The 263163-nt window shown below is 36.6% G+C and overlaps 1 protein-coding gene across 4 annotated transcripts; it reads right to left on the reverse strand.

Moving 5' to 3' along the window:
* Nucleotides 1-11258: 11258 nt before the first annotated feature.
* Nucleotides 11259-242252, reverse strand: FNDC3A (fibronectin type III domain containing 3A). 4 transcript variants are annotated; one of them, XM_045821333.1, is made up of 26 exons: nt 241998-242252; nt 201958-202095; nt 151951-152026; nt 80369-80445; nt 68001-68238; nt 60252-60521; nt 59092-59150; nt 54760-54917; nt 52860-52919; nt 51637-51775; nt 38712-38765; nt 35819-35943; nt 35284-35458; nt 33936-34022; nt 27788-27926; nt 26954-27022; nt 26018-26136; nt 24356-24461; nt 24091-24266; nt 22313-22426; nt 21178-21327; nt 20797-21080; nt 20484-20696; nt 17807-17973; nt 16492-16619; nt 11259-13717 (listed from the first exon to the last, which is right to left on the reverse strand). In XM_045821333.1, exons 2-26 carry the CDS (start codon nt 202057-202059, stop codon nt 13403-13405), a joined length of 3600 nt encoding a protein of 1199 aa, XP_045677289.1. In that variant the 5' UTR covers nt 202060-202095; nt 241998-242252; the 3' UTR covers nt 11259-13402. The 4 variants fall into 4 exon arrangements, with proteins under 4 accessions (XP_045677289.1, XP_045677288.1, XP_045677290.1 ...); XM_045821332.1 differs by having other exon boundaries at nt 241968-242252; XM_045821334.1 differs by lacking the exon at nt 241998-242252 and adding an exon at nt 241345-241449.
* Nucleotides 242253-263163: the final 20911 nt, after the last annotated feature.

Raw genomic sequence — 263163 nt, forward strand, 5'->3', positions numbered from 1 at the left:
ATCCATGCTAAACCTTCCAAGGATGAGTGTAACTGGTTCAACTACTTTTCCCTTTTTCATTTGTATATATCCCTCTTCTGTGATGTGATTAGCGGCATCGGCTCCTTTGTTTTCTGTAAAAGGTAACCAACTAAAATGAACCTGTGCATAGAAAATGAGGACCATCATGTAATGAGACCAAAAGAAGAAATAAAGGTCTGTCATGGCGGAGGCTGCGGCTTTTTGCTCCCCTTGAGAGCAAAGCCACCCACCCTTTTCCTCCACAGGACTCCCTAGTCCGTGTGAATGCCTCTCCCCCATCCACAATGTCAAGGACCCCACAAGCCGGGGTCCGCATCAATTTATTGGGATCCTCCTCACCTCACTATTCATCTTCTAGGTGGATAGAGTTGTTGGTTGTTACTTTTACTTCATAAGGGGGCTGCATGGATGTAACTGTCTGTCTCAGATTAGACATGACTGGAGTGAGAAATAAGTTTACACTTGGGGATTCCTCCATTGTCCATGTGGGGAATTCCCTCAGGTGCCCTGAAGTGAGTGAGGGTATGGATGCTGACAAGCTCCCAGGGGTACAGTTCATCACTTAATATGTGAACTTGGGCAAATTAAGTAATGTCTCTAAACCTCATATACCTCATCTGTAAAAAGGGGTGCTTATTCCAGGACACTCTTCCACTGGGTTGTTCCAACCAGTAAACCTAAGTCCTTAGCTCGGTGCCTGGAACATAGTGAGTCTTCTATAACTGTTCTTATTAATCATAATAATAGAAGAAAGAGGCTATGCTTGGATCTAAACAAGTCCACTATTTAGTTTTTTCCTCAGTCAAATCTTATGGTTTCTGGCTCCCATGCTTTTGCCCTTGCTCTTAGCTCTCCTTTTCTATCTGTCAAAAGCCCAACTCATTTGTCCTTCAAGGGCACCCAAAAGGTTCCCCTTTCTAGGTCATATTTCCCAAGTCCCTTAATGGGATATGAGTGTTGTCTTTGGTTCACTCAGAGTCTCCCAGAGTCTCCCAGAGTGAGCAGACTCTTCCCTCTCACCTGCACCTCACTAGAGAGCTGCCCCCTACAGCCCCTTGCACCTGTGCAGGAGGTTGGGGCCTGTCCATGGTAAACAGGCTGTGTCTGCAGGTGGAGCCAATGGTAGGTGCAGAAAGCTGAAGTTACGCTGCCTGATCCAATGGTTTCCAAAGAAAGGTCAGTGACCTAACACCTCATGTTTATTTCTTGCTCTCCTGGATAGTATCTTTTTTCTTTTTTATTGAATCTATTGAGGTGACACTGGTTAACAAAATTATACAGGTTTCAGGTGCACAATGCTATCCTGGAGTGTATCTTAAGTCTGGGTGATGGTCCAAAGCAGTTTTCTCCATTTGGTGGCTCACTGTTCTAGGTTGTCCTAGACTACATTGATCCTATGGCATCTCTGTAAGAGCAGATGCTCCCATAATCTGCAAGGCAAGGAAAGAGAGAACATGGAGGCTATCTCTTAAATGCTTTCACCTGAAAGTGACTGTGCCAACTTGAAGCCATTGTTTCTGGCTCCAAATCCACCCTTCAGGTATTCTTCAAACTACTCATTTCCTTTGCCCCGTTATGCTTGTCAGTAAGGGTGCTGGAGGGCAGGGGGAGGGGAGAGAGCACCTGCTTCTTCCTGTTTGCTCATCTTCCTTTCATTGTTGTCCTGCCCTCAGGAGGAGAAGCCCTGTGCCCTCCCAGCAGCATTGGCTCCAGTGTCCAGCTCCTTTGGACACAAACAGAAGCCCCACAAACAGCAGTCAAGCAGTATTCCCTCCTCAGAAATCTGACTTCCTGTCCCTGGGCCTCTTCCTCTAACTTTGGTTCTGATACCCTCAACGGCTTTTGCTCCAAGCCCAAAGAGAGACAGCTTTTCCCTGTAGTAACTATATTCTTATTGGATGGAGTCTGGACCTGGAGTGGGTCTGCCTCAAGCTGGCTGGTAGAATGTGGGTTCTTGACTACAGAGCAGGAAAGATTTCATGAGTCTAGGTGAGATGTGTTTATTAGAGCTGGCGACAGTGAAACAATGGAAGAGCTTAAGATAGAAGAAGCAACAGGAGACAGAAAGTCAGAGAAAAACGGGGCCTTGGAGACAGGTTTGAGGGTAAGCCAAGGATGAGCAGCCATTGCCCACTGCTCCCTACTTGCTAGTCTGGTCAGGACCCTTAGAGTTTAGGAGAAAGAGAGCAGAGGTACAAGGTGTGGGCATGCTCTAGCTGGAGTGTGCCATGTGTCATTTGTCTTGAGGCTTTTTATTTTTCTTTGGATGAAGCTGGAATTCTAGGGGAGATCTCCAGGGAGGCTCTTAACAGAATATTCATTAGCTTTCCACATGTGTCCTTCAATATTTGATTCATCAAAATGTGTGTATACAGGGGGTTAGGGCTATTTTTCTGGTTAGTTTTATTTTTAAAGAACATCATTGAGGAGGGGCTGGGACTGAGGCTTTCTGCCCTGGGACAGTCTAGAGTTTGTAAACCATTTGCTCCTAAGTGTCCTCTAGGGAAGATAAAACCTTGTGATTATTACCTGGCTATAAATTGCTCAAATTGTTTGGCCTTGTTTAATTATTTTGTCTCAGCTTCCCTTATTCTACTTGTTAAGGAATTTCCCTAGCTTCTCACTCTCCTTCCCCAATATCACCTCAGTTTCGCTTGGTTGTTTTTTCCATTCCCTAATGCTTGTCCAATACTAATAATGATGCCCAATGTTAATAATGATGCCCAGTGTTAATAATCCCTGTTAAATACCTAGTGTGGCATCTGTTTTCCTGACTGAACCCTAACAGATATGGAGACAGACATCTTTTCTGCTCACATTTCATTGGCCAGAAGTCACCTGGCCTCTTTCAACTTCTGTGATAGGGGGTGGGGTGGGTGGGAAGTGGCCTGAAGGGGAAAAACCAATATTTGGCAAAGGTCTTTGTATTTTGGAATTCAAATTATGTCTTCCAGTAACTATTGCTGCATGGCATAATTTCCAGCCACTAAGTGGCTTAAAATAACCATTTTATCGTGTTCACTAATTTTGTGGGTCAGGAATTTGAGGGTGGCTTGTCTCTGCTCCATGATGTCTGGGACCTCAGCTGCGAAGACCCAAAGGCAGGAAGTGGCTCAACAGCTGGGGGCTGGTATCATCTGAAGGCTTGCTCACTCACCTGTATGGTGCCTGGTTTCAGAAGACTCAAAGACCAGAACACCTGACTGGAGTGCCTATATTATTCTTCACTTTGCTTTTTAACTTAATAAATCTTGGCATTCCTTCCGGATCAGTAAGTAGAAGGCTACAATATTCTTTTTGCTACAGCTGCACAGTACTCCATTGCATAGGGTGCTTATTTAGGTAATTTACAGTCTTTTACTGTTACAAGTAGGTTTTCAAAAAATAGTGTTGTCCATTATGGCACAAGTGGGTGAGTAGATTTGTAGGGTAAACATTTGTCAGTGGGCATGCCTGATGCAAATGTGGTTATCTCTTCATAGGGACTGTATAGCTTAAACTCCACAGCAATGTGTCTTGTTTCTTTACAGTGTTGCCAACATAGTGTGTAAACAAAATTTTGCACTTTGCCAATGGCAGTGAAAAATGTCTTTCCATGCTTTAATTTAGTGTTGGGAACTGCCCTGACTGGTATCAGAAGCTGAAACCCCCGCCTAGGCTAAGGCTAAGGGAACACCCTTGGAACCGTAAGCCAGCAAGGAGACAAAAGCTTATCTCCCTGGCAGGAATGCTGCTTCTGCTGCTTTATTCATAACTGAACCCCAAAAAGCTTGGTTGGTTAGCCAAAGACGGGTAAGATTCCCCACGGGGGGAACGACCCTAAGACAGGCACGATCACTTTGGGAGGCCCCCCAAAAGAAGCACTTGGGGGGCTGCAGCAAAAGGGGGTGACGGACCCTCACTCCTCAGCTTTGACATAGCCTGAGTTCTCATTGTCTGGGAGGAAAACCTCCTTGTCTCTCGGTTGCCTTAGTTCCCTTGCTCCACCTAAGCCTCAAACAATGACAGGGTAGTGCACCTCTGTGCTGAAAAGGGCAGATTCCTCGGGTGATCAGGCCTAAGAAAGAACATGTAAATTACTGTGAAACCTCCTTTGTTTAGAATGCTCTCAGTTGAATGAGAGGGGTCCAAGGAGGAAGTTTGTTCCTCAAAGTCTTACAGCTCTTTGACCCCAACTCAAAATAGACCGGCAGTTCCTTGTTTTCTATGGTTCCTTACTTCCCCCTAATGAGTACTGTACTTTACCTGAATTATTATACAAAATGAGCCCAATAAAAGCAGGTATGGATGGTAAATCGGCGTGCTCCCCACTAGGGGGGGTGGCCATTTTGTCCCTACTTCCCCACAGAAACTAGTTTGTCTCTGTGCATGTGTGTTTTTTCTCGCGTGTTTTCATCGAGCCATCCGCAGCGTTCCGTGGTCACTGCTGGCCGGGCACCCACGCATCAATTTAGCATTTCTCTTATTGTGTGAGATTGAACATCTTGTCATATGTTTGAGTTCTTTGTAATATTTCCTTCACTGTGACTTGCCAGTATTCTTTGTCTGCTTTTATATTAGGTGATTGGTCATTTCATCTCCATATTTTGGAACTCATTGGTTTCCTATATTAGATTACATTAAACCTTTTTGGGATATGAGTTGAAAATATGTTTTCCCTTTTTGCTATTGGCTTTAAATTCTTTTTATTGCTATGAAGAAGTTTTTATTTTTATGGTGTTAAAATGATCAATCTTTCTTTTTGTGGCTTCTGTATTATGAGGCATGATTTGAAAGGCTACCAAACTCCAAGACTAAGGAATTCTCCCACATCTTCTAGTTTTACTTTCATTGCTTACATTTAAGTATTTAATTCATCTGGAATTTATACTGGTGTAGTGTGTATGATTTGGATCCAAGTTTAATTTTTTAAAAAGATTTTATTTATTTATTTTTAGAGAGGGAATGGAGGGAGAAAGAGAGCAAGAGAAACATCAATGTGCGGTTGCTGGGGGTCATGGCCTGCAACCCAGGCATGTACCCTGTCTGAGAATTGAACATGCGACACTTTGGTTCGCAGCCCGCACTCAATCCACTGAGCTACACCAGACAGGGCCAAGTTTAATTTTTAAGATGGAAATCCAGTTGTCCCAACATCATTTACTGTATTTTGCCATGTATAGTGTGCAATTTTGCCCAGATTTTTTTAAAAAAAATAAGGATGTGCATTATATGTGGGTAGTACTAAATCCATATCTATATAAATGTTTTCAATTCTTTTATTTATGTTTATGTGTTAAAAGTATAACTCTAGAAAGCAATAATAATATCTGCGTGCAAAATAATACCTTGGAATATAATTGGTTTTGTTTCTAAATATGAATAAATGAATAATTGAATTAAAAAATTAAAATTAAAGATTTTTTTCCCTGAAAGTTTGGGCCAAAAACAGGGGTGTGCATTATACACAGCAAAATATATTATGTATTTCTACTCCATTGGCCTGAGGTGCCATCTTTATCAAATACTAAATTCCTGTGTGAGGGGGACCCCCAAAAATACAAAATTGATTTATAAAAAATTGTGTATTCTTACAGAAGAGAGTAGAGTGAATTTAAGGGGACAGTGGGAAGGGTTCACAGGAACAAACTTAAAGGACACATGGTCATAAACTAAGAGGAGGGTGGTAATGGGAGGGAAGTGGGGAGGGGTGGGGGGGACTGGGTTGGGAGTAAAAAGGAGAAAACTGTATTTGAACAATGATTAAAAAAAATTGTGTATTCTTATGTTGAAACTTCAGTCACCTTCAAAGTACTCTCCATTTGATGCAATGCACCGAGACTTTTCCACTGCTCAAAAGTTTTTAAACTTGTTGATTTTGATGCCTTTTAGTAGTTCTGCTGATTTTTGTTTCAATTCTTCCACGTAGGCAAAATGTTTTCCTTTGAGGACTTTTTTCATCTGGGGGAACACAAAAAAGTTGCTTGGGGCAAGATTGGGTGAATAGAGAGGGTGGGTGGGGCATGGGGCCATGTCATTTTTGGTCAAAAACTCCTGAACACTCAGCAGTGTGCATGAATGCACTTGTAAATCACCCATCATAAAATGGGCAAACACATTGATAGTTAAAAAATATTCACTGATGCTGAATGCAGCCTCTCACAATGCCAACTGGTACACTGATACAGATGGGTTCCTATAGCACTTACCTTGTAGGGGAAGCCTCTCCAACAAGGGGCCTGCCCCGCAGAGGATAAATCCCTCTTTTAGTGTCCTTCCTTGTATGTACTTGGGAATATAAACTTTTTTCTATTGTGTTTCTGTATTTTTGTGCTGATATTGGAAGTTACTGAGGCTTTATAATTTAATGGGACTAATACCTTCTCATTGTTTTTTGTTCAGTTTCTATATTTTTGTTTTTCCAAATGAATGACAGTACCGTATCCCTTATTTAGTGGATTTATATAGTATATTAAAAAATTTAGTGTCCCTTATTATTTATTCACTTATTATTTTAATCTTCACCCGAGGATACTTTTTCATTGCTTCTAGAGAGACAGGGAGAGAAGTATTGATGAGAGAAACAATTGGTTGCCTCCTGTATGCACCCTGACTAGGGATCGAACCCACAACTAAGTATGAGCCCTGACCAGGAATTGAACTGGCAACACTTTGGTGTATGAGACGATGCCTCAACCAACTGAACTACCCATCCAGGGCATGTCTCTTTTTTAAAGTAATTTTTTTATATTGTCATAAACTGCATGTATTTTTTTTTTTTTAGAAATGTGTATACTACCTATTTCTTTGCAGTTTTACTCTCTTCACCTGAGGTTATTTTGAGCCAGATTTAGAATGAATATACTCCAAGTTTTTCATAGCATGACCGGACACTAGACTTCATGCTGGTTTAAATGAGTCTGAATCAAATTTAGAGAATTATAAATTAATTCTATTAGTATTGTTACTTGAGCAACTAATACATGGATTTTCCTCAAATGTTGTTTTCTAGGTTACTTTTCAGAATATAGGCTGTGAGAAAAGGTCTTATACTACTATATTTGAACATTCTTACTGCAAAGCAGCTACCACAGGTAAACTATGAAACTGTACAATAAAATTTCTTCTCTGTGACCACTGAATCATCTGAGAAATATTAAGAATCAGACAGAGCTGATAACTTAGGTCTGGGAAGGCCAAATCATTTAGTAGCCATCAAGGGAAAACATAAAAAATTCAGTTGTAAACTAGGCACAACCCACCCACTCAAAGGAGTAGGAAGACCTAAGGAGGTCTGGGACATTTGAAAGGAAGTGAGAAGCAGCCTGTGTCCTTTGCAAAATGGACTTACTGACTAGGTAAATTTATTTTGACTTGCTGATGTACAGGATTCTCTAGTCCTATGCTGTTTATCAATCTTTTAAAAAATTGATGTGAAATTTGCCTAACATAAAAATCATTTTAAAGTGAACAATTCAGTGGCATTTAATATTCACAATGTGCAACTACCACAGTGTTCCAAAAACATTTCCAAACTAAAACTTCATACCCATTAAGCAGTTACTCTGCATTTCCTCTTCCTTCCAGGCCCTGTCAACCACTAATCTCTTGTCTTTATGGATTTACCTATTCTAGACATTTCATCTAAGTAGAATCAGACAGTATGTGGCCTTTTGTGTCTTTTTCTCACTTAGCTTAATTGTTTTGAGGTTCATCCACATTGTAGCTATATTCCCTTTTAAAACAGCTTGTTTCATTTGTAGTGAGGGACTATTAATAAAGGTACTTTCAAGATAATGGGTATTCCTAGAGCTGAATATGGGCTCAAAATGAAAGTCAAAGTATCAAAGGATGAAATTTTAGAGGAAAGAAACTCGAGCTCATTTAGTCTGACATACCAGCTTCTCATCTGATTCCTATGTCCTTAGAGGGCTGTGGGTTGCTTTGAATATGGGCAAGTGGTTAGCACCATGCCTGGCAAACAAAGTGCTAAATAAATACTACCATAAATAAATGCATTATTAAATTCAATTTTTAAATTTCCATCTTAGCATCCAGGACTTCCAGGAGACGCATGGGAGAATAGTGGTCAAGTGTGGGGGGCACTAGACCAATCACCTGGATTCAGGTGATATATATTAGAACATTCTTACTATATCTTACTAAATCTCAGCTGCATTATTTGTTAGCCATGCGACCTTTGAGAGAATACTTGACTTCTCTGTGCTTCAGTTCATACTTAATAGAGCAATTAGGAAGATTAAAGCACTGAATACAATGCCTAGCACACACTGAGTGATTAATAGATGCTAGCCATGATTTGAATGGGTCAGATGGCTTCAAAATCTATCGAGTTTCAAAACTCTTTTATGGCAAATTTCCCACATCAAGTATCATCCTGTTTATTATGTAAGATGAAAAACAGCCCTTTGTAACATCTAAACATTTGAAGGCACCACTCTGGACAGTGATAATTTGATGACAACTATTAAAATCTTAGTTCTTGTCAACTTTTCTTTAATCTGAGTCTTTTCTCCCCTTTAAGAGTATCAGGGATGTAGTCCTAAAGGAAAACATCAACCAAATGAACAACCCACAGAATGGGAGAACATATTTGCTGATACATCTGATAAGGGATTAATACCCAAAATTTATAAAGAACTTACAAAATGCAACACCAAAAACATAAAAACCCCAAAAAACCACCCAATAAAAAAACTGGCAAAGGACCTGAATACACTTCTCTAAAGAGGACATACAGATGGCCAATAGACATATGAAAAGATGCTCAACATCACTAATCATCAGAGAAATGCAAATTAAAACCACAATGAACTATTATCTCACACCTGTTAGAATGGGTATAATCAATAAAACAAAAACAACAAGTACTGGCGAGGATGTGGAGAAAGGGGGAACCCTTTTGCACTATTGGTGGGAATGCAGATTGGTGCAGCCACTGTGGAAAGCAGTATGGAGATACCTCAACAAATTAAAAATGGATCTGCCTTTTGACCCAGCAATTCCACTTCTGGGAATATATATATCTGAAGGAATCCAAAACAGTAACTCAAAAGAACATAAGCACCCCTATGTTCATTGCAGCATTATTTACAATTCCCAAGATACAGAAGCAGCCCAAGTGTCCATCAGCAAATGAGTAAATAAAACAATTATGGGACATTTACACAATGGAATACTGCTTGGCTGGGAAAAAAAAGTTTACCCTTTGTGATAGTATGGACGGACCTGGAAAACATTATGCTAAGTGAAATAAATCAGTCAGAGAAAGATAAATATACAATTTCACTCATATGTGAAATCTCATGAACAAATTGAACTGAAAAGCAAAACAGACTCATAGTGATTAGGATGACAGCTAAAGAGAGGATTAGGGAGTGGAGGGATTGAGTAAAAAAGGAAAAAGGACTCATGGACATGGACAACAGTGTGGTGATTGCTGGGGGAGGGGGAGGAGAGTATAAGGGGACTAAATGGTAATGGAATAAAGAATGTGTTGAATTTTGTCAAATGAAAAAAAAAGTCTATTTTGGCTGATTTTAAGACTATCAGGGAGAAAAGAATGAATGAATGAATAAATACTCCTGAGAGCAGATACATTATCTTTAAAAGTGTATATAAAAATAGAGCATTTAAAAAGCTCTTTTAAAATGAAGACTTATCACTTATGTTGATGGTAGGTGGCTAGGTTACAGGATCAGATTTTAGGCTTTGGGGAATCATTTCTCAGTCTGTCTGTCTGGAACACCATATACATGGGATTCTCTTGCAGAGAATTCATTCATTACGGTGAGAAGGTATTTTTGTGTTGGAAACCAACCCCTGGAATGCTCAAATGTGTGTATTTCTTTTTTCTAATTTATGGGGAAAAATGAGGTGGGTAAAACTATAAATTAGTGTCATATACTTTTCAAGGTTGGACTCATACTTAACTGCTTCTGTGGATTGATGCTCCAGCCATTGTTAACATAAGAACGATTTGAGTAATATTGATGTAACCTGACAGCCAGGGAGGGTGGACTGGAATGCATGTGTGTGAATAATGACAGCTTCACTGTACTAGTTGGTGGGGGCAGCAGATGCTGTTGACTAAGCATGTGTACTGTATGGTCGTCACATTCAAAATGACTGAGAAGAGCAATGAATCTGCATCAAATTTTGTGTTAACCTTGAACATTCCTCCACAGAAACTATTTGGACTATTCAGACTTTTGGGGATGATGCAATGAGTGCAGAGCAATTGAAAGTGTGGCACAAACACTCCAAAGATGGTCAAGAATCTGTTGAAAGTGTTCCACATTCTGGAAGGCCTGCAGCAAACAGAACACCTGAGAATGTTCAACGTATACAGACTGCAATCATCAAAGGCTGGTGACTGACAGTGTGAGAACCAGAAGCTGATTGGGCGATTTCAAAAAACTACTTGATTTTGATGCAGGATCTTGGCATGAAATATGTCGGCAAAATTCATTCTGTAGCTTCTGCTACCAGAGAAGGAACATTGTGCTGCAGTTGCTAATGACTTGATTCAAACTACTACTAATGAATGAGATTTCCTTAGGAAGGTCGTAACTTTGAAGGGAACTGAGGTATCATTGTTCTATGTACAGTATTTATTGTATCTTCTTCAATGTCTGTTTTTCATATTACATGGCTAAATACATTCTGGACAGTCTTTGTACACAAAATATCTCTTCCCCAGCTTAACATTTAAAATTTTATTGTGGTGCCTGTATTTGTGGCAATTAGAAAGCTACTTGGATTTTTAAAAAGCAATGTATCCCCAGATTAAGTCTGTGGAATGGAAATTTTAACAGGGGATGAGTGAGAGGGAATGTTGAACTTTCTTGTGGAGAGCAAACCTGGGGGCCAATGGCAGTGCCAGCACAGGTTCTGAGCCCCTGGAGGTGGGAGAAAGGAAGTACTAGGAAATAGGTGAAGCTTCAGGAAAGATGAGAAGTCAAAGATTTTCTTTCCAAAGGAAAGTTTACCTAAGACTCATCCTTATACTTTCTATGTATAAAGAAAACAAGATATTTAATGAGCTACACAAAATCAAGTCACTAGAATAAAACTTTTAATTTTGTTCTTTAATCTACTGGTATTTACCTTCTTGAATATGAGTCCTCAAATCTTCTGTTGGGAAAATTATTGTAAGCACATCTGCAAAAGTGGATACCTTCACATTATCCAAATGAGGCAGCAAATAATGGATGTATATGACTATAATAAACATATCTCAAAAAGAATGATACTTTTATTTTCCATGGATTTTACAGGTACTTTTTGCTACATAGTTTATGTATTTTTATGAGATAGTATTTTTTGTATGTATGAAGTTCAAACTTATACAATTTTAAGATGATATGTTTGGTAGTGTATCTATAATCTTTAAAAGTTTAGAGTTTTTGGAATGTACAGTATATGAGGTAAAATCAAGATTACATTAAAAATTGTCTCTTCTGCACTAATTTTGCAGTGAGGCTCAAATGGCAAGTACACTATTAAATGACATTTACTATCAAAAATAGGAGTTCATTTGCATTACTATGAAAAACATAAGCCACTGTTAACTGCCACAGTGGCACATTTTACCATTTTAGGCATTCAACTATTATAGAAATCTCTGGGCTACTACACTCAAACTCATTTGTACTGCCAAATGTGGCACCTTTAAGAAGTTTCTGGAAAACAATCACAATCACTTGTTTTTGGGAAAGTCATCACCTATACATAAGAGATTAAATTTAAATAAAATGTAAACATACAGTATATTATAGTGACAGATCATTCTTACCACTTAGAAAGGCCAAGTTTATCCATTTCTCTTTTGAACAAAGGTTAATGTTTTTTTCTACAGCATGGATCATTTGACATAAAACAATTACAACACATGCCCATTCTAATATAAGATAAATTCTTCAGAGATCTTCAAAGTACAAAACATATGTCCTTTACCAAAGACCTACACAATTGCTTAGTAATCACTAAAATGCTAACTTCAGCAACGAAAAATTAGTGATTCACTATCCTAAAATTCAAATAATAAATTAAAAAGGCTAGTTATAAGTGTTTTACAGATAACAGATGTGCTAAAACAAGAATTTTAGAAAGTTTCTTTACAAATTGTATTATTACTGGCAGTCATTGACATCTGTACAAGATGTACAATGTGATACTTGACAAAATACAATCTGATCATCCAAAAACTCACAAATGCAAGCTCACAAAACAATGAATCCTGCTATTGCAAAGTGCTCTAATGCAACATTAACCACATGCTATCAACAATTTGGAAGCATCCAAACAGACATTACATTAAACATTAGTTTTTTAAGAAAGAAAGCAGCTTGAAGTTTACTGGTGCAAATTAATTTTGTCTTTAAATCTGGTGTCCCAAACAAAAAGGTTAGGTTTGATTATGAATTCTGATGGTGATGGCAGTAGTTATGGGGGAAGCAGCACAACTTATGGGAGTTCTTCAAAATTAGCTGATACCAGATAGATGAGTGTGTGTATATTTCTACACTTGGTATGTATAGTTTATATATAAGCCACATATGTACATGTATGTTCTTATACACATACATATAGTTCAAAGGTTCACAAAACTAAATAGGTTTGAAATTCAGTTATGATTATTTTTAAAAACTATCTAAAAGCTCTCTGTTCTTTACCATGTCCTCAAAACCTGAAGAGGCGCCTTTTGAATAAACATTCAATTAAACATCTGTGCTTTCTTTAAATGATTTATCTGTGAATTCATGAATATATATAGTGTAATAAAGAACTCCACATTCATCAAACAAGAGGCTTTTTTTAGGCATATTCTTTCATCCAGTTTTTGTTTGCTAAGCTCCTCCAGTTATTCATCATAATCCCACTTACCAAATAATTAAGACAAATGAGGAGGTAGAAATATAGCACTAGATTGCTTTCACAGCATCAGACTTTAACATTTTTTATATAGCATATTAGTGTAAATTTTAATCATTTTGAATCATTTACTAGGTGAGAATCTTTAAAACAGATCAAGTTGTCAGTGTTACACTCATGCTGACTGGTCAAAATATCAATTATGTAGTCTTCCCTCTTAGAAAGTCTGTTTGACAAGAAGGCATGTCAAAAATAAAAAAAAGAAAGGGGAAAAAAAGGAACGAAAAAGCCCAGCCAAACAAAAAACCAAAAACTGTTATTTCTGTGGCTTGTATTCTAATAAAGTGCCTCTACCTAACAATATAAGCACTGAAAATGGCAAAATGATGTAGTATAGTCTCAATGCCAGTGCTAAATGACACTGTTTTTGTAAAAGCAATACAGAAATAATTTTAGTACATGACAAAATAAAATGTAATACAGTATTAAAAATAAAGTTATATTTTCACTTGATTACAAAGTACTGAATGATAAAGGCAATCAAAATGGAAAAGAAAGCAAATAGCACAAGGATGACAGCTGCACACTGCTCATCACTAAGTGCTCGCCGGGTCCTTGTGTTTTCCACAGTGTCTCTGTTGGTGCTGGCTGGTGGTTCAGTCCTCTGAGAGATGAAGAAAACTGTTGTGCTATAGGGACCTACTAGGTCCTGATGCCCCACAGAGTCTTGGCACTGTCGGATGGCACATACACGGAAACGATATTCACAGTTCAGCTGAAGGCTTGAATACCGGAATGAAGAGTCAGGACCCTTGTAAATCTGTGCATAAGATATTAGTAAAGAATTATGTGAGGAGGCTGGGCAGAAAATCTGTGTTAAAATTGGCTAGTTTTAGAATTACCTTGTGACATGGAAGCTAGTGAGTGCCTTTTATCTTTTAAATAGTATTTAAAAATACTTATTCAGAACTTATCTGTCTGCTGTATAAGGCAGGAGAAATTGAAAAGTTACAATGTAAGATCTACCCTCACAGAGCCTGTAGACCAGGTAAGAAGTGAAGATGTGCTCCTGAAGTATCTAGAGAACAAGCAAAATCAGCCCATGGGCATTTCCCTGGTTTCCTCGAATGTAAGAAGAAAACTTATGTGAAATCATTCCATGAAAGGAGGAAGGGTGGCTAATCTTGCTCCTCAATTACATCTTTACAGAACTTCAAATATATCTGCATAATTTCAAATATATCTGTTGAATGAAACAATTAATGAATAGGGAGATTTCTATAGCTGTCCATGGCAAATCATTTAATAAGCTTTAAAGAAGAGAGATCACTTAGAATCACAGAACTGGATCTTAAAACCCAAATTTTCTGCCTATCTCTTAGAAGGAAGTAACAAGAATGGAATTCCATGGATTTTCAGAGAATATGTATTAGAACTCGTCACCCCTGGGTCCAAACTGTGCTCTACCACTTTGCACTCCATGTGATCTTGAATGGTAATTATGATAATGAAATAAATTACTACTTGTTAGAGCACTTAGCACAGTGCCTAGCATATAGTGAGTGCTCAATATATGAAGCTATCATTTTTCTGTTAATAAGTCCCTCCCGCAATTCTGTATGTGGCAAAACCAAGGCTCACAGTGATGCTCCAATTGAGTTCTCCCAGCTGGTTGGTAGGCTGTAAGTCAGATTAACCAAAACGTGGGCTAGCATTCTTTCAAGTAATTTTAGCTGCCTCAGTTGTATCTGTGTTGGGAATCTAAATCTTTTACATACTGGTTTGCTACAGAATACTTATGAGTGTATGTAAGATGAAGTTCTAAGGAAATTAGTATTTGATGTGCTTACAATCTAAAGTACTTGAAAGTGATGATAAGGTTTAGCTTTTAAGCTGAATTAGAATTAGCACTGCTTTTTTATATATTGATGTTTATTAAAATTCATATACTACTCAAATATGGGGTCCCTATTTCCTTTAAACATGCAATATGATTTCTTTAATATTAATTTTGCTTCCTCCTTGGAAGGAAACCTACTTATCTGTAAATTATATTCAAATCTAATTATCATGTCAATTTGCAATGGCTTAATAAAGAAAAACAATCACATGCCAAATTTAGTATGAGCCTGTCGTAATTTCAGTTACAAAATTACACTTCCACACTTAACAAAATTCAAAGGAAAAATATATCTAGATTGGAAAATATTCTATTATTAATAGTTACAATGGAAGACCCAAATAAAGATGAATGACTGGTTTTCTAGTGGGAAGAAAAATGCAAGATGAGATACTATAATCAAACAACCCAGCTTAAAAGTGCTCAAAATCAAGGTTGAGAGCAAAAACAGAAAATAAGATGAAATAAGTATATAAATTAGGCTTCTGAGTCACACAAAAAAGTTCTTTGTCTTTAAAAAATTTCTTGGCCAGGAAGTTGAGACTTCCTCTAGGGTCCCACACTAAGTGTGTCTACTGTTGTATTCACAACACAGCATTATGACTATTACTATTAATGTAGAAGCCTCCTTAATGGTCTCTCTGCTCTACCCTTGTCTCACTCTAGCCAAAATGACCTTGCGTCTGATTATGTGACAACTCTGGTCAAAATGGTCTACTGGCTTCTCATTTTACATGGAGTGCAAGTTGACAGTATGGCCTATAATGCCTTACATGATATCCACACCACTCATAGACCCCCACTCCTACCGTTCTTCCCCTTTCTCACACTGACCCAGCCATACTCGCCTCCTTGTTGTTCATAAAATTTAACAATCATACTCCTGCCTCGTGGCCTTTGCACCTGTTGTTTCCTCTTCTTGGAACACTCTTTGCCCCATATTTACCTCATTTGGGTCTCTGTTCAAATGTCATATGATTCCCTGTATAAAATAACACTAGTGATCCCTCCCCCCAGTACTCCCTATTCCTTTTACCCAGTTTTATTTTTTCTCCACTGCAATTATCTAACATTCAATATACTGATGTGTTTTGTTGTTTTTAGTATCTCTTCTTCTACTAGAATGTAAGCTCCATGGAGGCAAAAACTTTTTATTCATGTACCTGAGTGCCTGGTACAGAGTTCAATAAATATTTGTTAAATGAAGGAACAATCTGTTTAAAAGTAGTTCATATCCAAAAGATTTTGAATCCTGAGGTACTGTGCAGTTACTAATCTTTGGAACACTGTAAGTACTGAACAAATTGTTTTTTCATTACAACTGACATACAATACTGTATCAGTTTCAGGCATACAACGTAGTGATTAGATATTTATATAACTTGTGAAGTGATCATCTTGATAAGTCTAGTGCCCATCTGATACCATACATAGTTAATACAATATTATTGACTATATTCCCTATGTTGTATATTTTATATATCCTCTATTTCTATAACTGCTAATTTGTACTTCCTAATCCCTTTACCTTTTCCACTCCCAACCCATAATCTTGTGACTATCAATTTTCTCTATAAGATGAACAAATGTTTTTGAATTAGGAAGATAAAAATAGTCAAAGCTGGCACTGAAAAATTTATAAAAATGAGAAAGGAAAAATATACATATCCACAGAATTGTATCTCAGCACATACCTGTTTGAATTCAGAATCTTTTCCCACCATAACTTGAAGACTGTAAATAACTGGATCACCTTTCATTGGCTGTAAACACTCCCATGTAATCTCACAAACGTGATCATTTACTTTCTCTATTTTGGGGGCTATAGAGAACAAAGCAGTAAGTAAAATCTGCTCTACCTCATTGTTACTTGAAACATTACACATATACTTATTTTTTTTCAATTTTATTTTAATCATTGTTCAAGTACAGTTTTCTGTCCTTTACTCCCATCCCAGTTCACTCTCCCATCCCTCCCCCACATACACTTGTTTTAATCAGTATCACCAAAATTTTAAAACTCAATTATTAAGAAATAAATATCAGTGAATTTTAAAAATTTGCAGAGAAATGGTCAATAGTTCAATCTTATCTTCAGGCCATACAATCTATGAATGCTATAGTGGCTACACTGACTAAAAGATCTGTCAAGATAAGCACTTTTTTATTGAGCTAAGAAGCCAATAGAGGGCTATTTGACAGTTCAAAAACAACTACGATGGTACTTTTAAGAGCATAAGTAGAGCATGAAGTTTATAATTTAATCTCCTAAGAGGATGAGTTGAAAAATACCCCTAGTTCTTTCACCATATATGACTATCTCCATCAATATTACTAGAAACACTATTCAAGAACAGTCTTGTTAACTACGAATCTCCTTAACAAATGATATACTCAAACATGATCCAGAACACTATTAAAAGTCTTTGTGATTTGTCCTCAGAGTGTGAGGAATTTTAGAGTTTTTGGCTAAATGCACAAAACACAATCTTGCTGCATTCTCTTTAAATAAGAGCCCCTCTAAAATTAATTTTAAAGATATTTGTATATACAAACGTGTATGTGTTTGTGTGTATAAGTTTACTTTAAAAATTCAAGTCAACTAAGAATTCATGTTTTGCTTAACAGACAACCTGGCTCTCTCCCAGAAATCCAAATGAATGAAGTAACAACGAAAGAAAAACAATCAGAATTTGTGATTTTTTTCTTTAAATAACAATAGCAGAAACAGCTAATAACCCTATTAGAAAACCAGTCTATTCAATTTAGTATTCTGTTAAAAAGGTCAGTGACAAAAAACCAGTACTTGTCTGAGTGTCAATGACTCAGATAAAGTAACTTTTATTACTGAGTGAAACTACCAGTAGTTTGTCTATCAAATTTCTTTCTTATCATTTACTTGTTGGACATATGCTGGATGATAAAGTTTAATAACAATACATAAAGCACCTGATGAAAATGCATTTAAAAGTAACTTGTTATTAAAGGAAGTAAGTATGTGTAACTTACCTTTCAAGGCAGCTGGGACAGATTTTGGAGTAGTGAAAATATATTCTTGGGAGAGAGGACCTTCCCCTGCTTCATTACAAGCTTGAATACAGAATTTATAGGATGTTGACTCATTAAGTCTTTGTACTTTGTATGTATGACATGGACCTCTGTACAAGGATATAAACCTAAAATGGAAATGGTTCATTAAAACCATTGACTACTAAATCCTTGATTACTAAATCCTAGTGATTGATCACTAAATCCTTGACTACTTTATGTTTAAAACTAATAAAGTACATTTGGGACATTATTTAGGGATAATTTACTCCTAGAATTTAATGCCAGGATTGGTTTGTCACATTGTTTCATTACATGACGAAAATCACAGAACTGGTAAATTTCTTAATCTGACATGGTTTTCTGAAAAATTATCGCTAAATTTCATATCCTACCATGGTAACTATTTGTTTCCAGGCTTCCAATTGCTGTGTTTTAATGTATGTATTTTTAAATATAATGAGAACACCTTAATTTTCACTATAAATTATTTCTAACTGAAGTCGTAGGCATACAATTTGTCACATAGACGAGATAACTCTCAATTCCCAGGCATAATTTTAGCTGATTGGGTATGTTTTCTAGAGAGTTACATAGTAGTATGACAGAATATATTATTTCCCATAAATTATTCATTTGAACTGTTTGATGGGAAGTTTAATATTATATACGTTACCTATAACTCGAATGTTCCTCAATATTTTTGATAGGCTGTTTTTAAAATTTTTGGATGTTGGGGAATGAATAATGAATGCTCATATAGTTCTAACAGTCTGAAAACTGTAGTCAGGTTAAAAATGAAATATTTAATGATCTGAAGTAACAGTAATTTCCAAGAAGCAATAGTTGAAGAAGCCTTGCCTTTTTAACTGTAGGTATGCACATGTGTGTATATTTAAAGATAGCAAAAAAACAAAGAAAACCAGTTTTAAAACCACTGTTGAAAAAAGCCAAACAATGACACAACCTATGGTCAGGAAATAGCTGAAATAGCATTTTGACATTATTCCACAGCAAGTATAAATAGGCCAGTAACTACAGGTATTAAACTAATTTATTAAATTTACATAGTGAAGTAACAATACCATAAAAATTTTAACTTATTTCCCATAGCCAAGGGCACTAACCATAACCTGTAACAATCCTCTGGGTAACTAAATATTAATTAAGTGTTAAGTTCTATAATAGAATGCAGACTATTGTACAACCTATCTTTAATAGAATTTTTATTATTTTTCAAATACTTATTAGACATGTTTCCAGTAAACCCTTCTTATACTGCCCCTAATGTAAATGCTAGAAAGGGGATGAAAATATTTTAAAAATTAATTCACCCAACAATAACAATATATATTAAAGATAAATGGCTATACAAAAACTCTGTGGTAAAACAAACTCCTTCTAGAGATAAGGCTACAAAGAGTACATAAAATTCTGCCAGAACAGAAGTTAACATTCACAGAGGCATATATTTCAGGAAATGATCAATACCGTTTGTTCTGTGTAATGCTCTTACCTGGTGATAAAGTATGTTTAATTCCATACATTTTCTAAATGTGGTAAGTATTTCTCATAGAGGGTACTTATATTATCAATAAAATTTCCATTATTGAGTACTTGACTAAGATACAAACCCAACACCAAAAACAAAGCAGCCTTGGGAAAAACTGTTGCTAATACTCTGAATCCATCAGATATACAAATTGTTTATAATAAACTGACTGAAAATAGAAAAGTAATATTCAAATTCTTAAAACAGTAGAATAACAGCTGTGCAGGGTATACAGCATTAGTTGTATTGGATATACTGTCAATTAACAGCCCTAAATTGGCATTTGAATAACACGTATTACAAATATTTTGAATAACATTATAATTCAAATACATGACTTAGTGGGGTAATTTATGGCATGGATATAATGAAAATGGAAAGGATGGTGGCATAGATAAGACCCCGAATAGCAAACAAACCACATAATTAATCACACAGCTCAACTGAGATCTGACAGTGAGGAACTGAACTGTATTCATTTAGTGTACAGGCTCTGTGACAGGGGTGTGGAGAAGAGTGAGACATAATCCCTGACTTCAGGAATCTCAGAGGCCTTAGTCAATCAATCATTTACTTTAAAAATTGCCTCTTGCTGGAAATAAGCATTCAAGACTTAGCAAAGATTGTCTTTACTAGTATAAAGAGAGTAAATGCGTTAAAACAGCCATTTTCAACGGGTATGCTGCAAGAATTTTTAAAATACACAATAACTGTCCAATGAAAATGTGACAAGAGCCAACACAACAGCTCTCCAGTGTGAACAGGTCACAATTAACCTTTTCTGTGTGTGTGCGTGCACTGAAAAACTTTACTAATTAGTTTGTGTGTGCCATGACATGAAAAAGGTTGAAAATCACTGGGTTACCAATGTGACCCAAAGAACAGATCCCTTAACTTTCTCTCTCTTGGCATCCCACTCACAAGTTAAAACCAGAAAATCTTCACTGGGTCTTCTAGTGCTTCAAATACACCACACTTAAAAATTCTTATGCAAATTCTGTTTTTGAAAATGTATTTACTTCTATTTATAAAAATTTATATACTCAAAACCCAAGAAACTACAAAGAAGCACTTAAAAACACCTACCTTCCATTCTTATCCACCATCTGAAGGTGGTACTGAACAGAATCTGTTGACAGTATCTTTGGGGTTCCTTCTCCCCATTTCAGCTTAAGGTTCTGGTGGCTGAAGGCAACACATTCCAGACGAGGTGGATCGGGAGGGAGGGGCTTAGTTTTTAATTTTATCATGTGGCTGAAAGGACCAGCTCCAAGGCTGTTCAAGGCCTGAATTCGTATTCTAAATGCCACATAAAAGAAAAAAAGAGTTTAGCTTATGATTATTCTATTAAATTGTTTCTTTGGTCTAGGCAAAAATTAGCATAGTTTTTATAGTGTACCTGTATGTTGTATCTGGTTGCAAATTGTCTATAATATAGCTTGTAACCTTTCCTACTGTCAAAGGCTGTTTATCTCCAAAGTCTATGCTATAGGCAAGGATTTCTGAACCATGGTCACAAGGCTTTTCCCAGCTTATTGCAAGGCATGTAGAAGGTGAATAATCAGGATTTTCTATATCATCATCACTTATTTCTTGAAGACAAGTCACAATAGCAGGAACTGATGGTGGAGTCACATAGGCTACTACTTCACTGAAAGGGCCTGCACCCACAATACTCAGAGCCTACAAATTAACAGAGCCCATAGTTAACAAACACATGATATAAAAATGCTCACAAAACCCTGGACAGAGTAAGTGACAAGGCTCAGGTTGCCTTTACCTGGACTCTGCAATAATAGGTCATTGCTGGTGAAAGTCCTTTCAATTCGTAACTGAGACCAGGGCCACAGTAACATATCTGCATACTTCCTTCAACTCCTCCCCACTCCAATCGATATTCAGTGACATCAGTTCCATTACTCAAAGGGACCTTTTAGTTAAGAAAAGGATATTAAGTTTTGACATTGATTAAATAGCTTTTAGGCAAAAATACTCTTTACTCAAACATACCGAAAGCCAGATTGCTTCTGAATTTCTTTAAAATGTTTAAGCAGAATTAAGACTACTCAATATTATATTTTTATTTATTAAGACCACCTGAATTTAAGCCCTGGCTGGCGTAGCTCAGTGGATTGAGCACGGGCTGCGAACCAAAGAGTCGCAGGCTCGATTCCCAGTCAGGGTACATTCCTGGGTTGCAGGCCATGACCCCCAGCAACCGTACATTGATGTCTCTCTCTCTCTCCCCCCCCTCCCCCCCTCCCCCCTCCCCTCTCTGAAAATAAATAAATAAAATCTTAAAAAAAAAAAAAAAGGCCACCTGAATTTAAGATTAGTCAAAAAATATAACTTTGTTTTCAATCAGAATTAGAAACATCACTGAATCACTTTAGAAAGAGTAAATGTATTTAAGGTAAATATAAATATATATTTAAGGTAAATATATTTCTAAATAATTCAGCGTTAGTAAATAATATAAAATGGTAAATCATACAAGGATATTTTTCTTTGTTAAATTTCAAAGGAAACTGAAAATGTTAATTATCATCACAGATTATCACTATATACAATAACTATACTAGAGATAATAATGAGAAATAGTATTATACTAATTTCTATGAATCTCTGTTCTGAATATTAAGCTAACCACTGGTTAAATATCTCAATTTTGAGACAAAGCCTTTGATAAAAGTACATCATGAACGAGAACCTAAATACTCACAATGCAAATATACCTTACTTAAATGCTTCAAAGAGAAAAAGCAGTTCACTTTTTGCTATGTAAATTTAATGAAACTTACTTTGTATAACTTAAGAGAGGATGTGAACTACTAGAACATATGAACAGTTTATTATTTCATATAAACTTTTAATTTCCTAAGAAAGTAAACATAAGTCAATGGAAATTACAATACCTCCCAATTTACTTGTGCGCAAGTTGCAGATCTGCATGTTACTTGAGGGGGCTTGCATTGATCTGGTGGTCCAGGGGCTGTGGTAATATCACATTTTTCTGAAAAAGGTCCAAACTAGAAAAACAAATATAAACTGTTTTCATTTTTCATATACAGATGATATAGTTCGCCATTAAAATTCACAAATAGTTACAGTATAATTCCTCTCCTTCAAGACTAATTGGTCATAATTCTAAAAGCATTCACAGAAAAGTAAAATGATTTAATGATCATAGAAGTGAATATGTGGAGTATTTTTAAGTTTCATTTACTCTACTTTCTTCTCCTGTCTCTTATTCCTTCATGAACTGTTTTTTGTACGAAAGGCAGGGCATAAGGGAACTAGGTAGGTGGAGTCAATCAGAAGAAGTTATATGAGTGAAGAAATAGATACCGATTAAAAGCAGGAGATATGGTAGGCATAAATTTTATCTTAAAATTTATAATAACTTTACAAGGGTCTAAAAGGTATATTCTTTGGAAATATAGAAAGCAAGCATTTACTTAAGATGATTTAGACACATTATTATAAACCTGAAAATACAGATTAAAGATACTAGCATTAAAGATGTTTATCCCAACACACTACTGCCTTGTGGGGCTAACAAGATGATGACTTATGTAAGAACTGCCAACAAAGTACTTCATAAACTTGACATGTAAGAAATTGAAAAGTAAGGTTATAGATAGAAATAGTGAATTTAATTGGAGAATGTAAAATATAGTACAGTTCATTAAAACCCTAAATAATGTAAAGAAAAGAAGCTTAATTTAATTTTGTGGAATTTCAATTATAGAATAGTTCAAAGAAACAGCAATACTCATCTGAGGTAAGAAATTACTGCTTTGACCTTAGAGAACCTGCTTTAACGCAGGGAGATAAGAGGTGGTCATAGTTGGGTGGAAAGGGCTTCAGCTCTGGAGTCTGACAAACCTAAGGCCCATCTCTATCACTTTTTTAGTCTGTGTGACTGTGGACAAGATATTTAGTTTCTCCGGGCCCTAACAGCTTCAGTTGTAAAATAGAGATTTTATTATCTATTTTGTCCATTTTATGGAATTGTACATATACATATTTATTTTATCCTCACCTGTGGACATTTTTTTCATTGCTTCTAGAGAGAGAGAAAGGGAGAGAGAGAAACAGTGACATGAGAAACATCAATTGGCTGCCTCATGTATGCACCTGGATGGGGATTGAACCTGTAACCTAGGCATGTGCTCTCACTGGGAATTGAACCCACAACCATTCACTTATGGGACAACGCTTCAAACAACTGAGCCACACAGACCTGGACTAGATATTTAGAAAATATTTTTTAAAAAATCCACACAAAACCAGAAAAGCTTAAAATGTAAATTCTTCCTCAGGCAAAAAAATGAATGTCACAATTAGTTGCCAATGCAAAGTAAATACTGCATACTGCCAGCCTCAAAAACACATTTATCATCTTATAATCTAGTTCTATTCTTAAATATACTAAGTAAAGCCTATTAGCACCACCTGAAAGGCTAATTCTAGCCCAGCTCAAGTCTAAAGCGTCACAAATTATAAGTGGGATTTGAAAATAGATGTTCTATAACAATTAAGTTATGGTATATATTGACCTCTCTCTTATTTATCAATATAGACTTAAAATTACAAATTATAAAATATGAAGTCACAAATAAGAGATATAGTTAAATATATTACATGAAACACCACTGTGATTATAATTCAGTCATCATGGTCTTCCTACCCCCATTTTATTAGCTGCGTGCAGTCTGAAGCTGTAAGTTTTTCCAGGAAGAAGGTTGCTCACTGTACATTCTACTTCAGAACCTTGGTAAACTTCTCTGGGTTCATCTTTTTCTACAGGAGACATTTCCACACCATAGCAGGAAATGGGAGCTCCACCATCAACCAGAGGGGGTCCTAAAGGTGGAAAAAGATTTATGCAACTTAACAAGAGAAATATATTTAGTACTAACTTAATTATAAATTATTACCAAAATGGAAATTACCCCATCGTAATTGTATTTCTTTTGCTTTGGGTCTACCCTGTAATCTGGGAGGGAGGCATGGGCCAGGAGGTACAGCTGGAGTCTGCACAAGTAAAGTTTCAGATACCTGCCAAAACAAAACCGAAAACAAAACAAAAATGCCCCAAGCTAAATAATCGACTGATTTTTATTAAAGAAAAGTAACAAACACAAAGATTACACCTAATTTGAAACTGCACTTGACTATCACCTGAAAATAAAGTTCTGAGTAAAATCGAAACCCAATTACGTCATTAAAACTCAAATTTTATATAGACAAATAAAGACATCATAAATACTATGTACAAAGTAAGTTACCAAACAAAATAAATACTCTTCCTTTTCTTATTTCCATAAATAAAAAAACAGAAAGCCCTACCTCCAACACAACCTAATAGGCATTACTTTTGACCATGTCCAAATGGATCCACAAATCTCTTCCTAGGAAGGATGTTTTAATATTCTGCAAATGCTATTTGCCATATTTTCAGGAGGTTTAGACTATTTTGGCAACTTTACTGTATACTGTATTTCTAACCTAAACACTAATTTATTTATTAAAAGGGTTCTTTTCTTTCCATCTAAAAATAATGTAAAAAACAGGTAAGTTTTTCCAAATATTTGTTATTATTCCAGGTGTTTGGTATACTTTTAGCTTCCATACTAATTTTTAAAGTCTTTTAGTTTTAATTTAGAAAACATTTCCTTAAAAATACTGACACAAACCCAGTGCCATATTCCTTATCTGCAATGTATTAAGGTTTAAACTTAACTTTCTTTCCAAACATAAATAAAATATTCAGTTATCACCTTATCCTGAAAGGTATCCTATATAAGAATGCTGTCTTAGAAAAATGTTTGTGGAGGCAGGACAGGTTAGCTTTTTTTTAAAAATCCAGAAAGAGTTCCTGATTAGATAAAATGAAACAACTGGATTCCAAGACTGTTGGGCAGGACTTGCATTCAGTTTCACAGTACTTGCATTTTCAACAAAAAGCTTATAACTCATTTTTAAAAAGTACTTTTACTATATTAAATTCCATTTGAAAAATAGTGATTATGAATGCTCTAAGAAAACATTTCTTAGTTAAATTCATTTAAAAAATCACTCCCATTAAAAAACATAGTTCTCCAGAACATTAGGTATATCTCACACATAGTCAGCGGCACATTTTAAGTTCATTTTGGTTATTGGGTCTCTAAGAATAAAAATAATCATCAACTTTTCTGAAATAAGTAAATATTAGAATCTGTATTTAAATAGTAAATGATTATTTTATAGTTTCTACTAGATACACATAATTTATAGAGCAGTAAATCAGTTTATAGTTACTTTATTTCTATTTGTTAGGTATAGTTATTGGGCAAATTCCTAAAATTTATCTTTATAAAATCTTCTGCAATGTTTTTTTGTATATTTGTTTTTCCAAAGCTAAAGACCAAGCAGAAAATAGATATTCATTAATATGGACTATGAGTTAAGTACTATTATTAGAATATTTTCGTCACTATGAAATTAACCACCTGGGTCACACAAATTATTTTTACACATGTGTAAGTACATTTTAATGTTTGAAGCAGCATCTGGTGATCTCATCTCATTTGACTAAACTTAAAAACAAAAAATCTCTCTGTAAGTATTACCGCACTCTGTCCTCCATCACTGATGCAGTAAACCCGTAAGCGATAGAAACAGCCTGGACTCAGTCGATCACAAAGATGTTCCCTAGTAGCTCCACTGTATATCATATCCCATTTGTTACCTGGTAAGGTAAAGAATTACGTTCAATCAGTTCCAAGGTAATGTTTAACATTGTCGTATCATGGACCTGGCAGGTGTCCTAGCTTCATTAATTAGTGTTTATGTAATTTGTCAGAATCAATTTAAGTTTGAGTTTCCTGGAAATGATCTAATTTTCTCTCTGTGTGTAGCTTCCTACACAAATTTTGCATGGCTTTGTTGAAGGAAATATCTCTGTAACTCTGTATGGACTTTGGCTTAGATTGATAATTTGCTTTTAATTAAGCATTTAAAATGTGTTTACTGGTCCAGTAATAACATTATTAACACACAAAGAATAGAAAAAAATCAATACCATAGGAAGTTCAGTCTTAATTAAAAGACATCCTTATGTTTTATAAGCAATAGGTCATTTCACAGAAATAAAGATTATTAAATGTGTCATTCAAGAACAATGTTCACTAGGCATACAATTTATTATTAAAACTAGTATAATGTAAGTTAAATAAATTTTATAAGATAAATTTTCTCTGATACATCTGGGTATAAATCTAAATGAATAAACTAACTTCAGAAGACTTTAGTGATATTGTACCTGAGCAATGTAAACAAACAAAAAATAATAAAATGTAAATGGAATAATACAGGTGCACAGCAGTCTTACATTTGACTTGCTATATTTCTGGAGATTACAACTTAAAGTGGGTCATAATAGGCAAAATTGTAACTACTATAAACAAAAGAAAAAAAAAGCAGAAAGAAAAGAGATCATGTAAGATGTTAAGTCATGAAGAGTAGAGGCAGACTGGTATAAATTATTACTTTTTAATAGTTATTACCATTAGAACCTTCTGCCATCTCCACTACGTATTTACTGATGGCTGCCCCTCCATTGTCTTTTGGTGGGTCTATCCAAAGAAACAAAAGTGGTATTAGGCAAAGTACATGCAATTTAAAATGACAGAAAGTCCTAATAAACATAGTATCAAATCTAGGATTGCTTAGAAATAAAAAAGAATCACCTGCAATGCTTTTTAAAAGATTATTTATTTGTTTATTATTTATTTATTTGCTTGTTTGTTTATTGAGAGGGGAAAAAGAGAGGGAGAGAAATATCAATGTGTGGCTGCCTCTCACATGTGCCCTACAGGGGACCTGGCCCACAACCCAGGAATGTGCCCTGACTAGGCACATTCAAAATAGTGACCCTTTGGTTCACAGGCCAGCACTCAATCCACTGAGCCATACCACCACGGCAGCTTTTTAAAAATCAGTATCATCATCTCATTACTCTATTGTTTTTGCATTAAGTAGTATATAACAGGTGCTCAATAAATGGTTGTTTTAATGAGTAAGTGATTTTCATTCCACATGAGGGCAGGAGGACCTAGATGACATTAACTATAAGTTCAGTATCTTCCATTTCACACAGTGCTGCTCCTGCTAATAGTCCTGCTAATAGTAGATTCCAAGTTCTTCCTCTATCAAATCTGAGCCTAGTATGTATAAGTACACAGCTGTCTAAAAAAAAAAGATCCAGGAACAAGGACTCTCACATTTATTAAATTTGCTTGAGCTAACATTTACTTAAATATCTTAAAAATTAGCTTAATACTGAAATCATTTTAAACAAATATAAAAGTAATGATGTACAAATATGCCTAATATCTTACCCCAAGTTATTTTAAAACTGTGTGAATGTATCTTTCCTTTAACTGAAGGCTTTACAGGTACTCCTGGTTTATCAGGGCATGTACTGAATTCTACTACTTCACTTGGATTACTTTTACCTTCTGAGTTGTAAGCGATAACCTGCGATGAGAACATAAAAACATAAAATAATTAATGTTTGATACCTAATGATACTGGCTTAGTGAACAGGAATGACAGATAAATCAAATGATAAAGTTTTCACATTGTAATGACTTATTTATGTGAGAACTGTCATTGAAGGGACTCAGTATATATGAAGAGTATTCAGTCCTGAGAATGCAAGCATAAATTTAACAATTGTGATACTAAATAAGGGTCATCAGATGAACAAACTATAATCTGATAATACTCGATGGGCTTTAGGTTTATTTTATTTATTCTTTCACTGTTCTTCAGGGGTTTAATAAGATATCCACAAATTCTTTGAATATCTTTTTTTCAAAAGACAAAGGCTCATTCCTCTTCCCTTCCATATGTACTTAATTGCTTCCTTCTAACAAACCCAATATAGCAAATATGATAGTGTGTATAGCTTCCCTATGGAGAAGCTTATGCAGTGAAGAACTGGAAGGAACTGAGGGATCCTGGCAACAACCACTTGAATGAACTTGGAAGCAAGTTCTCCAACCCCATCTAGCCTTCAGATGACTGCAGCCCAAGCTAACATCTCAACAACAACCTCAGAGAAATCCTGCATCAGAAATCCCCAGCCAAGCCACTCCTGAATACCCAATTCACAAAAACTATGAGGAAAAAGATGTTTGTTTTTTTAAGCTACTATGTTGTGCAGCAACAAATAAATATAATTCATATCTAGGTACTACTGTATTTGACTTTAGCAATTCAATTATATTTATATTTTAACCTATCTCCCCTAAAGAACTTAAAGCTCCTCAAGTCCAGTGTCAGGCCTCGTATGGTTTTCACTTCTCCAAACTAGCTCCATCTTTTTTCTTCCCTATTGGGGAAAAGCACTACCATCTACCTACTTGCTCAGGTCAAACATCTAGGAGAATCCTTGATTTTCCTTCTCTAAACCTACATTCAAAATCCACAGCAGTTCCCCTCTCCCCATCTGTGGTTACACTTTCAGCAGTTTCAGTGATTTGTGGTCAACTGCAGTCTGAAAATATTAAATGGAAAATTCCAGAAACAATTCATAAGTTTTAAGTTGTGCTGTTCTGATTAGCATTTTGAAAGCTTGTGCTGTCCCTCTCCAGCCTGCCCAGGACATGAATCATCCCTTTGTCCAGTGTAGTTACAATATATATAACTCCCACCTGTTGAGTCACACAGAGATAGAGAGGGGAAAGGGAAAGGGAGAAGAAGATGGAGGGGGGGAGAGAGATTTTTCTCTTAGCCATAAAGGTATAAAGCCATAAGGCTATTTCTTCCCATCCCAATTTTACAAATAAACAAAACAATCATTTAGTGCCCACTGCAGATGGAACATGGTGCTAGAAATTTCTAGGTGCAGGTGCACTCTTTACCTTCATTAGACTCTTTATGCAGAAGACAGGCAATATGCACATCAAAAGAATTAGGTAAGAGAGGAATGATGACTATGGCTTAAAATGGTCCAGGGAAGCTTTGAAAACAGAAATGAAGTAATATGGGGTCTGCATGGGCAATGGAAGTGAAAGGGAAGCTTGGGTAAGAGAGAGAACAGAAAGCCCCGAGTGTAAGAGCAGGAGTGAACAGTGAAATAGAAAGCTCTGCTCAAGAAAGGAATAATTATCAATCTCATGAGATAGCCTGTTCATGGAGGGAGTGAAAGGCAGTACATTAGAGAAAAAACCAAAAACTAAATTGGTCAGAATAAAAAGAACCTATGCCAAACTAAGGAAACTGTTTTTCAGAGGGAAAGCTGTTTCAGAAAGGTTAATCTAGGTATAAAACAGAACTTAAATGAGAAGGCAAGAGAATAGCCTGAATGAAAGCAATACAGAACAGATTTGGAGATTAGTTCAGGACAGAAATGACAGCAGAGGAGAAAGGAAGGCAGACAAGATGAGAAAAAGGAAAGGAACATGACTATGTGCTGTCACAGATGCTGACATGTAAGTGAATTTCAAGAATGGAAGATAAGAGAAGTTAATGGATCCAAAGACCATTTTGATTTCTCTCCATTGATGAATAGGCCTCAAAAACAGGTAATAAATTGAAGTACCTAAGGCAGGGGTGTCAAACTCATTTTCACCAGGGGCCATATCAGCCTGGAAGTTGCCTTCAAAGAGCTGAACTAATTTTAGGACTGTATAAATGTAACTTGATCCTTAACAGTTAAGCAAGAGCTTAGCGCTGCTGCTGGTAGAAACAAAGTGCCAGAAACAAAGTGCTGGTCTGGATAAAACAAGGGGGAGGGCAGGATTCCGCTGTGGGCCTTGTGTTTGCCACCTGTGACCTAAAGGCTCTTGGTCCCTTACACTGTGAAGAAGCTTTGTTAATTGAAAAACTATTTTTCACAAACTTCAGGTAACAAAGCATCAGCTTTTCAGTGGCTCAGAATCATAGCAACTGTCCACTAGCCTCTGAAGCCTCCCTTCCCCTTCCCTTCCCTTCCCCTCCCTTTCCTTCTCCTCTCCCTCTCCCCACTTTTTTCCCCCTTTTTAAAATTTGGACACTAGGTCTTGGCCTAGCTTCCAAGTGAACCATCTGATGTAATTAGCATCATTAGCTTTATTTTACATGATTTCAAGAAATGACTGCTTTCTTATGTGTAAAATTTTCATTTTTATTTATCCTGTATATTCTTTCATCGTTCCAATTTTGTTTTAGTATTTTGAGTATCCTAGGATTGGCCTTTGTACTGAATCTAGAACTCTGGCATTTGGAAAACTTTGTCACATTAGAATTTTATTTTATGTAATTCATATCCTTATTGTTTCTTTAAAAACAATAACATACTATTTAGTAATTACTTCCTAAATTATAATATTGTTACTACTTTGTTTAGTATTGTAAGATTTCTTTGGAGTGTTAAGATTTTATTTTAATAATATGTTTCCTTGAAAGGGGAGTCTGCAATATCAAGCTAGAAAAGACAGACCTAGCAATGATTTAATGACTTAAAACTCTCTCAGTACCCAGAACATAGTAGATTCAGAACAAATGTCTGGGTTTCCAGAAACCTTTATACAGTTATCATTTACTCTCTCCTAGTATATTTTTTTCACTATAGAACAGTGGTTCCCAAATTTTAGTAAGCATGAGAATCATTTGGAGGGCTTGCTAAAATACAGATCGCTAAGCTTTACCCTTAAGAGTTTCTGATTGTGTAAATGTGGGGTGGGGCCAGTGAATTAACATTTCTAACAATTCCCAGGTGATGTTGATAGAGTGGTCTGATGATCACATTGAGAACTACTATTCTAGATCTCCGATTTGTATACCTTGCAATTTCAGAGTGACTGCCACAGTGAAACAGTTTTAAATATAAATGAGTGATTTGTTTATAGTAGATCAGTAAGGAATCTAGTTCCTATTTGTGTGTATACATTTTTGTTCCTATGTGACAGTAATACCATATGTTACATGGTAGTAGAAATCTAAGAATTTTAATAAACTTACTAAATTATGAAGATACTAACAGCTTCCTCTTAGAAGACCTGTGGACATGATAATTATTACTGAAGCAAAAATACAATCCAACATCATCATATGAGGAAAACTGGCATAAATGTATACACTTCTCAGGTATTTTATAACTCCTATAAATGTGAAAGTTACTTAGAAATTAAAATGGCACAGTATTATCAGAAGTTTTTAAAAAGCTAATATATAAAGCAAAGTATAACATAATTATGCACCACATAATCAAATTTTCATTACATTAATGATAGTTTCCCATTATCATTAAAAATTTCTTTCTAAGGTTCTTAAGGAATAATAAATTTCTTAGTTCTTTAAAAATTTTTAAAAATTACACTGGCTTCTATCATTTATTTAAAATAATCTGATTAAACACTGTAGGAAAATTTATATGCTGAGTTTATCAACTGATGAGCATCCTGTTACATTTTTGGGAAAACTGCACAAAAAAAGTAGGCTGGCTTATATTAACTGGTATGTTAATTAATTCAAGCACTGTCTGACAAAAAATAGCAATGTATATTAGGGACCAAGTCAGAGCTAAAATACATCCTAGAGGGGATGCCATATAGGAAAGACAGAGAATTTCAGGAGTCTCCATAGTAGAAGGATTTCCAAGTGAGCAAGAATAATATGTAGGGTTCCAAAGAATAACATGCATTCTTCTCTATCTTTCTCCCAAAATAATTCAGTTCAAAACCCCATAGATGGACTTTAAACAAGGCAAGCATTTGCGCTGGGGGGCAAGGGTGGGTTGGGTGGAGGCAGGAGAATTTGCCTAGTAGGAACTCAAGCACCCTGAATAGGGAAGGGTATTTAGGGAAAGGGGAGGAATTTGATTCAATAAGTAAATATACTGAACACAACTGGGGTAATTTTTCTCACTGTTAATGAAGGGAGGCAGAAATAAGTCAAAGGGAGAAAACTACAATTAACCTGTGGCACTGGTTTAAAACTGGAGCTATTTGGTTGGAACTCACACTTAAAAAAATGTGTATATATAGATGTAAATGTGTGTGTGCATGTAAATTATATATACATATACACACACAAAACACACAGTTCCTAGGCTCTCTGTGATTAATCACAGTAATGATTCAGGTAGGAATTATCAATGGGTGTTAAAACTAGTGGGTAAGTCTGATGACAAACAAGATGTTTATATAATATTTACAAAATACTTACTATAAAGGAAAAAAAGAACAGCTTTACATTGTGAGAAACATGGTAATCACCTTCATCAAGTGAATACCAGTAGTGGAACAAACTGAAATTGTGCACCACTTGATAAGAGAGCATTACTTCTGATATCCCTGCCAAAAAACATATTCTGAGTATGTTTAACAACATGTACATTTTACAAGATATTTGCTCACATTATACAAACAAGAATCCATAAAACATTATAACTGTTGTGAATTTAAAAACAGTAGTCCCCCCTTATGTGGAGCATAAGTTCCAAGACCACCAGTACATGCCTGAAATGGCAGATCGTGCTGAATCCTACATCCACAATGTTCTTGCCTATACATACCTACCTATGATAAAGTTTAATTTAAAAATTAGTCACAGTAAGTAACAACAACTAATAATGAAATAAAACAAACATAACAATATCCTGCAGTTAAAAGTGTGAATGTGGTCACTCATTTCAGGGGATCCCTTGCTCAAGTCTACATACAAGTTCAATACTTTGTGGCACATGTTGCTAATAGTTGGAACATGTTTTCTGATCATGTCTTCCACAAATACAATGCCTTTTCCATTGTAACTAAGTTAGCATATACTGTGGCCATAAACTTTTGCAGTTTGAGGTATGACAGTAAAACAAGCATGAATTTTTTTTCTTCACAATTTTATGCATAGAAAATTTGTTCATACTGTAGAAGTTAGGAGCCTCAAAATATGATTTTTTCCCTTTCCTTATTAAGTAGAGAACTTTCACCTTTTCACTTATGGGAAAGCACTTTATGGCTTTGTTTCGGAATATCCAAATTGCCTGCCTTACCATTCTTGTGCGTTGGGACTATAACTATGTAAAATAAATGTTACTTGAAACATGAACACTGTGATAACTTGGCAGTTGATCTGATAAGGGAAATGGCTAGTAAGTGATAAAAGGGGCAGGTAATGTATACAGTGTAGATACAATGGACAAAGGGATGATTCATGTCCAGGGCTTTATGGAACAGGAAGGTGTGAGATTTCATCATGCTACTCAGAATAGTGAGCCATTTAAAGTTTATGAATTATTTACTTCTGGAACTTTCTATTTAATATTTTCAGACCTCCACTGACCATCAGTAACTGAAACTGGAAAGTAAAGTCATAGATATGGGGGACAGGGTTAGGTATATAAAGTGTGAGAAGCACTGTTATGCAGTAAGAAAGTAAAACAAAACTCATTAGAAAAGGCCAAAATTATTTAAGATTGTAAATCAAGGGAGTGAAGTATATACTTACTTTTAAAACAATAGGAATAGTAACAAATATCTTTTAAGGGCTTTCAAAGCCTACCTTAAATTTATACTTTGTACTACGTCTGAGATTTTTTACTGTGTAAGCAAGATCTTCTCCATCATATTTAGGCTTAAAACCATATCCCTGGAAAGGGAAAACAAATTTTCATTAGATGTCTAACAGCAGAAATATGGGGGAATAATGAATATGTGCAAAAACCCAGATGTTCCTCATCTTTTACTATGTGCTATGTGATCAATGCTCTGTTGAGTGTAATCCTCAATGTTGCTGCTTCTAACATGAGTGAATGGATCCAGAAATCATGCTAACACATGTAGAAAGATGAAGAAGACCATGTATTCTCAGTAAAAACAGTAGCCAACAGGAGATTTTTATATTGAGGGAAGAGTCAGAGCCATGATAACTTTACCATCAGTAAAAATATTCCTACCATCCCTAGAATTAACAGAAACTTCAGACAGACATCGTAAGAGATAAACACAACTATAAGTAATACATTTAAGTTGCCCTGATCAATTAATTGAATAAATGAATGGTTGGTTGTGCTGGCAAACAGGAATGTCACTTAGGTTTGGGACTGCTCAGTGACAATGCCTCATTATTTTCCATATGCTATTTTTAAAGTTTGAAGAACTGGCTGAATGACATTCCATTGTATAGCTATATCACATTCTGTTTATCCATTCAGCAGCTGATGGACTTTTGGGTTGTTTGCACTTTTTGACTATTATGAATGACAATGTTATGAACATCTGTATAGAAATTTTTGTATGAATATGTGTATTCAATTCTCCTGGATCTATACCTAGAAGTAAACCAATGCTATTTTTCATTCATATTGTTTCAAAGTAGCTCTAAAAAGTTATGGAACTACACAGAACCAATATAAGACACCCTAACTCTTGTTCAGCTCGATTCTAGCTCACAGAAATGAGCCACTAGTAACCAGATGTAGGTCGTACTACAGAATACCATGTGAGGCTCTTCAAATCTTCTGTGGCACCTGGGAAAGCAATATGTGAACACGGTTGGAGAAGGCAGATACATTAGTTCCTTAACTTTATAGTAGTTTAGTTTAGAAGGCTGAGGTGATATTCTCCTCTCTTTATTTTACTCAAAACATATATATTTCACATCCAGTCCATATTGTTCCTCGGCACAAACATAAATACAAACACATAAAAAACAAAACTCACTCCTACACTTCATGAAAACCAAAGACTGAGCTCTCCTCACTCCCAACCCCTCCCTAACAATAACCAACCAAGGATTCAAAAAATTTGGGGAAGGATCTAACTATTGTGGCAATATGTACTATATTATGATTAATACTATACGAAAATATGTTTTAAATACTCTATTTAAAATACATATTCATACTCACTGAGGTTTCTTCCTCCATCTCTAAAATGTAAGAAATTCCTTCATCTGATGGTGTTCCTGAGGGTTTACTCCATTGTAAAGATAACCAAGTAACCCCAGCCTTAGTTAATATAGGAGTTGCTGGCATAGAAGGGGCACAGCCTGAGGTGTAATATAAAACTTCTTCACTAAAACCACTGTTGAAACAAATGTATTTTAAGAAGGAATGAAAAAAAAAGTTATTGTTACAGATAAAGAATTTTATTAAATGGTATATATTTTTTGCAAAATGACAATTTTTGATAACTAATTTAAATAATGTATCTCGAATTTGGTAATGTCTTGATGGTAACCAAGTCATATACCTAAATGTAAATTAGCATTCTTTTAATACTGCAGTTTAAGTAACTAATACATTGTCTTACAGCTTTTAACACAACTATATCAACAAAGTGATAACTTCAAGTAGAATTTTAGTAGGTAATTTGGACTGTAAATAATTTATACAAATGAAGTTAATAAATAATCTAAAACATCTATATTAGAATGTACCTTACCTTGTACCATACTCATTTTTGGCTGATAGTCTAAATTTACAACCCATTGCTGGTGACAGTTTAGTAATTTTAAATTGCTTCTGTAAGCCCATGTAACACTGACAAAATTCTCCATTTCCTTTTCCCTAGAAGAAATGGCTAATTATTACATATCATACACATTATTGCAAAAATATAGATCCACATATTGTTACTTGATAGGTGGTAACATAGTAGCTGGCATACATTAAAAGTTATCTTTGTTACATGCATATCATGGATCTCAAGAGAAAGTTGAGATGACACATCTTTTATATATTTACTGTTTGTTAAATGCGGAATTCAAAAACTGGAGAATAGGTATCTTTTACAGCTTCTTGAACTAAGTACCTTGTTTTAGCCAATGCTAAACCTTTGACTTTAGTGAAAAAAAACCCCACAATCTCTACGGGGGGACTGGCAGTAGTAAAAATAGGGTGATCTTTGAATATGCACAATTGGTGGTGCTCCTCAGCTTATGAAAAGGACTATGAAAACAATTTTAAGAAAACGTCCTTCCCATCTCCAAACCTCCTACACAGTTAAGCTTCTTTACAATAAAAATTTTGGAGTTACTAGTGCTTAGAGATTTAGTGCTTAAAGAGTACAAGCAGAGAGAAAAGCCAAATTATAGACAATAAAATGGGAAAGAGAAAAGTCTACTGCTTGGGACAACTGAAGAGTTTTAGAAATTTAGGGAGCTATATAAAATGGACTAGTTTCTCATTCTCCACCCATATCTGCTCATTGTGTTGAAGTAAAGGGTGGTTAGGCTAACTTCTGTTTCAAGAAAACCATTAGTCTGTTATCAGGCTGCTTTACTGAACTTCTGTTAATTAAAAAAAATCCTCACTTGAGCATACATTTATTGATTTTAGAAATAGAGAAAGGGAAAAGAAATAGGAAGGGAGAAAGGAGGGGAGGGTGAGAGAGAGGGGGGAGACAGAGAGGACATATTGATGTGAAAGAGACACACATTGATATGACAGAGAAACAGTGATTGGTCACTTCCCACATATGCTTCGACCAGGGACCGAACCCACAATCTAGGTATGTGCCCTGACTGGGAATTGAATCCACAGTTCTTTGGTGCTTGGGACGATGCTCTGAGCCATACTGACCAGGGCTGAACTCTCTTGTTAGTTTTAATAGTGTTTATAGTTGTAGTCTACTGAGGAGTCTAAATAGAAAATAGTATCATTTCTAAATAATGATACTTTTCGCCCCTAGGCTAGCTATCATGGGTAGACCTCTTGTTTTGGTTCCAAATCATACTGCATTAACTATAACTTCCTGAATAATATTAAATAAAGGTTGGGATAACTGGTAACTTTCACTTGTTTCTGCTTTGAATAGAAATGCTTTCATTATTTAGTGATGGTACTTTGCTTAATACAAATAACTATCAGCTCTGGATGGTGTAGCTCAATGGACTGAGCACCAGACTGCAACAGGGCTGCTGGTTTGATTTCCAGTCAGGGCACATACCTGGGTTCCAGGCCAGGTCCCCAGTAGGGGATGCTTGAGAGGCAGCCACAACTAATGTTTTTGTCCCTCTCTCCCTCCATTTCCCTCTCTAAAAATAAATAAAATCTTAAAAAAAAAAAAAGATCAAATAAGGAATCACCTTTTAATTACTAATATGCTTTCGATTTTAACTGGAATGGGTGCTAAACCTTTATTAAATACCTTTTCATAATTTATGAAGCTGATACGGTTTTTCTTCTAAATTACTATTATATAATAGGTTTCCTAATTCTGAATTCTCTTAGAACTTCTGGAATAAAACCCAGTTGGTTGGGCCTCATTACCCTTAATATACTACTGAATTCCCAAATTAACAATGGAATTTCTTCTATTCTCTCTGGCTACCACTATTAGCTGTGGTATAGGCATAAGAAAACATAAATGACAGTGAAACAGAGTACTAACCATTAATGTCCAGAATGGTTGCTGTGGTAGGCTGAATAATGGCCCCCAAAGATATCTAGGTCCTAATACCCAGAACCTATGAATGTTACCTTATATGGTAACAGGGACTATACAGATAGATTACCCTGGTTTTCTGCATGGGCCCTAATTGGAATTACAAGTGTCTTTTTTTAGAGGGAGGCAGAGGACGACTTGGGAAGATAGAAGAGGAAAAGGCAATGTGGTAACAGAAGCAGGGAGAAAAGGCATCTGATGTGGCCATTAACCAAGTAACAAGAGAATCTCCAGAAGCTGGAAAAGGCTAAGCAATGTATTCCCTCTAGAGTCTCTGGACAAAGCATGGCTATGGTCACATCTTGTTTTTGGTTCAGTGAAAGCCACTTTAAATTTCTGGCTTCCAGAACTATAAGACAATAAATGTATGTTGTTTTCAGCCAACAGGTTTGTGGCAATTTGTTAGAACAGACATAGTAAATGAATATGTTGCCTTTAAGGCTGACGTAAAACCTAAATTCTTTTTTTTTTAAAGATTTTATTTATTTATTTATTTTTAGAGAGGGAAGGGAGAGAGAAAGACAGACAGAGAGAAACATCAATGTGCGGTTGCTGGGGGCCGTGGCCTGCAACCCAGGTATGTGGCCTGACTGGGAATCGAACCTGCGACACTTTGGTTCGCAGCCTGAGCTCAATCCACAAAACTAAATTCTTTCGTCAATGTAATTAATTACCCAAGTGACAGCTTGATGGTAGTTTAATTGGGGAAAAACAAAACACACAGAGAAGTCCAGACAATAATATTTTCTAAGAATAAGATAAATTCACTCAAATACCACACAAAATCACTCACATTGTTTTTAAAGAGAAAAAACTTAAACAAAAAACTCATTTCTGCCTGAGGATATGCACACAATTTCAGCCTAATTTAAAGATTCAATTTACTTACCTCATCCCATTCTAAAATAAAGCTTTGGATTTTAGAACCATTGTCACTAGGTGTCTGAAAGAAACAAAAGGAATATAAATTAGTACTTTTTTGTAAAAGATTCTGGGATGATCTAATCTAAGGAACCTGTACTGTAGTAGATGTACTCTGTGACTTAGCCCTAGAAAAATGTGCACAGAAAAATACAGAAATATATGTATTATATAACACATAACCCTTTTAAATGCAAGGAAAGAACAAAGCCAAGAGGTTACTCAGGTATCTATCTTTTAAATTAAGCAAAAACTATCTTAACTTTTATAATCCTTTAAAAAAATCAGTTTGCCTTTTATCAAGTTTTACCATCTTTAGGCTGCTAGGATCATGTTTTCATTAAAACTCACCTTACACCTAAAAGTAATATTGTGTAATACACCAAAGAAAAAACTAGGGTGCTAGCCCTGGCTGGTGTGGCTCAGTTGTTTGAGCACTAGCCAAGAACTATAAGGTCACTGGTTCAATTCCCAATCAGGGCACATGCCTGGGTTGAGGGCCAGGTCCCCAGTAGGGGGCACTCAAGAGGCAACCACACATTGAGGTTTCTCTCCTTTTTCCTCCCTCCCTTCTCCTCTCTCTAAAAATAAATAAATAAAATCTTAAACAAACAAACAAACAAAAAAAACCCCTAGGGTGCTGCAATGAACTCCAAGAGGGCATACTGTCTGTATCACTGCTTCTAGACAGACTCAATGTATCTTAAACTGCTAATTCACAAGTCTGTTATAATCTTTAGTCTCCCTTGGCAATTTATTCCAGTATTTAATGACTCAAGATTTTTAACCTTATTTTGGTTTGGATTTTCTTTCTACAATTTCAACCTATTTTCTTTTTATTACCAACTTTGATTCAGAACAAGTGATCATTACTGTCCTATTTGAACACAATTGATTCTAAAGTCTTATCAAAATTAAATCATCTACAGATGATGTATCATGTAATTGTACACTTGAAACATATAATTTTATAAACCAATGTCACCCCAATAGATTTAATTAAAAAATAAAGTGACAAAAATTTCCAAGGGGAAAAAATAATCTTAATTTTTAAATGGATCTCCAGAGAATTTCTATCGTTTTGGGGACTCTATACACTTTTTATATAATATTGCCAACTACTATGTAAATAGTAACCAAGGATTGCGAATTTTCTTTTTAAAAGATTTTATTTATTTTTAGAGAATGGGCAAGAGAGGCAGAGAAACACTAATGTGAGAGACAGACATCAATTGGTTGCCTCTTGTATGCACCTCAATCTGGGACCACTCCCGTAACCCAGACTGGGAATGGAAATGGTGACCTTTCGCTTTGCAGGACAATGCCCAACCAACAGAATCAAACTGGTCAGGGCAAGGATTGTCAAGTTTTTAATAGAATCTTTTATATCATGGAGTTCCAAATTATTGGTTGAACACTAACACAGACCTTGCATTTAAACATTTTTTAAAAATATAATTTTAAACTGGTTAGAATGACCAAAATTTGCTATGTAAGTTATAGGAATATCTCACAGACTGGTACAGCAGTGGCAGGTAAAAGTGATTCTATGGAGAAAGGGGTAGAGGAAGAATCCTTGGGAAACTCAACCTCTTACATAGCAGGGGAAGAGAATCCAAAAGTAGAGAAGTTGCAAGTCTTAGCAGGCAGTGAGTGTTATAAAAACGTATTTCTTCAGAGTAAATGACTCCAGATTGTTTCAGACTAGTTGATAAGGTCTCATATTTACTTTTCCTATTTTTTCTACTTCTTTGTGAGGCTGTTAAAATGTCTACCTTCAATGATCTGTGTGTGACCTATCTCCAGCTATTCTCTGAGTCACGGGGGAAACTATTATGTGTAAAGTGTTTTTATCTTATTTCATTTTAATACTCACATCAATTCATGATCCAACTGTATGAGAGAGGAAAGGAGGCTTTAAAGAGCCCAAGTAAGTTGCCCCACACCATAGTCATCAAGAGTGGAGTGGAACTGAATTTGATCTATGTGACACAAAAACCAGTGTTTCTACCCAGCAGTATTCCAGCAGCTAAGCAGTAAGTAGAGAGTAAATGACCAATTTCAGTCAACTTTTTATCATCACCATGCAATAGCAATTTTAAACAATGTCAGTTAATAAAGTATATCTCTCAATTGCTACTATATACTACTATTCTCATACCATATTAACCCTCATAGTCATGCCTTTAGATTATATGAGGCAGCAAAGTCAAAAAAATCTGATATTTAAGACACTAAGCTAGTTTTCTTCAATTTTAAAATTAAATAACCACAGTTATTATGCTTTTTATGTTCCAGGAATTGTGCTATAGGCTATATAGATGTTATCTTATAATCTCCCTAACAACTTCTGAGGTAGTTATGCACTGCCTAACAATGGGGATATGTTTTGAAAAATGCATTGTTAGGTGATTTTGTCATTGTGCGAACGTCTTAGAATATGCGGACACAAAACTGGATGGGATAGCCTAAGACACACCTAGGCTATAAGTCTGTAAAGGATGTTACTGTATAAAACAACAAGAGATTAAATGAAGCACAAGAGAAAATGATGTAACCAAGAGGCGTTGTAAACATGAGATGTATTTAGGCTGCTGCTGGAATGATGGCACACTTTTGTTGCAAACTTTTCTTTTTAGTATGTAGAAAGAGTACACTCTAAAATAACAATAAAAAGTATAGCATAGTAAATACCTAAATCAGTAACAGTTGTTCATTATCATTATTAAGTATTATGTACAGTACGTAATTGTATGTGCTACACTTTTATACAATTGGCAGTGCAGGTTTGTTTACACCAGGATCACTACAAACATGGATAATGTATTACACTCTGACCTTATGATAGCTAAGGCATCATTAGGAGGTTAAGAATTTTTAGCTCCATTACAATATTATTGGGACCACTGTTGTACATGCAGTCAGTCATTGACCAACATTTCCATAGGTGGCATATAACTTTATATATATTATTCCCTGTATTAGTAATAATATCTATCTATCTCTTTCCCCAATCATGCTGATTACTGTATATGTATACAATTAAAAAATATAGCCTAGAAGGGTGTAAGCCTGGGCAATCCATGTGGGCAACTGAGAGGTATCCCTATCCATCTCCTGTATAAGCCTCTTGAGATATTGTTAAAGAAAGAAATTTCAGAAGTCAAAATTCAACTGTGATTATCATCAGCATAAAGAGGAGTGCCCTAAACAAATCCCAACCAGGGAGATCCAAGATGGCAGAAGAGTAAGTGGAAGCTATACTAGCCTCCTCCTAGAACCAACTGGGAATTCCAACTAAATTGTAGAGAAATCATCCTGAATAACCAACTGAACACTAGCTGGAGAGAAGCCTTATAAGCAAGGATAAACAGAAGAAACAATATCACCACAATGAGAATGGTAGGGAGCGGGGAGAAAGTACAAGAGGGCTGGCTGGATTCCCATGGGCGGTAGCTGAAGTTCTGGAGGGATATATGAGCAGTCAGGGACTTCCCTCTGAGAAGAGTGGGGTCTAAATCCCAAGCTGGACTCCCCAGCCTACAGCACCAGAGCTGGAAAGGAACCCAGGTAACATTCAGCTGTGAAAGGAGCAGGGTTTCTGTCTGCCAGGGAGAGATGCTGGAGACTTAAGAGAGCCTCTTAAAGGGCCAAGGCACAAATTTTTTTTTTGTAGCCACTTACCCTGGGCTCCAGCCAAGGGAGAAGAGAGTGAACTAGAGATGCCTGAGGTGAATCTGGGGTTGGTGGCCCTCGGGAGAGAAGTGAAGGAATAACTGCCAGGATCCCTGTGCTGAGTCATTCCCCATTCTGAGGAAGCCATTTTTCTCAGGCAGAGCACTTCCCTCTAAGTGGCACCAGCCTGATGATACCAAGTGGAGCTTAACGGATTACGGCTTGAGTGCATATCACTAATTAGTTTAACAAACTAAGGTGGATCTCTGGGCTCTACGAGACTTCAGGCAACCCTCCCACAAGCCCAGTGCTGATAAAAGCCAACCTTGCCGTGCAGCCTGATTTTTTTCTGCACACAACCGGCACAGCAGAGGGAGTCACATGCTATAAATTGCTGATAGCTCCAAGAAGGTTGACCAGGGCCAGTCATAAGCAGCAGCTGACAAAGGCCTATACCAGAATCTTAGCATATCTACCTAATACACAGAAACAAATACAAAGAAGCAGTCAAAATGGGAAGACAAAGAAACAGAACCCGAATGAAAAAAAAAAGAGTTCTCGAAAAGAAGAAATAGATGAAATGGAGGCAAGGAATTTATCAGATAGAAAAGTTAGAGTAATGATTATAAGGATATGCAACAGCATGAAAAGACACTATAGAAATCATGAAAAAGGACCAGTCAGAATTATAGAATGCAAAATCTGAAATAAATAATACCCTGGAAGGAATAAACAGTAGTTTAGATGAAGCAGAGATGGAAAGAGTGATTTGGAAGACAAAGTTAAAAAAACCACCTAGGCAGAGCAGAAAAAAGAAAAAGGAATTAAATAAAATGAGGACAGCTTAAGAAACATTTTGGACACCAGTAAGTAGAACAATATGCACATCATGTGAATATCAGAAGGAGAAGAGAGCAAGCAAGGGTTCAAGCCTATTTGAAGAAATAATTCAAAACATCCCTATTCTGGTGAAAGAAAAAAGTCACACAAGCCCAGGAAGCTCAGAGGATCCCAAACAAGCCTACATGGAGACAAATCATAATTAAAATGACAAAAAAATCCTAAAAGTCCTAGGAGAAAAGCAGATAGTTACATACAAAGGAGCACCAATTAGACTGTCATCTAATTTCTTAACAAAACATTTCAGCCAAAGGGAATGGCATTAAATATTCAAGATGATGAAAACCAAGGACCTACAACCAAGGCTACTTTACCCAGCCAGGTTATAATTTAAAATCAAAGGAGAAATAAGGAGCTTCCCAGGCTAGAAAAAGCTAAAGGAGTTTGTTAACATCAAACCAGTACTGCAACAAATATGAAAGGGCTTGCTTTAAAAAGAACAAGAGAGAAAATCCCCAAGGAAATAGACTAAAAATAAAATATCACTAAATATATATCTATCAACAATCACCTTACATGTAAATGGCTAAAATGCTCCAACCAAAAGACACAGGGTAGCTGAATGAATAAGAAAACAAGACCCATATATATGCTACCTCTGAGAGACCCATCTCAGATCAAACGATACACAGACTAAAAGAAAAAGATGGAAAAAATATTTCATGCAAATGGAAATCCAGGACAAAAAGTTGGGGTAGCAGTACTTATATCTGACAAAATAGATTTAAAACAAAGTCTGTAATAAGAGACAAAGAGAGACACTACATATGATAAAGGGAATGATACAACAAGAGGATATAACCCTAGTAAACATTTATGAACCCAACAGAGAAGCACCTAAATATGTGAAGCAAATCTTCATGGACATAAAAAGAGAGACTGACAGAAACACAGTCATAGTTGTGAATTTTAACACAGCACTGACTTCAATGGATTAATCTTCACAGAAAAATAAAAAAGAAGACAGTGGCCTTAAATGACACAGTAGATTAAATGGATTTAATTGATATCTTCAGAGGATTTCACCCCAAAGAAGCTGAATATACATACTTTTCAAGTGCACATGAAATGTTTTCTAGGGCAGTCCACCTGTTAGACAACGAACAAGAAATTTAAGGAGACTGAAATCATGTATCAAGCATCTGCTCTGACTACAATGCTATGAAACTAGAAATCAATCACAAGAATATGGAAAAACATGCAAAGACATGGAAGATAAATAACATGTTATTAAACAATGAATGTGTCCACAATGAGATCAAGAAAGAAATCAAAAGATACCTTGAAACAAATGAGAATGTGAGGACACAACAATCCAAAATCTGTGGGACACTAGGAAGGCACTCCTAAGAGGAAAATTCATAGCAGTAAGGCCTATCTCAAAACATAAGAGAACGCTCAAATGAACATTTGGACTTTACACATAAAGGAACTTAAAAGAGATCAACAAACAAAGCCCAAAGTAGGTAGAAAGAAGGAAATAATAAAGATCAGAGCAGAAGTAAATGAAGAGTCTAAAAAAACAACATCAAAGATCAATGAATCCAAGAGATGGATCTTTGAAAAGTAAACAATATTGACAAATCTTTAACCAGACTCATCAAGAAAAAAAGAGAGAGGACCCCAATAAATAATACCAGAAAAGAAAGAAAAGAAGTAACAACCAACACCAGAGAAATCAAAAGAATAGTAAGATATTACCATGAATAAGTATATGCCAAGATTGGACAACTTGGGGGAAATGGATACATTTCTACAAACATACAATCTTTCAAAACTGAATCAGGAAGAAGCAGAAAACCTGAATAGATTGGTAACAACTAGCAAAATTGAGGAATTAAAAAAATCCCCCAAAACAAAAGCCCTGGACCAGATGCCTTCAAAGGTGAATTTTACCAAATATTCTGAGATGAGCTAACACCTCTCCTCCTCAAACTATTTCATCAAGTTCAAGAGGAGGGAAGGTGCTCAAACTCATTTTCCAAGGCCACCATTATCCTTATTCCAAAATCAGATAAAGACAGTACAAAGAAAGCAAATCATAGAACTATAAGCCTGATGAACTTAGATACTAAATCCTCAACAGAATATTAGCAAACCTAATATACCAATGCATGAACAAGCTCATCTACTACCACGATCAAGTGGGATATATTCTGGGAATGCAAGGTTAGCACAACATTCACAAATTGATAAATGTGATTCATCAAATAAACAAAATGAAGGATAAAAACCATATGATCATATCAACAGATGCAGAAAAAGCATTTGATAAAATCCAGCACCCATTTATGATAAAAATCCACAGCAAATTGGGATTAGAGGGAACATACCTAAACATAACAAAGGCTACATATAACAAACATACTGCCAGCGTCATACTCAATGGGCAAAAACTGCACGTGTTCCCCTTAAGATCAAGAACAAGACAGGGATGTCTGCTTTCACCTCTCTTATTCTACATAGTACTACAAGTCCTAGACATAGCAATCAGATAAGAAGAAATAAAAGGCATCCAAATTAAAAAGGAAGAAGTACAACTGTCATTGTTTGCAGATGACATGATGCTATACAGAGAGAATTCCAAAACTTCCACCAAGAAACTACCAGAACTGGTAAATGAATTCGGCAATGTAGCTGGACACAAAATTAATATCCAGAATCAGCTGCATTTTTATATGCCAATAATTAACAGAAAGGAAAATTAAGAAAACAATCTCATTCACAACTGCTACAAAGAGAAGAAAATACCTAGGAATAAACCTAATCCAAGATGTAAAACACTGGTACATGGAAAATTATAGGATGTGAGAAAGAAACTGAAGAGGGACAAGATAAGTGGAAGCACATACTGTGTTCATGTATAGGAGGAATTAACATTATTAAAATATTCATATTTCCCAAACCAATCTATAAATTCAATGCAATTCCTTCGTGATGTAGAGTCGTGCAAGTTCTTTATATATTTTGGAGCTCAAACTCTTGTCTGAGGTATCATTGGCAAATGTTTTCCCATATTGTTGGTTCCCTTTACATTTTGCTGATGTTTTCTTTAGCCATGCAGAAGCTTTTTATGTTGATGAAGTCCCATTTGTTTATTCTTTCCTTTATTAACCCTTGCTCTAGGGGACATATCAGTGAAGTACTACTGCGTGGGATATCTGAGATTTTCCCGCCTATGTTCTCTGGAAGGACTTTTCTGGTTTTATGACTTATATTTAAGTCTTTTATCCATCTAGAATTTATTTTTGTGTAGGGTGTAAGTTGGTGGTCAAGTTTCATTTTCTTGCATGTAACTGTCTGGATCTTCCAATGCCATTGTTTAAGAAGCTTTTTTTACTCCATTATGCTTGTGTCCCCTTGGGCAAACAGTAATTGACCACAGAGACATAGGTTTATTTTTGGGCTCTCTATTCTGTTCTCTTGGTCTATGTGTCTGATCTTATGCTAGTACCAGACTGTTTTGATTACTGTGGCCTTGTAATACAGTTTGATATCAGGTATTGCAATTCTTCCTACTTTGTTCTTCTTTCTCCAAATTGTTCAGGGTCATTTATGGGTCCATATAAATTTTTGAGATGTCTGTTCTATATCTGTGAAATATGTCATTGGTATTTTAATAGGAATTGCATTGAATCTATAAATTGCTTTGGGTAGTAAGGACATTTTGACGATGTTAATTCTTCCAATCTACGAACACAGTATATACTTCCATTTGTTTGTGCCTTCCTTAATTTCTTTCTTCAGTGTTGTATAGTTTTCTGAGTACAGGTCTTTTACCTCTTTGGTTAGGTTTATTCCTAGGTACTTTATTTTTCTTGTTGTTCTATCAAATGGGATTTTCCCCTTGACTTCTGTTTCTGATATTTCATTGTTGATGTAAAAAATGCCTTCAAGTTCTAAATATTGACTTTGTATCCTGGTGTTTTGCCAAATTCACTTATTAGGTTGAACAGTTTTTTGGTGGAGTCTATGGGTTTTCTATGTACACTATCATGCCATCTGCAAACAAGGACAGTTGTACTTCATCTGTTCCAGTCTGGATGCCTTTTATTTCTTTTTCTTGTCTGATTGCTATGACCAGGACTTCTACTATTATGTTAAATAGAAGTGGTGACAGTGGATATCTTTGTCTTGTTACTGATCTTAGTGGGAAAGCTTTTAGTTTTTGCTCATTGAGTATACTGTTGGCTGTAGGTTTCTTGTATATAGCCTTTATTATGTTGAGGTATGCTCCCTCTACTTGCACTTTGTTGACAGTTTTTATCATAAATGTGTGCTGTACCTTATCAGATGCTTTCTCTGCATTTATTGATATGATGTGATTTTTTTCTTTTCCTTTTGTTTATGTGATGTATTACATTTATTGATTTGAGAATATTATACTGTCCTTGCATCCTTGGCAAGAATCCAATTAAAAAATGGGCAAAGGACCCGAACAGACACTTCTCCAAGGAGAACATACAAAGGGACCAGAGACATATGAAAGGATGGTGAACATCACTAGCAATTAGAGAGATACAAATTACAACCCCAATGAGATACCACTTCACACCGGTTGGAATGGCCATCATAAACTAACAAACAGTAAGTGCTGGCAAGGTTGTGGAGAAAAGGGAATCCTAGTACAGCGTTGGTGGGCATGCAGACTGGTGCAGTCATTGTGGACAACAGTATCGAACTCCCTGAAAAAAACTAAAAATGGAATTGCCTTTTGACTTAGCAATTCCACTGCTGGGATTATACCCTAAGAATCCTGGAACACTTATTCAAAAGAACCTATGCTACCCAATGTTTATAGCAGCACAGTTTACAATAGCCAAGTGTTGGCAAGAGCCTAAGTGCCCATCAGTAAATGAGTGGATCAAGTAACTGTGGTACATTTACACCATGGAATACTATACACCAGAAAGAAAGGAGCTCCTACCCTTGGTGACAGAATGGATGGAACTGGAGAGCATCATGCTAAGTGAAATAAGCTAGGTGGTGAAAGACAAATATTATATGACCTCACCTCTAGGTGGAACCTAATCAACAAAAGAAACAAGTGGGCAAAATAGAATCAGAGACATGGAAATAAGCAACAAACTGAAAGTAACCAGAGAGGAGTGGTGAGGGGGGTAACAGGGGAAAGAAGGGGAAGTGTTGACAAGGAACATGTATAAAAGACCCATGGACAAAGACAATGGGGGGGGGACTGAATGTGGGAGGTGGTGATGGCTAGGGCGGAGGAGAGTAATGGGGGGAAAATGAGGACAACTGTAATAGAATAACAATAGAAGGAAGGAAGGAAGGAAATAATTTAGTGCAATTCTATAAGATTCCAATGACATATTTCATACCACTAGAACAAGTATTTCAAAAATTTATATGGAAGGAAAAAAGGAAGGAAGGAAATAAACTTAGTGCAATTCCTATAAGATTCCAATGACATATTTCACACCACCAGAACAAGTATTTCAAACATTTATACGGAACTAAAACAGGCCCTGCATAGCAGCAGCGATCCTGAGAAAGAACAGCATTGCTGGAATCATACTACCTAGTATAACTATAGTACGAGGCCACAGTATTCAAAACAGCATGGTACTGGCATAAAAACAGACACATAGACCAATGGGACTATATGGTACTGGTAGAAAAACAAACAAGTAAATAAATGGAACAGAAATAAATCTCCACCTTTATAGTTATATAATATTCGACAGAGGAAGCAAGCATATACACTGGGATAAAGACAGTTGATTAAATAAATGGTGTTGGGAAAACTGGACAGATATGTGTAGAAAAATGAAACCTTCTTACACCACACACAAAAATAAATTCAAAATGAATCAAAGACTTAAATGTTAGACTCTAACCATAAATATTCTAGAGTAAAACATAGGCAGTAGTATCTTGGACATTGCTTGTAACAACAATTTATTGGATATATTTCCCCAGGCAAGGGAAACAACAGAAAAAATGAACAAATGGCAGTTATAAAACTGAAAAGTTTTTGCATACCAAAGGAAATCATCAACAAAATAAACAATTAACCCACAGAATGGGAGAACATATTTGCTGATACATCTGATAAGGGGTTAGCATCCAAAATTTACAAAGTACTTACGAAACTCAATACCAACCCCCCCCAACACCCCCACCCCCACAACTCAATTAAAAAATAGGCAAAGGACTAGAATAGACACTTCTCCAAAGAGGACACACAGATGGCCAATAGACATATAAAAAGATACTCAATGTCACTAATCATCAAGAGAAATGCAAATTAAAACCACAATGAGATACCATCTCACACCTGTCAGAATGGATATCATGAACAGATCAACAAACAACAAGTGCTGGTTAGCACGTGGAAAAAGAGGAACCTTCAGGCACTGTTGGTGGAAATGCAGATTGGTACAGCAGTATGGAAAGCTGCTGTGGAAAGCAGTATGGAGATACCTCAAAAAATTAAAAACGGATCTGCCTTTTGACCCAGTGATCCCACTTCTGGGAGTATACCCAAAGGAACCCAAAACACTCATTTGAAAGTACATAAGCATCCCTATGTTCACTGCAGCATTATTTACAATTGCCAAGACATGGAAGTGGCCCAAGTGTTCATGAATAGAATAGTGGCTAAAACAACTATGGGACATTTACACAGTGGAATACTACTAGGCTGTAAAAAAACAAGTCAGTTTTACCTTTTGCCTCAGTATAAATGGACCTGGAGAAAATTATGCTAAGTGAAGTAAGCCAGTTAGAGAAAGACAAATACCACGTGATTTCACTCATATGTGGAATCTAATGAACTAGCTGAACTAACAAGGAATATGGGGACAGACTCATGGATGGAGAGCAGGATAATAGATGGCTGGTGTGGGAGGTTAGAGGGACTAAACAAAAATTAAAAAGGAGACATAGAAAACAGTGTGATAATTGCTCGGGGGGGGGGGGTGTCATGGGACTAAATGGTAATTGAAAAAAAAAAAAAAACCATAAAATTAATTTACAAAAAAAAGAGAAAGAAATCCCAACCAGTTTGAAGGGCACTGGGCTGCTACCCCACTGCCCTACCAAAACAAAGGGCTTTAGCATATTTATAGATAAAATGCTTCTCTGACACAAAATAAAAGGAATCATTTTGTTAATATGTACATACTTGTTTGATTTACATGTGCTAAAAGAAGTTTTTAACTACCTACATCATCTAATATCCCCAAAAGAACTGGGGACTAATGAACTCTAAACTAGCAAGCTCCAAATATTCAAAAGCTTTTGCAAAGAATCTAGTCCATAGTTTTGCTCTTGAGATAAAATGAGATGATTAAATCAAGATAAGCAATTATTTTCTCACTGCAAACCAATGGCTGCTAACAGCAGCGGTACTCCCTTTCAAGGAATGTTTTGAAATTTTGTGGGAGGTGTTTCTGATCATCACAATAATGGCAGGGGTGGGGGAGCTGATGAGTAGAGGATAAGAATCAAGATATTAATGGTCCTGCAGAGAAGTATGGGACATTCAGTACAGTAACTGTTCTCTCCCTATAGCATGGACTTTTTGTTGTCTTAGTGTATATCCAAGTAGATGAAATATTTGTTTATAATTATGGATGAACCTAATCCATTTCACAAAGTATTTTTTGTAGAGTTCTAACAGTTACCAATTTTCCCCAAATGCAATTACTATGCAATTTGGGAAAAACTGTACTTTTGCTCAGAAATTTCCCAAGACCTATATATTATGTCAGAAAATCATGTCACCCATGACAATATTTTCTGTGGTGTTTAAATTACCAATTCTACCTACAGTGTCTGTTCACTTCACCATATCTTGTGTAGGTAGGTCCAAACATTTACATATTGACACACATATTATTCAATTGAAAATAATTTTACTCCTCCTTTAGGGTATCATATTGATATTTTAATTTTTAGTTTTTCATACTGGTATTTTTAAAGCTATGAGTCTACTTACATCAATCTCATTTAGAATAAAATTCAGAATGAATTTAGTCTTATAAAGGTGTCATTATAAAATATTTTAAAAAGGAGTGAACTTGAGAATTACTGTTGTGACACTCAAAAGTTATCACATGTCCAGTATAATATGAAGTCTTAATTATAAATCAGCCTTTTTTCCTATATTTCCTATATTCCTATATGAGTGTTTTTTTAAGATATAAGAAACAAATGCTTTCATATATGTAAAGAGCAAGAGAAAATTAACTTAAAGCACTTTTTGTCTCCCAAACTAACTGAAATTTAATTCTATGGGGTGGGGGAGGAAATCCATGTCCAGTTGGAAATACTCCACAGAATATCCTTACCTTCCATTGCAAAGTGAGTGAATTTTTGGTCCGATTGGCTATCCTTGGTGGATTAGGTATGTCAGGTTCACAGCTCAAGGTGGTAAAGCTTTCAGTTTCTGAAGCAGTTCCCTTTATAGAATTGTATTCTGCCTGGACTCTATGGCAATAAAATAAATAGTTTTATCCTGCAGAATCATTGTATCTGGCCTTTTAACAGCATCACCTTTAAGTACCTGCAAGTTATTACGTTGCTCTCTAAATATTCTATGCCTATTAGAAGGGTGGTCCTTAAAAAGAAAAGAAGGACAGACCAGTGGCATTCATCTTTTTTCGACTGCAACCGAAAGTAAAAAAATACATTCTAAATTGTGACATAACTGTGTCTGTGCATTATATATTTACATACAGGCACACAAACACTACTGCATGCGCATGTGTGTAACAAGTATGCTGAAAAAATATCATTAACTAGAGTAATATACTCCATTTCTATTCCATTTAATTATATTTAATTTTTAAAAATGCTGAATATAACCTACAAAATTAATTACACGATTCAATAATGGTTGCAATCCACAGTTTGAAAAATACTATTTTGAATAATACACTAGGGTTCATCTATAGGAGTATAATTGAAAATTCATTTAATACATTAATAGAAATAATACTAATCACAAATGTTCTTTTCAAAATGGAGGTGACTAACTAAATGCATTATACTCAGTACCAACCAAAGATGTCTCTAGGGTCTAAAAACCTTGGTAAATTACAATGGAATTTACAATGCATTACAATGCACAATAAAGCAATATCTAAATTATTCCCAATTAGGTGTGAAATTCTATTAGCTTTAATACCCCAAACTTGTTCTAAAACAAAATGGAGTAAAAATATATAAGTATAAGCCAAATATTATTTATGATTGTTTTATAAAAATTTCAAAAGCTGGGACCATTTTCTAGCACTAAATTGGATATTGTAGACATATCATACATATTAGCTATACTTTCATTCCAATCTCTAGGTCCTACAAACAGGCTAATTAACCCTTAAATGTAACATCTGAGTTAAAATGTTTTACTTTTTCTGAAAAGTGTTGATAATTGTACCAAAAGAAAAACCCAAGTTCATGTTTTTAATATAAAGGTAATATTAAAATTGTATTCTAGACTTAAGAAAATGATTAAAAATAAAACTACTTATGGCATATCATAGAAAAGCAACACGTAGGAGTTCCTTACTTTGCATGGTATTCAGTGGCTGGTTTGAGATCATTTAAAGTGACACCTGTTTCTTCTCCTCTGGGTGGGGGGGAAAAGATAGTATTTCACTGCCTGATAAATAAAGCATTTCTGGAGGATATGCATCATGTGCCTTATTTAAGAAATTATATTGCTTCTTACTTTACAAACTGTGGCCATATTCAAATTCTGTTAATGGCATTTGTGTAATTAGGATATGTGACAAACTTAAGTATTACCTGCATACCACTTTAAAACAAGTAAGTATGGTAAGCAAATCAAGAACTATTTTATATTATTTAAAAATCCATTTTCCACATATTTGAAATGCAAAATAATACAATACTGAAATCAAAACTACTAAATTTTTACAAGAAGTCTGCCAAACTCTAGCGTTTTATTAGAATACAACATGGAACTTTATTTAAAATGTTAGTTTAATGAACAGATAAGAAAAAACAGTAACCATAATTTAAAGTAAAGCATTTCCCACGGCCACTATTACGTTTTAAAATACAACAGGGCTCATCTTCTTAAAATAATCATTTCATACAATTGGTATGTAGCCAACAAACCAGGCTTTTTCTATTTCTTTTTTAATAATCACTGTTCTCTCTTTCATTTCCTTCATCCAAGTTTCTCTCCTCTCCTCTTTATGGACTTCCGCAATCCCCTCTCTCTGCCCTCCCAGATTACCAGCTACCCCGTTTCTCAAATCAAAGCCAGTAAATATTATGAGAAAGAAAACATGTCTCATTGGTAAAAATACACTTTAATCAATTGGGCAGTTGCAGTAGCATCCTCAGAGAGACCTTAATTAGTGTATAGTAAAGGAAGTGACTAATGTCTGTCTCATGCTCTCTGGTCAGGTTGCAAATGGAGATAAACCTTTTTAACATGCAACCATAGCTAATTAGAATCGACCCTTAGCACACAAAATTTTATGTTGATGTCCTTCATCCCAGACTTACCCCTTAGGTAGGTTTGTCTCTTTAAAAAAAAATGAATAAACACAAGGAAGTCTCCATAGAGATAAGGAGACAGGACCTTTTTATAACCTTATGTTACTAGATGACAGTCACTGGGGTAGTTTTACTTTCCTTTCTTCCCTATAGTAGCTATTTTTTTTTTTTTTGAAAAAAGATAGCAAGAAGGTTGATGTATCCAGTGTTCTTTGTTAATTACAATCATTTGAATGATCAAGCACCCTCGTTTACAATCTTCCTGGTGCTCACATTATAACTAATAATCAACTTTCCTCTTTATTTTTTTCATTAGAAGAAGCAATGTCTACATAAGGACAGCAAAATAATTTATTTTATGAATGTCAATCATAATGTCACGACTTTAGCCACTGACTCTTTCTAAGGCTACTTGGCATATAATAAACACATTCTGAACCACGGAAAGAGAGCTATGATAGGTTTTCAAAATATGATTATTAACAAACCAACAGACAAATGAGGAATAATGGTACTAAATTCATTTCACAGTAGGATATGAGCTTTTACAACATATAAGAATTAACTCTAGTTCTTCAGAGGAGCACTACCATATTTCACATGCTCATAGTTTAAGAACTCCATTTTTGGTCCTGGTTTCTACATAATACAATTTATATTTATGCCTCAGGAATATGTGAATAGTAAAATATCTGTTAGGGGGCCTACTGAAAAATGAAAGCTGAATGTGGCCAATGAAAGCAATTATTCCAAGAGTATGTAGACAGAAATGTATTACAGCTGGCATTTGGACTATTTACATTGAAATCACTATCACTGGTCAATTATAGGTTCAAAACAAAAGCATGAAGAGAGAAAAGAATAAAATCAGTATTAAGCTTTTTATGACAAACCATTAACTTAATAATGGGAAGGAGTAAAACATAACAAATACCTACATATACACACTTTTATATTTCCCATCTTTTCCAGTACTTGAGACGAGAATTTCATAACCATAGAGCTCTGGTACAGTAGTCTCATCTTTTTCACCATTAATGAAGCTGGAGGGAGGTGACCAGGTAAGTACTACTGACCTTGCCTGGATGTCTGAGGCCTGCAGGAACATAGTATTTAAAAGCTCTATGAAAAAAACTGTAATGTGCACAATGAACAGTGAAAAATCTAAGAGGGTTTCAAGAGTAAATAAAATATATCTCTATCTACTTATTTCAATGAGTCACAAATAGAAACTTGTCCATTTGCAGATGAAATATGATTTGTTCTGAATGGGCAGATGGGTTAAAAAAATTTAAAGACCACTTGGACCATTCAAAACTATTAGTGTAAACAACATATACAGATACATTCAAAAGAAAGAATGAAAGAAAAAACCCCACTTGTAAGATCTGAAAGGGTTCATTTCCTCAAGTTATAAAGTGTCTTACAATAAGAAAAAGACGAGAATCTCATGAAAAAAATGAGGAAAGGATATGGACTGTGAGTATATAAATATAAATTTAAACAAGATACCACTTTTTATCCCCCCACATGTGAGATATATAATAGCATTATACTCTATGGAAAAAGGAGCAGATTCAAAAAGGTTAAGTGGCTTGTCCCAGGTAACTCAACCCCTGAGTATAATAAGCTGAGGCTGAGACTAGCACAATGTTCTCTCTCACACACTACGCTTGAGTCATATTATTGAGTAGCTGCTCTTTAATTTTTGGTTGGTTCCTCAATTACCATGTTTCAGTTCTTCTTAAATGAGGGTTAATGTTTGCAATACTGTCCCCACACTTCCCCACTGTTCACAGTGCACAGTGCCCAACCACTACTTTTTCTTTACATTTCAATTCAATCATCCCTAGGGAACTGCTTTAACATCCCTCGGCAAAGTCCACCTATATTATATATCCTATAGCACTGTACTTTTTTTCTGACACTTCACAGATAAAGCTTTACATGTATTATTCCCTGATACTTACTCCACACTAACTTAAGTTCTGAAGGCAAAGGCCATGCCTGCTCTTTGCGTTCTATTCTATCTCCAGCTTCTATCACAGTATCTGGCATTCTGTCACATATTTATGGAATAATCAGGTGAATGAATATATTTAATTTGGTACTCTAAATGAACTACAGCATGCAAAAACCACACAAAGCCAATTAAAAACCCTCACCTAGACTTCACGGCTCGCATAAATTTAGTAAAAAAGGCATAGCTACTCAAACTGTAAAACAAACAAAAATAAAAAACCCCTAAAAAACAAAGCAAAACAAAGCCATAAGCATTATTACTTTATGTTTAAGATGCAGAGGTATTGTTTTATTAAATTACCTCTTCCTCATTATATTGAGCAAGAAATTCTTTTGAAAAATTGTTTTAAGCTTTATATGCCTAAAAATTTAACTTTTAATATCATATAGTGTAACAAGTAAACGCTGCTAGCATTAACTATCATTCAAACAATTCTATTAAGGCTATCAAATTCCTTTTTACATTTCCATATACATTTGGATATACATAAAACTTCAAAGGATAATGCCTAAATTTCAATCCCAACTTACTAAACCTATTCTTTCCTAATCTGTAAAATAGGGAAAACTGGTTCTGAGGGTTGTTGCAGAAATGAAAGAAAGTAATGCATTTATGAATTCAAAGTGTTTTGGACAGATTCTGACACTAGGAAAGTTGTACTAGCTATTATTATGAAATAATTCTGTATATGTTTGCATTAATTTACATGTATAGAAGGAATTAGAAATAAAATAAAACTAAAGCATCCAAATCTATTATTTAAGATGGTCAGAAGAAACAGGACCATAGTAGCCTATTAGATTAGTGAATATCTTACTAAAATGGGGTAAAATGAACAAGTAACCCTGTGTGGAAGTGTTAAGAGCAACAACTTTTCTAATCTGTTCTTGTGCAAAAATTACAGCAAGTAGTTTTTAGATAACTTAGCACAAAATATTTTACCAAGGGCTTTTTTTGGGGGGACGCAGAGCTTTTTCTTTTGGAAACCAGAAGTAGTTTTATCAGCGTTTAATAAATGGCCTTATTGTGGCTGAAAAAGTCTTACTGTCTACTTCTTTCCATCTTGTACTACTTTGCCCTACATTTTACTATGCTCCAGTGATGATTCTTTCTATCTAAGAAACTTGTGATTATTTCCGCTCTCCCATTCCTATTCCTTTCACCTTTTGTGCCTTTTCTAACTCTTCAGAGGCTCAGAGAAAGGTTTCCTGATTGCTGTATTTAAAAGGGGATAACTCCCCTTTCCTTAGTAACTCATCATACCGTCCTATTTCTGTAATAGCACTTTTTATGACCACGCACAATTTGCATATTTGTTTTTTATTGATTGTGTACAGTAAGGGCCAAATATATATTTTGATTGGTTGTCATGATCTATGTAGCTTCAAAGAAAAATGTAATGACATAGAAAGATTGCTAAGGCATTACACAGTAAGTGAAAAAAATTTGCCATAGTGCAGTAGGGTACAGTATAACTCTTTTTTCATAGGGGTTAAAGAAAAAAATTTATATTTTGCTGGACACATACAAATGAACTGAAACAGGACTAGAAAGAATCCTAAACTGCTGGGCATGATTAAATTGGAGGAGTGGGTAAAAGATATATGTTTTTACTCTGTATTTATGTGTTATTTACATAGTTTACCATATTAATGATAAAATATCTGGATTCAATCAGTCACTGGCACTTCTTTAGCTGCTTTTAAACTGAAGTGAAGTTATAACTCTTATAAAAAGCAGAGAGAGACTAATAGTCTGAATTAGTCTAATTCAGTCTATTAGTCAAATATTACTACTGTGATATTTGATTTCTCCTTCTATTCTTATTCTAATTTTCTCTAATGCTTTTCTTCATAAGGCTGTAATCACAGTGTCCAAATACTGGGTTGGCCAAAAAGTTCATTTGATTTTTTCCAAAAGATGGCTCAAGTAGCACTTAGTTGTCTTTAACTTCATTTGAAACAATTTTTTCAGATTGTATTGTGACAGCTTCGTGTCAGTGTGCATTAAAAAAAAAGTCAAAATTGGTGAATTTTTGTATAGCCATTTTAATACTGAAGATGGAAGAAAATACACATTTTCAGCATATTATGCATTATTATTGTAAGAAAGGTAAAAATGTAAAAAAAAAGATTTGTGCAGTGTATAGAGAAAGTGCTGTGACTGGCTGAATGTGTTAAAAGTGGTTTGTGATGTTTTGTGCTGATTTATTGCTGGATGATGTTCTATAGTTGGGCAGACCAGTTGAACTTGATAACGATCAAACTGAGACATTAACTGAGAAATATGGGAGACAGCTGACATACTCAAAATATCCAGATCAATAAAGTTATTGGTGAAAATGAAAAATATGTCTTCTATTTTACAGAAAGAACTAAATAGACTTTTTGGCCAACCCAATAGTTTGATCCCCAGCATTTTTCCCTACAAAAGCATTGTTGCAAATCAAAACTGTATTTTTAAGTGGCTATATCATTCTGTCCAGTAAAAACATTCCAATTTATCTATGCATTACTTTGTTTTATTTTTGTTAATATTAGTGCTACAAATACATCTTTGTGTAGCTATTTATTGAGAGACAGGACTGCACAATTTCAGTAAAGTTCAATTTATATTTGTTTTGATTACTAGTGAAGAATCCTTTAAAGTCTTAATGAGTTTAAAAATATAACTGTATGAGAACTTTACTTAAGGTTAATCTTTAGGCATATATGATGCAATTTTTTCCCCATTAGAATGATAGCCTTTATGAAGGCTATCTAAAAAATATGCAGACAATTGTATGTATACAGTTTTGCTGCCATACCCTTTTCGATTTTTTGAATTCTTCTATTACATCTATACTTACAAAGATTGAGGAATATTAACTTTCTTTTACAGTTTGATATTATTTAACTATTTTTGCATTCGGAGTTAATTGGACATATTTATATAAAACTCATATAAATGGGTTTTTAAAAATTTGATAATTAGTTGTATCCACACTCTTTTATGAGGACTTAGTCTGATCCAGTGATTTTCAATGTCCTTTAGTATATATTAAATCCTTATTTAAAAAATGGATTCTTGGTTGAATATTCACTTTACTGATAACATTTCTGTCCTTATGTTAGATCCATACAGATTCATTACTGACTCCATATTCCTTATATAGAATAAGTTTTAAATAAGGCCTGAGTAGAAAAATACCAAAATCCTATATAAATATACCAAATATAAATGTAAAGAAAATATATAAAATACTTACCACCGGTTTGACAATGTTGGAAAGAAGTGCTTCAACGGCTTTAGTTTCTTCATTTTTTTCTAAAAGAAAAAAAAAGAAAAGAAAAAGAAAAAATGAGTGTAAATGCAATATCCCACTCCCTCCACAATAATGTCTTCTGAAAGTAGGTTAGTATTTGTGATTTTTATTTTCTAGCTTTTACTCCTTAGTTGATATTCAGCAGCTTATGGCTCTCCAGAATTACTCTGCTTCAGTTTCTATTTCCATTTTAGCCATGATTACTAACTATAATACACACACACACACAACTAGCTAGCAAGTTTTTCTTATAGACAGTATATTTTTATTCAGCCATAAAAAACCCTTATTGTCTGCAAAGTTCTCATTTGCCAGTCTCATACTTCTTAATGTTAACTGAACATTTGTTTCATGAAATGCCTTAATTGTGGTGGTTCCCAAAAGAGAAATATAATTGACTTGACCATAATTTATAGCCACCAATGATATATCTGAAACTTTAGCTTAACTCTTTTGAAACATCAGTGCTGAAAAGGAATGATCAGGAGGTCTCAAAAATATGCAAGAATATTTTTATAAACATTAACATATAAGTCTTGAGGCCCCTAAAACAATAAAACTTATTGATGAGAAATGAAAATTTTAAAGAAAAAGTAGTACTGCTCAGAGTTCTATTGAGGAAGTCACAGATAAGGGAAATATGAGGATTTTAAGAGAAAACAACCTTTGAAGAATTGAATGAAGAATACTCTATCCTACTATAAAGTATATAAATAGACTGGTTAACAATGTAACTAGTTACATAAAGAAGCTGGAAAAAGAAAGAGTTTTGATAAAAACCAGTATAGCCTTATCAAAGGCCCAGAAAGAGAAGAGAATCAGGATGTAAACTTGGGAGTTTTTCTACAAATAAAAATTTCTTTTGGTTAGTACACTTTATGATATCGGTAAAATTACTAATTGAGTTCCCCCCAAATTGTAAAAAGAGGTAGTGTAGTAAAAATTTAGGTTCTAAAACATCTTCTTACATTTAGGGAATGTTAGCTAATAATCTATAGTTTATCTTGAGCATGACAAAATGACTGAAGGTTAGCATGTACTTTTTGTAGGTTAAATACTGATGAAAATACCAAAAATAATAGTTGAGTATTTTAAATAGTTACCTTTGATTTCTGTATCAATTTGTGCACCACCTTTCCCTTTCCCTGACTTGTTCTTTGCTAATCCTGTGTTTACCCCACTAGCATTCTGCCCTTTTATAAGTCCATTATGTTCACTTATGGGAGAAGGGCATTTCTGGGGTGATGATGGTGGACTGCTCATTTTCTCTTTTTGTGTTCCTTGGCGATCCTTTAATTTTTTCTGCAAACGTTCATACGTTTTACTAGATCTTTCATCTCTAAAGTTGGACCTTCCATGAGTAGAGTGAGCATCTAGGAAGAAATATAAAATCAAAAACATTTAAAAGGTCAATTTCTCCAAATACATTTGTGGCATGAGATGGAATAGGAAACAAATTTGTCATAATTAGATAAAACACAACATATGTCTAAGGATAATTTTGTAAAAAAAACACTATTTCTGTGTATCTGCCATCTGATAGAACCAAACTTTGTGACTTGAGTATACACATACAGACACAACATAAATTTATGGAGACATTCCTTTACCTTTTCCCAAGTAACTATTATTCTTCATAGGAACAGCTTGGTGGTATGCTATGATTATTACAGGTGGGGAATAAGACCTGAACTGAGCTACCTTTTACTCTTTTTAAGCCATTGCTTTTAGCATCTCTTTCAACTTCAAACCTATAAAATAGGTAAAAACAAAACCACCATCTGCCTAAATTCCCTTATTCAAAAACACAAAGCATCACTAATAATAAAGTTTTAAGAGTTACCAAAAAGAAATGAGTAAATTGTTTATTAATAACAGAATCTAGGTATACCAAGTATTAATCTTGAAATATTATAAGCCACACAATATAATAAAATTAACAATAAATACTATTAAATCAACTGTCCTGAGTTTATCTTTAAAAGAACAAAATTTATAAAGAACTTATAAAACTCAAAAAACTAAACCACCCAATTAAAAAATGGGAAAAGGAACTTCTGGTCAAGATGGAGGCATAGACAGACATGCTTCATTACCTTGCACAGCCATAAGAAGGATCACAACTTACCTCAAAACAAAAAACACCCAGAACTGCCAGAAAACTGAACTGTGATGTCCGACAACCAAGGATTTAAAGAAGCCATATTTCTCCAGATGGGTAGGAAGGGCAGAGATGGGGAGCTGGGACAGAGAGGTTACAGTGTGGTGGAGATGAGAGAGCAGCAGCTGGCAGAATGGGTGGTCCTACATTCATGAGTGGTAGATAAAAATCTGGAGGGAAACCTTGGGAGCAAGCAATCCCAGATCCTGGCCAGACCATGTAGCCCAGGGTTCTTGAACCAGGAAAATAAAGTCTCATAACTTCTGGTTATAAACACCAGTGGGGGCTGGGGTGGTGGAAGAAACTGACAGTCTTTTGGCAGAGTCCATGTAACAGGCCTGCATTGTCCCAAAACATAAGCAAACCCACCCGCTCTGGGAACCACCAACACAGCAGCAGCTAGAGGGCACCAGTCACATATGGGAAGGGGGTGAAGTGACTGAAATGGGGCGAGTGCTGAGAAAGCCTCCAGCAGCCAGACAGGGCACTGGCCCCTCTCCAACCCCTCCCCTACATGCAGAGCCACAGAGTGGTGAAGTGGGTTGCCCTGCACTGGTGAATACCTAAGGCTCCATCCCATAAAACTTAACAGGTACACTAAGACGGGGAGTCAAAGCAGCTCAATCCACAGAAACAAACACAGGGGGCTGCCAAATTGAGGAGACAAAGAAATATGGCCCAAATTAAAGAAAAGAACAAAGCTCCAGAAAAAGAACTAAGTAAAACGGAGATAGCCAACTTATCAGATGTAGAGTTCAAAACACTAGTGATAGGAAGCTCAGAGAACTCACTGAGTATGGCAAAAGCATAAAGAAAGAAATGAAGGCTATACTAAGTGAAATAAAGAAAAAATCCACAGGGCACCAACAATGAAGGGAAGGAGGCCGGGATTCAACCCACCGATTTGAAACATAAGCAAGAAATAAACAATCAACCAGAACAGAATGAAGAAACAAGATTTCAAAGAAATGGGGAGAGAAAAAGTGACTCTGGGACATCTCCAAAAGTGCCAACATCCACATCACAGGGCTGCCAGAAGAAGAGGAAGAGCAAGAAGTTGAAAACTTATCTGAAAAAATAACAAAAATGTCCCTAATTTGGTGAAGGAAATAGACACACAAGTCCAGGAAACAGAGGGTCTCACAGAAATTGGACCCAAGAAGGAACACACCCAGACACATCATAATTAAATGCCAAAAGCTAAAGATAAAGAGAGGATCCTAAGAGTAGCAGGAGAAAAGCAAAGAGTTACTTACAAAGGAGTTCCCATAAGACTGTCAGCTGATTTCTCAAAAGAAACTTTGCAAGCAAGAAGGGACTGGGAACAAGTATTCAAAGTAATGAAAAGCAAGGACATACATCCAAGATTAGTCTATCCAGCAAAGCTATCATTTAGAATTGAATGACAGATAAAGTGCTTCCCAGACAATGTAAAGCTAATGGAGTTCATCATCACCAAACCATTATTATATGAAATGTCAAAGGGACTTATTTAAGAAAAAGATCAAAACTATGAACATTAAAATGACAACAAAGTTATAATTATCAACAACAAAATCTAAACCAAACAAAAACAAAAACAAACAAACAACTGGAACATGAACAGAACCGCAGACATAGAGATCATTTGGAGGGTTATCAGCTGGGAGGTGGAAAGAGAAGATTGGGAGAAAAGTACAGAGATAAAGAAGCATAATTGGTAGGTACAAAACAGGCAGGGGAATGTTAAGAATAGTATTAGAAATGGAGAAGCCAAAGAACTCATCTGTATAACCCATGGACATGAACTAAGGGGTGATTGCTGGAGAGAAGGGTGGTACTGGGAGGAGGGGGGCAAAGGATGAAAAATTGGGAAGACTGTAATAGCAAAATCAATAACATACACTTATGAAAATGGGCAAAGGTCATGACTAGATACTTTCTGAAGGAGGACATCATAGATGGCCAGTAGACATATGAAAAGATGTTCAATGTTACTTATCATCATAGAAATGCAAATTAAAACCACAATGAGGTATCATCTCACACCTGTCAGAATGGCTATTGTCAACAGATCAACAAACAAGTGCTGGAGAGGATGTGAAGAAAGGGGAACCCTTCTGCAGTGTTGGTGGGAATGCAGATTGGTACAGCCACCATGGAAAGCAGTAAGGAGATACTGCAAAAAAAAGTAGAAAATTTTTTTCTAATTAGGGTCTGCCTTTTGAACCAGCAATCCTCCTTTTGAGAATATATCTGAAGGAACCCAAAACACTAATTCAAAAGAACATAAACACCCCTAAGTTCACTGCAGTGTTATTTATAATTGCCAGGTTATGGAAATAGCCCAAGTATTCATCAATAGATGAGTAGCTAAAACTACTATGGGATATTTACAAAATGGAATACTACCTGGCTGTACAAAAGAAGAAAGTTTTACCCTTTGCCTCAGTATGGATAGACCTGGAAAAATTATGCTAAGTGAAATAAGCCAGTCAGAGTAACACAACTACTATGATTCCACTCATACATATGTGGAATTTAATGAACAAACTGAACCAAGAAGCACAACAGAGACAGAATCGCAGATAGCAGGATGACAACTAAAGGGGGAAGGTAAGGGGTGGAGGGATTAAGCAAAAAGAAGAAAGGACTCTTGGACATGGACAACAGTGTTGTGATTGCGAGGAGGGTGGTAAAAATTATTTAAAAATAAAAATAAAATCTGCAAAGACAATATTTTAAAGTCTCAAAAATCTTAGTAAAGTGTTGATTTATCAATGTTTTAAGAATATTGGTACAATAATTTTCTATATAGTGTTAAGTACATATTCATATAGTCTAATGCATATCCCCTTTGAATAACAATGGATTTTAATGTAGTAATTTAATGTACAATATAGTAATTGTAACATCTATATTTTCTTAAATTTTCTCAAACACATTTTTAAAAACTAAGTCATAATTAGCAGTAAGAAAATAGAAAAGACTAATTTATACTATATACTCTAAAATGAATATTGTAACATTATGTACAGTAACATTAGGATAAAAACATAGGAATTTGGCTACCTACATGTAAAAAAAATGAATTCTGATTCCGTCACACTGCAACCTTACTTAATACTGTATAGAAAAATTAACTCAAATGTCATCAAAGACCTATATGTAGACATTAAAACTGTAAAACTTAAAGGAAACATGAGAAAAATCTGTGTGACATTTGATTAGACAACAGTTTCTTAGAAATGACAACAAAAGCACAAGCACTTAAAACAATCTGACTTCATCAAAATTAAAACCTTTTCTACAACAAAGGATACCATCAAGAAAGTGAAAAGACAATATGGGAGAAAAATCTGTAAATCACGTATCTTAAAAGAGTCTTGTATCCAGAATATATAAACACTCTTACAACTCAAAAATAAAGACAATAACCCAATTTAAAAACATGGTTAAAGATCTGAACAGATATCAATAATCAATTGAAAAGATTCCCTATACCTGTAGTTGTTAGAGGCAAGCAAATCAAATCTTAATGAGATAAAATGTCCCACTTTAGCAGGGGTAGAATTAGAAAGCTCACAATAACAAGTTTTGGTAAGGATATGCAGAAATTAGAGCCCTCATACATTGCTGGTGAGAATGTAAAATAGGGCAGTCACTATGGTAAACAATTTTATAGTTCCTCAAAAGGTAAATACAGAATCAGCATATGAGCCAGCAATTCCACTCTTAGGTATATACCCAGAAGCAGTAAAAACATATGCCTGCCAAAATTATATACAAATGTCAAAACATTGATATTCATAATAGACAAAAAAGTGGAAATAACCCAAAAGTCCAATAAGTAATGAATTGATAAACATATTATACCCACACAATGAAGTATTTTTCAGAATAAAAAGAATAATCATGCTAAAACCTTGAAATAAACCTTCAAAAAATATGCTAAGTGAAAAAAAGCTGCACATAAAAGGCTACACATTGTATAAACATTTACATCAAATATACATACTGTATGTACCTTTATATGAAATGTCTAGAATAGGCAAATCCATAGAAATATATAAAGTAGATTAGGAGATAGGGTAAAGGAAATTGGGACTGACTTAAGAGGCACAGAGTTTCTTTTTGGGATGAAATGTTCTAGAATTAGCATTAGTAAATATGGTATATAATGAATATACTAAAAAAACACTGAATTGTAAATTTTAAAGTGGTGAATTTTATCTCAATAAAAAACACAGAAACTTTACTGTATACTTTTAAAATGTAGTTATCCAAATTTTTTATATTTCACTTATTATTCAAGATAAATAAAATAATAAAGCAACTATGGGGGGTTATATAAAGAATATGTAGTAGAAAGAGCAGGAACTTTATTATCAAAAAGCTGAGAGTAAAATCCTCAGCAATGAACTAGCAGTGGCCATGCAAAAATTAATTGACATTTCTGAGCCTCAGTTTCTTCATCTGTTATCCTGCAGAATTTTACTGAGGATTAAATGATGTAATATATGTCAAACAAAGTTCAGATTCAGTAATGGTAAATGCTGATAGTGAAATGTTGGATTAGGTCCCACTTTGGAAATCTATACAAAACATGGAAAAATATCAAGGAGATAGCTACCAGTTATAAAACTGCTGCCCATTGTAAATTCCTTGGCTTGTAACCTCAAATACCATATGTCTCTTGTCTTCCACCACTAGGTAGCTAGTTTGTAGAGATGTACTCTTTGTAGATTTGTATGCTTCACTTTTCTCCACATGATTGTTAATTGTATTTATGAAGTCTAGTGCATATCCCCTTTGAATAACAATGGGTTTAACAATGCAAAATAGTAGTAATTGTAACATCTAATATTTAAAATTTTTCAAACACATTTTTAAAAACTAAGTGTAAATTAGCAGTAAGAAAATAGAAGAGATTAATTTGTAGCATAAACTCTTGCTACTCAAAATTATGTTCATTGGAATACTGCATGAGCCTCACCTGGGAGTTTGTTAAAATGCAGAAACCCAAACCCCACCCAGACCTACAGAATCAGTAAGTATTACTTGGGGGACAGAAATAAGTTTAAAATAAGACAGAATACAACATTATAATATATAATGTACCTATTACAGATTGTGCTACACATTTTAAACTTTGTACTTAAGGGTTGTATCTTCTACAAATTTACTAAGTATAAAAGACAGGTTCTGCTAAACTAACTGCAAGGAAAACTGATGTATCAAACAGATTCAGTTCTTTGGGGATTTACAGGGAAATGAGGCAGAAAGCCATACAAAAAATAAAATTGTGTTTGGTTCTGTGAAAGAAACAGATTTCAGTGCTAGATTGATAATGCAGGGTCATGGATAGTTTTTCTGAGAGCTGAAATCTAAAGGAAAAAAAATGAGCCTTCTAAGGAAAAGAGGGAAGAGCATTCCTGGTAGAGAGAGCACCTGTACAGAGGCAATGAGGCAAGAAGGAGCTTGGAGGTTCTGAAAAGCTGAAGGAGGGTGGTGGGGACAAGAAGGATAAGGCAATGAGAGACCACAGAATAGAGTCTTGTCCAGGGTGGTGGTTTGCAACCAGGGCCAATTTTGGCTCCCAGAGGTCATTTGTCAATGCCTGGAAATGTTTTTAGTTGTCACAATTGGGTGAAGTTGAGGGTGAGGGGAAGGTTGGAGTAGTGTGTTACTGAAATCTAGTGGGTACAAGGCAGAGATTCTGTTAAACATCCTACAATGCAGAGTCCCATCCTCCACAACAGACACTTATTTGTCCTTAAATATCAAGAGTGCTAAGGTTGAGAAACCCTGATCTGGTGAAGGGTTTAGGACTTCATACAATCGCAAAGGGAAGTCACTGAAATAGAACAGTTTGATTTATATTTTTAAACGATTACTCTGGCTGATCCTGGATGGTTGAGGGCAAGAATAACAGTAGAAAACTGGGAGGCTGACACTGCACTTGTCCTGACAAGAGCTGATGGTGGATTAGATCTGAGTAGTAGTAAGAAAAAGTAGATACATTTGGGAAATTTCTACAAATAAAACTAATACCAAATGATGTGGAAGAATCAAATTTTACCATCTGGTTTTCACTTCAGCAACCTGAATGACAAGTGGTACCATATACTGAGATGAAGATGACAGAGAAAAGCAGGTTCCATAATTAGATTTCTGTTTTAGAAATGCTATAACTGAGATGCATGAGGATATATAGATGGTATTTAAAGCCACAGGAAAGAATAAGATTACTATTTTGTGTGCATTTTGTTTCTGATCTTCCCAACAATTTATTAACTCCCTCAGGGCAGAGGTTATGTCTTACTGGTTTTTTTTTTTTTCAAACTCTCAACAGAACCTAGCAACTTTGGTTAGTCGCAGGACATCCTTCAGTATTTAACAATGATGCGATTACTCCTGGCTAAAAATTTTCCTCAGAGCCTAGTAGCACAACAGAGGAGAAGACGTCTTCTTTGAATGTACCCCCACTAAATATTACTACATGATATAAATTACTTCCTTCTCTTTGATTTTTGTTTACTCATTTGCCTTGAAGAATGATCATGAGGATGAAATAGTGCTTAGATAACAAAAAATAATTGATATTGTTAACCATTTTTGGTTTCTTTTAGACAATACGATAATAGCATCTATTATATCCAGGCAAAGAACAACCAACTCCATAAAACAGGCAGACTGTTAAATGTCTTACCTACATCTCCGTATACTTGTGAAGACTGATACTGTGGCATATACTGTGTTGCCATGTCGCCAGCTCCAGTCACTGGTGAATACATATGGCGTGGTGGAGGGGGCATCATGGTTGGGACAGGAATGAAACCTGGCAAAGGAGGATGTGTAGAACGATGTATGACTGTGTGACCACCAGGATGAAACTCTGGTGCTTGAGGAACCACAACAACTCTTCGAACACCATTGTCTTCAATAACCTATAAAATGAACATTAGAAGTTTCTTTCATGGATGTAAGCAATTCTTTTGAAATATGTTAGAGTAAGAATTTTTACACCACTAGGAGTTGATTTGGAAAATACTATACAATCAATATGAAGACTTTATTAAATATATTAAGTACATATGAGTTAGCATTGAACAACATGAAGTAGTTTTTGTTATATAATGCAATGTATATCTTAAAACACTGATGAGACTAGCAAAATAATATAAACAATGAGCTATGATATTAGGTATTAATCCTATGTGTTACATGCATTTAGTGATGTAATGAAAATGAAGGGAGACTCAAGGAAATTTTTGGTTTGGACATAGGAGGGGTCAGGATGAGTGGGAAAAGTAGTTGTGGAAACACGAGTTGTGAAATAGAAATAGGGTAAAAAATGAAATCCAGACTCCTCAGATCAACCACATATTGAATTTAGATACAATATTTGTATGAACAAGACCAGAACAATTTTAACAAGTGAAGATTATTTTAAGGGAGACAAACATCTAATACATTAACTCTCATTTAAGAAAAAATAATATTTGTGGCTTCAAGTCTTGGAATTACACATTTTTAAATAGGGGTCACACTTGGGAAAGGATTTTTTTAAATGACAGATTCCCCCTGCCCTCTTTGAACCTCACTGGAGCAGCAAGGACACAGAGGAAAGCCTAAAAGGATATAGTATTTATCTCAAACATTGGAATCCTACTCTATTAAAATAGGGTCTTGACCCTTTTTAGATTTACTGACCTAATCTGACTGTTGCATGCTGACTTGAATGGTTACTATTGAGGTATAAAATATGGCTGATAATACCCTTCCTGAGGAAACATAGAAATGTTAAATAACTTACTAAGGTTACAAATAGTATTCGAACTCAGGTAATTTGGGTTCAATTCTACATTCTTATCCTCTTTATGGGTATAGAATCACAAGTACTTGGTCTGTTAGTTTTATTTTTTTTTTAAGAATTTAACAAGTGAGATCTCACTGGTAAAAAGGAAATGGCTAAACCGCTTATGATATTAAAACCATTTTTCCCTTGCTGAAAAACAACATTTAAAATACAAAGGTCAGCTGGGGGGAAGGGAGAATAGGGAGTTATTGTTTAATAGGCACTGTTTCAGTTCTGCAAGATGAACAAATGGTAGTGATGGTAGAACAACAGTATGAATGTACTTAATGTCACTGAACTGTCAATATAAAATGGTTATGGAAATTTTGTTATATGCATTTTACCACCATTAAAAATAATAAAAAGCTAAGATGCTGAGGGGGGAAAAATGCCACACAAGGACTAAGTGGGTATGGAGAACTCTACCACATCAAGTAACCCTCTGAGTATCCAGTAATTTGTGACTGAGGCTGGAGAACTCAAAACTATCTGCTAAGTCGCTATCTGCTAAGTCTCCAGCTGCTGAGAAATTAGACACTGAATTTTACACCAACAGAGTACAATGATGGTGACGATTTAAAAAATAAAATCAACAAGTTGTGGAAAGGAAAAAAAGATAAAATATAATCTAAATTAGTATATGTAAATAAATTAAGACAAAACAATGGAATATAAATCAAATGGGGATTATAATAGCATAGTCTGATCACTTAACCACATATGCCTTAATTTCTAATTAGGTAAGGACCTGTTTTCTTTCCTTTGTTGAATATAGACATAATTGAGAAGGGCTGCAGAGAAAGGAGGTTGTGTTTACTGACATTTAATACTGTGTGTGTGTCTTCTCTACCATAATATACAGTCCATGTTTTGTTTTATTACCATTTTCTCTCCAGTGCCAGGTGCCATACACTCAGAATATGCTCAAAACATTTCTGTTGAATCAGTGATATGAACAGAAATAAACATATTCTATCAGTTTTATTAGAATGCTACATTTCTTTCCCTCCTTACAAGAACACCAAGCTAACAGGGTTCTGTGTCTTCTTCAAGTCTTAGAAATTTTGCTTCTCGTCTATTCTGTGGCCTCACCCTGAACCCAAAAAAGTATTCCTACTTTAGGCTATTCAACAATATAGTGATTTCTGACCATTTATGCAACAGACTTTAATATACACACACACACACACACACACGAGTAGGTAACTACGAACGTTCTCTCTAGTTCTAACTATAATCCTTTATCTTCATCTAAGTCCCCCTTACCTTCTAGTTTCTAATGTTGCCCACCTTTTTTGGTTGTTTTCCCCAGGAAAGACAGGGAAGATCTAACTCAGACTGGTTTATAGAATCTTTGGAAAATTTACTGACCTAACTGTTGCATGCTGACATAAAGGCCAAGCCCAGCTCAAAATTGTAATCTGAAATTTTTCCTGAATTGATATAGGCCCTTTCCCTGCATTATGAGACTTACAATCCCCTTCCTGTTAGGTACTCTTTCATCACCATAACAACCTACAGTCCATAAAAAACTGGGGAGCCATTACTAGAAAAGCATAAAGAGAGAACTTTTGATGGTTCAGAAGTACCACTGGGGTTGTTTATAATATTTTCTTGATACATCATCAACTTTTATCACTAAAATACCACGTGTTGAAATAATAATTTATGCTCTGCGTACCTGTAAGTTAATATTATTTTCCAGCAAGTTAAATTCCTTTGAATCCTATCATCTTTTACTTCCTGTATCAATAAGTGCTTTCTTTGTTTGAGTTTTACAGATTTTGTTTCCCCATTTGATAGTTTAGTTGGCACAGATTTCTACCTTTATGCAGTATATCAAACTCTCACAACTTCCTTCTTTTATTTGCTGAGTCCAGCAAACAATTTATCATTGTTTCTGTTCTGAGCAATAATAAAACTCATTGAAGGTTATGTCTAAAATTGTTTATAATTAGAAATGAGTTTAAAGGAAAATATATGCTGAAGTATCTCTAGGTGACAATATTCAGTGTAATTTTTTTCTCTACTCTTTTATGCATTTTCCAAGTTTTTCTACATAATAATGATCAGTAGATAGAAAGCAGGCTGACAGCTCTGGGAGTTGGAAGTGCTGGGGGTAAGGGGGAGGTGGAGGGATTGAGCAAAAAAGAAAAAACTCATGGAGAAGGACAACAGTGTGGTGACTGTGGGGGTTTTGGGGTGGGTGGAGGTGGAAGAGAGCATAGGGGAATAATAGGGAAAAAATTAAAAAATAAAAAACGATCAGAAAAAGTTTAAAACAAACAACAGTATTTATTTTTTATCACTATTTTGTCTTGCTTGCAAAATTATTTCTTTATACATAAGCTTCTGCTGAACAATTTTATTTTGCTTTATGCATGCATATCATTTTAATTAGCTTTAGGTCTCCCTATCATATTAAACAGTGTTATATATAACGTACATAGAGTCACAGTAAACAATTTTAAAAAATACACTTTTATTAATTATGCTATTATAATTGCCCCAATTTTTCCCACATTACCCACCTCAATGTAGTAACCCCTATTCCCTCTGGCAATCACATCCCTTAGTTCATGTCCATGGGTCATGCATATAAGTTCTAATTTGTACTTCTAAATCGCTGCACCTTTTTCCCATTCTACTACTCCTTCCTCCTCCCAACTGATAACCCTCCAAATGATCTCCATATTTATCATAGTTTCTGTTCTGCTTATTTGCTTTGTTTTTTAAATTTAATTGTTGATAACTGTGAATTTATTGCCATTTTAATGTTCATAGTCTTGATCAACTTTTCCTTAAATAAGTCCCTTTAACATTTTATATAATAATGGCTTGGTGATGATGAAATCCTTTAGCTTTACCTTGCATGGAAAACAGTTCATTCCAGAGGGTCCCTTAGCCTATCCTTGCTTTTTTGGGTTCTTTTTTTTCTTGCTGTTCTGAGTGAATCCTTTCTTTCTTTCTTATGTTCCAAATCATTGATTTGATGCTCAGCTTTATCCACTCCACTACTGATTCCCTGTAAAATTTTCTTTTATTTTTAAGTATATTTTATTGATTATGCTATTACACTTGTTCCATTTTTTCTCCCCTCTATCGCCCTCTACCGCAGAACACCCCTCTCCCCAACATTCCCCTCCAACCTCGCTTTAGGCTATTTGGTTGTACATGTAAGTTCTTCTTTTTCATTTCCTATACTATTCTTAACCTCCCCCTTGGCTATTTTATTTTATTTTTAAAATATTTCATTTATTTATTTTTAGAGATGGAAGGGAGGGGGGGGAGAGAGAGAGAGAGAAACATCGATGTGCGGTTGCTGGGGGTTATGGCCTGCAACCCAGGAATGCACCCTGGCTGGGAATCGAACCTGGGACACTTTGGTTCCCAGCCTGCGCTCAATCCACTGAGCTACGCCAGCCAGGGCTCCCTTGGCTATTTTGTGCCAACCAATTATACTTCTTATTCCCTGTACCTTTCCCCTGCATTATCCCCCTCACCCATGATAACCCTCCATGTGATCTCCATTTCTGTCATTCTGTTCCTGTTCTAGTTGTTTGCTATGTCTTTGTTTTTTAGGTTCAGTTGTTGGTAGTGGAGAGTTTGTTGTCCTTTTATTGTTCATATTTTTTATCTTCTTTTTCTTAGATAAGTCCCTTTAACATTTCATATAATAAGGGCTTGGTGATGATCAACTCTTTTAATTGACCTTATCTGGGAAGCACTTTTTCTACCCTTCCATTCTAAATGATAGCTTTGCTGGATAGAGAAATCTTGGATGTAGGTCTTTGCCTTTCATGACTTGGAGTACTTCTTTCCAGCCCCTTCTTGCCTGCAAGGTCTCTTTTAAGAAATCAGCTGATAGTCTTATGGGAACTCCTTTGTAGGTAACTATTTCCTTTCCTTTTGCTGCTTTTAAGATTCTCTCCTTATCTTTAATCTTGGGTAATTTAATTATGATGTGTCTTGGTGTGTTTCTTCTTGGATCCAACTTCTTTGGAACTCTGCAAGTGTCCTGGACTTGTATGTCTAGTTCCTTCGCCAGATTGCAGAAGTTTTCCTTTATTATGTGGTCCAGTAAGCTTTCAATTTCTTTCTTTTTTTTTTAAAGATTTTATTTATTTATTTATTTTTAGAGAGGGAAGGGAGGGAGATAGATAGAGAGAAACGTCAATGTGCGGTTGCTGGGGGTGATGGCCTGCAACCCAGGCATGTACCCTGGCTGGGAATCGAACCTGGGACACTTTGGTTCCTAGCCCGCGCTCAATCCACTGAGCTATGCCAGCCAGGGCAGCTTTCAATTTCTTTCTCTTCCTCCTCTCCTTCTGGTACCCCTATGATTCAGATGTTGGAATGTTTAAACTTGTCCCAGATGTTCCTCAGTCTCTCATTTTTTTGAATTCATGTCTCTTCATTCTGTTCCAGTTGGATATTTATTTCTTCCTTCTGTTCCAAATCTTTGAGTGCCAGTTTCCTTCCCTTCACTGTTGGTTCCCTGTATATTTTCCTTTATTTCACTTTGTATAGCCTTCATTTATTCCTTTATTTTATGACCATACTCAATAATTTCTGTGAGCACCCTGATTACCAGTGTTTTGAATTCTGCATCTGATAGAGGTTGGCTACCTACTTGTTGCTTAGTTCTTTTTCTGGAGTTTTGATTTCTTTCTTTTGGGTCATATTTCTTTGTCTCAGTGCACTTGTTAGGTTGTAAGGGGTGGAGACTTAGGTATTTGCCAGGATGGGTGAATCCACTTCACTGCATTGTGGTGCCGTATGTGGGGGAGGAAACGTTCCCACAAGGGAACAATGACATTTGCTAGCTTGTTCAGCTCTCACCCCACTTTCAGTCACTTCCTTTTTTTCCCACAGATTGTGCACTTTCAGGTGCTAATTCCTGGGTGGGTGTGCTTCTGTACATTCTAGGATCCCATGGGCCTCTCAAGCAGACTCTCCTGTGAGACTGGCAGTTTCTCCCATTGCTGCAACCCTCATGGATTTTTAGAGCTAGAGGTTTTGAAGCTTTGTTTCCCTGTACTGGAACCCTGGGTTATACAGTTTGTCTCGTTCCCCAGTTGTTTCTCCTGGCTTATCAGCAAGCAAATGTGGGACTGCTTGGTCTCCCAACCACTGCCTTGTCACTTGTCCTCTCCCAGCTTCCCATCTTTGTCCCTCCTTACACCTTGGGTGAATGTTTCTTCTTTAACTTCTTGGTTGTCGGACTTCCATACATTTTGATTTTCTGGCAGTTTTGGTTGTTTTTTGTTTTTAAATTGGCTGTTATCCTTTTTTTGGTTGTGTGAAGAAGCCAAGGATATGTACATACGCCTCCACCTTGGCTGGAATGCACAGGATTCTCCCCTGTAAATTTTTATTTCACATAGTATAAACTTCATTTCTGCCTCAGTCTTTTTTATGCTGTTGAAGTACCCAATGAGTTGAGAATCCTCATAACCAGTGTTTTGAACTCTGTATCTCATAGATTGCTAATCTCCATTTTGTTTGGTTCTTTTTTCTGGAGTTTTGTTCTGCTCTTTCTTTTGGGTCACATTTCTTTGTTGCCTCATTTTTGGCAGCCTCCCTATGTTTCTTTGTATGTATTAGGTAGAGATGCTTTGAAACCCTTTAGTAGAAAGTCCACCTGTAAATTGGATGGGGCGGAGCCTTAGGTAATCACCAGGGCAGAGCAACCTGTGTGAATCAGGTTGACAAGAGTCTCAGATATAGTGCTGCTGCTGCTGCCTGGCCTCTGGAGTTTTGTCATGGAGGAAGGTGCTCCCTGGCATTCGCCCTGACGGCAGATACTTCAGTTTCTCACTGTATTCCATTGGTGCCCTTATAGCTTCTGCCCCAGTGCTGGAGTCCAGAAGGAGTCAGTCTGCATAAGTTGTAAGATTGTTGAGGGCCCTTTTAGAGGAGATGCCTGAGAATCCTGCAGTTTCTTCCACTGCCCTGACCCCTACTGGTTTTTATAGTCAGAAGTTATGTGGACCTATCTTCCTAAAACTGGAACCCTGGGCTGAGAGGTCTGCTGTGGGGCTGCGATCCCTCATTCCTGAGGCACCTGTCCTGATTTTTATCCACCACACAGGGGTGTGGGATTGCCTCTTCTGTGTCTCCCCCACTCCTACCCATCTAGATGAATGTTACTTCTTTAGTTCCTTGGTTGTCAGACTTCCACACAGTTTAATTTTCTGATGATTCTAGGTGATAGTTGTTTTGTAATTTAGTTGTAATTTTTGCTGTGGTTGTGCGAGGGGGTGAACCATGTTTACTTATGCCTCCATCTTGACTGGAAGTCTAAAAATTGTTAAAAATTGTAATATTTTAAAGTGATTATCCACCCTGGCTGGGTGGCTCACTTCGTAGGAGCATCGTCCCATACACCAAAAGGTTGTGGGTTCAATCCCTAGTTGGGGCTCATAGTTTGTATCTCACATCAATGTTTCTTTCTTTAAATTTTTAATTATACGTTATTTTCTTTTTTTAAAACAGGTAATTATTTTTTATTGTATTTTTCCCATTATCATTCATCCCCTTTATACTCTCTTCCACCCTATTCCCCACTTCTGGCGATCACCACACTGTTGTCCCTGTCCAGGAATTCTTTTTTCTCTTTTGCTCGATCCCTCCACTCCCCAGCCCTCACCCAGAGCTGTTGGCCTGCTCTCTATCTATGAGTCCATGTCTGTTTTAATGTTAGTTTAGTTTGTTAACTTGATTCTGCATATGAGTGAAACTATGTGGTATGTCTTTCTCTGACTGGCTCACTTCACTTAGTATAATGTTCTCTAGGTCCATTCATACTGTTAAAATGAGTAAAAATTTCTTTTTTATGGTCGACTAGTATTCCACTGTATAAATGTACCACAGCTGTTTTATATATTATTTTTTATTTTTTTCCATTACCATTTATCACTCCATACTGTCTTCCACCTCCACCCATCCCCTGCCCTATTGATGTCTCTCTTCCCACACCTTCCTCTATCTCTCAAAATCAATAACTATATCCTCAGGGGAGGATTATTTAAAAAAAGATGATCCATTTTTCTCATTCAATAATAAAAATTATGTGTATAATTAAAAATTAGGTCTCACTATTCCCTTTACTATTGATAGAATGCTACAGCATCAGAGCAGTAAGGTTCAATGATTATATAATAAACAATACTACAGGACTCTTAAATAAGAATGGAAAAAATACATAATACAAAGGATGACACAATCTTAATAGCAAGTCTGGGTTTTGCAAATGAGAAAAATAGAACCATTAACCTCCAAAGTTATTCAATGTATGACACCTTAACTGTTATTCTAAAAAATGAAGTTAAAATATATGGATGAGTTAATAATCTGAAGTGGTTCTGAACTTAATAGGGATATGTCATAAATACAAACATCACAAATTTGAAGGTTGATATATTCTAGGTAAATCATGATTTCTTAATGTTTCTTTGATAGATACTTTTATTAAGTCTTGACCTTAATCTTAAATTAAGATCCATCTATCCTTTGGATTTTTCATTTTTCTGCCCTCATATGTGCTTAGGTGTATGTATGTAGTATTATTTCCTCAGTTATAAAGCTAAGAAGTCCCAATATTAGATTTTTAGTTTTGCAGTACTTGCTTGCTTCACCCAACTTTTTAGAATCCATAATCCATAAATTTGCTGAGTCCCATCAGTATATACTGAATCACATGATGATACAGCAAAAACATTATTTGACCTTCCTTGGGTCACTGGCCTTCAGCAACAGATACACAAAAAGCAAGGGATGAAGGTCACTAAAGTTGCTGCCATGAGGAAAGATCACTATATAAAAGTATGAAAGGAGACTATAAATGACAGCCCCTTATACAATTAGTATGTGTGCTACCTGGGTTCCTGCTAAACCACATACAACCTATATTTTAATAGAGTATAATATACCATCTGTGTGTCTTAATATTTGGTTAAAACTCTAGCTTCTAAATTTCTAACTATTGTTCGCTTATATCAAGATTTTGACAATTATCAAGTGCTTAGCTGTGTTAGAACCTGGCTCTGAAGTATTTTCTAACATTAGAAATTGTGTTTTCACAATGATGTCAACATACTAGAATCCATTCTGACATAGAGGGGATTTAAATTATTTCAAACACATGAGATTTGATTGTCGTCTTTGGATTACTCTGTGTGATGGAAAATGATACATTTCCTAGAGATAATCTTAAATTAAAATGGTAGTCCATTCGCCTCACATAATCCTTCCAGTAAGATTATTGTTAAAGCTAGCCCTGGCTGGCGTAGCTCAGTGTATTGAGCGCAGGCTGTGAACCAAAGTGTCGCAGGTTGGATTCCCAGTCAGGGTACATGCCTGGGTTGCAGGCCACGGCCCCCAGCGGCCGCACATTGATGTCTCTGTCTCTCTGTCTCTCTGTCTCTCTGTCTCTCCCCTCCCTTCCTTCTCTAAAAATAAATAAAATCTTTAAAAAAAAAGATTATTGTTAAACCTCATGCATTTATTTGACAAATATTTATAAATACCTACTATATTCAAGTTAACCACACAACAGAAATAATTAAAAGCCACCCTCTATTGTCAAGGAACTTAAAATCCTATAAAATAAATACATATACATATAATCATAATACTAAGTGGAATATAACACATGATCAAGAAGTAGTAAAAATAACTTAACCTAAGTCTTCAAGGATGGGCAGAATTTCAAAAGGCAGGAATGAATAACATGTTCCAGATAACAGCATTAACAAAACCATGGAGAAAGGAAAATACCAAGTGAGCATGTGAACAATCAAGTTTGGCTGCAAAAAGGGATATGTGGTTAAACTTATCAAGAAAAGGGTAAAAAAGGTCAACTAGGACAAACTGTATAAGGCCTTATATGTCAAGAAATCTAAGAAATCTAGACTTTCTTGAATGAACAAGCCAACTAAAGGCTCTGATATGATAACAGAAGTAAAAAAACCAAAGTAATACAGAAGATTATTTTAGTGGCTGTTGGCCTGAAGATATAAAACCTCAATTTAGGTGATTATTTCATCGATTTATTAGTAATTATTGAACTCCTACTACATAACAAGCTCTGTAGTCAGTACTGAAGAAATAAATATTAGTGACTGCTAAATTATCTGGTCCTGTTACCTCTCTGACCTCATTACTTAACCACTTTCTGCTTTGAGAACTCAGTCTAGCCACAGTGGCCTCCTTGCTGCTCCCAGGTATGTTTTTATTTTAGGCCATTTGAACTGCTTGTTCCTGTTCTCAGAATCCTCTCCCCTCGCAAAATGCACAGGAGACTTTTATCTGTCCTTCAAGATCTTGCTCAAATGTCACCTTTCCAATGAGACCTATCCTGACCACCCTATTTTAAAATGTAACCACCTTTATTTTCTCTTTTCCTCCCCATATTACTTACCACCTATTACATTCTGTAATTTATCCATTTATTATGCTTATTGTTTAATTCTCCTCACAAGAATGCAAACTACAGAGGGACAGAGGTCTGGGCCTCTTTTATTCATGGACATATCTCAAACACCTAGAAGAGTCCCTGGCATATATGAGCACTCAATACATTTTTGTTGAACATTGTTGAATATGGGGAACTGTAAGAATTCATAATCCTCTCAGGAAAGAGAACTTATGAACTAAAGTGTGATTCATTCAATGAAAGAGGGACCTACACAATGTGCCAGGAGAACCCAAAAAGAGACACCTGGAAAATTCTAAGGAACGCTACTTCCAGGAGGTCATGAATAAGAAGGGCAAGAACTTGCCAGAAAAACAAAAAATAAAAGGTACTGTTAGCTGAGAGAACAGCAGGATACCCTGTAATTGCAATGGAAATAATTTGTCTTAATTATCTTTCTGTCACTAGCATCCAATATAGAGGTTGGCACATGGTGCCATTCAATACATGACTGTTGGGGAAAACAAACAAACCAACCAACCAACCAGGAATGGTCTATGTAAGTGAATAAAGGTCTGTGAATAAGTAAATAGAGAAATAGAATCAGGACAGCATTATGTCAAGGAAGTCTGGGGTAACACATATCAATGATGTCAAATGTTTAGAGGTCAAAGAGCACAAGGTTAGAAAAAAATGCCTTTGGGGTTGGTACGTATCAAAGAGATTTAGTTGCATAACAGAGGCAGAATGCACACTGCAATAAATTAAGGACTCCATGTGTTAAAGAAAAGTAGAAACAGTAAGTAGAATATTTTTCTGAAAAGCTTACAACATGCTTTCACATATGTTACCATCTCATCTTACAGTGAAGACACTGAGGCTCAAAGACATTGATTTGTCCAAGGCCATGCAGCCAGCCAGGGTTTAAAATGAGATGAATTCAGCTTTTCTGGCTCTATTTCTTATACTAGTTCCATTCTCCCCACTAGCATGGTCTTCTTTTGCCGTCATTCATATAGTGGTCGGCTTCATAGAGTGGGCAATGAATCCACCACAATATCCCACCAATATTCTGGCATAATCAGGAAGGGAGGGTCTAAAGAAAACTTCAGTATAAATTCATTGCTGGGAATAAAAACCTGGGTACTTTGAAAAGGATTTGAGGCAATGGTACAGACTACACAGAATCTCAGTAACTAAAGGAACTGAACACCTACAGATCTTACAGTTTAATTCAGTTTTCCTGTGCAAATATGGGTGCTATACTTTATTCTTAGGTCAGAACTTCCCAACTGGTATACAGAAAAGGCTTACAGATGGGTATTGATATTGGTCCCCTAGCCCTTAGAGTTGCAGATCTACAGATTTCAATACTCTTTGATTTACCACAATGTACCATACAGTTATTGTGAATATCTGTGAGTCATTGTATAAGTAAGGTTGGAAGCATTATCTTGCATTATTTCTAAGCAAATAATTAATTTTAAAAAATGTTAGTGTAGGCACCTTTAAATCTTAAAATAGTTATTTATGTTACTAACATATCCAGGAAATAAATCTCTAGAATTAATTCTTTATTATAATTCAACACCGAAAGTAAAAACAAAAAATGAGTGCTGTTGATTTAATTTTTCTTTTTTTCCCAAATACACTGAATGTACTAAAATACCTGAGAAAGATTTACTGAAGATATACTGTACTGGGTAAGTTTCAGCACTTAAATTGTATTTTTAATTGAAATTAAAGTAACATTATGATCACTATTATATACATAAAGAAGAAAAATAACATAAAAACATACCTGTGGGGCATATCCAGGAGGCACATAAATAGGAGGCACAGAACCATTTGGAGACATCATTGGAACCTGAGCAGGACCTGAATGGGCCACAGATATGATGTATTAATCCAGGATAATTTAGCAAGCTAAAGTTGAAAACAATTTGAATTACCCTTGCTTGAATATTTCATCCGAACTAAACACTCAAACTAACAAGGACTGTATAACTATAGAAAGAAACTCAGATGAGTCAATTGTTATAAATTGTAAAATGTTTGCCCTGGCTGGTATAGCCCAGTGGATTGAGTGCGGGCCTGCAAACCTAAGGGTTACTGGTTCGATTCCCAGTCAGGGCACATGATTGGGTTGCAGGCCAGGTACCCAGTTGGGGGCACATGAGGAGCAACCACACACTGATGTTTCTCTCCCTCTCTTTCTCCTTCCCTTCCCCTATAAATAAATAAATATGTAAAATTTTATAAAGTGCACTGATTACCCTTTACCTGCAGTTGTGTTTCTCAAACTTGACTAGTGATAGTAAGTTACCTGGGAAGCTTTTAAACACACAGATTTCCAAGCTCTCTTAAACACTTTTATTTAGTATGCTTACAGTAAATGGGGGTCTTGAGTCAATATATTTACTTTATAAATGTCCTAGGTGATTCTTATGTGCAAATTTAGAAACACTGACCTAGAGGAAAATGAAACCAAACTTTACATATAAAAACCAATGAAAGATACTGAAGGGAAAATTTAAAAAGCAATAGGGAAAAAAATAAAGTCAAGAGGGAAAATCAACAAAAGAAAGAATAGTTAGGAATTTGGAACTTGCTTTGTTAAGGTTAAATAACCATTTGTGTAATGTGTAAGTCATGTCTGTGGGAGCTTGAGAACAAACAAAAATTCCACACATGTGTATTTAGCTGAAGAAAATTTTTGTTTCTTACACTAAAAAGTTCTTTAAAGAGGAAAATTCAGCTTGTCTTATTCTGCATTTCCTTTCATTTTTAGTGTTATCTTTTCCAAACAACTTTTATAAATATCTCATTTACCTTTTCTCTTAACCTTTCTGGGATAAAACAGGCACTTTTAGAAGGTGTGTTTTATTCTTTCTAGGAATAAAATCTTACTTGCTTTACCTAACTTAAAAAAAATCTCACCTTCAGATCCCCTTTTCCCAGGATCTAGACTGCATTGTCCTGTCACCCACTAGTTTTAATAACTTGCAATGAAACCTTCTTTTTGAGGTTTCTCCAAAGAAATACGAGGCACCCAAGAGTCTGATGATGAATATAATGGGGAAAGAGTTCCTTTTAGATAGAAATTCAACCTGTAGTACATATATAGTGGATCTTAGTGATAAAACAAATAAAAGAGAAAAAGCTTAATCACAGGGCAGAAAAGAAACAAATTTTACTGGTAATAGTAAACATACTTCAGAAAAACAAAAATAAAGAGCATAGAGGTGGCCAGCAAATCAAGATATGCCACTTTTCTCTTTTTAGGAAAGAAAAAGGGGTAAGGATCAAATAACAAACTGGTGGTGGGAGTAAGGAAAGGGAGGTGAGAGGTATGGAAAGAGAAAGAGAATGTAGGAAAAAAGGGGGATCCAGGAGGAGAATTACTTAACAGTGAGGGAGAAAAGGAGAAAGAAGGGAGGGTAGTGGTGAGGGGATGGAGGGGAAGGAAAAAGTAAGAAGGGAGAGAGGAAGGGGCAAAGGAGGAGAGGGAAGAGGAGAATGGAGATGGTAAGGGAGAAGACGAGGAGTGCAGAGGACTGGAATGGAAGGAGAGAAGGGGAGGGGAAAGAAAAGGGATAGAAAGAGAGAAGGAGGCAGGGAAGGAAGAGAGTAGGGAAACCACTTGAGTGGTTAAGAGGAAGAAAGGAGTATGTGTATGTGGGGGGAGGGCAGGCTACCAAATTATATTATGTAATATGTAATGATAAAAGTTACTTTTCAATAAAATACTCTTTTTCAAAACAAACCCACCAAATACATGAAGCTGTTCAGAATGTTATCTTACAACAGCTAATTACATATAGTTAATACTAACTTACCAGGCCTTTTATATATTTCTTCTCTTCATATTTATTGTATTAGGGAAATATTATTATTACTCTCATTTTTCTGATGTAGAAATTTAGGCAGAGAGATTAAGCTTACCTAAGTGGTAGAAGTAGGACTCAAAATCAGGCAGTTTCATTTCTAAGGATATAGCTCTACTACATATTCAAGAAACACTAAAATAAGCATTATTGACAACTAATATAATTTGAGACGTAAACATGCTTATAAAATTAAGGCCTCATCTTTATGTCCTTGAGAAACAAGAAAAGAACAACAAAGTTTTTCTAAATTTAAGATACTACCTACTAATTTACTCAATAAAATTTGTGAGGTTCTTTATACTTCTAAGCAAAAAAGGCTTCACCCAAAACTCACTTTTTAACTTCTATATGCTGGACTCAAGAGAAAATGAGAAGAATTTTAAACTAATGCTGGTACTTCTATTAGCTAATTTACATAAAACTATAGAGAATTAGCTTTTGGAATCTTTAGAATTGGCTTAGACATATTATTCATATGTGAAATTTAGATGAGAAACCAGGAAAAAGAATTCCTTTAAAACTTTGTCTGTAATCCTAATAAAAGAATTTAACATTTATTGAGCTTCCAGGGACTGTGGTTCCTTTCATGTGTTGTCAAATTTCATCCTTGTATATCATCAATATAGTGTTTTTTGTTTTTCTTTTTGTCATCAGAGTAAAAAAGTTATTGCTGATGAAATCTAAACCTGTAAAATTACATAACTGCTTTGGGTTGCCCTTCTTGTACTAAAAATATGCACAGGTAAGTACTATGTAGTTATAATTCCAACCATATTATACTTTAAAAGCTGTCAAATAGCTTATAATTTAGTCGTATGAAATTCTATTTTATCCTTTAATTATATTTAAGTGTGATACTAAAAACAGAATAAAATAAACCCAACCCAAAATAAACCAACAGTAAATACATTACTATTGCAGTGCAGGAATAATAATTAACTCATTTCCCCAGGAAGTAATCATTTCACTCTAGCAAGTAAATTTTCTCATCCAGAGACAGAAATGGTACGTGATTAGATTTTTAAAAAGGACAAATCAGGGATACCATACCTTTATCTATAAATACTGGTGTAAATTAACACTGAACACATAATTTTATGTAAAACTCTGTATAAACATAGTAAATACAAGTATTGAGGTTTGGAACTACAATGTTTACATTTTTGTTTCTGCTACTGTCTATAGTAGCAAAATCCTAAAACCCGACATACTTGATGCAAATGTTCGATTACTTCCCTAGTACCAAAATTTCTTAATTTAGTAAGTCCTAAAAGATTAACTACAGACCCTAATTAAAAGCACTGAGGAACATTTTATTCCAATGAAGAGAAGATAAATCTGTTATAGATTGTACCACTAAATGCACATCTGCACAAGAGTGGCTATATCTGAATAACTAGATATTTCTAGCAGCTTCTGAATAATCTACATGATTTGAGCAAAATCTGCCCCAAGTCATAGAGTTATTGTATTGATTATTTTTAAGGCCATATTTCCTACTCCCAAATCTTACAGAAACCCTATTCGCCAATTGTCTTAAAAAATTTGAGAGCCTTTTACTTCAATTCCTTGCAAGTGCTATCAATGGCATATTAAAAAGTATTTTAGCTAATATAAGTTCTATTTTCTTTATTAGCAGATGCTCACATTTAATTTTTTAAAACGAATCTACAAATATTTATGGGTTTAAATTCTTGAAACGGGCTGTTGATGCACTACTACACATTCTCTTTATAAGCAAGATTTAACAATGGCTTCCAAATAATGTGATGCCAATTTTCAGATTTTAGTTCTAAAAAAACCTAGTAAAATAAAAACACTGGAAAGGAATATTCGGTGGGACGCAAAATCAGCCCAACTCTAGAGTCTTATCCTTTATAACTAAGCAGCAACAATTTAAAGTATTTTTATAGAGACAGATTTGGCAGCTTTTGAAATCACACACACACACCATGACCTTAGCTTAATTCGATGTTTCCTATGTTTTAAAACAAAAATAGAATGTTCAAAATCAGCCAGCAAATCTTACCACTCATTTTCTTTTTACAGTAGCAGCAGAAAACAAGAAAATCCAACAAGGAAATAGTGTACTAGTACACGTTAACAGCTTTAATTGGCGAACAGTTCCGCATTATCCCCGCCCCCAAGCAGAGAGGAAGAGCCTTTGACCGAGTCACGTGATACCTATCTCATCACGTGACTTGCAGTTAGCGGAAAAGGAAGGGGGGGGCGCGAAGGGAGGGAGGCAAAGGTTTCTGCTGCGTGTCAGATACCGTGTATTATTTCTGCTGCTGCTGCTGCCTTGAATTTGACTATCTTTCAGACTTCCTTAGGAACCTACTCAAATTTTATTAACCAGCCTGCTGCTTTTTGTTTAGAAAGTTTAGAGTACGTACATACAACATGAATTTATAAGATTCACTCTGAAATATGTCTGTAACTTAATGCCCACAAAGAATTGACTAAGAATATAAGCATGATCAGTGTGTTCCTCAAACTTGGGATTTAAGTTTCAGGCTGGCATTTACCCCTTAAATTAATAATAAGGGCAACCACTTTTACTGTTTTGTTTTTTTCTTTCTTCTTCCTTTTTTAAAAGATTTAACTTGGACATTAATACAGATACTTGGTGGATCGCATTTCACTCATTTATGAGATCTGAAAGCTCAGGACTCTACCCAAGCACTGCTGCAGACCAGGAAGGAGACCAAGTATTATGAGAGGGGAAAAAGCCTGTAAAAAATGTTAGAGGACTTTTCATTACTTATGGTGCTATGTATTATGTTAAATAATGATGATTATGATTTGTAACAAATTGCAGAATGGAAAGAAAATGGATTTTGGGCCCTGGACGGTATGGCTCAGTTGGCTGGAGTATCATCCCACAAACTGCAAGGTTGCAGATTAGATTCTGGTCAGGGCACATGCCTAGGTTGCAGGCTTATTGCCCCATCAGGGCATGCAAGAGAGGCAACTGATTAATATCGCTCTCTGACACTGATGTTTCTCTCACTCACTTTCTCCTCTTCTCACTAAAATCAGTAAACATGTCCTCAGGTAAGGATTAAAAAAATAAAAAGAAAAATAAGGGATTTTGTATCAAAAGATAAGTTTTAATAACAGCTTTAATATTTATTAGCAAGGCAACTTACTGTTCTTTGATTCTGCTTCCTTTTTGTAAAAAGGCTAAAATACACTCAGCACTGTTGTGAGAATCATATTAGATAAATTTAAAGTACCAAATACATTGGCTGGCACTGCTCAATAAATGAGAGTTAATGTAAGTAAAAGTATAACTTTTCTTTCAAAAATAAAAATTATATAGTGTAGAGTGCTAGGCACCATTTGGAGTGTTTTGTATGTGTTAACTCAATCCTTATCATAACTGAACTAGGCATCTGTCAGGTAAAGAAACTAAAGCAGAATTCAGTTAAGTAATTTGCCAAGGGTATACAATGAGGAAAAGCCAGTATTATACAACAAAAAAGACTACATTGAAAAGTAACCTATGTTCAAAGGGCCAGCCTTAAAAAAAAGTGAACAAGAACTGGCAAGGGATAACAATTTTAATAAATAAATTCTAGACACTCCAGAAGAGGTAAAACACTGAAAGACCACTCACACATGCTCGGAGGGGTAATTGTTGACTTCTGAGCCCCTACTAAAAGGCAAGGCAAGGCTAGCCTAAAGAGCAAGAATTAATAGCAATCTCCTGGTAAATGCTGAACTAAGCCTCTCAGTAATTCCAACCGTGTCTCAGATCTTCAGTACCGAAACAAAAAGCAAGCCCCTGCAAGCCCACTTCCTTATTTTGGCTCGTGTTCTCACAGGGCTGTGTTTCCATTTCTTGAAGCTTCCTTTAACTGGTTACCTTTTCAATTGTTTCCATTGTGCTAATTAAACCATTTCCCCTGTTATACATTCCCTCTGTCCTCAACCTTTTTACAGAACACTTGTTTTTGTGCTTCCTTTAAGTGAAACCTTGCTATCCCCTAGAATAGTTATTTCAGCAGCCCTTGAAAGCAGAGGATTCCATTCCCTCTTCAGGCAGGCTCCAGACACCCTAAGGCTGCTTCCACATTATCATTGTTTTCTCATTTGATTCTCAAGTTTCTTCTTCCTTAAGGTTACACCATATGAGTATGTTACCCTCCATCCCATCTAACTGCTGTCATGCTTGGTTCTCACTGAGAAGTTTGGCACCATTTTACAGTTCTTTTTTCTCCAAACCAACGTTTGCCCATGAGCTCGATGACTTTGACGTCCACAAAATCTAGTCTCAAACTTTCCTGAACTCTTCTCTTCCATTCTGTTTTTAATAAACCATTTTCCAACACACATCCTGAGACTTTCACTTGGATTTTCATCCTCATTTTAGAAATCTTAAAAGTTTCATGTTTCAGTCTCTGCCACCATATCTATTTTTCATCTCTCCAGTTCTCTTCTACATCATTCGTTTTTCTTCATAATGACCTCCCCTTTCTTCTGATCCAACATTGACTTCATAGACTGATTACCTTTCCCATCCCCTCCTCTGAAAATCCGCAATTTTAATCAATCAGATAATTACCTTCTCTTCTCTTCTCTTAGATCTGAACTGTAGAAATCAAATAGTGTTCTGACAGGCATGTTTATAAATTTAGGTGTCTAGAACTTTCACTCAGCTGTCAGCATTGCTCAGGAATCCTTTCAGAAATCCACCCCTGGTTAATCACCTATCCTGTTTTCTAGAGTGATTATCAGAGATCCTTACCACTCTTTAAGAAGTTCATCCACACTGACCTTAACCACATATCTCAGCATGGAATTGAACACTTTCAATGTTATTTTAAAAAGAATCATTGTTCCTTCACCAGGGCAGAACTATCTCTCCACTTCTATCCTTGATATGACCTACACTTCCTCCTTCCTGGGGTCTTTGCTTTATTGGTCATTTCTGTCCCATACAGTATTTTTACTTGTCTTCAGTGCCCTTCTAACGAGACTTAGTTCTAGATCCTTATTATTGTCATGATTGCCACAAAGTACTAATGCTGAGAATTGGTGACATCCTCCATACTTTTCAAGGATCTTTCAGGTATAATAGGGAAAATATAAGATAGATGTACTTTATGAGTATTTCCTAAAGACCTTGTTAATTCAAGTATGTGCATCAGTCAAAAATTTTCCTATAAAAATAAAGTGAGAGAATGAATTGACAGTATTATAATTATAGGAATATATTACACAGTGATGAGCATATTGTACCTTTTTTACATTTTCTTTTTATAAACCTTCAATTACAGTTTACATTCAATCTCCCATCTCCCATCTCAAACAATTTGGTTCAGGACCAAGGTATTCATGGAAAAAATGTCTCAGTTGTTGAACAAAAACTTTGGTTATCGACTTGACAACCCTTTCATGCTGGTAACTGTATGATCAGTCATGCATCTTTCAGGTGACAAAGGAGATGTACGAGTATGAGTATGATTCAGTTTTCCAACAAGTTGCTTCTTGAACAGACTTCTGGAATGAATTAAGTTCTAGAACTGAGGTTCCACTGTATTTTGTATTAATTTCAGGCATACGGCATAGCGGTTAGACAATCACATACTTTACAAAGTGTTCTCTTTGATATTTCAAGTACCCACCTGGCACCATATATAGTTATTACAATATTATTGACTATATTCCTTAAGCTGTACTTTATATCCCTGTGACTATTTTGTAAATTACCAGTTTGTGTTTCTTAATACCTTTACCTTTTACACTCAGTCTCCCAACCCTCCTGTCCTCTGGCTACCATTAGTCTGTACCTATAAGTCTGTTTCAATTTTGTTCATTTATTTTTATTTTTTTTTAGATTCTACATGTAAGTGAAATCATATGCCATTTGTCTTTTCCTGATTTACTTCACTTAGTGCAATATCACCTAGGTCCAACCATGCTGTCACAAATGTTAAGATTTCATTCTTTTTCATGGCTGAGTGATATTCCACAGCACCACAGCTTTTTAATCCATTCATCTATTGATAGTCACTTGGGTTGCTTCCATATTTTGGCTATTGTAAACAATGCTGCAATGAACATAGAGGTGTATACATTCTTTCAAATTAGTGTTTGGGTTTTTTCAGTTATATAGTCAGAAGTGGAATCACAGGGTCATAAGGCAGCTGCATTTTTAATTTTTTTGAGGAAGCTCCACATTGTTTTCCATAGTGGCTGCCACAACCTGCATTTCCACCAAGAGTGCACAGGGCTTCTCTTTTCTCCACATCCTTGCCAACACTTTTTATTTGTTGACTCATTGATGACAGCCATTCTGGCAGATGTGAAGTGATATCTCATTGTGGTTTTAATGTACATTTCTCTGATAGTGACATTGAGCACCTTTTCATATGTCTATTGGTATGCTCTTTTTGGAGAAGTGTCTATTTAGGTCCTCTACCCAATTTTAAATTTAATTTTTGGGGGTATTGTTATATAAGTTCTTTATAAATTCTGTATTTAACCCCTTATCAAATAATATCATTGGTGATTATCTTCTCCCATTCAGCAGGTTGTCCTTTTATTTTGTTGATGGTTTCCTTTGATGTGTGAAAACTTTTTAGTCTGATGTAGTTCTACTTATTTTTTCTTTTGATTCCCTTGCTTGAGGAGATAAATCAGAGAAAAAATTGCTAAGATAAAATGTCAAGAGATTTTACTGCCCATGTTTACTTCTAGAAGTATTATGGTCTTCAGCCTTACATTTAAGTCTTTAACATATTTGGAGTTTATTCTTGTCAACAGTTTTCTGGCTTCATGCTGCCTTTGCATGTATCTGTCCAATTTTCCAAACACCATTTATTCAGTACACCGTCTTTACCCCATTTTATGTTTTTGTCCTTTGTCACATATTAATTATCCATTCAGGCATGAGTTTATTTCTGGGCTCCCTACTCTGTTCCACTGATCTATATGTCTGTTTTTATGTCACTACCATGCTATTTTGATTAACATAGCTGTGTAGTATAGTTTGATATCAGGTAGTGAGATACCTTCAATTTTGTTCTTTCTCAAAATTGCTGTGGCTATTTGGGGTCTTTTGTGGTTCCACATAAACTTTTGCATTATTTGTTCTGGCTCTATGAAATATGCCATTAGTAGTTTTGATAGGAATTTCATTGAATCTAAAGATTTTTAGGTATGAACATTTTAATGATGTTAACTCTTCCCATTTATGAGCACAGTACAATACTCCTGTTTATTTGTAACTACTTCTATTTCTTCAGTGTTTTATAATTTTCCAAGTACAGGTCATTTATATCTTTGATTAAATTTATTATTAGGTATTTTTATTCAATTGTAACTTAGACTGTTTTTCTAGTTTCCCTTTCAGATAGTTTATAATTACTGTATAAAAATTCAACTGATTACTAAATATTAATTTTGTATCTTGCTTCTTTACCAAATTCATTTATCACTTCTACTAGTTTTTTGGCAGAATCTTGAAAGTTTTCTATATACAATATCATGTCATATGCAAATAATGAGAGCTTTATGTCTTCCTTTCCAATATGAATGCCTTTCATTTCCTCAAATTACTGTGGCTAAGATTTTGGTACTACGTTGAACAAGAGTAGTGAAAGTGGACATTCCTGTCTTATTCCCGACCTGAAGGAAAACAATTTAGTTTTTCTCCCATTGAGTATGATGTTAGCTGTAGTTCTGTCATATATGGCCCTTATTAGGTATGTGGAAGTATGTCCCCTGTATTCCCACTATGTTGTGAGTTTTCAACATAAATGGGTACTAAATTCTGTAAAATGCTTCTGGATCTATTGATAGGATCATATAATTTTTTTCATTTTATGTGGTGCATCATGTCATTTGATTTGCAGATATTGAACCACCATGTATCCCAGGAATAAATCTCACTTGATCATGGTGTATGATCTTCTTCATGAATTCCTGAACTCATTAATTTATTTGCTAACAATAAATTTATTATTAGCAATAATTATTTGCTAATATTTTGGTGAGGATTTATGCATCTATGTACATCAGGGATATTGGCCTGTAATGTTCTTTGTAATGTCTTTATCTGGTTTTAAAATTAGAATAATGCTGGCCTTCTAAAATAAGTTTGGAAGTCTCTCCTCTTGAATTTCTGGAATAGTTTGATAAAAATAGATGTTATTCATTCTTTGACTGTTTGGTAAAATTCACCTGTGAAGTCATCCAGTCCAGATATTTTGTTTGTTGGAGTTTTTAAATAACTTCCACTATTTCATTAGTTACAATGTTTGTTTGAATTTTCTTTTTCTTCTAGACTCAGTTTTGGAAGACTGAATATATCTAGCAGTTTATCCAATTCTTCCAGATTTCCCAATCTGTTGGCACATTGATCAACTGATCACAGTATTTTCTTATAATCCCTTATTAATTTTTCTGTGGTATCAGTTGTTAGTTCTCTTCTATTATTTCTAATTTCATTTATTTGGGTCTTCTTTCTTGACAAATCTGTTTAAAGGTTTATCAATCGTGTTTATCGTTTCAAAGAGCCAGTTCTTGGTTTCACTGATCTTTAGTACTTTTTTTTTTAAGACTTTGATCATTATTAGTTATTTCTTCTATTCACTTTGGGCCTTGTTGTTACTTCTCTAGTTCTTTTAGGTGCAAAGCTAAATTTTTTATTTGAGATTTTCATTGTTTCTTGAGGTAGGCCAATAATTTTATGAATTTCCCTTTCAGGGCTGCTTTTGCAGGGCTGTTGGAGATTTTGAGTTGTGTTTTCACTTTCATTTGTCTCAAAGTATCTTTTGATCTTCTTTGATCTCATTGTTAACCCATTCATTGCCTAGTAACATGTTATTTAGCTGCCATGTGTTTGTGTGTTTTTTCGTTTTTCCTTGTACTGATTTCTAATTTCATACCCTTGTGGTCAGTGAAGATGCTTGTTACGATTTCAATCTTCTTAAATGAACTGAGACTTGTTTGGTGTTCTAACATGTCTGGTCTATCCTGGAAAATGTTTCATATGCACCTGAGAAGAATGTATATTCTCTTTCTTTTGGGTGAAATGGTCTAAAAATATCAATTAAATCCATCTGGTCTGGTTTGTCATTTAAGGCCACTGTTTCCTTGTTAATTCTGTCTGAATGATTTATCCACTGATGCCAATGGGGTGTTAAAATCCCCTATAATTACTGTATTACTGTCAATCTTTCCCTCTATGTCCATTAACACTTGCTTTATATATTTAGGTGTTCCTATGTTGTGCATAAATGTTTACAAAGCTTATATTCTCTTGTTGAACAAATCCCTTTATCATTATGTAATGTCCTATGTTTCACTTATTTTAGTTTTTGTGTTCAAGTCTATTTTGTCTGATATAAGTATTACTAACCCAGGGTTTTTCTGTCCCTATTTGGGTAAAATACCTTTTTCTATCCCTTTGAGTCTTGTGATGTGGGTTTCATGTTGACAGTATACATACACATTTTGTTTTCTTATCCATTCAGCTACCCTATGTCTTTTTATTGGAGCATTTAATCCATTGATATTTAAAGTGACTATTGATAGGAATGTATTTACTACCATTTTATTACTATAATTCTGTTCCTCTTCATTTCCTTTCTTCTTAAAGAAGTCCCTTTATCATTTCTTTTAATACTGGTTTGGTAATGATGAACTCCTTTAGCTTCCTGCCTGGGAAGCTCTTTATTTCTCTCTCAATTTTAAAGGAGAGCCTTGTTCTATAGTTTGGGTTATGGGCCCTTACTTTTCATTAGTTTAAATATTTCATGCCAATCCCTTCTAGTTGCAAATTCAGCTGACAGTCTTATGGGAGCTCCCTTGTAGGTAACTTTCTCTTGTGGCTTTTAAGATTCTTTCTTTGTCTTTCCCTTTTGTTTCTGCACATTAAGTACATTTGCTATGTCTCCCAGTCTTGGTATGGTGGCCCTAAGTAGTAGGTGTCTTATGAGTTTCAGTGGCAAAATCTCCTGGTCATTTGAGCTAGGTGCTCCAGAAATGTCCATTGTGTGGGTTATGTAAACCTCCTGTTGTAGTTGAGTCTTCAGTGTTGTTGGCCTGTCCATGGGTGGGTTTAACACTCAGGCTGGCTGACTATGAAGACTCACAACACTGCACAAGCTGCTGTGTGCGAACTGACCCTATAAAGTGAAATTTGCCCTAGTAAAGTCTGGTGGGTGCTAGCTCTTCCTTTAAGTGTGCTACTTGCGGAGCTAGTTGGGTTGTACTCTGATATGGTGTGAAGTTTGTCACTGGGCGTGTTGATTCTTGGGCCTCCTGGGAGGATCGCTGGTGCAGATCAATGCCAGGCACTGCCTGTGATGGGCCCTGGACTATACTTTTGGAGCTATGAAGTGATCCACAGTTTGCAGCCGCCTCTCCTGAGCCTGGGTGTGCACGGGAAGGGCCAAAAGCAGCATGCAAAGATGGGCTGCCACCAGCACCAGGCCCAGAGGCAGGTCAGCAAAAATCACAAGGCATCCTGAGATCTGCCTCTAACTCCCATCTGCTCTACTAACCCGAGTCTGCCTTTAAAGCATGTCTGCACATTGGGTCCCAGCTAGCCTTTGCCAGCAGATTCAACAGCAGGGTACAAGACTGGGAGGGTGAGGACACAGGGAGTTGAGAGGGTAGGGTAGAGAATCTCCTGTGGCAGAGTTCATTGATCAGGTGTATGGGGAAGAAAAATGGCTCTTGCTCCAGAGCTACACAACTCAAGTCTCTCCACGTGCCCATCTCTGAAACCCCAAGACCACCCAAACCTCCTCAAGAGCTCTCCAAGAAAGTCTGCATTGTGGGCCCATGCTGGCTGCATAGTTTTCATTTTCCCTTTCTTACCTGATAAAATGACAATTTTAGTGAACTTAAAATGTACCTGATTTTTATTTTTCAACTCTCAAATAATTTGCAGAGGACTCTCTTAAATTAGCATGACAAACACATCAATTGTTTGGACTTCTCGATAACATTTTAACACATTCCTGAACTACTGTTTTCAGGTAGGCTTATGAGCACTAGCACTAATACTTAGTTGACATTTTTTTTTTAGAAGCACTTATAGGATACCAGGCACTGGTCTAACAGTTTTATAGATGTTAACTTATTTAATCTCATAATATCCCTATGAAGTAGAGTAACTATTAATTCCATTTTATTGGTGAGGAAACAAAGATACAAAGATAAGTAACTTGCAAAGTGTCACAACTAGTAAGCTTTAAATAGATTAGATTCGCTAGCTCTGAAATCCATGCCATTATATTATGCTACCTCTGTTGTTCAGAATATATTACAAATTATAAAATGAGAAAAATCATATCACAATAATATAAAAATTCACTTGAAGATAAACCACAAATAGAAAATTACTAAACATTTGGATATTTGGTACTTTAATACACCCCAAATATGTGCTGGTAACATACAATGATAACCAAGCAAAGTATGCCTAAATGTATGTATCACACTGAACTGTGGCAAAGATAGATTCTGCAAGTTTCTTAAGTTGAGAATATCTCACGGAAAATAGTTAGTGAATCACTTAATTGCCAAACTTGTTCTGAAATATAATTTAAGGAGATTTAAGAGATACAGCACCAAAATCAAAAGCTAACCCAACTCCCCAAATAAAACAAACAAAACAAAACAGGCAACAAATTCAAGAAAAGGGAAAATTACAATAGAAGAACACCATAGTAAGGAGTGAGGCTGGTCTTATGCCTCTTCTAGAGTTCAGACATAAAACCTCTCCGGGTTATATGAGTTAAAATGTGATTAAAATTAAGACTCCAAGAGCCATAGTGTGTCAAGCCAGTCTTTATCTTCTGCAGATCAGGAACTATATGTCTTAAAATGCTATAGTGTATGGTCCAATGATGTGGCACATCAATGTCACTAATCATCATAGAATGCAAATTAAAACCATAATGAGGTATCACCTCACATCTGTCAGAATTGCTATCATTGACAAGCTAACAAATAACAAGTGTTGGTAAGGATGTGGAGAAATGGGAACTGTCAAACATGATTGGTGGGAGTGCAACAGGTGCAGTCACTATGAAAAACAATAAGGAGGTTCCTCAAAAAACTAAAAATCTGTCTCATGACCCCATATTTCTACTTCTGGGTACACATCTGAAAAAACCCAAACATTAACTTGAAAGAATATATGAACCCCTATGCTCACTGCTGCATTATTCACAATAGCCAAGATATGAAAGCAATCTAAGTGCCCATCAATAAGTGAATGAATAAAAGAGTTGTTGTACAATGGAATAATACTCAGCCATTAAAAAAAACGAAATCTTAGCATTTGTGTCAGCAAATAAGATATACCATTTCCTAGGATGGACCTAGAAAATATAGTCAGCAAGTAAGTTAGTAAGAAAAAGACAAATACCATATGATTCACTTATCTGTGAAATCCGAAGAACAGAATAAACAAGCCAATAAAACAGAAACAGACTCACATATACAGAGAAGAGACTGATGGTAGGCAGACAGGAAGGAGGTAGGAAAACTGGGTAAAAGTTGATGGTATTAAGAAGTAGAAACTGGGGAATCCAAAATGGTAGAGGAGTAGGTAGAAGCTACACTAACCACCTCCCTAGACCAATTATAAATTTCAGAGAAAGCATCCTGTAGAGCCAACTGAATACTAGCTAGAAAGAGGCCTTATAACCACAGACAGACAGAAGAAACTACTATATCACAAAGTGACTGCTAGAGAGTGTGGAGATGCTAGAGGGCTGGCTGGGCTCCCACAAGTGGCAGCTAAAGTTCCAGAGGGATATATCAGTGGCCGGGGAGTTCCCCCTGAGAAGAGTGGAGTCTAAACCACAAGCTGGGCTCTGCAGCCTATAGCACCAGAGATGGAAAGGAACCCAGAAAACATCCAGCTGTGAAAAAACAGCAGGGTTTCTGTCAGTCAGGGAGAGATGGCTAGAATCACAGAAAGCCTCTTAAAGGGCCCTTAAAATTTCCTTTGCTGCCACTTACCCTGGGTTCCAGCAGAGGGAGGGCAGACTGGACTAGAGATGTTTGAATCTGAGGTTGGTGGCTCTGTGGAGAAAACTGAAGGGATAGCTACCAGGATCCCTGTGATGAGTCATCCCCCATATTGCAGAAGCCATTATTCCCAGGCAGAGCACAATGAGAGGCATGAGCCTGAGGGGAAGAAAGATTATCCCCCCAGGAATTACTTGGCCCACCCTGAAGAGTTTATACCTGGTTGCTGATTACAAGTTTCAGTAGTTTAACAACTGATCAGTTTAAACAACTGATTAGTTTAACAACAAGGTTAGAAAACCCAAACAATGAAAATGGAGAGACAAAGAGACAGACTCCAAATGAAAGAGCCAGAGCATTCTCCAGAGAATTCTCCACAGTCATCTCCAGATGAAAGGGAGGCAAGCAATTTATCAGATAGTTTAGAGTAATGACTATAAGGATACTCAAAAGCATGAAAAAAGAGATAGAAACCATAAAGAAGGATCAGTCAGAAATAAACAATGCAATATCGTGACAGGACATAGCTAAGCAGTAGCCATTCTTAGGTAGGAGCTGACCAGCAGCTGTTTCCAGACAGCAACCTTTCCCAGATAAGCAGTTAACTCAAGGTCATACACTAACCTTCGCTTCCTGCTTCTGTATGCTTGCTTTTAGCAGTTGTCCCCCGCCCCCCACCCACCCCTTTTTGCCTTGTAACAAGAATATAAGCAAACTTCAGCTTAAACTCAGTGCCCAGAATTTGGAATTTATCTGCTCTGGGTCTGCATGTGTGAATAAACCTCACTTTGCAAACTCTGAGGCCGTCTGAATCGTTTTTTCCATAACATTTTGGTTCCCTGACTGGAAAATGACTCACAGGAGCAGGCTATTGCCTCTGGTGAAGGAGGCTTTGGGGCGGCTGGTGGGGCCCGTCGGTGATAAGGACGTCCGTGTGCCCCAGTGATTTCAGGTCCTGAAAATCCCGGGCTCCGCAGGCTCGGTCCCCGGCCTGCTCTTGGCCCCGGGCTGATGGGGTGCAAACTAGTGGAATCTGGGAAGGCGCCAATCTGGTAAGTGCCCCGGGGACCAGGAGCTAGAGACCAGGCCCACCCTTTGTGGTGGAAGGAGGAACTGATCACCCCTAAGGCCAGAAGGCCCAGGCAGGGTTCCCACAGTTCGGGCGGGTGGGAACGTAATAAACTCGGTGTGTTTGTGTGAATGACTGTTTGTTGCTCCACGCTATGGAGCGTGAGTGAGCCCTAACCTGCAGTTCCTTGGTCTGTCATACGGTATAACGGCTAGGAGTTTAACCCGAATTCTACACAGGCAGCCTTAGCTAAGGTGGACCTAAGTACCCTGAGAGGGGAGAGGATAGGCGGGCAACCTGAGAATCCCTCCCCTTGTCTGTCAGCGCCAATTGGGAGAATTCATCATGGGGGAGCATGTCTCTCCCATGAAACTGGACCTGAAAGAGCAAGTCTCTGCCGTTGGTGTTGTTTCTGATCAGAAATCCTCTATACTTGAAGACCTGTTTAAGGTCACCCCTAAGACCTAGGAAAGGTCGCTGTAATCGGTTGGGGAGAATGCCTTTCGGCCACTCGGGACACCCAAGGAGGGTCATTTGGGGCTAATGACTGCTTCAGCCAGAGGCAAAGCAGCATGTCTCTGCCAAGAGACCGGGCCTGAAGGAGCATGTCTCTGTGAGGCACCGATGGATGCACTGGTGCAAGAGAATGCCTCTACCTGTGTATTCTTCTGGAACTCTGTGTTTTGAATTTTGCTCTGTATCTGCTCTGAAAAGGAAATTGAGGATTCGAGGGAGGGTTGAAACTTCACACTCAGTAGGAAAGTAAATAAAAAAGTGTAAGATATGAAAATAAAGGTCTGGGGAACACTAAAAATAAATGGAAAAATAAAAGTTTTAGGAAGGAATTATGTAGTGTTAGTTAATAATAGAAGGTATAAGGCATGGAGATGCAATCTTGGTAGATATCAGAAGCTGTATTGTTACAGGGTGCAGCCAAGAGGGGGGCCCCAAATAGGGATTTGGAATGGAGTCCAGAACTTAAGGTGTCCAGGAGATTTTAAGATGTTCTAACCCCACCCCCAGGGTGTGGGTTGGGGGAAGGGACAAATAGAGCAGGGCCATTGAGAGCTGTTTTGCATAGCAACAGCCTTGCAGCTAAGCCCTGGCGTGGTCATTTAACATATCTATAGCCTTTGGCTGGTCGCTTAGATATGTTAAATAGCTGTGGCCATGCTCTGAGCCAGGGGAATGGAAGTAACTTCCCCACCAAGACTAACTGGGGGGCAGGTACCCCGAGTTACAGCGCCTGCGTGGAAGCTTGGAGATGACTGGCTCCATGACATGGGGCCACACCTGCCCAGACTCCTGATGGCAGTCCAGTAAAGCTGGAAGGATATGAGTTCTGGCATGTGAAGCCGAGTGTGGGAGGAGTTGGAAATGGGGCTGCAGAGGAAGGCGGGCACAGGGATTTAAAACCCAGAGGCAGCAGCCATTGAGAAGGTGAACCATGCACAGCCCTGAGAGGGAGAACCACACAGCTTTAGCAGAGTGAAGATTCTCACAGCCCTGAGAGAGAGAGAACCACGCGGCCTTGACAGAGTGGAGACTCCCGCAGCCCTGAGAGGGAGAGAACCACGCGGCCTTGACAGAGTGGGGACTCTCCCTTCCCACAGCATTGAAGAGAGAACCACGCGGCCTGGACAGAGTGGGGACTCTCTCTTCCCACAGCCCTGAGAGGGGACCACGTGCCTTTGCCAAAGTGGGGAACCCTGCAGCTTTAGAAGGGGGAACCACCGCCTGGTTTTAGCAGAGATCCCGGCGACTCAGCCGAAGGTGCCAGGAACCCAGGGAGGTCTCCCAGTCGAGATGGAGTACTAACTGGGAATAACCAGAGATGCCTGAGCCATGGAATTCTATTTCCTTTCCTGAGATATGGTACTCTGGACTGGGCAAAGGGGGAAGGAAGGAAAGACTGTGTCTCTTTGTGGGTGTTTTAAAAGGGACTTTAGGATTTTTGATAAAGACATTAGGTCACTACTTTAAGTTTGTATAGCATTAAATAAACATTTCCTTTCCTTTTCACAAATCACTGGCATTGAGAGACGTCTTTCCTCGGGCGGTGGACATAACGGACCTGGGGCCTTCTTTCAATAATACTGTATCGTCCCAGGCCCCCCTTATTTGTTCTGTAACAGTATGAAAGAAAGAATAGAGGATTTGTGAGTGTTGCAGAATGTCTGGAAGTAAAGGTTTTGAGAAGCCCAGTGGATATCAGGAGGGAAAGGATTTTCCTTCACGCTTTGTATTTTTCTCCCTACCTGATCCCTCCAGAATTTGTCATTCTGAAGGAGTGAGTGAAGACATAAGGTTTCTTTGCATAAAACCAGTAAGACCAGTCGCTAATAGTGGTTTTGTTAACCAAGACTTTGACTGGAAGCCCTGGCTGGCGTAGCTCAGTGGATTGAGTGCAGGCTGCAAACCAAAGTGTTGCAGGTTCAATTCCCAGCCAGGGTACATGCCTGGGTTGCAGGCCATAACCCCCAGCAACTGCACATTGATGTTTCTCTCTATCTCCCTCCTTTCCCTCTCTAAAAAATAAAATCTTTAAGAAAAATGAATTAAATTAAATGTTAAAAGAAAAAAAAGACTTTGACTGGAATGTCACACTTGGAGGAGGCATGTCTGGGTTCTGGTCATCACCAGAAAGCCCTGAGGAACTGGGATTGACTTGCGAAGCTAGCGTAAGCCCACAAGAAAAGCCTGGTACTTTGGTTGGTTGTGTGGTTCATGGCAGTCTTTTCAGGGAAGGAACGAAGGTTGCTTTCATGAAAGATGGCCAAAAAGGAACCTGTGGGGACAATGGAAGCCTCAAGGATTTGAGTGAAACAACTGGTACAGGCGAAGCTAGATGGCGGATGTGTGGCTCTGCTTCTGTGCCCCGAGGGGTGGACTGAGAAGTCAATCTAAAAGTTCCCTGTGTGAGTTCCAGCAAAGCAGACCTAAAGATCGTAAGTAATCCAGGCTGCTCTTGGTGTGGGTATGCAAACAGTCAAAATGAAAACTGGGACTCAAAGTAGTCCCTTTAATAACAGTGAGGGTGATCTTAAGGAGAAAAATTATGGTTCAAGGAAAATCACAATGCTCAGTACTGGACATCAGAATGATGCAGCTAATGGTCTTGAAAATTTCTTTTCGTTTGAAAGTTAAAACTGGTTTTGTAATATCATCAAAGATATACAATTTACAGGTATGGAAAACCTGTCAAATTGCCATTGCTGAATGTCATTGCAGGAAAGACCTTGCAACTGAATGTCTTTCCAAAAGACAGTCTCACAGGCATAGGGACTGGTTTGGGGACTATTGTGTGAATTAACCTGTGTGCTCTTCTGTTTTCATAGGACGTATACCTATGACTTCTTTACCTGAGTGATTGGTTGCAATATAGGCCTCACTTAAGGAGCCCATTTTTCATCATCATCCCCTGAAACTCAAAGGTTTGGCTGAACTAAGTGGCTGGGTTAGTGAATGGTTCAGGTGATCCGTGGGCTTCACTTTAGAACTGATTTTCCCTTTTCTGTCTTGATGGTTTGGTGGCGGATGGGAAGGGTTCAGATATCTGAAAGGAGGGAAATCCTAATATATTCCCCTCAGCCCGCATGAACTATAATGGGCCACTAGAGTTTTGGATAGGTGTAGCATGCCTTGTACACCTTCTTCCAGATAAGCCATTCTTTACTTAAGTTCCTGCCTTTGTCATTTAGTGGTTATGATTTAATTGTGCCTTCCAACTCTTTCCAAATCTGTCATCTCCAGAATATGAGCAGGATGCCAACAGTCCAGTAATGCCAGTCTTTGGACACCAAGCCTGCGACTTTCTGGTGACAGACAGCCAACTGACCATGATTCTGTAAGGTCCTTCCCCTTACAGGAAGGACTCCCTCTGTGCTGCAGCCCCCACCCTTCAGGGCACCCCTGACCCACGGGTAGGTAGGACGATGTCCATGTCCAGCCAGAAGTAGTTACAAGAAGATGAGACCTTCATCCATTGTCCTTTAAAAGAATTTAAAGTGGGTATATATCTGAAATGAGAGATTATTACAGGGTGCAGCCAAGAGGGGGGACCCCAAATAGGCATTTGAAATGGGGTCCAGAACTCAAGGCGTCCAGGAGATTTTAAGGTGTCTTCACCCCTTCCCCCACAGGTGTGAGTTGGGGGGAAAGGGCACACAGAGCAAGAACATGCAGGGCTGTTTTGTACAGCAACAGCTTTATAGCTAATCCATGGCATAGTCATTTGACATACCTATAGCCTTCGGCTGGATAGATATGCTGAATAGCTGTGGCCATGCTCTGGGCCAGGGAGATAAAAAAAAGACTCCCCTCGCCCAAGATGTGACTGGGAGGCAGGTTCCCCGAGTTACAGTGCCTGTGTGGGAGCTCAGAGAAGACTGGCTCCATGACATGGGGCCACACCTGCCCAGACCCATGATGGCAGCCGGACAGGAGTGGGTACCAGTCTGTCCAGGATCTGTGGGCCATCAACGAAGTAGCCGTCATCCTCCACCCGGTTGTCCCAAACCCGTACACCCTCCTGAGCCAGCTTCCCCCAACAGCAACGTGGTTTACCTGCCTTGATCTTAAGGATGCCTTTTCCTGCATTCCTGTGGCACCTTCCAGCCAACCCATTTTTGCCTTCGAATGGGAAGACCTGCACACTGAGGTCAAGACTCAGTTGACCTGGACTAGACTGCCCCAGGGGTTTAAAAACTCCCCAACATTATTTGGGGAAGCCCTAACAGGGGACCTGAAGCCCCTTGCTGAGGGAGGCCAGTCTTGACGATTCTGCAGTACATGGACGACCTCCGCCTGGCGGCCCCATCCCAGGAACAGTGCTGGGAGGGAACACACACGTTGCTGAAGCTCCTGGCTGAATTATTTTACTGAAGTCAAGCCTAGCTGAGGGTTAAAATACCTCCTGGTAATTGTGTGCACCATCTCTGGATGGGGTGAGGCTTTCCCCACCAAGACAAAGAAAAGCTGGGAAGTCACCCGAGCCCTCCTGAGAGAGGTCATCCCAAGGTACGGATTGCCTCTAACCATGAGAAGTGACAATGGCCCGGTCTTTGTCTCACAAGTAATCCAAGAAACAGCCAAACTTCTGAACATCATGTGGAAGCTGCACACCGCCTATCGACCCCAGAGCTCTGGGAAAGTAAAGCGGATAGACCGGACTCTTAAAGAAACCTTAGCTAAATTTCACTAGGAAACTGGACTGCCCTGGATGGACTTGCTACCGCTAGCTTTGCTTAGGTTACAGGAATCACCCCTTGGATCCACTACAGCCAGGCCAAAGCAGCAGCAGATCCTGAGGACTCAAAGACCAAGCCTACACCCAGACTACCCATGCTGAGGCTCCGGAGGACACCAACCGGTGGAGAAGACACCGGGGGATGGACCATTGCTCTGTAGGGTTCCTGACTATAAGCGACATCTTCACAGGAGTATTGGGAATTGGACTAGTAACTGTGACCCCAGCAGAATGGAGTCCCGGGGAGCAAGTTGCCCTAGGAGTAGTTTATCTCTGTAATTGGATATATTGTATGCTTTGTTTGACAAGTTCGGGGGTCTATCTCAGCCCCAGTCTGTAAATGTAGTGCCCCACGAATAGGATTAGGCTCGGTGGTGGAGTGATGACCTACCCCCTTCCAGCCGTAGCTTTCACCTCCTCCACCTCCATGCCACCAGGTTGCGTTTGGCCATAGCCCCAAATCCTCTGTACTCAGGGAGGGAAATTATACCAGACTGAAATAATGGAAGGAACTGAAGGATACAAGTCCCAAAAGCATCAGGGACATGGATACCCTGGCCCACAAGTATGTTGGAACTATTACCACCAGCTGAGTACAATAAGTCAGACAGAGTTTGAACAGGCTAAGAAAGAGGCTGCAAGAGAAATAGCAAACCAGTTGGCCCAAGAAGCAGTCATCTACAAAGGGGCTAACCTCATGGCCTTTCAGGAGGCCCGGCGGAGGGTGAGCCCAGCATTCCAAGTTCAGTACATGGTCCACGCCATGTATGCAGCATATCAGAATGTTACTAACTCTACTAAAGAATGCTGGGTATGTTTGCCTATAGAAGAAAAAGGGTTTCTAGATGTTCCAGTACCCCTGAGCTAGAACAGGGCTCGTAAGCCCATAGACACAGGTCCTACCTACCGTATTCCAAGGACCCGTAGCTACCATTGTCTTCCTAGATGCTGAGGGAATGAACTAAACCTGTTTGGTGGCAAACTGGACTGCAGAGCCGAGGAATGATATGGGAACACTCAACCCCCAGCTCTGCTCTGGTCAGTGTAATATTCCCAACAACAGCAGCCTTTGTACTGAACCTGGAATCTTCCTTCTCTGTAAGAAGGCAGCATACAAGTGCCTGCCCCAGAATTAGACCAGGATCTGCACTGAAGTCTTCCTAGACCCTAGCGTCAGCATCCAGACCACTAACAAGATGAGAAAACTACTGCAACCTAAAGTAAAAGAAGCCTCCTGGAGTAAGAGAAGAGTAGGGGTCACCATAGCTATAGGGGCAAGTCTTGCAGTGGGGGTCGGGGCAGGAGTCAGGGCAATGGGATTGTCAGCATCCACTTACTACAAGCTGTCACCTCAGCTGAGCAAAGATATGGACAACATAGCTGATTCCCTGACCACCCTGCAGCAGCAGATAAACTCCTTGGCTGAGGTAACCCTTCAGAATCAGAGAGCTTTAGACCTCATTACTCCAAAGAAAGGTGGAACATGTATGTTCCTAGGAGAAGAATGTTGCTATTTTGTCAACCAATCCAGTATAGTAGCAAAAAAGGTGAAAGAATTAAGGGAGAATATTAGAATTCGGGCCCATGAGCTAAAGGATTGGAATTTTGGATTCAATTCACAGATGTGGCTAAGGTGGATACTGCCTGTTCTGGGGCCCATCCTCATAATTCTCCTAGGCATAACTCTGGGGCCCTGCATCCTCTGAACCTTGGTCCAACACCTGGAGGCCACGGTGACTTGGAAGGCCGCCACCAAGGTGTTAGCCCTCCAGTGGTACCAATACCAGTATCAGCAGTTATAACCTTCCCCATGACGTCAGCCTCATAGCCAAGTGTCTAGTGACGCTAAAGGGATAAAAGCACCTTATAGCATCAAAGGGGGGATTGTGACAGGACATAGACGAGCAGTAGCCATTCTTAGGTAGAAGCTGATCAGCAGCTGTTTCCAGACAGCAGCCTTTCCCAGATAAGCAGTTAACTCAAGGTCATACACTAACCTTCGCTTTCTGCTTCTGTATGCTTGCTTTTAGCAGTTGTTCCCTCCCGCTCCTTTTTGCCTTGTAACAAGAATATAAGCAAACTCCAGCTTAAACTCAGTGCCCAGAATTTGGAATTTATCTCCTTTGGGTCTGCATGTGTGAATAAACCCCACTTTGCAAACTCCAAGGCCAGCTGAGTCATCTTTTCTGTAACAATATCTGAAATAACTAATACACTGGAAGGAATACACAGTAGATTAGATGAAGCAGAGGACTGAATCAGTGTTTTGGAAGTCAAGGTAGAAAAAAAACACCAAGGTACAGCAGGAAAAAGAAAAAAGAATTAAATAAAATGAGGAGAGCTTAAAAGCATTTTGGACAACATCAGGTGGAACAATAGCTGCATCATGGGAATACAAGAGGGAGAAAAGTAAGCAAGGGATTGAGACCCTATTTGATGAAATAATGACTGAAAACTTTCCTACTCTAGTGAAGGAAAAAGTCACACAAGTCCAGGAAGCTCAGAATCCCAAACAAGTTGGACCCAAAAAGGCCTACACTGGACACATCATAATTAAAATGACAAGGCTGAAAGATAAGGAGAGAATCCTCACAGCTGCAAGAGAAAAGCAGGGAGTTACCTATAATGGAGCACCAATTAGACTGTCATCTGATTACTCATCATTAACATTTCAGGCTAGAAGTGAGTGGCATGAAATATTCAAGGTAATGAGGGCTAGGACCTACAACCAAGGCTACTTTACCTAGTAAGGCTATCATTTAAAATCAAAGGGGAAATAAGAAGCTTCCCAGACAAGAAAAAGCTGAAGGAGCTTTTTAACACCAAACTGGTATTGCGACAAACATTAAAAGGCTTGCTTTAAGGAGAAGAAAAAAGAGATGGGGGAAAAACAAAAGCAGGAGGAAAAGAGTCTAACAATGTATTACATATGTATTTATCAATAGTCACCTTAAGTGTAAATGATTAAATGTTCCAACCAAAAACACTGGGTTGCTGAATGGAAAAGAAAACAAGACCCATATATATGCTGCCTCTAAGAGACCCAACTCAGATTGAAAGATACACACAAACTAAAAGTAAAGGGATGAAAAAAGATATTCATGAGAACAGACAAAAAAAAAAGGCTGGTGTAGCAGTACTTATATCTGACAAAACAGACTTTAAAACCAAGGCTACATTAAGAGACAAAGGACATTACATCATGATAAAGGCAACAAGCCAACAAGAGCATGTAACCCTAGTAAACCTTTACACACCCAAAATAGGAGCATCTAAATATGTGAAGCAAATCTTGCAGGACATAAAGGGAGAAATCAACAGAAATACAGTCACATTTGCAGATTTTAACACAACATTGACTTCAATGGATAGATCTTCAAGACAGAAAATTAATAAGGAGGCAGTGGCCTTAAATCAACACACTAGCTCAAATGGATTTAATCACTATCTTCAGAGCATTTCACCCCAAAGCAACAGAATATACATAATTTTCAAGTACACATGGAACATTTTCTAGGATAGACTGTATGTTAGGTTAAACAAGTCTCAATAAGTTTAAGAAGACTGAAATCATATCAAGCATCTTCTCTAACCACAATGCTATGAAACTAGAAATCAATCACAAGAACACTGAAAAACATGAAACTGAGTAACATGTTATTAAACAATGAAAAGGTCAACAATGAGATCAAGAAAGAAGTCAAAAGATACCTTTAAAAAATGAGAATGAGGACACAACAAGACAAAATCTGTGGGACACAAGGGAAGCAGTCCTAAGAGGGAAATTTACAGCATTCCAGGCCTCAAGAAAAAAAGAAAAAGCTCAAACAAACAATCTAACTTCACACTTAAAGCAAATTGAAAAAGAACAACAAAGCCCAAGTAGAAGGAAAGAAATAATAAAGACCAGGGCTGAAATAAATGAAAATAGAATCTAGAAAACAATACAAAAGATTGATGAATTTAAATGATGGTTTTTTGAAAAGACAAATATGATTGACAAACCTTTTACCAGATGCATCAAGAAAAAAGAGAACCCAAATTCATAAAATCAGAAATGAAAGGGGAGAAATAACAACTGACACTAGAAAAATACAAAGGATTTTAAGAAAATATGATGAACAACTATATTCCAACAAACTGGACAACCTGGATGAAATGGATACATTGCTAGAAACATACAATCTTCCAAAAATAAGTCAGGAAGATTCAGAGACTCTGAATAAACAGATGACACCACCTTGTTCAATTGAAGCAGTAATCAAAAAGCTCCCAACAAACAAAATCCTGGACTGGATGGCTTCACAGGGGAATTTTACCAAACATTCTGAAAAGAACCATCACCTTTCCTTCTCAAACTACTTCAAAAAATTCAAGAGGAGGGAAGGTTCCCCAACTCATTTTACAAGACCAGCATTATCCTAATTCCAAAACCAGATAAAGACACTACAAAGAAAGAAAATTATAGGCTAATATCTCCGATGAACATAGATGCTAAACTTCTCAACAAAATATTAGCAATCTAAATATAGCAATGTAACAAAAGATCAAGCCCTGGCTGGTGGAGCTCAGTGAATTGAGCACGGGCTGGGAACCAAAGTGTCCCAGGTTGGATTCCCAGCCAGGGTACATGCCTGGGTTGCAGGCCATAACCCCCAGCAACCTCACATTGATGTTTCTCTCTCTCTCTCTCTCTCTCTCTCTCTTCCCCCCTCTCTAAAAATAAATAAATAAAATTTAAAAAAAATTATTAAAAAAAAAAAAAGATCATGCAGTATGATCAAGTGGGATTTATTCCAGGAATGCAAGGTCGATACATTTGCAAATCAATGTGATTTACCACATAAACAAATTGAAGGATAAAAACCACATGATCGTATCAATAGATGCAGAAAAAGCATTTGATAAATTCTAGCACCCATTTCTGATCAAAACTCTCAGCAAAGTGGAATAGAAGAGGGAACATACCTAAACATAATAAAGGCCACATATGAAATTTCCACTGCCAGCATCATATTCAACAGGCAAGAACTACAAGTGTTCCCTCCCTTCAAGATTGGGAACAAGACAGGGATATCTGCTTTCTCTTCTCTTATTCAACATGGTACTGGAAAGTCCTGATCACAGCAATCAGACAGGAAGAAATAAAAAGCAAACAAATTAGAAAGGAAGTAGTAAAACTGTCTTTATTTGCAGATGATATGATTCTATATAGAGAACCCAAAGTTTCTACCAAGAAACTACTACAACTCTTAAATGAATTCAGCAAAGTAGCAGGATACAAAATTAATATCCAGAAATCAGTTTTACCTTTTTATGCCAATATCAAATTAACAGAAAGGGAAATCAAGAAAACAAACCCACTCACAACTGCTTCAAAAAGAATAAATATTTAGGAGTAAATCTAACCAAGGATGTAAAAGACCTGTACTCAGAAAATTATGACACTGAAGAAAGATACTGAAGAAGATACAAATAAGTGGAAGCACATACTGTGTCAAATGGATAGGAAGAATTAACATCATTAAAATATCCATACTACCCAAAGTAATCTATCGATTCAATGCAATTCCTATCAAGATTTCAGTGGCAGATTTCACAGAACTAGAATATATCAAAAATTTATATGGAACCACAAAATGCCCTGCATAGCAACTGCTATCCTGAGAAAGAACAAAGTTGGAGGAATCATGCTATCTAATATCAAACTGTACTGTAAGGCCATAGCAATCAAGACAGCATTGTACAGGCATAAAAACAGATACATAGATCATTAGAACACAATAGAGAGCCCAGAAATAAACCCACACCCTTATAGTCAATTAATATTTGACAGAGAAAACAAGCACATACAATGTGCTAAAGACTGTTTATTCAATAAATGATGTTGAAAGAACTGGACAGATATGTGCAGGAAAATGAAACTAGACCATATCCTTACAACACACACAAGAATAAAGTAAAAATGGATCAAACTTAAATGTTAGACCCCAAACCACAAAAATCGTGAAGAAAACATAGGCAGCAAAATCTTGGAGATACTGCTTGCAGCAATATTTTAATGAATATTATCTCCCCAGGCAAGGGAAAGAAAACATAAACAAATGAGACTACATCTGAGTAAAAGTTTCTACACAAGAAAGAAAATCATCTACAAATTAAAAGACAACCCACTGAATGGGAGAACAGTTTGCCAACACATCTGATAAGGCGTTAATATCCAAAATTTACATACTGCTTACAAAATTCAACATCAAAAACCAAACAACCCAAGTATAAAATGGGCAATGGACCTGAATAGTCACTTCTCCAAAGAGGGCCTATATGAAAATATGCTCAATGTCACTCATCATAAGAGAAATGTAAATTAAAATAACAATGACATATCATCTCATACCTGTCAGAATTGCTTTCATCAATAAATCAACAAACAAGAAATACTGGTGAGGATGTGGAGAAAGGGGAACTCTGGGAATGCAGGTTGGTGCAGCCACGGTGCAAACTAGTATGGAGATACCTTAAAAAATTAAAAATGGAACTGCCCTTTGACCTAGAGATCCCATTTCTGGGACTCTATCCGAAGGAACTCAAAACACTAATTTGAAACATACACACCACTATGTTCACTGCAGCATTATTTACAATCACCAAGATATGGAAGTGCTCAAGTGTCCATCAGTAGATGAGTGGCTAAAACAACTATGGGGCATTTACACAATGGAATAGAACTCAGCCATAATAAAGAAGAAAATTTTACCCTTTGCAACAGTATGGATGGACCTGGAAAACATCCATGTTCCAGTTATTCCACTTAGTTACTTTGCTAAGTGAAATGAGCCAGTCAGAGAAGGACAAACACCACCTGATTTAACTTATATGTGGAATATGATGAACAAATTAAACTAACAAGTAAAACAGACTCACAGATCGACAGTGCGTTGACAGCTAGTGGGGTAGAGGGATTGGGCAAAAAGGAAAAAAGACTCCTTGAACAATAATTTGGTGATTGCTGGTGGGAAGGGGATATAAGTGGACTAAAAGGTAATGTAGAAAAATACAATAAAGATTGAATTTTTAAAAAGTACAACTAATAGTTACAAAATAGTCATGAGGATATCAAGTACAGCATGGGGAATACAGTCAATAACGTTGTAATGACTGTATAGGTGACAGGTGGGTATTTGAAACATCAGGTGGAACACTTTGTAAAGTGTATGACTGTTTAACCATTATGCTGTACACCTGAAACTAATACAAAATAATACTGAAAGTAAACTATAACTGAAAAAAAATAAACCAAGCAGGCATAACCCAACACTGACTTCTGCTATACAGTATATAAAATTTAGTAAAGCATCAATGAAAGTCTGATATTAAGCAATGTATCCTCAGAATAACTAGTTGGAAAATGAACAGCAAAGATAGCAAGAGGGCTGAATCAATTGACTTGCATAAAGGGATTGTTGACTATGAGGCAAATTAAAAGCTGGAAGAATTGACATTGACTTCACAAAATTCTTTCTGGCAATAAATAAACAAGATTAGTTGTTTATTAAAGCTGCTCTTAGACTCTACTAAGTCTGAGTCATTTCCATGTTAGAAAATTTAAGAGCCAGATTCATTTAGCTCAGCAAAAAAAGGTTTCAAATCATTAAGATAAAAATTTAAAAGAGTGGGGACGTGAAATATGACCCTCTTCTACTCTTTTACAAATAAATAACATCTACCCAATCCTTCAAAAGACTCACTTTCACCATGATGGTGCCCCTGATTCTCTGGCAATATTAAGGTACAGTTTTCAAAGCATCTAAATAACTGTTTTAAACTTATGAAGCTTAGACCACAACTAATTCATGTCCACTGAATCAAGGACCAAGGAAAGATTAATGAAATCTATCCTGGGAAATGACTGATAATGATATATGCAAAATAATCTTAGGAAGATAAGTGAAGCAAAAAGAGTAGAACCTATAATTTTGTTCTTGGGCACAAATCAAACTTTGTTTCTATTAAGTCTCTCTTATCAGCTTGCCCATGTTGTCCTCTGTCACCTTTCAGGGGCTTTAGTCACCTTACAAATCTGGTGATAAAGTAATTTCTTTGCTATAGTCTTCTACTTTATGTTTCTTATATTAAACTAAGATATCAATTCAATAAAAGTTTTACTTTATATGATATAGGCCAACAGGAAGCAAATAAGAGGATTATCCTAGTATCAGATATATGAGTATTTCAGATTGGGGGGGTGAGGGTGGCTGGATGAATTAGGAGTCCATACAGATAGACAACCATATTCTAGTATAGTATTACTCATGTACTGGAATCTATGTTCCAGTAAAATTTGAAAACAAACTCTGGAGACTAATTTAGGTAACTAGGTTTTTCTTTTTCTTTTCTTTTTAAATTACGCCAAGTAATGAATAAAAATGAGAGAAGGAAGAAAATCCTATATTACCACATAATTTCATAAACAAAGGGTATTTTAAATCTCAAACAGCAAAAGGACATTAACTTCTTTAATTGACAAATTACTTTCATTAATTGAGGAATATGAAGAGAAATTCTATTAAAGATACTTTAAAAAATAAGGACTTCTGGCCAAAATGGAGGCGTAGGTTCCTTTGCCTCCTTGCACAACCAAAAGAAGGACAACAAAATAAAAAAACAAACAAAAAAACCCAGAACTGCCAGAAAACTGAACTATATGGAAGTCGGACAACCAAGGAGCTAAAGAAAAAAACATTCATTCAGACTGGTAGGAGAGACAGAGAAGGGACAGCCAGGCAGAGAAGGTGCAGGGCAAGATGGCTCCTGGCAGACTGAGTGGTTCCACATTTGTGTGCTGATAAACTGGGAGGAACAGCTGGGGAGTAAAGCAGACTGTGCAACCCAGGGTTCCAGTGTAGGAAAAGAAAGCCCCAAAACCTGTGACTAAATACCTGTATAGGTTACGGGGCTAGAAGAAACTACCATTCTCACAGGAGAGTTTGTTGGAGACTCACAGGTTCCTAGAATGTGCACAAATATACCAATGTGGGAATCAGCACCAGAAGGGCCCAATTTGCTTATGGGCAGCAGGGGAAGTGACAGAGAGCCCAGCAAGTGATCTTATTCCCTCTCTGACCCCTCTCCCACATAAAGTGCCACAATGTATTCCCTGCCCTGGTGAATATCCAAGGTTCCACCCCTTACAACAGAACAGCTGAAACTGAGACAAAGACATATGGTCCAAATGAAAGAATAAATTAAAACTCCAAAAACCAGAACTAAGCAATGAAGAGATAGTAAACCTATGAGATGCAGAGTTCAAAACACTGGTAATCAGGATTCCCACAGAAATGGTTGAACACAGTTGCAAAACAGAGTAAGAACGTGAAATAAAGAAAAATGTACAGGGAACCAACAGTGAAGAGAAGGAAACTGGGACTCAGATCAACAGTTTAGAGCAGAAGGAAGAACTAAACATTCAATCAGAACTGAATGAAGAAACAAGAACTCAAAAATATGAGGAGAGGATAAAGAACCTCTGGGACAACTTTAAACATTCCAGCATCCGAATCATAGGGGTGCCAGAAGGAGAAGAGGAAGAGAAAGAAATGGAAAACTTACTTGAACAAATAATGAAGAAAAACTTCCCCAGTTTGTCAAAGGAAGTAGACTTCCAGGAAGCCCAGAAAGCTCAGAGAGATCCAAAGAAGTTGGACCCAAGGAAGCACACACCAAGGCACATCATAATTACATTACCCAAGGTAAAAGAGAAGGAGAGAATCTTAAAGGCAGCAAGAGAAAAGGAGACAGTTACCTACAAAAGAGTTCCCTTAAGACTATCAGCTGATTTCTCAAAAGAAACCTCACAGGCAGGAAGGGGCTGGAAAGAAGTATTCAAAGTCATGAAAAGCAATGATCTACATCCAAGGTTACTCTATCCAGCAAAGCTATCATTTAGAATGGAAGGGCAGATAAAGTACTACCAAGATAAGGTCAAGTTAAAGGAGCTGATCATCACCAAGCACTTATTATATGAAATGTTAAAGGGAATTACCTAAGAAAAAGAAGAAGATAAAAAATATGAACAGTAAAATGACAACAAACTCTTAACTATCAACAACTGATCAAAAACCAAAAAAACCCAAACAAACCAAAAACTAAGCAACAAGTAGAACAGGAACAGACTCACAGAAATGGAGATCACACGGAGGGTTATCAGTGGGGAGGGAGAGAGGGGAGAATGAGGGAAAAGGTACAGGGAAAAGAAGCATGGATAGTTGGCACAAAATTGGAGGAGGTTAAGAATATATGAGAAATGGGGAAGCCAAAGAACTTATATGCATGAGCCACGGACATGAACTAAATGATGGAAATGCTGGTGGGATTGGGGTGCAGGATGGAGGGGAATAAAGGGGAGAAAAAAATGGGACATGTGTAATAGCATAATCAATAAAATATACTTTAAAAATATTTAAAAGTAAAATATTTTATTAAAAATACACAGAATACATTAGAGAGTATTTATGAACTGCTTTATATTGAATATCTGAACACTAAAAAGTAGCATAAGAACAATTTCAGCACATATCCATATATTTTAATCAATTTGTCAGTAGTTAATTGAATTTTTTCTTTTTCAGTACAGTCTTTTTTTTCTCATAAAAATGCCTGCAACTCTTCTATTTTATAGTTAATTATTTTGAGGCTGACGATACCTTCAATTGCCTCTTTTCTATAATATTTTAATTTAGTACTGCAGTATTTATATTAAAATACTCTGATTCTGAGGTGTTGTTTGGGGAGCTGGGGGCAAATTGTGCTACATGAAGGACAGTCTCAGTTCTGCTTTTTAATCTTTTTGAAACGTGTAAATACTCAGTCCAAATATTTTCATTGATGCTATAAATGTCTTTAAATATTTTTACAAACAAAAGTCTTGAATGTTTTACCCATTTTTTTTAGTTCATTGTTGCTGAGTTTACTGCAAAATAAAAAAGCACTGCCAGTAATAGTTATAGACATATAATAAATGAGAAAAACATACAGATTATTTTTAAATATATTCTATGATAGGAATATTTAAACATTTTTATTTATCTTCACCCAAGGAGTTTTTTTTCCATTGGTTTCAGAGATAGGAAAGGGGGAGGGAGGGAACAATAGAGGTGGGGGAGAGGAGAGAGAAAGAGAGGGAGAGAGAGAAACATCAGTGTGAGAACTATTGATTGGCTACCTTCCTATGTGCACCTCAAACAGTGATTGAAGCTGCAACCTAGGTAATTCCTTGACCGGAATCGAACTCACAAACCCTTTGGTCTACGGAAGGATGCTGCAACCAACTGAACTATGCCAGCCAGGGCTACATTTTTTAAACTTTATTGATTTTTTAGATAGAGCAATGGGGAGAAAGAGAGAGGAAGGGGGAAAGAGACACAGAAAGGGAGGGGACAGAGAAACAGAGACCTGTTGTCCAACCCACTTACACATACATTAGTTGCCTCCTGTATATGCCCCGACCAGGGATTGGACCTGCAACCCTCCCTGGCTGCATTGGCTGCACTAGGGACGTTCCAATCAACTGAGCTATTTGACTAGGGCAGGAATATTTTGATTTTATTTACTGCATATATTTCACATTCACCTAACCAATATATTTCCCACTTAACCCTCTAACTGGTGGCCTGATGATACCAAGTGGTCAGCATGGCAGCAGCTTCAAATATAACTTCTGCCATCGCTTCCTCCAGGAGACCAAAAGGAATCAGCAGTTCTTAGCCCTCTTTACTACTAGTAAACCCCTTAACTGCTCTCCTTGATGTGCTTCTGGCAAGGGTCAGGAAAAGAGAAATGTTTATTCTGATTGCCTTTAAGATTTAATCACAGTTTAAAGTAAAAACAAGAGATGAATAACCTGTTTACTTAGAATTCTGAGGTCATGGGAGAAGTTGGAAATATAATGTGGCGGTCAACCAGATACATCATGGCTTATTTTATCATACTACTAATTATACTCTGTTTAAAAGTGAAAAGTCTGGGACAAATGTTAAACTGGTTACCTACCAAGATGGTAGGCATAAACTAAGATTGAAATGCTTATTTGTTAAGGCTACAAAACACCTGGCAACATTTATTTACATGAGGCAAGCAATTAGCACAGGCCTTGAGTCTAGGAATTTAACAAATTGGTGATTATAATTTGAGAACGGAATGATTCAGGGAATTGCAGAAGAAAAAGATTAAGGTCATTATTCACTGCTTAGATTACTTGGAGCTTCAGTATGATTCAGAATTATGGGCAGTTTCATTTATCTGTGTACAGGTAGTTGGAAATTTCTATAATGATATTTGCTAAGGATTTAGATGTATTAGTGATAAGCACAGTAAGAAAGTTTAAAGAATGATTTCATATTATGGTTAGAATCTACCTTTAACACAAAACTGAACTATATACAAATAAAAAACTGGAAGTAGGAGATGTGTTTACCAAGTACCTGCTTCTAAACAGTTATTTTCAGTGCTTCTATTTAGAAAGCTACAAAGGCTATGATGTTAATGTGCATGCATACAGCAGCTTGTGAACACTGTTATTTTTAGTATCAGTCTAATGTGAACAATGATGAATCATTCTTTGTTATTCTAGTAGGAAATAAGGTTTGGAATTTATTGAGGCACATTAGTTTAACTATGTCTCAGTAACTGTGCACCCGCATGCTGATATCACACAGGCAGTGATATGGATCAATGATGCAAATCCTGTCAGAATCAAACATTAAGGCCACAGGGGTTGAAAAAAATGTGCCCACATGATAGGGCAGAATAGTCATCCAACATGTACAGATTGCGTGAAATCATTACTGCTGATATTGAAAAAGGTTGTACTAGGTTCTTTTTACATATTGGCTAAACTATATTTTATCTTTAAGTTTCCTCACAGTTTCTGTGGTTTATGGTCTGGACCTTTTAAAACATGTCTTAAGTTTCCACCAGCCACATGAGTGAATCATCTAGAATGTGGTCCTGTAGTCAGGTTCTTTAGACAAATCTTTTGCTGAATATGCCACCATTAATTAAACATTTTATATAATATGTTGTGCTTGCCAAATAACATTTAGGTATAGATTTGGAGAACTACAGAGTGGCCTCACAATTCATTGCCACCCTGGAGTATTTTTTCCACTTTACCTTTTTTGGGGGCTTTTACTGTTCTTAGTTTTATTGACATCAAAATATTAATTTTTTATGGTTATAGGTGGATTAGAGAAGATGGCTTATTATGAGTAACCATATGTAAGGTTTCAAAATTATCTTCTCCCTGAATTAAATATACCTACCCAAAATTAGAGATTTCCTCTCCTGTAACAGGAACAGAATCTATCCCTGGAGGCTTGGCATAGAATGCTCATATCATCCTGTCGGTTCTTCTGAAAAGAAACTGGGCTTCTGGGCTTAAAGCACTACCTTTCCTTCTATTTTATCACTTCCCAGGAGAATGACAGCTAGAGGTGTTTAATAGTTTTTTGTTGTATCATCATTAATTAGACATAATCAGACTAACTTGAAACATGAAGAGGACCCTTTCCCAGGCTCTTAAGAACTTGCTTTCATGTTTCCTCAACTAGTTTGGTTCTTATGAGAAATTAAAAAAAATAAATAACTAAAAGGAAAAACAAATGCACCCCCTCCATCCTAAGTTCATTTGTTTTTTAAACTGTTAATTGTCTAAAAGAAAGACTTGGAAAACATAAAATTACTGAGTTAGTTATCTTCATGTCTCTTTTTGAGGGGTACTCCTTAAATGTAGATTTTCTATGGTAAAAACCAAATGCTATTTCACAATTGAAAACATTTTTATACTTATTCAACTTTCATCTGGAGATGATTGGACTATAAGGTCTTATTTTTCCTCTATCATGATTTATGTATAATTTGAGCATCTGTTTTTTTCTCCTATTTTCCCCTACTCATTCTAACTTTCCCAGGTTAAGTCCCTACCAGCTAACATGGTCTTAAATGGAAAAAGGGAGATTAAAAACTCACTGTTTGTTGACATGCTAAAGACTGCAAAGAGTTAGAAAAAACCTCCACAAAAAGCAAAGATAGCAATAGAAGCTTGATTTCAATCTCATCCACTCCAGCTTCAAACCTTACCAGATTAGGCAATAAAGAGTATTATTTACATAGATAATTTACAATAAGATTAAGCAGAGAAAGGAAGGAGACATCCCTTTAGACATCCCTTTCCCCAGGCTCTTTGTCTATGACTATTAAACATTTTGGAGATATTCAGATTGCAGGTTTGGGGCCTTTTCAACCTTGTAGCCAAGCTATATAGTTTCCCATCCCCAAAGCATCCATTTTTTTGTTTTTTATAAATCTTTCAGAGATAGTCTATGCATATAAAAGCAACTATGTATATACTTAAAAATACAGATGATGGTATACTATATATGTTATTCTGCACCTTAATAATATAGCTTAGAGATCTTTCCATATTGTTCCTGTAGAGCTAGTTCAATCTCTAAATGGCTGCTAAGTATTCCACTGTAACACTGTACCATACTTTAACTATTCCTCAATTGGTAGTCAACTTATTTACAATCTTTTGCTATTACATACTATATTGCAATGAATATCTTTGTGTAAACATTTCATAGTTGTGTTAGTATATCTGTAGGATAAATTACTAGAAGTAGCACTGCTATCTCAAAGAGAATTTACATTTTTAACTTTACCAAATCTCTGAGTTTTGGTAATGTTAAACATTACCAAATGTTTAACATTAACATACCCCCAACTAGTTCAAACAGTTTGGTATTTGCCAATCTGAAAGACGAAAACAGAATCTCAGTGTAGTTCAGTTTGAATATTTTTATGAATAAGGTTAAACATCTGTATTAAATGTTTAAGAGCCATTTATTTTTCCTTTTCTGTGAACTCTCTGTTCCTAGACCTTATTTATTTTTCTACTTGAGTAGCAAAGATTCTTTATACATCAAAGAAGTTACATCTTTGTGATAAGCTGCAAATATATTTCTTTATGTTTTTTTACTTTTCTTCATATTGTTCCCCTCCTCCGTTCTAGAGAGCACAGGAAGGGAAATATATATATATTTATTCTTGGATGCTAAGTGGGTTGGTTGGGGTGGCACTGGGAATTAGCATCAAAACGTTGGAAGTTGAAAGCTGAAACTTACAGTTAACTCAAGGACAGTGTTTCTGAGAAATGTGTTTTATAAAATCTGGTTTTGTAAGGTGCTTCTAATAAAGAATTCCATCTTCAAAAGAATTCAGAACATGCTGCAAACAACAACCACTTCTTGAAAATTCATTATGAATATTAGCATGTAAAGACATTAGTAAGGTTTACATAGCTTAAAATAAGTTTCTTTTGCTTTCTTCTTAACACCTCAAATTTATAGGCCTTTTTTCATCCTGTAACACCTATTAACAATCCTATAGTACCTGTTACACTGCTCAAGCCTTAAAGGAAAAGGATTAGAGAGACTTGTATGTTTCTCTCCATGTTATCTTATATACTCATCTTCTTTTACCCATCTTTGAAATGTTACGTCTCTCCTACCTCCAACTTCAATCTTCTTTTTCTTTGTGTTTTGCATACTTTTCTTTTTTTAAGCCACTTAATTTTTTTAAAGATTTCATTTATTTATTTTTAGAGAGAGGGGAAGGGGAGGAGAAAGAGAGGGAGAGAAACATCAATGTGTGGTTGCCTCTCGCATACCCCCTACTGGTTAGAGACCTAGCCCGCAACCCAGGCATGTGCCCTGATTTGGAATTGAACTGGCAACCCTTTGGTTTGTAGCCTTCACTCAATCTACTGAGCTACACCAGCCGGGGCTGCATACCCTTCTTGAAGAATACATTGAAACTCAAGACCTCAAGTTACATACTGACGAATTCACTATTTCTGTTCTGTAACAGTTAATTTTATATGTCCATTTAACTGGACTAAGAGATGCCCAAATAACTGGTAAAACATTATACCTGGGTGTGTCTGTGAGGGTGTTTCTACAAGAGATAAGCATTTGAATTTGTGAACTGAGTAAAGCAGATGGCCCTCCTCAGTGTGGGTGGGCATCATTCAATTCTGATCATATAAGTTCAAACAGAACAAGAAGTCTGAGGAAGGGCAAATTTGCTTTCTTTGATTGAGCTGAGACATCTATCATTTTTTGCCCTTGGATATTAAGTACTCCAGGTTTCTCAGACTTTGAGACTCAGACTAGGGTACCACTGGCCTCCTACCAATTCTCAGGTCTTCAGATTCGGACTGAATTACAACACCAGCTTTCCTGGCTCTCCAAAGAGCTAATTCCTATAATAATTTTTTTCTTGTATACCTTTCTATAGCCTATTGGTTCTGTTTATCTAAAGAACCCTGACTAATACACATTCCAAGCCTTTCTTACAAGCAAGAGCTTAAAACCAAAAGTTATTTTGAAACTACCATGCTCAGAAATAAATTCATCATTTTCATCCTTCTACCCAAACCAGTTCTTTTATATAAATATATATTTAAATATATATATAATGCACATATTTTAGCATAGTGAAAGGCACTGCCATTTATCTTTCTGTTAAATGACTGTGAAATTTGTAAATCATCCTAGTCTCTTCTGACCCTCCACATTTAGCCCTCAAGTCTCATTCACATTACTTTGTTTTGGTTATTTTCTTAATTAAAATCCTTTAGTGGCTTCCCATTTCTTTCAGGATAAAGTCTAAAATCTTTGGCATGCCATACAAAAGTATTAGTAACATAACCTATGTTTCCATTTTTAGTCTTATTTTCAGATACTCCCTCATAAATTATGTTCTCTAATCTATCTCTCTAATCACAGCTTTTCAGTCTTCTCTAATTTTTGTATTATGTATTTGCATATGCTATTCTTTCTGCCTCTAAGGTATTTCTCTCTTTTTTCTTCCTGGCTAGCTTCTATTTCCTTAAGCATCTAGCTGGGTTAGGCATTTGTCCTCTGGCTTCCTACATATATCTGAGCATTCCTAATTTCATCATACCACCTACTACTCACTGAATTTTAACTGTGGATACTTTCCTGTCTCCTCCACTACGTTGTCTATCTTTCAAATGGCTTTTAAGAGTAAGCTGTTGATTAGGACAGGAAGAAATTTAGAGCAAAGTCTCCCTGCAGGAAATGAGCAGGCTTTTAGTTGTGTTTTCTCTCAAGTGCCTAAGCACAAAATGATGAGGAATTTGTACACATTAAAACAAAAAACAATGCTTTAATATCAAAATGTGATGATCTTTCATTGTAATGATAAAGGGATTTTCCAAAAGTGTTGAAGGATTATATAATAAAATGATTCAGAATGGGATGTCAAAGACAGATAATTGTTGATCCATAAAGAACGGAAACAGGATTTATTAAAATTACTCTCTAAAAGTGAATCAATATATTTAAGGTTTTTAGATCAGAGTCCTATGTTAAAATTATGACTCTGGCAGAGACTTGCTTAACCTCTGGAGTATTAGATAAATTAATAATACCTTCAAGGAAATCTTTTACCACCATTTGATGTGCATTAATATAACACCATAACCACAATAGGGGGCACAAGTCATACTTGTAGATACAAGAAGAGCCTTTCTAAGAAATGAAATTATGTCTACTATTGATTGCCTGAGAGAGAAAAATGAGAATTGTGAGGATGAATCCTAGATAAGCTGGAAAAAGACAGATTTTTTTTTCTATCTCTATATATGTACTAAAAATTACAACCAACATGATGCCATATAAGGAAGGATTTTTGTTTGTTTTCTGGACAATCTCTGCAGATGGTACAAGGGCATGTAAATCAGGTTATGTAAATTCTTAGTTGTCTCTTTATAACTTTATATACTACCCTTTACCTTATCCCAGCTATGCTTTTGGGGGGAAAAAACCCCCAGAAAAGTTTATGCCTAGGTTAGAATGCTTAGTTAGCACTCCCCTAAGTCTGAAATTGTAACTGCAGTAACTACAAGGCTAAACCATGATAGTTTCTATATTTCTAATTCAGTTGCCCTTCTCACCAGGAAATTCTTCTACCAATGCTAACTTTAGAGAGCCTGGTTTTTGTTTTTAATATGAAAAGTGATTTATCTAGATACTCTTACATGGGGTTAGGAAAACACATGTATAGCACAAAGTAGGTTTATAGTAAATACTGGTCTCTTCTGCTGTATTCCTTCACAGAAAGGTTTGGTTACACAGAGAGGATCCAAACACATACGTCTTCTTCTATAGCACAGCCTTGCTTATACTGACACTTTTGAGGTACTGACAAAATCCTAAACTTTTCATTTCTTTTTGCCTTGGGTTTCTTATTTGTCCTTCTTAATGTCAGAATTTTAGAAAGCCAGTTCAATATTATGATTTCAAATCTACACCTTTCTTTTTCCACTCCCTTGATTTTCAAAAGTTTTCAGATTATTACTATATACTTACAAGCTTGGAATGTCCCACTCTTTAGTTTTCACTAGTTAAAAAAACCCCACTTATTTGCACCAAAACAGATTCTATGGTTCCCCATTTTCCTTAATGAGCTCAAGATATCAGCTTTAAAGAAAATCCATAAATGTCACAATATAAAATTGGACAAAATTTAAAAGGGTTAAAACATCATTTACATGATTATTTAATCAATTAATTCTTGTCCAAATTATCAAATTATAAAGAAGAAAAAAATTTCTGTAAGCCTATCATACAGGGAAAGACACTTGAAGGAAACATGTCAAATTATTTATGATGCACATATATTCATCAAAAGTAATATTTTTTTCTTATTACAAGAGGGCCAATTTTGTTGATATTCTTAATAATGTGCAATCAAATAAATGGCCATCAAGATTCACGTCCGAGAGAAATGGTACCACGAGAGGTTCCTCTGGGCTCTCCCCTTAAAGTTACAATCTGAACAGCTATAATTCAACAAAGGATTTACTTGCTCGACACACAAAAACAACTGAGAAATCCACTCATTGTAGTATCTGTAAGTGGATAGTCCAAGCAAGTGGAAAGGAGGGAAAGAAGAACAGCCGAGAGTGGAAACAGCCCAGAGCTCATTGTGGCTCGGGACAGGGGAGGAATCAGGTTGTCACCCATACTCCTTGTAGCTGGGAGGAGCAGAGAGATTCAGTGAGACAAGTGTTCCTGCCAGAGTGGTCCTGATGTGCTACAGCCAAATCCAATGACCTGGTCAGAAACAGAGTGCAGAGGTACAGCCCTATTTGTCTGGTGGCTCTCACTGCCAGGCAGAAGAACAAAGCAATGGAGCCTGACAACCTCCCCTCACCCTCCCAGAGTGAGCAGTAGGCCCCAGGAGAAGCTGTAGCAGAGAGTGTCAGGCTGCAGAGCACTGCAACACTAAGAACTAAAGTGACAGCATCATTTTTTCCCCTAAGCAGTAGCAGGTTCATGCTGAGGAACATGAGATCTGGCAGTCACCATTATTGGGAGAACAAAACCACAAATGCACCAGATCTGGCTTTTCGTAGCTCACTATGTTCCCACCCACAGTGGCTGTACTATTGGCAGCATGTGGTTGTAAAGGGCAGCACTGGGATATTCACAGGCTCGAAAGCCCATCACTCCCTATATTCCCCCATGGGAATGGTACCCTGAGACTGAAGCAACTGGTCACAAAAAAGATACCCACCTCCACAGGGAATACTAGGCTACTTCACTGCCTGGCAAGGATCTGAGAAGCCAGAGCAGCACAAGAGAAACTGAAAACTTTATGCTTCAGGGCCACCTACTGCAAAACAAAAGAAAGACTTTTTATTAGCCTACCAAATGGATAAGTACCACTCTTAAACATAAAAAGCAGGTCTCAATCGGCCTGAGCATGATGGCTGCTACCCTCTGGTGGATAACTCAGCACCAGGGTCTCAGTGTCTATTCTCTTAGTTCTCCTCCAAAGCCTCAGTCCTCAGTCTCTCCTCAGGTGTCACCAGCCCACTCTGCCCCCACCTTTGCCAGAGTGCAGGCACCTGCACAACAGCATACAAGGTGTGGTGGACAGAGTGACCCTCAGTCAACCAACTGGAGGGAAGGACCTACAAAAGAAAGACCCAACAATAATCATAACCCAATTAAATCCAGAGAATTAGCATAAAAGGCACAAAGGGTATCCCAAGAGCATCAAGCTCAGGTGACTGAGACTGCACCACTGAATCTCACAGGCCTCCTACCATAGAAGTTCACATGAAAAAGTCAGAAAGTCAAAACACATCAATTTAAGAAGGGAAAACAAGCACAAGAAGACCCCCACAGATAATGGGAAGACAAAGAACCAATCCCAATCAAAAGGAAAGGAGGAATCCTCAGAAAGAATGCTAAATGAAATAGAGGCAAGTCAACTATCAGATACTGAGATTAAAACAATGGTTATAAGGAGGCTAAATGAGCTCACTGAGAATTACCAAAAACTACAGGAGCTCACTGCAAAGTATATCAGCATGAAAAAGGACACAGAAACAATCAAGAAGAGCCAAGAGGAAATGAAATATAAAATTATTCAATTAAAGAACACAGAAGAAGTAATCACAAAATCAGGCTAGATGAAGCACAGGATCAAATCAGTGAGCTGGAGGAAAAGGTAGAAAAAAATTCCCAGAAAGAGCAAGAAAAGGAAAAAAAGACTAAAAAAGAATGAAGAGGGTTAAGGGAGCTGCAGGACAACATGAAACATATTAATATCTGTATAATAAAGATACCAGAAGCAGAAGAAAAGGAGCCAGCGACAGAAAACCTGTTTGAAAAAGTAATGATGTGAAACTTCCCTAATTTGATGAGAAAGAAAATCACACAAATCCAGAAAGCACATAGGGTCTCAATCAAAAGGAAATCAAAGAGACCTACTCCAAGATACACGATAATTTAAAAAAAAAAAAGAAAAATTCGAAGACAAAGAGAGAATCTTAAAGGCAGCAAGGAAGAAACAGAAAGTAACACACAAGGGAGTCAAGACAAGGCTAGCAGCTGATCTCCCAACAGAAACACTACCAGCCAGAAGGGAATGACAAGAAATACTCCAAGTAATGAAAAGCAAAGACCTGCAACCAAGATTACTCTACCCAGCAAGGCTACCAATTAAAATGGAAGGCAAGATAAGGCCTTTCCAAGAAAAAAGAAAGCTAAAAGACTACACCTCTACCAAATTAGCACTGCAACGCATGATAAAGGGATTACCTTATGAAGAGGAAGAAAAACAGTGTGAGAGAGAGGAACACAGGAACAAATGGGGGAAAATGAATAAGTACCTACCAATTATAACCTCCAATGTAAATGGATTAAATGCTATAATCAAAATACATAAAGTAGCTGAATGGATAAGAAAACATAACCTGTACTTATTTTGTCAACAACAGACACACCTGAGGACAAAGGACGTACACAGACTGAAAATGAAGGGCTGGAAAAAAATATTCCAAGTAAATGTACATGGATAAAACCTAGGGTAGAAATACTTATATAAGACAAAGTAGACTTCAAAACAAAGGCCATCACATCAAAAGAGACACAGAAGGACACTTCAATATACTCAAGGGAAGAATCCATCAAGAAGTCATAAAAATTAAAAACATATAGCCAACATAGGAGCACCAAATACATTAAAAAAATTCTGGAGGACTTCAATAAGGATATAGACAGCAATGCACTTGTACCAGAGGATTTTAATGCCCACTGTCAAAAATTAATAGATACTCCAAACAAAATATCAACAAGGATACTGAGTCATTGAACAATTCCATAGATCAAATAGACTTAATTAGAACCTTTATATATAGATGTATATAGTTCTATATATGTATATATAGAACCTTTCATCCCAAAGAAGAAAAATACACATTCTTTTCAAATGCACATGGAACATTTTCAAAGATAGACCACATGATTGGGCACAAAACAAGACTCGACAAATTCAAGACAACTGAAATCACATCAAGCATCTTCTTTGATCACAAACTAGAAAACGACCTCAAGGAAAAAACTTAAAAACACTCAAACTCATGGAGATTGAAGAATGTGCTACTAAAAAATGAATGGGTCAATAATGAGATCAAGGAAGAAATAAAAATACCAATGACATATTTCACAAGTATACAACAAACATTTGAAAAATTCATATGGAACCGTAAACAACCCTGTATAGTCACAGCAATTTTGAGAAAAGAAGACCAAATTAGTAGGGATCACCACACCTGACATTCAACTTTATTACAAGGCCACTGTAATCAAAACAGTCTGGTACTGGAATAAGAACAGACACATGGACCAATGGAACAGAATAGAGAGCCCAGAAATAAACCAAAGTCTCTATGCTCAAATAATATTCCACAAAGAGGGAAGAAACATAAAATGAAGCAAAAACAGCTTCTTCAACAAATGGTGTTGGGATATTTGGATAGCTACATGCAAAAATAAAAAATGAAACTCGACCACCAACTTAAACCATACACAAAAATAAACTCAAGATCAATAAAAGACTTAAATATAAGTCATGATAACATAAAAGTTAGAGAAGAACATGGGCAGGGAAATCTCAGATATTCCATGCAGCAGTATTTTCACTGATACGAACCCTAGAGCAAGGGACATAAAGGAAAGAATAAACAAATGTCATCTCATCAAAATAAAAGCATTTTGCATGGCTAAAGAAAACATCAGCAAAATGCAAAGGGAACCTATTGTATGCGAAAATATATTAGCCAATGATATCTAGGACAAGGGTTTGATCCCCTAAATATATAAAGAACTCAAAGGACTCCACACCAGGAAGACAAAGAAGCCTATTAAAAAATGGGGAAAGAACCTGAACAGACTTCTCTAAGGAGGACATACAGAGGGTCCAGAGACATATGAAAGGATGCTCAGCATCCCTAGCCATCAGAGAGACACAAATTAAAACCACCATGAGATACCACTTCACATTGGTCAGAATGGTCATCATAAACAAATCAAGAAACAAGTGCTGGTAGGGTTGTGAAGAAAAGGGAACCCTAGTGCACTGTTGGTGGGAACACAAACTGGTGCAACCTCTGTGAAAAACAGTATGGATTTCTTCAAGAAACTAAAAATGGACCTGCCTTTTGCCTCAGCAATTCCACTGCTGGGTTTATGCCCTCAGAATCCTGAAGCACTAATTCAAAGAAACCTATGCGCCCCAATGTTCATAGCAGCACAATTTACAACAGCTGAGTGCTTGAAGCAGCCTAGGTGTCCATCAGTATATGAGTGGATCAAAAAACTGTGGTACATTTATACAATGGAATACTATGCAGGAAAAAGAAAGGAGTTCCTACCCATTACAACAGCATAACTGGCTGGATCTCGAGAACATTATGTTAAGTGAAGTAATCCAGGTGGTAAAAGACAAACAGCATATGATCTTACCTACGTATGGAATTTAATTAACAAAACAAACAAGCAGGCAAAATATAACCAGGGACATTGAAATAAAGAACTGATAGTAACCAGAGTGGCAGGGGGAGGGAAATAACAGGAAAGGAAAGAAAGGGTCATTAAAGAACACGTATAAAGGACCCATGGACACACCCAAAAGGGGGAAGGATTAAAGGTGGGGGTAGGGGAAAGAGATGGTGGGAAAATGGAAACAACTGTATTCAAATATTAGTGAAAATGTTAAAAAAATAGCAGGTCTCATGTTCACAGATGCCTAGACAGAGAATGAATCCATCGAGTAGCATGAATGATAAAGGTAATGACGCACCTCAGAAAGAAAATCAAAAACTCTCCAGAAAATAAATTTAAACAAATGGAAATATTTGATTTAAATGAGAGAATTCATAGTGAAAGAGAAATACCATATGATCTCACCTATAAGTGGAACCTAATCAACAAGACAAACAAGCAAAATAGAACCAGAGACATGGAAATACAGAACAAACCGACAGTGTCCACTGGGGAGGGGGGCAGGTGGTTAATAGGGGAAAGATGGTGAAGTGGCAAATCAAGGAACATGTATAGAGGACTCATGAGCATGGACAATGGGGTGGGGAGTGACTGTGGTAGAAGCGTGAGAGGGTGGGCAGAGCAAAGAAGAGCAAAGGGGAAAATGCGGGACTACTGTACTTGAATGAAAATTTTAAAAAAGGAAAAAATGACAGAGAATTCAAAATGCAGTTCTGAAAAAAATAAACAAGATATGAGAAAACAGGCAGTTTAATGAGCTCAGGAATAAAATCTGTGAACAAAAGAAGTACTTTACTAAAGAGACTGAAACTTCAAAAACATTATTTAAAGATGCTGATTCACTTTTAAAGAGTAAATTTTAATCAAATAGAAATTCTGGATATGAAGAACTCAATAAAAGAGATGATGAATGAACTAGCAAACTGAGGAAACACAGTTGGGCAGGTAGAGGGGAGAATTAGTGATATCAAAGACTGAAATCTAGAAAGGACACAGATGGAAGAATAGAGAACTGAGATTAACAAAGAAAAGAAAAGAAAAGAAAAGAAAAGAAAAGAAAAGAAAAGAAAAGAAAAGAAAAAAGAAAAGAGAAAAGAGAAAAGAAAGGAAAAGAAAAGGAAAGGAAAGGAAAGGGAAAAGAAAAGAAAAGAAAAGAAAGACTCTAAGAGAACTATTTGACTACATCAGAAAGAGCAATATTAAGAATGGGGATACCAAATTTCTGGCCAAGATGGAGGCATAGGTAGAGATATGCTTCACTTCCTCACACAACCAAAAGAAGGATAACAACCAATAGAAGGATAACAACCAACTGAAAAACAAATAACAGCTAGAACTGCCAGAAAGTTGAATTGTATGGAAATCCAACAACCAAGGAGTTAAAGAGTAAACATTCATTCTGACTGGTAGGAGGGGTAGAGACAGGCAACCAGGATGGATGCATAGCCAGGCCTCCGCTGGCAGACTGGGAAGGAAATGCGGCAGCTGGAGGATGGGGCGGACCCTCATCTGCATGTGGATAAGTGGAGAGGAACAACTGGGGAGCAAGACATACCATGCAACCCAGGGTTCCAGCGCAGGAAAAGAAAGCTTCAAAACCTCTGGCTGTAAATCCCTATGCGGTTGTGACAGTGCGAGAAACTGCGAGTCTCACAGGACAGTGCATTGGAAGGGCACACAGGAGCCTAGAACTTATACAAGCCCACCTACCTGGAATCAGCACCAGAACAGTACCCGAAAGGGCTCTCAACTTACTTGTGGGTAGCAGCCAAAGTGACTGAAAGTGGGATGAGAGCCAGTAAGCGGCACTGTTCTTTCCCTAACACCTCCCCCACATACAGCATAGTACAAAATGCAGTGAAGTGGGTTGCCCTGCCCTGGCGAATACCTAAGGCTCCACCTCTTACTATGTATCACCAGTGCTGAGACAAAGAAGTATGGCCCAAATGAAAGGACAGGTCAAAACTCCAGAAAAAGAACTAAGTGATAAGAAGGCAGCCCACCTATCAGATGTAGAGATCAAAACACTGTGGTAATCAGGATACTCACAGAAATGATTGAGTACAGTCACAAAATAAAGAAGTGAAAGCTATGCAAAGTGAAATAAAAATACAGATGGGGCTAATAGTGAAGGGAAGGAAACTAGGGCTCAAAGCAATGGTTTGGACCAGAAAGAAGGAATAAACATTCAACTGGCATAGAATGAAGAAATAAGAATTCAAGAAAATGAGGAGAGGCTTTGGAACCTCTGGAACAACTTTAAACCTTCTGATATCTGAATCAGGGGTACCAGAAGGAGAAGAGGAAGAGCAAGAAATTGAAAACTTATTTGAAAACATAATGAAAGAAAACTTCCCTAATTTGGTGAATGAAATTGACATGAAAGTCCAGGAAGCTCAGAGTCTCAAACATGTTGGATCCAAGGAGTAACACACCAAAACACATCATAATTACATTACCCAAGATTAAAGATAAGGAGAGAATCTTAAATGAGCAAGAGAAAAAGAGTTACTCAGAAAGGAGTTTCCATAAGACTACCAGCTGATTTCTCAAAAGAAACCTTACCGAAATGGAGGCAGCTCCTACGTCACAGGGCCATGCCTGCCTGAACTAACAACGGCAGTCAAGAAGAACAGGAGATATGGAAAAGGATGATGTAACCCAGTGTGGGAGGACTTGGAAATGGGGTTACGGAGGAAGATCTGTGCCACGATTTAAAGGCAAGTGCGGGGCAGCCATTGCTTTCCTAACAATGCAGCTTGGGAGCAAAGAAGGCTCTACTGGCCATGAGGTTTGAAAGGATGCACAAGGACCCCCCCTGGCCCACCATGAGGAGGCGTCATGTGGTTTTGGATTAAGAACAGGAGCCTAGTCAAGCACAGAAAACTGGAAGAAGCCAGAATACAGACGAGAATCTGCCCAGCTAAGCTACAGACTTCTACTGTGTTTCCTGAGATATGGTACCTCTAACTATCCTGGTTTGGCAGGGGGAGATAGGACTGTGTGATTATGGTTTTTGTTGTTGTTTTTGTTGTTGTTTGTTTGTTTGTTTCTAAAGGGAGTGGGATTTAGTGGCAGAATTTTACCATTATTCTAAACCTGTGTAACTTTTGAATAAACAGTTCCTTTATTTTTCATAAGACTCTGGCATTGGGAATCACGATTTCTTCAGCAGTAGTCAACAGAACCCAAAGAAATAGAACCCAGAGTGGTTCTGTTTCACCACTACCTTAGGACATGGTACCAAGACACGGAGTCAAAGCAGTTCTACATAATACATAGAAATAAACACAAGGAGGCTGCCAAAACAAGGAGACAAAGAAGCATGGCCCAGATCAAAAAACAAATCAAAACTCCAGAAAAATAACTAAACAAAGTGTAGATAAGCAATATATCAGATGCATAGTTCAAAACACTGGTTATAAGGATGCTCAAGGAACTTAGTGAGGACCTCAACAGCATAAAAAAGATCCAGTTAGAAATGAAGGATACACTAATGGAAATAAAGAACAATTTAAAGGGAAACTAGAGTGAATAAAGCCAAGAATCAAACCAATGATCTGAAACATAAGGAAGCAGAAAACAACCAATCAGAACAATAAGAAGAAAAAAAAATCCAATAGAAATGAGGACAGTATAAGCAGCCTCTCAGCCAACAAGAGGTCCAACATTCATATCATAGGGGTGCCAAAAGGAGAAGAGATAAGTAAGAAATTGGAAACCTATTTGAAAAAAGTAATGAAAGAAAACTTCCCTAATTTGGTGAAGGAAATAGACATGCACGTCCAGGAAGCACAGAGTCCCAAACAAGATGGATGCAAAGAGGCCCACAACAAGACATATCATAATTAAAGTGCTGAAGGTTAAAGATAAAGAGAGAATCTTAAAAGCAGCAAGAGAAAAGAAGTTAGTTACCTATAGGGGAGTCTCCACCAAACTGTCAGCTGATTTCGCAAAAGAAACTTTGCAGACCAGAAGGGATTGGAAAGAATTATTTAAAGTCATGGAAAGGAAGGACTTACAGCCAAGATTGCTCTGCCCAGCAAAGCAATCATTTAAAATTAAAGGGCAAATAAAGAGCTTCTCAGAAAAGAAACAACTAAAGGAGTTCATCATCACCAAACCATTATTATATGAAATGTTAAAGGGACTTATTAAAGAAAAAGGACATTAGCCCTGGCTGGTGTGGCTTAATGGATTGAGATCAGCCTGTGAACCAAAGGACCACTGGATCGATTCCCAGTCAGGGCACATGCCTGGGTTGCGGGCCAGGTACCCAGTAGGGGGCATGGGAGAGGCAACCACACATTGATGTTTCTCTCCCTCTCTCCCTCCCTTTCTTTGAGTATCAATAAATAAAATCTTTTAAAAAAAGAAAAAGGAGATCAAAACTGTGAAGAATAAAATGGCAGAAAATAAATATCTATCAACAATTGAGTCTAAAAAACAAACTAAGCAAACCAGAAGAACAGAGACAGAGTCATGCATACAGTGTTTTGATGGTTGCTAGATGGGAGGGTGGTATAGAGGAATGGGTTAAGAGGTGAGGGTATTAAGAAGTACAAATAGCTAGTTACAGAATAACCATGGGGATGTAAAGTACAGTATAAGAAATGGAGTATCCAAAGAACTTATACATATGAGTCATGGACAGGAACAATGGTGTGGGGATTGTGTGAGGGAGTATGGGTTCCGGGTGGAGGGTGGCAAAAGGGGAAAAATCAGGACAACTGTAATAGCATAATGAATAAGATATAATCTAAATAAAACATACAATCATTTGACGATAAAAAAATAATATATCCAGCAAAATTGTCCCTTAAATATGAGGGAGAAATGAAGACTTTGGAAAACATATAGAAGCTGAGTGAATTTACTACCACAAGACCTCCATTATGGGAAATCACTGAGGGGGTGTTATTCTACCTGAAACAAAAGATAAAGGGATACAAAACTATCAATAAAATTACTAACAGATAGAAGCAGGATATTCTAACTCTTTTTCAGAGCAGGGTATCTTACTTAAAAACAACAACGGTTAAAAGAGGTAAAATCGTTACAAGTAGAAGACAACAGCTATTGCAATTTGTATATGAACTAACAGCATAAATAGGGATAATTTGTGACAATAAAAACAAAAAGGGTGGAGATAAAGGTCTGAATTTTTAAAGTGGAATGGAGGTAAGATGCATTCAGGAAAAAAATGACTATTATATGTATGAAAATTTCTTTTGCATAAACCACGGTAAAAAAAATTTCAAAACTGAGACATATAACTTAAAAATAGAGTAAACAGAAATCTCTAAAAGAGAATATCCCTAAACTAAAACAACAGATAGAAACACAAGGGGAAAGAAACAATAGAGACACACAGCTACTAGAAAACAAAAGAAAAAATGCCTATAGGAAATTGTCATAGATCAATAATCACCCTAAAGGTAAATGGAGTGAATTCACCAATAAAAAGACACAAAGTAGCATACTGATTCAAAAAAAATAAAACCCAAACCAGCCCCTGGTGTGGCTCAGTGGATTGAATGCTGGCCTGCAAACCAAGGGGTAGCCCATTTGATTCACAGTCTAGGGCACATGCCTGGGTTGCAGGCCAGATCCCCAGTGGGGAGTACGTGAGAGGCAACCACACTTTGATGTTTTTCTCCCTCTCTTCTCTCTCCCTTCCCTTCTCTAAAAAAAAAAACCCCAAACCACAGCAAACCCAAACCATATGCTGTCTTCAGGAGATACTTCTCAGCTGGAGAAAAAGTAGTCTCAAAGTGAAAGCATGGCAAATGATTCTCCAAACAAATGGCATCCAGAGTGAAGTAGGTATAACCATACTTGTATCTGACAAATTAGATTTCAAGAAAAAAGGTAACAAGAGACAAAGATAATAATTTTAGAATGATAATGGGTATAATATATCAAGAAGACCCACAAATATGCACCCAATCAGGGAGCACCAAATATATGAGAGACATTCTAACAGAACTAAACGGAGAAACTGACAAAAACATAATTATAGTATGGGACCTAAATACCCCATTGAGAGCTATGAATAAATTATTCAAATAGAAAAATCAATAAGAAAATACTGGCTTTAAATGACACATTAGATGAAATGTACATAACATTTAAAGAGCCTTTTACCCTAGAACACTGGATTATACATTCCCTAGAGTAGGGGTGTCAAACTCATTTTCACCAGTGCAATATCAGCCTTGTGGTTGCCTTAAAGGGCCAAATGTAATTTCAACTTCTTAACAGCTAAGGAGTAATTACATTTATGCAGTCCTAAAATTATTTCAGCCCTTTGAAGGCAACAGTGAGGTTGATGTGGCCCCTAGTGAAAATGAGTTTGATACCCCTGCCCTAGAGCACATGGCACATTCTCAAAGGCTTTAACAAATTTTAGAACACTGAAAACATACCAAATATACTGTAACACCACAATGCTTTGAAGCTGGAAATCATCTGCACAAAGAAAGCAGGAAAAAACCACAAATGTGTGGAGATCAAAAACATGTTACTAAAAAATGACTGGGTCAAAGATGAAATAAAAGGAGAGATCAAAAGATACATAGAGAAAAACAAGAATGACAATACAACATATCAAAACTTATGGAATGAAATAAAAGCAGTCATTGAGAAAAATTTATAACATAATGGGCCTTTTTCAAGAAACAATAAAAACCCCAAATAAATAACCTAACATTACATCTTAAAGAACTAGAAAAAGAAGAATAAATACATCCCAAAGTCAGCAAAAAGAAGAAAATTAAGTGCTGGTTCTTTGAAAAGATTAATGAAATTGACAAACCTCTGGGTAGGCTCACTAAAAAAAAAGAGAAAGAGAAAAGACTAAAACAAAATCAGAAATGAAGGAGAAGTTATGACAGACACCACAGAAATAAAGGATGATACAAGAATTCTATGAAAGACTACGTACCACCAAACTTAATAACTCAGAAGAAATCGACAAGTTCTTAGAGATATATAGCGTTTCTAGACTAAATCATGAAGAACTGGAAAATCCAAATAGACTAATCAACAGTGAAGAAATTAAAACAACCATCAAAATCATCTCCCAAAGCAAAAAGTCCAGGACAGGATGGCTTCACTAGTGAATGCTACAAAACATTCAAAAAAGATTTCATACCTATCCTTCTCAAACTCTTCCTAAAAGTTGTAGAAGAGGCAATCCTTCCTAACATATTTTATAAGGGCAACATTATCCTGATACCAAAATGTGGCAAGAATAACACACACACAAAAAGGAAATTAGAAACCAGTATCTCTAATGAATAAAAATGCAAAAAATCCTAAATAAAATACTAACAAGTTGAATACAACAATACATTAAAACAGATAATATATCACGACTGAGTGGGATTCATTCCAGGGGCACAAGGATGGTTCACCATAAGCAAACCAAATAAATACTAAAAATCATATGACCATATAAATAGATGCAAAAAAATTGACAAGTACAAAATCCATTCATGATTAAAACAATAACTGGGTATAGAAGAAAAATACTTCAACATAATACAGGGCATATATGACAAATGCTCAGTTAAATATCCTGCTCAATGTTGAAAAACTGAAAGCATTTCTTTTTTTAAGATTTTATTTATTTTTAGAGAGGGAAGGGGGAGGGGGGGGGAGAGAGAGAGAGAGAGAGAGAGAGAGAGAGAGAGAGAGAGGGAGAGAGAGGCATCAATGTGTGATTGCTGGGGGTTCTGGCCTGCAACCCAGGAATGTACCCTGGCTGGGAATCGAACCTGGGACACTTTGGTTCCCAGCCCGCGCTCAATCCACTGAGCTACGCCAGCCAGGGCTGAAAGCATTTCCTCTAAAATCAGGAACAAGGCAAGGATGCTCACTCTCACCACTGTTATTCAACATCATTAACTGGAGCAATCAGGGAAGAGAAAGAAATAAAAGACATTCAAGTTGGGAATGCATAAATAAAACTATCACTTTTTGCAGATGATATGATTCTTTATATAGAAACCTTAGACTCCATCATAAATTATTAAAAACAATAAACAAATACAGTAATGCCGCAGTATATAAAATCAATGTACAAAAAATCCACTGCAGTCCTATATATTAACAATGAAATTTCTGGAAAAAAAGAAAAGAAACATGTAGTTCTTTTGGCAATTGCAACACAAAGAATAAAATAACTAGGAATACACTTAAGGAAATGAGGACCTATACACTGAAAACTACAAAGACATTATTAAAAGAAAGTAAAGACACAAAGAACTGGAAAGTTATTCTATGTTGATGGATTGGAAGAATCAACATAGTTAATTTAAAATGGCCATATTACCCAAAACAATATACAGATTTCATGCAATTCCCATCAAAATGCCAATGTCATTTTTAAAAGAAATACAACAAAATATCATCAGATTTGTATGAAACCACGAAAGACCCCCAAATAGTCAAAGTAATCATGAGAAAAAAAGAACTAAAACATAGGTATCACACTCTTTAACTTCAAAATACACTACAAAGTGACCATCAAAACAGCATGTTATTGGCAGAAAGACAGATACACAGACCAATGGAACAGAATGGGGAGCCCACAAATATACTCACATGGAAATGGGTAAATAATTTTCAAGAAAGGAGCCACAACCCCATACAATGGAGAAAAGAAAGCCTCTTCAATAAATGGTGCTGGGAAAATTGGGAAGCCACATGCAAAAGAATGAAACTACAGTGCTATTTGTCGCCATACACAAAAATGGTAACTCAGAATTGATCAAAAGCCTAAATGTAAGACCTGAAACAACAAATTACACAGGAGAAAACACAGGTACTAAACTTATGGACCTTGGCCTTAGAGAGAATTTTATGAATTTGACTTCAAAAGCAAGGGAAGTAAAAGCAAAAAATAAATTAATGGGATGACACAGCAAAAGAAACCATCAACAAAACAAAAAGACAACCAACTGAATGAGAGAAGTATTTGCAAACAACCCCTCTGAGGAGCAGTTATCATAAATATATAAAAAACTCATACAACTCAACAACAACAAATCCAATTAAAAAATGGGTAGGCTACCTAAATGGACATTTTTCCCAAGACATAAAACTGGTCAACAGATATGAGGTTCCACCTCATGCCTGTTAGAATGGTTATCACCAACAAGACAAGTAATAACCTGTGTTGGAGAGGTTGTGGAGAGAAAAAACCTCATTCACTGCTGGTGGGAATGTAAACTGATAGTATACAGAGACAGACTAATAGATAGAGAGCAGGCTGACAGCTCTGGGAAGGGGATGGTTAGGGGATGGAGGGATCAAGCAAAAAAGTAAAAGGACTCATGGGCATGGACAACAGTGTGGTGACTGCGGAAGAGGGGAGGAAGAGGGATGGGCAGAAGTGGAAGAGTGCATAAGGGAGATAAATGGCAATAGAGAAAATGCAATAAAAATAAAGAAAAAAAAGTAGTATGGAGGTTCCTCAAAAAAATTGAAGAAGAGAATAACCATATGACCTACCAACCACTCTTCTAGGATCTACACAAATAATTTGAAAACATTTATTTATAAATATATATGTATGCCTATGTTAACTGTATAGCATTATTCAGGTGGGCAAGACATGGAAACCAAAGTGTCCTTTGACAGATGATTGGATCAAGATGATGTGGTACGTATATATAATGGAATACTACTCAGCCATAAGAAAAGATGAAGTATTGCCATTTGTGACAACATGGATGGATCTTGAGAATATCATGTGTGTAGGCAAAGAAAATCAGAAGAAAAAAGTCAAGAACCATATCATTTCATTCATATGTGAGACATAAAACTGAAAGCAACAAATTAACAAATAAGACAACCAGCCAGCCAACCAAATACTCATAGACACAGACAATAGTGTGGTAGTTACCAGAAGGATAGGGAGTTGGAGGTGAGGTAGTTAGGAGTAAAAGAGGTAAAATACATGGTGAAGGAAGGAGATTTCACTTTGGGTAGTGAAACACACAATGCAAAATACAGATGATGTATTGTAGAATTCTACACTTATAACCTATGTAATTTTATTAACCAGTGTCACCTCAGTAAATACATTTTTTAAAAGATTCAATTCCTCATAAAATTAAACCACTAATTAATAAACCACTAATTAATAAAACTTTTTAATCTTCCATTTTGGGGGGCTAAAAGGTGAAGAACAGGACTCATCCTTTACGTGTTCTCTAAGAAGTATGTTCTAAACCCTAGATTAATTATAAGGTTCCTGCTATGAGCTTACAATAGTGCCTTTCTTATTCTTTTTAATCACAGCACTTCTGTCACTTTATTGAATACCTTTACTGTCTCCTCTAGGAGACTATAAACTTCATGTGGGGCAGGAAATAGGGTCTATCTTACTCATCACTAAATCTTCAGAGTTTAAGAATAGTGACTTCATGTATTAAGTAAATAATAATTTGTTAAATAAAAGATTCAGTTTAAAAAGAAACCTCCAGGCCATAGTCTAATCTAGACTCAGTAATTTATTCAACTTAATCTAAATAATCTATACCATATTTCCATACAATCATTATAAATGCTTACAAAAACTTAGTGTACTGGAATATTCTAAATTATTTTCAGTATATTCTGTCTACCAAAGTTAAATGGAAGTGTTTATTTTGTAAACATTTTCAGCAATATGAATTGGAAAAGGCTTTCTGGTTTCAATGATCAAAAAGGTATTTTATAATACTCCATACCAGATTAAAGTTTAAAGCACATACTTTTATACCATTAGTTATTGACTCTAATATCATCTTTAGCAAAAATATCTTGAAGCCAACTGAAGATTTCCTCCCAAAAAGATGAGAAGGTGGAAGGTATAATCAAATAATACACTTTTAGGGTAATAAAAATTAAGATCTTTCTCTAGTATAAATGAGTAAGGAACCCTTTGCAAATTCTAATATAAAATATGGTATTGTTTACTCCTGAAGATGCTTTTGGTGGACTCTCTTCAAAGAACAGGATTAGTAAGTGAAATAAAATGTTTTTTCAGGCCCTAGCCAGGTAGCTCAGTTGGGTCGAGGATTGTTCTGATACACCAAGGTTGTAGGTTTGATCTCCAGTCAGGGCACACAAAAAATGAATGAGCAAATGAATGCACAAAAAAAGCGGAACAGTAGCCCTGGCTGGTGTAGCTCTGCAAATGAATGGACAAAAAAAGCGGAACAGTAGCCCTGGCTGGTGTAGCTCTGTGGATTGAGCCCCAGCTTGGGAACAGAAAGGCTGCTGGTTTGATTCCCTGTCACGGCACATGCCTGGGTTGTAGGCAAGATCCCCAGGTGGGGGTCTGCGAGAGGCAATCAAATCATGTTTCTTTCCCTCTCTTTTCCTCTCTCTGAAAATAAGTCAATAAAATCTGCCAAAAAAAGTATTCTTTCAACGCTGGAAAGAAAAACTACATTTTGCAATTAAAAGCAAAAGAGATGTTTGTTTGTCCCAATATCATGTAAATACAATGTATATATAGCCAAGTTGCTCTTTTGATAATGGTGGTCTTGGAGTTCAGAGATGAATTATGTGTAAGGTTCTTAGCTTACAGTATTTGGTTTTAGAACTTTAGAAATAAGACATTCTAGAGTTCAGGTCCCAGCTCAGTCATTCAGTTATACATAACTGGTCAAGTTATTAGTCTATGTATCATTTTCCTTGTCCATAAAATGAAGACAATAATTGTTATCACAGGATTGTTAAAAGGATGAAACAAGTTAATTACATATAGAATGCTTACAGCAGTAATTGGTACAGTAGTTGTTCAATAACCATTAGCTAGTATCACATATGCTAATTAAATTACAAAGTCATATTCTCCCCCCCTTTATTATTGGAGGATCTATAAGACACTGTCCTTACAATTAGAAATGAATAAGTGCTAAAATGAAGATAATTCTATTGCTTATTCCTAAAATAAGTAATAAATACTGTGTTTCTATATATGTAAGGGTCAGTTCTAGATGTTATGGGGAGGGGAAGGAGATCTAGCAAACAAGAATATTATAGTGCCATGATTTTGTACCATAATCACTTGGGAAAGGTTCATGTGAGTTCAGACACTTGTTATGTTTAAACTCCCCAGTTGATTCTGAGATCTCTTGGTACAGTAATAAATATCCCAATTTTTGCAGTCAGAAAAACTTCATTTGAGTTCCCCATCTATCAATAACTAGCTATGAGACATTCATGAACCTCAGGTTTCTTACTCTTTTAAGGTTTAAATAAGATTAATGTGGGACTAATGCTTAGTAAGGTACAATGCATGTTAAGCATGGATTTTTGTGACAAAATTTTAATCAAATCTAGTCCAACAACTGTCTAATATGGCTACTTGTGGAAATTCCACCAATTCATACAGGTAGTTAGGTGGATTTGATTAAATCACAATATATCTAGCCTTGGTTTCCTTAACAAGAAGTGGCTTCCTACAGATAGTTCTCAACTTGTTAAAAAGTGAATGGTCAAGAATATTTGAAACCCAGAATGAGCTACTCTGCTCTCTCAGCTTTATAAATGGAAGTAAGGTTCTGCTAAAAATGAAAATATGCCAATAAAATGTGACATGACCTAAAATATGGTTAAAATACTGTGTACATGCAATGATAAAAAAAGAGGAATAACCTTTTCCTATTAATTATTGTAAAACTACTCAATACATTTGGATGTATCAAACACTTAAAAATACTTATCTCTGATCTATTGATTTTGATCAATCAATGGATATCTGGCATGGCCTCCTCTGGACCAGGTTTAGCAAACCCCAAATGACAAATGTAACTGAGTAAAGGCAGATTAAGTACCTTTTGGGGGGGAAAAAGGTAAAAAACAGGGTGGCGCAAAAGCAGGATTGCAACTGTTCATAAAGAAAAATAATACAATAATGAATAAATTATATATACAAACATATTTTATATATAGCCCTTATTTTATTTATTTAAAACACTATTTTTTAGCCCTGGCTGGTGTGGCTCAGTGGATTGAGTGCTGGCTTGCAAACAGAAGGGTCGCTGGTTCGATTCCCAGTCAGGGCACATGCTTGGATTTCGGGCCAGGTCCCCAGTGTGGGGCACATGAGAAGCAATCACACACTGATGTTTCTCTCCCTCTTTCTTCCTCCCTTTCCATCTCTCTAAAAATAAATAAAATCTTTAAAAAAACATTATTTTTAATGGGAAGTACATTTACAGGATTCAATAATGAAAACTATAAAAATGTACAGAAGGAAAACTTTCAGTCCATTCCTGTTCCTTATTCTATGCACTACCACCCCATAAGTAAACACACATATCCTTCTAGAGGAAATTTCAAGATTTCTTCTTATTACTATTACTATTATGAGTCTATGGCATATATTAGTTGCCTTCTACCATTTGTTCTTCCCATCTTCCATAGGAATTGTCTCCTGCATATTTTAATCCTCTGAATTTTAGTTGGATACAGCCATCCCAACCAAAGATTTTTTAGTTTTTAATTTAATTTTTATTGTATTTTTTTACATTACCTTTTAGTGCCTTTATACCCCTCTTTCCCCAGCAATCACCACACTGTTGTCCATATCCATGAATGTTTTTTCCTTTTTGCTCAATCCCTCCACACCCAATCTCCCTCTCCAACTGCCTGTCATCCTGCTCTCCATCTATGACTCTATCCTCATTTTCCTTGTTCAGTTTGTTCATTAGATTCCACATATGACTTCAAAATATATGATATTTTTCTTTCTCTAACTGGCTTATTTCAATTAGCATAATATTCTCCAGATCCATCCATACTATATTGCAAAGGGTAAAATTTTTTGCCCTCTTTTCTAGCTAGAGGTGGTCAACTAAGCTATGGATGAGAATGTGAGAAGTGATCTGTACTATCTCCAGGATGTGTCCTTATAGAAAGAAGGCACATTTCATATCTCTTCTTTTTCTTCCCTTTTCCATTCTCTCTGAAACATGGACACGGTGGTGAGACATCTTAGGTCATCCAGATGAGCACAATATCCTAGGATGGCAGAGCAAGATAGATGTAAACTGGATTATGATTGAAAACTTCGGACTACTTCTGGCCAAGATGGAGGCACAGGTAGACACACTGTGCCTCCCTGCACAACCAAAAGACGGACAACAGATTTAAAAACAAAACAAAAAAAAAAAACACCCTAGAACTGACAGAAAATCAAACTGTATGGAAGTCCAAAAACCAAGGAATTAAAGAAGAAACATTTATCTAGATGGGTGGTGGAGCAGACTTGCGGCAAGGCAGTGGCTGGAGTACCAGGGAAGGCAAAGAGGTGGCTTGCGAACTGGGCAGTCCCACATTTGTGTGTAGTTAAACCAGGAGGAACAACTGGGGAGTGAGCTAGACCGCTCAACCCAGGATGCCAGTACAGGGAAATAAAACCTCAAAGCCTCTGACTAAAAACTCTTGTGGGTGTTAAGGCAGCAGTGGGAGAAACGCCGAGCCTCACAAGAGAGTTCGTTGGAGAGACCCACAGGGTCCTAGAATGTACACAAACCCACCCACCTGGGAATCAGCACCAGAAGGGCCCAATTTGATTGCTGGTAGCAGGGGAAGTGACTGAAAACCGGCAGAGAGCGGAGCAAGTAGCACTGTCCTCTTGGACCCCTCTCCCACATAAAACATCACAATGAAGTGACATGGGTTGCCCCGCCCTGGTGAACACCTAAGGCTCTGCCCATTATTACTTAATAAGCCTGCCAAGACAAAAAAAAAATGGCCCAAATGAAAGAACAGATCATAGCTCCAGAAAAAATACAACTAAGTGCTGAAAAGATAGCCAACCTATCAGAGCACAGTTCAAAACACTGGTTATTAGGATTCTCAGGGAATTCATTGGGTACTTCAACAGCATAAAAAAGACCCAGGCAGAAATGAAGGTTTATTTCACACTAAGTGAAATAAACAAAAATTGACAGGGAATCAACACTAGAATGGACGAAGCTGAACATCAAATCAATGATTTGGAACATAAGGAAGAAAAAAAGGATTCACTTAGAACAGCAAGAAAAAAAATGTATCCAAAAACAAACAAACCAAGGACAGGCTTAGGAGCCTCTGGGACAACTTCAAGAGGTCCAACATTTGAATCATAGGGGCGCTAGAAGGGGAAGAGGAAGAGTAAGAAATTGAAACTTATTTGAAAAAATGAAAAACAAACAAACAAACAAACAAAACCCTTCCCTAATTTGGTGAAGGATGTAGACATACAAGTCCAGGAAGAACAGAGAATCCCAAACAACATGGACACAAAGTACACCACACCAGGAGACAATACCAAAGGTTAAAGATAAAGAGAAAATCTTAAAAGTAGCAAGAGAAAAGCAGATAGTTACCTACAAAAGATTTCCCATAAGACTGTCATCTGATTTCTTAAAAGAAATGTTGCAGGCTAGGAGAGACTGGCAAGAAGTATTCAAAGTAATGAAAAGCAAGAACATACAACCTAAATTACTCTATCCAGCAAAGCTATCATTTAGAATTGAAGGGAAGATGAACTGCTTCTCAGACAAGGTAAAGCTAAAGGAGTTCACCATCATCAACCCATTATTATACAAAATGTTAGAGGACTTACTTAAGGAAAAAAACATCAAGACTATGAACATTGAAATGGCATTAAATTCACAGCATCAACAACTGAGTCTAAAACACAAACTAAGCAAACAGGCAGAACAGAAAGAAAATGATAAAAATGGAAATCATCTGGAGTGTTACCAGTTGAGAGCAGAAAGAGGTAGAATGGGGAAAAAGGTTGAGGGATTAAGAAGCATAAATTGGGAGAAGATGGCAGAGAAGTGAAAACTACATTAATCTCATCCCAAGACCAATGTGGAATTACAAAATTGTAGAGAAATCATCTTGAATAACGAACTGAATGCTAGCTGGAGAGAAGCCTTACAACCACAGACAGAGAGAAGAAAACACTTCAGCACAACGTGACTGGTAGAGAGTGTGGAGGAGATGTGAGAGGGCTGGCTGGGCTCCCATGAGTAGCAGCTGAAAATAGAGAGGGATATTTCAGCAGCTAGGTGAATACCCTGAGAAGTGTGGGTTCTAAACCCAATCTGGGCTCCCCAGCCTACAGCACCAGAGCTTGAAAGGATCCCAAATAACATCCAGCTAGAAAAGCAATAGGGGTTCTGCTGACTGGGGAAAGACAGCTGGAGATGCAGAGGCTTTTAAAGGACCAAAGCATAAAATTTCTATTGCAGCCATTTACCCTTGGTGCTGGCAATGAGAGGGCAGAGTGGACTAGAGATGCTTGAGGAGAGTCTAGGGTTAGTGGCTCTTGGGAGAGAAATCAGGGAAGGCCACCAGGAAACCTGTGCTGAGTCATTCACCACACTGCATGAGTCATCTTTCTCAAGCACAGCACTTTTCTGTGAAGGGCCTCAACCTGAGGGGAAGTAATCACCTCCATCACCAGGAATACTCTGCTCCACCCTATGGTGCTTAAGCCTGACTGTTAATCACAGACTGACCATAAAAAAGGATTAGTCGGAAATAAAGAATGCAACATCTGAGATAAATAATATACTGCAAGGGATAAACAGTAGGTTAGATGAAGCAGAGGATTGAATCAGTGCTTTGGAAGTTAGGGTAGAAAAAAACAGTGATTCAGAGTAGCAGTTTGAAAAAAGATAAAATGAGGAGAGCTTAAAAACACCTTTGACAACATGAAGTGTAATAACATCTGCATCATGGGAATACGAGAAGAGAGTGTACAAGATATTGAGAATCTATTTGAAGGAATGATAACCAAAAACTTCTCTAATCTGGTGAAGGAAAAGTTGCATAAATCCAGGAAGATCACAGAGTACCAAACAAGTTGGACTCAAAGAGGCCTACAATAAGAAATATAATTAAAAGGTCAACACATAGAGATGGAAGAATCCTGACAGCTACAAGAGAAAAGCAAGTACTTACATAGAAGGGAGCACCAATTTGACTATTATCTTATCACCCATCAGAAACACTTCGGGCCAGAAGAGAGGGGCATAAAATACTCATGTGATGAAAAGCAAGGACCTCCAACCAAGACTACTATACCCAGCACAACTATCATTAAAAAATCAAAGGAGTAAAAAGGAGTTCCCAGACAAGAAAAAGATAAAGGAGTTTGTTAACACCAAACCAATACTGCAACAAATGTTAAAAGCCTTGCTTTAAGAAAAAAGAGAAAGAGGAAAAAAAAAGAGTAACAACAAAATGGAATTGCCTACATATCCATCAATAATCACCTAAAATGTAAATGGCTTAAATCCTCCAACCAAAAGACACAGGATAATTGAGTGGGTAAGAAAACAAGACCCATTTATATGCTGCCTTCAAGAGACCCACCTCAGATTGAAAGATACACACAGACTAAAAGTAAAGGGATGGAAGAAGATATTTCATGCAAATGTAAAAGAAAAAAAGATAGGACAGCCATAGTTTGAAAAAAACAGACTTTAAAACCATGGATATAGTAAGAGACAAAGAAGGCCACTACATAATGATAAAAGGAACAATCCAACAAGAGAATGCAACCCTAGTAAACATTTATGCACCCAATATAGGAGCACCTAAATGTGTGCAGGGCTGTCCAACCTTTTGGCATCTCTGAAACACAATGGAAGAAGAGTTGTCTTTGGCCACATGTTAAATACACAAATACTAACGAAAACAAAAAAAATCTCACAATGTTTCAAGTAAATTTATGATTTTGTGTTGGGCCGCATTCGTAGCCATCCAGGGACACAAGCATCCCACTAGCCATGGATTGGACACTGCTGATTATAGTAAAGCAAATCTTGATGGACATAAAAGGAGAGATCAACAGAAATACAGTCATAATTGGGAATTTTAACAATGCATTGACTTCAAAGAATAGATCTCCCAGGCAGAAAATCAAGAAGGAGAAAGTAGCCTTAAATGACCACCAGAATAAATAGATTTAATTGGTATCTTTAGAGCATTTCACCCCAAAGCAGTAGAATATACACAATTTTCAAGTGCACATGGAACATTTTCTAGGGTAGACAACATGGCAGGACACAAAATAAGTCTCAATAGATTTAAGAAAACTGAAATCATATCAAGCATCTTCTCTTACCACAATGTTATGAAAATATAAATCAATCACAGAAACACTGGAAAACATGCAAAGACATGGAAGCTAAATAACGTTATTAAATAATGAATGGGTCGACAAGATCAAGGAAGATCAAAAGATACCTTGAAACAAATGAAAATGAGCACACAACAATCCAAAATCTGTGGGACAATGGGAAAGTGATCCTAAGAGGGAAGTTCACAGCATTCCAGGCCAATCTCAAAAAAAAAAAAAAAAAATCAAATAAACAAATCTAACTTTACACTTCAAGAAACTTGGAAAGTAACAACAAAGACTAATGTGAGTAGAGGAAGGAAATAATTAAGATCAGACCAAAAATAAATGAAATGGTCTAAAAAAATTACAAAAGATCAATAAATCAAAGAGCTTGTTGTTTTTGAAAAGTAAGATTGACAAACCTTTAACCAGACTCATCAAGAAAAAAAGAGAAGGGACCTAAATAAATAAAATCAGAAATGGAAGAGGAGAAATAACTATTGATACCAAAAAAATACAAAGGACTGTAAGAAAATATTATGAACAATTATATGCCGACAAACTGAACAACCTGGATGAAATAATGATAAATTTCTAGAAACACACAATCTTCCAAAAATGAATCAGGAAGATTCAGAGATTCTGAATAGGTGGATTACACCTAACAAAATTAAAGTAAAAATCAAAAAACTTCCAACAAACAAAAGCCCTGGATCAGATGGCTTCAACAGGTGAATTTCACCAAACATTCTGAGAAGAACTAACACCTCCACTCCTCAAACTATTTCATAAAATTCCAGAGGAGGGAAGGCTCCCAAACTCATTTTACAAAGCCAGCATTATTTGAATTCCAAAACCAGATAAAGACACTCCAAAGAGAGAAAATCATATGACAATATCACTGATGAACATAGATGTTAAAATCCTCAATTAAATATTAGCAATCTGAATATAGCAATGCATCAAAAAGATCATACACCATGATCAAGTGAGACTTATTCCAGGAAAGCAAGGCTAGTAAAACATTCCCAAATCAATAAATGTGATTCATCACATAAACAAAATGAAGGATATAAGCACATGATCATATCAATAGATGCAGAAAAAGCATTTGATAAAATCCAGCACCCATTTATGATCAAAACTCTCAGCACAGTGCGAATAAAAAGAACATACTTAAAGACAATATAGGCCATATATGGCAAACCCACTGCCAGCATCATACTCAATGGGCAAAAACTACATGCTTTCCCCTTAAGATGTCCCCTTTTACCTCTCGTATTCAACACAATACTGGAAGTCCTAGCCACAGCAATCAGACAAGAAGAAGAAGTAAGAGGTGAAGTAAAGGAAGAAATAAAAATGTCTTTATCTGCACATGGCATGATTCTATACATAAAGAGCCCCAAAGAACCACCAAGAAACTATTAGAACTAATATACAAATTCAGCAAAGTAGCAGGATACAAAATTAATACCCAGAATCAGTTGAATTTTTATGCCAATAACAAATTAACAGAAAGGGAAATTAAGAAACAATTCCATTCACAATCACTTCAAAAAGATTAAAATTCCTAGGAATAAAGTTAACCAAGGATGTAAAAGACGTGGATGTGGAAAATTATATGACACTGAAGAAAGAAACTGAAGAAGATACAAACAAGTGGAAGCACATACCATGTTCATGGATAGGACGAATCAACATCATTAAAATGTCCACACTACCCAAAGTAATCTACTGATTCTAAACAATTCCTAAAAGATTCAATGACAGATTTCACAGAACTAAAACCAATATTTCAAAAATTTACATGGAACCACAAAAGACCCTGCATAGCAACCGCGATCCGGAAAAAGACCAAAGTTGGAGCAATCATGCTACATAGTATCAAGCTGTACTATAAGGCCATAGTAATCAAAACTGCATGGTACTATCATAAAAACAGACACAAAGATCAATGGAACAGAGTAGAGAGCCCCAAAATAAACTCAAACCATTATAGTCAATTAATATTCAACAGAAGAAGTAAACACACATAACAGGATAAAGATAGTTTATTCAATAAATGGTGTTGGAAAATTGGACAGATAGTACAGAAAAATGAAACTAGACTTTCTTACACCACATACAAGAATAAATTCAAAATGTATCAAAGACTTAAATGTCAGCCCCCAAACCATAAAAATCCTAGAAGAAAACACAGGAAGCAAATTATCAGTCACTGCTCATAAACCTTTTTTTTAAAGAGAATCTTTTTTTTAAAGATTTTATTTATTTATTTTTAGAGAGGGAAGGGAAGGAGAAAGACAGAGAGAGAGAAACATCAATGTGCAGTTGCTGGGGGCCATGGCCTGCAACCCAGGCATGTGCCCTGACTGGCAATTGAACCTGCGACACTTTGGTTCACAGCCCGTGCTCAATCCACTGAGCTACGCCAGCCGGGGTAAAACTTTTTTATCATATATATCTCTTCAGGCAAGGGAAACAAAAGAAAAAATTAACAAATGGGAGTTCATCAAACTAAAAGGTTTTGCACAGCAAAGAAAATTATCAGCAAAACTGAAAGATAACCCCCTGATTGGGAGAACATATTTGCCAATACATCTGATAAGGGGGTTAACATCGAAAATTTAGGAAGTATTTACAAAGCTCAATACATATACACACACAAAAAACCACACACAAAAAGGACACACAACCTGATAAAAAAAAATGGACAAAGGACCTGAACAGATATTTCTCCAAAGAGGACGTACAGACGACCAACAGACATGTGAAAAAATGTTCAACATCACTAATCATCAGAAAAATGAAAACAAAAACCACAATGAGATACCATTTCACACCTTTCAGGATGGCTATCACCAGTAAATAAACAAACAAGTGCTGGTAAGGATGGGGAGAAAGGGGATCCCTTTTGCCCCGTTGGTGGGAATGCAGACTGGTGCAGCCACTGTGGAAAGCAGTATGGAGATAACCTCAAACAATTTAAAATGGATCTACCCTTTGACCCAACGTTCCTACTTCTGGGAATATATCTGAAGGAACCAAAACACTAATTCAAAAGAACATGAGCAGTCCTATGATCACTGCAGTGTTATTCGAAATAGCTAAAATATGGAAGCAGCCCAAGTGTCCATCAATAGATGTTTGACTAAAACATCTATGGAACATTTACACAATGGAATTCTACTTGGCTATGAAAAAGAATAAACATTTACTCTTTGCGACAGTATGGATGGACCAGGAGAACATTGTGCTAAGTGGAATCAGTCAGAGAAAGACAAATACCATAATGATCTCATTCGTATGTGAAATCCAATGAACAAACTGAACTAACAAGGAAAATGGAGAAAGACTTATAAATGGAGAGCAGGATGACAGCTAGTGTGGAGGGAAAGGTTAGAGGATAGAGGGATTGAGCAAAAAGGAAAAAGAACTCATGGATATGGATAACAGTATGGTGATTACTGTGTAGAGGGGGTTATAAGGGGACTAAATGGAAATAAAAAAATTTAATAAAGATTATATATTTAAAAAAGTACTAATTGAAAGATACAGAATAGGGAGAGGAATATTAAGAACAATATAGGAAATGGAGCTGCTAAAGAACTTATACGCATGACCCATGGACATGAACTAAAGCAGGGATTATTGAAGGTAATGGCAAGTGCCAGGTGGAGCGAGGCACTGTGTGTAAAACTGGGACAAATATAATAGCATAATCAATAAACTATATATAGTCTGGCAGAAGTAGCACCTGCTTACGTGTGGATGGTAGGGCAATAATATGGGTATAATAATTTACTGTTTAATTTGAACATTTCACCTAAAATGTTATAGGTGTGTTTGAGTATGATATTATTATGTTACAGAATTACATGCTCATGATTTTGTAATAAAAAACGGGTGTTATTTGTGCCAGATCCTGTATATTAAAAAAAGGTAATGTGAATTAATAAATTAACTAGTTGGCATCCTAATGTTTATGGGTCTATTATTAACAATAACCAATCACTGGCTCAATCACTTTATAAATGTGTCTGTACACAGATATACTTGATAAATTTAACTTTCATTTAGTGTTTTCATCCCAAAATTAACTAAAGAGGTCTCAATCTAATTAACTGGTTGTTTCGAATCAAAGAATCTAGTTAGAATGAATGTTGATGATTACCAATAAACCTTCTTCTACATAAGAATTACTCTTCATAAAATCATCTAACCATTGCATAAGCACTTATAATGATGGGATTCTGGCAAAACAGAACAATGATTCCATTTATATACAGCCATAATTATTGGATAGTTCTTCCTTCTGAGTCGAAATCTGCTTCTCATTAACTCTCACCTGATAGCCTAAATAAAGTCTGCCCTCTAAAAAAGTAGAAAACAATACCTTCGATGTCACAGCTTTTTTCTAAGTTAAACATCTTTCACATAATTTTATAGTCTTTTATAATAATTCACAATTCTATGCTCTCCTAGTTACATTCCTGGGTTCAATCTATTGTCAATACTTTTTAAAAACATGTTAAAATGATACTTACCATAAAACCATACTACTAAGCCATTGGTATGAACTTACATTTACTTACGTAGTCTAAGATTTCATTTGTTTTCACTTTTGCAAATGAGGTTCACTAGGTAACTCATACCTACCTCTAGTTCTACTAAAATAAGCAAGTTATATTTACAAAGTTAAGTCCTTCACTCTTGCATGTAGTAGACACTGTCATTGTTTTGGTACATAGGATCTGAAGCCCCTTTGTGAATTAGAGGAGTCACCTTGGTATGAAAGGTTTCTTTTAGGGGGGTTGTAGACGGAAGAGAGAGAACACATTTAAAAGAATATATGTGACATTTTATTGAATATTTCTAGATGTTTACAGTAAGAAGATTTTTAAGTTAACAGGTAATCTAAAACAGAAAGACATTACTGATCTTTCCCAACCATAAAATGGATTTTAACTCTCTTGTATAATCTCCTTCAATGGTTCTCCTTCACCTTTACAATAAAGTTCTTAGTATGGCAATGAAGCCATTTTAATTTCTGACTATATTTTCAGATTTGTCTCCATTCACATTCCCTGTCTACAACTTTTTAGCAATTGCGATCTCTTTGCAGTTATTCAAATAAGTCAAGTTATTCTTTCCTTCTGTTGCTTTTGTACACTGTTCCCTCTGCCTAAAAGGCTCTCTTGAGCTCTTTTCCCATTTGACCAACTACTACTTTGCTTAAAGAAGGTCACATCACCTTCTCTCTGAAGAATTTTTTCCCTAACATATTACTTTGCATTATAGCACCCCACCTATGCTCCCTTAACACTTTATGCAGGTCTCTAATGGTTCTTTTTACACTGTAATACAATAGTTAATTTTCCCTCTTTCTTCCTTATTACACTGTGTTCTTAAATGGCAGGACCTGTGTCTTAGTTTTCTTTGAGTTCCCTGGTATAGCAATACCCTACTAGATACTTAGTAAATTCATGAAAAAATATTGGCAATCTGTCTCTCCAAGCAGTATGCTTTGGTAGAAAAAGTACTATATTGAGCACTGCCAATAACTAGCTTTAACTAACAAATTCTGAACCTCCTCTAAAGTAAGTGGATTATTTAGATCTCTAAATTTCCCTATGATCTCTTTTAACTTGTAGTTTTTGTTTCTATAAATTCTTGACAGGTAATAAAACTACTTTAAAAAGAAGCCTTTGATTCAAATGCTTATTTTATACTGGATTTACCTGAATTCTTTTTTTTAATCCTCACCTTAGGATATGTTTCTTGATTTTTTTTTAGAGAGAGAGAGAGAGAAGGCAGTGGGGGAAGAGAGAGAAAGAGGCATCAATGTGAGAGAGAAACATCAACTGGTTGCCCCCTGCATGCACCTCAACCATAGATTGATCCCACAATGAACCCACAACCTAGGTATGTGCCCCAACTGGGAATCAAATCTGCAAACTTTTTGGCATACAAGATGATACTCCAACCAACTAAGCAACCTGGCCAGGGCAATTCCTTAGGTTTCACTAGAGGGTTTTTTTTCCCTCAGTTTAGTGGCTGTGAAAAGATAAGCTTTCCTAACTTGATGACCTTAGGGCTATAGTGTCCTATTTTTCTCTCAGGTTCACTGGCATATTATTTCCCTCCCTTAAAATGTTCTCTTATCTGCTGCCTCCACTTCTACTCCTACTCTTATTTTTTTACCTAGCTCCAGAACTAGTTCAGGAAAATGACTGCCATGGTATAGAAACTAGTGATGACAAAGGAGAAGAAAAAGGAAGAAGATGACCTCCAGTGGTTACATTCTTTTCTCATCCTATCTTATTTTCTTGCTTGGCTTGAGGACACACTGGTCTCTACAAAGACTTAAACCCCAATCCCTCATTCTTTCCACCTATATCCCATATTTCAATTTTGGATTAATAAAAACAAACAGAGGGAAGAGCTTTTTACTTCCTGTCTGGTTCCCCTTATCCTTTCCTGTGTTTTAAAAAACTCCACCTCATAATTTTAAAACAAAGCTCCCACTCTTGTAATTGGTAATATAAAGAGAGAGTCTCCTGTTTCTGCTGCCTAAAAATATCTTCACATGGTAGGCAGTTTCTACTATTAGGAAACTATTAGTACTACAGGCACATCATAAATTAGATTGGCATTTTTGGTCCTGACTGAAGGGGTAAACTGCCACATAAAAATCAATTTAATTGACTTTATGAGGGAGGGGATTTAAACCTTGTAGTTACAGTCAATTTTTAAAATATAAGATTAAAAAACCAGCAGTTTTTGTATTTTAAGTCACTAAAATAGCAATGTGTATAGTATCCTCATTTATAGATGTGTTTAAAAAACCAATGTTATATTAGTTAAAATGCTTCCATCATAAACAGTATTTATTGAAAACAATTTGAAAAGGGATGTATAAACAAACCTCAGGTGAGTGCTCTCTTAGAAACTTATACTCTAAGAAGTACCCAGTATAAAAATAACTTTTATGAAAACCTAATTGCCAAGTGAAGACAGGCAAAGTTTATTATATTGTCTAAAAATCTACTACGTGATTTCTTTTAAGCTCATGGTATGTGGACACATCCTATTTTGAAGTTATCTTATTTGCCACACAAAAGATTTGTATTAACTTATAGAAAGTGATAACTCTAAAGCATGTAAGGTTTAGATGGCAGGCTAAAAATTTTTATTGTAATTACTGAGCTAACTGCCTCTCTAGAGGTAGGTCTATTTCTTCTTGGATTAACTCTAGTAGACAGACCTGGTAAATGGGAGGTACCATTAGTCCTTGTTTGACTAGGACAATATTGGCAGATACCACTTGCCTTAGAGTAATTGCTAGGGTCTCTTTCATTCTCAGAAGTATGCTTGGGTTGGATGATGAAGCATATGGAAACCCTACTTCTAATGTGTTCTTTTCAAATGAAAGCAACACTATTATTTAGGTACTAAACATGTGGAAGGCCAATAACTGAAGGGTATACAAAGAAATGTAAGAAATAGCACCTGCCCTCAAAGTGCTTAAAATCTAAAGAGACTGAATGAACATCTCAAGTTAAACAACAAAATTTAAACAGCTTTTAAAAATATAACTACAAGAAATATTCTAAAAAGAACATAGATATTTGCTAAATGAATGGCACAATAATAAGTATTACAGGGTTTTACAGGTGATGGGGGTACCTTTCTAGTAAGCAACACCATAGCACCCAACATCATCATTTATTAAGTGCCTTAAATGTGCTGGGTCTGGTTTGCAATGCTTTACATGCACATTAGTTAACCCTCACAATTATCCTATGAGGTGTACTATTATCACAAGGATGGAAATTTTACAGATAAGAAGTGTACCTGATAGAGGTTAAATAACATGAAAGTTTATACAGACAATAAATGACAGAGTTAGGATTTAAACCCAGGTTCTCTAATTATAGAGCCAGTGACCTTTTTTTGCTCTTGCCTTCACATAGGGTGGTTGTTTTCATCTGGGGGTGATTTTTTTCCCCAGGGAACATCTGCTGATATCTGGAGACATTTTTGTTTGTCACAAGTGTGTGCGTGGGGTGGCTAGAGAGTAATGCAGAGAATACTCACTAAAAACTTTATTAAAAACCTTTTAAAGATAAGATCTGACATCAGTCTTGAATTATGGATAGACTGGGGGTGGTAGTTATGGATGAATTCTAGGTAAGAAGAATAGTATACAGTAAGTACAAGACAGGTTCAAGAGACAGTGAACAAGTTAACAAGCTAGAAGTAAAACAGTAATTGAAGCAAAAGTGGGAAGAAAGTCTAAAAGATGAAATGATCTTTTAAAAAGACTAAGGAACATGAACTGGATTCACTGAAGACTTCTGAGCAAGGAAGTGACATGAACAGTATAATATTATAGTAAGATTAATCAAGAAAACAGGTCAAAGAAACTAATTAGGATGCTACTGCAATACTTAAGCCATAAGGTATTAAAAGTTTGCTTTGGTGTAGTGTTAGTGAAAAAGAAAGGACGAAACCAGAAGCATATATACTTTTATATATCGTAAGTTTTTCTGTTGTCTCAAACAATAATACATTACCATTCTTACCTGTAATGCACTGAAGCTGTCCATCTTCTCTTCTTATTGTAAATGCTTCCCCTGGGTTAACTTGTACCAGAATAACCTTAAAATGAAGAGAGGAAGTATTAATCAAAACAACAGTAGAGCAAATTTGTACATCAAGATATTAAATGTTGCTAGTAAGAGTGTAGTTGTGAGTTATTTAACCCTATTAAACAGGGAAGAAAAATGGGGATTACATATTTTATACATTAATTTAAAAAGTACTATTTAACTTTTCTGGAGGTAAGAATTAAGCTAAAAGTAAGGGAATAAAAAAATAGTGACTAACTTTTATTGGAAAGTCAATAAACATCACTATGAAAAAAGGATGGAGTGAAACCACAGAATACTTGGGTGACCTATGCTTAGTTCATCAGTTGCGAAGTACTGTGTTTTTTAAAATATAGTATACACTTATAGGTAGAGCATATTTGAATTAGTATGACTTTTCAAATCATATTTAAGAATCCTACCACTTTAAGTATTTTATTTTATTATATAGGTAATACTAATTTTATGACATTTGAAAAACAGAAAACTGGAAAATAATCTGAGGTCCTAAAATAAACACTGTTAACATTCTGATAAATATCTTGGTCTTGTTCTCTAAACATAGGCTTGATTTTTCTCTACAAACACAGATATAAGATCTCCAATTCTGCATCTTTTTCCAGATTAATATTATAGAAAGACTTTTTGTGTTACTGCTCATAGTATTTCATCAGATCACTATACCATAAACTACAATACTTTAACCTCTAATAAGGAAATTTTTGGCATGTAGTTTTTCTCTATATATAATATATTAAAGGAAATAAAATTTTTGTGTCTGTTGCTAAACTGCTTTTCACAAAGGTTTTACTACTTCATATTCCCCCGCATGCTTGATGAGAACACCATTTGACTGCATTTTCCACAACCCTGGAAATTACAGTTTTAAAATCTTTGCTAGCTTGATAGATGAAAATAGTATATTACTATTTTTTTTAATTTGCACTTGATTATTAATGAGATTAAATGCTATCTTTTATGTTTGTTGCTAGCTCTCTTGTAAACTGGTTGTTTGTTATCTTTTCAGGGTCTTAAGTATTCCTAGTGATTTGTATTAATTCTTTGCATATTAATGATAGTAATAATATTACACTATATTACACTGCAAATATATTCCTATTTTGCTTCTTCCTTAATTTTTAATACAATTCTTTATTTTCTTATAGCCAATGCTATCTATTTTTTGCCTTTGTGACTATCTTCTATTGCTTCTAAATTTAACTTGTGGCTAGCTATTATGCACTTGAAATATGGCTAGTCTGTATTTACAAGTGCTGTAAGTGTAAAATACATACTGGATTTCAAAGAGTACAGAAAACCTCAACAATGTAAAATACCTTCCTGATAATTTTTATATTGATTACATGTTAAAATAATATTCTGGACATACTAAGTTAAATAAACATTATTACAATTAATTTCACCTGTTTTTAGTTTTTCAATGTGCCTATTAAAATTTTTAAAGATAGACACAAGCCAGTTATAAAGGTCTTGTGAGCAATTTTAAGGGCAATGATGAATGTTACTTATGCAGGTAGTACTAGGGAGACCTGTCAGGAGGCTATAGTAGTCATCTAAGTAGGTTTCTTTTAATGCATTAATTTTGATTTTCAGCTCCTCTTATCTTCTTTCATTTTCCTTAGGTTTACCATGATGTTTTTCTAACTTTTTCATTTGAATATTCTATTTCATTCTTTCTTTAGAAATATATGCAGTGAAGAATATGTATTTTACTGAACTCAGCTTTAACCATACCCAGTATTTTCATTTTTTTTTTTTAGATTTTTCTGTTATTTTGATTTACTGAAATCCAAGAACTGTTTTAAAGAAAACATACAATTTTAAAGGAGGGCTAGAGGATTTTCAGTTTACTTTCATTTCTAATACATTTTTATCAATCCCAACAAATCCTGATTCTTTAAAAACATTTTTAACACATTCCCTCTTTTTCACTCCTTTCCTAATTTGGTAGAGGTGAGGAATTACTGAAAGATGTTACCTGAGGCCAGCATTGAGTTAAAGCACAAGTTCTTAACTTGGGGCCACAGATAAATCATTCACAGGGTTTGTGAACTATACAGAATTGTATGTGAAACTTTCTGTAGATATTATAATTTTTTTACAAAAAGGGTTCTCTGTTTTCTTTGGATTTCATTAAATTCTTAATGAGGACCAAGACCCAAAGCAGTGCTTACTCTGTCACACTATGCGGCATACTTTATATAGATGTTACTTCTTTTAAATTATAATAATCTAAGCAGTACTAGTACTGTGAAATTCTATAAAATACTAATTATTTCTCATGAATTCAATAACTATAAAGTTGGCAAAAAAATAAAACTAAGAAAACAAAACATGACATAAATATATAACTAGTATATCCTGTTTAAGTAAAAACAACAAAAAAAGAATAAGCAGGCCTCTTTTAAATTAGAATAAGATGTTCCATAAAATAGTAAGTGATGAAATTAACTCATTTTTAAAAATCATGTATTAAGCATCCACTGTTTGGCACATATTCTTATACGTACTGTGGATACCAAGAAAAAAATAAACCATAATCCAAGGGACCCAAGAAGATTGCAGTCTAGTAAGACATACAAGTACTCAGCCAATAAACTGTACAATGTCGTAAGTAGTATAGTAGGCATATGAATGAACAATGTCCTATAGGCTCTACTCAGTTCAGGATAATCAGAAAAAGTTCATGCAGATGGTAACTGCATAGTATTCAGAAGAACAGCTAGGAGTTAAGCTAAAAAGAAGAAGAGGACATTTCAAGGAGAACCACATAGCATGTATGATATCAAGAGGGTCAAAGTAATCACTGACAATTTGAAAATAGTGAAGAAGTGTGGTATAGCTCAAACCTAAACTAGTTTGAGAAATATAATGGAAAGAGGTAACATTGTGATAATAAGCTGGGGCTAGATCATGAAGATCGATAAATATCAAGCTAAGAAGTTATATCTTTAGATAAGACTATTAAGAAGGGAAGTCATATTCAAATTTCATCTGTATCCCAAATTCTTATTTTGTTTGTGTGTGTATTTTTATTTTACTTTTTTATTAAATACTTTTGAATTTTATTATTGTTCAAATAGTTTTCTGCCTTTTCCTCCTACCCCAGCCCTCCCAAACTCCCTCCCCTGATTCAACCCACCCTTGTTTTCATCCATGTGTCCTTTACAGTTGTTCCTGAAAACCCTTCCCCTATCCCCCATTATCCCCTCTCATCTACCCTCTGGGTACCGTACATTTGTTCTTAATTTCAATGTCTTTGGTTATATTTTGCATGCTTGTTTGTTTTGTTGATTAGGTTCCACTTAAAGGTGAGATCATATGGTATTTGTCTTTCACCACCTGGCTTATTTCACTTAGCATAATGCTCTCCAGTTCCATCCATGCTGTTGCAAAGGGTAGGAGCTCCTTCCTTCTTTCTGCTGTGTAGAATTCCAGTATAAACATACCATAGTTTTTAATCCATTCATTTACTAATAGACACTTAGGTTGCTTCTAGCACTTGGCTATTGTAACCTGTGCTGCTAGGAACAATGGGGTCCACAGGCTCTTTTGGATTGGTGTTTCAGGGTTCTTAGGATATAATCCTAGCAGTGGAACTGCCGGATCAAAACGCAGTTATATTTTTAGTTTTCTGAGGAAATTCCATACTGTTTTCCATAGTGGCTGCACCATACACAAAAATAAAGTCAAGGTGGACAAAAGACTTAAATATAAGTTGTGACACCAGAAAAGTCCTAGAGGAGAACATAGGCAGGAAAATCTCAGATATTCCATGCAGCAATATTTTCACTCATATGTTCCCTACAGCATGGGATATAAAGGAAACAATAAACAAATGGGATCTCATAAAAATAAAAAGCTTCTGCATGGCTAAAGAAAACAGCATTAAAATGAAGAGAACCGACCGTATGGGAAAACATATTTGCCAATGATACCTCAGACAAGGGTTTGATCTCCAAAATATATTAAAAATCTCACATGACTCTACTCTAAGGAGACAAACAACCCAATTTAAAAATGGGCAAAGGACTTGACAAACAAAATCTGACTTCTGGTCAAGGTGGAGGTAGAGGTTGAAACGCTTTGCTTCCTCACACAACCAAAAGGAGGATAACAACCAATCTAAAATCAATAAACAACCAGAAGCACCAAAAATTTAAACTGCATGGAACTCCAACCAAGGAATGAAAGAAAAAATCAACCAGAACAATCAGATCAGTAAGGCGGTGGACCGCACCATCCATGCTGGCTCAAGAAGACCAAAGTGAGGTGGCGGACAGCACGGGCGGGGTGAGCTGAAGGAGAAACTGAGACTCAGAGTTGACTGTGGAGTATGGCAGGGGTTACTGTGGCAGGAGATGCTCCCAGTCTCACACAAATACACTGGAAAGTGCACTAGAGACAAGCAGGTGAGCTGCATTGTTCCCTCTCTGGCCTGTCCCCGACAGACAATGCCAAAGTGCAGCAAAGAGGGTTGCCCTGCCTGGGTGAATACCTAAGGCCCTGCCCCCTTACAACTTATCAGGTGTGCCAAGACAAAGATATATGACCCAAATGAAAGAACTAAGCAAGGAGGAGATAGCCAACCTATCTGATGGAGAATTTAAAGCCCTGGTAATCAAAATGCTCACAAATCTAATTGAGTTTGGTGGAACAATGAAAAAACAAAACAAAACAAATGAATAAAATAAAGCAAAATATTCCGGGAACCAATAGTGACAGGAAGGAAACCAGGACTCAAAGCAACAATTTGGAACAAAAGGGAAAAATAAAACATCAAACCAGAACAGAATGAAGAAACAAGATTTTAAAAAGTGAAGAGAGACTTACGAACCTCTGGGACAACCTGAAATATTACAATATCTGAATTATAGGGGTGCCAGAAGGAGAAGAACAGCAAGAAATTGAAAACTTATTTGAACAAATAATGAAGGAAAACTTCCCCAATCTGGCAAAGGAAATAGACTTTCAGGAAGTCCAGGAAGCCCAGAGAGTCCCAAAGAAGTTGGGTCCAAAGAGAAACACACCAAGGCACATCATCACTAAGTTACCCAAGATTAAAGGTAAAGAGAAAATTCTAAAAGCAGCAAGAGGAAAGGAGAGTTACTTACAAAGGAGTGCCCATAAGGCTCTCAGCTGATTTCTCAAAAGAAACCTTGCAGGCAAGAAGAAAGGCAAGGACCTACATCTGAGATTACTCTATCCAGCAATGCTTTCATTTAGAATGGAAGAGCAGGTAAAGTGCTTCCCAGATAAGGTCAAGTTAAAGTTCATCATCACCAAGCCATTATTACATGAAAGGTTAAAGGAACTTATCTAAGAAAAAGAAGATAAAAAATATGAATGGTAAAATGACAATAGACTTACAACTATCAATGAATGACCTAAAAGAAGAAAACAACGAAAACAAAACTAAGCCAACAACTAGAATAAGAACAGAGTCAGAGAAATGGACGTGACATGGAGGGATTTCAGTGGGGAGGGGGAAGGGAGGAATAAGGGGGAAAATGTACAGGGAAGAAGAAGCATAATTAGTAGGCATAAAATAGATTGGGAGAGATAAAAAATGATATAGGAAATAGAGAATTCAAAGAACTTATGTGTACAACTCATGGACATGAACTAAGGGGGGGTAATGCTGGAGGGTTGTGGGGGCAGGGCAGAGGGGGGTTAAAGGGATAAGAATTGGGAAAACTGTAATAGTATAACCAATACAAAATATTTTTAAAAAGAAAAAGAGAAACAAAATCTTTAAAAAAATAGGCAAAGGACTTGAACAGACACTTCTCCAAGGAGGACCTACAGGGGATCCAGAGACATATGAAAAGATGCTCAGTATCACTAGCCATCAGAGAAATGCAAATTAAAACCACAATGAGATACCACTTTGAACCAGTGAAAATGACCATCATAAACAAAGCAACAAATAACAAATGTCAGAGAGGTTGTGGAGAAAAGGGAACCCTAGTGCATTGTTGGTGGGACTGTAAATTCTTATTTTGAAATATTTAATATGTACAGAAAAAGTGCAAGATTGGTTCAATGATCACCCATATACCTTTCATCTAGATTCACCAACTGTTAACATGCTGCCACATTTAATCACTTTCACACTCATTCTTTTTTGATAAACCATTTTCGAATATGTGAGTGGTGTTAAGTTTGATCACTTGGTTTAGGTGGTATCTGTTAGATGTCTTTATTAAAAAGAATACCATTTCCCTTTGAAAGCAATAAATAGTCAATATGGTTGTACTTTGAGACCACAAATATCCTATTTCCCAGCAATTTTTCACTCAATGGTCAGCAATTATTACCAAGTCATTACGGTAATAAATGTAAAATGGTGATTTAAAAAACCCCTATTCTTTATACATTCTTCAGTTAGCATTTTCTGTTAAGTAGAGACTTCTTTTCTATATTCATCCCCTTATCCCACACCCCTATTTAAGTGTTTCTTAGTATGAGTATAAGCTCATGGATTCTTTTAAAAATCAATGTTATAATCTATTCCTGCCACTATTAACATTTTTAGTGAAGTGAAACTCATATTATGTAAGTTAATTTTAAATTAATATAAAAGTATTTAATTCTGTGGCATTTAGTACACTCACAGCATTGTGTAATGACTACTCATATCTAGTTCCAAAACTTTCAATCACACCCAAATAAAACCCCGTATCTATTAAGGAGTCACTCCACTTTTCCCACTCCAAACCCCTGGTAACCACTAAAATTTGCTTCTGTCTCTATAAATTTAAGCATTTTGGATATATCATATAAACTATTATATAATGTGTGATCTTTTGTAACTGGTTTCTTTCACTAAGCATGTGTTTACAATTCATCCAGGTTGTAGTATGTATTAGTACTTCAATCCTTTTTATGGATATACCAGAATTTGTGTATCCATTCAAACACTGATGAGCATTTGGACTCTTTGACCTTTTGGCTATTGAGGACAGTGCTGCCATAAACATGCATGTTTGAAATCTTTGGGGTATATACCTAGGCACTTACTTGCTGGGTCATATGGTAATTCTGTGTTTAACTTTTTGAGAAATCACCAAAGTTTCCCACTTCAGCTGCATCATTTTGCATGCCCAATAACAATATACAAGGGTTCCAATCTCTCTACATGCCAATGCTTATTATTTTGATTATAGCCATCCTATGGGCATAAAGTAGTACCTCATTTTGGTTGATTTGCATTTCCCTAATGATCAGTAATGTTGAGCATCTTGCCATGTGTTTGTTGGGTATTTGTATATCTTCTTTAGAAAAATGTGTATTCAAGTAATTTGTCCAACTTTAATTTGGCTATCTTTTTGTTGCTTTATCAAAAAAAATGCCTTATATATTATGGATACTAGATTCTTATGATACAAGATTTGCAAATATATTCTCCCATTTTGCAGGCTATCTATTCATTTACTTCATTATGTTCTTTGATATACAAAAATCCTTAACTCTGATGCAGTCCAATTTATCTATTTTTTTGGTTGTACTTTTGTGTTTGTATTTTTGGGGTCATATTTTAGACTCCATTGCCAAATCCAAGGTCAAAAAGATTTCCTCTGGTTTTATAGTTTTGGCTTTCATATTTAAGTTGCTGATCCACAATGGTGTGAAGCAGAACTGCAGATTTTTCTTTTTCTTTTTTCTGTATGTGGATATCCAGATGCCCTAGCACCATTTATTGAAGAGACTATTCTTTCCCCACTGAACAGTTTCAGCACCCTTGTCAAGAACAAATTAGCAAAAGATATATGGGTTTATTGCTGGACTCTCAATTCTATTTCATTGGTCTACATATTTATTCTTATGCCAGTACCAAACTGTTTTGACTATTGTAGATTTTAGTAGATGTAAAATTGAAAAGTATTACTCCTACTCTGATCTTTTCCAAAATTCTGTTTTGGCTATTCAGAACCCCTTGTAATTCCTTATGAATTTGATGATCAGCTTTTGTATTTCTGGGGAAAAATGGCTACTAGAATTTTGTTAATACCTGTATTGAGTATGTACATTCCTTTGGGCAGTGTTACCATCTTCATAACATTAAGCTTTCCAGACCATGAACATAGTATGTCTTTCCATTTAGTTAAGTCCTCTATCATTTCCTTTGTCATGTTTCATTAGGTTTCCACATACAAGTCTTTCACCAACTTGGGTAAATTTATTTTGATGTACTTTATTCTTTTGGATACTACAGTAAATAAAAATAGTTTTAATTTCCTTTGGAGATTCTTCATTGCTAGTGTGTAAAAAAGTTGCACTTTTGTTTTGACCTTATATGTTACAATTTATTTAATATGCTTACTAACTCTAGTTACTTTTAAGTACTTTTATTTTTCAATTATAGTTGACATACAATATTATATTAGTTTCAAGTGTACAACTCTGATTAGACATTATGTAACTTACTAAGTGACTGCCCATAAATCTATTACCTTACACCATAGTTATTACATTCTTACTGATAATATTCCCTATGCTGTACTTTACATCACTGTGACTATTCCATAACAATTTGTACTTCTTAATCCCTTTGCCTTTTCAACCCTCCCCAAAAGCGCCCTCCCGTGTGGCAACCATCAAATGTTCACTATACCGATGAGTTTGTTTCTGTTTTGTTTGTTCATTTAGTTTGTTTTTTAGATTTAATTGTTGATAGATATGTATTTTTTGTAATTTTATTGCTCATATTTTTAATTTTTTTTTCATTCTTCTTAAAGACCTTTTAAAACATTTAACACTAGTTTGGAGGTGATGAACTCCTTTAGCTTTTTCTTGTCTGGGAAGCTCTTTAGATGTCCTTTAATTCTAAATGATAGCTTTGTTGGGTGGTAGAGTAATCTTGGTTATACTAGGTTGGCCAACAAGTCTGTTTAGTTTTTTTCTGTAAACTAAAAGACACATTTTTCATTTCCACCAATAACTTTATTGATTTGGATATTTTGAGTATCTCTCACCATGTATTAATGTTGATTGTTGTCAATGTCTTGATTTGAGTCCTATCAACTTCAACTGATATACCCGACCATGGAGTATCATCCAGTGAGAAATCTCCAGCATAAAACTTTGCAAACCACTTTTGACATGTTTAATCAGTCACAGAACCTTCTGCGTACATTGCACAAATTTTGTGTTTCAGTTGTATTTTTACCTTTCTTGAACTAAAAATGCATAATATGATGAAAATGTTGCACATTTTCTTCCATCTTCAATAGTAAAATGGCTACATAAAACTTCACCAATTTCCATGTTTTTTTAATGCCTATTGATATGACAGCTGTCACAATACAATCTAACAAAATTGTTTCAAATGAAGTTTAAGCACTACTAAGCCACTGAAACAACTAAGCACTACTATAGCCATCTTATGGGGAAAAAAACTTTTCAGAGGGCAACCCAACGAGTCCTTGCTCCTCATCACTTAGAATATTTTGGGCTAATCCCTTCTGGTCTGCAAAGTTTCTGTTGAGAAATCAGCTGCCAGGCTTATGGGAGCTCCCTTGTAGGTAACTAATTGCTTTCTCTTGCTATTTTTAAGATTCTCTCTTTGTCTTTAACCTTTGACATTTTAATTATAATGTGTCTTGGTATGGGTCTCTTTGGGTTCATCTTGCTTGGGACTCTCTGTGCTTCCTGGAATACAATGTCTATTTCCTTCACCAAGTCAGGGAAGTTTTCTGTCATTGTTATTTCACATAGGTTTTCAATTTCTTGCTCCTTCTCATCTCTTTCCAGCATCCCATGATGTGGAAGCTGGTACTCTTGAAGTTGTCCCAAAGGCACTTTGTACTATCCTCATTTGGGAGGGGGGTTCATTTTTCTTTTTGCTGTTCTAAATGGGAGTTTTCTGTTTCCTTAGCTTCCAAATCTCTGACTTGATCCTCCACTCCATCTATTCCACTGATGATTCCCTGTAATATATTCATTTCTAGTTCTTCATTTTTTTCTAGTTCTGTTTTTGTTTCCTATCTCTTTGTTGAAGTTCTAAGTTCAACTACTCCTCCCCCTAAGTACATTGAGCATCCTTACAAACAGTATTTTGAACTCTGACTCTAGTAGATTGCTTGCCTCTATTTTGTTGAATGCTTTTTCTGCAGTTTCGTTCTATTCTTTCATTTGGGACATGCTTGTCTTCTCATTATGACAGCATTCATGTGATTATTTCTATGTATTAGGGAGAGGTCCTTTGTCTCTTGGTCTTGGTAGAGTGGCCTCATGTACAATAGTGTTGTTCTATATAATCCAGTGGCACAGTCTCCCTGATCACCCAAGCTGGGTACTTGTGTGCTATCCCACCCGGAATATGAGCTGTGTATACCTTCCTGTTGTAGTTAGGCCTTGATTGCTGTTGGCACCTCAATGGGAGGGATTTACCCTCAGGTCAATGAGGTGCAAGGACTGGCTGCAACCACTTTGGGGAATCATGTGTACAGAGACCCATCCCATGCAGCAGGACTTGCTTCAGTGGGGCTCTGGTGCCCACTGAATCTACCCCTTGAGTGTGTCACTTATGAGGTGGTTGAGTGGTGCTTTAATGTGGTCTAAAGCTGTCCACTGGGTGCACAAGCTCAGGGGCTTCCTGAGAAGGGCCAGTAAAGGTCAGCCACCACCAGTGTTCTAACTGGGGCCACCTGGCATGAACCACACAGCAATCTGCACATGGCTATTACTTGAACTGGGCTTGGAGGTGCTGAGGAGAGGTCAAGCTTTGAACTAAGGCTGGTTGCCACTAGTGCTAGGCCTGAGGCAACTTAGAGGTATAGGCCAGGTGCTGCTTATTTGAGAGATTTTAGGAAAGTCTGAATGAAGGATTAACCAAGACAGGCCATTTGTATTGAAAAGCCACTGGAAACAGTTTGGGTGGACCTGCAAGTTGGGTGGGGCAGAGTCTTGGGGAATCACCAGGGCAGGGCGAATAGCTTTAGCAAGGTTGATGGAGACTGAAGATATGGCACCTTCCTACTGGCTCTGTGTGTGTGTGTGGCGGGGGGGCCTCAGAAAAGGCACAATGGCCTCCACTAGCACTTCTGCTTGGGAGAAAGCTGTCCCTCCCGCACTTGCCCTGGTGCCATACACTTCAGTTCCTTCCTGTATGTTCCAGCTGCCTTTCAAGCTATTGCGCCAGTGCTGGAGCTTGAAGCAAGTGAGTCTGTGTGAGTCTGTGCACGGTTCCTGTAAGAGGAATACCTGGGACTCCAGAAACCTTCCGTTTCAGTCAGCCATTGTCCCCACTGGGTTTCACAGCCAGAAGTTATAGGGACTTCTCTTCCTGGCACTGGAACCTTGAGCTGCAGGGCTCAGTGTGGGCCTGGGACTCTTCACTCCTAAGTTGGGACCTCTGCAGCTGAGATATCCATCCCACTTTTTATCTGCCACACATGGGTTTGGGATCAGTACATTCTGCACCTCTGCCCTTCCTACTAGTTTTGATGTGGCTTCTTCTTTAAATCCTTAGTTGTAGATTTGTTTCAGCTGGGTTTTAGGAAGTTCTGAATGATGGTTGTCCTGTAGCTTAGATATAATTCTGACCTGGTTGTGAGAGATGTGAGTACTGCATTGACCTATACTACCATTTTGATCAGGAGCCTCTAGTCATTTTTTTGAGGATTCCTTGAGATTTTTATATACAGGATCAAGCCATGTGTGAACAGACAAATATTTAGCTAAACCAAAGAAAAAAGATAGAACTCAAATCAATAAAATTATAAATTAAAGAGAATACATTACAAATCAAACCACAGAATAACAAAAGATAAGAGGCTACTATGAACAACTCTATACAAACACTGGCAACCTAGAAGAAATGAAAAATTCTTAAAGGCATACTCAACCAAGACTGAGTCACGAAGAATTAGACAATCTGAACAGACCAATTAGTATTAAGATTAACTCAGTAATTAAAAATTTCCCAATGAAGAAAAGCCCAAAATAAGATTGCTTCACTGGTAAATTTTAACAAACATTTAAAGTATAATTAATGCAAATCCTTCTCAAGTTTCCCTCCCAAAATTAAAGAGGAGGTAACACTCCCAAATTCGTTTTATGAGGCCAGCATTACCCTGATGCCAAAGCAAGAAAATAACATTACAAGGAACCACCCCCCACAAAACTATAGGCCAATATCCCTGATGAATATAAATATAAAAATTCTCAGTAAAATTCTAGCAAACCAAACTTAGTAGCATATTAACAGGATCATTCCTTTTAATACAAGTGCGTTTTATACCTGGGATGCAAGGATGGTTCACCACACATAATAAATGTGATATATCACATTAAGAGAATAAAAGAAGAAAAAAAGAATTCAACCATCTCAATAGATATGGAAAAAACATCTGACAGCATTCAAGATCTATTCATGATAAAAACTCTTTAACAAGTAAGGTACAGAAGAAAGGTATCTGAATATAATAAATGCTATATATGACAAGCTAAAAGCTAACATCATACTCAACAGTAAAAGTTTGAAAACTTCTCCTCTAAGCTCAGGAACAAGACAAGGGTGTCCATTTTCACCATACTTACTCAACATAGTACTACTCCAAGTCCTAGCCACAGCAATTAGGAAAGCAAAAGAAATAAAAGGCATCAGAATAGGAAAGGAAGAAGTAAAACATCTCTATTTATAGATAACATGCTTTTATATTTTGAAAATCTTAAAAAGCTCTACCAAAAAATTGTTACGTTAATCAATGAATTTGGCAATGGTGCAGAATGCAAAATTAACATACAATAATGTATTGTGTCTATACAATAACAATGAATTATCTGAAAAAAAGAAAAGAGACCCCATTTATCCCATTTACAAGAGCATCAAAAACAATATTTATGAATAAGTTTAACCAAGAAGGTAAAAGATTTGGACACTGGAAACTACAAAATATTGAAAAAAGAACTAAAAATATATACAAATAAATGAAAAGGTATCCTGTGTTCATAGAATAATTAATATTGTTAAAATGTCCACACTACCCAAAGCCACCTACAGATTCAATGCAATCCCTATTGAGATTCCAAGAGCATTTTTTTTTACAGGAGTAGAATCTAAAATGTATGTGGAACTACCAGATCCCAAATAGCCAAAGCAATCCTGAGAAAGAACAATGTAGGGGGCATAGATTTCAAGTCTATCTTATGGTACTTGCAGAAACATAAACAAATAGACCAATGGGACAGATTCCAGAGCCCAGGAAAAAAAAAAAAACCACACATACAGAGCTAACTAATATTTGACAAGTAATCCAAGATCAAGACTTTTCTATAAGAGATTCCAGCAAAATTGGATATTCACATGTGTAAGAATGAAACTATCTTATACCATTCACAAAAATGAACTCAAAAGAGATGAAAGACATAAACATAATACCACCTAAAATCACGAAACTTCTAAAAGAATACATAGGACAAAAGCTTTTTGACATGTGTCTTGGCAATGATTCTTTGGACATCATACCTAAAGCACAAAAAATAGTAAGTGAGACTATATCAAACTGAAAAGCTTTTGCATAAAAAGTAAAAGAAATGACCCACAAAATGAAAAGACAACCCGTAGAATGGAAAAAAATTTGCAAATCATGTCTGATAAAGAGTTAATATCCAAAATATATAAGGAACTTCTACAACTCAACAGCAAAAGAACAAATAATGGAATTTAAAAATGGGCACAGGAATGGAATGGAATTTTTTCCAAAGAAGATATACAAATGGCCAACAGATACATGAAAAGTTGCTCCACATCACTAATCATTAAAGAAGTGAAAATGAAAACCACAATGAGGTATCACCTCACATCTGTTTTTATTGACATCAAAGAGACACTAGATAACAAATGTTGACAAGGATGGGAAGAAAAGGAAACCCTTGTACACTGCTGGTGGGAATGTAAATTGGCCAAGCTACCACAGGAAATAGTATGGATGCTCCTTAAAAAATTAAAATTAGAACTATCTTATAACCACTCAATTCCACTTGTAAGTAGAGATCTGAACAAAATGAAAACACTATGCCAAAGAGATACCTGCACTCCCATGTTCACTGCATCATTATTTATAATGGCGAAGACATGGAGACAACCTATGGGTCCATCACAGATGAATGGGTAAAGAAGTTGTGGTATATGTAACCAATGGAATATTATTCAGACATAAAAAGAAGAAAATCTTGCCATTTGTAACAACATACACAAACCCTGAGGGTACTATGCTAAGTGAAGTAAGTAAGACAAAGAAAGACAAACCTGTGTGATCTCATTTATATGTAAAATCTTTAAAATAACTCATAGGAAAAAAGATCATATTTGTGGTTACCAGAGGTGAGTGTGGGTGGGATTAGAATGTCCCCCTTATAAATAAAGTACTGGGAATGTAACATATAACAAAATGACTAGAGTTAACAGTGCTGTATGGTATATTTGAATGTTGCTTAAGGGGTAAGATCCAACATGGTGGGGTAAGTAAAAGATACACTCACCTCCTCACAGGATCATTTCAGAATTACAACTAAATTATAGAACAACAAACCTGTATAACCATCTTAAGACTAGCTGAACAGACGTCTTACAAATAAGGATATACAGAAGTCACACAGACTCTGGTAGAAGGGTGGAAACATGTAAAAGGGCATCTATCTATGTTTGGCAGCTGAGAATCTGGAAGAATATTTCAGCTGCTGAGGTCTCCCCTAAGAAGCAAAAGGTCTAAACTCCATGCCAAGCTCCCAACTCAGAGTACCAAGGATGAGAAGAGGAGCCACATAACATCTGGCTGTGAAAATCACTGGGGATTCCCTCCTCCTGGGTGAGACAGAAGTATGCTAGAAGTTCGGGAGTCCTTTTTGAGGGCAAGCACACAACAATCTCACTTGAAGGCATTTACCCTGGGCTCCAGTGGAGGGATGGCTACAAAGGGGACAAGACAACACAGGGAGAGATTGAGTTGTGTGGCTTTGGGGAGAGGGCTAGAGAGACAGACGTCAATATCCTTGCGTTGAGTCTCTTTTCCACCATCCTTAGATACCATCTTTCCTGTATCCAGCACTTCCCTACTTGTGAAATTAGCCTGGGGAGCTACACTAACCCCACCCTACCAAATGGCTAACGGATCTGCTGGGGGCAGCCAGTCAAAGCCCACATTGCAGTCTTTCTTAAAAAAACTCTTGGGGAATTCCATGAAAGCCCAGGGGGTGCCAGAGACATATAGAGAGAGACTGAGTTGTGTGGATTTAGGGCAAGGGCCACCTATGTCACCATCACTGCTCCTATGTTGGAACCCCACCATCATGGCATTAACCTGGGGAACTATATTAGTCCCACACTGCTGACTCCATGAGGCCCTGTCCTGCCAAGTTCCCACTGAGCTGTAGGATATACTGGTAGCAGCTAGCCTGGGTCCATGTAGCAGTCTTTCTTAAAAAAATCAAAACAAATGAAATATCTTGAGGAATTCCAGGCAAGCTTGGGGGTGCCAGAGGCACACAGGGAGCCACACTGAGTTGTGTGGCTTTAGGGCAAAGGCCACATTTCACTGCACACGTGAATGGTGTCACCATTCCTGTGTTGTACCGCCCCAATAGCATTAGCCTAGGGAGCTGCACTAGCCCCACCCTGCTGACTTACTTACTGAAGCCCCACACCACCAATCTTGCATATGGCTATGGAATCTGCTAGCAGTGGCCAGTCTGGGCCTACAGTGTAGTCTTTCTTAAAATACTCTCAAGAAATTCCAAGCAAGCTGTGAGGGATGCCAGAAATACACAGGGAGAGGCTAAGTTGTGCTGTGTAGCTTTAGGAAGAGGCACTTCTTTCCTCCTGATCGACTGACACCACTGTGCCTGTGCAGAGCCCTCCCTGTGCGGAGCCCTCCTTCCACACTGACAAATCTTAAAACTGTTTTAGTCTGATGAACTCTATTGCCTCCATCCTGATGGCTTCTTAAGACCCCACACCATTGCAAAAAAAATACAGGCCCTAGGTGGGTGGCAGCTGCCCTAAGGCTTTTGCTGAGTGGCCACAGACCCAATACAAGCACCAAGTTTTAAATTAACCTAGTGATCACCATGGCCCCTACACCTGGTGACTCACTAAGCCTGCCTCACAAAATTCCTGTAAAGCTTGAGGCTTTTCAGTGGCTGAGCCAAAGAGCAGCCAGTAGGTAAAGGCAAATCGCCAGGTACTTTGAGCTTTTTGGTACCTGTCCCAAGACAGGTACTGCTAGCAGCCAGCCTGATACACAGCTTGGCTCCTCCCAAGTATACTCAGGTACAGCAGAGGCAGCTACAGACAGTGGATCCTTTTGTTGCTCCAAAAATGTAGCTCAGTGCTGATCACAGTCAGTGTCTAACATTTACCTTCATGATATTCCCTCCCAAGAGGTGCCAGAATCAACACACCTGGTGACTGGCTTCAGACCATATCAGAACACAACCCGATTAGCTCTACTACCAGCACACCCAAAGGGTGGTCTTGGCAGGCACCAGAGCCTGCTGGGACAAATTCTGCTTTGACAGTCCAACCTCCACACAGCAAGTCATATACTATGGTCAGGGTCATTCCTCACATTCAGCCAGACTGAGAATTAACCCCACACACAGATGGGTCAACAACAATCAAGACTCAACAACAACAGACGGGCTCATATAACCACACAAGGCACACTCTGGAAGGAATCAAGACTGTGCCACTGATCCCCTACAAGAGACCTACTATTTAAGGCTACCTTACCAAGACTCAGAGACATAGCAGATCTACCTGCTACACAGAATTAACATAAGAGAGGCAGCAAAAATGGGGATACAAAGAAACATGCCCAAAAAGAAAGAGCAAGAGCAATCCAGAGGAAAAAAATAAGTGAAATGAAGGCATGAGAACTCTCAGATACAAAATTCATAACAATGATTATAAGAATGCTCAAGGAATTTAGGGGGGACATGGATGAACTCAGTGAGAAATTCAACAAAGAAGTAGTAAGCATAAAGGACATAGAAACCATAGAAAAGAACCAGTGAGAAATGAAGAATACAATATCTGAAATGAAGAATACAGTAAAAAGTAAGTAACAGCAGGTTAGATGAAACAAATCGGTGATTTGGAAGACAAAATAGCAGAAAACACCCAATCAGACGAGCAAAAAGAAAAAAAATTTTAAACAAAAAGGATAATTTAAGGGACCTGTGAGACAACACCAAATGTTACAACATCCAAATTATAGGGGTACCAGATGCAAGAAGAAAACAGAAAATAGATAATCTAGTCAATCTAGTAATGATGGGAAACATCCTTAACCTGGTGAAGAAAAAATGCACACAAGTCCATGAAGCACAGAAAGCTCCAAACAGATGAACCCAAAGAGACTCACACCAAGACACACTATACTTAAAATGGTAAAAATTAAAGAAAAACAGAGAACCTTAAAAGCAGCAACTTGCTGGGGAGCTCCCATAAGAAGGTCAGCTGATTTCTCAACACAAACATTCAAGCCAGAAGGCATTGGTACAAAATATTCAAAATGAGAAAAAGCAAGACTGACATATTGAATACAACAATGCATTAAAAAGAAAACAATACATCACCAACAAGTGGGGTTCATTCCAGGGGTACAAGATGGTTCAACATATGCAAATCAATGAATGTAATATATCATATTAACAAAACAAAGAATAAAAATAATATGATGGTCAACAGATGCAGGAAAAGCACTTGAAATACAGTATCCATTTATGATTAAAATACCCAATAAACATAGGTATAATAGGAAAGTACCTCAATATAATAAAAGCCATATATAAAAAACCCTCAGCCAGTATCATACTCAATGGTGAAAAACTGAAAGCTTTTCCTTTAAAACCAAGTACTAGAAAGGATACCCACTCTCATCACTTGTATTCAAAATAGTTCTGGAAATCCTAGCCAGAGCAATCAGGCAAGAGAAAGAAACAGTATCCAAATTGGGGAGGAAGAAGTAAAAATGTCACCTTTTGCAAATGAGATGATTCTGTATATAGAAAACCCTAAAGATTCCACCAAAATACAATTAGAAACAATAAACAAATACAGTAAAGTTGAAGGATACAAAATCAATGTACAAAAATCCATTGTTTTTGTATATACTAACAATGAAACTTCAGAAAAATAAATGAAAAAAATTCCTTTTACAATTACAATCAAAATAATAAAATACCTAGGAATAAACCTAACAAAGGATGTAAAGGATCTATGTATTGAAAACTACAAAGCATTATTTAAAAAAGACTGAAAAAGACACAATGAAATGGAAAGATTTCCTGTGTTCATGTTATCCAAAGCAATATACAGATTTCATGCAATCCCCATTAAAATCCCAATGTCATTTTTAAAGAAATACAACAAAAAATTCAGCAGATTTGTATGGAACCATAAAAGACCCAGGATAATCAAAGCAATCCTGAGATAAAAGAACAAAGCTGGAGTTATCACACTACCTGACTTCAAATTATACTACAGAGATATGATAATCAAAACAGCATGGTACTGGCAGAAAAACAGACACAGAAAAATGGACCAGAACTGAAAGCCCATAAATAAAACTGTGTGTGTGTGTGTGTGTGTTTGTGTGTGTGTATGTTTGCACAAAGGAGCCAAGAACACACAATGGGAAAAACAAAGCCTCTTCAATAAATGGTGCTGGGAAAATTAGAAAGCCATATGCAAAAGAATGAAACTAGATTACAGTTTATCACCATGTACAAAAATTAATTTGAAATGGATCAAAGACCTAAATATAAGATCTGAAACAGTAAATTACATAGAAGAAAACACAGGTATTAAGCTCAATGACCTTACTAATGGAGAAAAACACTTTATGAATTTTACCCCAAAGGCAAAGGAAGTAAAGGCAAAAATAAATGAATGGGACTATATCAAACTTAAAAGCTTCTGACAGCAAAAGAAACTGACAAAACCAAAAGGTGAACTTATACAACCCAACACCAAACAAACAATCCAATTAAAAAATAAGCAGAGAACCTGCACAGAAGCTCTCCCAAGAAGACACACAAATGGCCAACAGATATATGAAATCATATTCAACTTCACTAGCTGTTAGGGAAATGCAAATCAAAACTACAATAAGACACCATCTCACACCTATTAGAATGGCTGTTGTCAAAAAGGTAAATAATAATAAGCACTGGAGAAGTTGTAGAGAAAATGGAACCCTCATTTATTGCTGGTGGGAATGTAGACTAGTATAGCCACTATGGAAAACAGTTTGGTGTTCCTCAAAAAATTAAGAATAGAGTTACTACATAGCCCAGTGACCCCTCTTCTGGGTATCTACCCAAAAAACTCAAAATCATTTATTCAGAAAGATATATGCATCCCTATGTTCACTGCAGCATTATTAATGGTGACCAAAACACAAAGACAACCAGAAAGTCCTGTCAATAGAGGATGGGATATAGAAGATATGGTATATATATAAAATGAAATACTACTCAGCCATAAGAAAAGATGAAATACTGACATTTATGACAACATGGATAGACCTTGAGAATATTATGCTAAGTGAAATAAGTCAGCCATGAAAGGCTAAGAACCATGTAACTTCACTCATACGTGGGATATAAAATTGAAACTTTGGGACACAAACAGCAGTGTGGAGGTTGCCAGAGGGAAGGGGTGGGTGTGGGACATGGAGCAGGCCTGGTATATGGTGATGGAAGATGGTTTGACTTTAGGTGGCAGGCACAGAGCACACTGTAGAGACCTGGTGTTGTGGAGATGTATACTTAAAACCTATATGAAAGCTATATGATCGTATTAACCAATGTCACCCCAATAAATAAAAATTATTTTTAAAAAACTAAAAACTATATGATTTCACTTATGTGGAATATAAAATTGAAACTCATAAGACAGACAACAATATGGTGGTTATTGGAGGAAAGGGGGTATGGGGATAGTAAAGAGTAAAAGGAACCAAATATATGGTGATAGTAGATGGTTTGACTTTTGGTGGTGCACATACTAGGCAATATACAGAGCATGTATCATAGAAATGTACACTTGAAATGTAAATGATCCTATTAACCAATGTTACCTTAATAAATTTAGTAATTAAAAAATAGAAACTTATACTTACAATGGAAAGATTGAAAATTAATATATTAGTGTCTGATTCAGTAAATGAGAAAAGGTAGAGCTAATTCAAGAAAATACTAAGAAACATACAAAATTAAGAACAGAAAAAAAGAAATGTTGAAGGATGAAAAACAACTTTTAACAGTATGAAAGATAAGCAAGAGAATGATTCAAGAGGAAAAAGTAGTGACCTTTTCCAGCTCAGGGATTTTTTTCCTCAAGGAAATTCTCAGACCTTGGAAGATTTTATGCAAGTAGATGGCTTTAAAATGCATCTTATAAAATGAAGGAACTTATCTCTCTACATAGGTTTTATACAGGGGAATATTAAAATTATGGCTCCATTCCCAAGATCTTTAAAAGGCTGGCTCCTTACTACTTAAGTATCACAAATACCAAACCCATAGAGGGACTTACCCTATCCACCAATTCTGGGATGGAGATTGTGTGTGTGTGTGTGTGTGTGTGTGTGTGTGTGTAAAGTATTTTCTACCATATCAATCTACTTTATTTTTTTACCTAGCACTTATAACTCCCTGAAATTATTTTGTGCAGTTACATGGTTAGCTGTTTACCGAGCAGTTTCCATCCACTAGAATAAAAGCTCCCCCAAAACAAATACATCTTATCTTCTCTTATAAAATGTACTACCCTAGAGCCTGGCTCCTAATAGGTTTTAAAATAAACTTCTGTATAATAAACAAACAGAGTAACACTGAGCACTGGAAGGTATGTGGTATTAGTACATTCATTAAAAAAACAATTACTGAGTTCTTATTACGCATGAGGCTCTATTCTAGGTAATAAACAGAAAAAAATATGCCTTTATGTTATCAGAGAGAGGAAGTTACAGAATTCAAGTTTGCCACTAAGTAATATCAGTTGAGATTATTATTATTTTTAAAAGTCTAAATGAAAATGTGGGCTGATTAGAAGTGAGCACACATGTAGATGTACGTGCAGTTGAGAATCCCTTCATTGTTGTCAACAACACATATCAAACTAGGGCTACAGTATAATAAAAGTGCCTGCCTGAATTCTAAGCCCATTAACAGTTTTCTGGCAAGTAACAGTTTTCTCCAGCTTCAAAATGCAGAATTCACATATCTTTAAGTCAACTGGATTCCTATACCATTTATATTCATCTGCACAAACTCAGTAGAATTATCCACAATCTCATTATAAAGAATAGTAGTATATGAGGATCCAAGATGGTGGAGGAGTAAGTGGAAGCTACATTAACCTTCTCCCAGGACCAATCTAGAATTAAAACTAAACTGTAGAGAAAGCATCCTGAATAACCAACTGAACATGAGCTACAGAGAAGTCTTATAGCCACAGACAAACAGATGAAACCACTTCACCACAATGTGACGGGTAGGAAGGGTGGAGGAGGCACGATGGGGCTGGCAGGGCTCCTGCAGATGGCAGCTAAAAATTAGGAGGGATATTTCAGTGGTTGGGGGTTTCCCCTGAGAAGCATGAGGTCTAAACCCTAAGCTGGGTTCCCCAGCCTATAGCACCAGGTCTGGAAAGGTACTCACATAACATCCAGCTGTGAAAAGCAACAGGGTTTCTGTCTGCCAGCAAGAGATGGCTAGACACTCAGAGAGCCAATGCACAAACTTCTGTTGGAGCCACTTACCCTGGACTCCAGCAGAGGGAGGGCAGAGTACACTGAAGACACTTCAGGAGAGTCTACAGTTGGTGGATCTGGGGGGAGAACTGAAGGAACACACACCAGGAAACCTGTGCTAAGCCAAACTGAGTACTGCAGGGGCCATCTTTTTCTGGCAGAACTCTCTTCTTCAAGTGATATCAGCCTGAAAGGAAGCAAGAGCCCTGCCCTGTGGTACTAAACCCAGGCTGCTGATTACAGATTAATTAGTTTAACAACTGATCAGCTTAATGACTGCTTAGTTTAACAACTAAGGCAAAAAATACAAAGAATCGGCCAAAATGGGAAGACAAAGAAACAGACTCCAAATGAAAGAACCAGAGCATTCTCCAGTAGAAGAAACAGAACAGAGGCTAGCAATTTACGAGATAGAGAGTTTAATGATTATAAAGATTCTTAAGAGAATGAAAAAAGACATCAAAACCATAAAGAAGGTATGGTTAGAAAAAAAATGCAATATCTCAAATAAACAATACACTAAAAGGAATAAACAATAGGTTAGATGAGGCAGAAGATCATGCCAGTGATTCTGAAGATAAAACACACACACACACACACACACACACACACACACACACACACACACACATATCCAGGCAGAGTATGAAAAATAAAAAAAGAATTAAATAAAGTGAGGACAGCTTAAGAAACATTTTAGACAACATGAGGTGGAACAACATCCACATAATGGGAATATCAGAAGGAGAAGAGAGTGAGCAAGGGATTGAGAAGCTATTTGAAGAAATAATGACTGAAAACTTCCCTGATCTTGTGAAGGTAAAAGGCATACAAGTCCAGAAGGTCCAGAGAGTCCCAGACAAGTTGGACCCAAAGAGGCCTACATTGAAACACATCATAATTAAAATGACAAGGCTAAAAGGCAATGAGAGAATCCTAAAAACTGCAAGAGAAAAGCAGGTAGTTACCTACAAGAAAGTGTCAATTAGACTGTCGTATGATTTCCTCATCAGAAACATTTCAGGCCAGAAGGGAGTGGTGTGAAATATTCAAGCTGATGAAAAGCAAGGACCTACAACCAAGCCTACTTTACCCAGCGAGGCTATTATTTAAAATCAAAGGAGAAATAAGGAACTTCCCAGACAAGAAAAAGCTAAAGGAGTTTGTTAACACCAAACCAGCATTGCAACAAATGTTAAAAGGCTTTGAGAAAGAAAAACAAAAACAAAACCAGAGGAAAACAGCCTAACAATAAAATGGCACTACATGTGTATCAATAATCACCTTAAATGTAAGTGGCTTAAATCCTCCAACCAAATACACAGAGTACCTGAATGGAGAAGAAAACAAAACCCATATAAATGCTGCCTCCAAATGACCCATCTCAGATCAAAAGATACACACAGATTAAAAGTAATAAGATGGAAAAAGATACTTCATGCAAATGGAAAAGAAAAAAAAGCTGGAGTAGCAGTACTTATATACAACAAAATGGAATTTAAAACCAAGGCCACAGTAAGAGAAAAAAGGACACTACATAATGATAAAGGGAACAATCCAATGAGAGGATATAACCCTAGTAAACATTTATGCACCCAGAACAGGAACACCTTAAGCATGTAAAGCAAATCTTGATGGACATAAATGGAGATTATCTGTAACACAGTCATAATCTGGGATTTTGACACATCATTGACTTCACAGGACAGATCTCCATACAGAATATCAACAAGGACACAGCAGCCTTAAATGACCAACTAGATCAAATGGATTTAATTGATATCTTCAGTTCATTTCACTCCAAAGCAACAGAATATACATACTCTTCAAGTGCACATGGAATGTTTTCTAGGCTAGACCACCTGTTAGGACCCAAAACAAGTCTCAATAAATTTAAGAAGAGTGAAATCATATCACACATCTTTCTGACTATAATGCTATGAAAATAGAATCAATCACAAAGAGAACACTGAAAAACACACAAAGACATAGAAGCTAAATACCATGTTATTAAACAATGAATGAGTAAACAATAAAATTAAGGAAGAAATTGAAAGATACCTCGAAACAAATAAAAATGAGGACACAACAATCCAAAATCTGTGGGACACTGGGAAAACAATCCTAAGACAGAAATTTATAGCATCGCAGGCCTATCTCAAAATACAAGAAAGACCTAAAACAATCCAACTTCACACTTAAAGGAAACTGAAAAAGAACAAACAGAACCAAAGTAAGTAGAAGGAAGGAAGTAATAAAGACGAGAGCAGAAATAAATGAAATAGAGTCTAAAAAAAATACAAAAGGTCAACAAAACCAAGAGCTAAGTTTTGAAAAGATAAACAAGATTGACAAACCTTTAACCAAACTCATCAAGGAAAAAAGAGAAAGGACCCAAATTAATACAAGCAAAAATAAAAGAGAAGAAATAACAACTGACACCAAAGAAATATAAAGGATTGTTAAGAAAATACTATGAACAACTATATGCCAACAAACTGGACTACCTGAATAAAATGGATAAATTCCTAGAAACATAATCTTCCAATATTAAATCCGGAAGAATCAGAGAATCTGAATAAACAGATTACATCCAGTGAAATTAAAGCAGTAATAAAAAAAAGCTTCCAACAAACTAAATCCCTGGATCAGATGCCATCACAGGGGAATTTTATCGAACATTCTGAGAAGAACTACCACCTTTCCTTCTCAAACTGTTACATAAAATTTAAGAGGAGGGAAGGCTCCCAAACTCATTTTACTAGGCCAGCATTGTCCTAGTTCCAAACCAGATAAAGACACTACAAAGAAAGAAAATATAGCCCTATATCTCTGATGAACACAAATGCTAAAATCCTCAACAAAATATTAGCAATCCACCTCCACCTAGGAACATGTATAAAGGACACATGGACAAAGCCAAACAGGGGAGGTTGGAGGGTGGGAGGCGGGGATGGGGGGCTGTGGGGGGGATGAAAATGGAGACAACTGTACTTGAACAACAATAAAAAAGAAAAAAAGCAAGAAAAATAGCAATCTTACACCTGATCCACAGCACCATTCAAGTGTATTAAATGAAAAGATGTGCATGCACTAGATTAAAGGGAATATACCCTAGGATCACCCCGGAATTTTTTCCAGATACTATATAGATATTATTCAGAGGGTGAAAAGTTTAGTATTTTTCCCTAACTTGAATCCCAGGTAAATAATCAGTTTTCTAATGTGATTATTCATAAGTTGCTAAGGTGGCCATCGCAAAAACCCTGCTATTATTATTTATTTTTCTAGAGTATCACTACTTTAAATCCTCAAAAGTCACGTAAGAGATAAAAGGGTAGTGCTAATATTCTATAATCTCTAAAGGAAACAAAAATAAAAAAAAGTTATTATAAGTAACTTGTTATGTACAGTTAATAAAAATTTTAGAAGGTAATTTTAAAGTTTGTTTCAACAAAATGCTATCAGCTTGAATTGTTTATTTTGAGGGATATATACTTATTTATAAAATATTTAAGGAAGTATTAATTTCTAAAAATGTTCACCTATGTTTTTGTAAAATATAATCTATAAAACCAAATATAATCACTTGAAAAATAAAGAAAAATGTTTATAGACAGCATCAGTCTTACAGAAATAATTTAATATCTCCTCTCTACCAGAAAGGACATCCGACCTGTATTCTTCACTGTACATTAAGACTGACATTAAATCTGAGGAGAACAAAGCAAACCCTTCCCAGTTCTATTTATGAAACTAAGTTGGGGGTCTAGCAGACAGGGCAAGAAAATCAACCCAGAAATCAAAAACATATATTCAGTGCTTTCCAGTATTTACAAATGTATCATCTTTGCTACCATATTAGTTTATTGGGGCTGCCATTTAAGTCCCACAAATGAAATACTTAAACAAAATCTGTTTTCTCACAATTCTGGAGAAGCTAGAAATCAAGATGTACAAAGGGCCGGTCTCTTCTGACGCCTCGTTCCTTGGCTTGTAGATGGACACATTCTTCCTGTATTTTCCACATGATCTACCCTCTATGTCTGATCCTTACATCCTCTTACTATAAAGACACCAGTAAAAGGGAAAATCCTATGAGGTTTAGAGTCCATCCTAACAACCTTATTTTAGCTTAATTATCCCCTTAAACACTCTATGTCCAATACAGTGACTGGACATATTCTGAGGTATTATGGGTCAGGACAGATTTCAACAACATGAATTTTGGAGTGGGGAGCACAATTCAGCCCATAACAACAACTCTCAAATTACAGAAAGCACGTGAACAAAATTGTCTGGAATGCCTAATCCTTTTCTCCTTACTTATCCAACTTCTTCGTGCTTGCTTCAGGGTGCTAATTCAAAGAAATTGAGAATAATGATAAAAAGAAAAATCTTTCAGGACTTGTACCCTTGAATAATAGTTACCATACCTTTAACAACGGAGTTTTCCATCCCACAGTTAAAGGCCTTCAGATTAACTGAATTATCACTTGGTTGCTTATTAGGAGACCATTTTGTGTGGCATGGGCCCAGAGAGGACCCATGCCCAGGGATAGGTTTTCCCCTGGGGAATCAGGCCTGCATTGTACCTCGACTGCTATGAGACTTGCTTTTGCAAACAACTCCCTCACCCTGAATTGAGGCAGCAAATATTTACTGCATAGCTTTAAAGTAACTTCCTAGAATCCATGCTAAACCTTCCAAGGATGAGTATAACCAGTTCAACCACTTTTCCTTTTGCATTTGCAAATATCCTTTTTCTGTGATGTGATTAGCAGCATTCTCTCCTTTGTTTTCTGTAAAAGGTAACCACCTAAAGCGAACCTGTGCAAAATAAATGAGGACCATCATGTAATGTGCCCAGAAATGCCATAAAAGATGTCAATGCAAAGGTCGAGGCACTCTTCCCTTGAGAGAGTGACTGTACCATCCCTGTACCTCCACAGGACTTGGTAGTCTGTGTGAATTTGTTGTTTCTTATCCAAAATGTTGCAGACCCCACAAGCCAGGGTCTGCATTGGTTGTAATGAGTAAATGCGTTAACAAATGTCAAGTGCTCAGGACACTGACTGGCATACAGTAAGCACTATTTATTTACATGTTAGCTGTTGTTATTTTAAGCTCTGTCTACACTGCTCTTACTATTTCTATTTTTATCAATGCACATCTGTTGCTTTGAGAATTTACCCTTAGCCTTGAAGAAGGGGACAAATATGCACGTAAGAGAGAATACACCCAGAACAGTGTTTATGAGATTTCTTTTAATCTAGTTTGTAACCTATCTGCTTCTTACTTTCCATATTTCCCTGTACTGACCACCCTTAAGCTTTCCAGCTATCCATTTGCTCTATTCCTTTCAATCTAGCATTCCATGGTCAATAGCTTCATCTTTATTTTCTGGCCTGTGACTTCTTTACAATTCTCTAGTATGACATTTGATTCAGATTTAACTTCTGCCAATTAACATTTGCTTATACTGAACCTCTCTACAAATGAGGATTCAGCCTATGAACAAAGAATTTCTTTTTCATGAAATTCTACTCATCCTTCAAGATGCTTACACCCTAAGGCAGTGTAAGATTATTCCTGTATCAAGGCTCACAGCACTTTGTACATCTTTCCAACACTTATCATATAACTGTATTTAGTTGTTTACATGTTGTCACAACCATTATACCCATACAGGGGCTACAGAAGTTGAACAAAAGTTTGTTGAATTAACTACTGTCCATATCTAAATAACTCTCTAATCGTATCCTCTGGCTTTGAGACCAGGGCTAGCTGATAGAACTTTGAGATGATGGGAAAACTCTATATTCGTGCTGTCTGGTAATAGCCTCTAGCTGTATAAGTAGTCTGTGTATGCCACACTACCAAGCATTTGAAATGTGACCAGTTGAATAAGGAACTGAATTTGTAATATTATTTAATTTTAATTAAATAGGCACACACACACAGTTAATGGCTACCATATTAGACAGAATAGCTCTACATTCCCCAAGTGACAAAATTACATTTCCAATTACTTTTTGGATTTACTCACCTTGATAAACTGTAGGCACCTCAATCTTACTATGTCTAAATTTGAACTTTTCATCTGATTTTCCTGAGGAGTTAAGCTGGGAAATTCATTTTACCTGAATATACTATCAACTCACAAATAAGTCTGAATTATTTACTCATCAAAGCACTATTAAATTTACATGATTATAAGAACTTTGACTGAAGCTTTGTACTTCACTAGATCCTATAAATCTGTAGACAGACACGCTAATCAAGCATATTTCAGCTAAAATCTAAATAGACATTAATGCTTGTAAATAAAATAAAAGGACGATGATCAAACTAATGAATTTGAGTTTAGTTTTTAGTCCTATAAAGGACAATAATTTGCAGGTTTAAGTATATATAAGTCTGTCCAGAAAAAGTCTAGCCATTGTTAATATAAAAAGTACAGTTTGCACAACATCGATGTAACTTGGCAGCCAAGGAGAGTGGACTGAAATGCACATGTGTGAACGATGACTTCACTCTACTGATCAGTAGGGGCAGTACAATCCATTGAGTGAGCATGTGTACCATGTGGGCACTGCATTCAAAATCACTGAGCAGGTAGAGCAACAAATCTGCGTGGAATTTTGCGTTAAGCTTGCACATTCCTCTGCGGAAACTATTAAGATGATTCAGAAGGCTTTGGTGATGATGCAATGAGTGCAGCACAAAACTTTAGCACAAACATTTGAAAGATGGCTGAGAATCTGTTGAAAGTCATTCACATTCTGGAAGGCCTGCAACAAGCAGAATACCTGAGAATGTTGAACCTGTATGGCCTTCAATTAACAAAGATCAGCAACTGACATTGCAAACCTAGAAGCTGCTCTGGGGATTCGAAAAACTACTGTGTCTGAGATTTTGACACAGAATCTTGGCATGAAAAATGTCGTGGGGAAATTTGTTCCACACCTTCTGCTACCAGAAAAGAAGGAACATCATACAGTGGTTGTTAATGACTTGATTCATACTGCTACCAAATGAACCAGATTTCCTCAAGAAGGTCATAACCAGAGATGAATAATCAGTCTATGGCTATGATGCATGATCCAGAAAGGAAGGCTCAGTCATCCCAATGGAAGTTGACTCATTCTCCATGCCCAAAGATGGTGTGGCAAAGTCGCAGCAACATCAAGAAGACCATGTTAACTGTATTTTTTGATTAGGAAGGTGTTGTCAATCATGAGTAAGTTCCTCCAGGCCAAATAATTAATCAATGTTTTTTATCAGTTGAGAGAGGCAAAAGGACAAAAACGGCAGCAGCTATGGGCAGCTGGTGATTGGAAGCTTCATCACGACAATGCACCCCATTATGCATCACATCTTCTGCAGAGTTTTTTGGTGAAATCAGATTGTCCAGGTGACTCAGCCTTGCAACCCAGATTTCGTGGCCCACAACTTCTGGCTTTTCCCAAAACTAAAATCACCTTTGAAAGGGAAGAAATTTCAGAGCATAGATGAGTTTCAGGAAAATACAATGGGGGCAGCTGATAGCGATTAGAATTGTGTGAGGTCCCAGGGTGCCTACTTTGAAGGGGACTGAGGTGTCACTGTCGTATGTACCATGATTCTTGTATCTTGTCACTTCTTCAATAAATATCTCTATTTTCCCCCCACTGCATGGCTGGATCCTTTCTGAACAGACCTCATGTTTGATAACAGTATACAAACTGAGATTTGTTAACTATCCACCCATTTAATTCATTATTAAACAAAAAATTAATGAGCAAATACTGTATGTTAGGTATTATTTGCAGAATTGAGGATAAAAGAGTGAATCAGTAAGGAAAATAGTTACAGTCAAATACAATGCCAAGACAGAACAATACAGAGTATATAATTATGAAAGACTTTTAAAAAACTATTCTTTTTAGGCTCATTTGTCTCCACAATTTCTTTTTAGAAACAAAAGTCTTGAGACACAAAAATAATAGAATTGCAATCAGGCAACTCTATGTTTATTTACTTACTTACTTATTTATTTATTTTATTGTTGTTCAAGTACAACTGTCTGCATTTTCCCTCACCACTCCCCACCACCAGCCATCCCCACATCCCTCCCCTGATTGCAACCCCTCCTTGTTTTGCCATGTCTCTTTTATAGTTGCTCCTGAAATCCCTTCCCCTTTTCCTCCAATTATCTCCTCCCACCTCCCCTCTGGTTACTGTCAGATTGTTCTTAATTCCAATGTCTCTGGTTATATTTTGCTTGCTTGTTTGTTTTGTTGATTAGGTTCCACTTCAAAGTGAGATCATATGGTATTTGTCTTTCACCACCTGGTTTACTTCACTTAGCATAATATTCTCCAGGTTCCATCCATGCTGTCGCAAAGGGCATAAGCTCCTTCTTTCTCCCTGCTGCACAGTATTCCATCACGTAAATGTACTACAGTTTTTGATCCATTCATTTACTGTCGGGCACTTAGGTTGCTTCTAGTACTTGGCTATTGTAAATGGTCCTGCTATGAACATTGGGGGGCATAGGTTCTTTTGGATTGGTGTTTCAGGGTTCTTAGGATATAGACCCAGCAGTGGAATTGCTGGGTCAAAAGGCAGTTCCATTTTTAGTTTTCTGAGGAAATTCCATACTGTTTTCCACAGTGGCTGCATGACTCTGCACTGCCACCAACAGTGCACTAGGATTCCCTTTTCTTCACATCGTCTCCAACACTTGCTGTTTGTTGATTTGTTTATGATGGCCATTCTGACCAGTGTGAAGTAGTATCTCATTGTGGTTTTAATTTACATCTCTGATTACTTGCAATATTGAGCATCTTTTCATATGTCTCTGTATGTCCTCCTTGGAGAAGTGTCTGTTCAGGTCTTTTGCCTGTTTATTAACTGGACTTTTTGTCTTCCTAGAGTGAACTCATGTGAGTTCTTTATATATTTTGGAGATCAAACCCTTGTCTGAGGTGTCATTGGCAAATATGTTTTCCCATAAGATTGGTTCTATTTTCATTTTAATGCTGTTTCTTTAGCCATGCAGAAGCTTTTTATTTTTATGAGATCCCCTTTGTTTATTCTTTCCTTTATGTCCCTTTCTCTAGGGGACACATCAGTGGAAATGTTGCTGAGTAGAATATCTGAGATTTTCCTGCCTATGTTCTCATGGAGGACTTTTATGGTGTCACGACTTATATTTAAGTCTTTTATCCACCTTGAATTTATTTTTGTGTATGGTGTAAGTTGGTGATTGTATTTCATTTTTTTGCATGTAGCTGTCCAGATCTTCCAACACCATTTGCTGAAGAGGTTATTTTTACTCCATTTTATGCTTCTGCTACCTTTGTCAAGTACTAATTGACCATAAAGACTTGGGTTTATTTCTGGGCTCCCTATTCTGTTCCATTGGTCGATATGTCTGTTCTTATGCCAGTACCAGGCTGTTTTGATTACAGTGGCCTTGTAATACAGTTTGATATCAGATATTGTGATCCCTCCTACTTTGTTCTTCTTTCTCAAAATTGCTGCAGCTATTTGGAGTATTTATGGGTCCAAATATATTTTTGAAATTTGTTCTCTACATCTGTGAAATATGTCATTGGTTATATAAATATGTCATATGTCATATAAATCACCATTTAATAGGGATTGCACTGAGTGTATAAATTTCTTAGGGTAGTATGGAGATTTTGATGATGTTAATTCTTCTAATCCATTGATATGGTATATACTTCCATTTGTTTGTGTCTTCCTTAATTTCTTTCTTGAATGTTGTGTAGTTTTCTGAGTACAGGTCTTTTGCCTTCTTGGTTAGGTTTATTCCTAGGTCCTTTTTTTTTTTTTTTGTTGCTATAGCAAATGGGAATTTTCCTCATTTCTGCTTCTGATATTTCCTTGTTGATGTAAAAAATGCCTTTTATTTCTGAATATTGATTTTGTATGCCACTGTTTTGCCAAATTCACTTATTAGGTTGAGTTAAGTTTTTTGGTGGATTCTATAGGATTTTCTATGTACACTAGCATGTCATCTGCAAACAATGGCAGTTTTGCTTCCTCCTTTCCAATTTGGATGTCTTTTATTTCTTTTTCTTGCCTAATTGCTGTGGCTAGGACTTCCAAAACATTGAATAAGAGTGGTGAAAGCAGACATCCTTTTCTTGTTCCTGATCTTAGTGGGAAAGCTTTTAGTTTTAGGCAACTCTATGTTTACATCCTACTGTATTACTTAATGAGTTTTGTAGTTTTAAGCAAATTATTTAAACTCTATGAACTTGAGTATCCTTTCCAAAATGTAGTGTTTTTGAAAGATTAAGGAAAACACAGTATGTAAAACTGCAGCACAGTGCTTTTTGACATACAGCTGACTCTCAAAAAATATTATTTCCTTTAAATCCAGTACTAAGAGAATCCTAATTAGTCATCTGGAAAATCTGAAATAATTTATTTCCTGACAACAGTAGAAAAATGAGGCAATATCCCATACTTAAAATATATATATGCAATGTATGCATGTATGTGTATATTCAGACATGTGTATGCACATACATATGGTCTCTGTGTATATATAACTAAGAATGTGTGTCTTCACTTACTTCAGAATGGCTTATAAGTAGATTTGTTCTTCATTCTCTCATTAATACTACTAGAAAGGGACATACCTGCACAAGTGTGCCATGTATTCCACTGAAGACATATGTAAGAGTTAACAACAATTAAACCCTTAGTTTATAAAGCCAATACTATTAAAAGATCATACCTAATTTTTTTCATTTTAAATAAGGTTAATTTAAAGAACAATTATATATAGACTTTACAATAATTAGACTATCACTGTCAATTCAAATTTCCAGATGTCATTATTTAGTTTTGCATGTGCATATATTTTTAGCAATTCTACTATTCTTTAAAACTTTTATTCAAAGGAAGTCCAAGGTATCAAGATTACCCTAGAGGATGATTACAACATTACCAGCTAAATGTATTTTACTTCATTGTTAACAAGTATTTTCACACTTATTATTTATTTTGTTAATTTTAGGATTAAGTTTAAAATATCAATTCACTGTTTATATAGATTATAGTTGAGTTATAATATACCCCTTAACATGAACACTCACAGTATGAATGACTATACCTGAAAATGAACTGATTTATCTAATAAAAATTACTTATTTACATTTAAAAAGTAAAACAAAAAGTTAAATTAAAAATAAAAAATTAAATGCTGACAGTTTTCTCACAGAGTAAGTTTTCTTACATAAGTTGCATCGATATTATTGAAATCAATTCATTATTCACAAAACTAGGTAAGTTCTTACAATATAATATAATCAAGTAAAAAGAAGTTGCTAAAGTAATTCTTAAGTTTCAAAAGTTTTATAATGACACAGTTATGTGGATAACAAATACTATTAGGTTATATTGTACTTAGTAATAAATTCTCCAAATAAGAAGTTGGTGTGTATGTATGAAATACAGTCATTTCAAACATATTCACAAATTAACTAAAAAATAATGACAACAATATTTAAACAGGAATGCTAAAACAGGGATTCTTTCTAGTGTCTTCCAACAGTCTATATCATAGCTTTCCCTTTTCATAATAAACTTTCTGAATGAAAATCTCCCACTTGTAATTTCATTGTGCAGCTGGACTGACCATTTTTAATCAATATACATTCTGAAATTCTGTACTCAAATTATAAATACTTTAAATAGACCAGTAAAGCACAGAAATTTTAAAGATTCCACAAATTTTAATTTATGGTATAATGATAAAATATAGTTTTCTTAGCAATAAATGTAAGCTATAGGCTAAAATCACTTCATTTATATACAATGCACATACTTAAAATATTAGTGTTTTTACAGTTTTCACAGCAAAGTTGTAAGGTTTTAAAATTTTAAATTGCAGTACTATTTCAAAGTACAGGTATCAGTAACTATAGATTTAATAAAATTGACCCAGGGGAATCACAGCCTGTGACTTTAAGTTTAGCATAAAATTGGCAAATTTTTAGCTTTTATCCCCTCTCAAAATCTTTGTTGTAAAAAAGTAACATGATTTTACTTCCTTAACATATAAATACATAGACTTTTGATATAAATTACAATATAAAATATGATTTAAGTGCTAAATCAGAAGTATGTTTATCTAATAAAGGTACTTTAAGCCTTAGCATTTAATTTACTCTTGCTTACATCCTCTTTAATTTTCTCATTCAACTGTTGCTACTACATCTACCAAAGGCTGCTTGTAAAACTCAACAGTCTGGTCCAGGTGTTCCAATTTGTTCCATTCAGTAAATACTGAGGTCCTCTTGACTGGCAAGTTGGACCTCAGACAGCATTAGTCTAAGAAGTCAACCTTTACAAACTCTATTCCAGGTACTACCTTAAAGCATTTTATAGCTATCTGTTCAAAATACACATAGAGGCAGGATGTTAAAAAGTATAATCACTTATCAGTATACTCATCAATTCCTACTTCACACCCTACTTTCTATCAAATTAGCCATTGTACAGTAAGATTCCAGTTGACATGAATGTATTTGGTCACCATAGCAACTAAATCAACAAAGAGTTGGGTAGTAGCATATGTTTCTGGATCATCCACTGTCAGTTAACAAGTTGGAATTTAAGAGTATGCTGTTTCCAAATAAATTTCATTTTAAAACCATAGTTTTACTTATTTTATCTGTTTTTGCTCTCTGATCTTGGAAAATGTCAGTATATTTACAGTTTATAAATACTGTAATTCTATGTATATAAGAAAGTAGACAGTGTTCACTATGCAAACACCATATATCAATACTTAGAAATAACCTATTAATGTGTTAATTCTGCAATTGACCCTAAATTTAATAAAGTTATCACAGAAAAACTGTAAGCCTTATAACAATAACTGATTTCTGGATTGCTAAAAATCACATTAATACTACATAAACACATTTCCAAAATATGCAGAGGTGTTTTAGAATATTTTTGAGATATAAATCCTATACCATAAAATGTACTCTAAGCAGTACAATTCAGTGGTTTCCAATACAGAGTTCTACAACAATTAACAAGGTAAATTTTAGAACATTCTTATCACTTCAAAAATTTTGTGTAAACTTGTATGACTAGCTTCTTTAGCATAAAGTTTTTAAGGTTCATCCAAGTTGTAGTGTTGACAGGACATAGCTGAGCAGTAGCTATTCTTAGGTAGGAGCTGACCAGCAGCCATTCCCAGATAAGCAGTTATCTCAAGGTCATACACTAACCCCCGTTTTTGCAGCTGCACTCCTTCCCCTCCTCCTTCTGCCTGTGTAACAAGCATATAAAGGAAAACTCCAGCTTGAGCTCATTGCTCAGAATATGGGGTTTCTCCTCTGAGCCCACGCGCATAATAAACGATTGTGCATGCTCTGCCATCTCTCCCGCGTGTGAGTTATTTTCCGCAACAGTAGCAAATACTGAACTACTTCATTCTAGTTTATGTATAAATAACACATTTTGTGACTATATAACATTTTGTTTCTTCTCCATTCATCTGTTGGTAGAAATGTGGATTGTTTCCACCTTTTGGCTATCATGAATAATGCTGCACAAGGTTTGCATAGACAGATTTCATTTCTGTTGAGTATATATTGTATCTAGGAGAACTGTAGGGTCATATGGTAACTGTATGTTTGAGAAACTGACAGATGGTTTTCCAAAGTGGATTTCCCACCAGCAGTTTATGAGTGTTCCAATTTTTCCACATCTTTACTAATAATGCTTGTTACTGATGTTTTGATTCTAGCCATTCTAGTGAGTGTGAAGTGGTATCTCATTGTGGTTTTCATTTGCATCTCCCTAATGACTAAGGATGTTGAACAAGTTTTCATGAACTTATTGGCCATGTACATAATTTCTTTGAAGAAATGATTATTTAAAACTTTTGCCCATTTTTTAATTGGATTGTTTTTTTACTGTTGAGTTGTAAGATTATGTATATTCTAAATATAAACCCCTTATATGTTATATACTCTGCAAATATTTTATTTTGTGGGTTGTCTTTTCTGTTTCATGCTATTGTTCCTTAAATTAAAAAAAAAATAAATTTTGATGAAGTATACTATGTTTCATTTTTTCCTCTTATGCTGTTGGTAACATATTTAGGAAACTACTGCTTCATTCAAGATCATGAAAACAAGCTTTTATATGGATATAAGTTTTTGCTTCTCTTCAGTATATGCCTAGAATTGCTGGGTCATATGGTAACTGTATGTACCCCTGTATTTTACTCTAAGAGTTTTATTGAGTTCAGCTTTTATTTCAGGTCTTTGATTCATTTTGAGTTGATTTTTTTTTATTTTTATTGATTTTAGAGAGAGAGAGGAAGGGAGGGAGGGAAGGAAGGGGAGGGGCAGGGGGTAGAGAGAGAGAGAGATAGAAGGAGACAAAGAGATACTGATTTTGTTGTTCCACTTATTTATGCATTCATTTGTTGCTTCCCATATGTGCCCTGACTGGAGATCAAGCCCACAACCTTGGTGCATGAGTATGACACTCTAACCACATGAGCTACAGGGCCAGGGCCTTGAGCTGATTTTTGTATACTGTATGAGGTAGAAATCCAACTTCATGCTTTTGCATGTGGATATTCAGTTGTCTCAGCACTAGCTGTGGAAAAGATTATTCTTTCCCCATTGAATCATTTTGGCACCTTTGGCAAAAGTCAACTATCCATAAATGTAAGGGTTTATTGCAGGACTCTCAATTCTATTCCACTGACCTATATATGTCTGTCCTTATGCCAGTACCACACTGTCTTGATTACTATAACTTTATAGCAAGTTTTGAAATTATAAAATGTTGAGTCCTCCAACTTTGTTCTTTTAAAAAACTGTTTTAGCTATTCTGGATCCTTTCTATTTCTATATGAATTTCAGGATCTACTTGTCAATTTCTACAAAAAATTCAGCTTGGATTTTGATAGGTGATGTGTTGGATGTGTACAATTTAGAGAGTTCTGCTATCTAAACAATATTATGTGTTCTAATCTAAGATCAGGGGTGTCTTCACATTTATTTAGGTTTTCCTTTCAACAGTGTTTTGCAATTATCAGTGTACAGATCATGTACTTCCTTTATTAAAATTCCTATTTTATTTTTTTTGATACCGCTGTAAATGGAAATGTTTTTTTAATTTCATTTTCAGATTGGTCATGGCTAGTATAGAAATACAACTGATTTTTCTATATTGAACTTGTATTCTACAACCTTGCTGAACTCATTTATTAGTTCTAACAGTTTTTTTTTCCTGGTGGGTTCCTTAGGATTTTTTTTTAAAAAATCATGTCATCTGATAAGAGATAGTTTTACTCCTTTTCTAATGCAATCATTTAATTCCTTTATTTACTTATTTGCCATGACTAGAACTTCCCGCATAATGCTGAATAATAGTAGTGAGAGCAAGACACCCATATGTTATTCTTTATCTTAGGGAAAAAAACATTCAGTCTTTCACCATTAAGTATGCTAACTGTAAAGTTTCTTTTTAAAATAAAGTCCCTTTATAAGGTTGATAAAATTCCCTTCTGTTCCTAGTTTATTGAGTGCTTTTATCACAAATGGGTGTTGAATTTTCCCAAGTCTTTTCTGAGTCTATTGAGATAACCATGTTTTTTTCTCCCTTTTCTATTACTTGGTGTATTACACTGAATGCTTTATGTATGCCGAACCCATTTTGTATTGTTGGGGATAAAGTGTACTTAGTTGTGATATACCATCCATTTTATATATTGTTGTATTTGGTTTGTTGGTATTTTGTTGAATATTTTACCTATACTCATTCAGGAAAATGATCTGCAGTTTTCTTATGATGTCTTTAACTTGCTTAAGTTTGGTGTTAATTCTCCTCTTAATTTTCCCATTTATTTATACTTCCACAGTTGGTGTTTCCTAAACCCTCATTACAGTAAGTCCTCACTTAGCATTGTAGATAGGGCTGGACTTTAAGTGAAATGACAAACAATGAAATCAATTTTAATTTAGGTTAATTGATATAAACAAGAGTTAAACCTAAGTATAATTTTAACCAAGCAGGTAAAAGACTTGTACTCAGGAAACTATAGGACATTGAAGAAAGAAACTAAGGAAGATACAAATAAATAGAAGTATATACAGTGCTCATGGATGGGAAGAATTAACATCACAAAAATGCACATACTACCCAAAGCAATCTATAGATTCAAAACAATTCCTACTAAAATACCAATGGCATATTTCATAGTACTACAACAAATATCCCCCAAATTTATATGGAATCATAAAAGACCTCAAATAGCCTCAGCAATCTTATGAAAAGAACAAAATTATAGAAATCACAACACCAGATATCAAACTATATTATAAGCCCACTGTAATAAAAAACAGCCTGGTACTGACATAAGAAGAGATATACAGATCACTGGAACAGAACGCCCAGAAATAAATCCATGCATATATGGTCAATTGATATTTGACAAAGCAGGCAAGAACATACAATGGAACAAAGGCAGTCTCTTTAATAAATGATGCCAGAAAAACTGAACTGGTACCTGAAAAAAATTAAACAAGACCACCAACTTACACCATTCATAAAAATAAACTTAGGATAGAAGACTTAAATGTAAGCCATGAAACCATAAAAATCTTGGAAGAAAACATAGGGGGTAAAATCTCAGATATCTCAGGTAGCAATATTTTTGGTGATATGTTTCCTACAGCAAGGGAAAGAAAGGAGAAAAAAAACAAATGGGACTACATCAAATTTAAAAGCTTCAACACAGCTAAAGAAACCATTAGCAAGATGAAAAGGGAACCCACTTTATGGGAGAACACATTCGCCAATGATACATCTGGCAAGGGTTTATCTCCAAAATGTACAAAGAATTAATATAACCCAACACCAAAAAGACTCACAATACAATTAAAACTGGGCAAAGGACTTGAGTACATACTTCTCCAAAGAGAACATACAGATGGTCCATAGTCATATGAAAAAATGTTCAATATCCCTATCCTCAGAGATGCAAATTAAAACCACAATGAGGTGTCACCTTATACCTGTCAGAATGGCTACCATCAGTAGGTCAACAAACAATGAGTGTTGACAAGGATGTGGAGAAAAAGGAGCCCTTTTGCATTGCTGGTGGGAATGCAGATTGGTGCAGACACTGTGGAAAACAGTATGGAGTATCATCAAAACTTAAAAACAGAATTCCCTTTTGACCCAGCAACTACACTTCTGGAATTATATCCTAAGAATCCCAAAACACCAATTCAAAAAAATAAACACACCTTTATGTTCATAGCAACATTATTTACAATAGCCAAGATTTGGAAACAGCCTAATGCCCATCATTGGATGAGTGGATAAAAAGGCTGTGGTACATTTACACAATGGAGTACTACGCAGCAGTATAAAATCAATTCTTACCTTTTGTGACAGCATGGATGGACCTAGAGAATATCATGCTAAGTGGTATAAGCCAGTCAGTGAAAGACAAATAGACCAGGTGCTCTCACTTATACGTAGACTCCAATCAACAGAATAAACTAATGAACAAAATAGAAACAGAAGTATAGATACAGGGAACAGATCGACAGCTGTCAGAGGGGAGTTGGGAGGGAGGGGACTGGAAGAAAGATTACAAAAGGATTAGTCAAAAAAACATATATACATGACATATGGACATGGACAACAATATGGAAATTGACTGAGGGAGGAGAGGGTTTGTGGATGGGTAGAGGTAGGCACAGGGAGAAAAAGCAGGGACAACTGTAATAGCATAAACAATAAAAATAAAATAAAACATTGAGAGCTTATTTTTAGGCTACTAAATGTATTTGTACTAAATCAACTTAATGGTCATACACAATAGCATATGTTTATACTATGTCATGATTATTTACTATAGAGGTTTATATTTGTGAAGTTATGGTATATAATGCTACATCAGCTAATAAAGTGCATAATGAATACAAAAAAAAAAGAGTTAAGTTCCTACAGCATTTTATCAACATTATAAGGGATGCTGTAAGCAGACTGAAATAATGGTTTTCAAGGACCTGCTGTACACTTTATGACTGGTGGGCCAGACAGATAAGCCAATCAATCCTTCCAAATCCATTCCATTTAATTATGTAGATAAATAGATTAGGTTTCTTCAGGGGTCATTCTCCTCATTTGGTCTATTTTGGAAACTGTACCGACTACCTATTGCTTATTATCTTACATCTAGAACTTAGAATATAGCATTCAAAAGTCTTTATCAACTACCCTATCTGTAATGTCTAAGCTCAGGTCTTTTATTTCAAACATACAGAATAGTTGAGACTATTGTCTCCACTACTTTTCAGAATCAACCAGATAAATAATGTTGAATCAGATGCTCTTTCGAAAAAAAAAGTTTATAGATCTTTTTATGAAGTGGCAGTATATCTGCCTCATCCTTGTTTTAATATTCTTAATATACATGTTTGTATATATCCACTATTAGTATATACTTTGTTTTGTGAGAATACTTTTTCATTTATATCAGTAGTATTATATATTATACATCCATTTCTAATTTGCTGTTTTATTCTTATTGGATTTTTGAGATTTACCCATAGTATACATTCATACAATAGGAGCCTGGTGAATAGTATTCTTATATTCCATTCTAGTATGAATTCTTCAAATTCTAGTTCTCTATTATTGGATATTTACACTGTTTTCAGTCCTTTCCTTATTATAAAGCAATGCAAGGAATAGTACTGTACATACACCCTTGCATACACACATAAAATTTTATGTAGAATGAATATCTAGAAGAATAGATATTAAAGTTTAAGTATATACTTTTAAAGCTGTATTAAATAGTGCCAGATCATTCCCAGCAGTCTGGGAATGGTTGTACCAGCAGTCTATGAGGAAGTCCACTGATCCACAGCCTTATTGTATTGTCAGATTTCTTAATATTTACATCCTCTTTGAGGTTATAATTCGCATTTCCCTCCTTTAAAACATAGCCCCAATCTCCCTTCCTCCCCTAAACCTTTAATTAGTCCCATAAGTCACCTCCAAGAAGATAGGGTACTCTGTTTATATATAGGCACTTTCTGGCCAACTTTGCAGCTAACATGAAATTCTTTCTTCATACAATAAGCACTCACTAATGTGTCATTAATTTTACCAGCTGTTTCAACTTTAAAATGCCAGATTCTATATTATATAGGTATATAGAGTATTAAGCAGTCAATAACATGTTTACAGATACATAGGAGACACTGGGATGGATGCTTACTAGATAAATAATAGGTACATATTCAGACATTCCCAAAGAAAAGGCATAATGGATAAGTGAGAGCCAGGCTGAAAATCTTAGAAAGAAAAAAATGGCACTTCCAGCCAAGATAGAGGTGTAGGTACACACATTGTGCCTCTTTGCACAACCAAAAGGAGGACAACAACAATTTAAAAACAAAAAACATCCAGAACTGACAGAAAACCGAACTGTATGGAAGTCTGACAACCAAGAAGTTAAAGAAGAAATACTCATCCAGACTGGTAGGAGGGGAGGAGACGGGCAACAGGGCAGAGAGGACTTGCAGCAAGGCAGTGGCTGGAGGACTGGGGTGGACAAGATGGCAGTTGGCAGACCCCAAGGTGGCTGCTGCTGGAGTGGGCGGTCCCACATTCATGCGCAGATAAACCAGGAGAAACAACTGGGGAGCAGGAGGGACTGCACAACCCAGGGCCCCAGTGCAGGGAAATAAAGCCTCAAGCCACTGATTGAAAACACCTATGGGGGTTGAGGCGGCAGTGCAAGAAACTCCCAACCTCACAAAAGAATTCACTGGAGAGACCCGCAGGGTCCTATAATGTACACAAACCCACCCACCCAAGAATCAGCACCTTCTGGGCCAAATTTGCTTGTGGGAAACGGAGGAAGTGACTGAAATCCAGCAGAGAGTGGAGCAACTGGAATTGTTCCCTCTCTGACCCCTTCCCCACATATAGCATCACAATGCAGCAACTTGGATGCTCCACCCTCGTGAACACCTAAGGCTCTGCCCCTTACTACATAACAGGCACATCAAGACAAAAATAATGGCCCAAATGAAAGAACATATCAAAGCTCCAGAAAAAATACAACTAAGCAATGAAGAGTAGCCAACCCATCAGATGCACAGTTCAAAACAGTGGTAATCAGGATGCTCTCAGAATTGGTTGAATATGGTCACAAATTAGATGAAAAAATGAAGTCTATGATAAGTGAAATACAAGGAAATGTATAGAGAACCAATAGTGATGGGAAGGAAACCAGGACTCAAATCAACGATGTGGACCAGAAGGAAGAAAGAAACATACAACCAGAAAAAAAATGAAAAAAACAAGAATTCAAAAAATAAGGAGAGGCTTAGGAACCTCCAGAACATCTTTAAACGTTCCAGCACCGGAATTATAGGGGTATTGGAAGGAGAAGAGGAAGAGAAACAAGTAGAAAAGATATTTGAACAAATAATAAAAGGAGAACTTCCCCAAGCTGGCAAAGGAAATAGATTTCCAGGGCGTCTAGGAAGCTCAGAGAGTCCCAAAGAAGTTGGACCCAAGGAGAAACACACCAAGGCATATCATCATCAAGTTATCCAAGATTAAAGAGAAGGAGAGAATCTTAGAAGCAGCAAGAGAAAAGGAGACAGTTACCTACAGAGGAGTTCCCATCAGGCTATCAGCTGATTTCTCAAAAGAGAACTTGCAGGCAAGAAGGGGCTGGAAAGAAGTATTCAAAGTCATGAAAGGCAAGGACCTACATCCAAGATTGCTCTATCCAGCAAAGCTTTCATTTAGAATGGAAGGGCAGATAAAGTGCTTCTCACATAAGGTCAAGTTGAAGGATTTCATCATCACCAAGCCCGTATTATATGCAATGTTAAAGGGACTAAGAGAAAGAAGAAGATAAAAAATATGAATAGTAAAATGACAGCAAACTTAGTTATTAACAACCACACCTAAAACAAAAACAAAAGAAAACTAAGCAAACAACTAGAACAGGAACAAAACCACAGAAATAGAGATCACATGGAAGGTTATCAACAGGGGAGTGGGAGGGGAAGAGAAAAGGAAAAGATACAGAGAATAAGTAGTACAGACAGTAGGTAGAAAATAGACAGGGGGAGGGTAAGAATAGTATAGGAAATACAGGAGCCAAACAATTTATATGTACAGCCCATGGATATGAACTAAGGAGGAGAGATGCCGGTGGAGGGAGGGTACAGGGTGGAGGAGAATAAACACAAGAAAAAAATGGGACAAGTGATATAGCATAATTAATAAAATATACTTAAAAGAAGTAAAAATTAACACTCAGAAATGAGCACATTCAGACAGTTTAAAAGTAGCTTCAAAAATTGTGTTATTATTTCATTGTCTTATGGAACCAAAACAGCATTTTGAACTGGAGTTCAATACCTGAATTAAAGGGGACCAGACCTACGATGATGGAGGAGTAAACGGAAGCTTACACTAACCTCCTCCCAAGACCAAAATGGAATTACAACTAAATTATACAAAAACAATTCTGAATAATCAATTGGATACTAGCTGGAGAGAAAGAAGCCTTATAACCAAGAATATATTGAACAAACAACTTCACCACAACATGACCAGTAGGGAGTGTAGAGGAGGTGTGAGGGCAAGCTGGGCATCTACTAGTGTCAGCTGAAGTACAGGAGGGATATTTCAGCAGCCAGGGTTTTTCCCCCTTAGACATATGGAGTCTAAAACCCAGGCTAGACAACCCAGCCCACAGCACCAAACTGGGAAAGAAAGCAAAATAACCAGCTTTGAAAAGCAGCAGGGTTTCTGTCCGCCAGAGAGACAGCTAGAGATGCAGAGAGCCTCTTTAAGGACCAATGCACAGAATTTTGCCTACAGCCATTTAACCTTGGCTTTGGCAGAGGAAGGGAAGAATGAACTACAACCATGAATGCACTAGAGTCAGGCACTGGTGATTTGGGGAGAGAACTGAAAGGACAACCTCCAGGATCCCTGTGCTGAGTCATTCCCCATACTGCAGAAGCCATCTTCTCCAACAGAGCACTCTACTCCATGAGGCATCAGCCTCCGGGGGAAGCAATAATTCTATGCTCAGGAATCTCTCTTGCTAGACACTGTGGAGATTAAGCCAGGCCACTGAATACAGCTGGAGTCTGTATCAGTGATTAAGCCTAACAGTGGACGTGGATCTCTTTGGCAGCTCTGAGACTTTGGCTGACCCTCCCCTGGGCTCAGGGCTGGTAAAAGCCAGCCTTAGGACAAAGCTTGGTTCTTTCTGCCCACAAATAAGTCCAGCAGAGAGAGCTACCAGCTGTGGATCGCTGATAGCTCCAAAGAAGTTGCCCAGGCCAGCCACAGGAAGCAAAGCACCTGACATAAATCTGCACCAGACTCTTTCTGGATCTACCAAATATATAGATACAAATAAATACAAAGAAGCAACCACAAGAGAAAGACAAAGAAACAGGCTGGAAAAAAAAAAGAACAAGGTTAATTCTCCAAAAGAAGAATTAATGGAATGGAGGCAAGCAATTTATCAGAGAGTTTAGAGTAATGATTATGAGATACTTAACATCATGAAAAAAGGCATAGGAACCATAAAAAAGGACCAGTCAGAAATAAAGAATGCAATATCCAAAATAAGTAATGCATTACAAGGAATAAACATGAAGCAGAGGATCAAACCAGTGATTTAGAAGACAAGGTAGAAAAAAACACTCAAGCAGAGCAGCAAGAAGAAAAAAGAATTGTAAAAAAATGAAGAGAGCTTAAGAAACATCTCGGACAACGTGAAGCATAACAGCATCTGCATCATGGGAATACAAGAAGGAGATGAGAGTAAGCAAGGGATCAAGGACCTATTTCAAGAAATAATGACCCAAAACTTCCCTAATCTGGTGAAGGAAAAGGACACACAAGTCCAGGAAGCACCAAGAGTTCTAAACAAGATGGATCAAAAGAGGCCTATACCAAGACATCATAATTAAAATGGCAAAGCTTAAATACAAGGAGAGAATCATAAAAGTGGCAAGAGAAATGCAGTTAGTCACCTACAAAAGAGCTACAATTAGACCATGATCTGATTTTTGAACAGAAACATTTCAGGCAAGAAGTGACTGACATGAAATATTCAAGGTGGTGAAAAGCAAGGACCTACAACTAGCAATGCTATCATTTAAAACTGAAGGAGAAACAAAGAGCTTCCCAGATAACAAAAACCTGAAGACGTGTGTTAACACCAAGCCAGTACTGCAATAAAGGTTAAAGGGCTTGCTTCAAAAAGAAGAAACAAGCCCTGGTTTGCGGGCCAGGTCCCCAGTGGGGGCCACGTGAGAGGCAACCACACATTGATGTTTCTCTCTCTCTTTCTCCCTCCCTTCCCCTCTCTCTAAAAATCAATAAATAAAATCTTAAAAAAAAACAAAAAGAAAAAAGAAAACAGAGAAAAACAGTTAAAACATAAAAGGTGAATAAATACATATATATCAACAATTACCTTAAATGTAAATGGCTTAAATGCCCCAACCAAAAGACATAGGGTAGCTGAATGGATTATAAATCAAGATTCATATATATGAGGGGAGAACTCCCACCCTGAAAAAATGGAATATTCTTCTGAAAGGCGAACCCTATGTAATATACACTTCCCCCACTATCTGAGTGTTCTAGGAACCCATATGTATCAGTATACCAGCTAGCACTATTGTAAGACGTTGCATTAGGCTTCTTCTTTTTCTTTTTTGAAGATTCTAAAATAAGTTTGCGTGTTTAATAATGGGTAATTTACAAGCACACCTGCCCACCTCAGTCCCTCGCCCTCCCTATTCACCTGATCTCACCTCAAGAGACACTGTTTTTATTTCCTCCAATGAAAACAATCCTCAGAGGGAAACATTTTACTGATGAGGAAGTGGTGAAACAAAATATGGCAGAAACACTAAAAGGCATCAAAATTGATGAGTTCAAAAATGGTTTTGTGACCAGGAGAAAAAAAGTTTTGATAGGTGTACTACAACAAATGGAGAGTAGCTTGAAGTGACTGAAGGTTAAACATGTAAGAATAAATACACAATTTTTAATAAAGAAATTCTATTTAATTGGGTACCCCCTCATATGCTGTTTCCAAGAGATCCACCTCAAACCAAAAGATAGACACACACTAAAAGAATGAAAAAAGGTATTTCATGCAAATGGAAAGGTAAAAAAGCTGGGGTAGCAATACTTATATCCAACAAAATAGACTTTAAAACCAAGGCTACAGTAAGAGATGAAGAAGGATACTACATGATTATAAAGAGAACAATCCAACAATAGCATACAACCCCAGTAAACATTTATGCATCCAACACAGGAGCACCTAATATGTAAAGCAAATTTTGATGACATAAATGGAAGATTAACAGAAATGCAGTCTTTGTAGGAAATTTTAACACCCCATTAACTTCGACTGATATACCTTCTAGACAGAAAATGTAAAGGAGACAGTGGCCTTAAGTGACACACTAATGAAATGGATTTAATTGATACCATGCACGCATTTGACCCCAAAGCAGCTGAATATATTCTATATACTTTTAAATATATGTGGAGCAATTTCTAGGATTGACCACATGTTAGGACACAAGTCTCAATAAATCTAAAGAAAACTGAAATTATATCAAGCATCATCTCTGATCACAATGATATAAAACTAGAAATCAATCACAAGAGGAAAACTGAAAAATACAGACACAGAAGCTAAATGTTATTAAACTATGAATGGCTCAACAATGAGATCAAGAAAAATATCAAAAGACACCTTGAAACAAATGAAAATGAGCATACAATAACCCAAAATCTGTGAGACACGGAAAGCATTCCTAAGAGGGAAATTCATAGCATTATAGGCCTATCTCAACAAAAAAGAAAAAGCTCAAATAAACAATCTAACTTTACCCTTAAAGAACTTGAAAAACAACAACAAACAGAGCTCAAAGTTAGTACAAGGAAGGAAATAAAGATCAGAGCACAAATAAGCAATATAGAATCTTAAAAAAAGATATAAAAAAACCCCTAGTTCTTTGAAAAGATAAACTAGATTGACAAACCTTTAACCAGAATCAAATCAAGAAAAAAGAAAGAGGATCCAATAAACAACATCAGAAATGAAAGAGGAAAAATAACAAGTGACACCAAAGAAATACAAAGAATTATAAGAGCATTTACGAACAACTATATGCCAACAAATGGAACAACCTGGATGAAATGGATAAATTCACAGACATATACAATCTTCTATAGCTTATTGGGAAGCATCTGAGAATCTGTATACACAGATTATACCTAGTGTAATTCAAGCAATAATCAAATAACTCCCAGCAAACAAAAGCCCTGGATCAGATGGCTTCACTAGGGAATTTTGAGAAGAACTTTCTGAGAAGAACTACCACCTCTCCTCAAACTGTTTCAAAAAATCCAAGAGGAGAGAAGACTCCCAAGCTGATTTCATCAGGCTATTGCCATCCTAATTCCAAAACCAGATAAAGACATTACAAAAAAACAAAATAGTAAGCCAATATCCCTGATGAATATAGATACTAATATCCTCAACAATATAGTGAAAATCGAATAAAGCAATACTTCAAAAAGATCATATACATCACAATCAAGTAGGATTTATTCTGAGAATGCAAATTTGGTATGACATTCACAAATAAATACATGTTATACACCATACACAAACCAAAGGATAAAAACCACATGACCATATCAACAGATGCAGAAAAAGCATTTGATAAAATACAGCACCAACTTATGACCAAAATTCTCAGCAAAGTGAAAAGAGGGAACATACCTAAACATAAAAAAGGCCTTAAATGACAAGCTGTCTGCCAACATCACACTCACTGGGCAAAGACTACAAGCACTCCCCTTAAAATTGGGAACAAGGTAGGGATGTCTGCTTTCACCTCTCTCATTCAACACAGTAACGGAAGTCCTAGTTATAGCAATGAGACTAGAAGAAATAAAAAGCATCCAAACTGGAAAAGAAAAAGTAAAACTGTCTTTATTAGCACATGACATGATGCTGTACACAGAGAACCCTAGAAGATTCCATCAAGAACCTACTAGAACTAATATATGAATTCAGCAATGTAGCAGGACACAAATTTAATGACCAGAAATCAGCTGCATTTTATATGCCAATGAACTATAATAAAGGGAAAATAAGAAAAGAATTCCATTCATGATTGCTTCAAAAAGAATAAAATACCTAGGAATAAATCTAACCAAGGGTGTAAAAGACCTATACTTGGAAAATTATCAGACACTGAAGAAAGAAACTGAAGAAGAAACAAGTAAGTAAAAACACATACTATATTCATAGACAGGAAAATTCAAATCATTAAAATGTCCATGCTACCCGAAATAATCTATAGATTCAATGCAGTTCCTATCAAGATTCCAATGACAGATTTCACAGAACTAGAACAAATACATCAAAAATTTATATGGTACCACAGTAAGCCCTGCATAGCTATAGTGATCCTGGGAAAGAAGAACAAAGTTGGAGGAATCACGCTACCTAATATCAAACTGTACTATAAGGCAGTAATCAAAACAGCATGGTACTGGCATAAAAACAGACACACAGATCAATGGAACAGAAGAGAGAGTCCAAAAATAAACCCACAGCTTTATGGTCAGTTTATTTGACAGAGGAAGCAAGCACATACAATGAGCTAGACAGTTTATTCAACAAATCGTTTTGGGAAAACTGGACAGATACATGCAGAAAAATGCAACTAGACCACCATCTTACACCACACACAAGAATAAATTCATAATGGATTAAAGACTTAAATGTTAGACTGGGAAAAATAAAAATCCTAGAAGAAAATATAGGCAGCAAAAACTCAGACATAGCTGGTAACTGGTAGCAATATTTTATCAGCTATATCTCCCCAGGCAAGCGAAACAAAAGAAAAAATAAACAAATGGGAATTCATCAAACTAAAAAGCTTAGCACAACAAAAGAAACCACCAAGAAAATAAAAAGACGACCCACAGAATGGGAGAACATATTTACCAATACATATGATAAGGGGTTAATATCCAAAATTTATAAAGCTTAACACCAAAAAAACACAAACAACCCGATTCATAAATGAATAAAGGACCTGAATAGACACTTTTCCAAGCAGAACACACATGTTCAATAGACATTATGAAAATATGCTCAAGGTCACTAATCATCAGTTGAATGCAAATTAAAACCACAATGAGATGCCACCTCACACCTGTCAGAATGGCTATCATTAATAAATCAACAACAAGTGTTGGTGAGGATGTGAAGAAAAGGGAACCCTTCTTCACTGTTGGTGGGAATGCAGACTGGTGCACCCATTGTGGAAAGCAGTATAGAGATACCTCAACAAATTAAAAATGGATCTGCCTTTTAACCCAGGAATCCCACATCTGGGAATACATCCGAAGAAACCTAAAATGCTAATCCGAAAGAACATAAGCACTCCTATGTTCATGCAGCATTATTTACACATTCGTCAAGATATGGAAAGCAGCCCAAATGTCCATCAATAGATGAGTGGACAAAACACCTATGGGACATTTACACAATGGACTACCACTCTGCTATAAATATGAAGAAAATTTTACCCTTTGTGACAGCAAGGATGGACCTGCAGAACATTATGCTAAGTGAAATAAGCCATTCAGAGAAACACAAATACCAAATGATTTCACTCATACGTGGAATCTAATGAACTGAACTAACAAGGAAAATAGAGATGGGCTCATAGACAAGAGAGCAGGCTAACAGCTACTGATGTGGGGAGTTTAGTGGGTAGAGGGATCCAGCAAAAGAGGATAAAGGACTCATGGACATGGACAATAGTGTGGAGAAAGTGGGCAAGGGGGAGAAGGGAAGTATAAAGGGGATAAATGGTAATGGAAAAAATACCATTAAAAAATAAAACATGAATTAAGAGGAACCCACTAATGTGAATTTTAATTCCATTTAACATTTTGCATTCTTTTGAAAGAAATACATGTGTACTAGACATAAGGAATAAACAATGGTTTCCTTCCTTACCTGTTGTGTTCCATCTGCACTTACAATTGGGGCAGATAGAAGAGAAATATCACTAGTTAAAATCTGAGATGTATCCAGTAGTGGTGGATGTTCTGCCATCATCAGTAAGACATTAATATACTGGATAACTCTCCAACTCTGAAAAACAAAAATGTATAGTAATATGTACATATCCTTAAAATATATTAAAATATAATACATTCAAGATTTGTCTTATCCTTTTTTAACTTTTTAAAAATTTTTAGAATACATGTATTAAGGCTGTGAACAATGAAACAAAGGAAGGAGTCAGGCTGGAAGAAGCAACAGAAAAGAGCCTAGGTCGTGTTCTGCTTTGGTTTTCTAGAAATGTACAGGAAGGAAGTGAGCCAAGGCGAGGCTGCTGCTAACTCACTGAAGACTCTAAGATAGAAGAATCATCAAAAAAGATCTTGGACAGTGTTCTGCTTTGGCTCTCTGGAAATGTAAGAAATAAGTGAGCCACAGCAGGGTGGTTTTGGCTCACTGAAAAGTCAGCTCACTGAAATGGAGCCTTGGAAACAGGTTCAGGGAGTAAATGCAGGATGAGGTGCTGCTGCCTATTGCTCCCCTGGTTGCAAGTCTTGTGGGAAACCTTAGTGCTTAGGAGAGAAAAGTAAAGATGCATGCTGAGAGGAAAGAAAGGCATGGGTGTGCTCCAGAAAGAGCCCCAAAATTTGTCTTATTCCTTAACCTACAGAGATATTCTTAGAAGAAATTTTCACAATATTCTATGACTGTTTAGTCAACAGAGATTTATAGGAATTCATTTCTTTCAACTTAACCAACTGTCAATGTGTACAACAAACTAAGATATATATAATAAAGCCAATATTATCAGCAGCTTCTACTTAAATTGTTTCTCTATCCCTTTCATCTCTGTACACAATTTATTTAACCACCATCATTTTTTAGTTAAAACACAGGGATAGGCACTAAAATGCAATAATTGGGTGAAGCAATCCTATCACTAATTTTTTTCTATGAGAGAAGGTAATAATGAACACCCAAGTCCACCCACATCATCCTATCAGTCTCTAGGATGATGACTCCAGAATTATGATTTTTCATTGATTCTTCAGAGAGATAAAAATAGTAGAAAAATTTGTTCAGAATTAGAATAAGACCCTTCAAGTTTTATGTTCTCACTCTGGTCTCCTACCATTCCAGTTTTATTTTTCTTTTCTAAATGACACCCACTTTATAATAAACTCTGTCATTTCAGTGATAAAAGAACATATATTTACAATAGAAACCCTTAACTGTAAATAGAATATCCCTGATATAAAAAGTAAAGGACTCGACCCAAGCAATATTAGTCTACCATATACAACGCCAACCAATAAAACATCAACCAACTACATGCCAGTATGAGCACAACTGAGCTCAATCATAAATTTGCTTAAATCTACACTGAAAGGCAAAAGTTAACATTTTTGGATGTTTGCAGCATTCTACAATTTCAGTAGTGTCAAAATGTTTAACTTTTATGAGACATTAAATTCTTGAGTCTTTGCAGAATCACTGGTATGAGTTGATTTAACCTAAAAACAATTTTCTATTTAGACATATAAACACTGCTATAAGATTTTAAAAAATATTTAATACAGGTATTTACTTCAAGGTTTTATACATAAAACCATAGTACAAATCATTCTCATAAAATGCATACAATGTAAATATAACAAGATATATATTTATATAAACCTATCTATTGTATATACTCATATATATACACACTCGTACATATATATATGGGGAATGCAAATATAACTTCTGGCTTAATCTGTATTGCTCTATTTCTTGAAGTTCAGTAAAATCACTGAGTACTTTAAATCGTGAAATAATTTCACTCTGTGAACTATACAAAGAATTATACGACAGGAAATAGTCAATATATTTTTTTCACTTTTGCACTTGCATGTCATATAACTTAGTTTAAGAAGAAATATTTTTATGGGAGGGAGTAATGGGGGGGAAATGGAAAGAACTGTACTGGAACAACATAAAAAAAGAAAGAAAATAAATAAATATGTTGACCTTAAAGAAAAAAAAGAAACATTTTTAAGGAAGCTAACTCAGGATGACTAACAGGATTAACCACAGTTAAAAGTTTATGAGCAATTCATGTTTTGTAAATTTAAATTTTTAAAAGTAACCATTGAGTAATTTTTATTTTGTCATTTTATTCTACCTGCAATATTTTAATACATTTAATTAAAACTACAAATCACCATTATAACTTAAATTTAGAATGTAATGCTGAAGTTACAACCATAGTTTGGTTTCAAGAGGTGGACTGGAAGTTTACAAATACAAATTTCTTCTGAACCTCCAGTGAATTCCAAGAACAATGCTATTATAAATGGGATCTGAAAGCACATGCTATGTTTTAATATTATCATCCCATATAAGTATTACCTCCAATTTTATTCTTTGTAAAGTTATAACACATCAAAAGTTTCATTTATGAACTGATTTCTTATATGGCTGTATTCATTACACAATATGCAAAGGAGCTGGTTTTATTTAAGCTTGCAAATCATAAACTTCAGTCATGCAGCTGAAATGCTGCATTTAGAAAGCTAAAAATTCCTTTCATTCCTGCATAGAGAACATTGTTAGCTTCTTTCAAGAAATGTCTTCTAATTTTGTTACTACTCACTTCCTACATTCTCATCTTATTTTGGTGATTACAAACACCCACTTGTTTTAAGTTAACCTATCTTTACTTGCTCTTTAATTTTTTTAACTTGTTATTTTTAAATCCTCCCATGAAGATGTGTTTATTGATTTTAGAAAGAGAAAAGGAGGGAGAGAAGAGGTGGAAGAGAGAGGGGAAGGAGAGGGGAGGGGAGTGGGAAGAAACATCGACATGAAAGAGAAACAAGGATCATTTGCCTCCTGTACACTCCCTGACTGGGGATCAAACCTGCAATTTAGGTATGTACCATGACCAGGATCGAACCTGCAACTTTTTGGTATACGGCTTGACACTCCAACCAACTGAGCTGCCCAACCAGGACTATTTTTTATAATGTAATGTATGATGCATATAAAAAAAAAAGAGAGAGGAGTGATTTCTTGTGCTCACTAATTTCCATGAAATAATATTCCTCCATGGTCTATTCCAGGTTATCATGATTTAAAAATATAAGTGAAAATTCCTGAATATTTAACAATATTTGAATACAAGGACAAGATGGCTCCAACATATTACTGTTTACATCTGTATCTGTGTATCAATATTCACCTATCTTTGTAGCAATAATATACTAAAATGTTAACACTTCAGGAATTGGATGGAGGCATAGGTAGATACTATGCCTCTTTACACAACCAAAAGAAGGACAACAACAAATTTAAAAACAAAAATCAACCAGAAGCGCCAGAAAATTGAATTGTATGGAAGTCCAACAACCAAAGAGTTAAAGAAGAAACATTCATCCAGACTAGTAGGAGGGGCAGAGATGGGCAGCAGGGTGGAGAGAACTGGAGGCAAGGCAGTGGCTAGAGAACTGGGCCAGGCTGTCCCACTTTTGCATGTGGATAAACAGGAAGGAACAACTGGGGAGTGAAACAGACTGAGGAACCCAGGGTTCCAACATGGGGGGAAACAAAACCTCAAAACCTCTGACTGAAAGAACCTGTGGGGGTTGCAGCAACAGGAGAAACTCCCAGACTCACAGGAGAGTTTGTTGGAGAGACCTGCAGGGTCACAGAACATACACAAGCCCACCTATCTGGGAATCAGCACCAGAAGGGACTTATTTGCTTGCGGGTAGTAGAGAAAGTGACCGAAAGCCAGCCAAGAGCCAAGCAAGCGGCACTGTTCCCTCTCTGACTCCTCCTGCATATACAGCACCAAAGGTAGCCCTGCGCTGTTGAAAACCTAAGGCTCCACCATAAGAATATCAGCTGATTTTTCAAAAGAAATCTTATAGGCAAGAAGGGACTGGAAAGAAGAACTCAAAGTCATGAAAGGCAAGGACCTACACTCAAGATTACTCTAACCAGCACAGCTATCATTTAGAATGGAAATGCTTTCCAGATAAGGTCAAGCTAAAGGAGTTCATCATCACCAAGCCCTTATTACATGAAATGTCAAAGGGACTTATCTAAGAAAAAGAAGATCAAAACTATGAACAGTAAAAGACAACAAACTCAAAACTATCAACAACCAAATCTAAAAACAAAAATAAAAATAAAATCAAATTAAGCAAACAACCAGATCAGGAATAGATTCACAGAAATGAAGATCACATGGAGGGTTATCAGCGGGGAGGTGTAGGGGGGAGAATGGGTGAAAAGGTACAGGGTATAAAAAGCATAAACAGTAGGTAAAAAAATAGAGAGAGGTTAAGAATAGTATGGGAAATGGAGAAACCAAAGAAGTTATATGTATGACCCATGGACATGATCTAAATGGGAGGATGCTGGTGGGAGTAGGAAGGTACAGAGTAGAGGAGAATAAAGGAGAGAAAAAAATGGGACAACTGTAAGAGCATAATCAATAATATATAATATAAAAAATTTTTAGGAATTTGAGGGAAGAAAAGCTGAATGTTTTTATACCATTCTTGCAATGTTCTGTAAGTTTAAAATTTTAAATAATGTAAATTAAACAATATTTTAAAAATATTAATGCCAGGTTGCATATCTGAATGTAAACATAAAACAAAAACACTTCTAAAAGAAAACACAAAAGAACATCTTCATAACTGTGGAACTTAGAAAGATCTTTCAAACATGGTACAACTCACATTTCTTAAATCACAGAGGAAAAAAATGATAGGTTGAACTTCAATAAAATTAAGATCTATTATTAAGAAATATCTTTAAGAGAATAAGTCAGACAGAAAGATATTTACCACATACATAATTGAAAAATACCACATAATTAGAATATATGAGGGGGTACCCCCAAAAACCAGAATTATCATCTGGAGGGTGGGTCCCTTGTACTACAGGCACCCCCTGCTAGGTGAGTGTTCTAGGAACCCATCTGTATCAGTGTACCAGCTAGCATTGTTGTGAGAGGCTGCATTCACCTTCAGTAAATTTTTTTTGAAGACTCTTTACAAGTATTTGTCCATTTCACGATGGGTGATTTACAAGAGCACCTGCCCACATAGCACTCAGTGTTCAACTGCTTTTGACCAAAAGGGCACAACTTCCATGCCCCAACCTCCCTATTCACCCTATCTCTTCCCAAGTGATCTTTTTTTGTTTACCCAGAAAAAAATAGTCCTCAAAGGGAAAGGTGTTCCCAATGTGGAAGAGGTGAAACAAAAACCAACACAAGGACTAAAAGGCATCAAAATTGATGAGTTCACAAATTGTCTTGAGCAGTGCAAAAATGTCTTGATAGGTGTATTTTGTTGAATGGAGAATACACTGAAGGTGACGAAAGTTTAAACATGTAGGAATAAATACATAATTTTTTATAAATAAATTCAGGTTTTGTGGGGCGTCCCCCTTATATACAGGTTTCCTACAAATTAATTTTTAAACAACAGAAAAATGTAAAGGGACTTGAACATACTCTTCACAAAAGTGTAAACTCAAGACAGCTTTTATATGTAAATATGTAAAAAGATTCTCAGATTAACTAATTACTAGGAAAAAGCTAATTAAAAATCATGTAATACTACCACATACTCAATAGGATGATAAAAATGAAAAAGACTGACAATATCAAATACTAGTGACTGGCATACTCATATAGAATGAAAACTCAAAATCACTTTGGACACCAATTTAATATTATCTACCCAGGGTGAACATATAAATATTCTATGATCCAGTTATGATCCAAGTATTAGACTCCTACTGTACACCAAAAAGAAATGCATGCACATGTGTACCAATAGACAAGTACATGAGGGTATACAGCAGCATTATTCTTTAATAGCCCAAGACTGTAACTACCCTAAACAACCCTCCATACTAAATGGTAAACTGTACCTGATTGGTCCAACTGAACAACTATACAACAATAAAAATTAATGAACTAGTGATACAGGGAACAACACAAATTTCACAAATAAAAGTGAGTGAAAAACAGACTCAGAAGAATACATACTACACAACCATTTTATAATAGAAAGTTCCAAAGTTGATAAAACCAATCTATAATATTGAAACTCAGGACAGCAATTGCCTTTGGAGAGGAAGAAAGAATGGAGTTTGGAAGAGGCATGAAGGCAGTTTACAGAGTGCGAGTACTGTTCTTTGTTTTGACTTGTGATGCTGTTATGTGTTAATTGCTACTGCATTATACATTGAGCTGTACACTGATATAGAGAGTGGGGCAAAGTAAGTTTAAATTGTTCTTATGGTAAGCAATACAATAATTAATAAATAATAATACAAGAATAAAATGTTTCATGTACTCAAAACTGTAAAACTACTTTTGCCCCACCCTATCTATATACTTCTCTGTGTATACTTCAATAAAATTATTTTTTAAAGCTAAAATGACATGATTGTCTTAACTGATGCAGAAAAAGCATTTGACAAAATTCAATCCCTTTCCTGATTAAAAAAATAACACTCAATAAACTACGAATAGAAGGAAACTATCTCAACATATTAAAGGCCACACATTAAAACCCAACAGCTAATATCATACTCAGTGATGAAAGATTGAAAGCTTTTCTTCTAAGACTGGGAACAAGGCCAGATGCCCACTCTCTTGCCACATCTATTCATAGTACTGGAAGTCCTAGCCAGGGCAATTAGGCCTAAAAAGAAATAAAAGACATCCAAATTGGAAAGGAAAAAGTAAAACTATCACTGTTCACATACAACATGATCTTATATGTAGAAAATCCTAAAGATTAAAAAAAAAAAACCCTGTTAGAACCAATCAAGAAATGCAGTAAAAATGCAAGATATAAAAAACAACATGCAACAATCAGTTGCCTTTCTATACACTAACCAAATAATCTGAAAAGGAAATTAAGAAAAAAATTCCATCTATAATTGCATCAAAAAGAATACAATATTTAGAAATAAATCTAGTCAAGAAAGTGAAAGATTTGTATATTGAAAACTGGTGAAGTACTGCTAAAAGAAATTAAAGAGGACATTCTGGAATAATATTCTGTGATGACAGACTGGAAGAGAATACTGTTAAGCCCATACAAACCAAAGCAATCTACAAACTCAATGCAATCCCTGTAAAAATCTAGATAGCATTTTTTTCTTTGCAGAAGTAGAAAAATTCATTTTAAAATTAATATGGCATGTCAAGGGTCCCCTGAATAGCCAAAACAATTTTGAAAAAGAAAAACAAAATTTGAAGACTCAAATTTCCTGATTTCAAAACATATTACAAAGCCACAGTAATCAAAACAGTGTGGTAATGGCATAAAGACAAGACAAATACACTAACAAAAAAAGAATAGAGAGGCCAGAAATAGTCTCATATATATGGTCAAATGATCAACAGAAGTGTCAAAACCACACAATGGACAGTCTCGTCAACAAAGAGTGATGGAAAAACTGCTTATTTTTTTTTCCAAAAGAAAGTCAAAATCGTAACTTATACCATACACAAAATTAACTTAAAATCTAAGTGTAAGACCCAAAATTATCACACTTCAAGAAGAAAACAGAGGAAAAGCTTTATGGCATTGGTCTTGTTAATGATATGTAAGACATGACAACAAAAGCAAAGATCATGAAAGCAAAAATAGACAAATGAGCCCTGGCCAGGTTGTTCAGTTGGTTGGAGTGTTATCCTGTACGTCAAAAGGTTGCAGGTTCAATCCCTGGACAAGGTACATGCCTAGGTTGTGGGTTCAATACCCAGTTGGCCCATATATGAGAGGCAACCAATCAATGTTTCTCACATCAACATTTCTCCCCCCCACAAGTCAATAATAAACATATCCTTGGGTGAGGATTAGAAAAAAAAAATAGGCAAATTGGACTATATCAAACTTGAAAACTTTTCTGTATCAAAGAACACACTCAACATAGTGAAAATGCACCCTAAGGAAAGGAAAAAAATATTTGCAAACTTTGCTCTAGTTGCTATAAAATACCACAGACTGGACAGTTTAAACAACAGGTGGTTATTTCTCATGGTTCTGAGGTTTGGGAATTCCAAGATCTGGGTGAGAGTATCATCAGGTTCTTGGTGATGGCCTTTTTCCTGGCTTGCTAAATAAGAGCCATCTTATTGCTATACCCTCACACAACCAAGAAACAGGGGGTTCTGGTCTCTCTTCCCTCTTCTTAGGTAATAACGGCACTAATCATATCATGGGAGTTCCATACTCATGACCTCATCTAAACCTAATTACCTCCCAAAGGCCACACCTCTTAAGTATCTGACCTATCCATTTCAGAAGGACAAGTATTTATTCCATATATTCTTTCACTGACCCCCAAAATTCATGTCCTTCTTGCATGCAAAATACATTCATTCCATCCTAACAAAAGACTTGTTTTTTTAATTTTATTTATCTATTGTTAGAAAGAAGGGAAGGGAGGAAGAAAGAGAGACAGAAACATCAATGTGTGGCTGCCTCTTGCATACCCCCCACTGGGGACCTGGCCCTCAACCCAGGCGTGCACTCCAACTGGGAATTGAGCCCGTGACCCCTTGGCTCACAGGCTGGCACTTAGTTCACTGAGCCACACCATCTAGGGCCCAACAGAAGTCTTAATTATTTCAACATAAACTCTAAGGTCTAAAATTTTAGCTAAATCAGATTTAGGTGAGACTTGGATACGATTCATCCTGGGGCAAAATTCTTCTCCAGACATGAACCTGTGAAACGAAGACAACTTCTATGCTTCCAAAATACAATGGTGGGACAGGCCAAAATCAGAAATCAGAAGAAAGGGTTTCTGGTCAGATGGAGGCATAGGTAGAGAGACACACTTCGCCTCCACACACAACCACAAGAATTACAACTAAACCTCAAAACGAAAAACACCCAGAACTATCAGAAAATGAACTGTTTGGAAGTCCAACACCCAAGGATTTAAAGAAGCCACATTCATCCAGATGGGTAGGAGGGGCGGAGATACAGAGTTTGGATGGAGAGGCAAGGAGACTCAGTGTGGTGTGGAGGCAGCAGTGGTGGTAAAAGGGGAAGTCCCACATTCACATATCATGGATAAAAATCAGGAAGGATACCTTGGGAATAAGCAATCCCAACCTCAGGTCAGGCCAGACAGTCCAGGGTTCCAGTGTCAGGAAGATAAAGCCCCGTAACTTCTGACTGTAAAATCCAGTTGGGGTTAAGGCAGAGGAAGAAACTGCCAGTTTTTCAGGAGAGACCGTTTAAAGAGCCTGCACAGACTTAGGATATATGCAAACCTATCTACACTGGGATTCACCACCATGGCAACAGCTGGAAGGGTGCCAGTCACACACGGGAAGTGGGTGAAGTGACTGGAAATAGGCAAGTGCCAAGCAAACCTCCAGAAGGCAGGCAGTGGCACTGTGCTCTCTCTGAACCCTCCCCTCACACAGAGCCTCGAAGTAGTGATGCGGGTTGCCCTGGCAAATACCAAAGGCTCCGCCTCATACAACTTAATAGGTGCGCTAAGACAGGGAGTCAAAGCAATACTACCTAATACAGAAACAAACACAGCATGGCTGCCAAACTGAGGAGACAAAAAAAAAATATGGCCCAAATGAAAGAAGAGAATAAAGCTCCAGGAAAAGAACTAAGCAAAATGGAGATAGTCAACTTAACAGATGCAGAGCTCAAAACACTGGTGATCGAGATGCTCAGAGAACTGATTGAGTCAGTTAACAACATAAAGGAAGAAATGAAGGTTACACTAAATGAAATAAAGAAAAATAAACAGGGAATCCACAGTGAAAGAAGGAAGTCGGGATTCAAATCAACAATTTGGAACATAAGGAAGAAATAAGACTCAACCAACACAGAAAAAAGAAACAAGAATTCAAAAAAGCAAGGATGGTATAAGAAGCCTTTGGGTCCTCTCCAAACATGCCAACATCCAAGTCATAGGGCTCCCAGAAGGAGAAGAGGAACAGCAAGTAATTGAAAACTTATTAAAAAAAATAATGAAAGCAAACTTCCCTAATTTGGTAAAGGAAATACACATACAAATCCAGGAAGCACAGGGAACCCCAAACAAGTTGGATCAAAGATGAACACACCAAGACACATCATAATTAAAATGCCAGAGATTGAAGATAAAGATAAAGAGAGAATCTTAAAAGCAGCTAGAAAAAAGCAGAGTGTTAACCTACAAAGAAGTTCCCATAAGACTGTCAGCTGATTTCTTAAAAGAAACTTTGCAGGCAAGAAGGGACTAGCAAGAAATATTCAGAGTGATAAAAAGGAAGGACCTACAACTTAGATTAAGGGTCTACAATCTAGATTACTCTATCCAACAAAACTATCACTTAGAATCAAAAGGTAGATAAAATGCTTCCCAGACAAGGAAAAGCTAAAGGAGTTCATCATCACCAACTCGTTATTACATTATGAAATGTTAAAGGGATTTATTTACAAAAAAGAAGATCAAAATTATGAACACTCACACGACAACTCATGACTATCAACAACTGAACCTAAAACAAAACAAAACAAAACAGCACAGCCCTGGCTGGTATAGTTCAGTGGACTGAATGCCGGCCTGAGAACCAAAGGGTCGCTAGTTCAATTCCCAGTTAGGGCACATGCCTGGGTTGTGGGCCAGGTCCCTAGTAGGGGGTGTGTGAGAGGCAACCACACATTGATGCTTCTCTCCCTCTCTCTAAAAATGAAGAAAATCTTTAAATAAATAAATAAACAAAGCAAACAAATAAACAAAAAAGAGCAAACAACCAGAATAGGAACAGAATTATAGATATGGAGATCATTTGGAGTGCGATCAGCTGGGACAGAGAAAGGGAAAAATAAGGGAGAAGTTGCAGAGATTAACAAGTACAATTGGTAGGTACAAAGCAGGCAGGAGGATGTTAAGAATGGTATAGGAAATGGAGAACACAAATAGCATATCTGCAACACATGGACATGAACTAAATGGGGGGAATGCTGGAGGGAAGGAGGGTACCAAGCAGAAGAGGGCAAAGGGGGAAAAATTGGGGCAACTGTAATAGCATAATCAATAAAATATACTTATAAAAAGAAATTGGAAGAAAGAATAACAGGTCCTAAACAAGTCCAAAACCCAGCAAGGCAAGTACCGTTAGATATTAAGGCTTGATAATAATCTCTTTGGTTCCATACTCTGGTCTCTGGACCCAACTGAGCATGGCATTACCCCTATAGATATTCCTTCAGCTTGGTGGAGACATGCCCATATGGCTCTACTGGGCAAAAGTCTTATCCTTTGAAACTGGGGTATAAGTAGCCCTCCCTCAGACCTGTGCAATCTGGACATATGGTGGAAATAGCAGTCCTGATGACCTCTGAATCACCTTCTGGGTCTTTCTTCCCTTTTCTTAAAGAATACTGCATGTTCACAGCCTTCCTCCATTCCAAACCACTTTGTTTCTTTTAGTCACATGTGGCAGCTGCCAGCTGTGGTATAATTCCACCTCTTTTCCCAGTTTCAGTTGAGATAATTAGGTCCATGGCTCACACATCCTTAACAAATGGTTGGTCAGCCACATTATTGGCATTTTCTTCCAAACATGCTTATTTTTAAAAATATGGATAGGTTGGGAATTTTCCAAATTGTTAAGTTCTAGTTTCTTGTTGTTTAACAAATCATTTTCAATTACTTTCTCTCCTTTTACATTTTACTGTAAGCAGTTAGAAGGAACCAACCCATTCCTTCAACATTTTGCTTAGAAACCTCCTCAACTAAATATCCATTTTATCACTCCCAAGTTCTACCCCCCAAAACACACTAGAATATGAATACTACTCAGCCAAGTTCTTTTTTCCTTTATATTAAGGGTAGCCTTTCTTCGCCATCCAGTAACAGTCTTCATTCCTATCTGAGAACTCATCAGAATGGCCTTTAAATCCATATTTCTACCAACATTCTTCTGTTCACGATTATTCATGTAATCTCTAGAAGATGGAGGTTTTCCCTTCAGCTCTCTTCTTTTCATTCTGAGATCTCACCAGTCACCATCAGTAAGTAGTCCCTTAACAGTGATCTCAGCTTTTTCTAGCAAGCACTTCAAAACTTTTCCAGCTGTAGTATATATTACCCAGTTCCAAAGCCGGTTTCACATTTTTGGGTATTTGCTAAAGCAGCACTCCATTTATTGGTACCAATTACTGTCTTAATCAGTTTCAGCTGCTAGAACAAACACCATAGACTGAGTGGCTTAAGCAACAGAAATTTATTTCCAACAGTTCTAGAGTCTGGGAATTCCATGATCTATGTGCCAATATTATTAGGTTCTTGCTGAAGGCTCTCTTCTTGGCCTACAGATGGCTATCATTATATCTTCACAAGGCAAGAGAGAGAAAGAACTCTGGTCTCTTTAACTCTTCTAATAAGGGCACTAATCCATTTATGGGGGCTCCACCCTCATGACCTCATCTAAATCTAAGTACCTCCCAAAGGCCCCACCTCCAAATATGATGACACTGAGGGGTTAAGGCTTCAATAAATACATTCAGTCTATAATTCTATCAGGTTTAGAAACAATACTTGTTTTCTCAGTCACTGCTATAATTCTGAACCTGTACTAGCTTCCATACTCATATATTCTGCCAGTTTTTCTTTCTTAACCCCTTCATTCATATCCATCCACTTTGTATGAATTTGTTCTAAGAATGCTGCTATTATGATATAGCCTAGACATAGCATCTAAGGTAGCTAGCTCATGACAATAAACATGGCTTAGTGTTTGAAACTTCACCTCTACTTCTTTAAAAGTATGTGGGAAAATACAAAGCAAGATCCTACTTGGATTATAGCCACAGCATAATTGAGATACCCACAGGAATAATACTGATGTTTAAACTGAGAAATTCAATTTGTTTTTCATTTCTTTTCATTTGTCTAATTCAACAAAACTAGATATTAAAGGACTCAAAGGCTATATTTGAAATCAGAATACTACTATACATTCCAAGGAGTTTTAGCACCACAGTTAAATCTAGAATTTAGGAGTACCTGAAAATATACATATGAAAAACATTAGGTAAAAACAATTAAATCATAGTAGTAATTGTATTAAGATGATGGAATTACAGTAACTTTCTCTATCATTTCTTTTTGTAATGTGGATATGGTTTTACCACTTGCATCAAACTTTTGATTAAAAGTGGTCAGTATTGAAAACCCCTAGGCAACGACAGTCACATTTGGCTTATCAACTATTTAAATACCTTTTTGGGGAAATTTCAATAAATTTTTCTTGAATTTGGACCTTATCCAAATTATTAATTCATCTTACAGATATCCTAAAATGCATTTTTCTAATTTAAACTTGTATTTTATTTTTTTAACTTTTGGATTTTTTATCTTCTAAACTTGACTACATTAGATTCAAAAAAGGCTGCTTAAATCACCTGCGGTGGAATTTCCTGAGATGAAAGTCACAGAAATCAATCTGTAAAATCATCCTGTCATTTCTAATTAGAAACCTACAAAATATTTCACAGATTATATTTAATAAAAAGACATTAGATTTTTTGTTTTCTAACACTAATTAATTCTTGCAAACACTATTTGATATCAACTATCCTCCAGAGAAATGTTAAAAATATATGAATTAATTAAATGCATTATTCTGTTTCACCTAAGTTTCCACATCTTAGTATAAACTTTCATTCAGGCATGGAAGGATTATTGTGCTTTTTAAAAAATTATAAAAGAAATTTACACTTGTACAAAAATTAAGGCAGAAAGGATAGTAAGGAGAGAGAGTGCTATCAGTGATTTTAAATGAATGATATCAAAAAGAAAAAAATAAGAGAATTTGCTCATTGAAAAGACATGATTAATTCAGCCTTCCTATTCTTTCTCTCCCCAATTTTTTAAATTCTTTGATCCTTGAAAGTATGGGTTGGTAGAAAATTTTGTGTGTTTTTTCCATAAAAGACACATTTTTTATTTTCACCAATAACTTTATTGATTTGGATATTTTGAGTATGTCAGCTATATACCGAATGGTATAACGTTGATTGTTCTCAATTAATGTCTCGATTTGATCTCTATCAACTTCAACTGGTGTACCCAACTGTGGAGCATCACCCAGCAAGAAATCTCCAGCATAAAACTCTGCAAGCCACTTCTGACACATTAGATCAGTCACCACATGTTCACCATACACCGCACAAATATTTTTTTGCATTTCATTTGCATTTTTACCTTTCTTGAAACAATAAAGTATAATATGCCAAAAATGTTGCATATTTTCTTCCATCTTCAATACTAAAATGGCTACACAAAAATTTACCATTTTTGGTAAGTGTTGTTTAAATGCACACTGATATGACAGCTGTCACAATACAATCTAACAAAATTGTTTTGAATAAAGTTAAAGACAACTAAGTGCTACTAGAGCCATCCATCTTAGTGGAAAAAAAAACAGGCAAAATTTTTGGCCAACCCAAAGGAACTCTGGTACAAGATTTGGTACAAAAAAATTACAACTAAAATATTTTAAATTAAAAAAACAAAAAGAAAAAACAGAAGCAGCCCTCGACTTAGAAATAAGTTGTCTTCCAAAATTGCATTTAGATCAGAAATAACTGGAAACAACATTCCTACAGAGACATGTAAGAAATGGGAGTTAGAGTCTTAGATCATACTGCAAAAGGTCAATTTAACCTCTATTATATCTTTTGTATTTTTATTTCTGGAAAATTTCCAAAATAACATGCCAAAATAACTATAAGAGTATAATGAATTCCCATGTTCTCATCACACAGATTCAACCATTTCAACTCATAGCCAAGTCCTGTTTCATCTACACCACCACCTGTGTTCAGTGATCCCTCACTTATTGTGGGAGTTACATTCCAGAGACCCCCGGTGACAGATGAAAATCTGTAAAATAATGGTGTTATATTTATTATTTATATATATTTTAAGGCTTTACAAACCCTTCCCACACTCCTATAAGCCTTTCCCACACTCTTCATATGCTCTTAAACACTTTCTACACTCTTAAACCTACATAATTTTAACAACATATAAAATTCTATATGGGTACTCACCAGTGAAGTATACAGTCGTCCCTCGGTATATCACATTTCACTTATTGCAGCTTCACTGTAATAAGCCACAATAAGTGAATCGCGATATAGCAAGGGATGACTATATTCCTATTTTGTATTATTTTTAAGTGTAATATATAATTTGACCTGCAAATGTTTCAGTGTGTATCTCTGAAAGACAGGAATCCTTCAAAACATAACCACAATGCTCAATGTCATTAATGATCCAGACTGTAAATTTAAATATTCTAGACTATCAAAAATATAATTGATTATAACAAAATGTTAGCAAGGGAAAAAATAACCAACAAACCATTATCAAACATAAATATTAATATTCCTTAAATAGTCAAACATAGCAGTATTCAAATTTCAAACTCTCATTACTTTTTATTAAAATTTGTTTGAATCAGAATTCATACTAATTCCATACACCACTATTGGCTTTCATGTCTTTTAAAATCTCTTTTAACCTCCCCTGGCCAGGTGGCTCAGCTGGTTGAAGTGTCATCTAGAACACCACAAGGTTGTAGGTTTGATTCTTGGTTAGGCAAATAGCTAGGTTGTGGGTTCAGTCCCCCATCAGGGCGAGTGCAAGAGGAAGTGGATTGATGTTTCTTTCTCCCCCGTACTCACTCTAAAATAAATAAACATATCCTCAGGCGAGGATTAAAAATATGTATTTAAAAAAAACACACCTCTTTTAACCTAAATACATTCCATTTAATTGTTATGACTTCCATACAATATTTTAAAAATAATAATTTATGCCTGTTCTTTAAGGTGGCAATAACTAGATCATGTAGGTATAACTAATGAAGCTTTTTTCTTCTTAGTATATTGAATAAATCTATGTAGGTAATTTAGAAAACATTAAGCTTCTGGTCAAGATGGCAGTAGGTAAATGCAGTACCTGGAACTTCCCACACTCACATCAATATTACAGCTAAACTACAGAAAAACAATCATTAAGAAACACCTGAAATCTGGCTGAACAGAAATCATATAAATAAAGATAGAAAAAAGAAGCTACACTGAAACTGGTAGGAGGGACAGAGACATAGAATGAGCTGGTCTCACACCCACATGTGGCAGTTAAAAAACAGCAGGAATATCTCTACTGCAGAGGTCCCAGCTGAAAAGCAAGGGTCCTAGCCCTACACCAGGCTTCCCAACCAAGGATTCTAGTGTCAGGAAGAGAAGTTCCCATAATATCTGGCTGTAAAAACCAGCAGACATTGTAGCTGAGTGAGATAAAGGGGTCCTAGAATCCCAGGCATTCCTCTTAAACGTCCCCCAGAGACTTACTAGGACTTACTCTGAGCTCCAGCACTGGGGCAGCAGCTTAAAAGACCCAAGGACAGACGGGGAGTGACTAAATTTTTGGCACCAGGACAAGAGATACAGCCACAGCTTACTACCAGAGAGAAGTGCTGAAGGCCACTATTCCTTTGCTGAGCAATCCCCCACCCCCTGCAAAGAGCCACTATGCTGGCACCATATCTAAATCTCCAACTACCCGGCTAACACTCTTAGCCCCAGGCGGTCACTCTCCGAGATCTTGCCCCATCCAACTTGCGGGCCCACACAAGCTGTTTCCAGTGGCTATTCCATACAAATGGTATGTCTTGTCTCATGCTGCCAACATTCCTTAAATCATTCAAACAAGCAGCATCTGGCCTCTGTGTACCTTGTACTTCTTGCTAAGTGGCCCCAGGTCTGGCACTAGTGGCAGCTGGTCTTAATTCATAGCTTGGTCTCTCCCAGGCACCTCCAGCCCAGCTGGCACAAGTAACAGCCATCTGCAGATCGCTTTGCAGCTCATGCCACATAGCTCCAGGCAGGGTACAGGTGGCAGCTGACGTTGGCCTGCACCTCTGCAGAAGCCCCAGAGCCTGCCCACTCAGTAGACAGCTTCACACCACAATGAAGCACCATCCAACCACCTCCACGAGCAACACACTCAGAAGTTGACTCCAAGGGTACCTGAGCCCCACTCAATTAAGTTCTGCTCCACGGGGTGAACCCCAGTACAACAGATCCTCCAAGATTGTTGTGGCCAGTATTCACAGCTGATCAGCCTTGAGATAAATACCTCCAACTGAAATGTCAACAGCAATCAAAGTGCAACTACAAGAGAAGGATGTACACAGCCCACATGGGGGCAAGGGAGCACTTGGAGCACTCAGCCTGGGTGAACGAGGAAGCTATGCCAATGGGACCTACAGAACACCTACTACAAGAGGTCACTGTATCAAGTGCAGGCGACATAGCAGCTCTACCTAATACATAGAGAGAAACAAAGGAAGGTAGCCAAAATGAGGATATACAGAGAAACATGTCCCAAATGAAACAACAGAACAAAACTCCAGAAAAAGAACTAAATTAATGGAGACAAGCAATCTACTAGATGTAGAATTCAAAACACTGATTATAAGGATGCTCAATAAACTTAGGGGCAAAGTAGAAGAATTTAGTGAGAAATTCAACAAAGAAATAGGACACACAAAAATAAAGACAGAAAACTTTAAAAAAATCAGTCAGAAATAAATTAGAGGGAATAAACAGTAGATTAGATGAAGCAGAGGACTGAATCAGCAACTTAGAAGACAAGGCGGCAGAACATACCCAATTAGAACAGCAAAAAGAAAAAGAATTTTAGAATACAAGGATAGTTTAAGAGGCCCTGGAACAATATCAAACATATCAACATTTGCATGATAGGAACACTAGAAGAGGGAGAGCAAGGACTTGAAAACCTATTTGAAGAAATGATGATGGGAAATTTCCCTAACCTAGTGAAGTAGACATACAAGCCCAGGAAGTGCAGTCTTCCAAACAAGATGAACCCAAAGAAGTTCTCACTAATACACATCATAATTAAAATGCCAAAAGTTAACTACAAAGAAAGAATCTTAAAAGCTGCAAGAGAAAAGCAGTTACCTACAAGGAAGTTCACATAAGACTGTCAGCTCCTTTTTCAACAGAAACTTGCAGGCCAGAGGGGACTGGCATCAAATATTCAAAGTGATAAAAAGAGCCTACAACTAAGATTACTCCACCCAGCAAAACTATCATTTAGAAGGAAAAATAAAGACCTTTCCAGATAAGAAAAAGCTAAAGGAGTTCATTATCACCGAAACAGTATTACACAAAATGTCAAAGAGTCTTTTTAAGAAGAAAACAGGATAAAAATATGAATAACAAAACAGCAATACATATCTATTAACAAATACTTTAAAAGTAAAATTTAAATGCTCCAATCAAAAGATATAGGATGTGTAAATAAATAATAAAACAAGACCCTTACGTATGCTGCCAAAAGAGACCTACTTCAGATTGAAAGACACACACAGACTGAAAGGGATGTAAAAGATATTTCATAAAAATGAAAATGAAAAGGGAAGCTGGTTAGCAATACCTATATCAGAGAAAAAAAGACCTTATAGTAAAGGCTATAACAACAAAGAAAGATCATTAATCCACTTCTGGGTATTTATCCAAAACACTAAATCAAAGACGCATACATTCATTCATATGTTTATTGCAGCATTTTCACAATAGTTGAGATAGGGAAGCAACCTAAGTGTCCATCAATAAATAAAGAAGCGGTGCATATATACAATGGAATATGATTCTACCATTAAAAAAATATCTTGGTATCTGTAACATCATGAATGGGCCGAGAGGGTATTGTGCTAAGTGAAGTCAGAGAAAGACAAATGACAGATGATATCACTTATGGGCAGAATCTAAAAAACAAAATCAATGAACAAGCAGGACAGAAACAGTCCCATAGATAGAGAATATTTTGACACTTGCCAGATGGGAAAGGGGTGAGGGAGGATAAGTGAAAAAGGGGAAGGGACTTAGATGTACAAATTGGTAATTACAGAATAGTAATGGGGATGTAAAGCAGAACATTGGAAATACAATAAAAATATTGTAATAACTATATATGGTGTAAGATGGGTACTAGATTCATTGAGGTGATCACTTTATAAGTTATATAAATGTCTAATCACAGTCATACACCTGAAACATAATATTGTACATCAAGTATAATTTTAAAAAATATCTTAAGAATTAGTGGGCTCAAATTTTAGTATCTGATTTTAATTTGACTAGAAAATAACTAATTACTAAAATATAAACATAGACGCAGTGTCAATGTATTAATTAGTCTTCTATATCTACCCATGATTATAAAGATATTAATTAGTCTTCTGTATCTACCATGAACCATCATTTTGTCTAAAAGCACATCTGGGCAAAATTCATTTTCTTGTAGAAAAATATAAAAAGGAGCCATGTGAGGATTTTACATTTCATCATGAAATGATCATCCTAAACCTACAAGAAAGCTGAAATAATTCAAAAGTTATTATCATATACGTATAATCTAGATTCTAAAATCAACATTTATCTTTATCACATGCATTCCTCTATCCATCTTTTTTGAAAAAAAAAAATGCATTTCAAAGTTGTGAATATCAGTTTACTTCACCCCTAAACAGGCCAGGCTTCATTAACTACTATTCAGTATCTCCGTGGTTCTTTTTTGAAGGCAAAATTAACATATGATGAAATGCAATTTTTAAGAATATTTTATTTATTTTTAGAGAGGGGGGAGGGAGACAGAGATGTAGAGAAAGATCCATGTGTGGTTGGTTGCCTCTTGTGCACCCCTTACTGGGGACCTGGCTGGCAACCCAGGCACGTGCCCTAGGCCAAACCCAACTGGCAACCCTTTGATTCACAGTCACTGAACCACACCAGCCAGGGCAAAATGCACAAATCTTAAGTATGCTATCATGTGAGATTTCTTGCAACAAAGTTTACCACTACTAATATCTAAGCATCTAAAGACCTATCGTTGCTCTAAGATCATTGTTTTCAAACTCTGGCATGTTATCAGGATCACTGTAGAGCTTATTAAAACAAAGACTGTTGGCTTCCAGACCTAGAGTTTCTGATTCAATAGGTATGGGGTTAGGCCCAATAATTCATATTTCTAGTAAGTTACCAGCTGAAACTGACGCTGCTAGCCCCATGGACATACAGATCTAACACTAAACTAATTTGTATTTAAGTATTAAGTGATAATGAAAATGTCAGGTTGATAACAATGTATAGTATACTTCATTGTTGAAGGTCTCATCCCAGATGTGAATACATTTCTTTTTCTACTAGAAATAGATAAAAACAGTCTCCTTAAAGAGAAGAAAGTGTTTGCAAAGTAATTAAGTTTGAGTCTTTGCAACTACCCTTCAATATTTCAGCCAAATATACCATGAACCAAAGTATTTTTCCTCTCAGACTGAAATTGTTTCCTATAGTTTTATTTTTAAAAACATATTCTATTGATTGTGCCATTTTTCCACCTTTATTGCCCTCAACCCTGCACACCCCCTCCCACCCACATTCCCCTCTTTAGTTCATGTCCATGGGTCACACATATAAGTTCTCTGGCTTCTACATTTCCTATACTATTCTTACCCTCCCCCTGCCTTTTTTCTACCTATCATTTATGCTACTTATTCTCTGTACCTTTTCCCCCTCTCTCCACTTCCCACTCCCCCGCTGATAACCCTCCATGTGATCTCCATTTCTGTGGTTCTGTTCCTGTTCTAGTTGTTTGCTTAGTTTGTTTTTGTTTTAGGTTTGGTTGTTAACAGCTGTGAGTTTGTTGTCATTTTTTCTATACATGTTTTTTTTTTATCTTCTTTTCTTAGATAAGTCCCTTTAACATTTCATAAAATAAGGGCTTGGTGATGATGAACTCCTTTATCTTGACATTATCTGGGAAGCACTTTATCTACCCTTCCATTCTAAATGAAAGCTTTGCTGGATAGAGTACTCTTGGATGTAGGTTGTTGCCTTTCATGACTTGGAATACTTTCCAGCTCCTTCTTGCCTGCAAGGTCTCTTTTGAGAAATCAACTGACAGTCTGATGGGAACTCCTTTGTAGGTTACTGTCCCCTTATCTCTTGCTGCTTCTAGGATTCTCTCCTTCATTTTTACCTTGGCTAATGTAATTATGATGTGCCTTGGTGTGTTCCTCCTTGAGTCCAACTTCTTTGGGACTCTCTGAGCTTCCTGGACTTCCTGGAAGTCTATTTCCTTTGCCAAATTGGGGAAGTTCTCCTTCATTATTTGTTCAAATAAGTTTTCAATTTCTTGGTCTTCCTCTTCTCCTTCTGGTACCCCTATTATTCGAATGTTGGAACATTTAAATTTGTCCCAGAGGTTCCTAAGCCTCTCATTTTTTTGAATTCTTGTTTCTTCATTCTTTTCTGGATGGATGTTTCTTTCTTCCTTCTGGTCCACATTGTTGATTTGAGTCCTGGTTTCCTTTCCATCAATGTTGGTTCCCTATACATTTTCCTTCATTTCACTTACCATAGCCTTCATTTTTTCATCTAATTTGTGACCATATTCAACCGATTCTGAGAGCATCCTGATTACCAGTGTTTTGAACTGTGCATCTGATAGGTTGGCTATCTACCTACCACTTAGTTGTATTTTTTTCTGGTGCTTTGATCTGTTCTTTCCTTTGGGGCTTATTTATTTTATTTTTTTTTGTCTTGGCACTCCTGTTGCATAGTAAGGGGTGGAGCCTTAGGTGTTCACCAGGGCAGGGCAACCTATGTCGCTGCATTGTGACACTGTATGTGGGGGAGGGTTCTGACAGGAAACAATGCTGCTTGCTCCACTCCGCCAGTTTTCAGTTACTTCCCCCACTACCCACAAGCAAATTGGATGCTGATTCCCAGGTGAGTGGGTTTGTGTACACACTAGGATTTGGTGGGTCTCTCCAAAGAACTCTCCTGGGAGGCTGGGAGTTTCTCTCACTGCTGCCTCAACCCCACAGGTGTTTTCCGTCAGAGGTTTGAGGCGTTATTTCCTCACACTGGAACCCTGGTTGTGCAGTCTTCTCACTCCCCAGTTGTCCCTCCCAGTTTATCTGTACTTGAACATGGGACTGCCCAGTCCTCAATCCGCCACCTGTCTGGGTCTACCCGCAAAAGCCTTGCCACGAGTCCTCTCTGCCTGGCTGCCCGTCTCCACCCCTCCTACCAGTTTGTATGAATGTTTCTTTAACTCTTTGATTGTTGGACTTCCATAAAGTTCGATTTTCTGTCAGTTCTGGTTGCTTTTTGTTTTTAAATTTGTTGTTGTCCTTCTTTTGGTTGTGCAAGAAGGCAGAGTGTGTCTACCTACGTCTCCATCTTGGCCAGAAGTTAGTTTTATTTATTTTTAAAAGATTTTATTTTCAGAGAGGAGAGAAGAGAAGGGAGGGAGAAAGAAAGGGAGAGAAACACCAATTGATTGCTTCTTGTTTGCCCCCAAATGGGAACCTGCCTCACAATCCAGGCATGTGCATCCCTGAACATGCCTGAACAGTATCGAACAGAAGACCTTTTGGTTTGCAGCTCAGTGCTCAATCCAGTGAGCCACACCAGCGAGGGCACATTTCCTACAGTTTTAAAAAAAATATAGAAACTTTTAAATGTACTTGGGAAATGGCAAAGTAATGAGTTAAATGTATTAAAGAAACACGTAATAATCAAATACAAAATGGTAACTACGGTACTCTAGATTTTTTAAATTGCTGTATTGACTGGCTGGCGTCACTCAGTGGATTGAGTGCGGGCTGCGAACCAAAGCATCGCAGGTTTGATTCCCAGCCAGGGCACATGCCTGGGATGCAGGCCACGACCCCCAGCAACTGCACACTGATGTTTCTCTCTCTCTCTTTCTCCTTCCCTTCCCTCTCTAAAAATAAATAAATAAAATCTTAAAAAATATAAATTGCTTTATTGAGGTAAACTGACATATATCAAGTGACATGTTTAAAGTATATGACTTAAATTTTGATACATGAATATACCTAAAAAAGTTACTACAATGAAGAATATAAACCTATCCATCACTCCCCGAATTTTCCTACTATCTGTAATCCCAGCCTTTTCATATCCAGTAACTAATGATATTAAACATATTTTTCTTTATTTGCTTATTTGACACCTATAGCTTTTTGGTTAGGTACCTGTTCAATATTTTGGTCCAAAATGGACTTTGGTCCATTTGTTATTGTTTTTTTTTTTTGTTTTCTTATTCAATTTTGATAATGCTTTAAATATACTGGATACCAGTCCTTTATTAAGCTAAGTAGTTTACAAAGATTTTTTTCTCAATCAATGGCCTGTCTGTGAATTCTCTTACCAATGTCTTCTTTAAGAGCAGAAGCTTTAATTATGATAAAATCCACCTTCTCAATTTACTATTGAAAAGGTGGATTTCATCAACTTCTCAATAACTTTTGTTATTTTATGGTGTTTTGGTTTTTTATCTAAGAGAAGCCTGCCTAATATACACTCACAAAAATGTTATGTTTTCTCCATGAAATTTTATACTTCCAGGTTTTACATTTGACTTGTGCTATCAACTATTAAGAGAGGGACACTGGAATCTGTTAAAGTTGCATATTATACCCCAGATGGTGTGGCTCAGTGGACTGAGTGCCAGCCTGCAAACTAAATGGTCGCCAGTTAGATTCCCACTCAGGGTACGTGCCTGGTTTGCCCGCCAGGTCCCCAGTAGGGGGTGAGTGAGAGGCAACCACACATTGATGTTTCTCTCCCTTTCTCCTTTCCCTCCCCTGTCTAAAAATAAATAAAATCTTCTTAAAAATTGCATATTATTTATCTTTGCCATTCTATCATGTAATTTGAAGCTCTTTTATTGGATGCATAAAAATTTAGGATTGTGTCCTCTTAATGAATCCGTTTATTATTATGAAATGACCCTCTTTATCCTTGATAATAGTCTCCAATGTGAAATGTAACTTCTAATCTAATAGTCACTCCAGCTTTCTTCTGCATAGCATTAGCAAATATTTTCAAACCTTCCACTTACATATAAAGTGGGGTTCTTGTAGATGTGATATACTTGAGTCTTGATTTTTTAAAGCTCGATCCAATGATCTCTGACTTTTAATTAGTGTTTAGACCATTTGTATGTAATATGAGTATTGACATGGTTGGGTTTAAATCTACCATCCTACTATTTGTTTTCTTTCTGTCCCATATGTTCTTAATTCCCTTTTTCCTCTTTATCTGTTTTATTTTGGATAACTTCTATTAGATTATTTTATAATATCTCCCTTCTTGGTTTACAAAGTACAATTCTTTGCTGTGTTCCTTTGGTGGCTGCTTTAAAGTTAATAATATACATGTTAAACTTACTACAGTCTAACTTTTCAAAATCTAATTTATCACCATGTAGGTAGCATAAGTTCACTTACACTATTCCAGGTATAAGTATCAGGATCTTATAATATACCTACAATTTCTCCCCTTCTTTATGCTATTATTATATATTTTATTTTCACATATGTTAGAAACTCTATAATCATTATCACTTTTACATTAGTCACTTGTCTTATAAAAATATCTAAAAATCTTTAAAGAATCTTATATATTTACCCATGCAGTTATCATTTCTAGTGCTCTACATTCTTTTAAGTCCAGGTATTTATATGGTTTAATTTTCTTTCTGCTTAAGAACTCCATGTTAGTATAGGACTAAAGGTAATGAATCCCTTCAGTTTTTTATGTTTGAAAGTCTTCATTTTACCTTTGTTCTTGAAACATAATTTTGCTGAGTAAAGAATCCTAGACAGTTAACAAATTTTTTCAAATATTTCAATTATAGTTGACATTGAATATTGTATTAGTTCAGGTGTTCAGTATAGTGGTTAGACAGTCATATAACTTAGTTACAAAATGATCCTCTCAATAAGTCTAGTACCCATCTGACACCACATAGAGTTAACACAATATTGCTAACTATATTCACTAGGTTTTACTTTATATCACAGTGACAGTTTTGTGTCTGCCCATTTGTACTTCCTAATTTCTTTATCTTTTATAGCCACCCCACAAGCACCCTCCCACCTGGTAACCATCCATTTGTTCTCTGTACCTATAAGTTTGTTGGTTTTATTTGTTCATTTATTTTGTTTTTTAGATTCCTCATTTAAGCGAAATTATATGGTATTTGTCTTTATCTGTCTAATTCACTTAGCATAATTCCCTCAAGGTCCAACCATGTTGTCACAAATAGTTACGATTTCATTCTTTTAAAATTTCTTATCCTTACCTGAGAACATTTTTCCATTGTTTTGAGAGATAGAAGAGGGAGAGAAACATCGATGCAAGAGAGAAGCATCAATCAGTTGTCTCCCTATGGGCCAGGGCCAGGGATAGAGGCCATAACAACCTAAGTATGTGTGCAGACTGGGAATCAAACCCACAACTTTTTGGTTATGGGATGACAGTCCAACTGAGCCACAGCAACCAGGGCAAGATTTCATTCTTTTTTTATGACTGAGTAATATCCTACTGTATATATGTACCAATTCTTCTCTATCCAATCATCCACTGATGGGAACTTAGGTTACTTCCATAACTTGGCTATAGTAAATAATGCAGCAATGAACCCAGGGATGCATATATGTTTTCAAATCAGTGATACAATTTTGTTAGTAATTATCAGACTGTTAATGCTGTTTCTTCTTGATTCACTCTGGGAAGACTGACTGTTATGTTTCTAAAAATTTATCCAATTCTTCCAGGCATATAGTTGTCGTATTCTTTTAATCCTTTCTAATTCTGTGATGTCAGTTTAATTGGGGGTCCTCTCTCTTTTTTTCTTGTTGAATCTGGTTACAGGTTTACCAATTTTGTTTACCTTATCAAAGAACCACCTCTTGGTTTCATTTATCTTTCGTTTTGCTTTTGAGACTATTTCAGACTATGAAATACTCTTTATTTCCTTCCTTCTACTCACTCTGGGCTTTGTTCTTTTTCTAGTTACTTTAGATGACACTATTTATTTAAGATTTTTCCTGTTTCTTAAACTAGGGCTGCATTTCTACGAATTTCCCTTGAAAGTGCTTTCACTGTGTCCCACAGATTTTGAGGTCTTGTGTTTTCATTGTAATTTGTCTCAAGGTATCTTTTGATTTCTTCTTTGATCTTGTTAATCCAGTTTAATACATGTTATTTATTAGCTCTATGTGTTTGTGTGTTTTCCAGTTTTCTTCTTGTAATTGATTTCCAGTGTCATACCACTGTGATCAAAGAAGCTTGGTATAATTTCAGTCTTCTTAAATTTACTGAGACTTGTTTTGTGGCCAAATGTGATCCTAGAAAATGTTCCATGTGTGCTTGAAAAGAATGTATAATCTGCTGCTTTGGGATAAAATGTTCTAAAAATATCAATTAAATTGATCTGTTCTAATATATCATTTAAGATCACTGTTTCTTTGTTCATTTTCTTTCTGAATGATCTGTTCATAGGTGTCAATGGGCTCTTAATGTCCTGTACTGTGACTGTATTACTGTCAATCTCTCCCTTTATGTCCCTCAATATTTGCTTTATATATTTAGGTGTTCCTGCATTGGGTGCTTTGATATTTACAAGAGTTATTTCCTTTTGCTGGACTGATCTGTTTATCATTATGTAATGTCCTTCTTTGATGCCTGTTACAGCCTTTGTTTAAAGGCTTTTTTCTATTTCCACTTGCATTAAATGTTTTTCTACACCTATACTTTGAATGCGTATTTTGATTTAAAGCAGGATTCTATGTATAGGTCCTGTTATCTTAACCATTTAGCCACCCAGTCTTTTTCATTGAAGCATTTAATTCATTTAAACTCTAAGTGATTATTGATAGGTATGTAGTTATTGCTATTTTATTATTCACATTTTTAAAAGTCTTTTCTTCTTAAAGAAATCCCTTTAACATTTCTTAAAATACTAGTTTAGTGGTGATTAACTCTTTTAGCTTTTTCTTGTCTGGAAAACTCTTTCATCACTCCTTTGATTCTAAATGACAGCCTTGCTGTGTAATCTGGGTTGAAGGTCTTTAATTTTCATCCCTTTGAAAATTCATGCCAATCCCTTCTTGCTTGGAGTTTCTGTTAAGAAATCAGCTTACAGTCTATGGGAGCTCCCATGTAAGTAACTAGCTGCCTTTTTCTTACTCCTTTTAATATTTTCTCTTTGCATTTTTAACCTTTGGCATTTTAATATTGACATGTCTTGATGAGGGCCCCTTTGGGGTCATCTTGTTTCAGACTCCCCACACTTCCCAGACTTATGTGTCTATTTCCTTCACCAGGTTAGTGAAGTTTCCCATTATTATTTCTTCAAATAGGTTTTCAGATAGGTCTTCAAATAGGTACCCCTATGATGTGAATGTTTTCATGCTTGAAATTGTCCCAGAGATTGCTTATGTATCCTTTTTTCTTCATTTTGCTGTTCTAATTAAGTATTTGAGTATTTTCTGCTCCCTTTGTCTCAAATCACTGATTTGATACTCTGCTTTATATACTCTTCTGTTTACTCAGGTAATGTATTTTTCATCTTAGTTATTGTATTCCTCATTTATGACTGGTTCTTTTTTATGATTTCTATGTCCTTTTTTTTTGTACTTCCTCTTTGTTGAAATTCTCACTGAGCTAATCTATTCCTCCCTTAATTTCATTGAGCATTCTTCTAATAGGTGTTTTGAACTATGTATAGGATAGATTGCTTGCCTCCATTTTTTTTTTCTGGATTACTGTTCTTTCATTTGGGACATCTTGGTCTCATTTTGGCTGCCTTCCTTTGTTTGTTTCTACATATTAGGTAGATACATCTCCCAGTCTTGGCAAGGTGGGCTTATGTACTAGGTATCCCGTGGGGCCCAGTGGTACAGTATCCCTGGTCAACTGAGTTGGTGCTTTAGGGTGCCATTTGTATGGCAGCTGTACAGAGATGAGCTGTTGTGTGTATGCTAGCCCAACAGAATGGGATTCATTGTAGCAGGGCTTAGGGGCCTCCTGAGACCATCCTTCATATGTGTTGTTGTGGAGTTAACTGGGTAGTGGTCTGGTGTGATCAGAAGCCAGTCACCGGGTATGCCAATTTTGAGGACTCTTGGGAGGGGCTCCAGTACAGGCCCAGGTCAGTCGCTGCCTGTTTCTGGCTGGCACCACCTAGTAGGAGCTACAAAGTGATCTGCATTTGGTAGCTGCCTATGTTGGGCTTGGAGGTACCTCAGAGAGGCTATGCTACAAACCAAAGTTAGTTTCTACTAGTGTTAGGCTGGGGGCGACTTAACAAGGGGAGCAGGGCACACTAAGGAAAGTGCTGCTTGTTTGGAGTTTGTGGACCTTTCAGAGGTTTTAGTAAAGTCTATTAGCATGGGCCAAGGACAGCCGCTTGTAATAGCCACTGAAAGAGGTTCCAGTAGTTGTACAAGTTGGGTAGGGCAGATTCTCAGGGAATAATCAAGGTAGAGCAAGTTTGACGAAGACTCATATTTGGCACCTGCCTGTGCCTGAAAGCTGGGTAGGAGCAGGGCTCAGCAAATACATATGGTGCCCCACTTTCAGCTCTCTGTGGGGAGGGCTCCACAAAAGAATAAAATGGCAAAAAGTACTGCCCCTCCAGCCCTCGCCCTGAAGTCAGTCAGTTCCTCTCTATGTATCTGGCTTCCACCCAGCCCTGGAGGTCAGTGTGTGTATTTCAGCAAATAAGTCCATCTGTGGGCCCTTTAAGATGAACACCTGGAATTCCAGCAGCCCTCCATCTTACCCAGACAGAATTCCCCCAACTTTCAAGCTACAGGTTGTGGGGACTCCTGTTCCCAGCACTGCTGGTCCAGGCTGGGACTGCCTGGTGTGGGGCTCAGAACCCTTGCTGCTCATGGGGACGTCCGCAACAAGATTCCTCCCAATTCTTACCCACCACATGTGGGGGAGGAACCAGCCCATTTTGTATCTCTAACCCTCCTACCAGTCTCAAAGTGGTTTCTTCTTTATACCCTTAGATATAAGAATCCTGTTCAGCTAGTCTTCAGGCAGTTCTCAAGGGTGCTCGGTTCTATAATTTAGTTGTAATTCTGATGTGGTCATAGGAGGCAAGCACATTTACCTACTCTGCCATCCTACCAGAAGTCTGACAGTTCTTTCTTTCAGTGTTCTAAAGATACTGCTCCATTATCTTCTAGCTTACATTGCTTCTGATGAGAAATCTGCTATTACCCTTATCTTTGTTCTGTTTTTCTTTGGCTGCTTTTAAGATTTTTTCTCTTTATCACTTGTTTTTAACAATTTGCTTATGGTGTTCCTTGGTGCCATTTTCATTCATCTTATACTTATTGTATTTATTTCTTGGTTTATAGTTTTTTATCAAATTTAAAAAATATTTGGGATTATTTCTTCAAATATTTCCTTCACTTCATCTTTTAAACAATTCTCTTTTCTCTCTTTTTCATTTTAGGTAGCTTCTATTGTTATGTCTTCATGTCCACTAATCTTTCTTCAGCATGTCATATATTGTGTCTTATCTTTGACATTGTAATTTTAATCTAGAAGATAGCCTTACTTAACATGTTCAATTTTTCCTCTAGCTTCTCCAACATATCATACACAGTCATAACTGTTTAAACGTTCTTAACCATTCAATTCATCACCTTAGCACCTAAGTTCACAACAGAATTATTTGAATCCCTTTTTATTAAATGTTAAATTTTTAAAAAAGATTTTATTTATTTTTAAAGAGGGAAGGGGGGGGGGAGAGAGAGAGAGAGAAACATCAATGTGTGGTTGCTGGGGGCCATGGCCTGCAACCCAGGCAGGTGCCCTGACTGGTAATCAAACCTGAGATGCTTTGGTTCGCAGCTCACGCTCAATCCACTGAGCTACGCCAGCCAGTGTTTGAATCCCTCTTCTTAAAAGCTACTAGCTTATTATAAATTCACTGTATTTAACATGTTTCCTTCATTAATTACTTCCACATACATAATTTTATCGTAAGAAAACCAAGAAACATTTCTGTATTTTCCATGAAAAAAAGTTTGTAGAACCCAGTATTTTAATATCACTTCTGAAATAATCAAATTCTTTGTTTATAAATCTACAAATATTCCCGAGTTAAAAATTGCCTAAATATGCTCATATTCCCTCATCTTATTATTTTTTATTGCTTTTAAAGAGAAAGGGAGAAACATCGATTGGTTGTCTCCAACACCAGCCCTGAGACGTTTGAACCCAAAACCTAGGTATGTGCTAGAACCAGGAACTGAACCCTAAACTTTTTGGTGCATGGACAATGTTCTGACCAACTGAGCCACCAGGCCAGGGCTTCCTTCATCTTATTTTTAAAGAACATTCTTTCTCTTTACTGTCTTCATCTTAAGCTGATATTTACCAACTTTCTTAAAATATTAGGTTCTAATATTAAAAGGGGGGATCAAAATTTCCAGGTACTTGAGATTGTTTTATAATTGAGAAAAATCACTTTTATATTAGAGATTTAGAAAATAATTACACTAAAATTGTCTTGACTGGCTTGTATGGTTACAAAGGTTAAGAATCACTCATCTATAATTCTCACTTTAATCTACTGTAACATAGTTTCAGATCCAATATTATACTGAAGATGCTGTTTTTTTAAAAGTACCAATGAGTGTAGACACCAATTGGGAAGCTTTTGAGAGTGAAAGGAAGTGCTATTAAAAATTACACAGGGGAAACAGACATAAATCAAGACTGTCCAACTAGCAGTTATGGTTCTAACAAGGACTAATCATAATTACCACATCCCAACCCTCTTATTTTTTATTTTAGTACTGAAAAACACACATACAGACATTCCTTTTAAATCTTCCTCCTGCCCCTAAATGCAATTCCTATATCTACAGCTCTTCACTGTGAAATGTACTCTTTCAGACTTCTCTGCACTTACTTGTGTATGAGGTTTTCCAGCAGTAGCTGTTACATAAATGAAATTACATGTACTAGTCAGTGTCTTGCTTTTGCATGTAAGATATCTTTAAGATTTTCTTAAAGAATGACATCTGTATCTATTTCATCCTTTTTTCACAGCTGCCTAATATTTTACTCTAAGGACATGCCATGATTTCACTATTCTATGCTTCCATTTTTCTTCAAAGGTTTCTCCCTCTGCAGAAAATAATAATGTAATATTCTCTATGGACCTATGAGAGTATTTCTGTATTACAGATATATAGAAGTGAAACTTCTGGTTCAGAAGTATGCACATTTTTAAAACTGATAGATACTGCCCTGGCCAGATGGCTCAGTTGATTGGAGCTTCATCTTGTACATTAAAAGGTTGTGGGCTTGATTTCTGTTAAGGGCACATACCCAGGTTGTGGGTTCCATCCCCAATAAGGGTGTATTGGAAGGCAATCCATCAATGTTTCTCTCTCTACAATCAATAAAAACATATCCTCTGGTGAGGATTAAAAAATTAATAATTAAAAAATAAATGTGATAGATACTACCAAAATCTTCTCCTAAAAAAATAAGCTATTTATACTCATTTCAGTAGTTTGTGCCTACTTTGCAATTTGACACTAATATCAAAATTTTCCAGATTTTGCCAATTTTATTACCAAGGAGTTTTTTAAAAATCCTATCACATTGATGTTTTAATTGGAATTTCTCAGATTACTGGTGAGGTCAAGTATCTCTTCAAAACTTTACAGGCTAGATTTCTACTTCTACAAATTTTATACTTACATTCTTTCTCATTTTCTACTAGGCTGTCTTTTTCATTTCATACTGAGTTGAGGCATGTCTTGTATACTTTGAATATTAGCTTTGTATATTACATGTCAAGGAGTTTATCACAATCTACTGCTTACCTTTATAAATGTCATCTAAGTTTGATGTCTCACCTGAAAAGGCTTTCTTTACCCTGGCCCCCAAATAATTTTAGATTCACTTCTGAAAGTTTTGCCATTTTGTTTATAATCCATTTGAGAAAAGTGTCATGCAGTTTTCCCTTTATTCTATAAATATAGTGAATTACATTAACATGCTTTCTAATACTGAATCAATATTATACTCCTAGGATTCAACATGGGAACTGGTGTAACTTAATGATCAAAAGCCCAGGCTCTGGAGTCAGAATGCCTGAGTTCAAACCCCAAATCTTTCACTAACTAGTCGTACAACCTTATGCATGTTATCTAACTTTTCATGCTTCCGTGTCCTCATTTTTAAAATAGTGACAATAGTGTCTATCTTAGAGCTTTGTTTTAAGGATTAAATAAACTGATACATATAAGTTGTTTAGAGCAGCACCTGGAACACATGATTTAACACATATTCTTATTGTTTACCAAGTGCCTTATATTTGCCAGGCACAGGGTAGGCAGCATTGCTAAAGCTGGCAAAATAAGGCCAAATCAGGCTTTCTGCCAAAATATATAAAAAAAGTTTTATTGGAACATAGTCACACCCAATGTTTAGAATGTATCTATGGTCATTTTTATGCTCCTACAGCACAGTTAAGTAGTTGCAACAGAGTCCATGTGGCCACAAAGCCTAAAATACTTATTATCTATTCCCTTATAAGAAAAACATTGCCAACCCAGAACTATTCAAACTCAAGAAGTTCATAGTTTAACAGTTGAAAGAAAGGTCAAGAAATACAAATGCTATAATATGGCATTGTGTTATTATGGAAACAGGGCAATTTAGTATTAAATGACAGAAAGGATTCACACAAATGAAAAGAGACCAGAGAAGAGATATTTCATGTATTTAAAATTATGCACTTGTTTACATGTCTTTATATCTTATCCTAGTGTGTGATTTACTAGAGGAAAGGGAGTATGGCCTTCATTTTTCTGACATGCATATTCTAAATATCTAGGACACTTAAGGTTTTTAACATATGACAGATTGATAACTAACTGGTAAAAACAAAAACAGGATACCTAGGTGACAATGATTTGACATGTCTGACAAAGTTCTAGAAATAAATATTCTGTGGTAAGCATTTTACCATATTTTGCCATATTAAGTGGACTCTGTCTTTTAATCTTTATAATAGCCAACTCTAAGAGATAGATTCTATTAGTACCCTTCTCCAAAGTGAGAAACTAAGACTCAGAGGTAAAGTAACCTACTCACTTGTGTAAGATCAGTAAGGGAAGAAGTCAGCATACAAACCTGTATCTCTCTAGTGTAAAACATATGCTATAAAGTTGGAAAGTGGTAGGAAATAAATGTAGTCACAGGATAAAGAGAGATGCAGCAGAAATTGTGGTATGATTTTCATTTCCAAAATTAAAGGGGAGTGGGAGAGTGAATTGTTAATTTCTCCTCATAGCATAAGTTTAAAAAATGAGTTTTTATTAGGTTGCAATTTATGAAGGCTGAAATTTAGTTCAAAAGGTTTATACTGCCTTAAAACTTAAAGTATATACATTTACAAAGTATAGAAAATGCTGGTATAAAAATGTATACAAGTTAACCTAAGTTTTGGAGTTTTGTTTTGCTTTAATGCTTTTAAAAGGAAAAAAAGAAACACTAAATTTATCCAAGCAGCTCTCCATCTTACATATTTTCATTTTTCCAGCATGTAATACTATCCCTGATATACAGAATGTATTTACTAACAGCCTTCCTTTTTATTAAAGGAACATATCTTTTATTTTATCATTCTCATTCTCATTTTATTTTTGTAAGTATATTTTGATTATGCTATTATAGTTTTCCCAACTTTTTCTCCCCTTTATCCCCACTCTGCCATGCACTCGCCAGCCTTCCAGCCTCCCCACACCCTTAGTTCATGTCCATGGGTTGTACATGTAGGTCCTTTGGCTTCTCTGTTTCCTATACCATTCTTAACCTCTCCCCATCTATTTTATGCCTATCATTTGTGCTTTCTGTACCTTGCCCTCCGCCAATTCTTCCCCTCTCTCCCGGCACTGAAAACCCTCCATGTGATCACCATTTCTCTGGTTCTGTTCCTGTTCTAATTGTTTGCTTAGTTTGTTTTTGTTTTTTAAGTTCCATTGGTAGTTATGATTTTGCTGTCATTTTACTGTTCCTAGCTTTTTATCTTTAATTTCTTAGGGAAGTCCCTTTAATATTTCATATAATAAGGGCTTGGTGATGATGAACTCCTTTATCCTGACATTATCTGGGAAGCACTTTACCTGCCCTTCCATTCTAAATGATAGATTTGCTGGATAGAGTAATCTTGGATACAGGTCTTTGCCTTTCATGACTAAATTCTTCTTTCCAGACCCTTCTTGCCTGTAAGGTTTCCTTTGAGAAATCAGCTGACAGTCTTATGGGAACTCCTTTTGTAGGTAACTCTTTCCTTTCCTCTGGCAGCTTTTAAGATTCTCTTTTTATCTTTAACCTTGGGTAACTTAATGATGATGTGCCTTAGTGTGTTACTCCTTGGGTCCAATTTCTTTGGGACTCTCTGGGCTCGCTGGACTCCTGGAAGCCTATTTCCTTTGCCAGCTTGGGGAAGTTTTCTTCATTATTTGTTCAAGTAAGTTTTCAATCTTTTGCCATTCCTTTTCTCCTTCTAGCATGCCTATGATTCGGATGTTGGAATATTTAAAGTTGGGCTGGAGGTTCCTAAGCCTCTCCTCATTTTTTTGAAATCTTGTTTCTTCGTTCTGTTCCAGTTAGATGTTTATTTCTTCCCTTTGTTCCACGTCATTGACTGGAGTCCAGGTTTCCTTCCCTTCACTGTTGGTTTCCTGTATATTTTGCTTTATTTCACTTTGGGTAGCCCTCATTTCTTCCTTCATTTTGTGACCGAGCTCAATCAGTTCTGTGAGTATCCTGATTACCAGTGTTTTGAACTCTCCATCTGATAGGTTGGCTATCTCCTTATTGCTTAGCTCTTTTTCTGGACCTTTGATCTGTTCTTTCATTTGGGCCACATTCTTGTCTCGGCAGACCTGTTATGTCATAAGGGAGCAGGGCCTTAGGTATTTGCAGGGTGGGGCAACCCTCTTTGCTGCCTTGTGGTGCTGTCTGTGGGGGAGGGGTCAGAGAAGGAAAAATGCTGCTTGCTTGCTCCACCCTAGCCCCATTTTGCAACAAACTGTCCTGTGAGACTAGGAGTTTTTCCCGCTGTGGTAACCCCCACAGAATTTTATAGCTAGCTTTGAGTCTTTATTTTCCCATTCTACCAGCCAGGCCTCACCTGCACAGTCCACCGCCTTGTCACACCTCCTCTCTGCTAAGTTGCCCCTCCTGCCAGCCTGGGTAAATGTTTCTTTAACTCCTTGATTGTTGGGAGTTCCATGCAGTTTGATTTTCTGGCACTTCTGGTTGTTTATTGTTTTTCAACTGGTTGTTATCCTTCTTTTGGTTGTATGAGGAAGCAAAGAGTTTCTACCTGTGCCTCCATCCCTTACTAATGCCTTCTGAATGAAAAAAAAATGCTCTAGCCAATTGATTCATGCAGCATAACTCAAGGCACCACTTCACCTGGCAATGGTAACATGAAACACGAAGTGTAGAAGAAAACAGAATGCCTTACAAATACTCATCCATAAATTTATCAACTTCAAAGATATTTCATGTAAATGAATTTTCAAAATAACTGATACCATTTAAGTCACTATATTGTTTAAACAATCTTAATGAAGATACTCTAAAAGAAATTTCTAGTCTTTCTTCTCTGCCTTAATCTGCACACAATATAACCTTTTTTGATGACTCAAGCTCATCAATGTAAATATCAATTATTAGACTGCTCTACAAACTGTGGTGGTCTTGGAGTTACTGAGGGATATCCAATTGTTTTGCCTCTTCAGTAACTTATCTTACACTACTTGTAGAAACAAGGTTTCCTACTGTCTACTTTCTTTTGTCACTTACAGGCCACTAGCAACCTACCCAAAGTTTCTAAAATGCCACAGGCAGTTGATAACCATGTACAAATTCTAAGTCAAGCCTGGGTATAGTGGTTTTCACTGCTCTAAAGCCTGACTCAAAAGCTTTTCTTCTTTCACTTCCTAGTTCTGCAACCTATTCTGGGTTATTGCTCAAAATATGGCCACAAAACTACAGTTACAATAGTAGCTTTTTCTGCATATTTTCTTCATTCTTATTACTATATAGGGAAATATCTAAATGATATTCATAACAAAACACACTAAACAACCATGAACACAAATGATATAAGGTGCCTCACCTTATATGCTATATGGACAATTACCTAACCAATTAATTATTAACCAAGAGTCAGCAAACTAGGCCCACTGTCCAAATCCTGCCCAAAGCTGGCTTGTTTGTGTTTGACTCTTGAGCTAAAAATGTTTTTTATATTTTTGAAAGGCTGTAAAAATACAAAAACAAATATTCAACAGAGACTCTAAGTGGCCAGCGTGGCCTAAAATATTTACTATCTCACACTCGACAGAAAAAGCCTGCCAACCCCTAATCTAAAGTATAATAAACAAACACATATAAGACATATAAGCCATCCCTTACACATAAAGCTTAAGCTATAAATATGTCAAAGTAGATATATAGTTCTTTCAGTGATGGGTTCATAATGATACAAAGTATCTTGTCCAGCCCTGCCTATTCCTCTCTTGACTATAGCCTTAGCCAAAATCTCTACCCTTCTTCCTCCTAATGCTTGTTCTTGGATGCTCTGAGAATGGTCTCCTTGCTACTAGTACCAGCTATGTCTGTTAGTCTTTTTAAGAATATCATTCCTTTTGCTATCTAAATATTTCCTAAGTTTCAAGTCTAACTTCCTCCAAACACCATTCAAGATCTTTCTGCCTCTTTAGTGGTCTCACTTTCCTTTATAGTCCTTGCCACACAACTTAATAATACCACCTTATTTTTTGCTAATGATCTCCTGTGTGTTAGTCTAGTATCTCCAACTAGTTTGTAAACTCCTTGAGGGAAGGAAACACATCACATTGCTTTTATCTGTATCCCCACTTTAATAATAGCTCATCATCTTCTAAGAACATGCCATCTCCCAAGCACACCTTTCTATCTTGGAGAAAAATAATCTGAGGGCTGGTAAAGGGTAAAAAGTGATGGGAAATATCAAAGGATGACACACAGAAACACTTGATGTAAGATCATAGGCCACACTGAGAACTTAGTGTATGTGGAAAAAAAAACGCAAAACTATAATGAGGGGTAAACAGAGAGATAAAGATCAAGAGATGAAAAGAGACCACTAAATAATACTCTGAAATAAAATAAGACCAAAATATTAAGAAAATTATAAAAGCAAATTTTCTCAAAAAAAAAAACAAAACAAAACAAAAAAAAAAAAACCAAGCCCTCAAATTTGCTTTTCAACACTATTGGCCTTTCATTTCTTTTTAACAAGAAGCTCTTGACACCAATATCCATAATGGCCATTTTTATTTCTTTTCTCTGTCTGTCTTTCGTTTTTGCAATGTCATAAACTGAAGCACTAAAAGATTCAATGAAATAGACATGCACAGTATTCTAAATCTTTCCATTTATAACACTGTGGATTTATTTGAAATCTGCTAGACAATGCTAGGGATAAAAAAAAAAAACACACTTATCTTCTGATTACCTAAAATTGGAACTCAAGTGTATAATACTACATCACTCTCAAAAATACCATCTACATTCATTTTCATTAAAAAAAGCACCCAAAACATCACAATTCATCAAACTGTAATTTAAAAATATAAGCAAAATATAAGGTGCACAAGCCTTGGATGTATAAACAACAAAATTTAAAGCATAAATACAGTTTGGGGCAAAAGGAGGTTTACAGTTGAGGTTATGAGAAACAGTTTATTCTTGTATTGTTATTTATCATTTCCCATATGAACAACTGTAAACCTCCTTTTGCCCCACCCTGTAATACCCATGAGGCTAAACTAAAAATAGACAAATCATAAATTAAATGTTCTTAATTAAAGCCACAAGAGACAATAAGAATATTAATCATGCATCCCTTCTCTTTTTTCTGGGTTTTATAGTCTCTTTACCTGACCTATATGTAGGTAGTCAGAAAACAGGGAGAAGTTTTAAAATTAGTAATAAGATATGCTTAACATCATACTGTAGAAATTTAACAATTAAGACAATTATTGTATGAATGCTAACAGAAATCAGCTCTCAATTACTCTTATGAAGAGTAGAAGTGATGATATCGATAGACAATCATAAAATCAGTTTTTCTGAAGCCATATTGATTTAGAGAAGCAAATTACCCTCACAATTATGTTTGATTGAACTCAATATTAACCAAAAGTTTATTTTTCCTCAACATTCAATAATTCAGACAAAAGGGAAAAAAGTGGAGTTAATCTAGAAGCACACAGGTGGCTAAAGGCAGCCAACCTGGGATAAAAAAAATTTCGGTTAACCTACACAAGAACACTCAGATAATCTATGCAGGGAAAGAAGGACATAATAGTAAAATTTACTATGATAGTGTTTAAGGGTTTAAGTATAAAATTATTTATTAAAAATTTTAGAAGATTTTTTTCCTGTCAAGTTATCATCCCTTCTTCCTACTAACTGGTATTATTTATGAAGACAAGATTATCAGTGGGCCAAAAAGTTGAAAGCAAAATTTTAGGTTCCATAAAAGATGTGTCAAAAATACTTTTTATCACTGTTTTCTGTGAAGTCCACACCTAAAGTGTCTCAGAGGGCACTTTATATCATTACATGAGAAAAATCAAATCAACCAAGAAAACATCAAAAGGCAGGGGACTCATTTCTCTTCAATATTTTTAGGTGATTTAAGTAAAATTTACACAATGGCAAGAATTATAGATTAAGCAAATAGAAAAAACTAAATATTCATCTAAATACCCCATAACCACAAAACTCAATTAGTTTCTGCCTAACATATGGCTCCAACTCCTGAGTGGCATATGTTTAGCACTGGTGCTGGTAACAGCATGGAGATAAAATATTATAGCAACAGCTCAACTTTTGCTATTTCATCCTTATAATATAGAAAAACACATACCAACTCTGGTTTCAAGAACTAAAACTAAAGACCACAGTTAAGAAGCCAAACAACTATGTTGCTTATTTTTAAAAGTCCACAGTGAATACATACATGAGGATTATACTGTAAGAAGTAAAATAAAATAACTTGTCAGCCTGTTACTCTTAGTTAATAGAAACTCAAACACAGGTTTTCACAGGATTTCACTAAAGAAAATTTCTTAATTCACAATTCTTAGCAACCCAGCAACCATTACACACCCCTCCCCCACACAAAAATATCCCAAGGCTTTTAAACGCTACCAGTTTAATGAAAGAACGATTAAAGACTACATTAATTAAAACAGCCATCGCTGTGTCCGCTATTTTATGACGAAATTTTTTGTTCATTTTCCTTTACCTAACGGTTGACGTCCCTCCACAGCTCTATCAAAAGTTCAATGATTCAGGCTGTTGAAAGACGGCGAGGACTGCAATCTCCAGTGACCCTCCTGACTGAACAGGTGGTTAAGCCCGCCGGGTAGAGAGACAGCCAGGTACTGCAACCAACCAAACAAGCTCAAACACAGAAGGGCGGGTTTTCGAGGTTTTAACCCCAAGATGAGCAGGGGAAACTCTCTTCAGAAGCGTTTCAAATTCTGCGGCAGCGGGGTGGCCGCTCCGCGACACTTTCCGGAGGGCTCCGCTCTCTACCCCTGCTCCTGTCGGAGTGGCGCAGCTCGTCATGGGCCGCAGGCCAGGGGGGCTTTGAGCCCCTCGCCACCTCCTCAGGCTGGTGGAGGGGCCGTGACCCTGTGATACCTTGGAGATGAGACTTCCACTCACAGGTGCCCGGCCAGTGGCAGGGTTCCCGTCCCTGGCCCCGCTCCTTCGGCCCAAAGCATGCCCACAGGACAGGGTGGTCCAGGCCTTCGATAGGCCGAGCCCTGCTCGGTGCACCAACTCCTCAGCCCCAGCCTAACGGTTTCCCTGACGCCTAAAAAGCGGAAAGGGAAGTGGCGGTCTTGGTAGTGTCACCCCTACCTTTCCCTGAGGGAACGCCCGCGCTTTCACCTCGGAGTCGTGCAGCTTTGGGGCAGAGGATGGGGAGTACGGTGGCGCCTCTTCCTCAGGTTACAGATCGTTCTCGCTCTACCTTAGAGACAGAGCCGCTGTCCGGGCGCTGGGCCGCTGGTGCACTTACTACTGGGGTGGTTTCCTGGCTGTAAGGGCGCCGTGCGCCTCAGCCCTGCTCCTCGCTCCTTCTCCGCGAAGCTCCTGCTTTCTGTTTCACCCGAGGGACCGCGAATGCCGCTGCCGCCATGCTTACTAGGGAGCCAGGAGGTGGAGCCCGGATTTCAATGCGCTCAGTGCGCCTGCGCGAGCTCCACAGCCAGCGGGGGGCCCCCCCCGCTGGTTCTGACCCTGGGGGGATCCTACCCGTACTTGCCAGCCCCAAGGTCTCTCACTCAAGCGCTAGCAACCAGAAGAGCTGTGCCATGTAAGCACCCTCTCAGTGCCCACAGCCTTCTGGGGCTGCAGACTCTCCTAAGGCTGGGCTGCACCTGGTTCATCACAGCTTCTGCCAGCCTGCGAGTCACACTAGGGAAATGTGGTGTTAATTGATGGTACTAGGGCTACTCACACAATTCTCAGACCAATTTTTGCATGTAAAATACAAATGAAATGGGTATCTTTTAAATAAAGATAATGATGTATAGTAATGGGAAAAATAAGGAAATCGTTCATAAATTAAATAATTTTAATGATGTAAAATATTAATTTTATTTACTATTTCAAAATTTTATGTATAAAACTTTTTTTATTGTTCAAGTACAGTTTTCTGCCTTTTCCACGCAGCCCTCCCCATGTCGCCAACCCTCCCCACCTCCTTCCCCTGTTTCCACCCCCTTTGTTATTGTCCATGTGTCTTTTATCATTGTTCCTGTAAACCCTTCACTCTTTTCCCCCATTATCCTCTCCCCTCTACCACTGGTCGCTGTCAGCCTGTTCTCAATTTCAAGATCATTGGTCATACTTTGCTTGCTTGTTCCTTTTATTGATTAGGTTCCATTTAAAGGTGAGATGATATTGTATTTGTCTTTCACCACCTGGCTTATTTCACTTAGCATAATGCTCTCCGGTTCCATCCATGCTGTTGCAAAGGGTAGGAGCTCCTTCTTTCTTGCTGCTGCATAGAATTCTATTGTGTAAATGTACCATAGTTTTTTGATCTGTTCATTTACTGATGGGCACTTAGGTTGCTTCTATCACTTGGCTATTAAAAATTGTGCTGCTATGAACATTGGGGAGCATAGGTTCTTTTGTATTGGTGTTTCAGGGTTCTTAGGATATAGTCCCAGCAGTGGAATTGCTGGGTTAAAAGGCAGTTCCATTTTTAGTTTTCTGAGGAAATTCCATACTGTTTTCCATAGTAGTTGTACCAGTCTGCAATCCCAACAACAGTGCCCTAGGATCCCTTTTCTCCACAACCTTTCTAATACTTCTGTGCTGCTTTGTTTATGATGGTCATTCTCACTGCTGTGAAACTGGTATTTGTGGTTTTAATTTCCATCTCTCAGATGGCTAGTGATATTGAGCATCTTTTCATGTGTCTCTGGTTGTTCTCTATGTCCTCCTTGGAAAAATGTCTGTTCAAGTCATTTGCCCATTTTTTAATTGGGTTGCTTGTCATCTTAGAGTGAGTCATGTGGGTTCTTCATGTATTTTGGAGATCAAACCCTTGTCTGAGGTGGTATTGGCAAATATATTTTCCCCTATGGTTGGTTCTCTTTTAATTTTAATGCTGTGTCTTTAGCCATGCAGAAGCTTTTTATTTTCATGAGATCCCATTTGATTATTCTTTCCTTTATGTCCCTTGCTCTAGGGGTCATAACAGTGAAAATATTGCTGCGTGGAATATCCAAGATTTTCCTGCCTATGTTCTCCTGAAGGACTTTTATGATGTCATGACTTATATTTAAATCTTTTATCCACCTTGACTTTATTTTTGTATATGGTGTAAGTTGGTGCTCAAGTTTCATCCTTTTTGCCTGTAGCTGCCCGGCTCTACCAACCCCATTTCCTGAAGAGGCTATTTTCACCCCATTTTATGCTGCTGCCCCCTTTGTGAAATATTAATTGACTATAGAGACTTGGGTTTATTTCTGGGCTCTCTATTCTGTTCCATTGGTCCTTGTGTCTGTTCTTACATAAGCACCAGGCTGTTTTGATTACACTGGCCTTGTAATACAGTTTGATATTAGGTATTGTGATCCCTCCTGCTTTGTTCTCCTTTTTCAAAATTGCTGCAGCTATTCGGGGTCATTTGTGGTTCCATATAAATTTTCGAAGTGTTTATTCTATACCTGTGAAACATGCCATTGGTACTTTAATAGGGATTGCATTGAATCTATAAAGTAATTTGGGTAGTATGGACATTAGCCTGATTTTAATTCTTCCAATCCATGAACACAGTATATGTTTCCATTTGTCTGTGTCTTCCTTAATTTCTTTCTTGAGTGTTGTATAGTTTTTTAAGTATAGGTATTTTATCTCCTTGGTTAGGTTTATTCCTAGGTACTTTATTTTTCTTGTTGCTATATCAAATGGAATTTTTTCCTGATTTCTGTTTCTGATATTTCATAGTTGGTATAAAAAAAAGGCTTTGATTTCTGATTATTGACTTTGTATCCCACTGTTTTGCAAAATTTATTTATTAGATCAATCAGTTTTTTGGTGGAGTCTATTGGATTTTTCTATGTACACTATTATGTCATCTGCAATCAATGACAGTTTTGTTTCTTTTCCAATTTGGATGCCTTTTTTTTTTTTCTTGTTTGATTGCTGTGGCTAGGTCTTCCAATACTATGTGGAATAGAAATGGTGAAAGTGGATAACCTTGTCTTGTTCCTGTTCTTAGTAGAAAAGTTTTTAGGACTTCCAACAAGATGGGGGCACAGGTGGATGCACCATACCTCCACACACAACCTAGATTGGAACAACAACAACTGAAAGGCAGAATAACATCCAGACATGACAGAAAATTTATCTGAATGGAAGTCAGACAGCCAAGAAGTTGAAATAGACCCTTTCATCAACACCGGTAGGAGGGGCAGAGACAAGCATCCAGGAGCGTCGCAGCGCGGAGAGCGGAGAGTGGAGAGAGTTGGGCGCATAAGGCATCTGGGGGTGCAAAAGGCATCTGGGGCGCGCAAGATCACAGCAGGTGGACCCTGAGTACACAAGCAGCAGCTGCCAGACCCAGTGAGGCAGCAATTGTGGAGCAGGGCAGAGCATGCAACCCAGGATCCCAGAGAAGGGACTGAGGTCCCACGGAGAACGAAGCAACCACCATTGTTCCCTCTCGACCCTGCCCCCACATACAACATCACAATCTAGGGACTGGGGTGCCCAGCCCTGGTGAACACCTAAGGCTCCACGCCTCACTGTAACAGGTGCAACCAAACCAAAAAAAAGAGAGATGGCTCAAACAAAAGAACAAATCAATGCCCCAGAACTCATCCTTTTAAGTGACTAAGAGATACCTAACCTATCAGATGCAGAGTTCAAAACACTGGTGATCAGGAAGCCCACAGAATTGGTTGATTTTGGTCACAAATTAGATGAACAAATGCAGGTTATGATTAAAGAATTGAGGGAAAATGCACAGGGAACCAACAGTGATGGGAAGGACTCGGGACTCAAAACAAAAGAGTGGACCAGAAAGAAGAAGGAAACAACTAAACAGGAAAGAATGGAGAAATAAAAATTCAAAAAAACAAGGAGAAGCTTAGGAACCTCCAGGGCATCTTTAAATGTTCCAACATCCGAATTATAGGGGTACAAGAAAGGGAAGAGGACGAGCAACAGATTGAAAATGTATTTGAACAAATAATAAAGGAGAACTTTCCCATTCTGGCAAAGGAAATAGACTTCCAGGAAGTCCAGGAAGCTCAGAGAGTCCCAAAGAAGTTGGATCCAAGAAGAAACACACAAAGACACATCATAATTACATTAGCTAAGGTAAAAATGAAGGAGAGAATCCTAGAAACAGCAAAAGATAAGGGAACAGTCACCTACAAAGGAATTCCCATCAGACTGTCAGCTGATTTCTGAAAAGAGACCTTGCAGGCAAGAAGGGGCTGGAAAGAAGTATTCCAAGTCATGAAAGGCAAGGGCCTACATCCCAGATTGCTCTATCCAGCAAAGCTTTCATTTAGAATGGAAGGACAGATAAAGTGCTTCTCACATAAGGTCAAGTTGAAGGAGTTCATCATCACCAAGCCCTTATTATATGAAATGTTAAAGGGACTTATCTAAAAAAAGAAGATTAAAAAAAATGTTCAGTAAAATGACAGCAAACTCACAATTATTAACAACCACACCTAGAGCAAAACCAAAAGAAACTAAGAAAACAACTAGAACAGGAACAGAACCACAGAAATGGAGATCACATGGAGGGTTAGCAACAGGGGAGTGGGAGGAGGAGAGAGGGGGAAAAGGTACAGAGAATAAGTAGCATAGATGGTAGGTTGAAATACATAGGGGGAGGGTAAGAATAGTATGAGAAATGTAGAAGCGAAAGAACTTATAAGTATGACACATGGACATGAGCTAAATGCAGGGAATGTGGGTGGGAGGATGTGTGCAGGGCACAGGGGAGCAAAGGGGGGAAATGGGACAACTGTAATAGCATAATCAATAAAATATATTTAAAAAAAGAAAGGTTTTTAGTTTTTGCCCATTGAGTATGATGTTGGCTGTAGGTCTCTCATATATGCCCTTTATTATGTTGAGGAATGGTCCCTCTATTCCCACTTTACTGAGTGTTTTTATCATAATGGGTGTTGTACCTTACCAAATGCTTTTTCCACATCTATTGATATACCCATTTGATTTTTGTCTTTGCTTTTATTTATGTGATATATTATGTTCATTGATTTGTGAATATTGTACCACCCTTGCATCCCTGGGATGAAACCACTTGGTCATGGTTTATGATCTTTTTAATGTATTCCTGGATGTGGTTTGCCAATATTTTTTGAGGATTTTAGCATCTACATTCATCAGCGATATTAGCCTGAAGTTTCCTTCCTTTGTTGTGTCTTTATTTGGTTTTGGGATTAGGATGATGCTGGCTTCATAAAAAGTGTTTGGGAGTCTCCCTTCTTCTTGGATTTTTTGGAATAGTCTGTGAAGGACAGGGGTTGGCTTTTCCTTAAAAAGCTTTGTAGAATTCTCCTGTGAAAGCATCCAGTCCAGGGCTTTTCTGTGTTGGGAATTTTTTGATTACTGCTTCAATTTTGTCTGCTGTTATTGGTCTGTTCAGGCTTTCTGCTTCTTCTTGATTCAGTTTTGGAAGATATTTTTCTAGAATTTTGTCCATTTCACCTAGGTTTTCAAATTTTTTGGCATATAGTTCTTTGTAGTCATTTCTTAAAATTCTTTGTCTTTCTGTGGTATCAGTTGTAATCTCTCCTCTTTTATTTCTGATTTTTTTTTATTTGTGCCCTCTCTCTTTTTGTCTTAATGAGCCTACTTAAAGGCTTGTCAATTTTGTTTATCTTTTCAAAGAACCAGCTCTTGTTTTTATTGAGCCTTGGAATTGTGTTTTTAGTTTCTATGTTGTTTAATTCTGCTCTGATTTTGGTTATTTCCTCCCTCCTACTTGCTCTGGGCTATATTTATTGTTGTTCCTCCAGCTCTTGTACATGTAGTGTTAGGTTTTTTTTATTTGAAAGGTTTCTATCTTTTTTAGGTAGGCCTGTATTGCTATGAACTTCCCTCTCAGAACTGCTTTCACTGTGTCCCATAAGTTTTAAATTTCTGTGAGTTCATTTTTGTTTGTTTCCTGAAACTGTTTGATTTCTTCCCTAGTCTCATTCTTTACCCATTAATTGTTTAATACCATGCTATTCAATCCCCATGAGCTTCAGTGTTTTTGAGTTTTTTCCTTGAGCTTTTTTTCTGGTTTCAGTCCTTAGTGGTCAGAGAAAATGCTTGATATGATTTCAATTTTCTTGGATGTGTTGAGGCTTGTTTTGTGTCCTATCATGTAGTCTGTTTTTGAAAATGTTAAATGTGCATTTGAAAAGAATGTATATTTTCCTTATTGGGGATGAAAGTCTCTATATATACATCAGTTCATGTGATCTAGGATGTTGTTCAATGCTGCAATATCTTTGTTGACATCTTGTTTAGAAGATCTATCCATTTTTGACAGTGTGGTGTTAAAATCCCCTACTATAATTGTGTTCCTGTCAATACCTTTCTTGAAGTCCTCCATGATTTTCTTTATGTGTTTGGTTGCTCCTATGTTCAGTGCATATATATTTACAATGTTTATGTCTTCTTGATGGATTGTTCCCTTGAGTATTATAAAGTAACCTGGGTCTCTTTTTATGGCCCTTTTTTTGAAGTCTGTTTTGTCTGATATGAGTAATGCTACCTGGCTTTTTTTTCCTGGATGCTTGCTTGGAATATTTGTTTCCAGCCCTTCACTTCTAGTCTGTGTAGGTCTTTTGTTCTGAGGTGGGTCTCTTGTAGGCAGCATATGTGTGGATCATACTTTATTTATTTATTTATTTATTTAAATATATTTTATTGATTATGCTATTACAGTTGTCTCATTTTCACCCCTTCACTCCCCTCTGCCCTGCACACACCCTCCCACTCACATTCCCCCCCTTTATTTCATATCCGTGGGTCATTCATGTAAGTTCTTTGGCTTCTACATTTCCTATACTATTCTTACCCTCCCCCTCTCTATTTTCGACCTACCATTTATGCTGCTTATTCTCTGTACCTTTTCCCCTTTTCTCCCCATCCCATTCCCCTGTTGATAACCCTCCATGTGATCTCCATTTCTGTGGTTCTGTTCCTGTTCTAGTTGTTTGCTTAGTTTACTTTTGTTTTTGTTTTAGGTGTGGTTGTTAATAACTGTGACAACCACATCTAATTTGTTGTCATTTTACTGTACATATTTTTTATGTTCTTTTTCATAGATAAATCCCTTTAACATTTCATATAATAAGGGCTTGGTGATGATGAACTCCTTCAACTTGACCTTATGTGAGAAGCACTTTATCTGTCCTTCCATTCTAAATGAAAGCTTTGCTGGATAGAGCAATCTGGGATGTAGGTCCTTGCCTTTCATGACTTGGAATACTTCTTTCCAGCCCCTTCTTGCCTGCAAGGTCTCTTTTCAGAAATCAGCTGACAGTCAGATGGAAACTCCTTTGTAGGTAACTGTCCCCTTATCTCTTGCTGCTTCTAAGATTCTCTCCTTCATTTAAATCTTGGCAGTGTAATTATGATGTGCTTTGGTGTGTTCCTCCTTGGGTCCAGCTTCTTTGGGACTCTCTGAGCTTCCTGGACTTCCTGAAAATTTATTTCCTTTGCCAGATTGGAGAAGTTCTCCTTCATTATTTATTCAAATAAGTTTTCAATTTCTTGGTCTTCCTCTTCCCCTTCTGGTACCCCTATAATTCTGACGTTGGGACATTCAAATATGCTCTAGAGGTTCGTATACCTCTCCTCACTTTTTTTTAATTCTTGTTTCTTTATTTTTTTCTGATTGGATGTTTCTTTCTTCCTTCTGGTCCACACTGTTGATTTGAGTCCCACTTTCCTTCCCATCACTATTGGTTCTGTGTACATTTTCTTTTATTTCAGTTATCATAGCATTCATTTTTTCATCTAATTTGCAACCAAATTCAGCCAATTTTCTGAGCATCCTGATTACCAGTGTTTTGAACTGTGCATCTGATAAGTTGGCTATGTCTTCATTGCTTATTTGTATTTTTTTCTGGAGCTTTGATATGTTCTTTCATTTGGGCCATTTTTTTTTATTGGCATGCATGTTACATAGTAAGGGGCAGAGCCTTAGGTATTCACCAGGGTGGGGTAACCCACATTGCTGCATTGTGAAGCTGTATATGAGAAGGGGGTCAGAGAGGGAACAATAGCACTTGCTCCACTCTCTGCCAGATTTCAGTCACTTCCCCTGCTAACCACAAGCAAATTTGGCCCAGTAGTGCTGATTCCCTGGCAGGTGGGCCTTTGCATGTTCTGGGACCATGTGGGTCTCTCCAATGAACTCTCCTGTGAGGATGGGAGTTTCTCTTGCTGCTGCCTCAATCCCCACAGGTGTTTTCAATCAGTGGTTTGAGGCTTTATTCCCCTGTGCTGGAACCCCAGGTTGCATGGCCTGTCTTGCTCCCCCACTGTTCCTCCTGGTTTATCTGCTCGTGAAAGTTGGACCTCCCACCCCACCAGCTGCTGCCTTGCTGGGTCCACTAGCCACTGCCTTGCCTGCCCCAAGTCTCCAGCTATCACCTTGCTGTGAGTCCCCTCTGCCCGGCTTCAAGTCTCTGTCCCCCTACCAGTCTGGATGAATATGTCTTCTTTAACTCCTTGGTTTTTGGACTTCCATACAGTTCAATTTTCTATCAGTTCTGGTTGTTTTTTGTTTTTAAATTGTTGTTGTCCTTCATTTAGTTGTGTGAGGAGGCACAGTGTGTCTACCTATGCCTCCATCTTGGCCGGAAATTCAGTCATGCTTTCTTATCCATTCATCTATAGTATGTCTTTCTTTTGGAGCATTTAATCTGTTTATGTTTAAGGTTATTATTGATAGGTTATTATTATTCATTGCCATTTTTGGTTATTGATAGCTTATTATTATTCATTGCCATTTTTTCGTACCTGTATTCCTCCCTCTCTTTCACTCTTTTTCTTCCTTTTCTTAAAGTAGTCCTTTTAGCATCTCTTGCAGAGCTGGTTTTGTGGAGATCTATTCTTTTAGACTTCTTTTGTCTGGGAAACTCCTTATTTGGCCTTCCATTTTAATTGAAAGCCTTGCTGGGTAGAGTAATCTTGGTTGCAGGCCTCTGGTTTTCGATACTTGGAACATTTCTTGCCATTCTCTTCTGGCTTGGAGCATTTCCATTGGGAAGACACCTGCTAGCCTTATCAGGGCTCCCTTCTCTGTTATTTCCTGTTTCTTCCTTGATGCCTTTAAGATTCTCTCTTTGTTTTGGAATTTTTCCATTTTAATAATGATGGGCCTCTTTGGGTCCGTCTTGATTGGGACCCTCTGTGTTTCCTGGATTTCAGTGACTTTTTCTCTCATCAAATTAGGGAGGTTTTCCATCATTACTTTTTCAAACAGGTTTTCTTTCCCTTGCTCCTCTTCTTCTCCTTCTGTAATCCCTATTGTTTGGTTATTGTTATGTTTCATGTTGTCTTGCAGCTCCCTTACCACTTGTTCATTCTTTCTGAGTCTCTTTTTCTTTACTTGCTCTTTCTGGGTGTTTTCTCTACCCTGTCCTCCAACTCACTGAACTCACTGATTCAGCCCTCTGCTTTATCCAGACTGCTTGTAATTCCTTCTAATGTGTTTGTTTTTTCCCAAGATTTTATTGCTCATTTCTTCTAGCTTTTGTTTATAGTTTCTATTTCCTTTTTCATGCTGATGTAGTCCTCACTCAGTTCCTTGCAGTTGTCTTGAGTTCCTTGAGCATCTTCATAACCATTATTTTGAATATCTGATATATCTGATATCTGATAGTTGTATCAGATAACTATGTCTGATAGTTTGGTTACCTCCATTTCCTTTAGCTCTTTTAGTGGGGAGTCTTCCATTCCTTTTGTTGCATGTTCTTTCTTTGTCTCCCCATTTTAGGTGACTCTTTTTGTTTGTTTCTGGGCTTCCTGATGTTTCACTTTGCTAGCTGTCTTTGTAGAGTGAACTTGTATGGTAGGAATTTTATGGAGTTCAGTTGTGTGGTCTCTTTGATCTCCTTGTCTGGACCCTCTAGGTTTGCTCTTCTGTTTGTGTGGGCTTTCTTCTTGTACTTGGGTTTTTACCTTTTTGTGGTTCCTTTGTTGGTGGTTTCTCTCCTCTAGCAGGTATACTGATGTTTGCAGCTCCCACCTATTTTTGCATGTGATCTATGGCAGGGGGTAGACAAAATGGATTAAGACAGGGGTAGAGTATTTTATGCAATTTAAAGTACCAGCAAGTATAGAGAAGAGATAGAAGATTCTTTGGATAAGTATAGAGTTAACTGAGATATTTCACCCAACTAATCACTTTTTATAAAAGGTAAAAGAGAGATAAGACTCTTGTTAGAGGGGAGGAGGATTGTGAGCTTACTCCAGAAAACAGAGCACTTGTGCAAGGTTAGAGATATAACCTTGAGATATATCTCTGATGAGATATAGTGAGAGTAAAGGATAGAAAGTAGGCATAGTGTGAGGGAATGGAGTTAACCACAACAATAATAATGCTCAGGATTAAAGTGAAGTGGGCTAAGATCATGAAGAGTTGCTGTGTAGTATGTACAATTGTATGCAACAACAATAGTTTACAATAGTATTGGAACAACAATAATATGATGAGAAATATATGATTTGGATAACCAGAATAGAAAGTACCCAAAAAGGAGTTGTGTGTTATTGGAACACAGGTGAAGTGAAAGAAGGAAAATTAAAATACAATAAAGAGAGAATAAGGAAAACCAGTCAAACAATTCAATTAAACAGAGAAATAAAATGAGGAAAACTAAACATAAGGAAAAGAAATAAAAAATACTAATAAAATAAAAGTGGTAAAAATAATGAAAGGATAACAATAATACACATAAACAATAAAATGCCAGCTCTGTGGGATAGCAAAGTGACATTTGTTTGAGTTTCTCAGTTTTGGGGGTTAGCCTTGTGCTCCCCCTTTGGATCTGTCTCTGGACCCTTCATAACTCCACATCTTATTGTCTCACTTGGGGGAAGGAAAAAAAAGAGACATAGGAACCTCTCTTTTATTATTATTTTTTCCTCAAAAAATAAAATTAAAAAATAAGCCTCCTGGTGACTTTAAACCTGTTCATTGAGCTCTGCTGGCCTTCTTAGGCACCACACAAGAGTGGGGGCTGGGCTTCACTTTTGCCCTTCCTATGATTTTGAGAGTATGGGGACCAGGTGTAGGCCACAATATTCACAGTTTCCTGGCCTCCTGCCCAGGTCCTCCATGAGCTGCCAGGCTCAAATCAGCCACTTAGCCGTGCACAGCATGAGACAAGCCAGGAGGAGTGGTTCCAGACTTGGCCACTCAGTCTCTGGGCGTGTGGCAGCTGAAATCATCCTCCAGGAGAGCCAGCCACTGCTGGAGATAGGTGCCTGTGGTTCTTAGCAAGTGCACATCTTTTCACACAGCCCAAATTTCCAACCAATCTGGACACTATTTGAGTCAGGGTCTGACATGGCCCAACCTGTCCTTTCTCCAGGTATTGCCTGGCACCTCAATTTCTCTGGTGTCCATGTCCACATTCCCAGCAGATGTGTATTGTCTCTGTGTGTCTCCCACTTCATCTCTATTCCCTCCAGCAACTTCCAGCATCCAGGTCCCTCCTGGTGCCAGGCTGCCTTCCTTGCTCTGGTAGGGGAGGGAGCTGGTTATGTAACTCTCCTCCCCATATCCTGCAGTAGGTGCCAGGCCGGGGTAGGGGTGGGGTGGGGTGGTGCTGCAACAGCCTTGGTCCCTGGGCAGATTCCAAAGTCCTTACCATCCCAGTGAAATCTCCTCACCGTCTGTTTTTCAATGTCCTCTGTAATTTTTGACCTCCAAATTCATATAAGCTGGGATTCCATTGGCTGTTCACTCTGTTCCTCAAATGATCGGCTAGGTGTTCCATCTGGGCATAGGGAGAACTGGACTCCACTCCCACCTATCTCACCACCATCTTTCTCTCTTATGTATAAAATTTTTAAAAATTAAATTACACCTGACCTTTGATCTTATTTTCTCTTACACTATACATATAAGATATAAACAGAGTTCTATTACGTTGAAAAGACAAAAGCTAAAATTAATTACTTATAGAAATTACCATTACTAAAAGAAAGTAAAATTAAAAACTTATTTAGAGTCTTCAAATTAGAGAAGTTAATGACTTAAAACTTTTGAAATTTAAATCTAATCCATTTTCCCAAGCTACTGGTACATCAGATTAAGAGTAAAGTCATGATAGAACTCTCTAAAAGTAGTCTTTCTCTCTTCTCCCATCTACATTCAGATTTGTTCCAGATGATTCTAAGGATCCCAGAGATTTGTACATGTGCTCTCTAAGAATTAGTTTCCTGAACAACTGCATGATATTCACCATCTTCCTCTTTTCTTTTGGCTTACTGAGGTGTTTTCTCCTATTGTTTACAAAGCCAGCAAAACTTTCCCCACTGCAGTGCCTTTTGTGCTAAGACTATCAACCCCTGACTTGAAGGTCACCTGTGCCTGTACCATGATATAGTTTTCTATGGGCATCATCTCTTATTGTTTTGTCTCCAAAACTCGTTTATCCATCATAGTGAAACATTTATAACTGCAGCTCTAGGACTGAAGTTATGAATTCATAGAATAGACAACATGTTGCACTAAGTATTTTCCCTTAACTCAGGGCAATTGACTTCGAAGCAAACTTTTCATATCTCTCTTCATTTAGGATGAATTTTTTTGGTTGCTCTCTAAGTAGGCCTGCTCTACCAGCTCTATAGACATGCCCAGCCGTGCTGGAATCCTAGGGTAAAAACCAGTTTAAACTCAAGTTGTGATCTCAGCTACAAACACAATTAAGTACTTTGGATAAGGGATGTTAATTAAATGACATACTATATAAAATTTCTTAATAACAGTGTCTTCTGAACATTTATATTACACTAGGCATCTTTCTCAATATAAAATAAGAGCATACTCCTTTCTTGTAAGAATCTAATTTAAGTTGATAACCCAAATGTGATTCAGAGAGGCGTTCAGTTCAAAGGAGAAAATCAATCCAGACATATTTGTACAGAATACCTTTTTTTGTTGAAGTCTCTGTACAAAGAAAAAAAATGTCTTGGGAGTAATAAATATGTACTTTTTGTGCTAATTATTTACCTTTTGCTCTCAGCTCCAAGCCCATCCTTTAACATTCTGCTCTGGGATGCTGGGGCTAGGTATGGAAACTACATTTCCAGACCTTTTTACCAGAGGCCTACCTGTTAGAATTGGTCAAAGGAGGCTGTAGTAACTAGAGAGAGATTAGAAAGCAAGTGAAGCAGAATAGGGCTTGCTTCCCAATTGCAATTCCTGTCAAAAATAAAAGTAAAAAATAACAACGGCTACAAAATAGCTTTAATGTCTTTTGAAATATTTAGCACTAGCTGTCCCATATCCCTTCATGGCTACCAGGACTAGTCCACTGTTCTCTGGTTAGCATAAGCATTAGCCATAGCCCCCTCAGAGTATTAAGTACTTAAATGAGTACAGAGTGCCCCTTCCTCCAAGCAACTAGATTTTTAAAAATCGTGTTTTCTTCTGTTACTATTTATCCTCCTTATAACCCCACCCACTCAATAACCACACTGTAGTTCATATCCTTTTTCCTTTAGGCTCCATCCCTCCACCCCCTAACCCCTGCCCTGTCTTTTTATTTTGTTGATGATTTGTTTTGTTTTTGCTGTGCAAAAACTTTTTAGTTTGATGTAGTCCCATTTGTTTATTTTTTATTTTGTTTCCCTTGCCAGAGGAGATATATCTGATAAAAAAATTGCTATGAACAATGTCCTAGATTTTGCTGCCTATGTTTTCTTCTAGGATTTTTATGGTTTCAGGTCTAAGTGTTTAATCCATTTTGAATTTATTCTTGTGTAAGAAGGAGGTCTAGTTTCATTTTTCTGCATGTACCTGTCCCATTTTCCCAGCACCATTTATTGACTAAACTATTTTTAGCCCATTGTATATGGTTGCTTCCTCTGTAGAATATTAATTGACTAAAAAGACATGGTTTTATTTCTGGGTTCCCTATTCTTTGCCATTGATGTATATGTCTGTTTTTATGCCATTGCCATGCTGTTTTGATTACTACAGCCTTATAGTATATTTTGATATTTGGTAGTATGATTCCTCTAATGTTGTTCTTCTTTTTCAAGATCACACTTGCTAGGCAGGGCCTTTATGGTTCCATATAATTTTTTTAAATAGTTGGTCTAGTTTTGTGAAATATGTCATTGATACCTTGATAGGAATTGTTTAGAATCTATAGATTGTTTTGGGTAGTATGGACAGTTTAATGATGTTAATTCTTCCTGTACATGAACATGATGTGTGTTTCCACATATTTGTATTTTCTTAAATGTCTTTCTCCAGTGTCTTATATTTTCTGAATACAGGTCTTTTACATCTTTGGCTAGACATACTCTTAGATATTTTATCATTTTGAAGCAATTATAAATGGGATTGTTTTCTTAACTTCCCTTTCTGATGCTTCATTAGTGACATATAAATATGTAACTAATATTCAACTAATTGTGAATATTAATTTTGAATTCTGCTTACTTTGCTGAATTCATATATCAGTTCTAGTAGTTTCTTGGTGCAATCTTTAGGGTCCCCTAAGTACATTGTCATGCCATCTGCAAATAAAGATAGTTTTACTCCTTCCTTTCCAACTTGAATGCATTTCATTTCTTCTTCTTGTCTGATTGTTATGACTAAGACTTACAGTACTATGTTAAATAAGAGAGGTGAAAGCAGACATCCCTGTCTTGTTCCTGTCTTAAGGGGGACACTTGTACTTTGTGCCTATTGAATATGATGCTGACAGTGAGTTTGTCATTTATGGTCTTTATTAGTTTAGGTGTGTTCCCTCTATTCCCACTTTGCTGGAGTTTTTATTATAAATAGGTGCTGGATTTTACCAAATGCTTTTTCTGCATCTATTGATATAGTCATGGGGTTTTTATACTTCATTTTGTTTATGCGGTGTATCACATTTGTGAATATTATACCAACCTCATATTTCCAGAATAAATCCAAGTTGACCATGGTGTATGACATTTTTGATGTATTGCTGGATCTGGTTTGCTAGTGTTTTCTTGAGGATTTTAGCATCTCTGTTTATCAGGGATATTGGCCTATAGTTTTCATTCTTTGTAGTGTCTTTATCTGGTTTTGGGATTAGGATAATGCTTGTCTTGCAAAATGAGCTTGGGAGTCTTATCTCCTCTTGAATTTTATGAAATAGGTTGATAAAGGAAGGTGTTAGTCTCCTTGAATGTTAAGTAAAATTCAACTTCCTAGGCATCATCTGGTCCAGGGCTTTTGTTTGGAGGAATTTTTTAAAAAAAATTACTGCTTCAATATTGCTAGTAGTTATTGGTCTATTCAGGTTTTTGGCTCCTTCCTGATTCAGTCTGGAAGATTGTATGTTTCTAGAAATGTATCCATTTCACCCAGGTTGTCCAATCTTCGCATATAGTTGTTCATAGTAACTTCTTATATATTTTTTTATTTCTTTGATGCCAGTTGTTATTTCTTATCTATGATTTTATTTGAGTCCTCTCTCTCTCTCTCTTTTTGATGGGTCTGGTTAAAAGGTTTTCAGTCTTGTTTATCTTTTCAAAGAATGAGTTCTTGGATTCATTGATCTTTTTTTTTAAGATTTTATTTATTTATTTTTAGAGAGGGAAGGGAGGGAGAAAGAGAGAGAGAGAGAGAGACAGAAACATCAATGTGTGGTTGCTGGGGGTTGTGGCCTGCAACCTACACACGTGCCCTGACTGGGAATCGAACCTGTGATGCCTGGTTCGCAGCTCACGCTCAATCCACTGAGCTACGCCAGCCAGGGTGGATTCATTGATCTTTTGTATAGTTTTTTAAGACCCTTTTTTGTTTATTTCTGATCTTTATTATTTTCTTTCTTCTACTCACTTTGGTCTTGATTTTTTGTTCTTTTTTCAAGTTACTTTATGTGTAAAGTTACATAACTTATTCAAGCTTTTTTTGTTTGTTTTTTTCTTGAGGCAGGCCTGTAATGCTGTGTATTTCCCTCTTAGGACTGCTTTTGCTGTGTCTCACAAGACTTTGGATTGTTGTATTCTCATTTTCATTTTTTCAAGGTATCTTTTGGTTTCTTCCTTGATCTCGTTGACCCATTCATCATTTAATAACATGTTATTTAGCTTCCAGGTCTTTGTGTATTTTTCAGTTTTCATCTTGTGATTTTTAGTTTCATAGCATTGTGGTCAGAGAAGGTGTTTGATATAATAACAATCAAATCTATTGAGACTTGTTTTGTGTCCTAACATTTGGTCTGTCCTAGAACACATTCCATGTACACTTGAAAAGTATGTAGAACATATTCTTCCACTTTGGGGTGAAATGTTCTGAAGGTATCAGTTAAATTCATTTGATCTAGTGTGTAACTTAAGGTTACTGTCTCCTTTAGATTTTCTGTCTGGAAGATTTATCCATTGAAGTCAAAGTGGCATTAAAATCCCTGACTCTGACTTTATTTCTCTCGACCTTCTCTTTATATCCATAAAGATTTGCTTGACATTTTAGGCACTCCTGTGTTGGGTACATAAATGTTTAATAGGGTTATACCTTCTTGCTTGATTGTTACCTTATCATTATGTAGTGTCCCTGTTTGTCTCTTACTATAGCTTTTGTCTTAAAGTCTATTTTGTCAGATGTAAATTATTATTATTATTATTGTAAAATTATTCTTACCCTAGCTTGTTTTACTTTCCATTTACATGAAATATGTTTTTCCATCCCTTTACTTTTAGTTATGGTGTAGCTTTCATTCTGAGGTGTATCTCTTGGAGACAGAATATATATGGGCTGTGTTTCCTTATTCATTCAGCTATCTTATGTCTTTTGATCGAAGCATTAAATTTAGAGTGATTATTGATAGGTATCTATTAATTGCCATTTTATTTTTTAACTATTTCCCTCTGTTTCTTTCCCTATTTCCTCTTCTTGTTAGAGCAAGCCTTTTAACATTTGTTCCAATACTGATTTTTTGTGAACACATTGCTTTAATTTCTTTTTGTCTGGGAAGCTCTTTATTTCTTCTTTAATTTTAAATGATAACCTTTCTGGGTGAAGTAGCCTTGGTTGTTGGTCCTTGCTTTTCATCACTTTGAATATTTCATGCCAATCCTTTGTGACCTAAGTGTTTGTTGAGAAATCAGCTGACAGTCTAATGGGAGCTCCCTTGTAGGTAACTAATTGATTTTCTTTTTCGGCTTTTAAGATTTGCTTATTTTTAAGCCTTGCCAGTTTAATTATGATGTGTCTTTGTGTGGGCATCTCTGCATACATCTTGTTTGGGATTCTGTGCACTTCCTAGACTCATGTGTCTTTTTCCTTCCCCAGGTTAAGGAAGGTTTTGGTCATTATTTCTTTAAATAGGTTCTTGATACCATACTCAATCTCTTCTCCTAGTATCCCCATGATGTGGATGTTGTTACACTTCACGTTGTCCCAAATGTTTCTTAAGCTCTCTTTAATTTTAAAAATTCTTTATTCTGGCCCTGGCTGGTGTGGCTCAGTGGACCGAGCTCCTGCCTTTGAACCAAAGGGTTGCTGGTGGGATTCCTAGTCAGGGCACTTGCCTGGGTTGCAGGCCAGGTCCCCAGTAGGGGGCACACGAGAGGCAATCATACACTGATGTTTCTCCCCCCATCTTTCTCCCACCCTTCTTCTCTGTCTAAAAATAAATAAATAAAATCTTTAAAAAATAAAAATTCTTTATTTTTTCTGGGGTTCTCCTTGGGTGTTTTTCTCTACTTTCTCTTCCAAATCAGTGATATGATCCTCTGCTTCAACTAACCTACTGTTTATTCATTTCAGAGTATTATTTATTTCAGATATTGCATTCTTTATTTCTATCTGGTCTTTTTCATGGTTTCTATATCTTTTTTCATGCTGTTGAGTATCCTTAAAATCATTACTTTAAATTCTCTCTGATAAATCACTTGCCTCCATCTAGTTTCTCTTCTGGAGAATTTTCTTTTTTTTTGGTTTTTTTTTTTTTGAGCCTGCTTCTTTGTCTTCCTAATTTGGTTGCCTCTTTGTATTAGTTTTTATGTGTTAGATAGATCTACAAAGAGTCTGGTGCAGACCTATTCTGATGCTGTCTGTGACTGCCCCTCAGCAATCCATTTGGAGCTATCAGAAATCCACATCTTATGGCTAACTCTCTTGGACCTTGGTGTGCACAGAGAGAGCCAAGCTTCACTCCAAGCTTTTACCAGTGCTTGGTCCTGGGGAGGGCCTGCTATAATCTCAGAGCTCTCAGAGATCAGTCTCTTCTGTTAGGCTTAATAAGCAAAAGGCCTTCAGCTATAATAAGCAGCCTGGCTTAATCTCCACATGGTGTGGCAAGAGGGATTCCTATTTTTGAAGATATTGCTTCCCCCCAGGCCGATGCCACTTGCAGAGGAGTGCTCTATCTGAGGAAGATGACTTTTGCACAGTCATCTGGGGAATGACTCAGCACAGGTATCCTGGTGGCTAACCCTCCAGCTCTCTCCCCATATCCACCAACACCTGTCTCTCCTCATGTGTCTCTAGTTTGCTTTGCTCTCCTTCTGTGGAGCCCAGGGTAACTGGCTGCAAGTGAAATTTTGTGCATTGGCCCTTTAAGAGGCTCTCTGTATATATTGTTCTCTCTCCCTGACATACCCTGCTGCTTTTCACAGACAGATGATATTTGGGTTCCTCTCATGGTTCTAGTGCTCTAGACTGGGGAGCCCTTCTTGGGTTTCAGACCCCACACTTCTCAGGGGGAACCCTTCCCCTTCACCCTCACAACAGAAATACCTTTCTGGTACTTCAGCTGCTGCCCATGGGTGCCCAGCCAGCCCTCTTTCACCTCTGCACTCTCTGTCAATCTTGTGATGATATGGTTTCTTTCATAGCCCTTGACTATAAGACTTCTCTCCAGCTGCTGTTGAGTTGGTTATTTTGGATGATTTTCCTATGATTTAGTAACTATACTACCCTCCTTCCTATGGGAGGAGGGTAGTATAGCTTCCACATACTCTACCACCTTCTTTGAGAATGGTAACTAGTTTTCTTTTTCATTTATTTCCCTGCCTTACCACCCCCAAGCCCAAGAGGTATTAGCTACTTTCTCTGGTATCTCCCATTTGCCCTTTTGGTTTTTTTTTCAATATCTATGTTACTAATTTCTTCAATTAAATCCTTCTGTTTAAAATTCCTAGCATCGTTTTTTATGTTCTTCCTGGACTTTGACTGACTGATTTTAACTATATAGATTTTGAATACCTGGTTAGGGGGAAAATATATACTTATGTGAAAGACATTCAGTGATATAGCATTTAAAATGAACAGTTCAGATTAAATTTGCCACACAAATTCAAAGAGGCAAGCAATCAGTTGTTATGCAATGGTCGTATACAAGCAGTGTGCTTTTAAAATTTAATTTATTTTATTTAATCTTCAACATTGTGATCAAAGTACTGTTAGTTTCATTCTATAGATGAGAGGCTATGAAACATATGTTCATAGATAGCTAAGAATGTAGCAGAGCTGGGATTCATACCTAGGTCTGTATTACTATTTCATCCTTTCTATTATTCCATATTACTTCAGATGGAATGAAGTGTGAGTGAACCTTGAAGAATAAGCTTCAAATAGAATGATCAGAGGAAAATACTTTAATGGGAACAATAGCTAACAAAGGCATAAGATTGGGAAAATTTCAAGTGTGCCTAGGTGTAAGAAATAAGCTGATGTAAAAGTTTATGATGGAAGGTATTGGAGACATAGGGCAGCAAAAGTACGTTGGGGCTAGATTAAGAAGATTGACATGTGAGGAATTTATGACCTACTTATTTTTAAATCAGAGGTCAGAGAAATGAAATGAAATGTCAAGAGTGAAAACCTATTTGGTATTACATGTTCAATGGACTTCATCATTGATATTTGTCAAGTCACTGTTATTATCAAAGGATTTTTTAAACTATAAAAATAAAGCAAAAGAGAAAACTTTTATGGGTTACTGCTATAAAAATGAATGATTAGAAAAGGAATTTAAACTGCATAAATTTCAGGAAAATTGAAAACCCCAACAAACAAAAAAAACCTTTTAAAGGAAGAAACTGATTTTATCACAGAAAAAGAATACACTTCTTGCTCTAAGATAAAGCAAAGTCCTAAAATAACTTACATAACTAAGAGAAATTAATTAAGTACTTTTTATAGAAAGATATTATTATTAGACCCTTACATTTGACCTTAAATTGAGATACTGGTAATGTGAGACTCCCAGTCAGTCTGTCAGTGAGCTATTATGTGGTTACAAACCTCTCCTTAAGGCTATTGGATTCGGTCACATTATGGGCTAGATAGATTTTTGTGTTCTAGCCTGAAAATTCAACTGTCATTTATAAGTTTGTTTCTATGGCAAAGTGCTTTTGTAAGTTCTAAATAGCTGACTTTCAAATTAACTTTTGGAATATAATGAACCCAGTGGCAACTTGGACACGGTGCTTTGAATATAGATCATCTTTAAAACCAGAGCTTTAACTCCACTGACTCTCAGAGGGTTTCAGATTAGTACCTTTCTTTTATATCCAATACCTTATTTAAGAAGAGGAGATTTAAAAAGTAATCCATCTGGTGTGAAGAAAAGGCAAATACAATAACATATTTTTCATTAAGTTCTGGTTATAGGGAAGAAAATATTTTGCCTATAAGAAGAAAGAATATAATAATAGAATTTAAAAATACCTGAAAATATAATGGCAGACTATTTATTTATATTTTTACATTGTATCTATAACGCAAAAGCAATACAAAGTAAAAATTGGGTTGATTAACCTTAAAATGCGTGCTTAAACTTTTCTTTATAATGATATTTGTATATTGTAGGTGAATTTTTTTTTTGTAGAGCACAATTGTTGTAAAGACTGTTGTGGTAATTTTCCACTGGCAGTACACAAAAAGATGCAGGTAAAGATCTATAAATTATATCTGTTGTTAAAAATTGTCTCTTTTCAAGAGGATGAAATGCTTGTTGTTCAGGGAAAAGATACTAGTGAGAATGGCTAACATAAACAAATCAACAAACAACAAGTGCTGATGAGGTTGTGGAGAAAAGGGAACCCTAGTGCACTGTTGGTGGGAATGCAGACTGGTGCAGCCACCTGTGGAAAACGGTTTGGAATTTCCTCAGAAAACTAAAAATGGAACTGCGTTTTGACCCAGCAATACCACTGTTGGGATTATACCTTAAGGATCCTGAAACACCAATTCAAAAGAACCTATGCACCACAATGTTCATAGCAGCACAATTTACAATAGCCAAGTGCTGAAAGCAACCTAAGTGCCCATCAATAAATGAATGGATCAAAATACTATGGTACATTTACATGATGGAATAGTATG

This window comes from Phyllostomus hastatus, unplaced genomic scaffold (assembly GCF_019186645.2).
Source record: "Phyllostomus hastatus isolate PE091 unplaced genomic scaffold, TTU_PhHast_1.1 phas_scaffold_46, whole genome shotgun sequence".
NCBI lineage: Eukaryota > Metazoa > Chordata > Mammalia > Chiroptera > Phyllostomidae > Phyllostomus > Phyllostomus hastatus.

What these genes read in the sequence shown, in the direction of transcription:
- FNDC3A (XM_045821333.1), bottom strand. Translation starts at nt 202,059, where the DNA reads ATGATGGCAGAACATCCACCACTACTGGATACATCTCAGATTTTAACT. An exon ending in AGATGGAGGAAGAAACCTCA is followed by an intron (nt 34,023 to 35,283) that starts GTGAGTATGAAT and finishes TTCCCTTTCCAG; the next exon opens with GGATATGGTTTTAAGCCTAA. An exon ending in GATGGCAGAAGGTTCTAATG is followed by an intron (nt 26,137 to 26,953) that starts GTAATAACTATT and finishes TTACCTTACCAG; the next exon opens with GTAACAAATGGGATATGATA.